Source organism: Lipophrys pholis (assembly GCF_963383615.2).
Source record: "Lipophrys pholis genome assembly, chromosome: 1".
NCBI lineage: Eukaryota > Metazoa > Chordata > Actinopteri > Blenniiformes > Blenniidae > Lipophrys > Lipophrys pholis.
In genome coordinates, this window is record NC_137635.1 from 36,318,942 (window position 1) to 36,607,299 (window position 288,358).

Consider the following 288,358-nt stretch of genomic DNA (forward strand, 5'->3'; position numbering starts at 1 on the left):
CAGATTTATAAACTTCATATGTATGACTGGGAATTTCTCAAACGATTATGATGGCCACAGTTGCAACCCTAACCCAAAAATAAAACGTCAAAACAACATGAAATTCAGGCCTAATACATCTTTTGATTGATCCACAGACATGACCGATGATGAATGAGTGTTTCAGAACTTTATCTGGGTCACTGTTGGTGCCTATCATCACAATACCTTTTAATCATAAGAGGCAATTATAAACTAATATTGAATGATTCCTCTGAAGGGTGAATTCCTTCAATCTCAATCAGTTAAAATTTTGGATTTCTCTCTTTTTTTTTTTTGATACACCAGATATGTGGGATAAGTACTCAGATCTTTACAAACCAAAAACACATGCTGATTGAACCATGTCAAAATAGAGCATACAAAGCAAAATACAACTAATTGAAACGATATGCCAGCAAAGAAATAAAGTTTGACAATAACTACACTGGATTTTAATCATTCAATGATTAAAATGACTTGTTTTTAAGAAATTAGTGATGCATGATATCAGCACAGCAGATTAGTGGAGTGCTGCCAGTTTTTCCCACACTCTCATTGGGTTGCTGTGTAGTATATTGTGGTGTTAGTAAAAGAAAGCACCCTAAATTTGACCGCGCCTCACTGGTGCACCAATTTGGGATCTGATCAAGCATGGTGTGATGATCTATGTCGAATGCATCAGTCATGTGCACTGACTGAGAGCAGGTCAACTAAAGGCTAAACCAGCAACATTTGTTTTAAACCAGAAATATACATTTTCACACTTTTATAATCATGTAATCCTAAATGTAACTAATTTCCCAGTGTGAGGTTGGAAGAAACTAGAGGGTGAAAATTGACAAATGTGTTCATTTACACAAGACTTAAGTACAGGTTTGAGTAAATCTATTAAATAACATTTCACGTCTACTTTTTGACTTTTTTGCCAACAGACTAAGAATGAGAGACTATATCTGCGCTGCACTCAGTTTGGACAACTTGCAGGGTGTCAGAATAGAGAAATTGGTTGTTGCACAAGCAATCAGTCAATCATCATCCACTTAAGATTTCTTTCATCACTTTCAAGTCTCTTTCTTTCCATTTAATTTGACCATGATTAACTACAAACCATCATTCAGAGACGAACCAGACATTCAATCTTTCTTGGATTCAAATTGTATTTCATCTACCAGCTGCCTGCGCACCACACTCCACGTGGATGAAGGGATGAATGAAATAGTGAGTACTCACCTCAAGGTTGGCATGCAGCGGCAAGGAAGGTTGATATGATCCTGCCCACCCTTGGGGAAGCTTAGTTGCTCTTTTAGGCATCGATTCTTTTCACATCCATGAAACTGCTGCCTCATGTCGGCAACAGCCAAAAGAGTCCAAATGAAATCTTTGTTACAGGCTTTTCTGTATTGATACACTTAATTTGAACAGAGAGCCCTGCTGAACCTATTGGTCAGCCTCTAAGAAGACTCTCTATGAAACTTAAAAGGCATCGTATTGAAATTAAAGTCAGCAAGAATCCAGATGTGCACGTTTTGACCATCCATCCATCCATTTTCTACACAGCAGCAGCCCCTTCAGGTTCTCTGTCTGCATCTGGACGACCCCTGCTGTACCCCAACTAGAAGATATGAAGTCTCCTATATATTTTTGAAAGTCTCTTTTCAATTTTACAACGCAGGCTCCAGATCTCCCCATTGCACCCACGACGTGTCGCTTGCTGTGTGTTGCTTGCTGGGTTCCCTCCTGGCTCGCAGATTGTCAGAGAAAAGCTCCACATCAAGCAGAGGAATATGAAAAACAGCCTCTGAACACAAATCAGTCTGTTCAGTCAAGGTCAAAGCTATTGAGCAAGAATTGTTTTGGTTGCAGTGGGACTCTTGAGTTACGTCTGTCGATGTATGATCTTGAAAAACTGAGCAATATTTCTTTGTTTGGAACTTTGTGGGGCATTACGCTGAGATTTATGGACATCATCTACGGCTGAAATTGGCGTTTAATATATATCTTATCCTATTTTCTGGTCTATTCCTATTGTCGAAATGAATGGATAATAAGATTTTTTTTAAAAACGTTTAACATCCTTGTCTTACTGTGCAGTAGTAAGACACACTGGAGACTGTCAAAGTAGCAAAGCCTCCCACCCTGGCTTTCATTGCCAAACAGTGGAATTCCTACGTGGCACAAAACAGGACTGTGTTGACAGAGGGCACACGCAACAACGGAGTGTTAAAACACAGCTGAACTCCTGGAACAACTGAGAGACCGAATGTACAATGAAAACCGGATCTGAAAGCCGAAGTCATTTAGAAACACTACGCACACACACACCTCAATGTTGCTGACCTGATTCTTATTTTCATGAACCATTGCTTTCATGTCACGGAGAAGAACCTTTCTTGGATAAATGTACAAGTGCTGCCGTTAATGTTTGACTGGGGACGCACATGAATGTCTTTCAGGGGAGGATGTTTTTGCATGTTGTTTGTCATTACACACATTGACTGGATTGCGGCACTAAACTCGTTTAGAGGTTGCTTGGCTGAAAAATCACTTTAATATAGCCTCATTGATTCACCATACAGCAGTACTTCACACACACACAAACCAAAAAAAAGTCGCAAAATATTTTTTTGTGGGGGGGAATTGCTGCTGAAGGATGAAAGATAAATATATTTAACCATGAGATAGTGACTTTGGAAGAAATCTCGGCGAAATATTGTGAGCTAAACTTAAAACGCATTGAGCCACCTCCCCTGGAGCCTGCAGCACACTGGGCTTCACCTGAGATGATACACGGTCCTGAGATGCATCTCATTTCTGGAGCCGTGGCTGATGTTCCTCCCCTGCTCTGTACTCCTACAGAGTGAATGTGCTGAACAAATAGAAAAACCTAATCCCTGGCTTTCACAGATACAATCTGTGCCTGTGGTGTGGTGATCCATCTGCGGAGAGTCATTCAGAACAGGCTTTTAAGACTAAAATGGCTGCCACCCTGACCTGCGGTGCAGTTCGACTAATGACCACCAGAGAGCGCCCATGACCCTTAACAAGTCAAAATACTAGACAGTCGTGCAAGCTTTCAATTAGTTCCTGCTCCAACACACCTGAAATCATTGAGTTTGTCATCTTGAAACGCTGCAGAAGGGAAACAAAGATTGGGGGTGTCCATCTGTGACACACCGTCACAGGCAAAAACATACACATATCTTATGCTAGACCTCTGTATGGAAAAAAAAAAGATTGTTTTCCTTTCTGAAAGCCTGCAAAGCGTTGTGAGGTTTCACTGACAGCGATAGTGTTTTTTTTTAGCAGCGGTTCACACCCTCGCTTCAATATGACCGTTCCTGTGCAGAGTTTGCATGTTCTCCTTGTGCAGTGTGGTTTATAAAGACAACGCAATTCCCCCCACAGTCTCAAACATGCTTTTGAGGTTAATTCCCCAGGACCCTAATCTGAGTGGTATAGAAAATGGATGGATGGACTTGAACGAGCTCACCTGTATCGTGTTCTCCCGATGTATCTTACAAAGTTACGAGCTGTAATGCATTCAGAACTGCAGTTCACTGTCATGGGGACAGTTGATAATATTAAAATCAATTAAGAGATAATTCATGTTGCTATTCAACAGTATTTTGAGATGAAAATATGGGTTTCTAGTTTCATATGATAGTCTGGCAACCTGTTGAAGCTGTTCTTTGCTTTCGTTCATTGTTGGCTTCCTCTTTTGCCTCCCGTGTGAGAAAAGGCTGACACTTCCTAATAGAAATAGTCGGGGCTGTTCGGTGAACAACAAAGATCAATGCAATGAGATTCCTTCAGCTCACTCTCCTCCTGAACCACATTCCAAAGGTTTTTCCCATTTAGATCTAGTCCCGGAACTCCTGACCACTGAATGATTGCATGAATGAGCAGGATGATCAGAGAAAGCTTGTGAGTGTCTGTCCTCCATTCTGTCCATTTGATTGTGTCCGTCTGCTGCATGGGTTAAGCCCTTCTGGTTCCTCTTTGATTTCCCAGGGTTTAAAGAACAAAACAGGCAAATGAGCTCATCAAAAGGCTTTCTGGTAATTATCAAGACCACCGCGGACACACACACACACACACACACCTCTTTCTGTCATGAAAATTATTAATAGATATGTATTTATATCGCCAGCTATAGTGTCCTGCTGTTAAAAAAAAACTAAACCAAAAAAACAACCTCACAGACTCAAAGACCAGTTTTTCTGACAACAGCACAAACAAACTCTGGAAATCAGCAGTTCTTTGATGTTCCGTTTATATTTTTGGAGCAGTTGCAATCTGTTTGAGGCAATAGAAAGATTCACAATTTTTCTTTTTAAAACACGTTTGGTCTAGCAACAAAAAGGTCACCAACGTTTATATCTCCATACAGGTCTTATAGTCAGGTTTTTTTTCTGCCTAAGGATCACAAGGACATACAGAACGTTGTCAGTTTCCAAATGCCTAATAACAAATACAGTACGTCTGTTATCTGTCTAGCTTGTGTACGTGTGTACGTGTGTGTGTGTGTGTGTGTGTGTGTGTGTGTGTGTGTGTGTGTGTGTGTGTGTGTGTGTGTGTGTGTTTGGGGGGGGTAGTTGCATTATGAATCGTTTTTTCAAGCAACTGACGATAACCTCTAGGACTTCTAAAGAGCAGAGGGTAGGGAGAGCCAGGGTCACTTGTCACATTTGACAATTTTAGCCTTCCTCACTTAAAAAAACAAAAAACAAAAGCAAAGTTCAAACATTTCAAATTGACCAGAGTTCTCATGCGTTCATGGGTGCAGGTTTTGCCATTTAAAGACGATGAGACCAGTCGATCAGAAGGAGAGTATGTTGACGTCTGTGTGTGTATGTTTGGTTCATGCACGGGGAACTCAGGCCTGATAATTACTTCGTTATGAATGCAGCAATATGTTGGCGTGTGTGTGTGTGTGTGTGTGTGTGTGTGTGTGTGTGTGTGTGTGTGTGTGTGTGTGTGTGTGTGTGTGTGTGTGTGTGTGTGTGTGTGTGTGTGTGTGTGTGTGTGTGTGTGTGGAAAGAAAACAGTTTGTGCACAGATAAAATACAGACATGTTGGAAATACTTCTTACGGATGTAGCACCTTTTTGAAGCTCTTCAGTGACAACGTGGATCCCTGGGCCCTGGTCTACTCTACTCCACATAGCAACAACATTACTACACAAAGTCGACAATTTAGTGTGTTGACCAGAAAATAAAACGTGAACAAAATTCCTACACGTAGCCGTTTTTTTTTTTGTTATTTTTTTTCAAACAAGTTTTTTTTTCTTCTCATAATGTTGCTGCTATAAGTGACATCCACATCTGCACATAAAAAGTATATATTTATATTTATATAATATATATCCGTACTCTATTAACAGTTTTGTCTAGCATGACGTTAGAACTGCCGCCCATCTCTCAGAAAAGTTTTTTTGTTTTTTTCCTCAAACATTGATTATTTTACAACACAGAAATGAACTAATTTTGTACAACTTTGGAGGAAGTGAGGCTCCGCCCCGTCACAGTCCCTTCACTCCTTTGTCTTTTTCTTTTCTTTTTTTTTTTTTTTTTTTTGTTGTTGTTGTGGGTTTTTAATCTTTCCAGTCTCGGGTGCAGTCGAGGCTGCAGTCGTCGCAGTAAAACACAGTTTTAGAAAAACCAAAGCATTTACAAACTGGCATTGTTAAGAACGGTGAGGCTGTTCAGCTGAAAACGTTCAGCTCAACTTGGACCCTTTGACACACCTTGAGCCCCCGGCCACCGGCTGAGGTGGAGGAAGTGACCCCCTTGTTTGGCACGGTTATATACACAATGAGCAACGGTCACTCAAAGAAATGAAATCGGGGGATTCGGGACGTTAATGTGGAAAGAAGAGCCACCAAACCAGCAAAGCTAGAATCGGGGAAAAAATTAAAAATAAAGAATTGAAACGAAACCTCTCTCCAGCTAAACTGTAGGGCAGTGAAAGGAGCACCGTCACCGAGCATTTCAAATCCAGTGTTTCACGTCATCAATACATCCGTGGTTTATGTTTTAAAAACCCGAGTGCAGTTATCGTGTGTGTGTGCGTGTGTGTGTGTGTGTGTGTGTGTGTGTGTGTGTGTGTGTGTGTGTGTGTGCGTGTGTGTGTGTGTGCATGTATTTGAGAGGGGTTAGTTAGTGAGCAGGTGAGGCTGACCCAGTGGCGAAAGGCCTGACATGACACAGAAAATAGTGCAATGTACAGTACACAATGCATCTCAGTAAATGTACATCAAATACTATACAACCAGAATTAAAAAAGTAGAAACACAACAAAACAAACAAACAAACAAACAAAATAAACCTGTTACAAATGACCAAAGTCCAGAAGCATTCTCTGTCCAGAGGAGGATGCATCACGCCCAAGTCATAGAGAGAAACAAACGTTTGTGTGACAGACGTCCTACATGTCCTACAGCTCTGCTTCTTGTGCTTCATGTTACTAAAAGCCACGTCGCTATACCACATATTTACAGGATTCTTCACAAGCATCTCCCAAAAGGTTTCCTCCCCACATTGCATAACCTCCCATCTGCAAGCCAGCTGGTCGATTTTCCTCTTTCGTTGTCCTTCATCACCTCGTCACATCATTTCTTCAACTTCTGACCTCAAGCTTTTCCTTTATGTCGCGCCTCTCGGCCACACTCTCCACATTCGTCCCTTTTTTTTTACATTCCGTATGTCCAGAGGCTTTCAGCTGTCCGCTGAACCTTCAGTACCAGTTGTTGATCACAAACTAAACACAGAAAGAAAATGTGTCTGTCGGTTTGGTTGGTGGTGTGCATGCACATGCTGGGCCGCTCCTCTGTTTGCTTCTGGTCCTTTTCGCTCCCCTCGGGCCTCTCCCTCCGGCCTCTCCCGCCGGCCTCTCCCTCCGATGTCTTTGGAAGGAGAGTAACGCACGTCCATCCTCCCCTCCTTTGTCCTGCTATCTAAGATGCTACTCAGGAACTACAGAGGAGGACGGGAGGGAAACAGTCGTCCAACGTCAAACTACACAGTTACCATTTGTTCCTCTTCATCCGTCACCTCACCTTCTCCTTCTCCTCCTCCTCCTCCTCCTTCTCCTCCGCCCTCGCTTCCGCTCAGACCCAGGAGTCTGGCGAGGCTGGATAGTGGCTGGTCTCATAGTTTAGCTCACTGTAGGGCCGCGAGGCTGAGTAGAAGTCTACATAGTTGCCCGTGGATTTGAGGCCCTGCAGGTGCATGTTGAGTTCGCCCTGTGGAGGGCGCCCTCCGGCATGCAGCTGGTTCTCGTAAAAGGCCTGATCCTCGTAGTTTACGCTGTCGGGCGGAGGTGGATTTTGGAAAGGGGGGTAAGGTTCTGACGGCAAGCCTTGAGAAGAGATCTGGGAAAAAAAGAACAAAAATATATTACTGAGGTCGGAGGACATAAAACTCGTGCTTGCTGAAGCAGCATTTGAAAAGCTAACCTTTCAAAAAATCATCAAACAGTAAAGAATCAATCTACACCTGCCATTGAAATATTGAGAATGTTTGCTGTGTCCACACTGTGATCCCATTGAGATGTAATTGTTTAGCCCCCCATCTCATCATATTCATTTCCCCACAAGTCTAACAAAATAGCAAACGTGAAAAAAGAAGATAAGAGGATGGCAGCAGCTTTTAGGCGTCGTTGTTAATTAAAATTCACGCCGTTCAAACCCAAACATTCGGGTGAGAAATACCGTTACAAGCGGCTCCTCGTCACCACAGCTGTAGTTGGAGCTGTCACTGTCAATTTAATGTGGATGTAAAAGAAATAATCAAAAGAAGTGGCGTGTTGAACAAATGAAGTGTGTCAGTCAAACCGATCTGCTGCAGGCAGTGCAAAGCAGAGGAGACGTTAATCTATACGGCTGGATTGGAGGGTGGTGGAAAACATTTAGTCTAATTGGCCGTGCCTGGCGTTTAATCTTCAGTTCAATTTGGTCAATGATGTTTTCCTGACCACTTCCAAAGCTGCTTAATCCAGCTGATGATCTGTGTTCAGCAGGAGTTGTTCTAATTCGCACCTGAACTTTCATGTAAGCATTTTTTTTCCCTTTATCAAATAGAAAGTAAATTGAAATAATACTGTTATTAATATTTACAGAGAAGTGTTTGCAAGACAGGTGAAACTTCAGCGAACCTTGTTTTAGAATACGTTGGCTGGCTCATATTTGTCAGAGACGTGGATTAAACTGAAGATACAGCCAGCTCTTCACACTCCTCTCAATGGCTGTTATGGATGGTATGACACGCTTTACTGCCAGCAATGCAAAGCCAAATGCCAGACCTTGACAGACTGACAGGAAATGCATTGCTGTATTGCTATGACGTGTAAATGGAGGTCTAAAGAACTTTATCGACCATCTATACTTAGCGACCTTTGAGGTTTTCATAGTATATTTATGGTACAATTATGAAAGACTATGTCGCTCATTCAGTTTGTCCATAGATAGAAATGATCACAGGCTGGAAACACGAAGCATCTTTTTGTAAATAGGGGGATTAGTTATAAAGAGTTAACAAGAGCTGATAACCTGAAGAGAGAGTGAAGGAAGTGACTTTTTGTACCTGATTATACTTCAGGTCATCAGTAGGGGACACATATGCTCCTCTATGTAGTGTGGAAGACCCACCAGTGATTTGACCTGCAAAGACAGTGAGGAGAAATTCAAGCATTAAAATGAAGACAACAGAGAAATATATCAATGTCTACAAAGGCGGAAACAAGTCATGCTTGAATATCTTTTAGAACTACTTTATCTGGATTGGGTGTCAATCTGACTGAGTCGGCAGATTTCAAAATACAGGGCGCACCTCGGTCAGGTGCCGAGGACTAACACAGGCAGAGAGACACTTACATTCACTTTCACTCCTATTGGCAATTTAAACTCACAATTGAATGGGAAAAAAGAAACGCGCTATAGGAAACAACCAGGTTCTGAAGAAAAAAACTATGCCAGCTCAGGACAAACATGCAAACTCCACACTGACATGCCTTTTCTCAGATTATAACCAAAGCTCTTTTGCTGTGAGGCAGCAGAGTTCAGCACTACATCACTGTGCTGTGATTTGATTGACACAATGAACCCAGAGTACAACCACTAAAGGCCAAGACATTAGGAACAGCATTAAAGCTTCTGTATTGATTAAAATGTCCCATTATAGTAGCCTCTATTTATGCTTAGACCTTTGCAACAGTCCCTGCAGTTCCTTCATTAGTGAGGGACTTAAACCGTTGTTGGTGGTTGTTTTTCCAGACAAAAAGCAATGGCTGACCATAAGCATTGGAGACTCTGGGACTTGTTTCACTGCAACTGTCAGATACTACTAGGAATAACATGAACCTGCCTATCAGCACCTCTTGAGCTCACAAATCAACTTGTTCTACTTTGTAAAAAGATTCCAAACTTAAATGTGATCTAAAAACTACGGTCTAAATCACATTCAGGAAAATTCAAGTCTGCTTTTTCCTATTTTGAAGGCATATAATTGTAAACGCATGTCGCTTTCATATCACATTTTGTTGCTTTTTGCAGTTGAATCCATCCAAACACACATCAATGGCGGCAGCCGCCATGGACGGTGCCCGCGGTTTATTGAGGCGACCCCAATGTGTAACTATGAACTGTGTGACAGTCTCTGAAAATAGCAAAAACACACTTTCCTTAACTGATCCAATCCTTCATGTCTGGGAAATTTCATATTAGGTAAGTGATGAAGTTACTCCTGCCACAGAGCAATTCGCACACAAACATCCCACTGTTGTCTGATGCTGCAGCTATTCAATAAACCCAGAATAAAGACTCTCATAAACAGTTGGTACAAAGACAGCATCACCTCCCGAAGGCGCCCACCTACACTGCTCCATTGGTTACAGACCAGGATTGAAATGGATTGTAGCACTTTCTGTTACCTCACGGTAGCAATACGCTTCAAACCATCTCATTTTGAAGCTGCATTTGCTATGCAAAAAGTGAAGATGACAGACAACACTTGCCTAGAACCTGAAAATATATTTACCCTAAAATGAAGACAAGAAAGCCGATAAAGGTTCATGTACAGTTTTGGCGTAAACACAGAGCAGTTTATGTTGCAGGATTGCTGATATTTCATCACTGCTTGTAGTTGTTTTGGCTGTTGATCCTTTTGAAAATTACTTTTGTGTTTTGGGGTGTCGTTTGTAAATTCACATATCAAACACATATTTAAACCAGCATTCATGCATGGTTTCCCATGAAGGAGTTGAATGTGACCCACAGTTTAATTGGTGAAATATAAACGTTTATTTGCATGCAAAATTTCCAAAGTGGCAGAAAAGTTTAAAGTGTCATCTATCACCCCCTCCCCGACAAAAAAGCACCCCAAACTTTTTTTTTGCTTTAATATCAGTAAAATCTGCACACATGATGTTGCTCAGTTGAAACGGCACCAGTTTGTTGGTGAAAATGCCGCATTCGTGCCAGACGTGCTGTCTGAATTTCCTACCCGTCATCGCGTCCTTCCGGGATGTGTGCTCGCCCTTGTTGCCATGGTAACTGGCATTGCCAGTCGACTCATAGTCTGCTTTCCTCTCCTTCAACGCCATCATCTCCCGAGGGGACGCGGGCGCACTCGCTGCACAAAAACACACATGCAGAGGGAATATCTTTAACCTTCAATTCCTCGACGCATTACCAATAAATACCGGGAGGAGACTGTGACAGGGGGAGAGAAGTATTTAAATCGCACCGGAGTCCCGTCAGAAAAGATTGCGGCTCAAAGCGTTTGAGCTCCGCATTCACCTGCATGACTCCGAACAAAGGCAAAGCACGTTGAGGCTTCGCTGCATTTTTATTTTTCCTCAAACCTGCAATGGGTTAAAAAATAGGGGGCCATATTTTGACTTGTGAGTATGTGGGCATGCACTTTCTTTTACACAGCTCTGGGTTTTTCACCAGGGTGTGATTTTCAAAGAGGTAAATACTGAGTCATCCCTCCCCCTTGTATCTGCTTTACGCTTACAAATCTTCTTCTTCTCACCATTTGAATGCAGGCCTCTCCTACATGTACATATTTTCATCTGAAACTCCCACTTGCCCATTAAGCCCTCTTAGTGTTATTCACCCGGATATCTGCTCATGCTCAGCAGGGGCACGTCTAAAAATTATCATAGAACACGCACACCCACAGCTGGGGAAGAAAAAAAGTATTGCCCAAAGTCAGGGGAGGTGGGATCAGTGGCAAAGACAATGAGTTGGATCCTGGAAACCTTGTCGGAGGAAACCTGACTGTTGATTCAGTGCCATATGGTTTCTCCTAATACACAAATCATTATGAGCAGTCTTTCATGTACAAGCTGCTGGCGGTGCTGCAGATCGCCAGCCTGTTTCTGTAGCCGCATCTGTCTCTTTGTCTCTCTTTTAAAGGAAATAACACAGTTAGCGCTGATCCATACTCTGATTAATGATCTGCTAATATCGCCCCACTATCGCAACGCCATCACCTAAACAGCCAATCATCATTTATCAGCCGCTGCTGTCGAAATGCACTTAAACCTGCAACTTATCACACACAAAGCAACTGTTCCGTCTGGGCCTGAAAAAAATGAAAATTATTTGGAATTGAACAAATGTCTGAGGGACCATCTCCCATCTGTGATTGCCCGCACACTTGTAAACTAAAAAAAAAAAAAAAAGTGATATAAAAATGTAATCACAAAGGGGAATATGCTTCAAAATTGCAGTATTTAATCATTTTTTCTGGTTTGTTCCACAACAGCCTCATAAATTCCATTTGGGCTGTGTTCTTGAAAACTAGGCTGCATCATGAGATGTGTTCAAATGCTGTCAGCTGAACAGGTTCAAATGACACATTTGCTGTATCTGCTTAGATTCCGATTGAATTTTAACATCAGGGCTTGAAGCATTGCTTTGGAATTCCCATAGAAAAAAATCCCCCAAAAAATCATAGTTCATGAAATATGAAATTTATTGTCTTTGAAAACCTACAAGATCACACTTTTGAGATTTTGTTAAACTTCTTGCCAAATGACATGAGCCATATAGAAATAGAGATAGGAATGTGATACTGGTTTTCAAGACTAAAATACACACATAACTTACTGCTGAAAGACAGACTGACACACATGCAGATAAAATGAAAGAAAAATAAGAATAATTGCATCTGTGCAGCCTGATGAGAAAGACTCACTTATTCCAACAGTGACTGCTTTCTTTGGCCTTTATTCTTATAATCTACAATTTCACTGCCAGACGACCTCCTGCCGATTTACCTGATAAGCGCTGTCACATCAGTGTAACAACAAAATACAGGAACATCAAATAGAACAAGCACAAAGCACATGATTTAGTCCCACACAACACAGCTAACATTCAATTATCATCTCTTAATAAACATGCGAGTTAACCAGTGTCCTGAGGTGATTTTTCTCATCTCAAAACGTTTCTGTAAAAGTTAAAACGCATTCACACGTCACAGTTTACACAACATACTGTCATTAAATGCTGTGAAGAAACACAGGGGAAAACCGTCAGAGGGTTGTGTTCTCGTGACGGCAAGGAAGACATACTGCAGAAAAAAGTACATTTCTTTAGCGATAACCGCAAATTACAAGTATTTTTTTATTTTTTTAATTGTTGCTATCATCAGTACCCTTGTTGATTTCACCGGACATCATTATTGTCCCAGATCCCCATTATGAATGCAACTCCGAAAGTTTTGGACGTCATCAGAAAACAACACCCTGGAAACCTTGAATGACTCATATTAGTCAAACCCAAAACAAAACACAAGGGCGAAAAAGTTTTCAGGAAGCAGGGAGCAAGGATTTCACTTGACAGAGGAGTCATTTGTCACTAGTGGCATAGTGTGAAGGTTAAAACCGACTTGAGCTATATTGGAGTGATGTTTGTTTGACTGGGCTCTACGAATGGAAGGAGTGATGGATGATGAGAGGGGGGAGACAAAAGGAGAGGAGACCTCACCTGATCGATTGTTGGGGGAGGTCCGTACGGGAGAGATGGACGGAGTGCGGGAGGAGGAGTAAGGTCGCTGTCTGTCTCTCTCTATCGTGGAGGAAGAGCCAACAAAATGGTACTGAGAATAGCCATCCTGGGAGAAGAAGAGGAGGAGGTATAAGAGACACAACGCTATTTATACGATTCGCAAGGGAGTCAGCGATATTTTTCCGCCATTTTTCCAGCAACATCGCTGTCACTTCCAGTGTTTACGCAGCGAGAGTGCACCGTCTTTACCTTTTTGTAGAGGCTGCGTAGGTCTCTGTATTGCCACATGCTGTTCAGGACTTGAGAGGCTGCTTTCACCACTTTAGGACTATGTCTGGGAATTCAGTAGAGAGGAAGCACATACACACAGCGTAAAGCTTGGTGGCCCTTTGTTTTTTTTGCATCGCGAGAAGCTTTGAAAGCAACACAAGAATAATAAGAAACCTAAAACGGCATGCAGTGTGTTGGCTCATCACATCCTCAGCAGCCCCCGCTGTAAATGAATGCGTCTTCGTTGTTATTTCATGTCTACTGAGACCAAAAGTCTTTTTCTGATTGATTGATTGATTGATTGATTGACTGATTGATTCGTCAGTTTTTCATCCATGATTTCACTGAGCCGACTAATACTTATGGATTCATTTGGTTCATACGGTTTTATCAGTGCCTTTAGAAATTAAACCGTTTTCCTTTTTCCTTTTCTGTCAAATGTTTTTGTTTTTGATTCCAGGATAGAGTCCTGTTCCCTTGCAGTGATGCACAGCAGGAACACAAGGGAAGTATATTGGAGCGTCTTTCTAAAGAAATGGTAGATTTATTTTCTTTAACATCTGCCATATGGACGGTGTCTTTATTGAGAATAAAATACCCATCGCTCTTCTGTACCGCTCATCCAACTTAAGGCGGCAGGGCGAAAGCCGATCCCACACACATTCTCTAATACTTGGATTTGTGGGAGGACACCAGAATGCCCTTTGGAAAAACCCGTGTACAGGAACAACATGCAAATTACACATGGAAATACTTCTATGCTACTAATTAAACCTGGGCTATTATGTGATGTGAGACTAACCACTACCCATACTATTTTTTGAAATTTGTACACCATTGCGTCCTGTTTGTGTTTACATTTTTTACACAAATGGGGTTGTACAAAACTATACAGTTTGAAATAAAACCTTCAGGATCACAACAAAATAACATTGGAAAGACGTAGCCAGTGAGCTGGCTTGTGAAATCAAGGGTCTTGTGCAAAAGTAGAAGTAAGGAAATTAAGCTCAATAGAATAAACTGAAGGCAACAGCTAAACCTATGTCAACCGTATTAATACATAAATAATTAAATAAAAGAGTAAATGTGTCAAGCAATAAACTAATGAAGAAAGAAACAAATTGTCACGAGCTTCCATCGTAGCTGTTGATTCCAGTGGAGTCAAATGAAGCTATTAAAACATTGAACTACTGTTTCATCTCAATGCTCCAGTGGATATTAATGTTTCAAACAATATTCAAAAGCCGACCAAACATTTGCCAATTCAATTACTGTAAAGCTACGAGCTGTATAAGATGTGAGTTGTAATTTCTCAATCCCTCTGGTTCTTTCGCTTTCTCCACAGTCAAAAGTGTCCAATAACACAGATATGCCGGTGTGGAGGTAAACAGTGCAGAGAAAGTACCTGGAGAACAAGCCAAACTTTAGTTAGGATCATATTTTTTATTTTTTTTTCTTCTGTTGACTGCTTTGTGACTCAGAGCTCTAAAACAAGCACACAGCCTCTCCAAACCTTCACACCCGCCTCACCCCTGCTGCTCTACGTACCTCCGTCTCTGCCACATCCATACTTTATCTTTCTCTTATTCCACCTCTCCACCTGCGTGTTTGCAGGACTATTTTCCTTCAGTATTGTAATACATCATTCCCAACCATGGCACTAAAACCTTTAAGACACTGTGGAGAGATTGCTACAATAATTAATTTCGACAAAGTTTTGGTGCTTGCTGACAAAAACCACCTCATATTTTTCCGACTTCTACCTGCATCTACGACTTCCACTCCCCTCCTACGCCTGGCAGCATCTTTCTTCCCATTCGTCTTACTTGTCTCCTTTGCTTCGGGCGATGCCTATGAGCTTCTCGATGCCGCCGGCGTCCCTCAGGGCTTTGGTGTTCTCCATGTTCTTGGTGATGACCTCGTGCAGGGCGCAGCAGATCGCCGTAATGGTGTCGTCCGACATGGTCTTCCCCACCAGGCCGCTGCTGTTGGCGCCTCCTCCGCCTCCAGTGCTGTTGTTGTTGTTGCTGCCTCCAGGCAAGCGGTGCACCAGGTCCCTCATGGCGTATTTACCTGTGAGGGGAGAGAGTGGCAGGGTGGTTTGGGGAGAGATGCAGAAGATCAGAATGGGGTTACAATGAAGACGATTACAGTGCTATTTTAAGTTTGATCAGCAACCTATATGCTGAATTTACTCAAAACAGAAATGAACTAAAAAACTAGTTTGGAAGCTCATCCTGACCCAGTCTCTTGGAATTATCAATGCACTTCTTCTCAATAAATCATCAATATTCAAAGAACTGACCTATTTAAAGCTTTTAATATACTTTTTAAAAGATTTGACACACAACTTGAGCAAACAATAAGAGCCCATATGAACTATCACTGATATTTAACACACATATTAATAACATTCTGAAAGGGAGTTTTCATTTTGAGTTTCTTTTCACTTTTAGATTCAATTTGAAGTTGAGAAAGAGTTGAGAATGAAATATTTCAATAATGTTTTAAATGTCAAAAAATCTCAATCAGATGCTGAACTTGGATTATATGACACACATTTAATTTACAACAATTCTTCTGTTTGGTATTAATAAGATGCAAAGGCAGATGTGAGCTAGTTTCAATAAATAATTATCTGTATTTACAAATAGTTATAAATTCTATTATTCTGCTATCATCTACTCCGTTTTCTGCAGCTTTTTCTGTTTTAGTAATATACCAATATCTTCAGATAATAAAAGAAGTTCGCATAAAAGCAGCAGGCTTCGGTTTTCCCAATAAATTGTCAGATAAAACGGAGCCATTTGAGGGGTTGAACTCCTGCCACTATGGAAAGCCCAACAGCTATCAATCTTGTAACTGTGAAACAATTAAATATATGATCGCTCACAGCGCACCTGTCAGCAAAGAAAGTATAGATATCTGTTGTTGTTAACAGCTCTGCGTTCTCAACACATCTGTCGTGTTAAGACAATAGAGCAATGTTTGCATCCTCGTACTGAGACGCCGCAAAGCTCAACTAAAAAGGCTCCAAGCATCAGACGGAGTGAGCGAAAAAAAAAAAGGCATGTGGTGGTTGCCATGGGGACCAGCAGACAAGCAGAGTTTATTACAGACATCAGTCGCCCTCCGAAGAAAAATCTAGTATCAAGGGAAAATTCGAAGAAATGGTGCTCTAACTGCCTTTATAACGGCAGAAACACGGCAAATAAAACAAAGGCAACGATCAATGTTTTAAACTCGCTAACACTAATGGCAATATCAATTTGCTTTTATAAAATGAATTGTTTCTCATGCCTCCTTTGAAAATATAATGAAGTTTTAAAGCAAAGGAGTAAATCTTCAAGTAAGTGGAGACGCCTGCATTTGTTTTTAAAGCAAATATCTTCTTTGAAAGTGGAATTAAGCCAATTGCACCACTGATATCCACAACAACAACAACAATAATAATAATAATAAAAACACTGAACAAATGGGAGGGTTTGTATTTTGCAGGTTGTCTCTCGTGTGCTTGAGCCACTCACCAATCAGCTCCTTGTTCCTGATGTCCAGAGCCATATTTCTGAGGGCGGTAGCCACGGCACAGACGACCCGGTCGTTGTCTATCCTCAGCAGCTCCACCAGGATCGGGAGGCCTTTTTCTTTACGCACTGCCGCTCGGATGTAAACGGACCACTGGATGGGACACATGGAGGGCGGAGGTGGGCAGAGATAAAGAGGTAAATTGTGGGATACCATTGCAATATTTGCAATAGAAACTGATTCACCAACTCAACATAATGAATAATTGTGAAAAATAAGCTGAAATAAATCTTTAGCACAAATTCTGAAAACAAAGTTCAATGGAGTCGTAGTACTATCCATGCCTGTGAAAATAAGTTGTCGTGATATTATAGATTAAAAAAAGCTATGTACTGAATAGATTAGAAAATATAGATAATATGTACTCAAGAAATGTCACGTCTATCAATTAATTGTCCTAATTTAATGAAAGGATACACACACATACAAGAATGAGAATTGTTTCTGAACTGATAGCAATAAAGCTATTTATATGAAATCCGAACACTTTGTATTTGCTGTGCTTTAGTGTAGTTGGTTAACGTTGCCATAGTAATGTCAAATGAGGCCATGAGATGCAGCTGAAAGTGAATAGGCCTTGTAAGAATTTCCTTTTGAACATTCCACATTAGAATGACTTTAATGTTTGATTCAAGCCCTGGAAACAAATCAGTTGTTATCTTTTAATTTTGAGTTCACAACTATCAAGACAAAATCAAAAATCAAAACAAAATGAGTTTGACAAATACTGCATGTGACAGTTACAGTCAAGCAGAAGACAATTTTAAAGGGCCAGTAGGTGAAATTTGCCGTCGCCTCAACACAAATTGAGCAGCGAACACGGCGCAGCTCAGATTGTTGTTTTGCAGAGTGCTGAGATTTGTTATTACTTTCAGTTTTTGCCATTGACATGAATTTCCAAGGCCTGTTGCGGTTGCCCTTTAATATCACAATGATACCGCCACTGAATCCTACCTTCCAGCTGCCAGCAGCCAGGTTCTGCAGAGCCCCAGCTGCTCCCTCCAGGGTGTCTGGGTTGGAGCACTCAGACAGCAGAGTAAGGTAGGGCTTGACGATGGTGGGGTGCCATAACATCTGGATGCCCTTCGGGGGCTCCGCCAAGTCTGGAAATGGGCCGACGCCGTCCCACTGCGGAAGATGAGACATAATTCAGAAAAGAAAAGCATTTAGAATTCTGTGTGAGGCGAGGTTTGACAGCGGTGGAGTGCCAGCATGGTCCCCCTTAGGCAAGATCAAGAAAGGAGAGGGAGACGATTTACTATTCATAAGCAGAGTATAAATAAGGTGGCATTCATCTTTCTGGCCATTTTGTTTTTCTCACTCTTGTGTAATTGAAATCTGACATTTTCACTCTGCATTGGCGGTCAGATTTCAGAACACGCACACATACTGTACATCGATAATTACAGTCAACAGGTTGACTTGTGTGTAAAGAAATCCCTAAACTATACGTTCCGACATTTTCAAATGTAGCTCCCTTAATATTTGTGGAGAGAACAACTGATGGAGTGATGGATAACTCATTATTACAGTTTCTCAATGTTTGATGGCGTATACTGTAAACAGTAATCAGTCACTTCAATGCTGAAGATGCACATATAAGTAATATTTGTTCAATATAATACAGTTTATATCAACGCGTAAACAAAACCTTGAAAATGAACTTATAATCATAAAGCCACTCTGACAGCGTGGCCATTGAGTTTGAGCTCTCTGAGTTTTTATTGCACTCATGAAGTAATTATTGATTAAATATCTCTGATCATCTGTTAGAACATAAGTTGGACTGTTCTGCAGAAGATTTGGTTGGACGTTAATTAGATATAATTACCGGTAGATATTAAACAAAATCCTAATTATTTGTTGAACAACAACAGAACACATTGACAGGACAACAAAGCATACGTCTGATCTTTGCTTGTTCTTTATTTTAACAGAACTGTTGCGGACGTAAAGCTTTAACGATGACAGTGGCTTTTTTTTTTGATATAGTACAAAGTGAAATCAAGAAGTCACTGCTTGAAGAACCAATCCTAATTCTATATGGGAGAGTGCAAAACAAACTGTTCATTTTAATATAGCACATATGTACAGTTATTGAGGAAAGTGTTTCCTTCCTTTTGCACTGTTGCTCTTGTTCAGCTCCATGTCTTCCTGCATGCTTCTGTGCATTGGATATGGGTTTGTGTCGATGCCTTGCATGCTTTCCACTTGTTGTCCTCACGCCTTGTTTTTTCATGTATAATCAGAGATGACATTTGTTCGGCTCGTGAAACAATGACAACACACCTCTTCTAAAAGAATGGTACAGGAAATCGTTCCTTCCGAGTGCCATCACAACCTATAATCTATCTACTTCTGCCCGTCCGACTCCTCACTGAAGCCTCCTCCGCTGCAAAATATGCACAAACCATTTTTTATATGTGTATGGTTATATGTAATATGTTCATACTTATGTTAAATGTTTGTTTTTAACTTGAACTTCTAAAAATATTTTAATCTATTTTTTACTTCCTGTCGTTTCTAATGTACTTTTATTATTTCATATTTATTTATGTGCTCTGTACCTGGATGCTGGGACATTTTAGTTTCTCTCTGGGGATCAATAAAGTAAATCTAACTATCTATCTATCTATCTATCTATCTATCTATCTATCTATTCACATGTGGCGTGACTCATTATTTTACTTTTTCCTTATAGCATTGCATAACTTTCTTTGTTTGCTCTCTATATTTCCTTTAGATCGACCTCCTTTCCTCTCCTCTCCTCTAATGTCCCCACAGCTGATGGAGTTTTGCCCTCTCCAACAAGCTCCCCAATTGCTACTTCATGGTAATCACCCACAGCTGCACTGGAGTGGAGACACACAGCTAGAGGAGGGGGGAGAGCGTGGGTTACACATTATTGTTTGGAGAGGTTATGATCTGTCCCTTTACAATCTGATCTCTGGATTAGTATTCAACATCTCCTGTCTCCCTGATTCTGCCCGGATACAATAAAGTAGACGGAGGATGAGCTTGACAGGAGTAAACGGTGTAACTAGCTACATGATAATTCCAAGAAATTGGAAAAAAAAAAAAAAAAGACGCCCTCTGCTAAAAATGACAGGGAGCGAGAAAAAGCATGCAGAGCTGATGAGCAATTCACACACCCTGATCCACCGGAAGTGTTGGGTTTTCAATCCCAGAGCTTCACTAGAAGTGCTAAAAAGACGTCTTCCACTCAACCAGAATGTGAGGCTGATTGCTTATTAGCATGACAAGAGGTTAGAGCCTTCTCCAAGGCACCCGTTTAAGTTCTGCCAATTCTTCGACTAAAAGTGTTCTTGCTTTTTTTATTTTTTTTTTTTCGGAGGATGAAACTGCCTGCTGGCAACAGATGGCCACAACCAGAATATCCAGGGAGAAACACTAAACCAGCTTGGTAATTTTTGGAGCGTGCGCACAGGTACTGAGTGAGCATAAAGAAAGTCAAACATGACTTCTTCTCTCGGTAGAACAGGTGATCTCCAGATGCTGCTGTGTGTTAACAGCCTTCTAGAGTGTGTTCACGATGTTGCAGGGAAAGAAAAAAAAAAAACCCCAGATACATATTTGTATACTTTTAGTTGTCTGTCATCTTATTCTGCAAACGTGACTCTAAATAATCCAGGTGGTCGGTGAATGTCAGGAGCTGATGAGGAAAACAACTCTGGCTCAAACATCATGAATATCAAAGAAAGATGTTGCGCAGTCATAAATATTCATCTGTGACTGAAGATCATTTGAACCAATGATGAACCGAGCAAATGTTGCTGAAACCTCGAATCAACACAACAGCTCTGGCATAAAATGAGATACTCAATCCTCAGTTTGTAAGAGGACAGCTGCTGCCTCCAGTTTTAAAGGACGGCTTAATATTGCGGTAATGAAAAAAAAAAAAAACAAAAAAAAAAAACCTCAACAACATAATGACAGGAAGCGATTTGATAATGTAATAAACAAAAGCCTCGGCCATGACAAAAGCCCTCTCTGTGCTGACGTCACTTTCTTCATGGTTATTTCTACCGGTGGGTCCACCTCTGTCAGGAAATAACAACATTATGCACATGGTAAGTAAATGGATGCTTTAAAGAGGTAATTAGGAATCTAGAATATAGGAAATGACCCGGAAAAAGAAGAGAGAACTTAAAGGAGGAGAGAACGAGATAAAGGGGCAGGAGGAGGCAAAGATTGTGAGATAATTCAACGGTTGAATCGCATATTAAGGACCTCCAAGATACTATAGATCCCAGAGATAGAGAAAATCTACCTTTGCTGGGCTATATTTATCAGCCCTGTTGATTTTACCAAGAGACACTTTTAGTCTGAATGTATCTTAGTCCTCTTAGTCCTTCTCTGATGTGTTGGGATTGTTGTGTCTGGTAAACTTTAGTCACTTCCTCTAACGCTAATTAAAACTTCCCAGAAAGCTTACACTATGAAAGGGAAACAAGGTGGATGCATCCTCTTTCACGAGTCACCAAGAAGAAAGTTAGAAGCAATATGTTTTTTTTGCCATTGCTTAAACTTCACAGATGTGTGTAAGAGATATGGCAGGTACCATTTTATTTTTTCCTTCCCTGCTGTTTGTTTGTTTTCTTGTCTGTGAATAAGAGTCATTCAGTCTGGGAAGTACCTTTTGAAGTGGTGACATTTACCACCTGGGCTTCCATAGTGGAAATGAACCTGGCCAAAACAAACAAAATTGTTTTGCACCGTCAACATTAGAAAACACATTAACATCATACCAATACTTAGTATAGTTTGGAGATGATGTTCTTGCTTTATGAACACACTTGAAGGAACTCCAGAGATATTTCGAGATAAATTAGAGAGGGACTGAGAATAAACCACCACATTATTGCATTTCACTCTAAAAGTTTACTATGTTGTTGACCGCAAGGATTTGTAACAAATGCTGAACATAAACAAGAAACCCAAAAAATTGTGATAATTTCAAAGGCCCTAACCCTCAAGTAATTCCAACTTGAATGAGCTGCGTTGTTGATGCCAATCTCGGAGGCATACCAAAGGGTACCTCTCTAGATTCCTCACCTGGTCATGACCCTTCTTTTTCTTCTTCTTCTTGCCCCAGCATCCAGAACTCTCCGCATCCTTTCCTCCTGTGTCACACAACAACCCGTCCAGCTCCTCCGATCCCCCTTGCTGGCTGTGAGATGTTTCTGCAGCCAGACGGTACGACAGGTTCCTCAGGATGCACACACAGTTCTCCACAGTCTGGTGGACGGAGGAAGGAAGCAAGAATTGGAAAGAGATGAGAAATGGCGACGGACATAAAGGAGGGGCAGATGGCAAGTAGAGAAGCATACACCGTCTTAACATGAATGTGAGTCATGCACACAGACCTGTCTCTTGTCTCATGCACAGACATACTGTGCAGTGCAGACTGCATGAATACGGGGATATGCAGTGTGCATATTGTGAACAGACACACACACATGCACACACTAATCCCATTGTTGTGAGTGGCCATGCAGTCAACAGCCAGAGACTTTGATCTTGTGAAGGATTTCTGAGGATTAAAAACTTCAAATCTCCTTGTGAAGAGACAGACACTCTGGCAACGCAGCTAAAAATTTATTAATTCACACTGAGAGCACATAGACGTATGCATGTCACAGAAACATAGACACTTGGATGCTTGTGCAAACACACGCGCACACAAACGCCACGTTTCTGCGTCACTGACCATTTGGGCTTAGAGGTGCATGGTACACTGTAAAAACGTGACAAGGCTGTACCAGGTGAGGATTTTCTTGGTATTTATGTAAAGAAAAGGCACACTACACTGTGTAAGGATTGAACTGGACTCTGGTCCAATGTAATTATGTTAGAATTAGGAGTTGATTAGAAAACTGATTTATCTGTTGCCCATCTATTTAAGGCAATTTCTCTGTAGGATTGATTAAAAAAAATCTGCATATGGTAATTTGACACATGGCAACTATATATACATACATAAAAAAAGAAAAACACATGCACATACAAAGCTTGTATTTATTCAGTGTTTTGGGACAGTGTTGGACATTATCATGCCAATCACAGGAAAACAAGGTATAAAAATGAATATGCATCAAGCCCATATATATGGTCTGTTAGGGGAAAAAAAGATTAATATGCGTTTGCATATAAATAATGCAAATATATGTAAATTATGAATAGAAATCATGAGATGCATGTTTGCAAAGCGAAAATAACCACATGACTTGAGACAGGAGAAAATTCAAACACACACAACCACATGCAAGCACTGGCCAGCATGTCAGTGTGTGACTGACGTGTGTGACTTTTTTGAGATTCTTTTTTTTTTCTCAGTGTTTATTGAGTTTTGGTTGACTTTTGACTTAATCTGCTGTTTCAGACTTTCATCATGTAAAAACAGAAAATAGGCTGGTGGGCTTTGCCAAAGTGTGTCTGGCACGGCCCTGATCGACATCACCGACTTGAAAGAAATAAGGTCAGTGAATAATCCCAGACTAATAATGTCAGAAGTACTATAGTACACACACTCCATGAGCTTCTGTAGTAGTAGTACATGCAAAAACCAAAAGGCTCAAAAAACAATTTGTCTCGTTTGTAATTGGATTCCTGAATGAATTTGCAGTGTCAGTTTATTGTGCTGTTTTTTTTACAAGCTGCAAAACTAATTTACCCCCTGGTGCAAAGTAAACATTCTTGAACTTGAGGGTTAGGTTACAGCGAGGTTCAAGATTTGGCAAGTAGCACAACTTAATTTGGAGTAAGCATGCAGAAAATTAATGTGAGTCAATGCAATGTCCCCAAAAGGCAAAGAAACACAGCCGGGGATGTCAGCCTGATTGTACACTAGCGCACTGTATGGAGAGTCACAACTGATGGCAAATCACTCACCTTTTGTGTGAGACTAAGGTTAAGGTTATGTTAAGGTTACGGAAAGGGTTATAGATGATTTTAGATTCCGTCTGCAGGAAATTCAATTTTAAAAAAAATATCATGTGGGCGCGTGTAAAATACCTTGCTGTCAATCTCACTGCTCCCCAGAGCCGTCTGGATGACGTACAGAAGAGCGTCTGTCAAACCTTCACACTCCCTCATTCTCCTCCGTGCTTCCTCACCTGCAGAACTCACGTTCCTGTTCCAAACAAAGACACAAATGTACCACATGACTACACGGCCAACAATGAGCACTTCACAAGTTTCTCACCAGAGTTCTGTGCGTGTGTTCTGCTGCATGTCGCAGCATATGGATATGTGCTTGTACATGTGTTTGTATGTAGAGTGTGTGTGTGTGTGTGTGTGTGTGTGTGTGTGTGTGTGTGTGTGTGTGTGTGTGTGTGTGATAGAGAAGCGAAGCAGGTGGGTGTGATGCCAGTTTAAATTTCTATTAAAGATGGCTGGATTTTGAGAGTCAGTGAGAAATGGCACTGAGCTGTCACAAGGAGAATGAATGCAGGATTTGGGCTTTAAAATGAATGACAGGGCTCGTTTTGTACCTGCTGGAGTGATGACAAATGTACTATCAATGGCCTATCAAAACACCTGTATTTCTCCCTCCCTAAGTGTCTGCAGACCAATATGCTTTAATATCTGCCTCTCTATCCGAGTGTGGAGCCAAGAGTGTGGCAGGGTGGCATGTTTAAGTAATGCTGCTGGCTTGTTTCACTGTGACTCTCTGAGGAGGGAGCCACATTTGATAAATTGCACGTGCATCATGTTTTAATTATAGAGTCAAATAACTCCTTGCATATTTTAGATTGTTGACAAGCTATTGATTCTGCTCTTCATCTCTGTGGGCCTCTGTTTGCCCTGAGCTTTGACGCAAGGTTGCCTGAACGAGGACACATACAAAACATACATACAAAACAGGGTACTGAGAGAAAGCTATAGCATGCACCATGCGGCAGAAGGCTGAGAGACACTAGAAATAAAGGGACTTGTATCTAAACCACTTTAGATACTTTTTCTTTCACACATTTTGGTTATTTGGGCTACTACCTGTTAATGGATTCAATTTAATTAACCTCCGTCAATTAGGGATAATTAATCCCTCTGAAGCGTTTCCTTGCAAGGCAACAGGGTCACAGATTATCTGTCATTATGATCTTTTAGTGTGAATCTAAATATTGAGATGAGGAAAAAAATAAATAAACACTGCGGGAAAAAGGTTGTGTGTCTACAAGGAAGATTTTCAAACAGATCACAATCTGACTTTGTGCTGCTGCTTTCTCTGCACACAGAAATATCACTATATGAAACAATGGTGGTGGTGGTGGTGGGGTGGGGGGGTGGGACTGATCTCCGGTCTTAGTGTTTCATCAGGAGCAGGACCCTGCATGTGGAAGATTTTACATAAAGAAACACTCCAGATATTTTCAATCAAGAGACACACTGTTCTGTACTGTATTTCATATTGTTAATGGTATAATGGGCATAGTGCACACACTCCACTCTGCAGCTAATGCTATAACTACATTTGGCCTTACAAATGTGGCACCTCTTCCCAAAAAAAACTACACTATTTTCTAAAATAAATTAAAAAAAAAAAGTATTGCCAAGACGTTTGGTTACAACAAAGAAATATTGGCGCTAAATCCTAATGTCTTTACTTCAGATCTTTAAATACCGAAGAAACATTTGACGGAACATAAGTTTTGATTTGATCCTTCGAGGTGTTCACAACAAGTTTGGTCAACTGTTTGATTGGTGCCTGAATTCACAGGTGTGTATGAGTGAACCAGTTGTACCTGGAAACTGCTATTCTTTTGCCTCTGATTTGTCTAGTTTGGACATAAGAGAATATGGAGCGATAATGGAAAACTGCTCTTTAATCTATTCTAATGGGGAAATTTTTTTTCTTTTTTCTATCCACACATTCATTTCAAGTTAAGTTTTTTTATTTACCGACATGGTGAACAGTATGATAAGGATCCAATCCAAAAGACGCTGGTCTATCTATTCACTACAAACACCAACATGCATAACTGTACTACAGCGAAGCTAATGTGTGACCACTATAGGCACCAATGCCACACATTCAACAGCTTTAATTACTGTGGGATATCCCTCTTAATCCAATATGGCAGCACAGAGAGGCTGACAATCAGGAGCTCTGCACTGGGACCTTTTGCAGCCTTTATGTATGTCTAACCCTGCACAGCTCATCTTTAATCACTTGGCGAACGAGCTAAACTGTCCTCGGAGGGGAGTGGACACCTCAGTCAACAGGGGGGATAGCGGTCTAATACCGCTTTCACCAAGTGCTCTCTGCAGATTTTCTGCTGGCTTGCGGTGCAGGAGGCATTTAGATTTTTTTTTAAAGACAAAAAAAGCACATTGCGGGGGTTTAAAAATAAAACCAATTTCCAATTCTCACACACATTGTACTAAGCAGCCCTGTCTCATGCCAATTGTTAACGAATCCTTGGTGAGGTATTTTTGTCAGCAATTTTTTTTTTTCTCCTTTGACTCATAAGGACAAAAAAACATTGCTGATCATATGTGCCCTCTACAGGAAAAACACATCTTCCTTGTATAATTTGGGTGTGATTTTTCTGTTTGGGAAGCCCCATCAGTAGTGTATGGTCCCAGGAGAAGTTGGTACACTCCCGATTTTTGCCTTCTTTTAAAGCTGCACAGAACCGCCATTTATTTTTTCTCGAAACTGCCATACAAACATGCATATATACATACATATAAATTAATAAATAACCCCCCCCCCCCACCCCCCAACAAAGGTAAAAATAGTGACAAAATTGAGTTTATTAAGCAGGACTCTTTCAGAAGGACCACACCATGTCGGTGGCAGTTTCATGGTTTGCGTCATTCTGTATTCCCAAACACACATTTATCGTGAAGTTAACACAGACGCGGCTACTTTTAGTGTGCTGTCTCACCCACACAGATCTTTTAGTAAGCAATGCATTGATGGATCAGACAAAAACCCCTGCTGCCTCTCGATGAAAGACCGTGAGAGTCGATGCTTCTTTCTGCACGTCATTTCAGGAGGACTCGCAGAGGGATGTGCTTTCAATGTCAGTTCAGCTATCATCATGTCAGAGCAAGCATGTGAAGAGGTATAAATGTGTCTTGAAGAGACAGACGCCTGCACACAAAGTAAACATCTGACTAGACTGCATCACAAAGGTTGCCTTCAAACTTTTTCATATCAGACAGCTTTATAATCTGTCCAAGAAAGATGGTGGAGGCACTGTAGATGTTAAGTCCAGCAAAAATGGGCTGCCTACTTGATATCATTTACTATAAAACATGTTTCACATCTACAAATGTGTACGTATGTGTAGAGGCGGCGAGCCAGAGATGGGATGAGGGAGATGACGAAGGGGATGAAATAGGGCTTATACCATCGGAAGAGAAGAAAAGGAGTAATGGGACATGGTGGGGACGGCGCAGAGGAGGAGAGAGTGACTAAAGAGGGAAAGAGAGAAAATGAGAATGCGAGGAAGATAATGGGAGATGGGGGGAAAAAAAAGAGAGCGAAGAAGAGAGCACAGGTGGTCAGTGATATACCAAACCCGCCATGAAATATTCACTCTTTAATCAGACTCCCAGCATTCCCTAACGAGGCGTGAGAAAGATGAATTAGCCCTCCGAGTTTAGAGAGCTCACGCACACACACGCACACACACACACACACACACACACACACACACACACACACACACACACACACACACACACACACACACACACACACACACACACACACACACACACACACACACACACCACTGCTGCTTCAGATGTGTGCATTTTTCACTCACCTACAGCATGAGGACACAAAAGTTTGTGCTGGCAGACAGTATGTATAGTTGTTTTACACCAAGAGCGGGCGAGACATATTGTGGATAAGATTAATGGGCCCACACATGCAGTTCCAGACAAAACAAAGCCATACAAACACACATAGACACAAAGGAAGCAAGAGACGCTAATGCTCATTTCAACTTGAGCGGCACTCTCAAAGAGGCAATATTTATAAAACTCTGATTTCCACCGTCACAAATATATAATGAATGAATGAAGTGAGTCGTCACATATTTAAAGCAAACTTATTTGTAGTAACTGTAAAAACACACTGCCCGTGTGCAGGAATACTGATAGAGGCGTGAGATTTACTCAAATGAGACGTAGGTGAAAAGACAAATAGGTTTTAGGCAAACTTGTCATTATTCTGACGAAAAGGTGTGTTTTTCTCTTTTGAGGTTCTAGTGTTTGATGGACGGGAACGAATAGCACATCAAAAAATGTCTGGTACACAGCCGTCATGTCTGCGTGAGAAATATTCATGAGCGATGAGTCAGACGCAGAGATTTCATCATGCTGGAATGGAAATACTGAAAGAATTCAAAAAGCATCATGGCAATACTCATTTTATGTGGAGAAATACCTAAAGTGGCACTTCATATGGCATGTCCATTCTCACCGTTCTCACCACTTTCTCCAAGTATGACATGTGGGCGAACGTACATTTAACATTCAACATTCTGTAGAATATCAAAGAAGACAATGTGTTTGTGTTTTTAATCACTTGCATCACAGCAAGATGTCCTTTGGATTTATCTCTGGTTTTATTTGACAGCTTAAAGCCTAAAGAAATCAAAATAACCGGTAGTTCACAGAAGGACGACGGTGAGAGAAAAGTTACATCAGGCATTTATTTTTTCCTGCTTCTCCTTTAATACAGTAAACGTCTCCACAAACCTGACATCAAAGTTGGGAAACACTTTGCAAACGTTTGGAGGGAAGAAGCCAAAAATCGAATCGCAAAGAGGCTAAAAGACCTACAGCTAAAGATTTAGTTACATATAGACTGTTGGTGAAAAACCGGAGGGTGCCTGGATGTTTTGTAGATAATCTATTTTTGACTTCGAACTTCACAGCGCTTCAGCATGCCTATAAAGGGGAGAACTTTAGTTGTATTGGGGACGTATTGATTACAATCAGCAGAAAGTATTGGACAAAGGGCTTAGGTGTTATCATCCAGCAATTGAAAGTTTCACACAACCAGTGTCATCCTCTGTGTAAAAAAAACAACAACAACACATGCCTCTTTCTCATGTATGTGTGGAAGTGCGGATACTAGCCCCCATATATAGGGTAACAAAGTGGCTGAAACACTGGAAAAGGGACATGCTGACAGTGAAACTGCCCTGATGGTGAAGCTGTTATACTGGCTCATTAGATGTTACTTAATTACATGTGTGTCAGTGTGTGTGATATTGGACAAAAGGTTTGAGAGACCCTGAACATGTTGTCACTAAACCAAAAACCATAATGTCCCATTCAGGCCACTTATGCCATTTTTCACCGATAATATATGTAGAAATCAGGAACACCAATCATCACTTTGATTTCAGTCTCAGCTCCATTCATTTCCAACATGCTTGGGTCCCGGGCCAAGACGACAAGAAATAAATCTGTGTCACAGTCGTACTACTTCCAGACTGCACTGGAGAGCAAGCGTCATTTCTCAAGTGAGAAAACGAAAAAGCCACCACAGCTCTAAAGCCAAATGGTGAGTCATCTTAAATGCAGCGAAGTCTATCAGTTCTCTGCGTGTAGAGTGATAAAAATAACACTGAATACAAAACTAAAAATAACAGAGTGTTTTGAACTGGGAAAGACTTTCTTCTTGCTTTGATTGTTAATGGAACTCTGAAATGCAAAGCACCCACACAGTCTTTTCTTCTTCTTTTTTCTTTTTTTTGCTTAAAGCTAAATTACATTTGATTCTTAGAAACGAGAACGAGTAAAATACCAAACGGAGGTCAGGAAAAAGACTATATGATGTTGTGGTGATGATGGAACTGACCGGAGGCAGCCTGTGGCGTTGCGGAGGACCTGGGATGAGTGTAGGTGCAGCTTGCGGTCCTCCTGTGTGTGCGGGGACGTGTCCCAGCCCGAGTGGGGGATGATCACAGCGTTGGTCAGCACGGCCAGGGCGTCCTGGATGATGGGCATCTTCAGGGCGTCACATGACGACAGGTTCCACAAAACACCTGGGCAGGACAGCAAAGGAGATGGAAAGATTGGAAAATGGTGGGGGGACGAAAGCAGAGAAATGGTTTCATGGTTTTTAGTGAGCAGCTGGTCAAAGATGGAAATACAAAAGTAACACGCTGTTATTGAACATTTTTCCTTCAGGTGAACTGCTGAACAGGAGAACTGGATAAAAAAAATTTCACTTGGGTGAACTTGATTTACGAAGACACTGTAGTGCCACAAAAACATGAAGAGGTTTTGGTTCAAGTTTTGGGATTTGTGGATGTAGAATGGAAGCAGGTTGTCCTTTACATTTTAAGTTCAGTGGAGTTTGCATGTTCTCCCTGCGCCTGTTAATGGTGACTATAAATGTTGTAGAAATTTTTTTTTGTTTTTTATCACTGCTTTGGCAATCTTGCTTTTACCCTGAGTCAGCTGGTATTATCTCCAGCAGACCACCACCTTAATTGGTCCGGTGGTCAGTGGAGGACGGGTCAGTGGCCTCTCACCGCTGCGCGCATCCAGCTATCAAATTCAGATCATTTACTGATGAGTGCTAATTAAAAACATTACTTTAAAAGGTCCTGGTAAGTGTCTGTATTAAAGCCTGCTTGATACAATTAGCATTTTCAATGAAAGCGTTTAATTCGCCTTCAACAATCACCCCATTGGGTTCGTTTCCAAAACGAGTTGTGATTTTAATGAACATTGTGCTCTTTTTTTTTTTTTTTCCTCCTGAGCAACAAAATCCATTAAACCAAGTTGACCAAAACAGCTGAGAGAAAAATGTAGTTACTAGCTGCTGCACACAGTGGAGCATTTAACTACTGAAAAGGGGCTGAAGGGAAAGTCAATATTGGACTTCGAGTCACCATTTCCAAATCCATTTTGTTCCACTGCTGAAATGTGTGAAGACAGCGGTGGCCGAACCACTGCAGCCTTCTGCTCTCTCTCTCTCTCTCTCTCTCTCTCTCTCTCTCTCTCTCTCTCTCTCTCTCTCTCTCTCTCTCTCTCTCTCTCTCTCTCTCTCTCTCTCTCTCTCTCTCTCTCTCTCTCTCATGATTTCAAAGAAAAATAAATTGATGTATATTTTTTTGAAAATCCCTTTAGAAATACTGAACATTATGTTTACAAATTGAACTTTTTGAAGGACGAATTCTGCCGGTTTTTGCAACCTTGAAAAATGTTTGTTTTCTGTTGCTGTTCAAAGAAGCCAAAGACTTTTTTTTTCTCCCAAAAAGGGATTTGACAAACTTCTCCTCGTCTTGTCGTCTTTCCCTCCAACTAGAATGTCATGATTTTTGTGTGTTTTATTACATTAAAAAAACCAATATAAATACACCGTTTTCTGACTTTCTACATAACTGGGCAATTTGCACGCACTGTTTTCTTTTGCGGATTTCGTTTTTTTTTTTTTGTTGTGCAGCTAAAACTCAGCAGGTCACAAAGTTCAAGACCAGATCAAGAGATTCTCCTCCTTTGTTCTTGGGGAAGTCGCTCAGCCATGCTTGTGCTTCGAGGAAACGAGCGGTGTGGCTTCAATGTGAACTTGCAATGCCCACTCAGCCGTCTCGTCTCCATATGAGGAAGGGGAAACTCTCCATGTGGGAGTGCTGGACAATGTGCTCAAAACCCAAACCATTCAGAAGGGGGCACCCATTCGTATGTGCCGTCGCCTTTTCTCTTTCTAATTAGCTTTCAGTAGCTTTTGTGCGGTTGCTATTCATGCACACATATCTATAAAATACACACTGACCTTTGCTTCTACAGTATTTTAAATTCACTTTTTCTTTATTTTTTTTATGGCATGTCAATTTTTCTGTGCGGATTTTTATTAAATTAATGAAAATCTACAATTACATGATTAGTAGCAAAGGGCAATCATACAAACACAGACACAAATTCTAAAACCACATCCAGCATTGAGCCTCTTTAATTATACAGGAGTGATGCATTTCAAATGTTATGCTAATAATTCAAAACATAACCTTTGATTTATCGCTTCGGGTCGCCATTGTGCCGCCGTAATTAACTGGAAATGTTTGAGGAAAAAGAGTAGTGGAGTACTGAAGGCAGTAAATCACTTACACTAAATTTCTCTGCTCCTCTCCCCTGTTCTTAATCCTCACCTGAATCCAACATACTGTGATCAGCCAACCATGGAAATGGAGTGATTTTCCTCCTGCCTGCCAATTATTGTCCGGTCATTTTACAAACCCCCCCTCACCCCCGAACACGCGCACATCAGCATGCACGCACACACAGACGCACACACGCAAGCTTGGAAGAAAACAGGAAAAAAAGTAGACGTAAAATCACCACTTTTTGTTGAGCACACACGCAGCAAGATGGAGGTCAGCAAGAATTATGATGTGGTGTGTAGCTCCTCAAGGTTATCATTTTGTGTGTGTGTGTGTGTGTGTGTGTGTGTGTGTGTGTGTGTGTGTGTGTGTGTGTGTGTGTGTGTGTGTGTGTGTGTGTGTCCTAATCTCTGCACTCATATAATTATATGTTTGCACATTTGAGTGTCCACCTCAAGTCATATCTCCACTTATCTACACCGCTCCTTTATGGTTGTAATTATAGCAGTAGTTATAGTAAGACATGCTATCCTTAGATCTCTCTGTGTGTGTGTATGTGTGTGTGCGTGCGTGCGTGTGTGTGTGTGTATGTGTGTGTAGAATAAGACATCCTTCCCTCAGAGCCTTGTTGTTCACCCTCTGCTCAACAGCAACTGTGTAATTACAGTGTCTGTTATCTGGTTGTGTGGGTTTGTATGAATTTGTTCTTGTGTGTGTTTGTGTGTGTTTGAGAGCGTCTAAGCCGCTTCAACAAATCAGCCTTAACCCCGTTAGCCATTTGGACTCTTGTCTGTGTGTGTCTAAGGCGAGCAGCGTCTGTTTTGTGATCATAAGGGCTTTGTGAACGTCTCGCTTCCTTCCCCATGACGATAATTATCCATGACTGTCATGTTTGCAAACGTGAATAAACTTATCCCCTGTTTAAATAGACAAAATACACCAGTTGCATCCTTGTTTGTATAATGTCAGGATTCGGTAAAGGATGTAATAATGACTGTACATCCATCCATCTACACATCGACTTTACCGCTTCATTCATCCAACAGAACTACACATTCCTCCTCTCTTTATCAAGTAAACGCCTTGACAGCAGCTGCAGATGCTAAAAATGGATATGGTAATGGGGAAGAGTCTTCAAGACAACATAAACTTGGCACATTAAGTCAAGTGGATGTATTCAGCCATGAAACAAAGTAATATTCTTTTAACTTGCATATTGTCTGTTATCACACCCAGCCTTTGTCTTCTCAGGTCAAACTGGCCAGGTCTGTTTTGACTGTGTTTGATATGAAATGATCTCTGAATGTTCCGCTCATTTATTTCTAACACATTTATACATATTTTACACTACTGTATGACATACCTCATTTAAATAAAGTTCCACCAAATCTGGAATAATTTTTGCTGTACTTGTGAATGAAGGCTCATAGGTTGATGAAATATCAGACAGGAATATATACTGTAAATGTTAAAAACACACACATAAATCATATTAATATAGTCATAATTAATTAGCAGAAAGCATGGTACGGAGCCGTCCGTGTCATTTTCAGATATACATGTTATCTTTTGAAAATCGATACAATTGACAGGCGAGTATCATAATTGTAATGCGAGACACAGACTGCAGGATTAAAGGTCTTACCAAAATAAACTCACGTGCTGTGGTGACATGGACCAAAAGTAATCCGATTAAATGCCGACCCAGTTAAATTTAAACCATATGAAAAAATACTAATAAAAAATGAATAAAAAAAGTTGCACTATACAAACACTTCAGTCTGATTATATTTGCGCCTTCAGAAATGACCTTGAAATTTCGATCACATCGTACAGGGTGGTGTTGTCCAATTTTTGATTTGATCATAACCCATGTAAACGGCGCATCGGATCACTCCCTACATTTTGGGACTTTAGTTCACCTCAAGTTCATGTCGTGAACGTGTGACACGCTGGTGATTTTAAATAAAGATGGCGGGAGCTCAAGTAAAGTAGCAGCCGCGCAGTAATCCGCGCCACATGACGCAAGAAAGAGCAAACCTGCGCTCGTCTCCTCCGGAGTATATCTAGAACCAAGAGATTGTTTCTTTGATGTTGCAGTTTAAAAAGAAAAAAGAAGCACCACAAGCGTAAATCACTCAATTTCATTCCATTTTTGATACCGTTGGGCTTCCGGGTAAAGCCGGATGTGGGAACTGAGTGAGCATGTCACAAACAGCAAGTGTCACAGTGCAAAGCATTATGGGATTGATCCACTGAAATAAATTGTTTCATATCTTGGCTGCATATAAAACGGCAGAATATTTCTGATTACTTTATTCTCGGTTCACGTAAATGGGACAATCTGATTCTAGATTTAGAAAATTTGTTATCAGATTGACAAGAAAGTGCCCATATAAACACAGCGCGTGTCTATTTGGCTGATCCCATTCACAGCAAGTCAATGATAATCGTGCAAACTCTATTGTGTCCTGTTTGAAAAGAAAACAAAAAAACAGTCGCCCTTTTTTAGCTGTTGGCTGAAATAATGTCATCGCCCCTTCTAAATAAATGGAGCACACATCTAAATAGTGTTTTAACAGATCCCCTTCATGCCGCCACCGGGATTCAAACCTGGGTTCTGCCCACTCAAAGTCAAGACTCAAACATTATAGAGGATGCTGAAAGTATCAAAGAAAAGAAAACAGACACAATAAAAGATCCAAATAGCTGACAGTTGAACAATCGCAAGCCAACCGAAGACGGCTGAACAGATGGAAGAAACAGAGCTGAACTAACAAGTAAACTGAGGAGCTCGAACGGACACACTGGCAAACAGCGAGCGTGAGAGCCAGGCTCGATAAGCAGTGGAGTGATGAGGAGATGATTAGCAGCTGAGGAAGCAGGAGAGCTGAATGGAGGCAGGTGTGTGTAGCAGTGTGAAAAAGCACGGCGAGGGGAGAGGGCCGCGCCCACAGCAGCACACGGGACGAAAAAGAAGAAAAACACACCGCGAACCAGAGATGGAGCATGAAGAATGTCGGAAATGACATTGTGGTTTTTATGTGTTTCTCATTCATCTTAACTCTTTGCAAAGCAAAACGGAGGCTGACAGAATCTTGTGATGAATTACAATTGAGTCTTTGTTTGGCATAACCTGATTATTTTTGAAGCAAAAAAGCCATTTTCAGCATGCATAGCCATCCCATTTATAGTGAACAACACATTCTTCACATTTTTCTTTTCTTTTTTTTTTATTGTAATTATTCAGAAAGCATCTCACAGATGATGGTTTTTTCTGTTAAATGACCCTCAAATCATGCATGGCTATTTATTGCATGTCCAAACCATTATTCACATGTTTGTTTGTTTGTTTTTTTTTTCGAAAAAGCGAAACGCAATCAATATCAGTGAAACACTGGCTCAGAGAAGTACTGAGATTGCTCTTTGCGATGGAAATGAAGAATCGTATCCTGTGAGATCTCAATAAATTCACTGAGTGATTCATTTAGCGTCCTGCGGCGAAAGAGTTTGAACACAGCATGTGTTTCTCCACTGTTGTAGCACATATTACACTATATACTGTAAACACAAATGGTAATGTTTCCAGCAGCATAAAAATATGTTTCCACATCCCTGTAATTCAAGGGCATCAACAAAAAAAAAATATCTGCCGTTTGTTTTCAGTCATGAAATCATTTAAGGACAGCGCCCTTAGAAATCCTACAGTCGCTCACTAAGGTGAAGATCTGCATCAGTTGCATCAATTTAAAATGATCATGCTGGTTCAACCAGTAAACCAGCCACTAATAAAGATGTGTTGTGCACGCCAAGATGTACTACATGATGTCATCCTGCAGCTGCAATAAAAAGATATTTGTACTATCTCGAGTAAAGTCAGCTGTGTGTTCGGCGCCGCTACTCGCCGTGCGGAGAGTGACATCATCTCCCCGAGGTGAAAAGCGGCGGGATTGTATCTTTGATCTGAACCACATGGTCACAACTACACAAACCGTCTCACCAACATACTGTACACTGACACGCGCGGACATGCAGGCATGCAAAAAAAAAAAAAAGAATCTCAGAGGTTTAGACACATATTCACGCACGCCATCATGAGTGTGTGACAGATGAAGGAGGTTAATTGGCTCAGCCTTACATCATGAGTGGCAGCAGGAGGTTATGAATGTTCTGTTATACAGAGAGAGGGGAAGTGAAGATGCTGGCTATTTTTCTTTGTCTGTGAAGCCATTCCTCCTCAGTCATTGGCAGCACACGTTCCTCCCCTCCTGCATATTTCTCGCCTCTGCAACATTTCAGCACTTCTTTTTTCGGTTTGCCTCCTGATCGCCATTCGATTTAATATTTTTCCCTCTCTTAGTGGCTTTTGGAGGCTCTTTATTATTATTATTTTTTTCAGCTCATCCCCTCTTGTGAACCACAAAGACTTTTTTTGGAGCATGTGTGTGTGCCTTTGTGCACTTGTTCCTAACTTGTATACATATTTTCACCAGTAAATACTGACAACCATCACAGAGCAGATGTGAGTAAGACCAGGATTATCCTCCTCTGAAATTCCACATATCACAAATCCACAGTTCTCTTTACACACTAAAGATTACAGCCCGATTACAACACGATTCATACATATTCTAACATTACGCAGCATGATTAGGTTCATGGTAAACTCTTCTGCCCAGGGTTGGGGTCCTTGCCCTATATCTCCATCAATGTCCCAGTGCAGTCAGCTGTCAAAGTCTTAGAACGAAAAAAAAAAAAAAAGTGCACATTACAATCACAATCTCTATAAATAGAGGGCATGGATGTCATTAGGCCTCAGAACAAACCCAATGACCCTCTGTAAAGCAGCCTTTTCTTCGTTTTCTCTACTGGAAACCTACTATTACTGCAAGTCGCAATCAGCGACTTCAGGAGCTGCCCGTATTCAGGTGATGTACGTAGCATCTCGAAAGGACCCACACTGGCAGCGTGACCTTGAAAAGCAGCGGGGTGTCTTTGTGATGACAGAGAGAGAGACCACCCTCCTCTGACAGGCACCGGCGCCACCAGCCTTCTTGAGTGACTCTGCTTCACGCAAATCATTTTGCACAAGTCAGCAGAAAAGTCTGACGTCACCTTTTCTAATTGCTGTCCTTTTGTGGGGAAAAAGCAGCAAAACCAAAACAAAACGGAGAAAACGGACGCCGGAGCTCTGAAGATCGGCGACAGAACTGAGCTTTGCAGCTGAAAGATTCCCAGCTAACATGTTTATCTACTGTGTGACACAGATGAGACATTTCCTCAGCAGCGACACCACGCTGCATTGAATGAGGGATATGTGTCACTAAATCAGATTTAAGGCTTCAATTTCAGTTAAATACGGACTCAAGCAAAACTCTGGAAACTACTTGTGCAATGTATACGTCAGAAATTCATATATAGTTTTTAGTTTTTTACCAATTCCTGTAATATCTGCACAAAGCTTGAGAAAGCACTGCTTTAATGACTATCTAATGTACTCACCTCTATCATCTATAGCAACACACTTTGACAGAGATTGCACTAACAGATATAGTTATTATCAAATATGACTAATAATCTAAGAGTTGGATGTATTTTATAAAAATAGCACAGGATTGCTATGACAGTCAAACACCATGGTGTAGTAACATTGTCTATATGAGGAGGATTATTCTCTTAAGTCCCAACATTAACACTTTTATCGACCTCAACCTCACAGCCTTCGTCCCAAATTCACTCTTTGTTCTCATCCTGATTGTAGGCACCGGGCAATGTTTAATTGCTTGGTCGGCACAGGCCTAAAGCGTTGAGTTAATTAGCCTTGTCTAAGTTATATTTACAGACTTTTTGTTTTTTTTAATGACATTGTCACTGAAGTAAACGTGATCGCTTTGCAGTGTTTGAAACTCATGTCAAGGTCAATCAGAGCTGCTTAATATCAAAGCTGTGGTGTGAAGAAAGACTAAAGGAATGTAATATGAATATAATATGAATATAATGCATGCATCTGGAAGTCATATACATTTGTTTGTGTTTCCATCATGTCTTTCAATCTGGTGGTAATGAAAGGGAGTATTATTTACCCACAATTAGAAAACAGGCTGACACCTACTTTTTTCCTGATAAAGAAACAACAGAAAAAAAAAAAATCTAGTTTAAATCCACACAAAAAAATACGCTAATGAGCTCAGTATAACTCAGGGGAACACCACTGCAGTCTGTGTAATTAACGTCCTCTATGAAGCGTCTTATCTTTATGTACTTGAGCCTTTATTTGGAATGCAGAAACACATCTTTTATTTGGCTACCTCAGGTGTGCTTCTCATTTCAAATAGCCGCTCACTGTTTTCATAAGGTTTGAAGATTTCCTGGCACGCTTAAATAACTGTTCTCATTGAGTAAACGACATTTTTAATAATTCTTTTTCAACCTGAGTGTGCTTCACTATTCTGCAGCCGTCTTTCTTCAACCGTTTGCCTCAGCCGAACTTGAGAAGCCTTGCTGTTGGATCACTTCCAGACTGCTAAGGGTTCCTATCGCGGTTTGAGTCTGACAACTTCCCTATCTGCTTCTGTGGAGCCGGCGCCAAACGCGAGAGGTCCAGACCTGTCGCTTACAATGATGTGTGCAGCTGTGACTGAATGAAAGAGTTTTAAAGACAAGCGAAACCACAGCGAACTGACAGCACGCTGATTTTCAGAGCAAAAAGAGGAGTTTGACGAAAGTGGAGCGCTCCATGAGTCAGAAAGGGCAGATATCATGTTGTTAGCGTTTATCTGCAGCAGAGTTTAATGTCTTAACTTGGGTTAAATGAGCTTGGCGAGGCATTCAATGGCTAAAAGTGGAAAGGGATCTACTCTTGCACTTAAAATAACTGAAAGAATAACAACAATTTTCACTACAACAGGGTCTCTTCTGCATATACACAATGGTCTATCGGATACTTCATTTATTGTAAAACCATCCAACCCTCCATCCATCTATCTTTTGTAATCTGTTCTCAAGATTGCAGACGACCTGGACGGGCTATTAATTCACCACAGAGAGACAAACACTCACACACATTCTCTCCTTTGGCTAATTCAAAGCAACTTGCATATTTGTGGATTGCCGTACGAGGTTGATGTACCCACGGGAAAATCTTCACAACAAAAAACTCCACACAGAGGACTTGAATGCAGAAGGGAACCAAATAACCTCAATCAGGTCTTTTAGAAGACACATTTAATTAATGCAGATCAAAAGTGAGGAACATATCTCCTGAATTTGACTTTGCAAAGAAAAGCAAAATACAGAATTGCATAAACTTCTTGGTCTACGCCGATTTAACTCAACAGCCACTTGCCACAGTGATTTTGGAGGCAAAAAGGTAACATGTCCAGTTGTTGTTCACAGTGTTGTGTCAGCTAATCTTAATAAACATTCTGACCCTCACTGAATAAAATTAAAGTTAATACTTAATTGAAAAATGTAATGTCTTCTTTGTGCTTAATTTATTCAAAAAGGCCTGATCAGACTGCTGGGCCTGTTTTGGCACACTGACAATATCTTTGTTACCCTTGCTCGAGTCAGTTCATCCAAACATGCTTCAGACGGCATGACAACTACAGTTATGTAACAATAATGCATGCACCACCGTGCCAGATACCATAAATATAAAGCCTGTTTTCAACCTGGATTATACTGGGAAAAATACTGTAGATGACAGTCTACACATGACCCTGGATTATTTCAGGAAGAGGTCCTTGTTTTAGTATATGTCTGGATGTGTGGTTAATGTTGTTAATCTGTATGAGTTTTTAATGTATTTTCATGGCTGCAAACTCATTCCTCAAGGGGACAATCCTTTTATGACCACATCACATTGTGCGGCCATATGTAAGCATGGTGAGTCATCGCAGTGCAACGTAAATACAGTGAGTGATTGTTGCTGTCTGCCGTTCCTGGTTGCCAAAAACTTCTGCCAATCTGTCAATGAAGACCATAATATAAAACATTTGGACTCAGTGTTTGCATTTTGACAATACAAGTGTAATACTTTTTTTTGTTGTTGTTGACACACTTCTTGATACAAGCCAGTAAAAAACAAAACAAGTAACCAGTAACATAGAATTAAGCTTATCATAAATAACTTAAATATTAATGCCATGATCTTAATTAATTTAGTGTTGTCACTTATCATTGTTGTAGTTCTGATAATTACCAGGGCCTGAGCAAACCCAGGTCCTGCGGCGTGTGGTCAGTTAGTAGAGGATGTACATTCTCTACATGATGATGGCTCGGGATCCCTCAGCGACGCACTTCTTTCTGACGGGCAACAGACATGGTCAGCACTCCCGGATCTCTTTTGGAAAATGGTCATTGACACCAAAGTCCGTTCCTCTCTACTTGAAGTTTTCAAACTGAACCTCGGTCGCTGGTTGTCCTGTCGTCTCAGTCCCCGGTGACGGACACGGTGAAAAGCAATCCCCTTCATGAGGTCTGTGGGCAGCTTCGAGTGAAACCTGCATGAGCTCCCTCGCGGATGCTTTGAGGTGTCCTCTGCCCTTTCGGGAGTTCCATGAAGACCAGGTTGTCCTGCATGCTCTTGTTCTCCCCTGGTTCAGGGACCTCACACGTCCTGCAGTGACTTACTCTCCGCCATTGAAGCCGACTGCTGCTGCTGGCTAAACTCGAGTCCCTTAACACCTAAAATCTGTGGTGAAGTACCTCTACTAAGACCAGCTGGGCCTTGAAGCTGGACAGTTTATCATTGCTGAAGTCCAGAATGTCCTTGTTCAGTGATGAAGGAGCCGGTGAGGAGCACTGTGAGTGGTTCCTCTTGGACGGTGCAGCCTGTGTCCTGTCACAGTTGTGACACTCGTCCACGAAATCCTTCAGCTCTTGGACCATTTCCTCGTCCACAGTTTCAATGTGAATATTAATGTGAATGTGAATATATTTAATGCTCTGTGTGAAGAAGCTCTGTGTCACCGTAAACTAACCTCCTGAAGCTTGGTTAATGTGGCAATAGTAAGTGTGAGCGTTGTGTCGTTTACAGCAGCCATGTTGGCTTGTTTGCACTTGATCGTGCAAGATCACTTGTGCTCATTACCAGAGCTAACAGCGACACCTGCAAAAATGTGGAGCTCACATTTAATATCAGAGGAATTCATTTTAAAAACGTATCCCCAAACAGGGTTACATAGTATTTTTTTATCTAACTCCTAGAACTGAAGGTGTTTAAAGCAAACATGCCGAATGCACACAAATGCCGTGTTGAATCTGCAGCGGTAGAGTACACCTGCTGTTTCATGTTGGCTTTATTATCTCTAAATAATCAATTTTTAGCTCTGAACAGGGAACACAAAAAGATTAAGGGTACTTATTGGGCTTGAACGAAGAAAGGCACAGAACAACAGAGGACAACAACCTTGTTTGTGACTTTTTGTGTCGTCGAGCAAACTGTGCACGTGAGAAGAGGAGAGAGTGTGTGTGTGTGTGTGTGTGTGTGTGTGTGTGTGTGTGTGTGTGTGTGTGTGTGTGTGTGTGTGTGTGTGTGTGTGTGTGTGTGTGTGTGTGTGTGTGTGTGTGTGTGTGTGTGTGTGTGTGTGTGTGTGTGTGTGTGTGTGTGTGTGTGTGTGTGTGTGTGTGTGTGTGAGAACGAGCCCTTTGTGCATGTTTGTTTGAGTGGAGCTGAATCTGAGGCTACCGAGGCAGACAGCTTGACTTCCCACTGTGATCCTGATTCAAAATGCTCACCAGGGAGAGAAGAAAAGCCGGAGAGAGCAGGAGATACGGAGCGGGAGTGGAAAAAGAGGGAGACAGAAAGGCAAAGAGGGCAGGCGGGGGGGGGGAGACGGGAGAAGAAGGAGAGACCAATTACGAAAAGCTAACCACAGAGGGAGTGAGAGAGGCTGGGAGACAGAGAAAGAGTCATTTCCTCCGGGCCTTTGAGAAAGAGAGGAGAGGAGAGCGCGCGGTCTGTCGACGTCCGGTCGGTCGTTCAGCTGATTAATTTGTGACAGGAGGGATTTCTGCGCTCCGTGCCTTGAATTGCTGCTCTAATTTATATGGTAATCTTCTTTAAGACCCTAGCAGCATACAAAAACCCTTTTATTTCCATCTCTGCTAAGCCTAAACCCCTTTTTTCTAGAGTCTCCACTCACATATGCATCCACGGAAAAAGCACACGTGGGTCATACGCTGCAGCAAATCTGACTGTACGTGGGAGTTGTGAGAACACTTCTCAATTTCACTTTGCTGATAAGATTTTCCTTTTAGTATTCATGACTATGTCCTATTGGAGCACATAATGCTTAAAATGTTTGTCCCTCACCAGAATCTCACGGCAGACTGGTGTGTGAAGTACAGCTGTAAATATTTCACAGAGTGGATAAAGGCTCAAGGGCGGCTTTTGTCAGATGCACAGGCAGTTTTTCTTTAGTACGATTTACATGAAGGGAAAATAAGTTTGGAAGTGATGGCTAAGTGAGACACTCACATGGAGAGGAGAGGACTGCGTACTTTGAGGAGTTCCGTTTTTGTGATGTGAAATATTATCCTGTTCATTTGAGAGACTTCAAACAACAAACTTGGGAGCAGTCTCTGATGCTGGTGTTTGTTTGCACAGCGCTAAGAACTGAAAGCGAGACGGAAATCTAAAAGGGGTTGAGTATTAGCACTGCTTCTCGATGAGCCTCTGTGTTGTTGACACAAGGGTCACCTTCACCTGGTAGTTGGATAAAAAAAAAAAACCTCATTAGCTCCATGAAAGATAATCATTTGAATGATCGAGACCATTGCTGCCAGGTGTCCTCAACTATTATATGTATCTATATAAAACTCAGTCGTTACTTGATTCTGTTAACGATGTGATCATATTAGGAAATACATCCAACATGTGAATCACACACTAGTTCACTTACTCATGAAGTGTGTATTTGCCTGCTGTGACTTACAGCGGTCAGGAGTGCAAAGACACAACCAGGATCCAAATAAAGGTGCGCCACACTCAAGCTTAAGACTAACCCAGCGCTTGCCTGAAGGAGACAATCATTGCTGCCACATCATTGCTATCTGATGAGCCTAAACCACTTCCTTAGACATAGAAATGTTCCCAGCTCGGTATCCATGTTCACGGTGGGGCCCAGAAACTCGAGCTTCATCCCACAGTTCAAACACACGCTTGCTTGATTAATTCATTAATGTCCATGTGGATGTTAAACATGTGATTGTCCGTTGCTCTACCTTCAGTCTGTGATGGACTGATGACCTGGACTGGATCGACTCTGCCTTCTGCTCTGTCTTGACAGTGATGGGCTCTTCCCCCGACACAATTATCTCATGGATAGACGGAAAGAGTTGGGCCCTATTATTTCTGTGAGCTCGCAAATTGTGTCATGCAGCCAATTTATAAAGCCAGAATAACACTGAATTTGCTGATATTTTTTGCATTTGTCCACAAGATACACTAACATATGGCATAACCCGGTGCTTTTTAATGGACTTTCGCCAAAATGGTGTTTCCTTGTAACCTACTTCTAATATTCGCATTCACCTTCATATTCACTTACGAAGTAAACTGGATTAAAATGGTCGGCTGATGCTTTTGGCTCTAATAATTTGCTCATTGTGTGTGGTAAATTATTATACCATTGCAGTCTGATGTCTAACCTCTTCATTACTGTTGGTTTTACATGAAGCTTGAACCTTTGTTCTTGGCTCCAAAGTCCAATCACTTCCTCCAACCCTCCTCCTGATGCATATTACATTACCTTAGCTTCCTATATTGCTTCCATCATAATTACTATGGGCACTAAATGTCACTATAAATTGTACCTTTTGGCTCCAGTAGGGGCTGTTTGATACTAATTGTCTACGTCTACGGAATTTTAAAATGACGCCCTTCTCTTCGACATAGGTATATTGGAATCCGTTTAAAATAAAGGCCCCTTCACAGCATTTTCTCAATTCAGTTGATCATCCAAGCTTAAAAATGTATATACTATATTCAAATTACACCTGAACTTCATCGATAATTACCATCACAAAATAAAAAGTAAAGTCCAGTATGATAATTTGCTGCTGTTCATCACTAAGGTGACCAAGTGAAACCACTTCCAAATACTTATCTCAGATTTCTTAAATCTGGATTACACAGCAGAAAAAGAAATATAATGTACCTGTATTGTGTATGGAGATGCCACGTTTTTGTGCATCCACAGTAGATGTTTTTAGAAATCATTAGAAGACTCTAGAAATCATTCTACCCACTTGCTCCACAAAGCATACATAGCTGTCTTTTGCATCACAACAGCAGGCATATTTTCTTGAGCTTGAATACCATTGTGAGAAATCTTTTTTTTTTTTTTCATTTAGCACTTGGATTGGAATTCACACAGGCTCCTAACTCGCTCTTAACCCGCTGGGGTTTTCATGGCGCAGATCAGATAGAAAATTGAGTGGTGCTCCTTTTTTTAGCCCTGTCATCTCTCTAACTCCCTAACCCCCTTCACTTCAGATGTAAAAGGCCTCTTTCTGTAGTCGTGAATATCAATCATAAAGTAAATCGCCGAGATATCTAAAGTTAATGCTGTGAAAAACAGTGGTAGGAGCGCCACTGGTAATCCTTCAATCTACCAGAGTTTACGAACCAGACCTCAGCGTGGCTCAGAACATTGCATTAATCAACCCTGGATGTATTTTTCATGACGTGAATGGTATTTGTGTTTACTGACAGGGAATGCAAACACGCTGTGGATACAAGTGTGCTGGAGCCCTTTGCACAGAAGCTCAGTTTGACAAGTCAACAGTACTTGATGATTGCTGGGAAGCAGGCAGGTGGTAAACAATTCTCTCTCCTCTGTGTGTGTGTGTGTGCCCATTGTATGTTGTTTTGTTGTGTTATTCTGCACTATGCTCATGTATTTGTTCTCTCCATGAGTGACACATTGGTGTGTGTTTGTGTGCATAAGAAATTGAAGAGGATGCATTACAGTGTCTGTATGTTTGTGCACAATGATGTATGTAAAAGAAAGCGAACATTTTTATTTCATGAGTCAGTTGTTGATTAATATAAAATGTCACGGGTTCTAATGCTTTACATTACTTAACTGTGATATTTTACAGGTCAAGTAATATCTAAAAGCTTAGGGAAATAAATCCACTTTAAAAAACTCAACCAACCTGATAAATATATACAAACTTTTATTTAGATTTTCTCCAAATCTGTGCAATTCCCTCAAGAACTCCATGCAAAAAACTTACTGTATTGTTGTGTAACTATCGCTCTAGTTTTGCTATTATTCCTATGAGGATATGTCTACTTCACAGAAAGATTCCCAAACAATTAAGGGATATTGGATATTGTAACTTGACTCTATGAAAGCTGCCTTAAAGACATTTCTGGACTGGCAGGTCAGTAAAAGTCAAATATTTTAAGCTTCAAAGATGTCAAATGTCTGAAAACAGAAGAATACGAGAGTTGATAAATTTCCCAATTCACCCATTTAAAATAAAAGAAAAAGACCTCGGAGGTTCGGCAAGGGGAGATTTGCTGCTCTTCTCTCATACTTTCTCTCAGCTGCAGGTTAAGGACACCAACTGTCCAGCCAGTAGATGTAAGTTACAATTTTACGAACTCGGTTTGATTCACATGTTTAAATTGTGCACTGACAAAGGACACAAAGCATTTTTCTCAAGGAAAATAAATCAACTTTTAACAGCAGAACTGCATTGATCTCAATTGCTGAGCATAAACTCTCCTATTTATCAAAATGGTTGTTCACCTGTGAGCAGCTCTCGGATCTCCACGTCGGTGGTCTTCCGCAGCAGTCGAACCAGAGCAGGTATGCCGCCGCAGTTCTTCAGGGCGATCTTGTTGTCATCGTTGGCTTTGCCGTACACCAGGTTCCTCAAGGCTCCGCATGCGCTGCGGTGCACGTCGGTCATCCGGTGGTCCAGGAGGTCCACCAGAAGCTGGATTCCACCCTGCCGCCGTATCTGTGGACAGAGGGGACAAGGAAGGGGGCGTGAGTTATCGGCGATGCTTCCTTTGCTGTGGAAAACATTAGTGCTTGTTTAACTTCAAGTCAAAAACCTCCAGAATAGGTACGCATCAATACTACCATGAAATAAACAGATTCCAGTGGTTGCTGAAGCAGTGAGGCAAGGTGTATTGAAACACTCGCCACAGCACTTTCTGTCTTATTACCCCTCCGTGTGTCTGAAGCCCTCCCTGCTTCCCTCTGTCTAGACAGAGAGAATGTAGGGCAGACTGGCTGCTCTCCATAAAAACAAAGGAGTCATTTCAGTGAAGGAGATTGTTCAGAGACAAGGCGGCAGAGCTTGTACACAGCACCTTTGATGCTCCACAAGAAGGCACAGCAGCATGAAACCTCATGTTGCTGCTGCGCTGGAGCCGAACATTTTAAACCGGACACTGGCTATTTAGAAAATTAACAACTACAAGCTGAACCTGATGTTGGCTCTTTACGACACATGCCTTGTAATGAGTGCCAAGTGAAAACAATGGCATGGAACTATAATTACATATAATTAAATCACAAAACTACACCCAGCTTAACAATCACTGGGGCTTCACCTCCCTGTGAGTGCAAGTAACATTTTATTTTTCTTGTTGAAACGGTCTTACCATTAAGTGACACATACACAGTTATACAGTATAAAACTAAACAGTGTACTCTGTTACGATGAATTTAAATTAATCTACAGTTAATCGATATTGAAGGTTAAAGGTAATGCCATTATAAAATTAAACACATCAGACAATGATAAGGTTTCATAAATACGGTAGAGAATTAAAAGCAAACAAAAACCTGCCTGCAAGAGTGCATTGGACGTGGAGGTAACACTGACCCGAACAAAAACTGACATCACTTACAAATTCACTCTTTATGCTTCTTTGCACCAAAAAAAAAAAAAAAAAAGCAGACAGGTCAGTGCCTCTGACTTGGCGCCAGGGTTATCTGAGGTAGCCGGTGTGCGGCGATGCTCGCACGGCGCGTGAAGTCAACCCCTACAGCAGGTGTTCCAGAAGAAAACCATGGCTCAAAAAATGGCACCAAAGTTGAAATCTTGCCATGAAAAGAAACCTGATGAATATTGGCAGTGCAGTCTTTGGACAGACGAAAACAAGAATTAATGAGTCTGGATCAGATGGGTTGTTTGGCACAGACTACGCCTGGATCATCAGACAGGCTGCACAGACCAAACGGCAAACAATGGAGGTGTGGTGAAGTGACAGGAGTTGTTCAAGAGGACAAGTGAAAACTACAACCTTCCCTTGGTGTGATGCAAGGACAAAACAGCGTCCTGAAACTAATTTAATTTGTCTAACATTCAGCTTTTGGCAATGGAATATTTGTAATTTCTGCAGGGAGCAAAGCTGTATATAAAAATGGTTCTATGTTCCAACTGGTTATAATCTGCCTTGATTTTTAGCTGGATCAGAGTAATACTGACGAGTGTTGTACTTGGTTTATGTTGTTGAACATGTGAACAACGGGTCCTATAGATGGGATCGTTTCAAAGGAGAGTGAACATGCATTACATTTCCTTCAGTCACATATTCCACCACTTAGGCATCTTCCTCAAGGTCAAAAAAACAATCAGGCCCGTGAGTTGTAGCTTTGGCAGCTCTAAATGCGACCACACTTCATCAGTCATCTCTCTTATGTGTCTCCGTCTCCCCCACTTCCTGCGTTGCTCGGCTTTTAATGCCTGTTGGTGGATTGCCGTTTGAAGAACTTTGCCCTTAAACCCACTGTCTCCGTGGGGATTAATAAAGTGGAATTGAGCTGAATTGACTTGACATTGAGGAGACAGACGGAGCAGTTTTGTGCGAGACAGTGAGTGATGACGATGCTATAAAAAAAACAAACACACAAAAAAAACAAAAAACAACAGGGGAAAGCGAGCGCTGCAACAAGGCTATATCCAACTCTGGGATAAGTGTGCGTAATGAGGCCTTAATGTGGTCTGATGTGGAGCGTGGTGGCGCTCACGAGAGGTTCAGGCGCGTGGGACGGCGTTTCCTCTGAATGCAGACGGATCCTTGTCTCATCGGGGGATGAACCACGTGCTCAGCAACAACCTTCACATCATGTAGTGAAGAGTTTCTGTTTGTTAATTAATGTGCTTAGCATAAATGTCAGTGTCAAAGATAATAGCTGGATTACAATAATACAGGGTTGAAAGTGAGCACATTTACTACCTACCTGCTCACGGGCTCATTTCTCACGACACGAATAAAGTATACTTAGAGAGTAAGACCTCATTCATTAATGCCTCACCAAAAAAAAACCCAAACATATACTGTATATTTTTAGCCTTCTGTCTTCTGCTTTAGTCCTGTGTGCACATTGCTGAGTAGCTCACCGGTACCCAACGAGTTTAAAGAAGCAAAATAGGAATTTGAAAAAAACAAGAAAGTCACAAGAGCAACATTCGTGAAGGTGATTTTATCAGAAAGACGAGCTCAACTGAGTGCTTCACCCGAGTGCTCACGGCTTGCTGTGTTAGAGAGCAACGGCTTTAAGGTGATGAATCAGCAGGAGGCGCTATCAGTTAATTCAATCAATTAACAAGCAGCAGTGACGAAAAAAAGCAGCAAAAGGTTTATAGAATAGAAGTAATTTGTTTATAAGGTTCATTTAATTGCTTGAAGTCTTTTTTTTTTCTTCTCTTTTGTAGCCCAGGAGCTGGGATAAAATAACCCAAGTCCATTTAGATCTGCTCAGGTGGTAAACAACAGACCTTTAGTGTTACTAAGAAGCCTTACTTACGAAACCCAATTATTGCATCTAGAATAACGGAGCCTAATGCAGACACCTGGTGTGCTGTTTCATCTACAATATGTCTCTCCTGGTCTGATCGTATCGTATCATGATATTTATGACACTTTCAAGAAACAATCGACAGAAGCCCAACGATAAGTTCATTAATCTCATCATGAAATAAATCACCTGGATATTTATTATTTCTTCACTTCTGAGTTTTATGACCACTGGACAATGTTCTTAGGTGGGCCCACCTACTCATCCTTAGTATTAACTTGTGGCAAGGACTCACGAAATAACACTCAAATAAACTTTGTTAACATCCCCAGCATGATTGTGTGCGTGTGTGTATGTACATTTGAATGAGAGGCTGATGTAGCACACTGACGTAGGAGGCCCCCTCAAGCAGCAGTTTTCATTTCTCCGTGTCTGAAAGCTCCCACTCAGGGGAGGTTTTCTCTCCTCCGAGATCCGTACCTCAGACTTGATCTTGTTGTCTCCAAAGCACAGGTGCTGGAGGTAGGCGGCGGCGTTGGACTGGACCGATGGGAACTGATGCTGCAACATCTGGATCACCTCTGGCAGCTCTGGATCCCTCCAGCCAAACTCCCTACAGGCACACACACACACACACACACACACACACACACACACACACACACACACACACACACACACACACACACACAGAAAATATAGCATATTTTAGTGAGAGAAAATACAGTGATGTGTATGAGTGCTAAATATGTTACTGGGCAGCTCTTGTTTCCCTGCTGTGACTCTGATTTAAAATGCTCACCAGAGATAAAGAAAGACACAGGGAGCAAGACACACACACACACACACACACACACACACACACACACACACACACACACACACACACACACACACACACACACACACACACACACACACACACACACACACACACACACACACACACACACACACACACACGAGATAAAACTCAAAAGGACCGGAAATGAAAAGCACGTTGACGACAATCACTTTTCACGTTATGTTCAAATGTACTGCAATAACTGTTCATCTGGAGTGACAATATAAGAATGTATCAATGGCAGATTATAATTATGGCACACAATCATTAATAATGTAATATATTTTATATTTCTATATTGACGCAGTTTTAATAGTGATATAGTGTTTCGGGGGTAAATGCATCCAGAGAGTAGACACATTTTGAATATTCACAAAATGCAACCACAACACGGGCAATTCCGTGTTGAAGAACATTCCGACAATCTAACATATGGACATAGGAATAGAGAAAAATCATTCAACTCTAAAGGATCTGAAGTCGTTAATCACAGGTTTAGAAGCTAATGCACAGATGAGCAATGTGACTTTTTTTTATTGTTTTGTTTACTATTCAAATACTTTTGGCAATTTAGTGTCACCATAGAAACCTTTCCTGTGTCAAGTATGATCATCAGCATTTGGCATCCAGGCAGTCACTAACAGTGAGTACCATGTGATTGAGAGCCGTAGCAGTTTGTTGTCTTTGAATGTGTCACTGTCAATCAGCTGGCAAAAAAAAGAAATATTATGCATTCAACTGGCTTCCATAGGAGTTTCATCATTCAATATATATATATATATTTTAAATAAAGTAATTAAAGTTTATTTAATCTACTCTCCTCAGATTATTTAATCTGTGCAAAAACATGGTGGATGTACTCTTAAAGTCACCAACATAATACGAGATTTCACCATTTTACATGCACCTTCGTTGGAGACAATGTTCCCCACAGTCGCTCAGTGACACAGCCAGAGTTGCCTTACATAAAACAACACGACCCAAAACTCTCAAATGAGAGTTAAGTGGCACAACTGGAGTCCATAATGGCGGCTATTTTTGGTAGTATTTTAACCACTGTGAGAGCTTCCTCATGTTGCGATGATAACCACTTCCCACTAACGGCCCCAGCTGCTCTGGACGTGTAACCAGGGGTCGACCAGTGCTTTTGCCTGAAGGCACGCCTTAGGCATATAGGTGCACACACACACACACACACACACACACACACACACACACACACACACACACACACACACACACACACACACACACACACACACACACACACACACACACACACACACACACACACACACACACACACACTACACATTAAGGGTAAGAGAAATGAAACACCGTATGCAAGTAGAAACACAGATCAGCGTGAGAAAGAGGAGATGAGAGGAGAAAGCTAGATCAGAGACTGGGTTGGAGGGTGGAGCACAAGGTGGGATTTATCCGTGTATATCATCTGTGGCCAACGGCAACGAATGTATCGTATTTCTTTGACAGTGATGGTTTCTGGAGATCATCTGAGAATGACAAGAGGTCTTTGTTTGGAGAAAAATGTCTTTCCTTTGGTGTGAATAAACATTGTTTTTTTCAAAGAAGTTCGTCCGACATGAATACCAATCAAAGTAAAAATGTTATTTCACTGTACACTACGACTTTTGATAAAGATCTGGTTTGTGACTTCAGAGCTGCCCTTTCTTAAAGTTTCATTTGAATGAATTTGACAGTTGTGAGAAGTTCATGCTGCATACAGATGCCCAGTTAGCTCTGCGCTGTTGTGTGGAAGCTGTTTTTCTTTGATGTATCTTATTCTTGATGCAGCAACAGCCAAATGTCCCCGTGGAGATAGTTTCAGTTCAGTGTAATAACATACACGCACGCACGCACGCACGCACGCACGCACAATCTTTGAGTGCCATAGGACAGCATGCAACTTAGTGAAGCATTAATTAACACAAAGCGCACGCACACACATATGCAATTTGTGCGTTACTACAGTAATCAAGCATGCACACGCATGCACACGCACGCACACGCACGCACACACGCACACACATACTTATTGACTTGCATGCTCAGCCAGCCATCAAAGGCAGTGCAGAAGAGCCAGGATTAGAAAGCTTTTGTCTCTAAGTTTCATAATGGGCCAATGGGATAAACCCCGTGTTTGAAAAATGGGGAAATTGGAGAGAGAATTATTTCAAAGGTTATTTTTCCCTCTCTGTTGAACAATTTTTTCTTTTTTTTTTACCCCCAACTCTCATGTCTCAATGGCTCTGTTTCCTTTCCCACCTACCTCCAGGCACATTGGTACACAAACACACACGCACTCCCACATAACGCTACGCACATACCGTAGCATGTGCCCCAGTAAGCAGGATTAGGGTTGATGTAACCTTGTGTAGGTCACCTTCTGGGTTAATTGGCCGATAAGGCATTCAACGTTACGGCTGAGTGGACTGTCGTGTGTGTGTGTGTGTGTGTGTGTGTGTGTGTGTGTGTGTGTGTGTGTGTGTGTGTGTGTGTGTGTGTGTGTGTGTGTGTGTGTGTGTGTGTGTGTGTGTGTGTGTGTGCGTGTGTGTGTGTACGCATGTTTGTCTTTTTTTTTTAACACTAATTAGGAAGTGGGGCACCAATGATAGTGTCTGTGTACTTAAAGCTATCCTAATAAACCTGATAGCCTCACTTATCAGACAGCGTCAGCTTCCTTCAGCCATCTTTCGGTTGATTGGGGGGGGTGAAACTGATCAAATAGGAATAAACAAGGTTGACGATCAGTACACCATGGTTGACCATTTTGTTTACTTCAAACATACTTTTAATTGTGTATTTGAGTACAGACAATTCAGCATCATGTTCAAGAAAGTACTTTGAGATGATACGAGCTTTGAGATTTGGTGGGGTTCTCTTGCTGAAAGTGGACAACTGAAAATAAACAAAGGGATGCACCTGATCAGCAGTTTTACTCAAGTAGGAAAATTGAGCAATAAGCATTTCATGCAAATGGCGAGAAAATATCCTCCTCGTCCTTGTACCACAATAACAGCATGGATTGTTTATACAAGGCCTGTTTGATCCAAGACATTTGATCCAAACTCTGAGTCTGCCATCTGAATTCCAAAGCAAAATCAAGAAACATCAAATTCTGCACATCATTTCCCTGTATTATTATGATGAACCTGAACTCCCTTCAGGCCTCATTCTCTTGCTTGGGCGATAAAAATGACCGCAGATGTTGTTTTCTGCTCTAACACTGAACATGTTCAGCATTCAAGGGTGCCATACCGCACAAGTCCGTCACAATATGTCTAACCTGCAGCGGTGACCCATCAGCAACCAGTGACAAGGCCGCTTCTCTAACCTCTGGAATCTGAAAATCTTAAGAGATCGGCTCAGTCCTGTGTCATGAAAATCAGTTAAATCAGCTTCTTTCTTTAGAGCTTATACATCATTAAAGCATCAACACAACTTAAGTACTGAGGTTTTTCCACAGTAGATGTCCAGAACATTTCTATTCTCAGTATATTTTCTGTTAATGACTGACTTAATGAAAAGATAATGTCCCGATATCCAACTGGATTTGAAGATTAGGGTAACGGCACTGCAAGCTTTTTCTGTGAAATACCACCACTAATGTATCTCAGAGCTGTATTTCATTAGATGTGGTACTATACAAAGTAAAATCTTATTCTAGATTAACAGAATTGTTCGGAGCAGCTTGAACGAGCTCTTGTCGAGCAGAATCTAATCATTCTACTCGCACACAGTGATTCACACTTCATAACCATTGAGTGTCTCTGGTCTCGTTTGCAGTTTCATAGTGTATTGTTTAGACAAGAGCAGTAAATAAACGGTGAGCTATGACAAGTCTTGATTGTCTTTATTTATAGGCTCAAAGATGACTAAACAAGGAATTAACCGTTTCTAAAGACAAGTGATATGAAGGCAAATATCACTGGATTATTTGTGATCTGACGACATCTTAAAGCGAATATGACCTTTCGGTAAAATCGACAGTCATAAAGAGCATCTATTCATACAGGAGCAATTTCATACGCGCCAACTGGTGCATTACTAACTTCAGGAGCTACCTTCGTAAAAGCCAAGCATTCCTATCAGTGTTGGACCCAATAATCTGGATCATCCACTCATCTAGTAACATATTTTTATCATCTCATACACCTCAAGACCATTTCTGACAAAGCAGCCAGATTGTTTGAACTGTTTTGCCACTGAAAGACTCAAGTATAACTATTAGTGCTGTCTATTTCCTCTTATTTTCTGTCCTATTTTGTCATTCCTCAAGTGTAAGCACAAGACAAGGGAGCTCACGTGCCTCTTCTACCACTTATACTGCATGCAACACCTGAATGAGTAAGGTCACTGTAATGATAGTCAGCCTAAAAGCCGAGAATATGCAACGCACCCACACATTTTCACAAACTAAAAGCTTCAAAATAACCAAAACCTGCAGTAATATAAACACACATTTTGAGATGACAGGAGCTCTGAAAAGGTGAGAAATAAACACACAGAAAGAAAGAAAGAACCAGATCCGAGAATAGTTTGCGGCCCCAGAGAGAAAGTGGCACATCACAGCAGATCAAACTCAACCCAAGGATTAAGGCTGCAAAACTCTGCAGGCGTACACACGCACACGCAGGAAAACAGATGTGCGTTTGTACCACACGTGTGTGCAGACCGCACATACTAAACACGTGGCAAACCGAACAGGCTGTTAACGTGTTATAGTATCTGAAACACACGTACACCTACCGACGGCTAAAAGTGAAACTTGAATATCTCTCCCTCCCTCCTGTGTGCGTTCTGCCCCAGAAAGCCGCACAATAATGGTTCATTCATTCGATAACTTTAGCCTGGAGCTGTACAACTTTTCACTCAATCTCTTGGTGTGTGTGTGTGTGTGTGTGTGTGTGTGTGTGTGTGTGTGTGTGTGTGTGTGTGTGTGTGTGTGTGTGTGTGTGTGTGTGTGTGTGTGTGTGTGTGTGTGTGTGTGTGTGTGTCTCCTGAAAGCACAGGGGGATATGGTGCTCCCAGTCCCAAACACTGTGTGACAACATCACAGCGGGATGAGCAAATACTACAGAGCCATCTGTGAACTTCGGGCAAAAGTGTTCACACAGGGAACGTTTGCACTGTTTTAATGTCTGAAAGAATTTGCAACATATTGGAAACATGCTGCTGCTGATCTCCAGGACAGGAACAACCTGCTGGTACTTAGAAGAAAAAAAAGAAGAAAAAAGATAGAAAATAGGAGGTCAAGGCCACTTAAATAATGAATTAAAAGTAAGATATTGTTACTGTTTATTAATGCTCCCATGAAGATGTATATCCAGGAAACACATCATTTTTAATTTGTTCTATGTGTTAATGCACAATGTATAAATCTGTGAAAAAGGTGTCATGAGGAAAAACAAAAACAACCCTCCTATAATTAAGAGAGAATTAAAGTCTGACTTAGGAGTTCTGCTATAATATCAAACCACTAACTCCCAGTGTCACCCATTAATGTCAAATAAAAATCACTGATTACTTGCTGTAACTACTGTCAAAATATAACTGAAGAGAGCTTCCATGTTAGTTCACCTTCTACTATACAAGTTTACAAATTAAAAGATAGGACCCTGCAGACACAAAAAGACAAAACCAGAGCGAAACAAAACATGCAACATGCAGTTATATGAAAAAAAAAATCCCTATTATATTAAACAACATCTTAGTTATTTAAAAGGCCATTAAAATAAAAGATGGGAAGAAGGAATGAGTGTCATTCAAAGCTGAAATAACATTATTTTGGCTTGTAATGAGGATATTTTAGCACCTACTTTATATATACTATACTCAGGACGTCCAATGTATTTATTACCATCAGGATCACATTGAGCTGCATGCCAAAAACAAATAAAGTATGACCATGAATAATAAAATGAAATAAAAGTTTATGGTGGATCAGCAATCACTTTTAGGATTCTGAACAGTAGTCAAATGATCTTTAATTGTGATACAGAGTAAAATCCACATTGATCTGAACTGTATCTTGCATGAGAGTGTGAATTTAAAGTTTAATGTGTGAGTCTTTTGACCAATGTGTAAGAATTGGCAGCCCTGGTATATCTTATGCTTCAATTGTGGAGGTTTGAATGAGGACTTTCCAATTAAATTAAAGCTTGAATGTCCAAAAACCAAGCAGTGCAAAATAACAAGGTTTAACATGAACTACTAGAACCTTTTTTTTTAATGTTTTATTAAGAGTTCTTGTATCTTGAAAGGCTTCCTGAAATTATGTTTGTAGAGCAGGAGTAATTATCCCCCCAATTTGAGGTATTTTTTAGTGTAAGACACCTGAAGGAAATTACTGATGTCAATATAACCAGTTTTTTTTGTTCTTTTTAACACATTTTTCTTACAAAATACTTGAGCGTTTATAAATAAACTGGGTTCTTTTAGTCTTTCTTTTCTCCAGATGGTGCCAATTTTAGGAGTCAGAATGAAGAGTCAAGCAGAAAAGGAGCATTTAAAAAGACCTGCATAATTTTGTGTGGGAGTGTGTGCAGTGTAGTGATACATTTCTTATCGCTAAATGTGCACATATACTACGTGCGCAACTGTTTTTTTCGCTCGCGTGTGTCGCCTGAACTCTCAGAGGAGAGCCAAACGTTTTGGTTGACAACTCACTGGAGAAAGTACTGACAGACTGTCAATCCACTCTTTGTTTCTAACCAACCAGGTGGGCTATCTCGCTCCGCCATTGTGTTGGAAAGCGAGTACGTGCGTGTGTGTGTGTGTGCGCGCGCGTCTGTGTCACACACAGTCGACATATTTACACCACAATGCGAGATGCCAGGCTTCAGGCGAACCAACAATTAAAGCCTGTAAATAAATAAACTATCTATGAATTATGTATTCGGAAAGCAGGGTGAGGCACTGTGATGTGAGGGCTGCAGGCAGATGATGCTCACTGCTATATCGGGCTAAAAGGATTTCCTGTGAGTCAGGGTTTTTAAGGAATGGAGCGATTTGAAACCAGAGAGCAAACTATGCGATTTGTGTCGGGTATATTTGTGTGTGTGTGTGTGTGCGTGTGTGTGTGTGTGTGTGTGTGTGTGTGTGTGTGTGTGTGTGTGTGTGTGTGTGGGTTCCTGCTGAGGAATGTCAGTGGGGGGAAAGAGGAGATGCATCTGATGACTCATTCCCCCCAAAAGAGAGACAGAAATACAAAGAGTCGAAGAGACCGACAGGTAGAGGAAACCTGCAGAGTAAACTGATAGAAGAAGAAGAAAGAACGAAGGAACAAAGGAATATTTGAAACTGACTGACAAGGGTGCTGATTCGCTGCGTTTACGTTTCAGCAGGGCATCAAACGACTTCAGGTGGCTGATTAACGATGAAAGATCTCAATGTATTTATAGCAAACGAGATTAGAACAGAGAAGAACTTCCTCTCTGTGTTGAACCAGGAAAACAAGGGCACAATAATGTATTATTGGTGGACATTCCGAGGTAACGTGTTGCAGTGTTACCAGTTTACCACATTGGCACAGATCCCCTTTTAATATGTTTCGCTGGCTTTGATATTCAGAGACTGCTCTGACATGGCGACTTGAGCATTCAGATTAAGTCTAACAACACAAATATCCCCTTCATGAATGTTTAAATCTTTTACATTTGTCAAAATCTTTGAAGGACTTGCTGGTCCACATACACAAGAAACTATGACAAACGAAACTGCGATTCAAATGGTAAATCTCTAATTATACAATTAAGGACAATGACTGACAACTGTGTACATCTTGGAGGATCATAATTACAAGGTAGAAACTAAAACTGAAAATTATATTATACTAAGGTTTATGTTGTTTTAGTCACTTGAGGTCAACCTGGGCCACACTGCTCTCTTTCTTTAGTAGAGTAATAAAGCCAGCCCTGGCTCAAGAACAGTGGCTTCGAATGGTTTTCTAATTGGAAACCACCCAAATTGGTCTCTCAGAAAGGCTACAGATCCCCTCTCCAATCTATAAAATTACAAACATTAACTTGAAGCCAAACACAGGTGGACACAAACAAAATCAGAAACACACAAAAAAGCACCTATGACTCTTCCGATAACCACAGTATAACCTATCAAATGTTGTTGCTGTCCTTGACTGCTAAGCTGATTTTGTGTCCCACTTCCAAAATGTACAACCACTAATATTGTAATAACGGCCGATAATATATTAGGTGCCAAGAATGTCATAATCATTCTGAATGTCAAAAAGCCAATAACGTAATAACTTGCCAATAATGTGATAAAATAGTGAAAAACAATTTACAACCAGGATTGAGAGAGAATGTTGCATAGCAATTGCATATCCTCAATGAATGGATAAGTGAAGACTGAGTGCTACTGAGGTCACAAATGTTTCAGCGATGGATTTCTGTATCAGATCAACTTGTTTCAGCGTCACATTTCCATACATCCAAATCCAATGCTGAAAGACAAATCCAATTAAAGCATCAAAAGTCCGCTTCATTGAATTACCATTATGAACGAAGTGAAGGTGAGTCACTTTGACCTTAGAGAGGAAAAGTAGCTTCAGTTATTAAAGGAATGAATTAAAAAGAAGGCAACGGGAAGAGGACGAGAAGAAAGTCGAAGAGAAAATTGAAAGGGAGGCGTGTGTGTTTGTTTGTCTCATTGTACACGAGTGTGTGATGACATGGCTGACTGAGTGTTTTACTGAGGGTGGAAGAGATGAATGAAAGGTCAGGCTATGTCGGGCAAAGCTGAGAAATAAACACAGACACACACACACACACACACACACACAGAGTCCATCTTAACCCTGCGACTGAATATGGATCACCGATTCTCAGTGCGCTTAAGCGCACGAAGTAAAATGAGGCACTTTTATGATGGGGTCAGGCCCTGTCTAACACAAATCTGTCTTTGTGTTAGTGTGACTGTTTCCATAAATTACCCACTGCCTGAAGGGAGGAAAAGCATCGGCGTGCGTGAGAGGCCATCTCCTCAGCAACGTGCCTTGATTTACCAGATTGTGCCAGTGTGTGGCTTTACAAATCAGCTAAATGATGTTTGTTTGAGGCTTTTACAGGATAAAAGTGTCATTAGTGAGCCAGCTGCAGACGGCGGCAATGACCTCACATCTCCTCATCTATTTGCTGTGCTCTGCTAATGCAGACAGCATTCAATGTGTGCCATAAGTACCTTGATGAAATAATGATTACTGTGAATAACCAGGCAAATACGGCCGTCTTTACTTCTCTGTCTGCGTTTTTTCCCAAACATCCATGTCTGCCATCATGTTTGCTGCTGTTTGTATTGCTTCTTATGTTAAAGATTTATTGTTCTGATCAGTATCAGCTGACATGACATTCCTGTTCGTGTTATACTCGGGCTCTTTTATCAGTCAGAGTTTTGTTCCTACCACTAGCCCTGGGCAAAAGTACTCACAATTTATACTGGTGTTGAAAAGACTAGAAGCATCAATCCAATGTCCCAAGGTGACTAACTTTATGTGTTGTGTAAGTACTGTCAGGTCATGGAATGGAATGGCAATCTTTTAAATGAATCCACAAAACCCATTTCAAGAGGTGACGTTGACAAAAAGATGGCTGGTGACAGAAACTCATTGATAAGCAAGAGAGCAGGGATCATTTCAGCTGGTTACTTTAGCTTTCCTCTGGACACTAAAGCAAAACGAAGAGGACTCTGCATATTATTCACCTGTGTTGGAGAAGGAAAGCAAGCAACTTCAAATCCAAAACAATTGCTTATATTCTCACCGGTCAAGCCGCATGGACACAGCGAACACAAAGCACCTTCAGAAAACACCTTCACAGACAGACAATGGAGAGACAAATGAAGGAACGAATAAACCCACAGGTACAGAGGGAACATGGATGTCGGTAGAAATCGAAAGATGGACAGCCAAAGGAGAGAATGAGGAACACCAACACTCGAGACAAAATGGCGGATAGTAAAAAATAAATAAACGCCACAGTCCTACAAATCACAAACAAAGCAATCCATAACTTGTGATTTTCAGGTTCACGGCTTAGTTGTTTGCAGAGAACAAACAGTGTTGTGTTATGCATTGGAATAAGTGAGCTCTGATCGAGTTTCCAGATTTGACAAAATACTCAAATAACAGTGATTCCTGCTTGAGACGGCACTAAATGGGTGACGATACAAATGTGGAATGTTGTCATGCTGCTGTTAACGTTAACAACTCTGTGTGATATTGGCGCCATATAGAGAAGATGGAAAGATTCAGTGAATGAGACAAAAGTAAGATAGATAGACAGAATGTACATATGTATAAATAAATAGTTGGATTACTTTGTCATTCTTTGCTCGGCTTGATTTTGATTCCACACAAGGAATTCGGGGTCGAACCTATCGAGGGGGGACAGGCAGAGAGAAACAGGAGAGAGGTATTTGTCGGCTGTCTGGCAACAAATTATTCAATAACCGTCATAATGGTGATGCTTAATAGATAGAACTCAAACTGTAGCCACTAGACTCGTCTTTCTCTCTCAACATGTGGTTACCAGGCATTGGCGGAGGAGGTGGGCAGGGTGGAGGACATGCACTTCGAACAGGTGGTGGGGAGATGGCAAGGTATGTCAGGTAAAGAGAGGGTTCTCAGGACCAAACAAAGTGAGCATTTGGCTTTGTCCTTTTCTTTCTCCCAACTCTACATTTAGATAATTGTTAGTGCATGAACTAGTTTTAGGTGGCCTATTAGTCAACTTAGCTGGTGGGTGATGACAGAATCGTCCATAAGGTGTGAATGATTCTGTCACTTGTCTTATTTCTGTTGACCGTCTTTATCTCAGAAAAACAGGACTGGTAGCAAGCGTGTGTAAACAGTGAGTAAATGACAAGCTATGCTAAGCCTGTTATGTGTAGGTTGGTTATATTTGCTTGTGGTTAAATATAGATATCACTTCGCAGGCTTTACATTTCTCTGCTGCTACTTTCATTTCCTGAGCCCAATTGAAATGTACATTAACATATAAACCAAGGCAAACGCGTCGAACTATTACGACTGATATTCATTACTAACTATTTATTGTAAATAAATTAAGAAACCAGGCTGAATATTTGGGATTTTAAAGTACGTTAATCTAGAATAATCATTTAGACTAGAAAATATTAAATAGTATGCATTAACTGGGTTAAAAAAAAAAAAAGTTAAAAAAAATATTAAACTTCCTGTATAAATTTCATAAACATGTGATTGTTTCTTCACATGGTATGTGGGAATGATCATATTTGACTGTCATGTCCAAACTTAAAAGCTATGTTGACAAATGGGCCAGCATCGAAACGACTGGAGTTGAAGGATAAACCTTTTAACAAGCTACGGTGTCAATAAATCCCACACAAAGATAAATACAGAAAAAAAAAAAAGTAACCCATTTCATGCCTTTATGTATATTTTGTCATTTTAAACCTGCTTTTGCACTGGGAGCACTTTCCCTCATCTTAGCCCAAAAACCACTCTGGAGATTGTGTCCACATAGCAATTTCTTTCCAGTTGCAGGTAATGAGGAACGTAATAATGCAGCACTGAGCCATTTAAAGAGGGTGTTACACACATTGTCTCATTTGAGAGTTCTCAGATTATTGGTGTGCATGTTTGCAGGGCTTCTCATTCAATGTGTGAGTTTGCAGGTGTTGTCATCACAGTTGCCCTTTTTCAGCTAAATAGTCATACATTAGATGAAGTGTGAATGTCACCATGGTAACAAAGTAAATAAAGTGGAAGTTTGTTTCAACGAGATGCTGTATGTTGTTGCTGGGTGTTATCATAAGCTTGACGTTGACTGTGTAGTTGTGTGCTGACAAAGCACAAAAACTGACGTGAAGATTTCCCCCTGTGCATCATGGGAATACGTCGAGCCTGATCTGCCAAAGGTTTGGGCAAATAAAGATGGGGGCGGACATTCAATTTTGGAAGCATACGATTGCCATCTGATCTGGTAACGGGACGCATTGAGGATCACATCTGAAATTTGCACAAAATACAACAAACTATTTAGTGTATTTGCCTTTATGAATATGGAATATTGGGTGTGTACCAGATCGCACAAGATACTGGGAGGAGTTAATGTTAATAGTTGAATGTATAATGCAGAATGTGATTTAAAACATTTCAAATATTTGTTTACAATTGCTTCTGATTTGAACAAGTTTAAAAATGTGGCGCACATCTGTTTAGCCTTCAGCAGAGATTCTGCTGTTATTGTGCAGAGAGGCGTTTCTTTAGCTGCCTTAGCTTGTGACAGTGCATCGTCCATATTGCACTTTTCTTTTCGTTTATGACAGATTCAGACATATTTGATATTTGCATTTAATACATTTTGCGACTAACACATCTCCATAGTAACACATTTTATTTTGTTCTTGTGGGCTCAGAGCACCACACAATGGCTCCACTCTAAACGCAAACAAACATAGAAACGACAGTGTTCAGCAGATCGTGCCCTTAAACTGGAGCTTATACAAGCCTAACTCTCATTTGAGTACTTCTGGTTGAGCCTGCCATCAGTCATGACGTTATTCTTAGTTGATCACCTGCAAAACGGACGCAAAAAACAAAACTGAACTCTATTTGAGAGCGCATGAGCGCAACTAATACAGGATCTCAGTAAATCAGTCCAATTACCTCTGTGTTCCCGACAGTATTTCCTACTAAAACTAAAACGCTACATGGACACAAGCTCTAAGTGTTGCAGATGTGAATTGTTCCAACCACTGTACTGATTATTTCTGTTACAATAGTACTGTAGTTATAAGCATGATTATTATCTATTTTTCACCTTCGTGATGAATCCAATCATCACAGTATTTCTAAAGATGAACAAACAATATGTATATCATCTTTTTGATTGGGATTTTGAGGAAGTGCATGACGACAGTGTTGCAGTGGATAATCCTGATGGACCCTCCCTTTAATGCAGCAAGGACAACAAGCTACTCGAATAGCTTCAGCACTGACATTGCGTGTGCATGTTGTGAATGTGAAGCCATTGTGCCATGCATCACAAGTCAGTCCTCCAAATGTAGCGGTGCAGATGTGTCAAAGCTACACAACAATGAGGCCGGAGCTAAAGAGTGACCGAACAGACAGTGTGAGTGTAATGTGCACAGAGAAATAAAACACTTGGACAATGAAGGAGAGAGCAATGGCAACAATGACGACAGCAACAACAGTGAGTCACCTTTCCTGACCATACATGAAGGGTTTCCAAATGTTACGATATAATAAGCAACTCGGCACAAAGTGACATCCTCATTAGACATATTACATTTGTGCCAACCCCCCCCCCCCCCCCCCCCCCCCCCCAAAAAAAAAAAAACAACAACTGCTGCTTATACCTGAGCTGAAATGTCACAAAGAGACACTTCAGCTTTAATTAGGCTGCTTCTAACTGTGACAGCTCAGTCTATGCAATCATTAGTCAGAAAGGCTCGGCTAAGGAGGAAAGGAAGAAAAAAATCTGAGACACAATTGAAATAGTACTTTTCACTTGATTTTAACTAGGACAAAAGAGTGATAAAAACAGCCATTATGCTGTCCGTGTTTGTGTGTCTCGCTCTCTCTCGCTCTCTCTCTCTCTCTCGCTCTTGTTTTTTTCATCATCTGACTGTCACTGCCTCTCTTTCGCACAACCACACTCATACATTGAGCCCATCTGGGGTAAAAGCAGACTTCATGCAGACTCTTTCCGCATTAACCATGTCTAGCTACAGCGCAGGAAGTGACTGGCAGAGTGGCATTCCACTCCAAACAGTGATAGCAAACGTTAAACTGGAGCTCGGGGTGTACACAGGCATTCATAAGCAGTGTGAACAAGCTGTAGGAGCAGGAAAACTAGAGAGGACAGTGAAAGATGTGGCGAGATGTGTGCCTCATACTAAAGCCCAGATTCAGCCGCTTTTTTTTTTTTTTTTTTTTTTTAACTGCTCACGACTGTCAAATCCTCAGTCGCTTATCTATCGCTACAAGCTGTCAGTGTCACTAAGTCACACCTCCAGTCCTCACCTTTAGTGGATGAGATTTAACATGATAAATGAAATAACTGAATAAATATTAAATGTCCAATTACTTTTCTTTTCATTGCTTTGGTGAATCTGGCCTTCAGTAAGTTCAGTGGAAGTGGAAAGGGAGCAGAGCGAAGGGCTTCATCAACAAGTCAGAGCTGATTCCGTGTACAATTGTCCAGATTTTGTCACCTTGGGTCCTTCTGGATGCTGTCCACTGATGGAGACCGTCCCAGCGCGGCCTCGGGGGGGAGGGCGGGGCCCGACTTGCTGTAAGGCGACTCGGTGGACGGGCAGAACTGCAGAGTGCGGTACGGGTTGGCGTAGTCGGCCGCCCCGCCTCCAGTGGCGAAGCTGCCTCTCTGGAAGGTGGCGGTGGCACTCTGGCTTCCCGTTCGCTGCAAGGGGATTGGGTCGACACCAGGGGAGGGCGGGGCTAGGACGGGAAGAGGAGCGTAGGGACAGAGCAGATAGTTGAGGACCTCTTGGTACAACTGGTTCACCACTGGGGGTTTGATAGAGCCAAGGACGAGGAGGAGGAGGAGGAGGAGGAAGAGGAGCAGGGTTTAAAAGAGGAAAGGAATGCGTACACACACACACACACACACACACACACACACACACACACACACACACACACACACACACACACACACACACACACACACACACACACACACACACACACACACACACAAACAAACACACACAGGAGAAGAAAGCAACAACACCAGCACCAATGGAACGACACAACACAGGCAGCAATAAGTGGAAAAGGAAGAAAACAAAGAAAACAAAGCAAAATGCCACTTAAAGTCAACAGGTGGGGTAGCATCATGGTGAACTCACTAAAAGATCTTACATTTCATTAGACTAAAAAAAGAAAAGACAAACATAAAGAAAGAAAGAAAGAAAGAAGAAAACAATTAAGTAATCATGCAAAAAGACACAGAGCAAAATTGCTGAAGTGACCATGTTTACATACTGTGAAACTTTTTGAGCTCAAACACACACAGAATGCAGAAACTTATCTAAGCTCCAAAACTTTTCACTGCTTACCGTTGAGCTACCTTTATGCAAAAGTCACATCTAAAATACAACTGTTAATTCCAATGTCTTATCAACATGAAGCTGGAAAACTTAATAAGTCTTATTAAGTCACCATTTGTTCCGCAAATAGTGTTAATTACTTGACTTTTGAGGTACATATAGGTTGACTCTTTGTTTCCTTAACAGAGCTCGTCTAAGGGTTTTCCCCATTTTTATTATTGCGCTAAGCTAATTGTTTATTTAAGCGCTGATGGCTTATTCATTATTAATACATACGTGTCACTTTATTTTTCATGAGAAGGCTTTTTTTTTCAGGCTTTCAACTAAATGTAGATTTAGTCATGACGTCTCTTGGCACTACAACAAAGGGAAGCTTTAGGAGTGGAATTTTAAAGGTTACTATGCTCTCATCTTACTGCTGTGGCCCACTCGAGATCACCTTTGGCTTTTTTGTGGCCGCTCAACGGAGATCATTTTGATACCACTGCTTCAGGGTCTCGTGGCAGTTTGACATCCAGCACAGATATCAGAACACTGTCATACACAGCCCAATAAAAGCCAAACTGCCAGGGATCACGTCGAGAGAGAAATTGTCTTCTTGTTAAACAGCAGTTCAGGAACGATTTGGGCATGATAGTCAACACGGGTACGCTGGCTTGCTCTGAGGGAGGTGAGCTGGGTCATTTCTTTTTATGCGTGTGTGTGTGTGTGTGTGTGTGTGTGTGTGTGTGTAACTGGATAACTACAGGGACCTCGACAAGGCCTCGGGAAATTCACCTGTGATGTGAAGTCGGGTGTAAAGTGTCGGCTGCCTGTTTCCAACTCTTCATCATAGTGAAAGTATTCAAACTGACCTTGAAGAGATTTCTACTGGGTAAAAAGAAATGCCTTTGACAGACAATGTGGCTTCAGCTGCTGTTGTTACTCACATCCACACGGCTCCAGAAATCGATTGAGATGCATTGAATTGGTTGATCGGTGTGTATGGGAAGTTGCGATCGAAAGCACTTCAAATCTTTCAATCAACAATTATAAAATTCATTGGAACAAAACTTTGTGAATGAGAGGTAATTTCTTTCGTTTTGCTTTTTTTTCTTTGCTCAGGCGACCAAACCCACCGGCATGGCATCAACAACATTTTAGGACACGGCTAATTTGCTCTGATTTCAAAGAGCCCAATCTAACGCCCATGGGATTAATTGAGATTAATTTTCAGCCTTGAAACTAATTAGTTAACAGACTGTGACTGAGAGACAAATTGCCATTGAGACCCCAATTGGATTTGCCTACCTGATCTGGTAAACAGCGCCGCACGATCAGATGGAAGGAAACACTTGAATGTACATCAGCCTTTAATGTAAGGCCACAACATTAAACCACTGCTTTCTGAGAAAGAGACCTGGCTGTGTCTTCATTTGGTCTTTCTTTTTTTTTTTTTTTGATCAATGGCTTCATTCAGGGTATCATATGCTGCCTTCTTCCTCTCACTGATTTCTAAATGTGGATGGTTCAGTGGGTGATTTACAACATGCTGTAGCTATTTATAGTCCGTGGCTATTTGAAGCATTCCGCTTGTCGTCTTCTACGTGTCACTATTATCCAGGCGAAATGTAACTGAAAGTTTTACAGATTTACACATATAGCTTCTCTCTTCTCCTTTAAAGAGTTTTATTAGATTCAACTAATGGTTCGTACCGAACAGGGTGCAAGAAGACACTCGCAGTATCTCCGTGATTTAGCATTACTTATACTTGGAAAGCTTTGAAAGCAAAGTCAAAACTGAGGCAGCACAGGCAGAAACACTGCATGTTATATGTCGCATTACTGATAGATAGCAAAGTTTTAGATTTTTATGGCGTTCACTCCAAAATTCAGAAAACTGGCCATTTCTTACACTGAAAATCAGTAGGTACAGTTGTAGAGTGACTGCACACAAAAACAAAACATTAGCTGAGAGAGAAACCTTTCCACTTGTACTGTGAACTGTTTCCCTCAGTTAATGTGCCCATTGTTGTGATTTAATGCCGCTGCGACACATCAGCTAAAGCTGTTAGCATAATGTAGTTTTAGTCTATATTATAGTAGAATAGAGTCTAACATAATATAGGACTACAGTCTAATATTTGTCATTATTGGAGTGACAAGAGCAACAACAGCTGAGAGAGCCTTCATGTTGCATTCAGGAGAACTTCACAATAAATGAGGCAGCTCTGGTTAATGATAAAGAACAGCACCTCTGCAGGTTTCTCACTGTTTTAACGTGTAACAAAAGTGATGAGGAAGAAGTCCACTTAGAGTGATTTCATGATATAGTTTCATTCATATTCAATCATGAATCATAATGAAAACCTTTGACGTTAAATCATAGACCAGATTTCTTTTAATTTATTTTAATGATACCAGGCTTTCACCAGACACTGTACATCTGGGTAATAACAGTTTTTATGAATGAGATATCAACATGAAGATACATTAGGTTTCATAGAATCTCTTCAGTTATAAGCATTGGTAAAGCCGCTTTCACTTATGAAAAATATGTGCAGCTCTCGACTGTCCACCAGCTGTTTGCTTTCTGCTCATCGACCACCTGTAGGACCGTCTGTCTATTTCCCATCATCTTTAGGGATTTGCTTTTGTGGACTCAGTATTTGTAGACACCAGCTTCACATCCTGAGCACTCAACCTCTGCCTCCACGGCCCCATCCCCGCTCACCTTGTCCTCTCAGGTTTGGTTTGGTGTAGACCCTGTCTTCGTAGATGGGGTCGATGTGGTGTTCGGGAGACTGCAGAGGCCGCAGCTCAGAGCCCAGGTGACTGTGCTGGCTGCTGTAGGAACCTCTTGAGCCTGGAGGACAGAGGGGGGAACAGATGAGACACACCAATGAAAGATAACTATTTTAACTAATTAATTACAAATTATTCAATATTGTCATTTAAATAATGATTATGTTAAATTTTTTCCCCCAAATGGGCTCTAACAGCAAAGGTGATACAATAAGATTAATTCATGAAAATGAATGGTTATGTGAAAGTAAATGACTGGGATGAGAACATAAATGAAAACAAAAAACTGAACTCCCATCTAATCTAATTCAGACATTTAGACTGCGTTTGCATTATAAGCTTAATATTCATAATCTCAGAAAAGGAGTGATAACATTTGATGTCCTGCTAAATATGTTTCAAAAACAACAAAAAATTCCCAGAATACATCCACAACTTGATGGGACACAAAATGCATGTAAAAAAAATAAAAAGTAGTAAATAAGTTGTCTTGACCTCTGCCTGCCAGGCTACCGGGCCTCTGCAGGGTTGCGTTGGCGTACAGCTCGTGGGAAATCTTGTAGCCGTCTGCGCCAATGTGATGAAGCATTCGCTTGGTAGGCGACAGCGTGGCGTAGCTTCCCACCGCCGAACTGAGCTGGTGGATTGGTGACGAGGTGTGGTTCCCCCCCGGGGAGGCTGCCATGGTGAGCGGGGAGGAGGACCCAGCGGCACCCGATGCTACCATATTGATCGGCGATGAGGTGCTGCAGGAGGAGGACAGTGAAGCAGTGACAATTCATGTCTGAATGTGTTGCTTTTTGATGCACATTCAAGGTTTTCAATGCAAAACCAACACAATTGTTAAAGAGAGAGCACAATAAGTACACAACCTTGACGTTGGGCCAATTGACAGTTTCCATAAACCTCGAGCTAAAATTGTGGCAATCTATTGTAACAACATTTTCATAATGATGATGATGAAGGTCAGTAAACAGGATGGTAGGTATGTGCTTACTAATGATCATGTCTTTCCACAGACAAAGGCCAATAACAGCCAGTGCATTTCAGGTCAAATCTTCCACATTACATATATTTCATGTCAACCTGTTGCGACTCTGAATTCAGACAACATAAGAGATATAGGCTTTGTGTGATCCAAATATTCTGTATGTTCCCGTGAAAATGCTCCAGGAGTGATGTATATCAGCAGAAATATGCAATCATACATTTCTATACAGTTTCCTGACATTATTGACGGAACTCATGAGACGGCAGAGTGGCTAATTGTCACATGTTTAGCACAAGACACTTTAGATTGTTGTGGCTGATGCAATTGCGCATTACTTATCTACAAATTAGAATTAAACATACATTAGACACCATTTTCATTTTGTTGTTTATATACATTATGACCACATTTGCTTGTCACATATATTCTCTTTGGAAAACTTTGGATTGTCTTTATGCATCTTAAAATAAAGTTCAGTGTTTTTGAACAACATTTGGCTACACAGCATGTGCTCGTCAAGACTGGCCCACCACCAGTCTGTTAGTCCATTAGGGAGTTTGTCTTTGCTCAGTGTGAAAACTGTGCTTCAGGAGTTTCAGCAAAGATTTATCGGCCGTGAGTTGGGCGCTAAAGCCTTCAATCGATGCATGGATCCTTGAAGACAGTTAGGTGTGGTGCCTTTAATTGCAAGCGGCCTAAAGAAAAGGCGAGTTTTGAGAAAACTTCAAATTAGCGACTGATGATTAAAGAGACTAATACGATCAAAGCTTAAAGTCATGTGGTTTGAAAAGAGGTATGGTGCCAAAGAATATATAAGAAGACCAGATGAATCATGGTTTAAGAATGTCTGGAATATTTCTGTTGTAGGTAAAAAGCTTTCAGCCTCTTACTTCACAAATTGAGGCAGTTTGAGGTATGACAAAGTATACTTTAAATTAAAAAAAAAAAAACTATAACAGCTGTGTGTCTGACTGAACAAGTTTGAGTAGATTTTTTTCCTTTTGACCATATGGAATGTGTTTTATGAAGCCAGACATATGAAGTAATTGTTGAGTCATTAGTATTGATCCACCTATCGTAGATGTACTTTGTGCTTTGGGGATTGTGAAATTCTCATGCAAGGCTCTTCAAGCAATAACGCAATGACGAATGGACTGGATTGGACAAACCTGTAGGATTTGGCGAGCCGGCTGGGTGACTGTTTGGGGGAGGACACCCTCTGTAGCGTGGCGTAGCTGGGCATGTCAGCGGAGGCCGATCCCAGGCGCTGCAGCTTGGTTGGGGATCCCACTGCCTGCAGAGGGGAGCTCACGCGCTGTAATACAAGATTTGTACTCCATTAAAGGCGAGTGTCACTCACTTTAAAGATTCATCTTCTCGTCTTATTCATATCATTATTTTCAGTGAGATGAACAACTCCCCCCGGAGCTGGAAAACCAGAGAGCAGAAACTCTAATCTGTGATAACATCCTGATGAAGAGCTGGGGGTTATCAGACCAAACATGAAGAGATGACTCTGAACTTTTATAACCAAATGAACTAGAAATATGACTGGAAGCAATAGGCCGCCAAATTAAGTTCCATCAGAATTCTAAACATGTATTTTCTTTTTTTCGCGTCAAATGAGTTGAAGAAATATTAGCAGAGTCTCGCTGATGCAGCTTAAAGGTACAATTTATAAAAGCAAGAGATTTTGGATGAGATGTAAAGTGAGGTGAACATGCTGCCAAATGCCGACCACTTCATCAGTAAATCTTGTTAAATTGAAAAAAAAAAAAAAAAGATTAACACACCGTTCCAAAAATGTTAAAACTCGCAAGACAAATTAATCACAGTGTGCCAAAAGAGGAAAAAAACAACTAAATGATTCCCCATAAGATGGATTTGTGCTTTATCTCTGCTTTGTGCTTTTGACTGATCCAATAAATCCTCAGTAGTGATTACAAAAACAACACGAAACAAACCTATTTCATTTGCCCCGGCAATGGCTGTAGCAAATAAACTGATAGAACCATAAATGAAGTGAATCATCATGAATAAGAAATTTCAACATTTAAAGATTTACTGAAGGTTGCATCAATTACTGATGTTCCAATACAGCAGAACCTGTTTTCCTGCAAGAATATATATACATACAGAGTACAGCACATTTGCCTCGCAGTGCGATGAACCCAATTTGTTTTTAAAGGTTTACATGTTCTCCAAGTGTTCTTCCTTCATACATGGTGGTTTTATACTTCCTATTACAGTCCAAAAACATGCATGTGAGGTCGGTTAGTGTGCCCTGCCTTTGCCCACAGTCAAGCCGGCAGTTGGCTCCTGCCCTCGTAGTCCTGAGTTGGATAAATGAGTATGGGCGATAGATGGAAGGATAATGACATGACGATGGCCGGCGGAGATAGTCGCTGCACCATTAAAGTTGACAAGCTTACAACGTGATGATTTCATTGATTAAAGACTCACTGAAGAAGAAAAACACATACAGTGAGCCAGCTTTGTGGCTGTTTACAAGCTCCCATGTTCGATTGCCAAAACGGAGAATAGTTTCAAGAAGGTTCTTGTTGTACAATTTGTATATTTTAACTACCTTTGTCAATCATCGTATGGATCGTGATCATGTTTAACAGTGAAGCTCAGAGGTATTGCTGTTTATTTCTGTCATTGCAATGGCTTCCATTGGACACAACAGAGCTTAACAGGGCTACCGTGATGACTGATCGGTATCCTTTAAAATATTCCTTCATTGCACTAAAAACATTACATGTGTATGCAGCCTGCTGCCAAATGATTGCCCGGTTGTCGCATTTCAAGGGAGGTGTGAGGAGAGTGTCTGTCACACAACAACTGGAGCAGTAATCTCTCTGGCGATTTGTACCTGAGCTGGCAAAGTGGCACAGGAGTAATACATGGACGGTCCAACAGGTGCCGGCCCACCCTCACAGGGCATCTGGAAGGCGCTGCTAAGGGCCTGCTGGGCAAATGAGTCTCTCTGGGACTGCGAAGGAGAATCTGTGGCCGCTAACTGGGCTGCCCGGCTGGATGTCACCTACAGAAGGTGGAGGACAAGTGGAGAGAAACATGAGACAGGCGAGGCTCCGGTGGAAGTGAGGAAGAGGAGGACAAGACAGATAGGAGAGAAATACATGACAGCAGAGGAAAGCAAAAAAAAAAAAAAAAAGTGAGAAGAGGGAATGACTTAAAGAGAAAGGGAGGGAGGGTTAGAAAGAGGGACTGGGGGCTGTAGGAGGGTGGAAATGACAAAGGAACATATGAAAGAAAGAAATGGGGATAAAAGGAAGCAATTACCTGGTTGTAACTGTGAACTGCCCCTCCCAAATGTCCACCTCGGCCTGACTCCCCAAGTGCAAGCCCCTGGTTACTATGATAACCGGCGGCTGCATAGGCATCCTGGTTGTTGAGCTGCAACGCGCTCTGGGAAAGGAGTCCTTGTCCTAATGAGAAGAGGAAAAAGAAAATTACAAACACACAAAGGAGGGAGACGAGTAACATCAAAGGGTGCGAGCAGCGAAGTGACTCTGGATGGCGACACAAAGACCTCGTTTGTTTCACATGAGTTCAATAAACCTCGCTGGCAGAAAGGATATGGATTTAGAGTCAAAGAGGAGTCGAACGAGGATACGTCGCCATCCGAGGCAAACTTTGTGATCACTGTCAAACAGAGACCTTAAAACTTGATTTCACTTCAACTGTCAACTTCCTTTCAAGTGACTATTTTGAGACGACTTCAGTAACCGTCCAATTTTTTTGTGTAAAGATTTATTCTGTTCGTGGCCTTGAAGGCGTTTGGTAACCCAGTTTACATCACACATGTTATACAATGTACTTTTTTATTAAATTTTTTTTTTTAACAGAAGAAGAATTGAACGAGACTACAACAAATGGAAATATATTGGTTTGTAACACACCTTGAAATAAAGAGAGGAGATGAAAAAGCAAACTGAAAAACGGAATAAAATGAAACACAAATGCTTATCCTCCTGTTTTAAGACGCCCATTTGCTTTTTAGCCACTATGTTATTCCAGCCTTTCTACTCTCACTCTTATGCTCAGTGACCCTTAAGTCTTACTCTATTCCTGACCTCCATTTAAAACCCACTCTTCTCTCCACTTCTCCTTTATAGCTCATAACTTCCTTCCAGATTCGTCCCCTCTTTACTTTTCTGTATAATTCAGCAGCAAAATTGTTACAATGAGGCCAACAATGAAACTTTCACACGCTCATTCAAACATGAATTGATAATAGATAAGCTGCATGGCGATGTAGTGGTTAATCGGTTCACCTCATCGTGAAAATAATCTGGTTGGATTTCAGTCAGGCCTTTCTGTGGACTTTGCAAGGACATCCCTGTGACACAATGACATTGAACAGATAACCCCCCCCCCCAAATTATTTTTATCTTCTTGATCAGATATAAGATACAAAATCTGTGTCTTATAGTTTGTCTATAATAAGGAAAATATCAAATTTCGATTGAACATTTTAAGAAATGAACAAAACGTTTTGAACACAATTTTGATTTATTTGTGTTCCCATGAGGACACGACCCATGACACAAAACCAAAGGAATGCAAAGCGTTCCGCGCAAATCTCTTATAAACACATAGTTCAATATCGCTACCCTGACCTGCAAAATCTCATTTGTGCACAGTAAGCGTTGACTTTTGAAGGGAAAAGGAAAAGTATGAGCTGTGTCATATTTATTGAACCCTCACCTGGAATCTTACGCCCAGGGAGCCTCTCATGAGAACCAGTTGTATTGTTGATGAGAAATAAGTGATTGACGTCAAGTCTGCACTTGACCATGATGGTGTTCATGCTCAGGTAGGTGTGGATTGTGCACACTGGGAGAGGTGCAAAAAAACGTCCTATTTGACAGTGCCTACTATGGCACGATTTGCCGACTCTGTGACAGAATATATTTAACAGCATAGTCATGTGGGAAAAAGCCAAAATAGAAAGTAGTGTAACCCCAAGGCGGGGAATTCAAGGTCACGCTACACCAGAGGGGTCAAAATCATTTTCGTCCAGGTGCCGCATTGAGCCCCGTCTGATCTCAGTACGGCTGGTCCAGTAAAACATTGGCTCACTGACTTGGAAAAAAACATCAACTCTAAATGTTTCCCTGACAAAGAGGCAGAAGTATAATCTTTAGGAGTGATGTACTTGTTATGAAACCCATCATGACCAATCTGACCGACTTAGGAAAAGTTTTTACTTCAAACGACAAAGGATTTTGGAATCATTTAACAAGCACGCACTGACAAGTCGGAATGAATTTGATAAAAATGTAATTGTGCCCCCCCCCAAAAAAAACTTTAGCTGCAGCATCTTCATGCATTCGGCTGGTCGGTTCAGATTCTCATTGTTTTAATAATTCTCCTAAATGCATTAAGCGGACCGAATGTTTGACAGCTGTGCATTACATCATTGTCAACCGTCAACAAACCTTTAAGAAACATTGAGGTTGGGAAGCTTGTTTGTGTGACTTTGTCTCACTTTGGGTAAATAATAAAAACTGAAAGGAAAAAAAAACCCCACCAGAAACATTTTCCCTGACATGTTTTTCTCATTTTGTGGAATATTCCTAGTGGCTCAGTTTAGTCGCTGGATCATTACACATCATCTACACTCTGCTATATCGTCCGTCAAGTGTAGTAAATATACAGAATCAGCGCTGCACTGCTGTGAAACACCTCCGAGCGGAGCTTGTTTTTTTTCTTTCCTTTTTATTACCACGACTCTTCTGCTTCAGGCTGCCATCCAAATCTTCCAAAGATCATCCAGCCAATCGCACAGCGAGCTGCCATCGAGCCAGCAGCTGCTCAGCCATCAAGTCAGTCATTTTGTTTCCATTTATTCAGTGTGTCTGCCACTTTCCCAAATCATCTTTAATGCTTTTCAAAAAAACAAAAAAAAAACTAAATTCAAGGGTTGATAGATTTTTTTCCACAGCTGAATAAATGCACATTTGGGCTGGGCAACTTCTGAAGCATAATAAATCAGAAATGTTCAGTGCAGACAGCAGTTTTCTACAGTGGGGGTCGGGGAAAATGTCTGCAAGCAAATAAATCCTGGCGGCGGATGTTTGTGAGTTAAGAGGCCTCGTCTCAAAATTTAAGACCAGCCATGGTTGAAAATCCCTTTTTTTCTTTTTTTACCTTAATTAAAATAAACAACAAAAAGATCAAACAAACATCTTGTTAAAACTGTTCCACAATACACCACCAGTCAAAAGAATGTAATTTATTATTTGGAGGCAATTTAACTTTTGAAATTGTTCACATCTCATTTGTAATAAAAACAACAAAAGTCCATAGGTTGTAGGTTATATATTCACATTTATTTAGGATGTTAAGTGCCTTGGGACAAATGGTGTGACTTCCATAAAACTGTATTGAAATGAATAAATACCAAAATAAATTCCAACATCCAGTTTCTGAAACCCTAAACAGTTTTTTTTACTGGGTGTGTTTTGGAGTGTGGATCTATCTTCGATACACTGAATGAATGCTGTAACTTTACTATTTGAATACTACTTATGGGGGACTTGTTCTCTCAACAAGCGAGGCTTTGTTCGTTAAAGAAAATAGGTTCAGTTTCCTGCTCGATAGCAGTTTTCAAACAGACTTAAAAGCATCAGCTTCAAACGTTACACACATCCAGAGCATGTCTTGTTTGTGTTTAATTGTCCATGCTGCCTCAGTCGAGATTCTAAAGTATTTCCATTCCTATGATTTGCACATGGACCATTTAATTTCCCATGTAAACATGCAAACATGCAGAGACCGGGGCACAGAACTAAGACATGTGCAAATGACAGCACAGATGAGAGTAAACACATTAACCACAGTAACAACGGATCTGCAAAGTAAAGAACGATGCGTATGCTGTAAATCCTGAACAATTCCGAATGATCCATAACAACTGAGAAAAGAATATACTGTATGATCTGAGAAAGATTTGCCCTGAGATAGAGAGGTGACCTGTGAGGAAGTACCCTGCCTTCACCAGTCAGTTGGGATCGGTTTTAAACTGGAGAAAGCGGTAAAAAGGCTGAATGGATGGATGGAATTTGAGGAAGAGCAGAAAGACAAGAACAGCTGGAGCCAAATCTCCCCTGTCTCATTTATCAATTTTTGATGCATGCCTGATTAATTCAATTTCAGTGATGATGGCAATGATATGAAGACGAAATAGCTTTAATTACAAAAATATTGCTTTTTTTGGGGTCATAACATAATTTATGTCCCCCATTATGTCCCCAGTAGCTGCAGGCATACATGCATTCATTAACAATACATAGACAGTATAGTCACTGATTCCTAATAACACTCTCACCATTTGGCTTCATAAATTCCCAGCGTCCAGCATTTGTATTCCCAAACACTTTTTCAACTGCCCTCCATCAACAGTGACTGTGTCTCTAATATCAACGGATGTCAGCTTTGGTCCCAGCAGTATACGAATCAAACAAGAAACTATTTTTTCTCTCTTTTTTTTTTTTTTTGTATTATTAAAGAACAGAGAAATCCTAGAGCCAGCGGTCAATATCCACAGCACAGGACAGATAAAGTCAGCAGCTAAAGGCAAGAGGAGTCACTGTGTATAAGACTGTTTGGAAAATAAAGCTTTACCAAAGTGAAAAGTCACTTCAAAATACAGCGAATAGCTCCTGTAGGCAGTGTGGCTGGTGATATTGCATTATTTAAAATGGGATATCAAGCTAAGGGTGCTGGCTGAGTTTACTGGGTCAAGGCCTCCATGTCTCGTTTAGGCTCATCTTGGGCACACACATTAGTGCACACAGGCAGAGGAAACCGCATCACGCAGCAGGCAAAATTATACTCCGGGCCCGTTTCAAATGGGTTCACAGACTAGCGTACACAAACCCAGATGTGTGTGTTGAAAGCCAGGGGATGTTTTCTACAGCCTTTGTTTGCCACTTTAGGTGTGTTTCATATGGGTAGAAGAGCCTTTAGGGAAGCGAAGGGCTTCATAAATACATTATCACTCCAATGGCAAACATTGAAGGCTCCACTGAACCCATCTGAAGAGAGTGCATGGCTGTGAGTGGAAAGAAACTGGGGTGCACTGGTGTATGAGAAGGAAAGTAACGGGGTGCCATAAGAAGATCAGCATTTTCTAATCTGTTTTGAGTGAACACACACACACACACACACACACACACACACACACACACACACACACACACACACACACACACACACACACACACACACACACACACACACACACACACACACACACACACACACACACACACACACACACACACACACACACACACACACACACGACTCACTCCTGCCCAGTGCTTCCATCCATGAACACACAGCCCCCCTGTATACACCTGCATTCAAGTAGTTGTGACCCGAATAGACTTGTTTCAGCTCATTCATCTCTTTTCATTTCATGCACACAAAGACTTGAGAGGTTTCTTTCTTTTTTTCTTGTGGCCACCGTACCCGATTGACACATTTTAATATTTCATTTGTGTGTATTTTCGGAGGCAAACGCTGAGTTTGGAGCACACACCTAAAACTGCATGCGCAATGAAAAATAACTGCGTTTGTGATTACACACACACACACACACACACACACACACACACACACACACACACACACACACACACAGATTAACATGCACATTTTCAAACATCACCATCCACGAAGCAGCGTGAAGCATGAATACACGAGCGTACTCTGCTGCTGCATCATACAAATCTGCTCTGCAACTTCAGTAAAGAAAGAAATAAATTAAATACTCTGCTGCAGTGAGCATGTGTGTTGCATGTTGGTGCGTCTATTTGTGCTGCCTGTGTGTCTGACAAAACACCTAAAACTAGATCGCTGTTCTTCAAAATTACATACACACTTTTGTATTCCCCCAAGAAAAAAACAAAAAAAACAAACTCCTCTGATCCCTCAAAGTGGTTTGGATGTAACTCCACACACTTGCTTCATTCAGTACGCACACAGCTATGAATATGCAAACAGTTGCTGCCTCTATCTCCACCCACCCCTCTGCCACTTGCCGGCAGCTCGAGCTTAACTGCTCACCTTCAACTGTGCTTATCAAACACACAACCCCCTCCTGGTTTTTTTGATTAACTAACCCATCTCACACGGTAACAGAGGGAATAAAAACAAAAAACAGATAGCATTTCCGTTAAACGTCTGTGAGTAAGATTGTTAATACAACATCAGACATGTAGTAGAAGACGTGTCTTTTCTTTGACAAAGTTATTAAACAACTCATGTTTCTAGTTTTCAACAATTTCGGTTTTTATTGTGTATTAAGTGTGCTGCTTTTGATTGAGTCATACTAATTAGCTGAGTTACTTCAAATGATCTGGCTGGAGATATGAATTGCTTCACGGTCAAACTAAAATGAACACAATTTTGTGCCGGACTGAAACGCTGAATATTCTTCTAACTTTTGCTTCTTATTTCTATGCCTAAAAATCAAATGCAAATTCAAATATACTACCTGTAAAAATCAAATGCAAATTCAAATATACTACCTGAGGTTCTTTAGTCATTTTCACTTATAAAAAGCTAAAACGGCCGCAAAGATAGTCGTACATGTCAGTGTTTTGGCCCGATGAACAAAATATGAGCTTTGTTTGTTCGGTTCTTGGACACAATGAGCTTTTATTTATATTAAACGTCCTGATTGGACTGGTCAACTGGCCAGGGTGGACCATACATCTACAAACATCTTGCACGTGTGTGCATGCATGACAGCGTGCTTGTGCTATTAGCAGCTAATCCGTACAGTGCAGGGCTCCAGCTTTCTCTCTGTTCCTCTCCTCCTCCCAGAGGTTCTAAAGTATATGCATGCCTGGTTATGAGCACATAGGGCCTGTGCTGTTTACAGTAGTGGCATGTTGGTGGATGTGGCTCCTCTCTCTCTCTATGAACAGCAGGCCAGCTGACACCTCAGCGAGGAAGGATTAGCATATCAAACCACGAGCTACGACTCTGCATGTCTCCTGACAGCTACCTCTCTCCCATGGGGCGGAGTATAGAAAAAACATGGGTATCATCCCCGGGACCGAGAGTGGAGCAGAGAGGCACAGGGCGTAGCTCAGGATGTCACCGAGTGCAAAATGAATAACTACTTTGTATTCTGAAATGGGAACATATTAGAAATGTTTTTCCCTTCTGTCTTTTGAACTCACTTCGTCTGTCTCTTTCTAGCAACATGAAATAGGGACGTTTAAAACTAAATTACATCAGTTGAAAATCAGAGGAAAGCTGCAATCATGCTCGACACACTAACATACGGGAAACACGGGTTTTGTGAATTGCTGGTTTTCTGTTGGAGTTTCTGTGTTTGGATCAGTCGCACTTTCACTGCAAGTAATGAAATTCAGTGAAAGACTAAATTTGTGCTGCATTTAGGTGCTGATAAGCTTATGCTAATCAGAATGGTTACTTGCCCAAAGAAAGAAACAGTTGCAGACTTGATTCTATCTTTAACTTTTAATTCAAGAAAGGACTGAACAGACTCACATTTAAGCCCCATTGTTTACAGATGACCAATTTCTTTCCCAATATTTCTTCTCAGTGTGTTCTCAACCTTTGGTGGACAAGAGTCAGGTTCAACTTAAATCTATTTGGAGTCACTGAGTTGGAACTCGTATTTTTTTCAACCTTTCCCAAACAGATCGAATTGTGAGGCATTCAGGGACTCTCTGTAAATTGTAGCCTCTACTAATAGGCTCTACTGAGGTTTTCAGGAGACAGCTGTGAATTAGTTCATCTAAAACAGTCTGAATGTCAGGAGTGTATCGTCAAAAGATGTTTTGCATGTAAAGTTCTAAGTGGATATTCGTAAATTGAGGCATCGATCAATAGTCTGTGGCATTTAGGGAGACAACTTGAGTCACAGACAGAAATTTGGGTTACACTCTTTCCTTCCAATCTCTTCATCCTCTGCGAATATTCTTCACCTGTTTGAAACACTGTTTCTAGAACACAAATTTATTTGTAAATTCTTTCACATACAGCAGGTTAATCAACCCCACTACAGTTTCAGGTGACTATCAGCTCTCACTGATGGATTATCACTATTTTAAAACAATTGTTATAGCTGGATCAGTAAACACTGAAACCAAAATAAAGTGTTGTGTCATTCTCCTCAAACACAATTTCTTACTATCTCCCGTAGACGTGTCCTGTGAATCCAAGATGCCCGACTCCTGAAGCGATCGGATGCATGAGTCAACCAGCTCCAGGCCTGTCGTCAGCTCCTCCTCTATGTCCTTCTGGCCATCTTCATGTATGGTGGAGGGAGAAACATATAGGTGCAGAGAGAGAGAGAGACCGTTTTAGCCCTCACCCACTGTGACATGGGACTTGCATCGGTGTATGTGCTCATCCGGGTTGACAGGCTGCATTGGGTACATAAACTCTTTGCTTCTATCATCTCACTATTACCAATAGGAGCTTAGATTATGGCACACCTGTTTAGTTATGTTGACAGAACGTTCAGCATTAGTACTGAATGTTAGTAGTCAGTGCTCCTGCATCGCAGTGAGAAGACCTCGGTTTGATATAGGGCTTTTCTATGTTTGGATGTTGAAAGATTGTATGTCTTTTTTTTTCTTTTCTCTCAATAACTTGTATGCAAGGTTAATTGGCGAGCTTAAACTGTCCAAAGGCGTGACAGCTGGGGTGTACCCCACCTATGTCTAAAATCATCTGGGATCAAGTCAACTCCTTGAAAACCTAAATAGACGAAGACTTTAATTTGAAGACTTTGATGGCCCCTTGAGTTTGAACTTTGTAACCATCATCTCCTAGATGCTGTAAGACTCCATTATGTTTGAATAATTCACCCATCAACATGTGAAACTACATATCTTTCTCTACTGTGAACATAAGCAAATCAACGTGTTACGCAGGATCTTAGGCCCTCTTGTGCCAATGTTACACACCAATCTACATACTGTCCGACACAGTAATCTTGAAGGTTTTGACACTCAAAATACAAATAGAGCAGATTCTATTAGTCTGCTGCTGATTAACTACTAAAGAAGTGGCCCCACTTATGTCTCATTACAGAGCAACATGCCAGGGTAAACTCCCGGGTCAGGGGTAAAAACTTAACTGATAATCCTGCAACAAATCTTGTGGGACAGGGGTCCACCTTGTACTTGGATTCTAGTCGTTTGTCTGTCAGAGGAAGGCTGATAACATGCCCAGTGTCTTCAAGCTGGAGAGGGCTGCCAAGGGGGATAAAAGCTTACAAATGAGTCTTAGAGCAACATTAATCTCTTATCGAGACGGTAATAGTGGAGGCCTTAGCGAGTGGATTTAGGAGGCTGATTTTATTGACTTCCACTGACAAAATTGCAGGCTGATGATGTTGACGCTGTTGGTGAAACATTTCCAGAGCTGTCTGCGGCATTATGTTGGATTTATACTCGAAAATACAACATGAAGACCAAAAGAAATTTTAAAACCTGTTTGATCCATTAGTGATGTGTTTTTAAAGAATTGCGAGAGATGAGATCAAAAGGTCTGAATGGATTGATGAAATTCTTTTTTTTTTTTTTTTAAGAGTAAGTTTAGTATTTCTGAGGCTTGGCAGTTAAGCTGGAGTAGTGCTGGACCACAGATGACACTGAAACTTTTACAAATGAAACATTTTAATCAGTAAACCTCCGAGTTCCCTTGGTGGTCACCTCTTTGTCGGCAGGTCAGACACCCTCCACTCAGACAAGCAATCTACTCTCAACACCCGAGATGTCTCAACATGACTGACGAAGAAGCAGAGAGAAAAACCTAAGAGTCATGCAGTAGTGGTGTTTTTTTATTTTTTTTTATTTTAGCAAATTGCTGTCAAAGCAGTTGTCTTCAGCTTCACTTCTTGTCTTCATTAGACTTTCAAATTGTCTGAACGCTCATTGATTCTTGCTGTCGTTTATGGAAAACACTTCCCATCTGGCACCCCAAACAGGTTAAACTAAATGCAGAGAATTATTCGAAAATGTTGTTTGACCTTTATTCGGCGGTGGGGGGGGGGGGGGGGTTTCAGAGGCAGAGGGTTTCAGTTCAAACAGCATTTTCTACTTCGAGTTTTGAGTGTAGAAAGCAAGTCTGTTGAGTGTTTTGAGTGCACAGCCAGAGGAGTGTTTGTGGAGGATTGCATCAATATATTGTGAATGCCTGAAGGAGGTTTACAATGACAACCAATGCAATGAGCACAATCAGCAATGTGCAGTGCTGAAATCCAAACAAAGGAGGACATAAAGACATAAACCCATAAAAGGTATTTAGGATGAAATATTACCTTGGTTATTCCAGCGAAACTTCTCATCTGCAGAACTGCAAGGGAAAAACAAAAGAAAAAAAGAAAGGGTGAGAAATATGAGGCGCGTTCCCAGAAAGTTTTGGTCTTCTTTGATGGAACAGCAACACAATATAGTATTATTCAATTAACTCTCACGGACAAAAAACATAAACATGAGCCACCAAAATTCACGTTATACATCTGTTCTAAAATAAAAAAAATATCAATAAGATTATACGTTGGAGGTTGGAGGTTTTTTTAATGGTTGTATATCATTGCATCTCAACATTTCATGAGCAATGGAGGTGTGAGTGCTGCACTTTGGGAGCAGTTTTCATTACTTTGACTAAAGACTGCCATCTCAATACAAAAAAAAAACCCACCCTGAAATAAAATTCTGTCAGGCTAAATGCAAGTTTGTTCATGGACGTTTCTTTTGCAGAACTGAGGGATTTTATCCAGCAGCAATGTTATCTTGTCGTGGGAAAGATTTCAGAGTGGTGGGCACAAAGGGATTTGAGATGAAAATAAAAAAAAAACATTGTTAACAGGGCAGTGAGAAAACATCAGTGTAAATTGGACTGGGACGGAGTCTTTTCTCCAGAAGGAGCAACGGAATAAAAACATATTATTAAATAAGATGAGATCCCACACATACACATGGACGGATATGATGTTCTGCAGAGGCTACAAAAGAAGACTTTTTGTGTGGGCAAGCCCTGTTGTAACCCAGCTGAAACCTGGACCTGAGGGAGGGGGGGGGGGGGGGGGGGGGCACTGCCCAGCATACCTGACTCAAACAAACTGGTCGTTATCTGGCTCCTGCAGAGCTTGATGATGATGCATTCATTTGAATCAGGTGCGTTGCACAGGGAGGCATTTAAAAGCTGTAAGGCAGCCGGTCCGCAGAATCAAAGCTGAGAAACGCTGTACTCAACAGAGCACTAAAGCACATGTAGAAAACTGCAGGCTGTGGCAGAAATCCAAAATGATAAAGAGGCACACCAGCACAGCACCACAATACATTTAATCTTAAAAAAAAAAAAAAATAATCAATGAATAAGTTATACGAAATTTTAGCAAAGTACATAATAATTGCCTGTAGTTAAATATCACTAAAATGCCTCATTCTAAAGGGAATTAGTAAGCGTCTCCATGTATAGTGAAGAACTCTCAACTCAAGATTTGCAAGTGTTGATGCACTATAGCAATAATAAAGGTTTATAAGGGGCCTCACGGTGGCGCAGTGGTCATCTCTCTCTCCTCACAGCGAGAACTGGTCGACACTTTCTTTGTGGAGTTTGCATGTTCTGTGTGTGTGTGTGTGGGTTTCCTCTGGGTACTCTGGTTTCCTCCCACAGTCTAAAAACATGCATGTGAGGTTAATTGGGGACCCTACAATTGCCCCGAGGTGTGACTTTGAGTGTGTGTTGGCGGTCTGTCTCTCTGGGTTTGCTCTGTGATGGACTGGCGACCTGTGCAGGTGTAGTGTTAACCTTTCCTGCTTCAGCCTCCAGACCGTGGTCGAGAAACACAGGGGAGACTTTAACCTCTGCTCCAGGGCCGAAGTTGTCCTCAGCATCGAGGCTGTAGTATTTATTTGCCAGTTGCTTCCTGTATCGCTATACATTCAGCGCTAACTATGACTAAGCTAAGCCTGCTCTCATCACCTGCTCACCTCACTCTTTTCCACAACCAATCTGAGACGCTCACTCACTGCACACACATTGCATGTGTTAAAGGGGCCACACACTCTGATAATGCCTGCCTTTGCTCACAGTCAGCTGGGATTGGCTCCAACAACTTTGCACATGATAAAACGGTATAGAAGATGGAAGGAAGGAAGGAAGGAAGGAAGGAAGGAAGGAAGGAAGGAAGGAAGGAAGGAAGGAAGGAAGGAAGGAAGGAAGGAAGGAAAAGTTCATAAACAAAACAAAAATGCACTCAGTGGGATAGTGGCCAGTGCTTGAAGTCCTGGTTGGGGGACTTGATGTGAAGACTTTGCATGTTCTCAGTGTGCACGGTTGGGTTTCCTCCCACTGTCCAACAACATGCTTTTGTGGCTAATTGGTGACTTTAAATTGCCTGAATGTATGAATGTGAGTGTGTGTGATTGTCATTATGTTGGTCCTGCAATAGACTATCGATCTGTCCTTAGTCTTCTGGCCAAATAACCCTAATATGGATGAAGTGGTATGGAAGATGGATGGATGGATGGATGGATGAATGGATGTGCCCACACCATTTCCATACTGTGACCCTAACTACAAATGTTTTCTTTTGTAGAAGATGAATTTAAATGACTTACTGTGAAAATGGCCATGTAAAATAGCTGAAATAACTCAGGCCTCTGGCTGACTCATTTCCTCTTTCTGTCCTGACTGTTTCATTTCTGCTTACAAATCTAACTGCTAAATTCATGTCAAATTATTTTTTATATTTGTTGGTCACAAACCAAAGTTCCGACACTTGTTCTAACAAGGCTCTTACACCCTCATCACATTACCTTTCCTAGCTCGACTGATCACGGCAGAAACTACACACAGTTAAGTCAATAACACAGATCAATTCAAATTGTGGTAGTCACTCCCGATACAAGCTCAGCCATACAGTTATATAAGTTGGCTGCAGGCATAATGTAGTATAGATAATTGGCTCGCCAACAAGTGCAGCAGATCAGTGTAGTGTGACTTCATTCTATGTACGTCATCCACTTTCAAGTGGTTGGAGGCTCTCTGAATGAAAGCATCATCCCTAAGCTGTGTTCAGTGCTCCTCTGAAGAGCAATAAGCACTTGATTTTTGAGATTTCCTGATTCCTCTTTGGAGGCCTGTTGAATCAAACAGTCCCGAATGGATCGAGTGCTGCCTTTAAATATCTTTCATAACCACATTCGTCTCAACCGCTCAATGTCCAACCACTCACTAATAAGTTTGAAGCACTCAAAAGTTGGTTGCTCTGTGTGTAAGCCTTAAAAGTGGACTACTAAATGGTAAAGCACAATGAAAAGGAAATATGCAATAAGAGCTGTAAAGTGCTTATGATAAGGAGTAATGATAGTTTTTCAAAGATACGGAAAAGTGTTTCCTTTTTCCTTCAAAATGCTCTTACTGCTTTCTTTGTCAAACATAACCACGTAAAACACTTATATGCTGTACATAAAGCTATAAGTTGAGGGTAATTAACATGTCCAAAGGGCTGAAAGGAAATAAAACTGGTTAGACTACAGTTGTAATTTTTATTTATTGCCTCTTATAATAGCTGAAGTTGCAGTTTACGTGGATATAAGTACATCAGGAAAAAGGTCAAATCGACCATTGAGGATCAAATTCGGTTGAAGTTATCTTATCAAGTTTGTCGGGACAAAACATTGTCACTCCTTACCTCATCTTTGTGTTAAGAGCCCATTGGTTTCACCTCATAGAAGGGTCAAAGTGGGAATTATAAGTTGTATAATTACCGAAACTATGACTGGCCTATTTTGTAATGTTTTTTTCCCCAAATTGTGACTTCTTAGAGCGAAACAATATCTGTCTTCTAATATCGCTGTCTGTTTGAAAACGAATAGCCTTTTGAAATAAAATCCTCCATCCCTGGAACTTGAAACCTTTATGGCTGGAAACGTCAAATGTTATTCACTTCCTGCAAACATAGAACAGCTGCTATTAAATCATCCCATTGATTGCCTCCATTCTTCATACGCATATGTGCAGTGCGACGGATTGCCACGGACAGCCAAGGGGTACATGTTCATGGGGCCCTTTGTCAGCAAAACAGAATCCTCATTCATCAGGCATTATTATTGCCCCCAAAAAATAAAAAAAACCCACACCCACAGAGAGAGAGAGAGAGGGAGAGAGGGAGAGCGAGAGAGAGAAAGAGCAATAAAAGGACAAAAATGCATTACACAAAGCAGAGCAGCACAGATAGAGACTGAAACCTGGTGTCTGGGAGGATGTAGTGTGTTTATATCAGACAAGCACCTCAGACAGAGCCGGATGATGAGGATTATTATCACCAGTCTGGGTTCAGACAGGCAGTACTGATGACACAGGCTGAGTCAATGTTTTCTTAGCTACTGCGGAAAAAAGCTGTGAACGACGCTAATGTCAAAATGTTGGCTGCAAAAAAAGCACCTGAGTGAGGGGTGAGTGCGTATCGTTTACTGGTGGTCAGGATGTGACGCCGGATCCAGACTGTGAGCAAGGAGGCCAAGTGGTGTTAGCATCTAGTGGTTTCATCGACGCCGGGTTGAAGATGGAATATAAAACAGTTCAAAGTGTGTCAGATTTCTGTCGGACCTTAGGGCGAGTGTGGAAGTTTGTTCACATTATCAAGAGTAGAAAAAGAGAACAGACAGGACCAGCGAAGAGAGGATAAGGGAACAGAATTAGATCAGGAATCACAGAATATCTAGGAGGAGAATAGGCACAAGAGGATGGTGTTCTTGTGTATAACAAGACTATGTCTGACACAGTTGAACAAGATCATGAATCAGAGTCACGGTGTGATCATTCTGCGAAAAAATTGCTTTGGTTCAACATTCAACCCCGGTCGCTCAGTCTTTTGCTTCATGTGGGTGGAGAAAGATGGTGTTAAAGCTCACACAATGTCAGATCAACGGCGGCGTTGAGCTCTCAGTGACTGTATGTGCAAAGTAAAACCAACCCAACGTTAAACACTTTGCTCCGTCTTAACTTCAGAAATGTGGTGAGTAATTCATGAAGCGCACGTTGGCTCAGGAGGCAACAGAAAATCCAAACAAATCATTACTTTAGATGAATCAATTCACAAGTACAAGGTGCAAACTTAAAATCAGCAATAAAACCTTGGTTTGTACACTATACACTGAAACTAGGTCTAAAGTTTAAGAAGCAAGCAAAACAGTAGAATACTTATGGCGGCACTGTATGATGTTGATGTTAAAGAACTCCAGCTCAAAGATGTCATTTCTTTGGCTCTTATTGGATCCTTGGATATTTCACTCATAACCATAATCCTCCAGCATGGAGTTGCCCCGATAAAATAGATCAAAGGATTGCATGTAATATTTGTCCTCTAAAAACTATGAATATTTTTGCAAAATGTGACCGTCTCTGACGTGAGAGCTGTTGAGACATTTCAATACAAGATATTTCTGGAACAACGGAGATAGCAACGTGACGGGGTGTCACTCGCCAGGTGCTATTGATGCATTCATCATTGGTGGTGGTTTTTGGATTGACCAAGCCTCCGTGTAAATAATAGCCAATTCACTCTACCACCTGAGCAGGTGCCCTCCCGCTCTGCTCCTCACTCCTGGACACCAGGTACATCGAATCAGCGCTAACCATCTGAAACAGTTCATTGAACCCTTGGCCCAGGAAACAGAGAGTTGGTGGGGTTTTTGGCCCTCAGTAAATCTCTCTGGACCATCAATGGAATGTGACATTATAATTAGTGGAGCAGGCGAAGACTAATTGACAGCAGGATGGGCTCGCCCGCTGCAGGTCACGCCACTGCACGGCACTTCATCACACTAATGATATAATGCTGGGTGCATGCGTGGCTCAGTTTGTGTTCACTGCACGGCACATTGATTTGTAGTTGTGCGAATGTGCAAAGCTCATTATGATATATATATATATATATATATATATATATATATATATATATATTGTGACTGAGACCGGCAGATGGATACACCTGTCAGTGGATTTGAATGTCATTAATACATTCTCTGCTGCTTTTGCACAAAATGCAAACATTACGGAATCCCACATCTGAAACAAAGGACAATGTTGTTTACCCCAAAACTGCTCAGCAACAATACCAGATTCTCTCAAACGGCCTGCAGCTATTTTCACAACCCGAGAACAACCGACCTCGGTAAATTAGGACGATAACATCAAATGAACTTTTCATTCAAGTGTGAAAGTCAAACTGGGAAACGCGCTAGACTCGTTTCAAACTCGCTTGCTTTAAAAATCGATAAACTGATTAATAAGAAGCAATTAGCAAAGTTTCAGTTTTGACAGCCATGTTGCCTCCTCTGTCTCAACAAATGAGCAGAATGTCTACTTATTTTAAGGAAAACATTTTAGATGTTTCAATAAATCAATTGCAGTGAGCAAGTTAACAACAAGCTCAACCTTCAGGTTTCCCTTTTTTTGGGGGGAGGCCATGCACCATCTTCATATGCAAAACAAAATCCCATTGACACACCACTTGGTATGCTGCTGAGAGACTCTTGAGAGCTGAAAGAAGGCTCTGACGTTTTGACTTGTCGCGGCAGGAAACTCACAGGTGAAACAAATTCTCTTAATGATGGCTCAGTTTTTCTTTTTCAGTATCTCTTGTAGCAATAAATCATCATGCGCTGCACAAGGAGCCTGAAACCAGGTCACCTGAATTGAACAGGGATTTCCAATGTTATCACAAACTAATGCACTTTAGCAGCTATGAAAAGCCAAAATGTCTGCAAGGGGAAAACTGGACTGCCTTATTATTCTCAGGTCTTCTACTAACCCACCCCCCCAGATGCTTGAAACCTCTGACCTAAACATAATAACACACCAGTTGGGGACCTTGATATCAAGGCTATTTGCAGTTTATTCCAACAATTACATTCCCCAAAAAACTTTTTATTTTGGGGCATAAACTATTTATCATTGCATAAAGTATTTATGAGAAAACACACAAAGTCCACACTGTGTGATTCTCAGTCTCAAGGGTGACTTTTTCAAGCCAATTCTACCTGATATAACTCCTCCAAACAAGACCAAAGTATAAAAGTGTACGATGGAAGCAAGCGCCAGATGACATTTGTTTTACCTTTTGTTACACAACTGTAAAATGAGCCTATTAGACAGTACTAACATACTGACTGCCATTTTTGCACTATAATATCAATAAAACAAATGGGCATTTACATGTCAATCTGTGGGTCAATTTGAGCTATAATCCAAATCAGCCAAATAGCAAGAAGATAAAAGCTCTCGATTGCAATACTTGAGCACAGTTATAACTCGCTGGCTTAAAAAGCCCTGTTTGGTATTCTCAGTGGGATGAAAGAACAGCTGGGAAGTGTAATTCTCGGTCATTTAAAATAATGATCAGCTCATATTGTACATTATGACCTGGTATTTTCGGTTGCTCAGAAGAACACACTTTGGCTGTTTGGTGCTATTTCCAGAGAAAAAGAGGTAATGTTACAAATCAAAGTGGCGCTCTTTGACCATCTCATCTCTGACTGGACTGTTGCATTAAGGGATGGAAAATAGAAAGAGCCAAAAGGGAGGTGGGGGAGGAAAGAGTAAGGAATATGATCCAGAAAGAGTGGGAGGAAAAAACAAAGGCGAAACAAAGAGAGAGAAAATGAAAGAAGCAACGTGATATGAAGACTGCAGAGGGAAAAAGGGGGAAAGACTGACAGAATCTGATGGACAGAAGGAGAGAAAGACAAGAGAGCTCTGCAAAATCCAATGAGGACGGCTTAAAAGAGCCAATGCCAGAGATAGCAATGAAAATCCTGCCATTTTATCTACCCAATAAAGACATACTAAAACCAGTCCATATAATCCATGTATTTCCATGCCTTGCATATCATCTGTTATCTGTGCTGACCACAATGGCCCGTCCTCTTGTAGACAGAGCTGTTAGATAATAGAGCCACCCATAAAGGAAAGCAAAGGCCTTTTTAGCTCTTGGAAACCATCAAACAATAATGCAGCTTGCATCAATGCTAAATGAGATTTAAGAGCAAAAGCCGCGCCATGGTTGTTAATTTCCTCTGGATCCTTTTCAAGATATTATGTAAACAAACCCAATGGCTTTCAGAATAAACAGAAAGCTGGTGACTTTGGCCAACGCATTTCTTTTGCATGAATTCTAAGTTAATAACAGGCTGTCAGCTGCAATATTTCTGCTCACCCATACCTGTTTTGTTGACATCTGAAGCATGTTCATTTGCATCTTCCTCACAGCTACAGACACAGTACTTCTAAAAAAAAAACTTATTTCCCTCTAAATTAAGCCTGAATCGCCACCAAAATGTGTCAAGGTTTTTCCTTCAACAACGCAAGAGGAAAAGTGCAGACTTACTTTGTTATTCCCTAAAGCCTCGTCGATATTCACCCTCTACATTCCCTCGGCCATCAATCACTGCCGCTTGACTTTGCTTTACACATAATCATGAATTTTGGCAGTGCTGCTTCTTAAGTCTGCCAGCAAACACTGCGTATGCTAATATTAATTCGTTGCACAAAAATGAGGTAGATGGCCCGACTGCTGTGATGCTGCACATTTCAGAAGGATGCATGTAGCCAGAATAAATCGGCAGAAAAGCATGATGATTGCTTACCACTCTCACTCACACTTAAAAGTGTGACGGGGCATGAAAACTATGTGAATCATATGTTCAATCCGGTGGAGAGTCTGGAAGAAGAAGCAGGGAAGCTGCTCTGGATGGAGGGACCAGGTTATGTGAGGATGACATCTCATTCTGCCACCTTAAGGTGGATAAAGCAGTATGAAAGATCAGGGATGAGTGATCTCTCCAGGCAATTACATTACTGCTGGAAGGTTTTCAATCCAAGCAATAGCCATACACATTTCCAGACTAGATAGTAATTTTCACCATTTTAACCGCCAATACCAACTAGAGCCAAGATATTGTCTGCTCGTCTCTAAAACGAATACATGATACATGCAATGACAATAATGCAACGACATGAAATGCATTGTTATAGCGAACGTTGTCCTGTATAAATAACATATTTAGCAGACAGGTGCATTCTAGTGAACGTGGAGAAGTTAGAAAGGTGAAAGGGAAAATAATAATACGGTAATGGAAAGCAAATATCTGTTTTGCAGGAGGCCAAAACAAGACTCCAAATGAATGATAATTCTTACCCAAGTGGATTTTCTTATAATCTCGCACAGCGATGGCATATAAATGCTTTCTAAACAACATGCTTACACTGTCACCGTGTTTCTGGCTGCCGACAGAATATAAATTCAATGTTCATTTACCTCTTGAGGCCTTTAGCGCTCGCAAAATGCTTCATGATGTTCACACAAATGTTTATCTTCTCAAAAAAACTAAAAAAAAACAACAACAACATTTCAGGGTTTTTGAAACTATTTGCTTAAAATAAAAAAGAAGAAAGTTAAGACTGCAATTGGCTTGCTGCTCCTGTAGGAAATGACAAAACAGAGAGTAACCAAAATGTGAGCACAAACCAAAACAAACGATAAAGAAAGGATATTAAATCTCTCAGCGATAACTGAGACTGCAGAGTTGTGTGATGATCCTCAGTGGAATTATCCTATTCAGCAACACTTTTGAATATTACATGTTTCTCTTTGATTCATAGTGCATGCTAAATTATTGAGAAAGTACACAGCAAAAATGTGGAGAGTTACAATTCTGAGTTTCAGAATTGATTTTGACCTCCAAAGTGTCACTGGTGTTAAACCAACTCTGCAGAGATGCTGGTGGGGGGGACGACTTTATTGTCTGCTTAGGTATAAATCTACTTCAGGTCAACTACAAACCAGCAGAAGTATGTTCAGTCGGATAGGTGCAAAGTAAATTTAGATATTCAGGGTATTGCAAAGTGAGGAATGATTCAAATATAAACTTTCAGAAATTCGTATTTGAATGATTGAAATCTCCTAATGTTATTTTAACTCTATTTCCCAAGTTAAAACTGCCACTGGCAAAATGTTAAAACTATTTAGAAGGTGTTATTTTATCTGAAAAGAGTGAGGATCCATGTGAACCACAAGAAAGTGTTCAAATCAGCGTTGAAGGAATTAAATCAACACTGGAGGTTTTGCGGTGACAACACGACGGGGCTTGATATAATTTCTGGAGAGTCACGGAAACCTAAACAGAAATTTGTAATGAGTATCACTACCGCCGTTTACCATTTTTTGTTCTTGTATTTCTTAAAATGATCCAGTTATCAGAGCTGTAATACACCAGCCACACATTTTCGCCTGGGTAATCTCATTGGGAATCTATGCAGCGGCTTTACACGGGGATGCATTGGGAGATCTCACAATATTCATTACACTCTGCATCGCAAAACACAATTAGCTGATATTCAGCCATTCCGGCTGCTGTTGGTGGATTTCCATGTTTATGCTGTAATACAATATTACATATACAATAACTCAGATAAGCCAAAATCTTGCTTATGAGAAACAAGAGAATCATAGCTGAGCAGCTGAGCAGCTGATAACAGCGGGCGTCCTGAGACATGAAAAGCATCCGTGGTGTGAACTGTTTTGAGATGGCTGCTCCTGCATGAACTGGATACTGTCCCAAGTATGACCTTTTACGAGGGCAGGAGGTAGTCTTATACCTCCTCTCTGCAGGTATACACACTTGGCACAGCAAAATGACAAGAAGCCAGTTTGCTACAGAGAGTAGGGGGTAAATGTCACTGTGGTTTTTTTGTCTCCAGTGGGAACGATCACAGTGTGTCTGCCAGAAGCTCCAGGAAAAGAGCCATATAACACAAATACAGACAGCCAGTATCACAAACTGAAATTACATCATAGACGGCTATAATTCACTTTTGCTGTAAGCAATAAGTCGCAGAATTGACATTAGCTGAAGTTGCTATATCACTGACATTTTCCTTGAAACTACAGACGACAGTAAATTCACATTTCTGACTTTTGGAATTCCGCAGCTGCAAAGACATTTGGTCTTTTCTTAGAAAAACACACAAAAAAAATGCTGCTTGGTAAAACTAAATCCAATTTTTTTTTTTAAAGAATTGTCCTTTGCAATATATCACATAACATTGGATTTTCCGTTGGATTCTATGACCACCATCTCTGCATATCAAATATGTAATGCTTTAGGTCTAAATTAGTCTCAAAGGTCTGCAAACGTCAAGGTAAGCAGCTGCTTCTACTGACCATTTGAAATATTCACAATATGCAGACATATTGCTTTTCTAAATCTTATGATTGAAGCTCCTTATTCAGATATTTAAGATACGGAAAACAAGAATGTGACATGGTGAGCATTAACCTTTCATAGTGAACCAAATGGAGCTTGAACGACTTAGATCATGTACAACATAACATATAACAAGCATATGAACTCATACAGCCTCAGGAAGAAACATGTCTCGTCAAATGAAATAGAAATCCAGCAGATAGTTCCTGCTGCCATAGGTATCATTCAGTGCAGTCCATCAGCAGGTGAGGGGGAAAACAGCCCAGGCACATCCCAGAACGGCTATTGTGGACCTTTAATTACTGTCTGAGCTGGAAGACGGAGGACCCCAGTGTGCTCTGTAACTGTGCGCTTTATCTTGCCCGGTCACATGACTTTTACCTCATTATGCATTATGCTGGAACAATAGCCAACTGTTGCAGCTTTGTCCAGGTACTATCTGAGTCCCGCTGTATCTCATATCTCAAGAGAGGAGGGAAATTAACAGGTTGAAAATGTCAACAGCCTCAGGAGGACGCTGAACATCGTGACTCATAGGACGCCTGTGTAGTGCATAATGCATGCCTGGATGGCGGAATAAGGCGGTGGGAAATATTTCAACTCAAGTTCTCAACCTCTGTGAATATTAGATTCTGCTCTGGAAAGGGAGGCTCTGGCCAAAGGCAGTGAGTCACAAAGCTGAGGTGACTCATGTCAAACCCTGACCTCTTTGGCAAACCTCCAGAGGAATATGAAAGATGTGATTTGCATATTTAAATCAACGTCTGAATCAGCAGATTCCCCTGACCTGACAGATTTTCAGAGTGAATTTTAGCTCAGCCTTGTTTTGTTTCTGAGTACAACACTCTTAGAATACACCTAAAACCAACTCTACGCTACCTTCTCAGTAGGTAACGGAGGAAAATGCTATATGTGGAAAAAGAATCGTCTGTCACATAAAAAGGATTCTGGGGTTAATCTCATTGCTCATGGAGCCACACAAACCCATAAGTCATCACTGTAAAAGTTCATATAGCAGCCATAAGATTGAGCTATTTACAGGAGGAAAGAAATCTGAACCTCCAGACTATGAGTATTACAAGTTCAACAACAAGTGGATGAATTAATGAGGGACAACATAATCATGCAGTTAACGTGGTGTGTAAAATGTTACGATCATATGTGTGTTTATGAAGTCAGAGAGAGAAAGAAATGTTCTTTGTGTCACCCAACATCTCTGCATCTCAATGAGTAATAGGACTTTTCAACAATGCACGTAGTGAAAAAAGAACAACAACTTTGGAGCAGTCGCGGTGAACAGAAGAACTTTGTCAGCCAAGCATACATATGTACATCACCAACAACAGAAAAAACGATGATCGAATGAAAAACTCATACACAATGTGAAGTCTGTCAGTCAATGAGTGTGTATTAGCACTTTATACTCTTCTAGTCAGATTAATTTGTCGGTCTGTTATAGCACCTGCATAAAAAAAAAAAAGAGCGGGAAAAACAAAACAAAAAAATAAAAATAGGCAATAAAGATCAACTTTGTGGTGCCTCAAATAAAGTAATGCTGCCAGCAGTGCTGCAGCAGATTGCAATCGCCAAAGAGAATAACTAACAGAAAGCTGAGCTCTGTGTCTGGTTTTGGCTGATAATAAATATATATTTTATTTATTTATTTATTTTTTTAATTTATTTATTTTCTTGTGTCAAACTGTTTTATTTTTTGGGGAGTTTACAAAAAAAAAAGGGGGGGAAAAAAGTCTCAAGCTGCTTAACTGGAGCTGGGACAGTGAAGGTGAAGGAAGATATTTATGTTGTTTGGCTGTGATGTGCAGGAATTCAGGCTCGGTGGAGGAGAGCTTCATTTCCCTCCCCTCTGCCATCATGAGAGGGAGAAACACGAGACCCTTTGAAGCGAGTGATTAAAGCACAGCATGATGAGGCGCAGCTCGCCATTGCCGTTACCCCGTCCACATGCTCCAAACGGAGCGAGAGAGAGAGGGAGAGGAGCAGAAGTCTTCTGTGACCCGCAAAATTGGTCAGATTGACTCCCTGGTCTGCCAGTGTGGGAGACGGCCATTTTGACTCTGGGCCAGAAGTTAAATGAGAAGTGAGGAGGAAGACATGTTGGTTCTCTGTGTGAGACCAGTCAGTCTCTCAAGAAGCACTCCTTGAACTGCCCCGAGACAGATAACATTGCCAGGGGTATCTGTACGTCTGACAGCAGATACGTAACGGCCAACAACGCCAATCAGTTGCGATTTCTCGGAACGGGGAGCTGATGGAAATATATCTTCACAAACATGATGTCACAAATGATTGCTTGTGATATAGTTCTATCGTCGAGTGCTGCGCAGGCTATCAAGTCTTTCTTCAAGCAGAATAAAAAGTCTTTGCATTTCTATAAAGAGTCTTTGAGAGCAGCTCTTCAATAATGATCAGTCAGCTTTTTTTTTTTCTCCCACCATACAAGCTTTTCCAGTGATCAAGGGCCGAAATATCGAGCCTGTCAAGAGCTATGAATAAGTGTGACTGTCAATAGACAAAAACCTCCCTTTGGGATAACTGTTCAGAGGCCATTTGTTAAAAAAGACAGCCCTGCTTTTCTCTCTGCAGGAATAGAGGTTTTGTCTTCTAATGGACTGAGTACTTCAACTTTGTCCCAAATCATTCACATAACACATCCTGACATGCTCTCTCATCTCACGGCTTTAGAAGCCAAAAAAAGGACACTTTGAGGGAGGGACATGCTTTCCAAGCTACTGCAGTGAAGCATACCATTTTACTTCCATTATTCCCACGGGGAATTTGTGTCCCCGATGCTGCTGCTGGACAAGTTCTCCACAAATACCTCCGCAAGAAACTGATCCGGTGACAAAACACGAGTAAGCTTTAATACTCCTGTATTGAGCTCTTTTTTCTTCTTCTTCTTCCTCTTTCAGAATGACAAGCTGAAGGTGTGTCCATCCCTTCTCCAGCTCGCTAGATGTCAAATCAATTTGCTGGCTTTGGTCTTGGCCTGTTGCACACTCAAATTCTCCATCGCAACACACGCACAGTCCGAAGCAGCGTGCCAGGTCTCCTTATCAGGATCGATCAGGTCCAGCCAAGCCACTTTACTAGATGGCGGACGTCCAAAGATAAATAAAAGAAAACATCAGTTTGCCGCCAAAATGGCAGAGGATTTGCTCTCAGTTCCATTGTGCCGGTGCAGCCGACTCTCGTTGGATTGCATTTAAGGAATTAAGTTAATTAAGTTTTGTTATCAGCAATTCATCTTTTTGAGAAGTGCCGGTTCTTTTTTTTTTTTCCTTTTCATTCCCTCCCCATTGTTTAGATTTGTAACCAAGGCTGTCGGAATTGGCAGGGGCAATTTATCCTGCGCGTCGTACGATGGGGAAAAACTGCTATGCATGTGAAGTTCACTGCAGGATATTGAAACTGTTCACAAAATGCACAGATGTAAGGCTTGTTTTCAAAATTACCGTTTAAACAAAAATTCACTCGTGACGAACGGATTCAACTAAACCTTCACTTCTAATTAAAACTCATTAAAGATATTCATGATTATTTTTGGGGGCGATATTTTGTAGCAATGTACTCTTTATTAGAATACAACTACCATTCTGATATATTTTGATCATTCGCTTACCATAACTAACATCCATGCCTGAATATCAAGTATCAGCAAGAGGGGCTGAACTTTGACATTTCACCCAGTCCTACTTTTCCGTTGCAGCTCTCCTGTTGCCTCGGGCTGATCAGACTAGTTAGATTTTACATACAGTAAGTTATAGCAGCTGTGTGCACATCTCAACAATCCCTGTGGGATTGCTGCGAGATACAAAAAAAAAATAATCAATGAAACTGTGATGCGCACATGTGGGCACAAGCACAACATTCACAACTCTCTTAATCTTGCTTCAAACCTTCCCGATGGGAACCGCTGGTTTTCCTCAGGCACATCAGCGCCTCGACCAAAATGAGGATATAAGCTTTCAATCGATAAAGGTCACAAATGATATGAAATAATAATTAAAAAAATAATAATTTAAGTGGTAATGATAGTCTTACAAGGCCTTTTTTTTTTGTCAAGGCATCGTGATAAAATATCTGTTGAACTAGAATAGAAAATGAGCTTTAAACCTTTAACTTTTAAATCTCACATATTGCCAGTTCGGTTGCAATCTGGTCTTTCTTTAAGATACAAAGAGTCAGTGCTTAACTTTGTAGACATTGCTTGAATACAAATGAATATAAAACTTTAGCCATGAATTATTGTGTAAGACGCAGTGCATCTCAGGCTCTTCTCTTTGTTCCGGACGCTCGTTCAGTTTTCACTATGAACGTTGAATGGATACCACTGAGGTGATAACTCCTAAAAGCGACTTCTATTTCAATGATATAATTCATAAAAAATGTTTTCCACAGAGCTCATTAGCCCAAGTGGCACTGAGATATGATGCTGGGATATTCGGAGAGCTAAAAGCTTGAAGGGAGAAACACCTGTGCACCTATCATACACACGAGTTCATAATAAGCAGATTTTTCCAGTGGTTTCTGTCTGTGGGGTTCCTTTTTCCTCCATATCGTGCATCACACTCTGTTGAAGTCATCTATGCCATGGTAATTTATTTATTTCTGGTGTGACCTCTGACTGACCGGACAGGCTGGAAAAAGTCGACTAAAGTTCAAATCTTTTCACGATTCTGAATATGAATATCGTGATTAAAAATCAGGTCACATGCAACACTACAAAATGAGTTTGAGCAACCCCTCTGACACCATTCCTAATGCAATTACTCTTAATAAGAATCAAAGAAAAAACAAACAAAAAAACCAATTCAGGCTACTCCCTCATCACTGATTGCAAAACAAACATTGGGATTAATATATACGAGATTAAAGTTAAACAAACAAAACAAAACAGAAAAGAGTGTTGAAGAAGTTTCTTCAACAAATTTTTGTGTTTTGTCGCTCGACACTTCATATCTTGTATTTATAGTTCCCACTGATTCTGAAGGTTGCACATTTCTTTACACGCTCCTCCCAATTCAGCATGACTCTGTGTGTGTGTGTGTGTGTGTGTGTGTGTGTGTGTGTGTGTGTGTGTGTGTGTGTGTGTGTGTGTGTGTGTGTGTGTGTGTGTGTGTGTGTGTGTGTGTGTGTGGACTAAGACGGTTTTCTTTGGAGCTTAACTGTGACAGTCCTGTCTAAATTCTGCTAGTAAGATCAATAATACGGCCGTGCGCACAGACACAGACACAGACACAGACACAGACACAGACACAGACACAGACACAGACACAGACACGCACACGCACACGCACACGCAGACAGACAGACAGACAGACAGACAGACAGACAGACAGACAGGCAGAAAGACAGACCAAGCCCGTCTGTGACGGAGGAGGACATTAGTCTTATTAAGAGTGTCTGGGACTCCGAGTGACTCATACTAACTCAGTGTGCGTCTGCGTGTGTTTGCAGGGCAGCAGGTTAAAAGGGCTTAACATGAGACCGTATCCCGCCGCCACCATCATCACAACACCCACCCACCCCCAACCCCTTTTTCTGCCTCCTGGCTCATCTTGTAATTCCCCCACCCCCTCCCTTCTGTGTTATCCCCTTCCCCTTTTCCTTCTCTGTCCTCTCTTCAACCCTCTGTCCTCTTTTTTTATCTCCTGTGTTCCTCCCTCAGGTTTCAAGCTCAATTTGGCTTTTAAAAAGCCTCCATCTTCACATTTGTGACAGCTTGGAAGTGATTTGATGGGTTCAGAAAGACTTACTGTAGGAATGTGGATAACAAAGCCTCAAATTGCGACTCACTAAGTAAGTAGATGGCAGAAAGCCAATGAAACTACAAGGGTAAAATTTTGCATGCTTTTCCTATAGAAACGTGTATTTATAATTTTTGGATTGATGTCGGAGTTACTTTTTATAAAAGTGTTCGAATTACAGCAACCATTTACTTCAATATAATGCACATTTACAATGACTTCAGGACCTCAACTTAAAATAAGAAAGTCTTATTATTCATAATTAATCTGCCATCATGTTCAACTAATAACGTCAGTGTTACGTCTTCATCTTGAAACAGGTCTTTAGCTACCCGACTGTTTTAGTGATTTTCCTTAATGAAGCTTTAATCACGGGGAACTTTGCCAACCGGGCGTCACACACGTAACATTTTGTATGGAGGCAGATTAGCCACGAGCAATTAACACTGCCGTGTCTCAATTACATTCATGATAGGCTTTAAATATTGCATATTTTCACAGTTGGAAATAGTCCGATGTATTTGTAGTCGTCAAAAATAACTGACTCCCATTATGATATTGCAAAGTAAACACATCCCCTATAGGAAGTGTAAGCACGCCCGGCTGTGGACCCACTCACGCTCACATCGTGACAGACGAGGCTCGTCCATTTTTTCCTCTCCCTGTACATCGCACTGTGTGAAATTGCATTGAGTATAGGCTTAGATAAAAGCTGCTGTTGTGTTATTGGACACAAATCTCGAACCAACAGTGATACTCTCCCCATTTCCCTGCATTTTCCTCTGCACTCCCTCCACTCTTTCGCCTTACCGACAGGGAGAGGTCTTCACACCCCCCCCGTCCACGGTCACTACATTGGATCAATACTCCGCAGAGTTAAGTATGGATCAGCACAGTTTCTAGTGTTTAAAATGTAACGCTCTCCCCTCCTTCCCATTTCCTCTGGCTCTCCGATCAATAGCAGGAACACGGGAACGAATCCACCACTGCCATCATCAAGCAGTCAGTCTTCTTGGGATCAATACAGCTTTAAAAATTAACATCCTTTTCACCTACATCATCATCAAAGCCTTCAACGCTACTGTCGTCAGTTTACTGCCACAGCTTTACACTTTAATTCAAGTCAAGGAAGGGGATGGTGTTTTGATTATTGTCAAAACAGCGTGAAGAAATCCAAACATGTGCATCGCTCTATTGTGCCAACATGCTCCCCGATGTATTTTGTCCTTTTTCCAAGTGATTAAAACTTTCAGAGGCCTTCGAACTTTTCAGAATTCCAGACAGCTCAGACAAGCTGTATTCAGGGACACTGGATGAGAGGTAGTGGCCTTTAACAGCGAGTCAGTCTGCATTCAGAGCGCTGGCATTTAGAGAGAAGCATGTAATGTGATTTAGGCTGGTGCAGTCGATGCGTGTGATACAGAGACGAATACAAGATGTTCACCCCCCCCCCAAAAAAATAAAAAATAAAATAAAATTAAGAGAAGAAATAATAATTAAAATAAAAACCAATGATCCAAAATGCCACAGAGTAAGTAAAATCAGTACACAAATATGCTTAAAATATCACTAAACCCCAGGATTTTGAGGGCTGTTTTAACTATTCAGTCATGGTGTGTCGAAATGCCGATTGTCTTCTTTAGAAAACAAAGAGATGTCCATTGTATGAAGAGGGCCATTGACCATACCACTTTCTTTGTGGAGTTCTCCCTACCCGTGTGTGAGGGTTTCCCCAGGTACTCCAGTTTCCTCTGGGATTCCAAAGGAAAACATGCATTTGAGGTTAATTGGTGTGTCTGAAATTACAAGTAGAGTGTGTGTCTGTGTGTGTGTGTGTTTCTCTGCGACGGACTGACGGCCTGTCCAAGAGGCATCCTGCCTGCACTCATTGTCAGATGGGATTTGCTTCAACCCCAGAGACCTGTACGGGGATAAAGTGATGATTAAGATGGCTGGACGAACCATTCACCCCCATTCCAGCACCTCTTTTATTTTGTAGCCTGTGCGTGGACAAATCCAGAATTCCTTTCCAGGTGAATAGTTACAACAAACAGTATGTTATGTAGTGTGATATTCAAAGTGAGTTGAATCAAGTTTACCAATATTAATTAAGTTATATTTCTTATATAACATGACTATAGTAGGTGTTGTTTATGTAATGTGTTCAAAGTTTTGCTTCGTGTTTCTTCCAAACCAAGGGCAATAATGTGTTTTGCCACTTTGCTTTTGCCAAGTCGTTGCACCTGACTGATGTGCTTTGTTTGGGAAATATGAAAACATCTTAAAACCTGGGGTTGATTATATGTAATGGGCACAGACATTTTTGGCACTTTTATGGACAGTAGTAATCGTTTGCCTTGTAAGCAATTCATTGAAAGAAATTGAGTCTACATACATTTGGAGATTATTTGAGACTGGAAATGTTGAAATATATTTGATTTAGGTCAATCTCACATTTAGCAACATACGAGTTAAAATGCTCAAATCTCAGGTCTTTCGGTGTTAAAAAGAAAATTAATAAATACAAATCAGTTTCTCAAACCAGTTTCTCCATGTTAAGTATGCAGGCCTACGTCTGTTTGCACTCAACGGATAATGAAATTCAATATTTGATCATGTTGAACCAACGAAACCTCTGAAACATGTCAGTCCATAATCACCATCAGAATTACCCATAATGTAATTAGGCCAAGTCACTGTGTATCAGGCTGATAAACTTGTGCGATAAATGTTTACCGAGCAGTTACAGAAGCTTCTGAGTTCACAGGACTTGGATACAGTGTTTGGATTAAATAAACCAGATAAATGTCGAGATTGTGTCAATGATCAAATTTACAGGCTTTAGAATTCCTTCTCAATTGCCCTCTGTAATGAGTCTGTAATGCATTTAGTACACAGCCGTATAATAAACTTCTCTATCTGTAAGTTTTTCATTTGCCTGCATTCTACAATAATGCACTACTTGACAGGCGCTCAGTAAAGCATGATCTGTGTATAATTACTGCAATAATGTGAAGCTACAACTTCAATTTGCTGCCATGGCAGAGCTCCTGCTTCTCTCTCTAACTGTTGTGTATCCGGCTCTCTCTCTCTCTCTCTCTCTCTCTCCTCTCTCTCTCTCTCTTCTCTCTCTCTCTCTCTCTCTCTCTCATCTTCTCTCTCTCTCTCTCCTCTCTCTCTCTCTCTCTCTCTCTCCTCTCTCTCTCTCTCCTCTCTCTCTCTCTCTCTCGTCTCTCTCTTCTCTCTCCTCTCTCCTCTCTCTCTCTCCTCTCTCTCTCCTCTCTCTCTCTCTCTCTCCTCTCTCTCTCTCTCTCCTCTCTCTCTCCTCTCTCTCCTCCTCTCTCTCTGTCTGCATCTCTTTAAAGCTTCAATTCACTGCAACGCACTACTTTACGTCATGACGATACATTAAGTATCTTTTAAATGCACATGTGACAGTTTCCATCTATTAGAATGAGCTTAAACTAATAAAGTCCATACAGACTTCGGCATTGTGTCTTATCTATGTTCCTTGCAACCACCAAATATAATGTAATTGAATGAAATAAATGTCGGAGATTTACTAAGTGAAAAACTCTGCATCTGTATATTCATGTTGCAGCAACAGAGAATTTATCTTGTCAGTTGCATCGCTATCATTTGTCTGCAATACATTGTACAAGAACAGATGTCAGCGTCTATTTCCTAACGAAAACAAAAGAATTGGATTCATGAATGCATATTTGTTGTCAAGGTCTCAGAATTTGTGATAGATGAATAAATACGCTAGGGTACGTGGTCAAGTGTGGAATGGATATGATCATTTTATCCGAATCCTATGTATCTTCCAAACTATTTTCTGATGAAACCTACACTTTTAGAGAATACTGTATTTCGGAGAAGTTAAATAAGTAATATTCCTGCACCCACGGGGGACTTGGGGGGGATTGGAACCGGGTGCAGACAGAGGGAAGAAACTAGATGAAAAAAAAAAAAAAAAAACTACACCACAGTTAGTTTTCTCCAAAATTGTCTGAAAAGTTCGCTGCAGAATAACAGGCTTTCAGCAGGTGTCGTGTCAAAGTCTGTTCCTGAGCTGATTTGTGTTTCTCCTCACCTTACCAACAACTCAACCAATCAGCGCCACAAAGCCGGAGACGAGTCGACCTGCGGACTGCAGAGAGTATCGCTATGAGTAACTGCTCTCGAACGGCAAACAGTCCTCCACACAAAGCAAAGTGTTTTGCATCGCCGCAGTGGCCTTTGCTCCCCTGCTTTCCGCCTCCTCTGCGACGAGTACTTTCATAGTGAAAAGTATGCAAATCTACACTAAAACGAACTAAGTAATAGTTCACTCCATTAAATAAACCTTGCATAACAAGAACCAAATCTGATTCCAGTGCATACAATTTACACCATAGCACGCAGGGGAAAGATGGAACGCGATCAAACTGAATTATTCTGTTCAGAGTAAGAAAAGTCACCCTGCAGGAACCTGATTCATGTAACACAAACTAAAAATTTTTTGTAATTTCAGCATAATTATTCAATTGCTAATATTATGACTGAAATCGTTGAATGTAGTTTTTAAAGGGTGGTTCAGTCCAATCTTGATCGGTAGTAAGGTTTTGTAGCTTTATCTGTATTCACGAGTTCCCATGTTCCCATGTGTGGGATGGGAACTGTTTTTTCATAATATTGATGAGTTGTATCTTAATTAGTAAGTAGTATTTTTTTTTCTTCTTTAATAATGTCCCCTATCAGTTGTAATAGTAAATTAACAAAACAAAAAAAAGTCACTCTGTGTACTGTTAAAATCGTCTGACAAAACTACTATTGTGAAATAATAATGCAGAAATGTTCTGTATTGAGCTGCAATGCATTCATGAGATTGCCTCTGCAGGTGAAGTCCCCCCCCCCCCCCCATATGCTCTGTAATGATCCTGTTTCAAAGAGGAGGTTTTTAAATTTGATAAAAATCGGGCAGTAGTTCTCAGTGGAGCTTGAGCGGTTCTGCAAACGATCTCCATTAGTGCATTTGTGCTGACGGGAGAACCCAAACACTGGGAGTTTAAGCTGGCAGCCGAGCGCTCTGACAGCTTCTGGGTAATAGGCCCTCGCTGGGCTCGCTAGATCGGCTGCTTTTTCCCCGCCAGAAGAATAGTGGTGGGACTCGCAGGGTGCTGTGGGGTACAGCCAATGCTAATGCTTGCGTATGCACACACACACACAGACACACAGATACACAGACACAAACACACACACACACACACAAGTCCTAGGCAAGCAAGCGGCATCAGATCCAATTACCAGACAAATGCGGCAAAGCAGTACGGCCAAACCAGGCAGACAAATAGCCGAGCCCGGGAGGTGGCTATCCGCTACCATGCTAGCAGAAAACTGCCATCTCCAGCTTCCGAGCGTGCGCTGGCCGTCAGAGGGCAATTTGGGTGAAGTGATAAACGGACTGCCGCCATGAAGCAGGCAAACAGTAGACCGAGGGAGGGACACCTACAGAGACGACACAGAGAGAGAGAGAGAGAGAGAGAGAGAGAGAGAGAGAGAGAGAGAGGCTGCTTTTTCTTTTTTATAAAGAGATTCTTCTCTTTTGATATTATAGGTTTCCAACACAGAGATCATTTACGCTTGATGTTGCAGGGTAACATCACATTCAAGTAAATATTTCAGAGCTTTTTTTATTTATATATATATTCTTGTTTCCATCTTAAAAAAAAAAAGATGCCGAGTCACTGAATACGTCACAAAGGTTTAGTCGACATCCAGTTCTGGGGAATAAAATTCAAATACCAGCTGGATCTTTCTCAAAACAGGGTTTCACAGAATTGATAGAATTTACATAATATACAGTATATATGTATATATACATGTTCTGTAAATTCTATCAATTCTGTAAATTATATACATGTTTTGAGAAAGATCCCGCTGGTATTTGAATTTTATTCCCCAGAACTGGATGTCGACTAAACCTTTGTGACGTATTCAGTGACTCGGCATCTTTTTTAAAAAAAAATTTAAGATGGAAACAAGAATATTTTCTTTGAGGGCCAACAAGAAGTTTAACGATAAGTGACAGACATTTTTATCTCTCTTTAGCTCCCATCAGCTCCCTCTTTGGTTAGAATAAGACCACCTCTTTTATATGTTCTGTATTCTCTCTCCTCCTGGAGTTAGTATTTCTTCTTCTTCATTAGTTGTTATTTTTTTCCACTCTGTAAGAATATTTGCAGATCTGTAACCCATTCAGCCTTAAGGGTAATTTCCACCCGAATAGACCCAAAATAAATCATTAATAACTCTGTATTTAAAAGGTTTCTATGCCCAATCTTGGTTTCTATGTCAGGGTAAGACATCACATATTGAATTTTCAGCATCAGGAAAGGAAAGGAAATTACTTTTACCTGTAATGAACAACTGACAAATGTTCATTAAAAAACATTTCTATTATGTAGATTTCAAAAAGGGTTAAGTTGGACCAGGTGCATTAAAGAAATATTTTATTATAATAATATTTAATATAATCTATTTTAATTATTATAAAAAAATTCAATATGAGAGAACACAATAGGACGTCATTATTTCTCTTGTTTTGATGATTTTGAATACAGGTGTTCTTTCTGATTTCCAAAGCTGAATATAAATTGTCCTGCCACATTACATTATGAAAACCACTCAACCACATCCATGTGTGATTATAATTATTGTATAAATATTATTATTATTAGTAGTAGTGCTAGTAGTAGTATTAGTAGTAGTCGTCGTCATCTATTATTACTAGAATAAATATTTAATATCATTTTGAAATATTGAAAATCATCACAGAGACAGAACGGTGATGCTTATTTCCAACACTTGTTTTCTGTAGAGCCACGAGAATATGTGACAAATGATCCCTTTGCAGCCATACCACTCAGGGCGGACTGGTCCTTTAATTGATGAGGGAACATATGCCTCGCTCTCCTTTGTGCAGACTCGGGTTGAGTGATAGAGAGACACACACGCTCACGCAACCATGGTGGATTTGGGCTTTTTGAAGTGATAAAAGCAGCGGCGGCGGCGGCAGCAGCATATGCCCCAGCAGACAAAGTGACCTGTGGTGACTGATTAAGACCAGAAACAAAGGCAGAGCTGAAGAAGACATTAGCACCTCTGAAAGTCTTTATCTTGCACGCCACAACAGGAGCAGTTTCTTGAACTGCCAGCACCCCCGCAGCCACATGGCCACTCTTAACACTCATTCATATTTTAATGCTTTTTCTTTCACCTATCTGTGGAGGGAGAGATTTTCATTACATTACAAACTTCATCGCTCACACTTCACTTGAGATGGCAAAAAGGCAGGCCGACAGAAAAGGCGTCTAACTTTACATACAGGTCACATATTAACCTCACATATTTTGTCTTGTCTTAAGTTACTAAATGTGATGCCAAGAGTGGATGAAAGAAAAACCTCTAACTGAGCAAAGGGCTCCACAGCCCTCATAGTCAATGGTAATACCACCATTGGTCATGACGCCCCTGAGGCTGAAACTCTGAATCGGTGGTAATGTGAGTATAAAAAAAGTGTAGAGCTGTTGCTTTTGGAAAGACACTGAGATTGCATGTGAAGGATTCATCCAACAAACACTCATCCAGTCTGCAGTATCACACACCCATTCTCCAAAACTTTCTTGATTATTCCACAGATTAACAGGATTAAGATTAATTACCATCCAAGTGATGCATTTAATATGCAGTTTAATTAGTTTTTTAGCCAAAAAAACATGATTCAGTAGCTCATTTAGTCTTTTAAAAACAATAATGAATAGAGAAGATAGAACCACTATGATTCTGCTTTGAGAAAATAACGCACTTTCTTTTGTCATTTCTTAACCACAGGGCAACATTTTTTACTTCATGTTCAATCAATATATTGTTTTAGGAAAAATTACATAAAATAACATTCTGCTGTTTGGTGCTCTTTATTTTTTTCCCTCTTACAAAGATGTTGGTGTATGTAAAAGTACACAAGGCAAAATGCTGCAACAGCCACTATTAAAAAAATATCCTGCTGTGAAATAGTAAAGTGTTGTTGCAGGATATTTGTATAAAAGCGTGCTTCCATACAACGTGCATACTGGTCTTGCGAAACAAAGAAAACGGGAATAAAAGACATTTAATTTTACATTTGTGGTGACGGCATCACAAGTCGAACAATTAAAAACCATGGTGATCTTAATATTGGATGCAATAATTATTATTATTATTATTATTACTATCAAGCATGAAAGACCATCATTAATGGGATTTAAAACTTGTAAACTTCCACTTACAAGCTTTCACTTCCATAACCTTTAAAGTCCACAAACCCAATATTTATGAAAATGGAACAAACAAAAATACAGTGAGATACGTTTTCTTTTGTAGCTTCAAGCACCGATTCATTTAACTTTCATGAAATACTGAGAGCAAAATGGCAGAAAACCCGCCTAAAAACACAACTCCATCCGTCTGCTTACATGCCAATTCTTTATCTCTCCAGAACAAGCGGTGATGAATAAATCTATTCAGAAGTAGCACTGCTAATGTTTGACTGGTCGTCAAACAATAAATCTTGTGCGCTTTCAGCGCCACAAATCCTCCTGCACGTCGCTGGAGCGGACTGGTGTGTTTTGCCAAACCATTTGTCCATTTAGTAATTACCTCAGAGTCAAACAAAGTGGCTGGCCTATAAAAAGCGACGAAAGACTGTGTTGTTCACGGGGCGCTGTGCTGCTCGCTAAATAATAAACCCATCTAAACGGGTTAGCAACATGGCAGCATTTATTCCATCTGTGCGCAGCTGGCTGATGAAGAGCGGGAGGATTTTCTTGGACTTCACACCTCTTCCATCCCTTGTTGCGGCCGTTTTAAATTGTCGCCCTCGACGCAGCCCTTGTGACAGCATCGGCGAGCTAAATGCATGCATCGGTTAATTAGTCCCGTGAATGAATTGGCTTTAGACCGTCTTCCTGCTCTTTGTCGAGTCCACCCCTCAAATTGAAATGAGAATCACAATGCGGGCCGATGAGTAATTAGTCTGAGACGGACGGGATCCCCACTCGCTTAGCAGAATCAAAGAGGGGAAGAGATGATGGATTGCGTGCCTCTATTGGGGAGTGTGTGTATAGGAGAGGGAGTTAGCCGGAGAAACGGAGGCAGAGGCTTTAATCGTGTTACACTGTCCTGAGAGGCTGGCTGAGTGTATTACCGCTATTGTGTCAGGAGTGCCGTTTTGACGCTGCGACCGGTAAGGAATGTGTAGAGTGTGTTTTGTCGAGCCCCGGAGCCGAGATGAGGCTCAGGTCCAAACTCAATCAGCAGCGGCTGCACATTGTGTACCGCTTTTCTTTTTTTTTCTTTTTTTTTTCTTTTTTTAAACCTCCCATCCCGAAAAAATAAGAGAGGCCCGAGCATCACAATGGCTGTGACAGCTGCACATTGTTTGATTTCTAATGCGCGGAAACATTAATGAAGATGTAGGGTTTGTTCTGAGTGCCATCAGGCCTGAGCCAAAAGTCATTCAAACTCCTGTAAGCAGCTGCTTTTATCAGCACAATACTGATGGCGAGGACATTTTTACGATTTTTATTAGCAATTCTATGACAATGAAATTTCAGATAATTTGCTCCAATGAAGGAGAATATTTCAATGTTTCACATAAGTTTCTGTTTTTACGTAACCAGTGATGGAGCTAATATCATTTTATGAATTCACATCAACTCTATATTCCATTAGCCTTTGCTTCATTTCAAAGTTAAATGCATGTAGGGTGACGTGACCACAATTCCAATATAGCTCTCAGAGTAAATGTGCGACTTTTTGTTAATTTGCAGTAAAAGGCTCCAGGACTGATCCACTCCTCAGAATTCCACCTACCGAGTGTTTTCTGTGCCGTTTCTGATTAAGAAGAAAGGAGGGAAAAAAAAGTAACACATTCTAAAGCGTAATTGTTCCATGTTGTCGTCACCTCACAGTTGTTACTCTGCATTTAATTTGAACCGCAAAAAAATTACTGGTAATGAGGTCGGCCAAAGAGAACATGATTGCGGGTATGAATGCGTGTGAAAATCCGGTGAGTAAAACAGCCGCTCAAGTATTCTAAACAGGCGGATTGAGCGTCTTCTTGAAAGATAAAGGTGCCCAGGACACATTGGATGAAATGAATTCATGTTGTGAGGAAGCGACGGAGATGAAACACAATGCAGCTCTAAAGCGGTGGTGATTTCTATTTAATTCACTTTCGAGTGATCCGTGAATATACCTTCACTAAGTGGTTTGCATTGTGAGGAAGATTCTACCTTCATTTATTTTCACGTACAGCTTGAATTCATGTTTCCACTAAATAAAACTAATTATCACCCGTCTGTGGTTCCCAGCCGCTCTGTTAAGCGCTTTTATTATCTTTCAGGTCATTGTTTTGGATTTTAAGCTGAAACTATTGGGTTCAGTCGGCATGAAACACACGAATAAAGGCTAACATTCCTTTGGGAGTTCAAGATGCCTAATCTAACATTTGTTTAGTAGGAGGAGGACCTTGAGGGCTCCTGTGTGATTTCAGCAGTCTTGTAAGACTGTTGGAAATCTGCCAAACTCGAGTTCTGGTGATCGTGGTTTTGGTTGTCACTTCACCTCCATTAGCAGCTGCAGCTCGTAGCAGCAGTCACAGTAATGACACAGCAGTTGTAAACATTTCTGGTAGTGTCAGAAAATGATCTTAGTCGGTTTGTGATCATACGACAACCACACATTTTAAGCCACGATCAAACAAATATCACCACGACCGTCCATCTTTCGTCTGAGATGCCAGAATCACACAGTGCATCGCCGTCGTCACAGGATAATAATGTATTTTAATGTTTAGGTGTAGCATTTAAGGGTTAAAAATAAAAAACAAAACAAAAAAACATTTATGTTGCTTTGAATGTGATTTCCATTAGTAGCTCGCTGTGTCTGGCTCATAAGGTTGAGCTATGGCTAAAAGTAACTAGGTCATACAACTTTGAACTCTATATAAAGATTGAATACATCCTTCAAAAGTAAAGCAGATATGAGTTATTTGCCCCACCATGGCAATACAGTAAGAAATGAAACCCTCCAGCAGAGAGAAAAGAAACTATCGATATGTGTCATGAGTAATGTTGTGAATGACATCTGATCTGAGTGAAATATGTAGTAACAGAGTAGAGATTTGTTAACCCTCCATTTATAATATATATTCCCAATTGTAATTATAACTACGACTACTCTGATTGCATTATACAAACATTGTAATGATTACTTATTGATGGTATACCACTTATATGATTCATCTGTGTGCGCGTTGCTCGACAGCATCGCAGCAAACCAGAATACTAAACACGACTTTAAACAACGATGGTCTACTTAAAGAGGAAATAACAGTATGAATGCATATAAATACATGGTGTAGCCCTACCACATAACTGTGTGGGTAAGAGAGGGATAATAATCTGGTGCGCCACAGGAACGCAGCAACGTAGTTTCCTCAGAGGTCAAAACAGAAAAAATAAATAAATAAATTGTATTTGAGCTCCTGATTCCAGCACACAGATACATTTTGGCCTCAAATCAAGGAGAACAGCTCCAATGTAAGCAGCTGTAAAGCCAGTCACCTGCAAGAGCACAGCTGACACATGCAGGTAACGTGCACAGGAGAGGATCTGACAGGTGTGAGACACACACACACACACACACACACACACACACACACACACACACACACACACACACACACACACACACACACACACACACACACACACACACACACACACACACACACACACACACACACACACACACACACACCTGATGCTAGTCATGCTTCCAGTTTCAGAGCCAAGCTTGCATCTCTCCAGCTGACTGGCAACAATCTGTCGTTCGGCTTCCAGCTCCCTGGTCAGACGTTCAAACTGCAACTCCTGAAGAAACAGAGAGGAGGAGGTGGAGAGAGGAAAAGAAAGGGAGACAGAGAGAGAGAGAGGGAGAGAGGGAATTGGTCAAAACAATCTGCTTATTTATTTACTGTTACATTTACAGTCATCCTGAACGTTATTCTGGCGCCACTGTCTCTGACACATTTTTTATTGTTGCGAAATGGACTCTACAGTCTGTGATGGGAAAACAGGCCAGACATGGTTGTGTCTGCCAGTTTCTCACGACCAGATATTCACTGAGAAGACTTTGACATGTTGCAAAACTGTGACACCAAACAAGCGATCTCCAATGTGGAATTTTCTTTCCTGCTCAGATAAAAGCTCAAAGAGTTTGCGGGAGGGAGCACAATTTTAACTTTCAGAGGACGTGTCAGGTATTCAGATGAAAGAATAAGTTTAATGTTTGTCTGAGAAATCATCCGTACAGTGATATTGTGTGGAAATGATCATGTGTGTAATGAGAAGCGATTGCCGGTCCCATCTCCAAAGGTAAGGGCTCAATCTGGAGTGGAAGTGGAATATACCTGCAGAGAACCTCATTCATGGAGTCATTCTGGGATTAAATGGAGAAAACGGAAGTCCTCCGAGAGGGTTGGAAGAAAAACAATAGAATGACTGCAGGCACTCATAACTGAGAGGAGTTTCAGAGGGAAACATAAACTTGTTTTGAACCAACGTTTTATACATTTTAAGGAAAACTGCTTTTTTAATTGACCATCATTAACGAAAATGTCAATGAATGAGCAAATCCTTCTTGTTACTGCCTTTCACAGTAATTATCCAAGTTTGTGATTATTGAATCATCACAAGGTCACAAGTGAAGGTGATGCTTTTGTTTGCTTTTTGGCTTCATTTAAACCATTTTTAGTCAATTCATACATTTAAATCAATGCATTAGATATTTCTTATCCACCATCAGACATACTTAAACCCTAATTTAATCCCTGAGATAAATAGAAATTAACTTTTCAGACTCAGTTAAGTCAGCTGGATGTGCTATTTAAAAGCAATGTGATTAATAACCTATCTAATGTAACTAATTACCGAATGGCTAAAACAACCAAGTGTTGATTATAGTATTTGTCTCTCGCGCTGTGATAATCACCTATGAGTAAACATCACTGATTTTACTGATTTGCGCAACAACAAAACAAAGAACAATAATAATGATGACTGTCACAAATAACACAAGGAAGACAAGACTTTGAAACTTATTTTAGCATTACGATTTAGATCCTAAAATTGATTAGAATATGTCTTGTAGCGCCAGAGAACTCGAATCCTCATTCCCAAGAATGGTTTTTGAATAAAGAGCTATTCTCAGCAAGATCTGAGCTCCTCATGAAACAAGCAAGTGACAAAAATGTGACACATACAGTGCATAAACTATATTTATAGATTTAATATATTTACAGCCAATCTCCATAGGAGAAATAAAACCTTTGAACAAACTCCTTTATGCTGAAACAGTAACTGTACAAGACCAAAAAGGCCCTGATGAAACCAAAACACACTTTGTATATATTCATGAAGCAGCAGAGAGTCGTGTTTTTTTTCTGGTTTGTGCAAACAACAAATGAAGAAGTAAAGACTTCATTCAACTTTTAACATCTGCAGTGACCTGAATAAAGTAAGAAAGTCTATTGATGCTATTTAGGGCAAGCGCACGGTGCATATATTCCGATGAGAAGCACCGTGCTGGTCCATGGGAGCCTAAATGTTGATGATGCCTGAGGCAGCTCCAGGCTTCCTCCCATAATGATACAGTTTGATTATAATGAATCATTAATGTAATAAGTTAACAAATCAAACTGCAAATTTCACTGTAATTATGCACCATCTTCTCGTCATCAAGGCTGACTTGGGACACACACACACACACACACACACACACACACACACACACACACACACACACACACACACACACACACACACACACACACACACACACACACACACACACACACACACACACATATAGAAGCATGGCTTTCATACATGTGGGCACGTAACAACAGACACATAAATGAATTTGCATTGATTCCGTTGGTCACTGTTTGGTGCATTGCTGATGTGTGCCATGGTGAATATATAGACTCACTAACCAGTGTTGCATTAAACTTCCTATTGCCGGTCACAGTTGAGTGCTTTGCGCAGCAGATGCATGTTGTACATGTCCTGCAGGGACACACTGAGTACATTTTACAAGCAGTTGCGAAAGATATGTTGATGTTAACATGGGCTGGGTTGCAAACTCTTTTGCCGACGAGTATTACTAAAAGGCACAGGAATCTTCCCAGCTTCAGCACAATGATACATGGATGTGTTTACACTGCAGTAAGGACTTTCTGTCCCTACTGCAACACTGCTGCTCCACAGACTGAGGAAAGAAATCCCCACCTCTGCTGACTTGGTCATATTTACTGTGCAGGCCATGAATCATATTTTAAATGAAGGGAAAACAAAAGCTGACATCTTTTTAGTGCCGAAGGGTAAAAATAAAAGGAACCAATCACCCACCAGAGGCACACAGATGACTTCAGTGTCGATGATTTCATTACTTTAAGGTGAATCTGAAGATAAAAACCACAATCCTCTGATGCCCATAGACTCCAACTATTGGCTACAGAGGTACTAGAAAGCAGCTTATCTCATTTACATCTCAAACACTACAACATGCACAGAAACTGCACAGTTCCCTCGGTATGATCTGACTTTTCACGCAAAATCAGTCTGCACACACTAATCGGTTCGTGCTCCGAAAAGGAAACGTGAAAAACACAAACCTACTTTGAGGCAACATCTCAGAAACATTAAAGGTGTTTTGTTGTTGTTTGTAAGCTGGGAGCATAAAGTGGCAGCCGGAGACCGCTGACTAACCAGCTTGATGGCGAGCCGTGAGAATTCAGATCTAAGTCTGTTTTAAAAACTGCCAAACAAAAGCAACGTCTCCCTCCTTTTTCCCACCCTGCCCCTCTCCGATCTCTGCCTCCCTCCAATTCAGGGCTGACAGGCAGACACCTGTTACTGCAGAGAAAGAGGCAGCCACTATGATGGAATCTACTTAGGGAGAAAAAACTTCCCCGGCGCAAACACTTAGAAAGATATTAATACAGCTACAAGGGAAAAAAAAGGACCGTAAGCAGTGAGGTCACGTACCTTGACAACGACCATACTTCACAGACAGACACAAAAACACAAGGCATCCCACATTTCTCTGCTCCCCTCTGGTCAAAAAGCAACAACAACGCTCTGGCTCCCTCCTCCAAACACTCGTCTGTCCTGGGTCAGGACACAGTGAACGACAGAGAGGCAGAAAGAAAGACAGAGAGAAAGAGAGACCACAAGTGTCACTTGAGCTGACTGCAACTCAGCCTCTCTCTCTGCCCCCCCCCCCCTCTCTCTGTCTCTCTCTCTCCCTCCCTCTCCCTCTCTCCGGGGCCATGCAGCACATACGCAACACACACACAGTGTTCACTCAGGCACAAAGGTCCCCATGGCAACGGAGCATTTAGAAGCCCCGTGGCATTATTTATGCAACGTTGCATCACAATGGGCCCTCCCACCGGCCGACCCTGCCAAAAAAGCCCGCCGCTCTCCAGTCACTCAGTGCCTCGCTCTCTTTCTCTATCTCCCTCCCTCCCTCTTTTTCTCTCTGACCAGACCATCTGCAACCACCCTCCCTCCCTCCCTCCCTCCCTCCCCTCTTCCACCATCACTGAAAAGCAAGAAGAGATTCTGGGAGGGGGGCAAGACAGACTGAAGATGGAGACAGAGTGAGACGGGCGAGGGGGAGCGGGGGGGGGCATACACACACACACACACACACACACACACACACACACACACACACACACACACACACACACACACACACACACACACTAAACAGAAGAGTCATGCATACACTCAAACATGCCTTCACACACAAGTTCTGCTTTTCCTCAATGAAATCGTACAGACCGAGAAAAGAGATACAAAGACCATATGAGGACAACAAAATAAATTCCAGCACACACACACACACACACACACACACACACACACACACACACACACACACACACACACACACACACACACACACACACACACACACACACACATCCTACACATGGGACTATCGACGGCTAACATCTGTGCTGACTAACAATGCAAACATGCAAGGGACCATTTTTTTTGCCTTTTCACTGCAATTTGATATTTAATTTATTCTGTAACCCCCAAAAAGTCAAGTAGGAAATCATATCATTTCAAGGGAATAAAAAATATGTTTCGATTTGCTAATTATAAGGCAAACTTTTCTGATCTGTGATGTGAGAAGTTGACTCATATGAATATCAAACTCTAAAAACGGATTTCATTTCAGCAGGATGTCCACAATGTAACCAAATGATGCTTTGAAGCTCCCCAAACAGATGTAATTACTTTATATTATATAGTTTCTACTGCTGAATCAGTAACCAAGCAAACCATAATGGAAAGCACTGCAGCAATATTTAATCAAACGGCCCCCATTAGAAAGCAAATTGTGGGATAAGGCTTGAGGTGAAAAGCAGGCAGTGCCTCATACCCAGATGCAATCTGGCTCAAAACTTGAATCCATATCCTCCAACAGGTGCCAGTCACTTCCTACGGACATGCTGCTCTGTGGAAATGCCTCCAGCCCCTGGTGTCTTTGTTTTCCCTCCTGTCACTCGTCTACCTCGTCTCTCTTAAAATGGCTCAAAGCGAAGCAATTACGACAGCCCAGCACATGACTGCGTCCATGCAAAGCACCAGTCGGTAGTTTGTTTATTCAAATTTAGATTGACTCAGTTTACATGGCTGTTCAGCTACAGGCAGGCTGACCACAGCTATAATCGTAGAGATAAGATGGGCATTTTGGCTAAAACTAGAAGAATCAGCTGCATTTACTCAGCGCTTCGGTCTGCAACTCTGAGGGAGAAAGGAGATTATGTGAAAAGACAACATCTCTGAATTACAAATCAGTTTAGCCAAAAAGAAATTCAAGATTGAAGTAGAGATTGTGTAACATGCAAGGACTTCCATGTTTTCCTACACTGTACAAAAACACGTGTTGTCAATGAAAACCGTGTTTGAATAAACAATAAATCTAAGTCTTACTTTATAATTACAGTCACCTTTTGTTCAAGTGCTGTGGCGCATATCTTATTATTATCTTACAAAAGAAATGAGGAAAATTATACAATTTTTAATTAGTTTTCTGCTTTCTGGAATGGGACCTGGGGGTTGTCGAACCAACACTGAAAAATATTATAATCTGATTTCATTATCAAACTAAAGTAAGTAACCAGAAAAAGTCTTGGATTGAAAAGGATGAAGTAAAAGTAAAATTTCTTCCTTTTCTCTTAAAAAAATAAAAAAAATAAAATAAAAATTCCAGTTAATTTCCTGTCAATCAAGTAATTATTTAATCAACATGCAATTCTGGCCGTCCACACACCAACTGGTTTCTCGGCATCTGGGGAGATAATGAGACTGCCTTGTGACAGTCCTGAAGCCCCCCCGAGGAGGATTCAGTCATTACCTTTGTGGTCATTGTCGTTTTCCTTGAAACTACAGGTTTTGAAAATTATATTTCATTGAACTGTAATAATTCCTTCTGACCATCATTACAGCAGAGGCAGGCCTCCAACTGTTTACATCCGAGAGAGAGAGAGAGAGAGAGAGAGAGAGAGAGAGAGAGAGAGAGAGAGAGAGAGAGAGAGAGAGAGAGAGAGAGAGAGAGAGAGAGAGAGAGAGAGAGAAATCATAGCTTGATAAGCAATTAAGAGTAAAGGACAACAATTAAGTGTCTTAATGAGCAGGTTTCCCAATCAAGTGTTTGTCAAGTGATTGCATTACTAAAGATTCAGATCCAAGTTGAGTTTCATAATGGAGACAGAGAGAGAGAGAGTTGGTGTGCTTACATGGCCAAACTGGCTACTGACATTCCCATTAAAGCCATTCATAAAGTAAAATAAATGAGTGTAAGACAGTGGTGGGCTTTGTGGGGCGCAAAGTTGCATTGTGTAAGTGTGTGTGTGTGTGTGTGTGTGTGTGTGTGTGTGTGTGTGTGTGTGTGTGTGTGTGTGTGTGTGTGTGTGTGTGTGTGTGTGTGTCCTAGCTGGTGCAGTCTCCCCCTCTCTCTAGTGTAAAGTGGTTTAATTGTGCCCTGTGGTGTCTGCTTGGCATTTAGACGTTTCAGACAGAAGGGCTGTTGGATGAGAAAATGTCACAGAGACTGTATAAACTCAGATCGCTGCCGTCCCAAGCTATTGTTACAGGACGGAGAATTATTAGGTACATCGAGCTCGTAACAAAACTGTCCTGAAGGCGCAAGGCAAACAAGCCAACATAGAGATGTGTGACAGACAGAAAGATAGGGAGCATGAGCGCATGGACAAATAACCGAGAGAAGGAAAATATTTAAAGAAATTTAAAATTCTCTGGGTGCTCATTATGTGTTCATCCCCAGCCAGACAGTTTCGTCTCGATTTCCGATAACTACGGCTGGTCTCGCCTCCCTACTCGACACCGTTGCCGTTCTCAATTCATGCGTTACTCGGTTTTAAGCGCATGGTAGGGGATATAAATTATGAACAACTCTGAAATATTCAGATCGCCCCGTCTTTGTTGAGCTCATTCCGCGACAAAATAGGAAAACAGTTCAGCCGGCATCAAGGTGAAATTGTTTATTCAAACTGCAGCAAATGAAAGCCTGAAGGATGTTGAAAGCTCAAGGCCACGACACGGAGGTAAATACCTAAAGGCGAAGAGTTCTCTGGAGTTTTCATGACATTGATGCTTTAATCACATTGAAACACCTTGTGGGATTGTTATTTCTGTCACCGTTTGTTGCCTGTTGCTGGGAGGATTGCCAAGCGGGCATTCTTCGTCTTTCCTCCCGAACAACAACAAGGGAGAGGAAAAGACCACAATGTATCTTCAGGTGCAAAGGAAGAAGCATACAAGGCTTTTTCCTCATAAAAGCTTGGCCTTGAATTAATTAGGTGCGTTCAATAAAAAAAAAAAGAAAAAGAAAAAGAAGAAGTACAAAGACTTGGAAGACTTGGGGAGAAAAAAAATCACAGCAGGACTTGTTTTATCTGCATCCTCGTCTGTACTCCTGCAGCAAATAATCAGTTGCGGCCCATGCAGAGCTCCAACCCAACAGTCCGCATCCAGCCAAGTACAGCCCAAAGGACCCCAAGTGTTCTTGCTCCACTTGTTATTATCAAGGACGCTCGGGGATCTGAGCTCTGTTGACGGGAATTCATGTAGACACAGCTGAAACAATTAATCCGGCAACCAACTAATTCCGCTGAGAACTGTTTTGATGAATGATTTTGATCATCTGAGTTGAGACTGCAACTGAAGGTTTTTTTTCAGACAAAGAACTTTAATCAGCAAAAGTCCAGTTTTCAAAGTCGACAACAAGTCGGTGACAGTCAGCAGGGGGATTATTGCGTAAAGATGAGGACCGTGGCGATCCATCGCGGACACTTACCAAGGACCCCATTACCACTTGTCGTGTTGTATACGTGAAAGAAAGTGTTCCACGCTTGCATACACAGATTTGATGGTCAGTCAAAAAGTACTGATCATGCCGTTTCTGTTTGACATTTGTGCAGGCATTTCCAATCAGTCAGAGGTAAGGAAATATTTTCTGCGCCAGACCTTTAGAGACAAATATGTTTGATATTACATTACTATGATTGTGATTTAATGACTACATTTTTTAGATATGTAACATCTCTTGTAGGCTAGCGGTCGCAAATTCATTCTTGCAGAAGAACTGACCCATCTGGTGCGTCAAGGTATATCGTGTGAAAAACAATTAATTTATTGATGCTGGAACTGTGCACTAATTAATTATTATTTTTTTAATTCTGAAAGAAGTGAGTTACTTTGACCAAGGACGGTTGTTAATATGCACTTTCTGAGGGGTCATCTGTTATTCTAGCCAATGCAGGATCATTAAAAAAAAAGAAAAAAAAAAGACTATGATCAACCAGAGCCCTCAGATTGAGAGCTGAAGAAATTCCTTATTATTCCTCTACAGAAACTTTCATACCCCTTGTGGTCTAAGATTTTGCTCCACTTTATAAACTCAGTGACCTACATGTGGAACGAGCTCCCTGAAGAAAGGCTCCAGTTCAGACACTGAGATGATAATCTCAGCTTCAGTTTCTTTATTATATGTCATTTAGATCACACGATTCCACACCAGTTGCTTTTCTTATTTACCATTAGGATGTTCAAAGGCTGGTTTCATTTCAAATTGACATTAAAAAAGTTTTAAATAAATCAAATTCTGAAAACGGAGACTTTTGAAATAGTTAAAGAGAAGAAATACAGAAAAAAACATTACAGTGAATCATCTTCCAATAAAACTTGTGGGAGGAATATATGGGGAATAAAAATGGTGATAAGACAGAAATATCTCACACAGTACGCGAGTATAAATCCCAGTTCAGGTCACGTTGCTGACTCTTCCTCTTGTTAATGTAATGAAATAATTTGCATCCACCGCTAGACTGATGCTCATCAAATTTCAAGTTTGCTATCTTTCCATTTGCAGTGTCAGCCATCTGCTCATCCTCCTGCATAATGCAGCACACCACAAGTCAAGTCTGGAGCGCTGGACTCTCTCTCTTTCTCCTCTCACACACACACACACACACACACACACACACACACACACACACACACACACACACACACACACACACACACACACACACACACACACACACACACACACACCCTTGTCAATCCCCGGTCACACACTACTTTCTGTCTATGGCAGGCAGCACAGAAAAAAAAGAAAGAAAAAAAAGTTGACAAAGAGATTGAACTGCCAAATGTAACAACCCCTTGGCACGGTGCTACCCACAATGCATTGCTCCGTCTCCCTTGTCACTACAAGCTACATAAAGTTAACAGCCACCCTGTGCAAGGAGTGAAAAACTCACAAGTAGGCAAATATCTCTTATATGGACTCAGATTTTCATTGTTTTTCATAAATGTCTCCTTCTAACAACGACTTGCTGTTGGTGGCTTGGCAAACATAAAAAATCCAACAAGCCAGACTAGAGTTTATATGTGAGCATGTGGAGCTGCATTGCACACTAAATCTACCCAAATTTATCTACCAACACCACAGGCCAAGCATCAACTTATTAACTCACTGTATGAGTCTCTTGATCTTGCCTCATAAGAAGAAATGTAAAATTCCTCATATTTTCTTTGTTTAGTTTTTTAAGGGACTTTGCATATATTGTCTTGATATGTCTATCAGCTGTTTAGGAACAAATAGGTACTTTATGATTATTCTCTATTTGACTATTCTACAGTTTTATACTTATCAAACACATATTTTAAAGACCAGCTAAAGGAATTTCGAAGTATTCCATTGTGAGACTATAGATCTTGGGGTTGCGGGGTGGTTAGCACTCTTGCCCCTCAGTAAGAAGGCCATGTGTTCAAATACCTGCTGGGCCTTTCTGTGTGAAGTTTGCATGTTCTCCCAGTGTGTGCATGGATTTCTTCGGCAGTACTCCGGTTTCCTCCCACAGTTCAAAATAGTTAGATTCTACTCTTTCACTTCTATGATCGAAGCTGTGATTCTAAGAAGGTTTTCAGTTGATGACTTCCGTAGTCCAATGGAAGAACCTGCCCTGGGGTTATAAAAGGGCCCTTGTCATGAGCAGCAATGCAACAAAACCCCAGTATCAGCTGATTATGCCTTAATGAAATGATAGATTTGATGGTATAACCGCCAATCTGCCACAAGTGTTGACTGAAAGGTCACCAGGCACTGCAATCAGGTGGAGGGGTGGGGTGGGGGGGGGGGGGGGGGGGGGGGGGGAGGTTTGGTTTGTAAGCAGTGACTTTGGTATGAATACAAACAACAGCTGCACCACTACACTGGAGAAGTGAACCAAATTGTCATCTTTGCTCTCATCCTGAGTCTTTCTCTGACTAGAAATAACAAGTCCGTTGTAGACAGTGTTTTCAAATGCCAATACTCTTCTAGAGAGACTGAGGGAAAGGACAGAGAGAGAAGAGGGACAATTCCTTCTTTTTCATCCTTTAAATTTTGCTTTCCCGTTTTTCGCATGCCCTCTTCCATTACTAGTTAAACAAAAGTTCAATCCATTTTGAAAACCACTTCCTGTGAATATCCAACTGTGTTGTGAGTTTTGAAGAGAACCAATTTAATGAGTTAGCCGATGCCAAACAAATCTTAATTAATCCTTAATAAACAAATGATGAGCGTAGTTTTGAGAAGGGGAAAAAAGAAGCAATATTATCAAAAGACTGCGGCCTAAAAACACCAATAAAAAAAGGTAATGAATCATCAAGATTGAGAACAATTAATAATGGGGTGATTGTACCCAAACTGCTAATAACCCTGCCTTTTACTGTTGCATGTCAGCAGTAAAGCATTTGCAGGAGTAGACGACAGCTTTGCTAAATATGTGAGTAATATATATTAATGTACAATACAGTACAATACACTTCGGTCCGTGTCACTGCCTGTACGTGAAAAGGCAGAACAGAGGACAGGAATGTATAACTTCAGCCGGCTAAACTGTTTTTAATTTGGACTCGGATGAGTTGTAGGTCAGATCCTGAAGAATCGGTTTTCTACTGTACTGCCAATTAGAGTGAACTATTCCACCGAGCACCATGAAACACAATAATTATCCAGTGGCTGAGAAGCTGCAGAAACATCACAACCAGCCAATAAAGTTAAATTAATTACCATCAGAAAAACCTGGCAGATTTTCGTCTTTCCTCTTTGTGTTGGTTACTGGCATCACTTCGGTTTCCTCCTGCATTTGGTTATTTCCTCCTTTCATGCATACGTGAATGCGTTCTCTTGTTTTCTCCACTGACAACATCCCCTCTCAGTTGTAACTCACGCAGCAACGCTACTGTTGCATGTAAAAACACGGCAGGAGGTCATGTTGCCAGCATGATGGAAATGAAGGTACGACCTGTAATATGATATGAATTTGTTCCAGTTATGAAATGAACAGAACAAGAGTACAACAGAACAACGACGGTAAGCTTTCAGCTGGACCACCATCTAAGACAGTTTAATTGTGGGCTTGCTTTGTGTGATTGCGTTTTTGTGTTTGTAAAATTGTTATGAGCCGGGGAAAGTCACGACTGGGAAAAAAAAAAAAAAAAAAGTCGACTGCAGATCACAACAATCTTTTAATTATTGTGGCTCTGTATGTAAAAAAAAAAAAAAAAAAAAAAAAAAACTCAGCTGCAGTGTAGCTGTCACTGGATAAATGTTCAATGTGTCACATATTATCCAATATTATAAACCTGTTAAGCAGTAGCAAAAAACTCTTGCAGAGAAACAACCTGTGACAATTTCTGGAACTAGTTTCTGTCTATTATTCCAAATTAATTCTGAAATCTTATAACATTATATTACATATTAAGCATCTTAATTTTCTTTCGAGGCAATTAAATGTTATATAAGCATAGCAAAACAAGAAAATACAATCGAAAGACTATCTAAAGTATCGCTTCATTTTTTTTTAACATTAATATTGTTTGACAAGTCTTCAGCTGTGCTGTGAAGATGCATTTGGTATTTAAGGCAAAATGACAGCAGCAGCATGTAATCACAATGGTAATTAAAGCTGCAAGCAGCATTGAACAGGTCCTTACACACCCACGCATGTTGAAACGTGGTCCATTCCGAGGTTTTGTGCACATCAGAGTGCAAAGGAAAGATGCGCTAGCAATATGACTCAAAAGTGCAAAAAATTAAAACATTTCTGACAATCTGTTGGCATAGATCCCCCACTCCCCCTCCGCTCAGCAAAACCTCAAGTCAGAGTTTCTATGTAAAAGACCCTGTGTAAGATTTCTCAGTGGGGCACCACTGGGGGCCGGCAGGTCACCGCAAGACCCGTGTGTCTGTCTGACCACGGACACGCCCCTTTGACGAAAAGCCACAGTTTTGACCGTGAGTAATCATCAAAATATTTTACACTCACGTCACAACATTTAAGGTTATTACGATCAAGTTGTTAATAATAACACAGACAAATGTAAAACATGATCCCTCCAGTTTCCAGCAGGTGGCACTATGTCTGTTAATGTATATTGGCATATGGATTTGATCAGGTGACGACTTTGATCACGCCTGTAAAGTTTTAGGCCCATTGCAGCATGTAGAGCAGCGTTACAGCCTGTTGTGAACCGCTGAAGGAGGACCGTTGTACATACAGACCAAATGTTGGGTCATTTAGATTTACCCTATCGGAGGAGTTCAACATAAGAATTTCACAGTTAACTTCCTGTTGGATTTAGAGTATGGGTGTCAAGACATTTTTGTGTGTCCTTATGCGCTTCATATCCCTACCAGTCTCTACCAAAGTTACACATCACTTGCTGTTTAACGGACAACCATCAGATATTCATTGGAGCGCCATGGCCACACCCTTTTATAGATTATAGTGACATTTTGTTACAGTCTATAATGCTTTATCCTCTGAGGAGCATCTGTACATATTGGTCATATTGTACATAGAGATTGGGCATCCTCAGAGCCATAATACTATCTCTACAGCTGGCTGAAGAGCAGGTTTCACATATAAACCCACTGAAGGTTATTTATAGTGTGCGGACAGAGGAGTTGAATCAAGACATACAATTTGTCATGGGATACGTTGAAACAATGACTCTTCCCCATTACCTCTGCCATAGAAGCATTTTCCTTTGCAGAAATATTATCTATGCATTCCTCATTTTACACCTGCTATTCTGAAATGCTACATTTCACACATATTCCCGCTGCCATCATCAGTGATATTACATGAAATGTAATGACTATTTGTCAACATTTCCACTATGTCCTTCTTTAAATGGAAATTCGGTGAACCCACACAGAATGCACCACTATTTAGACATGCTGCATTTATCACATTTTACAGGAACGACACATTGTGTGGCCTTTTTTTGTTTGTTTTCAGCTGCTGTGGATCCCTTTAGCTGACAGGATAAGACAGGTTTTGGCCGCGTTAGAGGTTGGGTTTTTTTTTGTTTTTTTTAACTGGACTGTCAAATGCTAACAAGCTGTAAGCGAGGGACAGCTAATCAATACCCAGTACCACTTTCACTTGATCTGTCATCCAATAACACAATATGTCTGATTTTTCAAATAAGTTACGTGTCATGCTGGAAGGAAATTCTTTCAGACTTTACACTATGCCCCCCTCCCCCACAATAGCAGACGTGATGACAGCAGAGATGAACGGTTTGAGGACAAAAGCTGACAGATGTGAAAAACACGGCATCAAATGGCTAATCAATCTCGTGTGGGTCGAAGAAAACGAAGGAAAAATGGCGGCGGGAATCTCCCAGTGCGAGTCGACAGCAGCAACAGAGTGTGATTGACAGCATGCAGATGCACATGTGTGCGTCTTTCAGGCCCCAAGTCTGTGTCTCCAAGTGTGTGTGTGTGAAGCTTATCTTTTTGGTGTGTCATGCCTGGCGTTATCTTCAAGACTAAATAGAAAGCGTGTGTGTGTGTGTGTGTGTGTGTGTGTGTGTGTGTGTGTGTGTGTGTGTGTGTGTGTGAGAGAGAGAGAGAGTGTGTGTGTGGGTCCACACTACCTAAATATTTCTTTCATAGCTTGGTAACAAAACACTAGATGCAGCCCAAACATATTGAAAACTACACACTTCAAAAACAAGTATGAAAGGAAGTGAAAAATGACTGCTTTAGAAATACAATAATAACTTCAACATGACGCAGGAACATGAAATATAACTCACCCAACTTATAAAGGATGGATGATGGATGAGACTCCTATTTCTTCTCCTCAGCCCTTTTTACATATCTATTTGTTCTCATCATACTGCTGAGGCCTTACATCTCTACAGGTCCACCTATTCGCGACCTACACAGACCAGGAATGGACATCTGGAACTTTGAAGCAAAATTGTAGAAAGATCTGAGTCTCAAAACATGTAGAATCCATTATTTTGTTCTACTTTCAGTATTTTTCCCCAGCTATCTTTGTCCATCATCCTCACAGTCCAGTCCCAGACAGATGAACATCCATAGCGCTGCTATCTACTGTCATTACAGAGGAGCACTCTACTGCCTCAGGATAGCAACCCCCCCCCCCCCAACCATGCTGGACTCACGATGGACACTTTCACAAAACTGAACTAGAGATACTGTTTTTCTTATTACACACATTCTTGCTCATTGTCAAAAACCTGGCACTTACATTATTCACACCGCAAGTGCTTTCAGTTTGGTCGGAGACTCGGGTGAATCATTTGTGGAGATGTTCGAGATAAGGGTGGCTCCTATTCCCCACGAATTCACTCTCTTCATTTCTCAGCCCCGGCTAACATTCACCGCGTTTACATGCCCATTAATTGGAATATTTTCTTTGTTCCGATTGATTTATCGCTCCAATCACATTGATAGGTGGCAATATGCACTCAGTTTGGCAGTGTTGGCTCACTGCCGGTTGATCTAAGACAACACGGACAACAACCGTCAATAACAAGCAAGCAAACGCAATATCTATAGGAATTCAAAAATGATCATTTTATCCTAAAAAAATCATATAAATATAAAGCTATGAACTAAATTATTCAACTTTGAATTATGTGTATTTGCATTCAAAAAGCATAATTCACAGCCATTCGGTTAGCTCGCTATACTGAGTTAATAGCTCTATTTCCTAAACATATTAAAAAAAAGTCTTTGATCATAGTTGGAGCCACAAAGATTTCTTCCTCGCCACTAGTGACCAAAGAGCCGATTTCCAAAGTTGGAACCTTGTTCCAGTCTGACATTATAGATTAAAATTCATTAGCATTGTTTGGGTTAGTTAGTCTAACTTTGAGTGTTTACACTTTCATGTAGACCAACACAATTATTTTTCCTTCGACATCCAGTAAATTTACCTCACTTGAGGCAGAGCTAATGATGTCACACAGCTTCGTGAGTGCCACAAAAAAGACTTCATACAAATATGGCAGCGGTGCCCAATAGCTGTTAACTTCCTTTTTAAGATTAAATACATAATAAGATCTCACCCTAACATCATATTTAATCTGAGGATTTTGGAGTGTGCTCATTAGTACTTATCCTATTGGACAGTAAGCTGGGTGAAAGTGGCTTTAACTACAGTAGTTGTGTGGCGGCTCTTTGGGGGAGGAATATTGGTCCATCTGTTCGACATTTGGGCCCAGATTAAAACATTTGAACAACTGCTGAATAGGTTTACATGGAATTGGTGCGTTAATGCGTCTCAGTGGTTGGAACTGTGGTGATCCTCTTGGTTTTGATGGACCACAAGCAGCATGTCAAAGTGTCCGATGCTCGAACACTTTAGTTAGGAATGATCTACTCGTCGTTAACAAAGGCATTTCTCCATTTTTGGTGCGACTGTTAAACACTAAACAACTGCTTCTCTGGATCAGACTGCAGAATAGACAGTCAACTCATTTGAGTCGAAATATAAGAGAACCAGAAAACAGCTCAAGAGGAAAAGATTTATCATTTGCCAGACTGTAGCCACCACTGAATTCACAATGTCACTTGGCTCACAGGTTAAACGACCTGTAATTTTGCCTTAGTATAGCATGAGACCTCTGATTTTCACAAGTCATCACATGGCAGAAGTAAATAAAAATACAGCAACTCATCCATGAAGAGATTCAAGCAGATTAATGGTTATTTATACTATAATTAATTCATAAAAAACAGTAAAGAGACTCTAATAGTGAAGCTGAAGAAAACCAGGGATACCTAATGTTGGCCTCTTGTCATACACGGCGTCTGCAACAACAGTGCTCAGACTTTGAGAAAATATATGGAAATCATGCATCCCTCCACATTAGGGTATTTTCAAAACTACACTGTGCGTCTGTGGCCCAAGGCTCTCGGCTAACAGATCAAAATGTGCTGACATACATGTGACACATTGGCTCAGATGGGCCTTCCATCATTTGTGTTTACAGTTTACCGCTGCCTTGTTTTGCTCTGAAATGACTCAAATGATTATCTTCACGACTTTGTGGTGTTCACATTTCATCGATTGTGACAAACCTCATTGTATTTTGCATGGACAGACACACTCACACACACGTACAGAGACATGCACTTGCAGGCTGCTTACCTGTTCCTTGACGGAGGCAAGGATGGCGGAGGTGGTTTCAGACTCTGAGCCGTCGCCATTGGAGGCGTTGAGGACGGGGCTCAACATGGTGGCAGCACTGGCAGTGTCAGACGCCACCTCAGGCACTGGCATACCTCCTAAAAAAAAAAAAAGGAGACACAACTCATGTTATTATTAAAAACACTCCTGCATGCCATCGTTTAGGCAGGGAAACTCACATTTTTACTGCACTTTCACTTCTCAGTATTGCATACACACAGAGTACATATTTATTACCATGAATACACACACACAGTGACACATTGCTCCACCAGATTCGGATTCATAATAAGCTTGAATGCATCTCCTAATATGTGATTTCAATTCATGCAACATTTGGGTTATTGCTGCGTTTTCTCATTTGAGGAGTTTATGTTGGTTTATGTGCGTGCTCATAGACAGCCCAAAGTTATTCTAGCAAGTGCTACAATCGTGGGACAGATAGTCGAGGCCAGTGACAAGTCGGTGAACACTTTGCAGAGACCACAGCGACAAAACCAAGAGCAGTGGTAGTTAAATGCTAAACCACAAGGCAGAGGTACGTATATTTCAGAGAATTACAACAATGTGTGCACCTATTGCCAGCCTTCGGGAAGACAGTCATTTGTTTTGAACTACACTAAAGAGGTAAAGTGCACATCTGGCACTGAGCAGATGCAGCAAAGGGTGCGACAATTATTTGTACCTGAGGCCATTAAGTACAACATGCCGAAATGACAGCTCACACAATAAGTACGGAACTGCTTAATCAGAAGCCACACATGTGCTCTCATTCTAGACAAAAATAGCTGTGTTCAGTCTAGCTATACTCCTGCAGCACACTATTATTAGACACATGCAAGTGCCAGCAATATGAAAGACCAACTAAAGGTTTCTAAACCTTGTATTCTAATACAAGGATGGAAAATTTTCTATATTTTTGTTGCGATCTGCAATGTAATTGAAAAACTGGCACCAATGTCATCTACAGTGGCCTCAGCTACACCCAAACCCACAAACCCCAAGGGCTTCCACTGAAGATGTAAATCTTTCAAAGCAGGTCATACCAAGCGACACAGTTATGTTTTGTTTTTATTGGCAAATGACTTTTTGTGGGTTTAATCAAAATGTACTTAAACAGGAGAAAAAGTACATTTGTCTGGAGCTGTGGCTTAGTGTTCTAGTGAGTGTTTTTTAGAAGGAGGAGGGCGTTTATAGGATTAACTTAAAATAAACTAGTGGTGCATGGATTAATTCAAAATAAAGTTTGTGTGTGTGTGAGAGTGTGCGTGTGTGTGTATTTAGTGAGATAAATGAGCAAACTAAAGGTTCGACAGTGTAGGAATTTGCAAATGTGCGGCTCATTGATGTGTTTTAAGCTTTTTAAACAAAGCTTCATGATATATACGGTAGATATGAAAATATTGCCGAACCATGTTTAGTCTAATCTTTTTATGTAATTGACAGATAGAAATGAGCCAATAGAAAGTGTCATTGTTCTCAAACAAACATCTGACAGAATCAGTAAATGTCTATATAGTTGTTCTGTACCAGGCACAAGTCCATACATCTTGTGCTATATCTGAATCAGTTCAAATGTACCACACTGAGCCAAATATGTCATATTTCCAGGAATGTGAAATATACAGATATTTAAAAACACAAAATATGTTAAATCTTCAACTTGATAATAATAGTGGAGTCAACTCATAACGGCCACAATAGAAATGATTAATACCATTAATCAGTATTACATCAGTGTAAAACGTGGTTTAAACAACTTCATTTCCACTGAAAAAGTCAAATCCTTGTATCATAATGTCAGTCTGAAAGCCCCAAGATCAGAGGGGAATGGAATACACACACAAACACACACAATTTCCATGCTCAATGCCATGTGTCATCCTGTATTCGACCACGCGTAGGAGGACACAGGCTTCACATGTGCCTTGTAATCCTGATGCAGCACAGAGCTGGTGTAGCGGCGGCATCAGCCAGATGTACACACCGATGAAAGGTTTGTCATGAGGAAACTGCGCACACACACACACACACACACACACACACACACACACACACACACACACACACACACACACACACACACACACACACACACACACACACACACACACACACACACACAACCGGCATGAGGCAGCACAAGCCCTGCATCGAGGTAAGAGAAGTGGAGCCAGCATGAGGGATGGAAAGGTGAAAGGGAAAAAGAAGTGGAGTGAGAATGAGGATGGCAGTTGAGAGATGGAGGCGAGGTGAGGAGAAAAGAGGAGTAGGAGGGTGACAAGAAACAAAGAAGGGAGATGAGAAGAGAAAAGACTTTCTTTTTTTTTTTTTTCATGCTGCTAGGCAACAATCTCATGGTCATTGAAGGCTGCTAATATGGCTGACCTGGCTTTACTTATATTCCATTCTGGAGAGTGTTTTTTTCTGTTACTTCGGTTTTTTCTGCATCCTTCCTTCGTTCCCTTATCACTGTTTCTGGTCGTGAATTTTTCATTTCGACCCACCTTGCTACTTACACCATGTCCCTTTTCGACTCCCTTCCCCTGCAGTGCTCCCTCCTCTCTCTTGTTGCTTTTCAGCCTCCAGACTTCCTCTCCTCCTCTTCCCTCGCTGCCTGCCCACTTCTCTTCACTTGACCTGTTTCAGTGTCTCCACGTCTTTTCAGCACATTTCTGCTTTATTAGGCAGCATCCAGTGGAGGATGACAGAAGGGGGATGACCCAAAAGGTTGCGGGTTGGATTTGAACCTGCAACGCTACGGTGCACCTGAGCCCTTCCAGCATACCCCGCGCGCGCGACCCGCCCCTTACTCCGAGCATTCACGATCACACTGCTTATCTACTACCGTCTTTATGTCCTCTGGCTGTAGCATCATAACTGCATGGCACGATCAAGTGAGCCACTCTTTGCTGAGCAACATGAGACACAATGTCATCAGTGTCATTATCACCTCTGCTTAGCCCGTCTTTTTCAGCAGAGTACAACCTCAAATCCACCACTGCAAGTTTTTCTTACTGTTTTACTGTTATCATGTGGCTGTGGTAAGCTGAAACACTCATCAAACATTTAAATGTTTTCTATCAAACCTTTAAGCGGTACTAACTGTACTGAGAGAAGGCCAGCACTAACATGGGAGCGATGTAATGCATTACAGCAGATGTGGTTTGTTTATATTACAAGACTGATGAGACCATGAAACACTTAATTATCTGACCCTAAATGAAATTAACAAACCATTTGAGACTGCTGTAAATCCTCAAGCAGGTTAAAAAAAGTTTTGTTAATGACCAAAAAGTCACTACTTCTCAATCAAATTTCCATTTTTCTGCAGGTGATTTCCTACTAGAGTACGACCAAAATCGAACTATTCAAGATCCTTTTAAGTTTTATGGAAAATATATATATATATATTTTTGTGACCTCTGCAATTCCAGTTAATTTATAGGCATTTAACATTCATGAAATCATTTTACTTCCTCATGCTGTGAGCTCACAAGCTTGTTTTTCAACCAACAAACTACGTAGCTTTTAAAAAGTTCACTCCTTTAATATCTTTATCAAGTAAAGCAATATAGGATCCTGAAAAAGAAATGCCACTGAGGGAAATCAGCTCAGTCCAGAGACAACTGGAGTAACCTCACTTTCAAAGGTACTCTGAGGACAAGAATTAAACTGACTCTATTACTGACGTCCCACTAATATCTTGACTCGGTATTTTACAGAAGTCGGATGTTTTCCATCTTCCCTCAACAGAATGATTTTTTCTTTCTTTCTTTTTTTTTTTTAAATCCTGTATTCACTGTAGCCATATTGAGTCATGCATTTATGCATGACTCATGCAGTCATGCATGCAGGGATATCACGGAGAAGATTCCAACACTGGCCCCATGACTGTTATAAATGCAAATTTAAAAAGTAGGGGCAACACTTACATCTCTCTTGGCACAGCCTTTTTAAAGAAGTGACATTTCATTTCTTGAGGCCGAGCGGTGACCTGCCACTGTTCCTCATACCGCATTAGGACCTAACCACATAATCATGTTGATACAATTTGAGTTACAATCCATTACCACTGTGCCGAAGTCCATTTATTCATTGACCTGCTAAATATACTCAGCTGTGATATTCTCATTATATTTGTTCTGTATATATCATATATCTTCTTTTAAGAGTGGACTGGATTATAGTAGAATGGATTATAGTTCTCTTAATTATAAGGTTTCTAAAATATAGTAATGATTTTGAGTAAGACCCAAATCAACGAGTCAAAGAAAGTGTGTCCAGAACAATGGAATGCAGCTGAATGAAAATATAGAAGATTCTTGGAAATGCTTGTCTCTTACACAAAAAAACCCCTAATAGACTGTATTTCTAAAAACATTCCTTCAGTAAGAAACTTGAAAGCTTGTTATCACTGTCAAATGAGTAATTGTTAAGTTTTGTAGTTACAATGATAAAAGTGCCTGAATATAAAAGTTCATAATGTCTGGCAATGGTGGAGCTACATGAAGGACTTTTTTTTTTTTAAACCGTCACAATTAAATGTATTCACGCAATAAACCCTGTTCACATGAGAACGATCTGCTGGATATGGTATCAATTCTGAGTTTGTTTGCTTGCATTCACCATGGACTAATTGTATAGAGCGCTGAAACACCACAGGCACAAAAAGAAATGTGATGCCATGGAGTTGGAGGAAGAACTTATCAAACAGGTATCAGAGCATGACCAAAAATAAAATCTGATGAGTCAGATTTAATAATAAATGATTGAACAATGGAGACTATTCAGAAAAGATTGCAGGAGCTCAGAAATTGTAAAACAGATAAAACATCTTCTAATAAAGTCCACAAATAAAAGTAGTGAGGACGAGATGCCTCCCATGACAATAACAACAGAACCTCTAGTCAAAGCTGAGGTCATTTAGACCCTTTAGATGTGTTAAGAACAGATGCAGCCATAAACCATGTAAACATTTTCACCTGTTGTCAACTCCATTCTGCCTTGTCTATGAGCATATCGAATGAATAAGTGACTGTGTCGATTGCCTATCATTTAATTTCATAAATGAACGTCAGATTTATTTACATACTTGTTTCCAGTTAGCTTTTTGTTTCTTCAGAACAATAAGCCAAATAGCTTCTTTTTTTTATTTTTTTAATCTATCAGTGAATGTTGTTGTGTTGAACAAATCAATATTGTAACTGATGCAGTATTATGTTAATGTAATTTTTTTTATATGATTGCATGTGTGCAAAAATCAAAAAACAATATACCAACATGCAACCTGCCTCTTAGAATTGTGATTGCAATAAATTCATATATAAAATACAAACGTATTCACAAAGCACCAACGCACACCACAATACAGTACTTTCCCACCAATTAAAAAGGCCTTCACGCTGATGTGAATAAAGATCTGATTATCTCTTCACTTTGGCCTTGAAGGTCCATATGCATGAAATATTTCACTTGACAGTACTTCCAAGCTTCAACTGGATCAGAGAGCAGAGAAAGATGCCCGGCAGCCCAATTTGCTTATAGAACAAAACACAAGAGAAGCTTGGATTTTCCACTATGCGGAAAGGGCAGGCAGCCAAATATAGGTCAACTCAACACACTGTTTCCAAACCCTCATCACACAACTGACCAGTACAAAGCAGCTTTCCCCAATAACAGCCGTCAGAACTAGGTTATAGAGGCGTGCAGCCCAGCTAGAGACAAGACTTTGAATATGGATTAGGCCTAAAGGCTTTATTTCACTGAAGTATAATCTTGGATTTTTAGGTCTATATTTCAACGCAGTAATGCAGGGGTATTTAGCCCCGCATTTCAAAGCAGTAATCTCTGCTATGCTGGACCATTGTACATGCAGCTCACCATACTATGATTGACATGACTGACATGGGGAATATTCAGCTTAATCTTTTGACCTATTAAGCTCATCCGTCAGGTCTGAGACAGACGTGTTTTGGTGAAGACACAATCCATCCCATATCGGTGGCGAATCAGCCGAACGTCCAAGTGCAAATGGTAATTCTGCAGCAGTAATGATCACTCTGTGTGAAGTACGGCATGCACGACTTCCTGTATCTCTTCCTCTGTGCGGGCATGTGTGTACGTAGTGCAGTAAAGCATGCCCGTGTGCATGCAGGTTTGTGCAGCCCTTCTGAGAGATGTTTGACAAGCAGTCCCCTGTTGTCTCATTAGAACTTGCTGCAGTGTTTTGCTTTCGACTTCGCCGATCATCTGTCATTTTGTCTGGACCCTGAGTCCACGACTCTGCTTTCAAATTAACACGACTTTAACACTTATATTAGCAATATAATTAGAACTGATCGTGTCTCATTTTGTATTCATTAAGACCCAGCGTCCACAATGGAGAATATTTCTGTTACCTTCAAGAGACTTCTAAAGCATGCATGACTCTGGAACTATAACAGCCCAGAGGATCAGCCAAACTAAATGAATCATATGGGTTCGTTCGTATGGAAGTAATTTTAACTGTTTCCACAGAAAGACTTATAATAAGCATGCAATTGCACCATTTACAATGGTGATGCCAGACAGATGCCAATGGATATAACATTTTATTCTGTTATACTTTTCTTCTTAGTGTTTTTATTACATTTTTAATTCAAAATTATAGGATACAAGGCTATTAAAGGGGTTAAGCACTGTATTAAACACCATGTAAGTCAGATCCGCAGTCTCACTCCGTTTAATTAAGTATTTCAGCATCTTCGTTGTTTTGATCTCACAGTCTGAAACTAATTCAGTGACGCAGCCCTCATCAACAATACTTCCAGTGACTCCTAAAATGCTGTTAGTAACCATCTGGTGAGGACAGTCTTAGAATTAAGCAGCTCAGGAGATGTATATTTACACTGTTGAGCTTATGGATATCAGAGCAGGGCAAACATGAATATTGGGTTTGATGGTGCCCAATGCAAAAAAATGTAAAAGTTCAAGAGATTCCCTGGACGAGGTGGTACCATGTCGATGTTGTGTCAATGGCTCTACTACCTCCAGGCGAGCAAGAAGACCTGGTAATGGTTGAGTAAGTGTATTCTTATGCATAAGCACAATATGACACCATCACCCAAGACTTTATATTAGTTGGATGCAATCTGTCACAAAAGCTCTGCTAGTGGACTGAATTCAGGCTCAGAGTAGGAGGAAGTTCATTACTTGAGCAGCTTCTTTCTGTTAATATGACAGCAATTTGAATCGACGTAAGGGATAAGTCATGCTGATCTGAACTCTGTAAAATATGTGAAAATGCGGTCCCATCTTTTTTTTTTAAGAACAGAATTTATGCAGAAAATTATTTTCGTGTCAAATGTACAAATGACTACTTCCTATAAAAACAATGCTTGTTGTGGCCATTGTTTAGACGTAACATAGACTTTTGCACTTGCACTGATACTGGAATATATAAATAGAAAACTGCTAAGAATTGAAAGAGATCAGAGAGCCGCCTGCCTTGTGCACAAATATTTCGCGCAAGGAATATAATGGGAACCAAACAGTCAAGCACGACATGTAACTGCCTGGCATGAAGTGGTCAACATGGACAGCAATGTTACGTGCTGCACACCTGGACATCGCTTCAAAGTACCAAAACTACCATTAGGCTTAATACCGGTAAAATAGATTCGTCAAGTATTTAACTGAGGTTCAACTCAATATATAGATCTCCTCAGTGTAATCATAAGGATGATTACCTGGACAAAATACTCCGTAGGACCTTTCAACATGTGAAACTAGAGAAAGCACAGATGTTATGAAATATATATGGCTTAATTAACTTTGCTGATTGAGTTTCACATATCTGGTACAGTGCAGAGCTTACAGATAATTGATATATAGAATTACATCATGAGACTCTTTGATCAACAGCATCTGTGCGGTTCCTCTGATGACAACTCAGAATATTTGCTGTGAAAAGACCTTCTGGGTTGAATAACGGCGGCGCAATACACGAGAAGATACATGCAAATTGGGTTGGATGTAAATACATTTTTAAAGAAGTTGAATCCAACAAGCTCCGCAGTTGCAGAATACATTTAAGCAATATTACACGAGAGGTAGTTCTGTTGGATTGAATAGCAGCACTGCTGCAGTCTGGTTGTTATAACTGTTTTGATATGCAGCGCAGCAGCAGCACGACCTTGTGTGTGACATTGATTTTATGCAAGAGCAACACTAACGCTGCTTATTGGGTGACTTTTGATGATGTTTTTGTTAATCACTTAAATTCACCAACGCAATCAGTGTTTTTTTTTGCTAACACAGATTTTGTTTTCTTTGTTTGAGTTTGTGCTGCATTACTGCTCCTTTGAAAATTACACATTTATTCATGCATATTTTTTTCCCACAAGCAAATGTGAATAATAGGGTGTAATATTTAAAGATCCCGCATCCTTGCATGAGTAAATGAGATTGGGATTATATGAAAGCTTTATTCATTCAATTGAAGAAATCACCCCTACTCTGTTATTATCATCTGAAACTAGTGTAATAACCTGTGACAGTGATAACATCACTGATTTTCGGTCTGTGCTACGATTATTCACCACAGAGCAGTGGCTGGTAGACAAAGGCAGATGGATTTACAGGCATCATTAAGGGTTAATCACCCAACCGCTAAATCTATCCATGGAGAAAGTCCAGATGCTAATGGAGTTTTTTTATTTTTTTCATGAAGTGGCCACACAAACACATACAGTACCCTAAAGCAGCATGCTGTAAGATAGTTTGCATTTCTCATGATACCACATATGGGCAGCAGCCACAACGACATTGAAGGGGAAATTGGTCACAATAAAATTGGATTATCTAATGGAACTGCGAGATTAAAAGTGTGAATGCAGAAACCTGGTTGTACAACAAAGAAAACACTTAACCAGACACTTCACTGAGCTGCTGCTGTTTGGTTGTTTTACTGCTTGGTTTGTTGAGCACGGAAAACCGTTATATCCCTTCTGATTGTATTTTCCTAGTGACTCGGTAGAAGTACTGCTGATTATATAATACAATATAAAGTTTCAAGGACAACAAATATCTTGGGTGTCTCAGTTTTTCCTTTTTTCTACACTTGCAGGTTTTACCTGAGTCTAATTACCGAGAAAAGTCAACCAAACACAGTAAATATGATGTGGACAATCAAAAGAACAATGTGGCAGACAAAAGAAGCCCTAAATAGCTGTTGGATGGCAGGTTTTGAAGAATGACCACAGCCTAATTATAGTTTTTAAGGTTTACCAGACCTTCAGGCGCAATTAACAAACTGCAGAAACACTAAAGCTAATGTGGCTGATTAGACTTGGCAAAAACCTCACAGTAAGAGGACATCATGACACAGATCTGCACTACATTTAATCCAGAAATACAACGTGGACCAAAAGTGCACATGGCTTGATCAAGAGCAATTCAAAGAGTTTCATAATATGAGTGTTTAATGTCTTTGTAGCATGAGCTAAAGCAAAAGTTTTTAGGCTCCGGACAAGAGGAAGAGGAAGCCCTCATTCAGAAGCACCACCAGCATGAAACACAAATCTTTTAAAACACAGCTTTAGGGCATCTGCAGGTTTCCATTTGGAGATATTAGAAATTGTGAAAACCACAGTGAGTAACCAGGGCAGCAACATCAGCACCCACACTGCAACCTGAATCCAGACCTCAGAATAAACTACGGTTACTGCTTCACTCCAATATGCTTCTGCCAATACCTGATAAAGCTCATATGAAGCAGTGAATAGTTTGTGCAAATTTAGAAGCCCTATAAGTAATTTACCGACAACAATGCGTGATGTGGATTTCATAGACATTGGAATGACAGTGTTTGACTGAAACATGCAATGTTCTTCAATATGCAGCAAAAACATTATCTTGTATGTCATCTATGTAGGGGAAGAACGTTGATGTGGTCCAACATAGTACCGCCAATTCTTTGGTGTTCCATTGGCTATTAGTCAATGTACAGCATACGACCACAAATCTTAGGCCACAATATAAGACTGCTTAATATTCTTTTGGAACAGACCAAAATAAGATTTTTGGGGGATTGAGAATGACATGACACTGTCCGCTTACTCAGAAAGGCTGAAAATGAAGATGTTTTCATGTAGGGCCACTAGTGGGTGCCGTTCTTTGTTTTCCTCATGAAAACCACAGACACTTGTGTACAGAGAACAATACGCTATGAACATTAACAATGGCGAGTACATGGGCACTTAGATCTTGCTACTCTGGAGGCAGCCATTGTTGTTATTGTCCATCTACTCTGAACTGTAGAGAGCGTTACGTTTAAAAATGTCCCCATAACTCTCAACGATTTGCAAACACAAAAAAGATAGATACAAATTGAAACCGAGGGAAAATATCCATCACCCCCAACACTTGAACATGAGTCCACACAAGTTATTCAGGTTGTTATTCAGCTTCTAAGTATGATATTATCAGTAATACAAAGGGCCATCTCAGAGGCTTTTGTTAGCACTGAAAATCCAACTGACATCAGTGAGACTGGAGGAGGCCTCGTCTTCCCTGTAGCTTAAAAATGATCCCATTTTGAGAGGGCCAAGTCTTCAAAAAAAAGCCATTTTCAACTGCTTTATCTACACTCTGTGAAACAAAACAGTCAGTACAAAGATTAATATCTCACAGAAATATGAGTAAAACGTTCTCCGTATTTGTTGGTATTTATCTTCCCCTGGGGGAGGTTCTTAATAGGAATGGATATCCCCTGAAGGAGGCTAGACACACACACACACACACAAAAAAAAAGACTTCTGTATCGTCTTCTACTAGACCAGACAATGATTTTTTTGTTAGTTTTTTTTCCCTCCACCAAATCCCCTTTTGTGCCACCCTTGGGCCAAAGCACAGAACACCGGATGCTGTGCCTTATGACTAAATTGCAGTTAAACTTGCTGAAGTTTTTGGTCACATAAATCCTGAGCGCCTCGGATTAGCCAGAACTGATAAAGTCACTACGATGAGCAATGTCCTCCAAACCTCAAGACGTACACCTCACGATTCAATTAGACACACAAACAATTCCAGATAGGCACTTTTTTTAATTGTGCTTAAAATCTGTTAATCACTGCTATTTGTTAATATATAGTCCTGACAGAAACTTTCACGATGTGAGATGTTTAAGAAGGACACTTTGTTAGCAGCGCTTCAGTCCATGTCTCTGTATGTCAACGTCTCCTGGTAGCAACAATCCAGTCTGCATGCAGGCTACCATGCAGTATGACTGATAATAATGAGCAGATGATTAACACTGGGAAGAAACAGGATTAGCTCGGAGTCTGTGTGAGCAGATTGAAAAGAAAGAAGCCAAAGTTGCAAAGCTGCAGTTTTAACGTCACCAAATAGATTGTGAACTGGAAGGACTGGCTTTTAATCCCTTATTTTCCTGAGACCGGAAAAGATTAAGAGAATAGGTAACCATGTTGCCCCAACGCAGCCCTTTGCAGACCTCTGATCCTCCGGAGGTTTGGAGGTTTTCTAGTGATGTGTTTGGATCGAATCAAAGTGATAAAGAATATCTTTTGATGGCACGAGCATTGCAGGGTCGCACATCCACAGATGTTTTCAGCATAACAAATAAAAGAATAGTGCGATTTCTGGCTCATGAAGCACCCGATTACATTTCTCTGCCGCCTGATGTAAAGCAATATAAAAGGTGTTGCATCCTTAACGCACCCACACAGAGCTGATTTGACTGGACATAACTTTAAAGGAAAATTGTATCCTGTTACAGTTTCATGACTTTACAGTTCTGCTGTTGTTGAAAGCTCTTGGTCCATTTGTTCTAAATTTAAACTGCACACAAGCTAAAATAAACAACTAAGAGTTGAATTCAATTAGCAGAGTTCCTCTGTGATCCAACTTGACTGTTTTAATTAGTGTTTCCAACATAGACAGCAGGGTGCCTGCATCTCCAAAGGCTGACAATCGCCTCCTCTCTTCATCTCTTCTACATGTTCACACGAAGGCTCTTACATATGCAGTGACCAATGCAAGGTGATAACATTCATCAACTGGTTCAACAACACGACTGAGCATTAACGGAAACAGAAAACTCATCAGTATAACAGTAGCCTCCCAAAGTCCAAAAAGCACTCATTTCGGCGCATGTCCGCAAAACTTTCAAGCTGCTCGCGGTTGTTTAAGTTTTTATCATTCGGGTTTAATTAAGTCCCAAAAACATTAGGCAAAAAAACAAACAAACTATATAACAGAATTACATTAATAGAATTTGATGGTGGACCTTGTTGTTGACTTAAATACTTGCTGGAGATCTTTTTCTTTAATTATAAAGAAAATGTATATATAAAACAATGTGCATTGAGTCACTAAGCAGACCGAGACTCTTGGAGGAATCAGCCCCAAAAAAAAACCCCTGCAGTAGTACAATTGAATGCAGCACAGCCCAAACACAGGGTGAGACAGACGACAGGGCTGCTGGCACACTTGTAGCAGCTCTTCGTTGGTCGGTGTTAAACATAAATCTTCACTTTTCTGTACCATCTATTTCTATCAGATGCTAATCTTACCACCAGTCACCCTCCAAGTGGACTCGGTCCTGCAAACAATATTGCTGCAAGAGTTGTGAAAGTCCTGTAACGTAAAACGTGTGATGAAAGTGTCCAAGAGGCCATCTGTTTATCTCTTTGGTCCAATATTAGAAATGCCTGTGTGAATACGAAGCGAGCAGGAAGAAAATACTACTACGTCTATTGGTGCAGCGGCGCCCTCGAGAGTCATCAGCCTTGTGTTTGGAAGTTTACAGGTTAAAATCCCAGTGCTGACAGGTTACAAGTTATTTATTTTTCTTTAAAGTCATTGACCCGCAACAGGTTCACACTGCTCCGAGCGTGTACAGTTTGAGTTCATGATGAATAGGCGAGGATGAATGCAGAGGAAATAGTCCTCTCAAGGAACAGTATAAGATGCTTTATTTGTCTGTTTGGTGCGGACCAGTGAATCGCATCATGAGTATGAACCACATCACTTCAGCAGCTTCCCTTTGCTGATGACATTACACAATGATAGAAAACATCTCTGCGCAATCAACCTCACCCAGTTGTTCATGCTTATTCCAACGCTAGGCACCAGTACACCTTTCCCAAACACATCCGTCTGTCACTTTTTAACCTCTCACATTGTCACTTCAGAATTGTAACTATGCCGAAACATTGGTTTCACACACACAGACGCCATATGCTGCCCTGTGAAAGTGACTTTCACTGCAGCCAACAAAGCTTCATCTCAGCACATTGAGTCAGTCTGTCGCGGAATCACTCGACATCTTGTTACAACAGCACAAGTTTGATCTGTGCGCATTTATCTGTTTTAAATGATCAATATTGAATCTAAAATGAATTGGAGGACTCCCCCCCCCCCCCCCCCCCCCTTTTATAAACTAAGTAACCTGAAATGGAAACTATCTGTGGGAGAACCCAGAGCATGTGGTGAAAAAGACGAGTCTCCAAAATGTAGCTCTGGTCTTTTTTTTTCTTGTCTTACAGCTTGCAAAGTGGATCGTCTTGAATGTCTTGCTTCAAGATGCTGCGCTGTCTGTTCATATCTGCCATCTCTTCCCTAACCTTCGTACATTTCCTCTCCAGTTCTTTCTCTTTGGAGAATTTCTTTTTTTATCCTTTCTTTGCGTAGGTTTTGTTTGCGTGATGAAAGCAACTCTCTACTTTTAGAGAACTGTTGGAGAGAGTTGTAAAGTGTGGCTGCGGCGGCTTTCAGGGAACTTCCAGATTGCTTCAAGGCTTCAATCTCCACTTGTGTTACTTTCCTCCAAAGTTTGCCGTTTTGACTCTTTGTCTCCAGCCCTTTGAGCTCTTGGTAATTTGTTTGACCAGATCCTTGAGTAACTTGTACTCTTCTTTGTACACATTCACATTATCGAGACCATGCTGATATTTATTGATTGGATCTGTCTTAGATTGAGGATATCTATCGTGAGAATAAAATCAAGTTCTGATTTTAAATTATTCATACACCACAATGTTAAATAAAGTTACGGCTTGTATTCCACCTTGTGGATTTAAAGGACAGTCCATGGCTCTGCAGTTCAGTGGTGAAGGACAGACATACAGATTAAATTTCATTGGCTGTACCCTTGTCATGCACAATGATAATAAAGTTGAATCTTATCTAAAGTTTTTAAATGATTTATTAAGTCACTACAAGTTTCTTTTGTTTCATACATCCAATCATGAAAACAATATTTTATTGTGTATTGCTCTGTAACGCTGCTACTACATACGTAAATCAGTCTGCTTAAAGTAAAGAATAAAACAACGGGGGGAAAGAAAATCTCACGACGCCGATCAGTTTTGAAACTGCTGTATAAGATCTCTAGTTCAGGAATTTCTCACACGTTTGACTCAATTATTAATTAAAGGCTTGAAAGTAATCAGGAATGTATTCCTCATCAGATAAACGTCAGTTTATAGATTAAAAAAGACTCAGTCCCAGTAATACTGCGGTTCACTGGCTGTCTCAATACTGCATTCACTCATGTGTGACCCTGAGTCTGACAGGAAGAAGATATGCCACATTAAATCAGTGTGACACATCACGGGAGATAATAGGCCACATTTAAAGCGGCAACAATTAGTTTTCTTGAAAATATCAAATTTTATTTGAATGGTGTCACATATAGTGGGAAACTTGTGGAGCAACTGGCCGCACTGGGCCGGCTCCAGTGAGTTTCACTCATTGTTTTAGTTTTGTAGCTCATAACTTTACTATTTTGATTCAGTCTGGTTGCTTTCATCAGCCCTGTTCCCAGTCACAGCAGGGAGGCCGGCATCTGTTCTCAACCAAGAAGCTCTAGTTATACAACTCACAGCTTTCACAGCACCAAATGGAAGACAAAGTTATCAACGAGCTGGTGAACACGTTGCAGGCTTCAGTGGCTAAAAGGCTGATTTTCTTCAGGAGGTGGAGCAAACAAAAACGGAGGTGAAAAGAGAGAGACAAGAGCCCAAATACTATTATACTAGTCATTTTTATCAACTTATGACAACACAGAGGTGGTGTGCCTATGGCTTAATGAGATGATATGATAAACAACAAGGTGAGTTATCAATAAATATAAGATCTTCAAGCAAACTAATCTTAAGACATATTGGTAATAAATAATATTTTACTCTGTAAGTTCAGGTAATCAAAGTCACAAATGTTTGAAGAGATTTGACATGTTGCTCACAGACCAGCCAGCGACAAGCTGAGGCCTTTGTTGACCTCCACAATGTCATTAGAGTGAAATCTCAGGAATCGGTTGAGACAAGCAAGAAACCATGTCAGTGAACTGAAGATGCTGAGATTTGCATTGAGAATGACCAGGATGGACTGGATTAAAGAACGGCTGAGGCTGACGAGTTTAGCGCTAAAGCCAGAGAGGCCAGGGTGAGGTGGTTTGGACATAGAGCTGCCAGGCAGGGGGGAAAAGAGGAAGATATTGTGGATGTAATGTAGGAGGACATGGATGGTTCAAAAGAATGCAAGAGAGAGGCTGAGATGGACAGGAATGATCTGCTGTGGTGACCCCTGACAGGAACAGCCAAATGATGAAGAAAAGGAGGAAGAAGCCAGTCTATTAAAGCACAGGTCAGGCACATATGTTGCAGTACTGCCACTATTAACCCGTTGCAGCTATGTGGAATGGAATTGACAGACTGATAATATATTTAATATATGCCAGTTAAACCATGGAATTAAAGCTCACAAAGAAAAACAAAGAAATCCTTTAGTAAGTCAGTAAGAACCTGGAGATTGGCAGCAAATTAGTTATTGAGATTGTTTTTATTTGTCTTATGTTCCATCTTTCTCCATTTCACGCATACAAAGTTGCTTTCAAGACCTTTGAGGTGTTGCAGATCCAATCTGAACAATTTGATCTCTTTCGTCATTTTCTATAGATAGAAACAAAAATGAAATAAATTCCAGAGTAATTTCTCTCTTTGTTTTCCACCGTATTGTATTGATCTCCTGTATCAAGTCACACACACACACACACACACACACACACACACACACACACACACACACACACACACACACACACACACACACACACACACACACACACACACACACACACACACACACACACACACACACACACACACCTTCTCAGTGAGATGTAGCAGTGTTTTTGAAATGTTATGAGTTTGTCTCTGAATTTGTAAAACCCCATTCATATGGCTCTTTTTTGGGTTTTAGTGACTTAGGATTCTCCTCACTATTTGATACGAAGACTTGAAAATTGGTCAAAAATTTAAATCGCACAGGACTCATCTTTTACTCATGATTCTGTCAAGTGAAGAAATCCTGAGGAAATCATTTTGAGACTGCTGCCATATCAATGCAAATCTCCTTGGTGGGTTTTATCCTCAGGATAGGTGTTGATCCCAGGACAGAAAGCAGAGGCATGTTGATGAATCCGAGTGCAATATTTCAGGAAAGTACCTTCAAGGTCATCCAGCGAATATGGAAAAACTTAAACTTTAGCAACGTACTTATTAGTGACTTAACGCAGACTGTGACGCCTCTCATTATCATCGCTCACTGGCAGGACTGCGCTCATTAGGCTGGCAATGAGCTTGTAAGACCAGTCCTATCATCTGAGTAGATGGAAGTCAACACATACGACCACTACTTAAGGCCCTTTAGTTCTTTTTAAATATACTTGTATCAGAGGAGGACAGTGTCATTTCTTTTTCTACATGTCATTGCCACCTATATTCCGTCGCTTCTCTTTATGATAAAGTGTAATGCTGATTCAAGTGCTACAAATGTGCTCGACCCCGACTCTTAAATCTCGCTCCACTTTATACTGCTCTGTAGTCTTAAATGTACATTTTTGGGTAGTAAAGTACTTGTTACTATGCAGTTTTACAGCTCAAATACGATCACTCATGTTCACACACAAACCCACACCAGTGACATTTCACTTTGATATATATATGTATTTCATGTAAAACTGCCTTAAAGTGAAGGAGCATGTTTCAGATGATGCAGAGGAGACAATGACAGAGCAGTATCCCAAACTTTACACTGTTTTAAACACTAAGAAAAGGAGGAACGTCAATGTAAAAATTGTTACTTTTATGTTTGTTGACGTTTGGTACAGATCAGCAGACAAATGAAATATAAGCCCAAAGAAAAAAGAAAAAAAACTATGAAGACGTGATTTTTGAAAAGGTGTGGAAATGTCTGCTGTACTAAATGTGTCTGCCAAAATTATGCACAGAATGAGATGACGATATTAACACGTCTTACCATGAAAAACACAAAAACTAAAAACATTATGAGCAGCAGCAAGAAATTTGGATCTGCAAGAAATGTATCCGCGTAGTCTTGTTAACAGGTGAGTGGCAGATTAATTATGAAAAATAAAACATTTTGGAGGAAACTCAAGTGTCATTGTGATCAGGGCTGCAGGATATCGGGTGGACGTGCAACATGTTAAGTGTTACGATACAATTTGCATTAACTGTATTTGATGGTATTAATTTTGTGCTTTGAGATTTGTTCCAATAACAGTATTCTTGCTCTTGTCCCTCATTTATACCAGCAGTGTTTCAGAAACAAGGAGTTTGTTGACTTTGTAATGCTTTCTTGAATTTTGTGCTTTGGGGCTTCGGACGTCTGCGCCCCCGCCCCCCGCAGACACCGGATATACTAGGGTTAGGTTTTCTTTTTTGTTTATAACACTGTCATTTTTACGACATGTATGACGTGCATCTTGAAAATGAGATGACATTTTTCAGGTATATTGTGCAGCCTTGATTATAATGCACATTTACATGTAATGTTGTATAGATGTACTACATAATGGTGCATTGGGTCCACTTCCCATGGCACATTTCCACTGCTTTTCAGCAATTTTGAAGCGCTTCACACTGTTACGCACGGTGATCATGCTCCACTGGGAGCAACTTTGGCTGTATATGTCCTTGGGCGAGACACCGATGCCAGAGATTGGTAAAGAAATGCTCATCATGGGATTTAAGATCAGCTTGCTCTACAACCTGAACCACAACAACCAAAATGTGTGTTAAATACTCATTGTAAGCTTCTGTACAGTATACATTCAATCACAGACTGAGGCTCTATCTGCCGGACTGTAAGTGGTGTTTTGTAAAGAAAGTTGAAGACAATCTTTAAGGACGTATGCTGTGATTGGCTCTCAGTGCTGGGTTGCTATGAGAGCCCCCTACGGGTTATAGTAGAACAATCAGGAGGCATCTCAAGATAGCCAAAGGTCAATCGAGGAGAGGAGGGGAAAAATACAGTGCAAGACCTTCAAACTACGTAGGCGATAACACTGACCTCCATTCACTCTGCTAATGTGCACTTATTGATGATTACACACACACACACACACACACACACACACACACACACACACACACACACACACACACACACACACACACACACACACACACACTTTTTCTTTCCCAGTAGACCGACTGAAACTCTAACCATACCCTCTGCTTAACCACCAAAACCTCTGTCCCTCGATCCTTAACGTGGCCAGATAAATTTCCTTCACAAAGTACAATGTACACTTTACACGTGCTGTACAGATGTCTGATTACAGCTCATAAAGGTCTGTTTCTCATGTAGTCAGCCATCTCCAAGCTAAAATGAAAGAACCCACTTTTAGGTTTTCCCATATAAATTATGTCACTCTAACGGATAGAGAAATGTTGAGAGTTTGCAGCTTAAGACAATAAAATCTTTATGTTGCGTAATAGCACCGCCTTGAATGTACTGCTGATCTCAAAGTGTGTTAGCTTAAAAAATAATAGACTATTGATACCACCTAAAATATTAGATTTGTACACTGAAGAACAGGAGCACCAATAAAAGCTCAAGCAAAAAGACTATTGTCTCTGCCTTTTTCTGCACGACCTCCCACTGGGGAGCAACCGAAAACTCAAAAAGGACCGAAAACAAACTGGATGAGTAGATCCTCGGCTTCATTACAAAGTAGCCCCACTTTAACGCTACATCTCTGTCTCCAAACAACAACCCAGAGCAGCTAAAAATACAATCAGCATCATGAATTATACATATTTTCCACAGATCCTCTGGGTGAGCTGTGTTTGCGAGCAGCCTCACCGCATGGTATAATTACAAGGGTTACGACGACGGTGATAAACACATTGCAAAGACAAATTAAAACTTGCACTGCCCCCCACCACCCGCAAAGGAATGCAAAGCGTTCAGCGTCGGCGTCACCGTGACAAAGCTGTCTGAGAATGAGAGGATCCAGAAATGAAAGTTACAGACCGAGACACTTCAAAGGTAACCGAGTTGGTCAAACTGCGGCATTTTGTTGACAGAATAGGAAAGAAGCTGCCCGAGATTTGTTAGAAGAAGCCTCCTGGGGGTTTACTAAGTGGGGCAGAGCTGTATTTGCGGAGGGGGATCTACTAATTGTAAAACCACAGGTTCAGTTCCTGACATACATCTCGGCAATAAAATGAGATACAACGCTATGTACACCGCCTGAGGCTAGTGAACATGTGTCAGCTTCAGCCACACAGTAGGCACCACTGTAGTAAAAACACACTTTGAAATGGCACTATCTATTAATATCTACAACTATGATACGCATTTTTTTTACACATTGCACATCCTCCTGTGAGCAATTTACGCGGCACAGCAATAGAAATTATATAAAGCGCCCCACTCCCTTTGAAAAATGCTGCTTCTAATAACAATATTGTGATCACAACTACCCTTTTAACTCAGGAGACTAAAACCTATGTTGAGAAAATTAGTAGGAAGGATCTTTTTTTTTTTCTTGGTTTTTGTTTTTACCAATCTCATTGTTGCATCAGTATTTAGTTCTGTACAACCGTGGAGTGAGGCTTTGAACTATGCGATAATGTGTGCATGTTGGCCTGCTTACAATGTAGAAGCTGTAACGTGCCGTTAGGCAAACTCAGTTAGCGTGATAGCATGCTAACAGCTTTAACTGGCAGCAAGCGCAAAGTTCACTTCAAGCTGAGCGCAAAATTTGCATGACCCCTCGGGAGATAATAACTCCATAAATTATGAATATGCCGTGATGAACAAAGTAGAACTATACTCGACGGGATCCATCCATACATATTCTATATGCACTTTATCCGGTTTCGGGTCATAAGGGGGCTAAAGCCCATCACAGCCAACATCAAACAAAGACAGGTGGCCAATCCCTCGAAATCTAACCCACCGCAGAGCGATACGACGTAAGAGTTCACCTGAACTATCATGCTTGTCTTGGATTGTTAAAGGATAGCACAGGAATAATAACATTTGGAAAAGTGAGGTTGGTTTGTCAAGCGATGTCGTCAGTGGAATCAGTGAGGTTCATCAGGAGCGACCTGTGCGTCCATTCACTTGAATAGTTTCAAACACTTCATATAAATACATAACAGACTAAAAGTCTTCGTGCAACATGAACGTGTGCATACAACTGCAACTAATTCACTCAGCTGCCAATAAAAACTAACAACTGATGAGCAAACAACACGTGATTTGAAAGAATCAGAAGAAAAACATGTTAAAGATGTTAAATGGACAGAAAGATGACAAACAACGTCAACTGCAATACGATTTAGATATCTTGTATTATTAGTGCATATGTGCACATGGTAATGGAGCTAAAACCTCAAATACTTTGAAGAAGTTCAACATCAACTCATTTATCTTGCACTAAATATCGACAAACTTTTACAAAAACAAAAAATAGCACTTCAATCTCTTCATCTGTGTAAGATAATGAGCTAGAGCCGGGATATTGTTTTTAAAAAAATGGACGTCTCAAGAGACAATTTTCCAAATAGATGAAGGGAAGTTATTTCTACCTTTCCTTAAAGAAAGAATTTGGACAACAAGAAAGCAAGAAATCCAAATTGTGAGTTAAATCAACAACATTTGAACCATCAGCATTATAAAAAAAAATCCTAAAAATAAATCAATAATAGTGACGCATTTATTCCTAAAAGTAAATCTCGATTTTTGTTGTGACATTCATCCTTGCTCCAATTTTTCATTTAGCATTAAAAAGAATTAAATCGTCATTGAAGTTCTCATTTAAAAAAAGTATATTCGCACAGCACCGTCGCATCAGGAGCCTCTTAGCACAGTTTACTGGAATATCTGTGCTGTGATAGTATTGTACTCACACATGAATTAAACAGAGCACACACACACACACACACACACACACACACACACACACACACACACACACACACACACACACACACACACACACACACACACAAAAGTGTCCATAGCAGATTTCAGCCAGTGAAAAAGCCATCAGCGCAAAGACGCCACATTGCTATTCTCAGCACAGTGAGCATCACCATTACCATCCCAGCACACTGCTAGCACACTGGCTAGCTACTGTAGTGCCATGCATAATACATCAGGCCGACTTTGAAGGTGTTTTTTTTTTTCTCTCTCTCTCTCTCTCTCTCTAAAGAAAATGACATCACTGAAGAAATCGCTTATGGAAGACAGCATCAAAGAGACGCAGCAGCCCTTGGCTTCAGCCTCGGACCGTGGCGAAAGCTCCAGTCAGAAAGCGTCAGAACAGCAACATCAAACAGGCCAGCCGGCTGCCGAATGCAAGTTAGGACACCGTGTGAACTGCTGAGATGTCGAGAAGCAAAGAACCTGTTCGAAACACTTGCAGTACCTTTTTTTTTTTTTACACAGCAGCTGATTTTCTTGGCCAATTTTTGAGAGATAAGAATACTTATTGCTGGTATACTAATGGCTGTTGTAGCTGCCGTACGTCAAATCAAAGTTGTCTTCAGTGCTTTGTTCCTTTTATGTTATTTTCTCTTACATCCTTGCCCATATGGTATCTATAGGAGTCAACAAAACAAGAAAAACCCCACAGTGGCTGATGTCAAGTGTGAATTCATTCAATCAGTAAAAAATAAATCAAAAGTCAAAGCAGCCCTAATGATCCTTATTAATTAAGACAATGGTGGCAGAGAAGTGAGGCTAGTTTTATTGCTTTATAGTTTCACAAGTTTTCCTCAAAACATATCATGAAGGGAACAATTTCCTAAGCCCGGTGCGCCATTTTCACTTGTTTTCTTTTCACAATTATCTCCGGCAGAACAGGACATGCTGCTTGCTTTCCCAGCAGCGCGGCTACACTTTAAGCAGCTCGTAGAAAACAGTACGCCGCTGCAGATGGATTTGAATTGCCACAAAAGCGACAAAAGCGACAATGCAACGCCACAACCAGAGCCTCTGTTTAGCTCTGTGGGTTGAGAAAGAGAAGCGCAGATGCAGAGGCTTGTTCAGCCACCTCTCACTACGGAGATGGCTGGAGCGTGCACACTTTGGACCGGCCTGTCCCAAGCCATTGTGGTGACATATACACGTGTGTTTTGAAAAATTGGCCGCAATTCCTCTATTTTTCCTCCAAGAGCGGATGAAAAAAAAAAATGATGCCAGCTCTGCCCCGGAGTGTATGTGGTGTGGCCGCTTTCTCTATCTTTTTCTTTTTCTCTTGCAGTGCTATAAATAGTGGAGAGTGCTGCTGTCTCTCATATTTCATGTGTCACTGGCTCGCAGAGTCTCTGGTGAAGAATGTTCACCGTGTGCATAAAACCTCTTCTTGCCTCCTTCTGCACTTGTTTCCACTCCTTCACTCTTCGTTTCGGCTGTCCAATATTTTCTCCACCTCTCCGCTCTCCTCCTAATACCTCACGCTTGCAGGCGAGGCCTCATGTCACATGTTCAAAGTAGAAAGGCACTAAATGCCCTTATGTAGGGCAATTACCCGGAAAGGAGAGCCTAATGCATGCCCAGCCACATCAAACATCCTCATGGTCCCACAAGAGAGTGATGGTAACAGTGACCTTATTTGATCGTCTTGAGGATGAATTCAAGGGAGCGGCAGAATTTTGAGATCGTTACCAGAAGGGGGGACACATTTGGAGAAAAAAAGTTACGTGACAAAACATAACATGAGGTTTGGCTAAATATATTTATAAACCTTATTCTAGTAAATGTGGGTGGGTGACCATGTCTGGTAACTTTTGAATTTGTGAGAACGAACATGTGAAAATGAGCTTGCCATGATGCTACACACAACTAATAACACATCATTGTATGACAGTCGCACTCAATATGGCATGGAATGAGAAAACAAGAGGATTAAACCCTTGATCCAAAGACAAATTAATAATATCGAGGAAAAAAGTAGATTCTTTCCATATCCTTGCATATACATATATATTTTTCATATACCTTTACACTGGTTATTTGTGTTTTTCAAGGTTTTCCTCTTTCTCCACCCATGGTCAGATATTAATGGGTTATGATTATAGTGCTTTCTAAGATATGATCCCTTAGGCTGTATCATAATTAAGCAGTTTCATTGAGTTCCCAACTAAAAGAGAAGTGTGGGAGCCTTGTCGGGGAGGTGAAATCCATGAATCACATGCAGGGAATGAGGTGAAAAGGACAGGAGCGTGCTGGTGCTCTAAAAGCAGTTATTGTAGTTTGTCCCGCTGAGAAACGCAATCAACACTTTGTCAGTGACAGTGATGTACAGCTCACAGAGACAATTAGGAAGACCTTCTTAAAAAACCCCGAGTGTCTGATTGCTGCAATTTGAGCCAGAAAAAAAAAAAAAAAAAAAAGGAGTCGTGAGGCAGTCAAATTTGAACACGCAGATGTGATTCACGTGTTTTTAGACTCAAGCTTTACAAGGACAACGTCTGTCACAATAAAAGACAAATACGGATCTGGTTAAAAGTAAAATAAATTGTTGCTCCTAATTTCAGAAAGAGACTGAGACAGACCACACTGTGATTTTTTTTTTTTTAATAAATTCATCTAACTTTAAGATTATCATCCACACTATTTATCAATCCATCCATCCATCCATCCATCCATCCATCCATCCATCCATCCACTAATGGCCAACTTTGATCATAGTGAGGGCCTAAAAAATGTTCAATGTCTTTCCCTGAGAGACAACTTGTATGATTGATTATTGATTCATGGAAAAGAATAGGTGGTTATAGTTTACATCATGTGCCACCTGAAAATAATTAAGAATGATATTGGGTTAAAATGGTGTTAAATTTTTGTATAATTCAAACTAAATAACACATAGAATCAATCTAGCAGGTTTACCTTCATAAATATGGAATACCACACAAATCTTCGTGGGAGACTGGGAGGAATTTCTAATAATAGATAAATGTTCAATGCATAATTTGATTTGCTATGTTTGAAAATGTCTGCATCCTTTATTATGCTGTCTGTTTTCAACATGTTTTAAAAAAGGACTCAACCTTCAGCAGAGATGCTGTCGATGTTAGTCAGAGGAAATTCTTTAGGTGGCTCACCATTACTTTTGTTTGCAGATTTTGTGATTATAGTATATTTCCTGCGTTAACTGAAATATTAACTTTTTAACTGATGATCTTCCGTATTGCATTTTTCTTTCTTTTTCTTTGTGCCAAATTCAGATTTTTATTCTTATATATTTTTTTGCTGTAATGTTTTCCTATACCAACACATCCAATTCAACATTTCCATTCCTATGGGGGCTCAGTGCGCCTTTCAATCGCGACATGTAGAATTCAAACAAATGAACACTGAAAGAATACATAACAATTGTCATCTCATCCTATTTGCACTCAGTGTCACTCATGGTGTTATTCTTAGTCGGAAAGCACACGCAAACTGGAAATGCAATCTATCTGTGTCAGCGTGCTGATTTCAGTAAATGAGGCCCAATCTTTCAATATTGTTTCCGAGTTGCCGATTTCTGCTTTACACCAACTTTATAGAAGCTTGATACAATTGCAGCTGGTTTGAGAACATCACTTGATCTTCACTTGCTAGAAAGCCCATTGAGCACTCAAATTAACAAAGACAAAATTAATCGGAACCAATGTAAGTCCTCCAACCTGAACGATATTTTAAGTATCACTTGTCGCCTTTTCATTCTTCTACTTTTATGAAATTCATAATCAAAAACAGCTCAGTTAATTTGCAATAGAAGAACTTGACGTTGGTGGTTGAATTAAAAACACCTAACTGATGCTGTGAATCATTCAGGGATGACCTTTCAGAACGAAACAGAAAAACAAACAACTGCAGTTTCCTGATTTAACTTTCAATTGGTTTGACCCATCAATCCACCCTGACCTCCTCTGCACTTGCATTATTGTTACTGCCACTAGAGGGTGCGGCCACAATGAAGCGTAACTATAAACGACATCAGACTGTGAGCACAATGGAAGCTTGACATTAATCTCTATGAGAGGACAACCTCTTAGTGGAACAAAGATTTCTACAAACGGGGAATGTTTAAATAACTGAGGCTTTAAAGGAAAGTATGATGGCGAAAAGGTGGAAAGAGGCAGAGCGCATAGGAAAAGCCACAAATGTTGTTAAGCTCAGTTATATTACGTGCAGACATATTCCTTCTCTGGTAAATGTGTGTAGTTTTATAGCACGGGTTTAAAAGAGAACATTAAGATAAATACATATGCAGGATTATAATGATGTACAGCAGAAACACATACATCTAGCTTATCACTGTCCGGTCGATGTCGTCCATTAATTAAGCTGGAGAGGAAGTTAAGCGGGGACACTGTTATTACACTGCAACAAATCGATGGAATTCATTCATTTAGCCCGAAGGCTTAAAATAAGTAAGGACACACCGTTGTGTTACTCAAGCAGCCGTGAGGAGAGCAAATAAGGAATTCCCAGCCCTAACTCTCTTGCTGGAACACACGGAGAGCAGTATGTTAGCCAGCTGAGCGAAAATCTCAGAGGGATTTGACCCTTTGCCAGAAAATGGCAAGTCTCTCTCAGTCAGACACAATGCTTAGTCATCAGCGAGATGCTCAGCTCAACCTGGCAAATCTTTATTAGTCAAACTAGAAACGTCTAAGAGGAAATTTTTCTCAGAAGCCACATGCGACGTATTCTGGCTCGTTCTTGAGGAATCCGCGTGAGGCACTTTGAGTCAGACGCTGCCAAAACACCCATAGCTAACAGGGAGTGGCTATCAGCTGAGTCACATTGGTTACGGAAGAAAAAAAACAGCATCTCTAATTTAATTAATCAGTTTCATAATGTTTCCATTCTGACATACCTCAAGCTTTACTACGTCCCAGATGAGCTGATAAAATAAAATCCCCTCAATGAGTTTGTGTTAAATTTGAGCATGTGATTAAAAAATAATAATAATTAAATCTCAACATGATATTCATGAATTACATGAACGCGTGCACATGCTCTCAAACTTAATGTAAAGTCAGAGTTGTGGTCATGGCTTCATGAGCAGCCCACTCATTTAAATAGAATATTGTGCATCTAAGCATGTCATTGCAAACCTTTTGCAGTGAATCAACAATAATAATGCTTTCAAAGTATCACAAATGACTTGCTGGAAAGAAAAATGGAGCCATTTCTTTATAAAAAGATTATCCAGTGTGAGCAAACCCAGATAGATCAGCAAATGTGGTGACTCATAATACCTTGGAGCACAAAAAGGTCATAATGTTTGCAAACTTATGAGCTCATCCTCACTATTGAGGTGACAAATGGGAGTAAACATATGAGTCCGCTGTCGAGGTTAATGGAGCCTCACATGACAGACCAAACAGGGAAGCTCTTCTGGCAGACGCATCCACATTATGTCCAAGCGAGAGACCACAGACATAGACGTTCAGGTTAAAAGCTATTGTCAGCAGGCAAATATGCTCACAGTGATGTTAATGTTCAGGACAAATGATGTTTTCCATTTTTAATGGTGAGCATAATTTTAAGCAAAATATAGAGGGATTCACAGCATTTTGCATTTAGTTGATGACTCTAAATTGTCCAACGGTGTAAATTTGAGTGTGTTTTTTTTTTTGTCTGCATCTCTCCGTTTGCTTTGTGATGGACTGATGACCTCTCCGGGGTGAAACCTGTATACACTCATTGAAAGCTGGATCGGCTCAAGCACCCTACAAGAGCCTGAACTGGATAAAACGGCGGAAGTGAAGATTTGAAATTTGTGGTTGAGGCCTCAATAAAACTCATACAAGATACTAAATATAATAACACTAAGGGACGGAATGAAAATCTGCATGTGTTTTGACAATAAGATAGTATCGTATCGGCTTTTAACACTAAACTTTTAAGAATTTGTGTGAAAATACCAGATTTGTAAAATGAGGTTTGTGACATCTGAGTTACGTCCAGTAGATCATTGAATCCTAACCAGTTCCTCCTTGAGTCCACATGAGTATTTGTGGCCGATTTTTCCTCAATAAAATCAACAAATTCACAGACCTTTAGGGAATTATCTCCAAAAGTATTAGGAAGGATTAAATATGTCTAAATATATCACAACCGACAGGCGCGACCTCTAAATATAGCGTTCATTCTATAAGTGTCCCCAGATAATTCCAAATGTATAATGCAGATAGTTTTACAATTAAAACGGACATGGATTCCAACATGCACCATCCAAAATATCATTACAGATCATGCATGCAGACTGAGGTGTCCTATCAACCATATTACTGTCCTTTCTTTTATGATTGCCCTCAGCATTCTGAGCTGCTGGCTATTATCCAGACAGACAAATGAGCAGTGAGGCTGTGAGTCTCAGCACATCAACATATCCTCGTACATCCATGAAGTGACCCAGAGCTGTCACTTCATATTAGTCCACATGTTCTTCTTTCCTCTTGATCTCCTCGTACCGACATTACTTTCGTTTTATGTACCGTATTTCAGCTCAACTGCTCACTTTTGCAATATTTGACAGTCTAAATGTCCTGTTAGTGAATCCAGCTGTTTGCTTAGAATGTAGCATGTCACCCGCTTTCTACTAAACACCCCAAGGTACACTATATATATATACTGTATATATTTTATTTATTTATTTTTATTTTTCCGAGCTTGTAATCTTCAGCGATAGTCGATGCTAACCCAAGTGTCATCACTTCAGGCATTTGATCAGACTTTGTGGAGCTTTTACTCTCTCAGCTATTTTTTTTGTCTTCTGAAGTTGTAGGTACATTATTCTTCAACATTTGAACTTTGTAAAATCAGCAGAAAAGAATCACAGATTCAAGAAACTATGCACATACTGTGCAGCAAACACTTTGATTGTAATTACAACTTTTTGATCGTATTTCTTGACCTGCAGCGAACCACAGCTGACCCCTTCACTGGCAAAAATGACAATCTTACAAAACTACAAGTTACACCAACACCATTGCTCTGAAGTCAAATGAAAAGTCATTAACACAACCGCCAACTGGAAGTACCGTGTTTTGCCTCGCAAAATCTTTGGTTTGAGTCTGTTTGAATAGGACGCCAAAGTGCTGAGCAAACCTTTCAGATAAAGAGGAGATTAGTGGCTGTCAAGCCACTGGATGGATGTAAGGACAGTGAATGAAGAGGCATTAAAGCCAGACAAAGCAGGGCCACGCTGGCCAGACGCCACTTCCTCTGCTGCACGCGTACAACACACACCACACACAAACTCACAGAAAACCTGCAAGCAAGCAAAAGCTGGCAAAGGGTTAGAAATTAATGAGCGCTCGGGGCAAAGAAGTGTCCTTTTAAAAGTTTGAAAAATGCTTTGGACATTATAAAAATGTCAGAGAAAGAACGGATAGCACTTCCTTTTATTTTTGAAAGTACTTTTCTGCTTTTTGCTGTCTCCCTCTTTAGTTGTTTGGTTATTTTTTTGCCACTTTAACAGCTACTTTCCTCAATTTTTTTTAAAGCACATCTAAAGTGCTATCAGTCAGGAATTAATCAAGGACAGAGTCTAAAGCTAAAGAATATAATGTCAGCCTGTCATAGACCCTACACAAACCACAATGTTAAATATGCTCCTTGTTAACGCACTGAATTTATATATATATATATATATATATATATGTATGATTCTCTTTCTTTCACCACCCATTGAAAGTCTGTGAGAAGTTTTCGAGCTCCATAGAACAAAGGATAAAGCTAAGCACAGTGAGGATTGTTCTCATCAAGGTGATAAGTGATGAATGGGTGTTTGACCACAATGTGTGACTTTTTTTTTTTTACTTTACAGTCACAAAAGCTCCACGAGACATAATGGCTTTTTCTCTGCAGCATTATGGAAAAAGACTCATTTGCAATTATATAAGGTCCACTTACAGGTGAAAGTGAGAACAAAAGTGGTTGTAGTTGATGGTGCTCCAACACCCACCGAGTCGAAAATGCACACATGCAAAGATCGACAGCACACAAATCTGGCCCATAATCACACTTTCGCATGCCCGGAACTAAAAAACACATTTTGTGAGGACAATAGAGTGAGTAGATATATGCTCAACCTTGGGTGCTTCTGGTTTGATTGCTTTGTTCGTGTGTTCTTTTGAGTGAGTGAACACTGCCAACCGACTATGTTTATATGAACCAAACACAGGAGATGACAGGCATCAGACTGATAGGCTGTATACACGACAACGCTTCAAGTAAAAATGTGAGGGTTTTCTGAAACGAAAATGCAAAAACGATTTGTTTTAGAAAAGTTTTGCATGTACACGGCAACGTTTTGAAAATGCTGTCCATTTACACGGCAGAAATACTAAAAAAACAATGTAGTTAGCATGCACTCCACTAGTGGGTGCTGCTGTTTGTTTTCACACGTGTGCTCAGAGAACAGTATGCTTTAAGCATTAACAATGGCAAAGAGATAGACATTTGGGCCTCGTTCACACTGCAGGGAAATGCAACTCGGTACCGATTTTTTTACTTACAAGTGACTCTGGCATTGTTCACACAAGCCAAAATTATATTTATTCTCGCCGGTGTTCTCAAAAAAAAATTTCCACACGTCACTATGAACACGGCTTAACACGAGGCTTAAGGGCATGTAGTACATATGCCAGGCCTTTAGGGGCGCTGTGACTCACCAAGAAGTAGATTCCTGCTCATAGACTTCTATATAACTCAGTTATATAGGTCTATGCCCTGCTCCTCCTCTGGCTAGTGTCAGTAGCTTCGGCAGTTACACTGGAGCATGTAGTCCGTGATTGTTGTGGTTATTAGATGACATCACGGACTGCGATTATATCATCTTTTTTCCTCTTTGCTGTCCACACGTCACAGCCGAGCCGGGGTTTAGAATTTCCCCATGCTGGGACCCATGTAAAAAAAAAAAAAACGTTTTCGGGCTTCTAAAAACGCCGCCTCATGTGGACGATCGGCCAAAAACGGCTCATTTACGTGAACCGGCGTTCTCGTGTGGACGGCCCCTCATATCCGACCTGTTTTGTGGCCGTGTGAAAGCGCCAATTCCAATTTTGTTACACCAGACCCAGATCTCGTTCGTATGTGGCACCAATTCGGATATTTTTTACATGCGACTGCTTCGTCATTGACGTGTGACTGACGTCACACATAAGCGCCGGAGGGCTGTGCCCTCTTTTTACCTTATTCTCCTTCTTCTTTCCCTTGTCATGATTTTGTCAGCTCGTATTTAACAACCACTTGAAAATTGATCTACACGGGCTAACCAGCGTTGCCAGATATGGCTGTATCCCCCAATTGGGGAGCCAACCTCTCTTACCATTTAACTTTGTTTATTTTGTGCATTTGTGTGTTTTTGGCTTGTTCATTATCACACATATAATAGTGAGTCACATCTGGCCACCCTGGTGTTGACCGGCGTGCCATGCGCAAATAGCGTGCTCGGCGTGACTTCCCGTTGTCCCCTGCACTCTGGGGCCTGAAAACCTCCGGTCTGATCACGTTCACACGGCAGGTTGCGTTTGAAATGATCACTCAAAAAAAATGGATTTGAGCGAAATGTGAAACATAAATTCTATTAAGTATTCTTCCATATGCAAGAAAAAAATATTCATTTGCATGAGGGTTGTCAAACGAGTGGCAAATCTGTATACAAAATGACACAGGCTTACAAAAATGGCAAAAACCGTAATATCTCTATCATATAGACGTTTCTAATTGATTCACATTTATTCTATTTATTCACTGTTTTAGTAAGAGCGGCAGGCAGTGAAGATGCTATTTTGTGAAAACATGGATGCTGAAAGCTGCAGAAAGTTGCCTTTTACCTTTGAAACAAGGTTGTCCAACCCTGATCCTGGAGATCCCCCTCTCCTGCATGGTCTCCCTCTCTGCCTGCTGCAACACACCTGATTGATATGAGGGGATTGGTGATGACGTCATCATTAGAGTCAGGTGTGTTGAAGCAGGAAGACATAGAACGTGTGCCAGGATCAGGGTTAAAAACCACTTGTTTAAAAAAAAAAGAAAAAAAAAGAAATCCCACCTCATGTTTTGTAAAATGAGGATCAAATAAATAAAGACTTTTTACAATGTAATCGAAGTTTTTTGCAATAAATAAATACAATAAGCTGCCCCTGTCATACAAAATAGTATGACACTCCTGATTTACTTGTTTACTTTTGGTGCAATGTTAAAGATTCCATCACGGAAATCAAGCAAACCAGGACAGGAAAGGTGACAATGGCTGATGCTTTGGTCTGAACCAAAGAGGACATGGTATCTATAACTGAGTTGTACTGACATCATCCCTGTTAACTGCATTGAAATGATGCTGAATGATCAGAAAATTAAGTTGATGATTTATGCTGTTTTAATGTATATAACTGCAATACAGTTATCGATTCCCTATATCGTAGTGTAGTTGTCTTGCCTCACAACAAGCAGATCCCGGTTCAACTCCTATTCATGTCTGTGAACTTCTACATTTGGATGCGTGTGAATATTCTCTCTATATATATTGGACCTGAGAATTTATTAATTTTTTTTAACAGAAGTAACAATAAACAAAACAGGGGTGGAATAGTCTTCATCTCTCACCCACCTGCTTCCTCATCGTCTTTCTCACACACTCCAAGCTAATTGGGAGTCGCCCCCGCGCTGACCTCACCTCATACACCAAAAAAAGTCATCGTCATGACAGCAGAGTTTCGCTCATTACCCCCAACAAGACTCGGCCTTGTTAGAGTCCAAACGGTCAGACCGCACCTGGCTGACATCACAGCAAAACCGAGTCTGCGTTGCCACAGCAACCACAATTTGGCAAACCGCAATCGGGCACCGTGCCAGTCCGTAGGGGATTGATTGGGTGAGCAATGCAGCGAGGGGTGGATTAGGAAGAGTATTATTGTCTCCCTTGATGCAGAGGGACACACAGGGTCTGAGCTTTGCCAGGGGCTGAGAGGATGGTGGACTCACTGAAACAATGATGGCCTGAACTTGGCTTAACACAGATGAAAGATGAGTCTCATTTATCCATTACTCATTCATTTGTTAATGTGCTGCAGCATTTTATTATTATTTTTTTTTTAAAGAATGTGGTAGCCTTGTGGCAGTGCAGACCGAGACCTGCTCCATGCAGCCGCTAAATTAGACTAAATGTCATTAATTGACGAAGCAGAACAGGACAGATATGGTCGCAGTTTTTGTTTTAAACGTGTTTAATCCACGGCCAGATGGGAGTAGTAGGAAATACAGGTGCAGAGAGAGTTTTCTGGCTGGAGAGTACACACTTAACCAGCGAGTGAAATGAGCAAAACTCAAGTGACAAAACGATGCGTCCGACAAACTGCCATTACCCTCTCCATATAGCTGCCAATCTGCTTCGCTCTCCTCTTAAGGCAGGAGGAGAAGAGGGAAAACCACTCAGTGCCTGAGACAGGGAAGCAAAGTGCAGCTGTTATTTGCCATCATCCATTAGAGGACCAGCCGGACTCACAAGTGGAGGCAGCACCGAGAGGATATGGCTGCCGGTCGCTAAGTCACCTGAGTAACGCTTCTGGACAATGCTGCAGGTGTTCTTATAGTGTGCAAACAGCAAAGGTCAACTGCATCACTCAGAGCTGCATCTCCGGGGCTCCATTTACATGCATTGGCTCCCCTTCATTGTCAATAGCGGAAGTGGTGTGCTCTATATGCGGCAAGGCATAAACTTAAGTGATCCGTGGAGGCGGTTGGAGTTGGTCTCCATTTACAGACCTGGTGCTATAAAGTTCAAAACTAACCGGGACCAAAATAACCTGCTCCTGTTTTGTTCATAGGGTCCCATACCAAGAAAGTCCAGAAACAACTTTTTTTTTTATCACATGCAAAGGTAAGAGATTATTTGCTGACTTTTAAAGGGGTCATATTATGCATAATTCATTTTCTAATGGTTTTCCAACAGAAATGTGCGTCCCCATACCTGAGAATGACGCCTCAGAAATGAAAAAATGTGTCCTCTCGTTTCCTGGCTTGTTTAAATGTTTCAAAGAGTGTGTTGCTCCAATGAGCGAATCAGAAATCAAACCTTACATAGTGTCGTCAGGGGTTTAGCCAATCCCAGTCGGCCCTCCCTTTGACCCTCCCACAATTAAGCGGCTCTGCTCTGGCACATGGCACCACGAGAGGAAGTACTTCCTCCTCTTCCCAAGATGGACATGTGGGCGGAGCCAGTCCAGCTCACACACACACACAGCAGATTCTGATTGCAGCTCATATGCTCCAAATATTCAAATGGCTGAAAGTCAAGGAAGAGTTGAATTTGGGGCAATAAACATTGAGTATGTTTTTGGACCAACGAGACCCATGTGAAAGTGTCGAAAAGCTGTATAATATGACCCCGTAAAATCTCTTGAATAATTTTAAATAGCAATGTTGTATATATAGTGGAATTTCTCTGACAACACACCCAACCACACACCCTGACCACGACATGAAGAAAACGCTGCCTCTGAATATTTTTGGTACCAAAATGAATCTTGAACAAAATACAACGGGAGCAGGAACAGATGGGTGGATGTAATTTCAAAGATGGATTTGCTGGACTTTACTTGGGTCGGCATGGTCAGAAAAGGTTGTCAGGTTATGCTACAAAGCCCATCAAAAGCGACCGCCCTGCAAAAGACTTTCAATGAAAAAAATAAATAAATGTGACAGTATAAAATACTGGTAATTTGCAATTGTGAGCGACAAAATGGAACCAAACTGCATTACGAAAAAGAAGAAATCTACGTGACGAGATTGAAAATTGAAAGCATTACAGAGCTGTGCAGTCAAATCAGACCGGGGACAGCTTACGTAGGTTATCTTTGAGATTCAGCATATCTAAAGTCGACCAGCTTTCCACCACACAGGTTTTATGTATTATTCGTGACATTTTGCATTCGTATGAATACATTCCTTTGAACTCGTGACCTCCGATTGAGCCTTTAATACAGGGGCACCGGTGTCAGCGGCTTGTCCTGCTTTTTGCATCTCCTGCTGTGTTTCTGCGCTCAGTGGCTCACGGGATAAAGGGCTTGTTGACCAGGCAACGTATCTCCACATCTACTCAGTGAAGGAGGGAGGGGGAGCCTGCTGTGATATGAATCAGATGCTGCCATGATTGCAATACAATGACTTAGCAACCCAGAGTCTCTCTCTCTCCTCTCTCTCTCTCTCTCTCTCTCTCTGTCTCTTTTTCCGAACAAGGTTATCATGAGAGATTATCAGGTTAGAACAATGAATGACCAGTTCTAAGCTGGTAGTGAAAGGTTTTGCTACAAAACGCACCTGATTGTTAGTTGATCTCGCATTTTAAGCAGGACTTGTTCAGCACAGGAGGAGAGCACCAGCGGATTCTGGATGGGCTCATTCTGATATATCAATGCCGTGATTATTTCTAACAGTGGGAGGGGGAGAGTTGCAGTACAGCATGGAAATAATTATGTACGAAGGAAATTTGATTACATTTCTTTTACATAATTATAATCATTAGCAACTGATACCAGCAACAATTCTAATGTTTCAAGCAGCTGTTTTAACCATAGAAGTTGAGAATCACCACTTATTTAAAAGAAAAAAAAAACAACCAAAAAAAAAAACATTACCTTTGAAGTTACCAATGAATGCTAATGCTGCAGTAAAAGTGGGTCACATGATGTTTCATACTAATTAAGTATTTGGCGACCTCCTATATACTGTATATAGGGTATGTGAAATATCCCTGATGGTTAAGTCTCAACAAGCAGAAACTGTTTTGTTTTTTTTGTTGTTTTTTTTGTCAGTGGTTTGCTCTTGATTGTATTTATAGACTCATGGTGGATTTAATGGGAATTTTTGGCCTTGATTTATAAAGATCCTACATAAAGCTAAACTGCATGCACATAGAAAAAAGACTGTGGTTTCAGCTTGCGTGTGTTTTGGCTGGTGATCAACTAATAATAATAATAATAATAATAATAATAATAATAATAACATGATTGACGCTATGCACAGACAAGACTTTTCAATTTTGAATGTTTTGCATGCATCATACCTTCTTGCCATTGCATCATACTGGAAATAATATTGTTTCCATGTTTGTTTGCTTACAGTATGATCACTAGGGAGTTTATGGTTGGAGCACAGAATGAAACATGACACCATGGCGCTGGACATGGTGGAGAGAGTATCAAATATTTTGCAGTGCTACGGCCAAATATAAATGTTGATAAATCATTTATCACACGGTCAAAGGTGAAGAACATAATAAAGTTCACAAATTAAAGTCATCGGGGGCCAGAAAAGCTTCTCACTACAACAACTGTGGCATTTCTACTGAAGCAATACGTGTTGAGCCAATTTGCACGTTTGTTTCAACTTTGGGTACGAATGCATAAAAGCTAGCATACGGCTAAAAGGGGCTGATTTTAAATAATTTTATTTATTATAAAACAGCTGTTCTGTGTAACCTGTTGAAGTATTAAAATGCTTGGTGCAGTGCTGAAAGGCCAACATTTCTTTGGGTGAGAAAAAAAAAAAAAAACATTAGTTGACATCTTAAAACATGGAGAGGCTGCTTAAATAAATTACCTAGAAAATGAAACGTCTGCCCTGGATCAGTAAAGACGTTCCTCATTGCCTTTCTTGCAACAACAGACTTTTCTGTAAACTACAATCCTAGTTTCATCTGCATCTGTGTTTTACTTCTGAATTAAACTTTGCAAATCTTGGATCTTTTTCCATTTGATCTTCAAATGCCAAGTGCAATTCATTCTATTTAATACATTTCTCGATGAAGATGGGGAAATATATTTCAATGCTGGGCTTTTGTGCAAACAGACATCCGTATATTTTGGATCAGCAAGCGGGCGAGTATTATAAGTTTGTCCACATCACATGTATCATGAGCTGAATATGAAAACTTAATGAAGCCTGTGGAGGCTGCAGGAGCTGAGGCGAGTCTTTGGAGAAAGATGATAACGTGCTCTTAACACTTCTCTGAACTGTGGTGAAGTGCATCCCTTTCAGATATTTCACCAGGGAGGCAGCTATGGGGGTCACTCTGCCATCCACCATGAATCTTAGGCAATTAAGCAGAGAAATGAAGACGGGTGTGTGTGTGTGTGGGGGGGGGGGGGGGGTTGCTTCTCTATTATATATCCCACAGGTGAGCGTACTCGGAAATGCTCCCTGACTCTTCCTATAATGGTTCTCGGCGTGTTTCGAAGGCGCGGCATTTGGGAAATGAAGATCTTTGATCAGTTAAATGTTGTGTGTCGAGAACACTGGCTGGCAGTTTCACCTGTGTGTTGAGTGTTTGGAGCTCCGCTTTGAGATGTTCCAAATCCAAGCCTGTAGCAGTTCGGTAAACACAAGCTGTGTGCGTGCGTGCTCCGTGGCAGACCCAAATGAAAGCAGCCGAAACCGTGATCGCCTCCACGCCAAAAGGTACAACGTGAGAATATCTCTTACATCACAACGGTAATAATAATGAGTCCCACTCAGCACTGTGGGAGCAATCAGTGGTAACCTCGCGGGCAAGATCTTTTGACTGCTTTTAAGGTTTCATTTTCAACACTATGTCCATCATTACACTGAAATCACAATGCAACAAGTTAGACTCCAAGTCATACAATCTAGCTATTTCCTACTGCTCATAATCTCAAGGCTTTGAGAAGAGCAGATAGCTATTTTACATAATGACAAATTTGAATTGTCGGAAATAACTTAGCTGAAGCAGTAGTATTCAAACAAAGCCAGCGACTCACTGCTGCCAACATACAAAAAACCATGAGCCTTCAAAATAAAGCATAATCCAGCATATCTACTGTCCACTCCAGAAAGCTTCTTATGGCTTTCCTTGACATGCCCGAGTCTAATTTCGACAACGACTGAGCAGATAGAGCCTCAGGGATTAACGGGGTCTCCATCTCGTAGTTAGAAAACCAACCATCTAAATCATCTCAAGACACAACAAATGAAAATCACCCAATCGATTACAAATCAGGACCTGTGCCTCAGACACTTTTGCCGAGATCACGTGAAGGAATTATGAGTGCTTTTAGTGATGATCATGAGCTGTGGAAGTCTGCGTTGACTCAGGCCTTTCACCATGGACAGAAAGACCACCAAACACACTGATGTTGTCGTCACGGTGTCAGCCAGCTGGCAGTCTATAAAGCCGAGGGGCTGGAGTCAATCTCACCTGACTATGGGAGAAGGCAGGTACACCCTGGACTGACAAACACAAAGAGACAGGCACTCACACTCACACACGCACACTCACATTCCCACCCGTGGACAACTTAAGAGTCGGCAATTAACCTAAAATGCATGTTTTTGGACCGTGGGAGGTAAAAACCCAAGCAAGGCGAGAACATGCAAATTCCACACGGGACTCGGAGGGGCGTTCTCGCCGTGTGGCTCCACCATCACAGTCACTTTTAAAACTGGCTACACAGATATAATCCCCACTATGACGACTTGCACGTTGCCAACTTAATCACTGCCAAACTCTCTGCTTGTTATTAACCTCCTCCATTTTGGGAGTGCCTGTGATCTATTATGCTGTAACAGAAAGCTAGGAAATCCACTTGAAATGAGGCATCGCAAACACCCGTGGAACCCACCGTGGCTGGAAATGCTGAAACCCACATTGGATTGGGGGGGGGGGGGGGGGGGGGGGGTATGAGAGGGCTAATTCAGCAGGCGTGAGGGAAGGCCCCAATTTCTGCCAGGTCACAGAGCAGAGATCCACAGACAATTACCACGAGCAAACATTATGATGATGCTCACTGCTGCAACTCAGTAATCTTGGCAACGTGATGAATGAGACTAATGACTCCATGGCGGAGAGGAGAAGCAGCCTGGAGCTGCAGATGAGAAACACACGGTGGTGGTGGTGGAGGTGTTTTTCTTTATATGTGTAGCGATCAACATGGAGTAGGCAGGCCGGAGCTACAGCATGCAAGCAGCAAGGTGCTCTTCAATCCACTCACATGCTTGCTGATGACTGGGGGGGGGGGCGACTAACATTCACAAGCCTCCATGCATCTCTCTGCAAAAAGCAGCACAAAGACGCTGCAGCCGGTCGCACCACGAGCTGCTGTCACCCGTCATAATCTTGCGAATATCGCTCAAATTTAGGTCAATCTGAAAGTAATACCGCTTTTACATCAGCCACCCCCCCATTACATCCTCTCGCTGCCTATACTCCGACCCCTCCACACACACACACACACACACACACACACACACACACACACACACACACACACACACACACACACACACACACTCACACACTGGCTTGGGAGGAATCGACGGATGAGACGAAATGGGGCTGGGGGGGGGGGGGGGGGTCCATTTTCAGTGCACGATCAATGCAACCACATCATCACAACAACCTATAGGTATTAAAAAAAAAAAACGCGCACGCAAAATAAACACCACGCCTCTGAATAAACTTACATAAAATACATATATAAAAACATCTGGCACACACTTCGAAGCAAACATCCAAGCATATTCCCCGCAGGTTGTCATATTCTAGTATTTTTCCCTCTCAAGCATTTGCACAGATGGGAGGCGTGAGACGAGCGGAATGAGGAAACCGGAATGACATTGCGCCTGCTTACTGTAAAATAAATTCCCTCGGGGGAGGATGGAGAGTCTCCCTTTTTTTTTTTTTTATCCCCTTCTTGACTCCCCTCCGTTCCGACGTGCGAATTTCCCGAAATTCAGACCATGCAGAACAGGTAGTCAGTCCTTCCGCCCCTGCGAAGTATCTGGTCCAGCTCGGCTGTGTGGAGGGAGGAGAAGACGAGCCAGCAGCATCCGAGAGAGCCGGAAGAGCCGGAGGAGAGCCAGCTGTGGGGAGGAGTGAGGGAGGGAGGAAGGAGCGGCCAGTCCGGAGCACTGCGCACAGGAGAAGAGGCGAGAGAGGCAGCAGAGTGCTCGCTCGCTCGCTCGCTCGCTCGCTCTCTCTCTCTCTCTCTCTCTCTTCTCTCTCTCACTCGCTCTCTCTCTCTCTCTCTTTCTAACATCCCCCCATCCGCGCCAGACAGACTGACAGACGGCTCGGGGTGGGTACCAGTGTCGGGAGTGGCACCCAGCGGTGATGAGAGGTACTGCAGTATGAGGGGCGATTAATGCCACACGGCATAGAACAGCTGGAACTGAGCAACGACGCACGGCTGACATTTATCATTCACTTTGAGAATTGAAGAAAAAAATGTTATTTTATTTTTAAAGGGCTTATGCAGATTTTAGAGCGTTCCATTGTGGTGTTAGTGTTTTTGATCTCGCTGCTCTCTTGCTCATGATGCTTTTATTAACCGTCTCTGTGTTTAATTATCTACCTTGTGACACTCATGAACTTTCTATTTACATATTTATATTAGGAGTGCTTTTCATATTACATGTTCTATGTATTTTATGTCTACTCTTGGATACTTTTTTATTACCTCTCATTTCATCATATGACCCATATAATGACAAATAAAGTCTTATCTTATCTAAATATATTTAATTCATTTATGCACTTTTCCACTGCTTCAACTTCACATTCACCCATTCATGCATACACCAATGGAGGGGGCTCTAGCACTCTCACCTCATGAGAAAGTTGTAGGTTCAAGTCCAATGTAGGCTTTTCTGTGTGTAAGGAAACATGTTCAGAAGGAACTTGCTGAATTCAAATCAGATATTTCTATTCTTTCTGCCATTTCTATTCTAATATCCTCTAAACTCGGATGCATCAAAAATTTTAAGTAATGCTATTTGATGTCTGACACCCCCCCCCCCCCCCACCCCCCCCCCCCCCCCCCCCCCCACGTCATTTCATATCAAAAGAATTACTTGTTGACAGCTATGAAATAATATTTAAAGCATACAATCAAAAGCAAGATTGGAGATATGCAAGTTAGAGGCTCTGAGGTTCACTCTGAAAATGCAAGTCCTTATGAATAGGCGTTCAATTCCCATGGTAAATGTTTCTCACTCTATAGCGTATTTCAACTCTGTGAGCAGTCCCAAAGCGCTGTGCATCATTAATCACTTTCAGCCATTCACACACACATTCACCAATGAAGGCTGAAACCATGCAAAAAGCTATCAATCCATTGAGAGCAATTTGGGGTTCAGTGTCTTGCTCAAGGACACTTCAGCATGTGGACAGGTGGAGATGGGAATGGAATCTGCAACTTTACGATTGGGCGATGACCGCTCTACATCAGTACCCCATTAGTGTTGTATGTATAGCTATTGACCAGAACACATTGTATCATTTAAAATTGTCCTTATAATCTTAACATTACATTCAGTTGTCAGGTTATATCTGTCCAATCAAAGAAATACTAGTTTTAAACTTCACTTATTCCCTTTTTGTGTCTTCACTAAAAATGAAAGAGAAAACAACATGGACATATCACGAACCCTATATATGCTTACATGCACAAAATCTTTGGAATTCAAATAAAACCACTGTCGCACCGTTTGCATGGGGACAAAATAAAACGAGTTGTGTAATTTAACACAACTAGTATTTATTAATCATCAGAGGGAGACAGCAGGAGGAAATTTACATCATTCCAATTCTATTCTCAGCATGAGCCAGCTCTCTCGTTTGGACTGGAATTTCTCTCCAAATAGGCCTTACTGGATCAGACTTGTTTACATGAAGCAGTTTCATTCTGATCGGGCTATTGATCCAATTACTTGCATCAATGTAAACACAGACCCGAAATCCTATAAAGCTGCCTGACTTCAACTTTGGGTTACTTACTTCTCAAAGAAGCTCAATGCACGTAAATCTAAAACTTGATTAATAGTCTCAAGTATATTTTTTTACTATATTAATTGCAACAAATATTTTCTGCCTGGAAAACCAATATAGTATGATTGGGTTTGAAAACACATTTAGATGTGCTACACGAGCCTGTTTTAATTTATATTCATACAATAATTATAATCTTTTCAGGAAAATTGGCCTGGATGAAAATTATTGCAGTTTTTGTAGTCGGCTCATATCCCAATGGTAGGCATTCAGCTCAGGAATCCCACGACAAGTGATATCTCAGTGAAAACATATCTACCCATCTATTGTAGTGAGTGCCTCTTTAGACTGTCACACAGCAGCAAGCGCGAGGACCAAACCCCGGTAACATGACACTCAGCAGCAGAAAGATCTCACTCACATTAAGAATTAAAAAAATAAAATAAAACAACTCTGATTGATGCTTCCTCAACATTTCTCACATGGTTTTCCAATCCCTAGATATAGAACATGATACAAAAAAAAAAAAACCCTGTGCCAAATAAAATCAATACTATAGGGATTTGGAGCACAAAAGGAGAAAGTTGTAACCCAGCTGAACTGAAGCGCCATATCTCCTCTGACTCTCTTCTCTTTCTAACTTCATTCATCTCCCTCTCATTCTCCCTCTCCCTGTCCCTTTCTGCATAACATTTCTTTGTTCGTTCAACTGCAAGCTATATTCAAATGCCACAGTCAGAGGCGTCACTGGCAAACTAAACCTTGAACACATTGTTCTCTCTTACACTCCATCTGCTTCAGTGAACGAGAAGTGGCTGAGGATGTTCGTATTACCTCCACGTCACAGGCAAAATGTCACACGGCGATGCTCGAAGAAGCTGAAATCTTCATTTTGGCCAAATTGTAAAATCTCAACACATATAAGCACATGTGTCTCTGTAAAAACTGTGTAAAATGCACACTTCTTTGTCCATCTGGTAATTTATTTCCCTTTTTTTTTTTAATAAATATATTTTCTCTTCTGCTGGATCACCCTCAGTATCCCCCAGTACCATATTTCCTGCAGGATACTCCAGTTGAGCTATTCTTATCTATCGCCTATCCTCTGCTGCTCTAATGACCTGACATCTCCACGGGGATCATTAAAGTTTCATCTGACCTAATCTAAAAATTGAGGTCCCCTAAAGCAAGGCACTTGTCTGCTCCAGTGGAGCTGCTCAGTGTCCATCAGCATGTGAGGATGTGATTGTATTGCGAAGCTGCTCGCAGAGGCCAGTGTGAGAGAGGCATGATGCTGCAAGGGGGAAACGTGTACGTACGTATATATACTGTATGTATCAAGCAGAATGAAACGATATTACGACAGGATTCACACTGATGCACGGGGATGTTATATGTGAGAGGGACGCCTATTTACATTTTCACATTTACATCTAAAGGGAATTTAGAGTCACAAGTTTAGCTTCAAATGCCTGTGTTTGGACTGCAGGAGGAACCCGAAATAGATCCCCAGACAAAACCAACACACACACACACACACACACACACACACACACACACACACACACACACACACACACACACACACACACACACACACACACACACACACACACACACACACACACACACACACACACACACACACACACACACACAATAAAGATTTTGACACCAATACTGATTAACATAATGAGCCAGATTGTCATACTTTGTTGTTTAATACACATTTGTGTGGGGTTCTGCATAGTCACGAGCTTGAGTTCAACTATTCTATAATTTCATACTTTTCTCATTTCTAGTAGTTGTTTTCTTTAATATTCATCTTTGAACATAATACATTTCCGGCAAGAATTCAATTCAAAAGCCAAGATGACGATTATGATAAAGTTTGAGCACAGAGTCCCAGTGTTTCCATTGGTTCACACATCCAACAGTTGTTTCACAGAGAATCACTTCACACCTGAGAATACAAAAAACAAATTCCAAATGCTCAAACAAGAAGGCTAGGTGAGCGTTTTAGCTCTGAAGTTTATACTTGGATGTTAAGTTTGTGACTAGAACGTCCCACTTTCACAACTTTTAGGTTTTCCAGCCAAATTTCAGGCAGCAGATGCTGTGCAGCAAGTCAAATTGGAGGAAGCAGAAACGTTTGTCTGCAGCAAATACCACACGAGTCCGGACCAGACCAAATAAAATGAATTATATCTGCTATTTGTTCGTGCTTGATAATAGATTCAAATGTAAATCTTGTTTCCAGAAACCTGCCTGGTGAGGATATTTTAATGATCCAAAGAAAATCACATGCTAAACCGTAAAATGTTTAATTTCAGATGTCTTCCACAGCGGTGCATTTTGAAAGTATTCAGACCTCTGTGCACTTTTGGAAATTATATTATGTTGCTCACATGATATATTTGCACACACACACACACAAAATACATCTGGAAATACATATTTGGTTGCCAGTTTAGGCTACTGCGTGTTAGTTAAAGAGAGAAGTGAAACTTGTCCGATGGTCACTTCACCACACACAACATACAGTACAACTAATTTGGAATCTGGACCCTCCAAACGAAACAACATTACACAAATATGGTAAATTATCGAAGACTTGTCAAGATGAGAGCGTCCATAGCCAGGCTCCTCGTCTCTTGGAGGAAAACCGGAGGAGCTTTGAACCTGCCTCAAAGTTTCCTGCAACACTGCCAGTTGGCACCAAATGTGTTTTCGGGCAGAAGACGTAAGAAGACACAACCATTTGAACTGGACTTGGCGAGATGTTAACTATCTCTTAATCTGTGTCAGTGTTTCACAAGTTCAAAAGGAGCCGAGTGCAGAATTTACTACTGGAGCATCAGTTGTTCACATGGCAATTCAAGAATACTGGATCAATGTTTAACTTAAGGAAATGATGTATTTCAGGGAGGTAACTGGATTTGTATGATTGTTATATTGTTGCAGATACCTGTTTAAATTATTTTCTGTAATCTTCCATAATAAACCTGTAAAATGACATGCATTGACTGTGCACATAGGGGTTTATATCCTATGTCTGCTTTATTTTTATGTAAATCTGCTCATTATTAAACTCATGACACCATTTTTTAGGAGTGCCCACTGCCTTCATCTGAATTTCTGAGGTATCTGATGAACTTTGACAGGCTCCTTTACGTCAGACACTTTTAATTTCCTCCCGTGCTGCTTCTTTAAACAGCAGCAGGCCTATAACACAATGGCATCCCTCCATATAATAAAAAAGACAAATAGTGTCTATAATACGAGCTGACAGGAGGATGCACTCTTTATTGTAGAGTGCATAAATATGAAAAATATATATGTGAATCTCCCACACTGACTATAAATATGAAAGTCAAATATAGCTCAACCGGTTCCAACTGTGCTGCTCGTGATCTTAATTAAAACTTAATGGACATAGATTGATGTTTGGGTTATTACTTTTTAATCTGCTCCTCTTTTGATGAATTCCCATGCAGGTCCAGGTCTGCTTGGATAACAGCTCATCGCCTCTGCTGTGGACAATAAAACATGACACCACCCTCACCGAGGTCCATTTCAGTGAAAGCGGGGCTGAAAAGAAATCCCACCCTGTGAAGGTTAACCTTCATGTAAAAATCAAAGAGACAGGAAGAAGCTCTGACTGGAGAGAGAGGCTTTATCACGCCTGGAGAGTGAAAAGTGTAATGTTTATTGAAGATTTTGTCGGGAGACACTGCAAGTTCTATTGATCCACTCTGAACTGCCACAGACTATACAATGAGATGTACAGCAGAGCAGGCAGGGGAATCGTAAATCAGGCTCTTTCCCAGAAAACACACCATCACATCAAATCAACACCGGAGGTGGATTTCTAATTACTTTCAGCCCTTTTGGTGTCTCTGCCAGACCAACACACACTTACAACTCAGATCAAGTTATTTTACCATCAGAAGGTTAGAATCCTACAAACCAGCAGCACAGTCTCATAAACATGTCGGTGTGTGTCTCTGTGACAAGTTGAAGGTTAGAATTTCAGGATTGAAATTTATGTTTCCAAATTAAAGCAAACCAGGTCACTAAATTTTGAATACAGAAATAAACATAGTCAGAATTGTTTAGTGAAGACTATTTAGTTAGTTTTGAAAGAGATCTTGGCTTGAGTCAAAATGGTTCAGTTACTTCTTAAACTTTGGGAGGAACCAGGACTGATCATAAGTTTATGTGATACAGTTGTAGTTAGTACTGTATCCTCTCAGGGGTTTAGTCCATTTCAAATGTAGTATTTCCAAACAGAGGTTGAGTGCACACGGGACAGAAAGCAAAGACACACAAAACAAGGGCCAGGACTCCATCACTTCATTTTGGTCATTGGTCCAAATGTAATAACTCAAGCCGATAAAACACACGTTTGCCCCATGGTAGGAGCGATGAAATGACACCCACACATGTTAACATGTCAGTGTATCCCAGCCTATAGAGAAGTAGTATGCTTAATACAGAAAACTAATGTGATAGTGTTGGGCGTGCCACTCATTCCCATGGAAACTGTCACAATCGTTGGCATCTTTTGATGTGATCCCCAACTCATGATTTAACACCTGTCTGTCTCCCTGCAGCCTCGACATGCCACCCCTGTTAGGTTAAATTAGGTGGCAGTTATTTCCTCTGGGAGTCATACGTAAGTCTTAAAAATGGATTTTGGGTATGAAAACAGTGTCTACTTCAACTTTTGAAATTGCACAGCTCTGTGGTGCAAACAAAGGCAAGATACAATTAATAAAATTCTACACTTTATAAAAATCCGTATCTTTTAAAATAAAATAATTTTCAAATGTGTTTTGTAAGAAGGCGGTGAAATATCCCTAATAAAACCCATTTAGAGTAAGTGAACGTGTTGCTTCGACAATAAAACATCTATTCAATAATACACAGGAACTGCAAATGAAATCGCGGGGGGACATGCCCTTCTGAGTGTCGCTTCTCAAGCTGGAAACACCTGAAGTGAGACAGGAGCGGGGTATAGCACAGAGAGTCTGTGAACAAGTGAGCTGAGCCTCTGTGGCTCCTGTCACCGGCACACATCTAACGGAAAAGCAGAGCCGCACAGCCTGTGAAGCTTGTGGGAGGGATCAGATCTCAACTCTCTGCCACTAATCAGATTCCTTTTCAAAAACTTCCCAAACATGTCCTGCTGCAACCCACAGCGGCAAGTGCAGAGAGCAGGGGTTGCGTTTCCACGGCAACATAGTCCAAGACGCTGGTACTAATGCCGCCTAAAGAGCTGGAGTCGAGCATACCAGCACACGGCACTATTCTTGTCCTTTGCAACAGTTGTTTTTGCAAAAGGGTCTTCCTATTAAAAGAGAGCTTTTCCTTTTCTTTCTTTGCCTAAAGGTGCCCATGAAGAATTGTTGGGTTTTTCCTCTGTAACTGTGCCTTGAAAGGACTGTGTTGTGTCTGGGGCAATAGGAATAAATAAAATAAAATAATTAAAAAAGAATCATAGTAAAGTGAATTGAGTTTCTATAACTCTTCTGTTATAGGTAAGTTCTTCCTCTGGCGAATCACTCAGTGTGTCAATAAAATGTATTACTGGTAAATAATAATAGTAAAATAGTCTAGCTGAATCATAGTTTTAGTAAATATTTCATGAACATATCAATTAAATCTATGTTATTGCATCGGTTTTCTGTATTTTTTAGATAGCATGCATGTAATAATAATACACACAGTCCCAGCCATTGACTAACAGTGTTAAATGCCTTGGGACTGCTAAAGCAGTGACATAATGCACTTCATCATTGAAGTTTGCCCAGTGACCTTGAAATGGATTAAGTGGTATAGAAGATCGTGGATAGATATTAACAGTAATTAGCAAAGTTGAGTGAAATGAAAACTACAACAAAATACCTTGAACCTCACAAAGTGATTGCTGAAAGCTGGTTAAAAATGTTATAATGCTTGAATGATCATTTGATATTTTACAATCTACATAAGAAGGGGAATTACTTGTTGGACTCTGTCACCAGCCTCTCACGGTGTAACACACCCAGTAGCAGTACAGAAAACCTGTGGCTGGTACAGCTTCCATTTTTTGTCACTGTGATGGGAGCGTCATCTTGTGGAATGGGAAGACATTGCACACAATGGTCTCAGGAGTGAAACTTTCCACAGGATATATATATATATATATATATATATATATATATATATATATATATATATATATATATATATATATATATAAAACACGTATGATTAATGATGAGATAATTTACTTAAATACATCCCAATCTGTATAATGCCAGTTACACAATGATTCGGGCTATCATGAATTTGTTTTTGTTTTAATAAATGAATTGGCACCGTTTTGTTTACTTTCTTTTTCTTATAAATCACTGTGTGTTTTGATTTTTGAAATCAAAACAAATACCACTAATAACTTTTGTGACATATTCAATCATTATAGCTATTACAGAAATGAGGAATGAGTATTTGATCAATATTGGAATATTAATAGAATGCATAATAAAATCACTGCATCGGGATTGGCGTGTTCACATCTGAATTAGTCCATTTTTAAGCCCATATCGATGAGCTTCAGCCAGACCATGTACTGATACTCTGGATAATATCCAATGAGACTGCAGTGTTGTAGTAGAATTATCTATTTTAATGCTCGCTGCTCGGAGCTGCTCGGTTCCTCCCTTGGTGCCGCTCGGTGCTGTTCGGCACTACTCGGTTCCTCTCCTCTCATCCTTTTGTGTCCACCGTCCAATCAGCGCTCAGATGCGTGCTGCTTCCCGCTGATTGGTCGAGAAGGAGGAAGATGCGACGACCATGGAGAAACAGATTGAGGACTTTTCAAAACGATGCGATTGATTTCAGCGAATATCTCGTCTTGTCAGGTCGCGGTGTGTAGCGTAATCCCCCTGGATTACTACCTACCACTCGTTTCCGGGGCTCGGGCGGTTTTAATTGTATAAATACCTCCGGTTTTCTGCTCTTTGCTCTGTTGGATCGTTGGATGTGATGTCGGCCCGCTGCGCTGGTTGAGCTGAAGTCACTCCCTAGAAAATGTAGCTTTGGGTTTTGAGACCACGAGAGACGTTACAGGAGGTAAGGACATGTTTTAAAACTGGATTCAGATCTAGAGAAATACCATCATGATCGTAGAAACTGGATTTTGACCCGTGGCCCTGCTTTCATAACCGTTCCTGGAGTTAGGGGCCTGTGTGTGGCCGAGCTGTCCGGTTAGTTGACACTAAATTAATTAAATTAAAAGCAGAACTGTCTCGTTTTACCCACTGGACATTGCACCATCAAAGAGGTTTTCATATAGATATAATTAAATCTTACAACGCTTCCTCAAATCAAATGTGATATTTGCAGTGATAGCCACATAAGGTCATGTGAAGACAGGCCATTTTCACCACCTGAACCAAACTTTCCTGTTTCCTTTCCCCTCCACTTCTAAACAATGTGATGTTTGTGGCAGGACCTCTGGAAGTAAAGATGCCCCTCATCACTTTTGCAGAAATTGCTGTGTGAACAATGCACGAGCGATGTCTGATGTTGAGGCCACGTACGCAGACTTCATCGCCTCCGGCAGGACGGGTCGCAGGAACGCCCTGCACGACATCCTGCAGAGTCCCACCGACCCCGAGGGACGGGAGATGCCCCTCACCTTGTCTCTCTCTCAGCTGCACATCAACGCTGGAGGCGGAGGTAGAAACTCGATGATGCCCCACTGGGTCTGTAGTCATTGCTGATCATAGTGGGATTACACTTCCCCCTGTCATGCTGGAGATGGCGAGCAAACAAATGCTGGCATGATTATAGAATCTGGGAAACAAGACACAGGAAAAGTCATCTCTTAAATACCTTCAGAGGATTTAGTAATTATTTTTAAACATTCGTCATGATACTATTGCTGTGTATTTTTATAACAATTGTGCCTGTGACTCCTCTGGGTGAGGAACTACTGCACAATTCCTAGTTTACTAACAAAACCCACAACAGGCTGTGAGCATCATCTTAGGATGTGTCATGTCAAAATGTTCCCCTGGAAATGTTTTGAAAACCTCAGGGTTGAAGAGCACACTGAGAATAAAGGTGTGGGACATGTATTCTATATATTCTGCCAGCGAAACTAAAGTAATAATGTGAACGCTGATGTGAAACACAATACTTTAACCCTTCAAATTGTGTTGCATAAAAGTTCTCTTACCCTTTTCTCGACACCAAAGCGTAATTAGTTTTCCTCAGTTAGTTTTCTTCAACGCATCATTTTATCATTCTGTCAATACGTGCCTTTATTTTATAGCCAGCACAGGCCAATAGAAACGTTCATCGTGTTGACTGTCCCTATTTATTGAATAATTTAACAGATATCTGACATTCATCATCAGTCTTCCAAAACTCATTTTGTCCAACTTAGATCATACACTGTCATCATTTTTTGTCAACATGAACACATTTTCATGTCAAATTAAAATTGGATTTAGGATTTGGATTTCCATTTCTCCTTATTGTTTGTGTACCTTGATTTTTTTTTTGTGTGGAATGTATGAATTGAAAGGTTGACAGAGCAGTGGCCTTCAACGCTTTAATATTCGGTCCTGTTTCAAACCGACCGTCTTGTAACCACAATCTTCACTCTGAACATGGAGCTTGGATGAGAGGAAGGGTGGAGAAAGTGTATTTTATTAAGTGTGTTGCATGCGGTGAATTAATCACCGGCAGTGAAACTGGGGATTCTTTCCGAGAAGTAAATGGCCGCATGAGCATGAACCTCTCAAATAGATTAACATGCTGTCTTTGTATCTGTGAGCTTCCCCCTCCTCAATCCCCAGATTCTGTCAAAATAAAATAATAATAAAAACTGCCTCCACTGAAGGTGGGAATCATTTTCATCTGAATGCTATGTATCTGATTCTATTAGAATAGATTGCAGATGCAAACACTGACAATCAGTGTGAGGTCTATTTTTAAAATCACAAATGCAAATCTTTAATCAGCACTGACACATGGTCTGCCCCTCGTTTTTCCTGTGGATTCAATTACACAGTTCACATTATGTGACTGCAGTGGCTTCCACAGATTCTAAAGGACGGGACCTGGGTGAATAGTTTTCCAAAGTGAAACAGTGTCGTGCGGTTTTCCTCTCTCTCTGCAGACGGAGACGACTCCGAGGACAGCCAGGGCTCCTCCTCAGCCCAGAGGGAGGCCGAGCAGAGGAACAGCTAACTTGCTCCACAATCCTGACGGCAGTCCGGGACGCACCGGATGGTTTCCGGCTGTGATGAATCCGTTTGTCCAGAGCCGATCGGTAGCCGGAGGGTAGTTACCAACACTGTTGATATGCCTTCAAGCAGGGCAGCGACTTCCAAAAATCCACTGTAGAGATGCTGCGACGTGATCACCCGGTGCTCCACGTGGCTCTGCTGTGCACTAGAATAACAAGAGTGATCGCAGGGTACCCTTCAGAGCTGGGCTAAATTTGTAGCTCGTGTGAAGCTGGTTTTACTTTCAGTCTTTGTTACCGGTCTTAGTTGGGTGACAGGGATCCGGTGCGGGGTACGCGCAAGGCGACTTTTGAGTTTTCCTAGGAGTCCAAGCTTTTTTGTAAGACCACTGGGATGCGCCGATGTAAATGATCGCAGTGGGAGTAGCATGTATGTAGAGGTAGCGGTGCTGATAGAGATTGTATTGCCAGATAATGGCTTGTGCTTCCTTTCAAGAAACGGTTGTTGGAGATGGAAATGGGACTCACCTGTAGTAAAACTGGGAGAAAAACACTGGAGTCTGATCGTGTGTGTGCGTGCGTGCGTGCGTGCGTGTGTGTGTGTGTGTGTATATATAGTAAATGATGTTTTCACCAACACTGGTATGTTCTTTACTGTGCAGATTGCAGAAGGTGGAAGCAGAGCAGTAGACAGATGAGGCGGTGGTACGTGGTCGACAACAACACTAATATTGTTACATTTACAGTGATAGATGTTTCAGTGGTTCCAAAAAAAAAATATGGCGGACTATCTTTGACAATGTTTCTATTTTTTTTTTTTTTTGACTTTTCTAACAATGCCAGGTTGTTGAAACAAACATATTGATTATTGTAAATATGATCATTCACCTTTTGTCGGTGAGTTTGATGAGAAGACGTCTGTGTGGTTTGCATAATGTCAGAGGGAGCAAGAGGTTGGCTTTACGTCCATATTCAAAGCTCCGCCAACATGTTTTTTGTTTAGCGCGACAGAAAGTAGATCGAAATTCACCTATGTTGTCATGATAAAGTCGTGACTTTCAATGAGTGCGATCAACTGATGAGTCACCCGTTTCTGGTTGGTTTACAACAACAACAACAAAAAACATCCTCAAAATGAAACATTTTCTGGGTTGCTCCTCGTTTATGGAAATCCTTTTCAGCCGGAACTGTGAGTGCACATTTCATTAATGTACATTAATGTCTTCTCATCTGAGTGAACTGCTCAAAATATCAAATTGTTCTTTCAATGTATATATGCAATACTCAGTGGGGCTTCCAGTACCTGTAACATCTGTTTGTGTCAAAGCTTCCATCTCCGACACTCGAAGTACATTTCCTATTTCTTGATGTAAAATGATAAACATCCGTCCAGTCCTGAAGCATGCACTCTCCAAACACTGCACTTTTCATTTTTCTCCTCGACCGTGTTTACCAGACACCCCGTGACACTGCAATTTCACTGTTCATCATCCAGGTTCATGATAAAAGAGGAGCTTTAACTCCTATTTTGTGATCTTCAAGCAATCAGGTGTTGAAGTAATAAACTGCCATGTGACTGTTTAGTGATTCACTCCAGCTCCCGGAAGACTTGTGTACATGTAAACCCAGACCGTCATTATTCAGCATGTTAGGAATATGGCAGGTGCATGATTCTGCTAAATGTGTAGTTGGTTTTTTTGTGTGTGTGTGTGTGTGTGTGTGTGTGTGTGTGTGTGTGTGTGTGTGTGTGTGTGTGTGTGTGTGTGAGACTGTGTATAATCACATTTTCTACTCCTGGTGTAAATCAAGGTCAAAAAATAAATAATGACTCAGTAAAGGCTAAGTCTGCTGTGATGTTGTAATTCTGCTGTTTGACCAGCAGGCAGCGCTGTGTGAGAATTTATCAAATCTCATTGGAAAACAGGAGTCCAAATCAAATGAACTAATGCAGATGCAACAACCTCCTCATGGCAGCAGATTGTGTACTTATTTCACTACTCATCCTCCCTGAACCGACCGCAGCTTTTATGACAATTCTCTCATCATATCCTCCTTAACTGTCTTGTGAATTCTCTTGCTTAAAACATATTTTCACCTGGTTCAACTCATACAGCTGCAGTCACACAGAGTGTTTGTATATTAAGAAAATAAAACTGAAAACCACCTTAGTCCTCAGTGAACAGTGGGTGTGCACCAGGGCTCTAACTTGGGAGCCCCGACTCTTGATCATCTACCTTCTTCCACATGGTAATATTGTCAGAAGAAATTGAAGATTTTTCTTTTTTTGTGTGCACATGACACATAACTATCTCCATACCAGGCCTCTGCCTCTCTCTTCACTCCTCAAAATGTTTACAAGACATTAAAATTAGGATTTCACATAGTTTAGTTTTTTTTCTTCAGTATTCGTGGTAGGATCCCACATAGCGTCCCACTTTCTCACACTGTTTCAACCTTTATGGAGATAAAACTGAATTTCTTATCAACTGCACCAAATTGACACTCTTCACAAGTATTGTTACCTTTACTTCACACCCTTTTCACGCAACATCAACATTAAAGGCCTCCATTCATCACTTACCCCCCAACAGCATAGTCATACTTGTTACTGCTCTGGTCACACCTTGCCTGTATTACTGGAACATTATTTTACATGGTTTATCTCTTGAATTCCTCCAAAAAAAGTCAAAATGTGCAGAATCCAACTTCCGCATTGGCTTTAAAACCCTCCGTCTTCCTTTTAAAGCTTGCCATCATATTTATTCGCTGTACATCACTGATACCGGTAAAATATACAGTCACTCCCTTATTCTCATGCACTCCTATGCCTTTATTATTTCCTTTTCTGGTCTGAAAAACCTTAACATTTGCTTCATCTGCCCACCTTCATATCACATCCTAATTCCCACCATTTCAGACTGGCCATATAATTGATCTCACCTTCCGATCACCAACATTTTTCTTTCATATATCTTGTTTTAGACTCTGATAATACTGTCCGAAGGAGCGAGGACTGGGTGGGCCAAGCCAGTTCTATTTAATATGAATACATCTCTCACTGAAGAGCAGTACATGTAGGGAACTTGATGAACTGCCCTTTCTGCTCTGCGTCATTGAAGCTTTAATATTTCTTTGTGTTGATAATGGTGACCCGAATTGTGATCTTTCAACACAGTGAAAGGCAACAACAATCTATGTACACTGAAGAAAAAAAATTAATAATTGAGGGACCAACGAAAGGCGACCATGAATAAGATGCATTTGAATGATTTAAAGGATTGTATGTATTGGAAGTCAAAGACCCAGAAGAAACCGATACTGACTGTTGAAGTACAAACAAACTCTTCATAGAAAAGCCTGACAAGGCCTAGGAAAGGCTCCCAGAAAGCTCATCTCACTATGAGAAGTTTAAGGTTTGTTATTCCGTTAGTAACATGAAAAGGAATGTTCATGAACACGACTGGCTTTTATACTTTCAGCTCTCAGAATTATTCATACAGCGGTAGTTCTTCACACTGCTGTACTTTTTACATATCGAATCCTGTTTCATTGTGGCTGAGAGACCTTGACTCTCCCGTGCCAGTGTGGGTCTGTGTGCGCACAAACAATGGAGTGTGTGCTAGTTATGCAAATAATCATTAGACAATTGTACCAGGAAGTTGTAGCAAGAAGAGAAAAAAAAAAAAAACCCAACCAGCTCCTCTAAGTTCCTCATTCTGGTATAACAGTCCATGCTGGCAGTCCATGACCCACTTGTTAAGCCAACTACTTCCAAAGTGTGTGTTTGTGTGTGTCTGGTGTGTGTGTGTGTGTGTGTCAGCTTGTCCAATGAAACACAGAGAACATATTCGAGGACTAAAGAGCTTCTACAAGTTGGATTAACAGTTTCCTTTCAGAGGGATTCACAGCCAGAGAGGTGAGTACAACCAAATCTGAAAACCCACACTCTGAAAGCAAATATACAACAAATACCAACCTGGCATTTCAGGATGTAACTATTTCCCAATCATCAGGCCTACATTCACTACAAGAAGCATCTTTTTGATCTTCCTTGGTGTTGTTTTAATGTTGTGCTAATCCACAATTTCAATCACTGAATTTGATTGATTTGGATCGTTTGATAATGGAAAACCTTCGCTTGGCAAGTATTTAAAGTAATATTTGGATATATTTATCTGAAAATACAGAATTGTCTCTCCTTCAGTTACATTTGAACTGCTTTGAAGGAATGTTATAAAATAAGATTGAGCGTGGATGACAAAGAAATTAAATTATTTATGTTGACTTATGTCTATAGAAATGGCTAAACTGGCCAATTTATATATGTTAATATATATAAAATGTATAAAGAATCATAAGGTTTGTACTTAATATTGAATTTATAAATAATATTAACCACAACAAAGTCAATTAAACAAATTTCAATCTGGAAAGCTATTATTAAATATTATTTTCACTTGTATATGTATTTGAAGAAAAGCATATCTTAGATTAAAACAATATAGAACCTAATATAATCCCCCCCAATTTGAGTATGCTAATGTAGAAATATGGCCGAAAGTCTCCATTGAAATGAAAAAACAAAATCAAGAAGAGAGGGGCGGAAGAGCTTCACAGATTCAGAAATAAAAAACCAGAAGACAACAAACAAAGACCTGAACAGGAATAAATAATTCGAAATCTAATGGAGTCAGATAAACAAATATTAGAAACAAAACATACAAAAAATGAAAAACAACCTTGCCTGTTGTTCTCAATAAAAAACTAATAACTTAAAAACAATTGCTCGGCATTACAGCAAAAATAAGTAAAGGATTACAGATTGTTTGCTTGAGGGCTGAAAATAGACGTGTTATATAAATATTCTGGAGAGGTAGAGGCACACTCCTCATTATAAACTCCAAAACTAACCACATTTCTATTAAACAGTAATTCACAATTTTGGAAAAACTCATTGAACAAATTAAAACATTGATCCAATCCAGCACAGTCCTGGCTGTTTTAACCATTTTCAACTTTGAATGATGTTTGAAGGGTGAGACAGTTCTCTGAGGACAGTTTTCCAGTCACACTGTATGCGGATGTTTTCATGCCGTTGTCCAAATTTGAGTTAGTAAAGTCATTTCACACTGCCCCAACCAGGCTGCTCATGTGGTGCACTAAAGTTCTGGTCTGTGAGGGAATTAAATAGTCGCTGGTCACAGCCAACAATGGGAAAAGGCAGTTTACATGCATGTCAGGTCTCCAACCCACAAGGCAAGCAGAAGAAAAATACAGAAATAGTTGTGTGCACTGCTTCGCATCGGCAAACCTTTTATAGTGTCGCTGATCGAGCGCCACTTGTTGAGGAGTGAAAAGCTTGAAATCGTAAAAAGCTATTTCAAATACAAACCATTGCAAAACATGTTGCAGAGGCTTTTACAGGGATTTATTATTCCCTGACCATAAGTTATGGAGGACAGTCGGGTGACCGGTTCTTTCTAATCCCATGTTCAGCAATCGATCCTCCTTTCTGGGCCTCCTAATGGGGATTTTTGTATGTCAGATCAATAATCATTTGTGTGAATGGGTGAATGTGGCTGATTGTGTTAAGACGGCTGAATCACGGGGGGAAAAAAGGCTCTGTAAAGAGGATTTACTCACTGAGTGAACTAAGTTTTTTTTCGGCATTTTTGTTGCTTTTTGATCTTTAAATAAAACTTAGTTTCAGCCACATTAAAGCTAAAAAAAAAAAAAAAAAAAGTAGTTTTGTATACTTTTAAGTTCCTGGATCGAACAGTAGTGTTTTTAATTTTCTGAATGCGTCATGTCCACCAGTGTTTGCCTCCCAGCATTTCGACACTTTCCCAGCCTTTGGCCCGGGCGGCTGCTGAAGGGGAAGTTTCTGAGTTGGTCATAGTGTTTTACGGAGAGTTTATGTACTCCTAATCCGATCAGACCCTCAGTTTCCTGTTGTTTGCTGACTGTTGAGTTAAAAATATAACTGGGGCACTCAAGCAACAAAGCACAAACCAAGCCGGTGAAGTCTGTAGAGAGCGAAACAAACCGCAACACTGCTGGGTTTGTTTTACTCTTCCATTCTGTGGATGAATGAAAAGAGTGAGAATTTAAATGATCTCATCGTCCTATTGTTGCACACATTCAAACATTTTAGAATTCTTTAAAAATTATTTAGTTATTTTAGTGTCCCTTTTGTCTTGTAGTCATTTGAAATGATACGTAGGGTCTATCGTTTTGTATGGCTTCATGAATGGAGGCAACGCTGGGGCCGATTCCAGTTTACTGTGGGAAGAAGAAGCAGGGTACACCCTGAACAAGCCGCTACTTCTCAGCAGCAAAGAGACAAATAGGTTTGCTGACATTAAGGGGAAACATGGGCCCCCCCTGGGTTTCAAAACCAGGATATGATGCCACTAATGATGAGGTCATCAGAGACTTACAGAAAGTACATCCCATCCTGACCTACATGGTAGGAGATCACAATATGAGACGTCACATACGTGAAACTCGTAGGTACACAAGCTGGAAACAGAGAACCCCGACAGGGGATTGTGAGTTTGCTCCCCGGGCTGCTTCTGATGTGCAGCTGTTGGTAATCTTATGGCCTTATTATAACTCACTGTTAGTCCCGGTAACTCATTTACATCCGTTCTGAGAGAAACAGAGTAAAGAGCTTTAAGACCTGTGATAAAGAAATTCACTCTCAAAGTGATTTTCATTCAGCATCAAGAGGAATAGTTATCATATTTAGTATACAAAGCCCTTTTCCAGTGTTTCTCTCACACTCCCACGTCTCTGTGTCTCGTATGTTGTTTTGATGAAACATTTCTCGCTAGGTATAATCTTGTAAAGTTATCTAACAATACACTATACATTTTTGAAAAGACCAGATTTGTTAATATATTTAATAACATTATGAAAATGGTAGACATACCAACAAAACAGTTTTGTGCCACTCCTATAAAGAATACCAAAACAAAAAAGTCATTTGGATTCTAAATGTTTTCCCATGCCCAAGAAGGAGTCGAAGTTTGTTTAAACTTTCACTTTTAAAGGGGCATTGTTAAGGGAGATGCATTTGTGGGATTCACAGCAGAGCTTAATATGTGAGTTGCCTCGATTAAACTTTTTGCTGTATGTGCTGTTTGGTGCATTGGGTTAGTGAAGAATGAAATAACAGGATATATCTGCAGAATAACCACACACAACGACTCTGCTGTTGGATGGCATTCTGTTCTTCAGTCATCATGAGCTGTCGTGCTGCTCATTCTGCCACGTGTGCGCTCAAGCCGATCCCACAAGTGTTCAATGCAGATGAACTGCTGCCTCGTCTCCTCTCCCAAACTGTGGAGGCTGTGTAGATACCACTGTGCCAACCCTTCATTTATCACAACACCCCTTGTTGAGGCAGGCCTGCTGCAGGCTGGTCCGACCTGGGTGTGTGTCGACAGGTTGGTTCCTCCTTCCATCACCTAAAGGCCCAGACAGGATCCTTCCTCTTCATCGACAGTCAGTGACTGCTCCTTTCAGCCGTACTGTCCAGAGCTTTGACGGCTTTCCTCTGGATCTGTCCACTGATCTCAAAAGTGCCCGAGGAGCTCGGTGGTGGAACTGGAGACAAAACCTCCTCCCCCTACTTCGACTGACTGCACCTCAGCCTTCCAGCCTTCAGTCCTGAGGTCAGCATGACAAAGCTTTTATCCTTTCAAAGACTTCCCCCTATGGCCTCCTCCACAGGGAGGAAAGTGCGCTGATGAGACTGAGACCAGAAGAACAGATCTGGTCTTGGATTGGTTGCTGCAATCTCAGGTGGAAGTATGAGTCAGTGGTCCAAGTCAGTGGGTATGTCCCTGTCCCCCGGCTCCATGTAGTTGTCTGGGCTCAGGAGGTAAGGAAACCGATGCTTGTTTCACTTCCTCCCTCCCAGACAAACAATATGGTCTGCAGGACCTTGTCTCGAGTTTGGAGAGGCATGGTATTGACGGCTACTCCACTGATGTCAAGCTGCGCTGCTCGGCACCTTAAAACGTGGTTGTGTCGCCAGGTGTATCTGCCCTGAGTCACTCTGGCCCCGCATTTTACCAAGATGTGCTTGAATGAGGCTGGCATCGAAGACAATGGGCAGGCTGAGTCTTTGCCCATCGATTTAAGTTGGCAGAGGAAGGCAGGTCATCGGATGTTGCTCTGATGATGAAGCTCAATATGTTCGATTCTTTCTCATCTTGATATCCATCTGCGCTGAGAAGTGTCAATCAGGCAGTGGATTTTCAGTATTTTGGGGTTTAAGAAGCTCAAAACAGTCTCTCCAATAGTGTACAGTTTATATCCAGGAGGAACTGTTACACTGAATGCAAATGTCTTCAGTTTCTGTGTGAGTTTCTTTATGTGTTTGATTTGCACACTTCATACAGCACTTTATTATTCTCTGTTACAACTGAATACATATCTCTACTCAGAGTTTTAGTACTATTTGAATTGTTTTATGCCATTAATTTCTATTGCAGTTCAATTTATACCTGCTTAACTCGGTGTGGCACATGGATCAGGTAAACACAGATTGTGTTTTATAAAGTCACGATGGTAAATCCAACATTCAGATTACTGAAAAAGAATGAATAATATGGAATGCAAAAAAATGTGATCAGTGAATTTTTTTTACTTTTTTTCCCTTTACTTGGGGTTTGTTTCACAAACTTTGAATGGAAAATTTGTAAGTTTCACCAAACTCTTGTCTCCTCTCACTTCCCCCTGCAGGCAGAATGGGCTGTATGAAGTCCTCGCTGAGTGGAGGTCTGGAGAAGAAGCCCAGCCAGCAGACTGTACGTACCGACCAAGCGCACTATGTCAGAGACCCCACCTCCCAAACAAAAAGCAACATAGTAAGTAGTCAGACATCTGTGCTGAGCAAATACTCGTATTCAGGATTTATCCAGTGAAACAGAGCTGCCGTGCGTGTTGGTGATTTTAGCCAAAACTCAAAAGGAAACAAGCAAAAAAAGAGAAGAAAAAGAGAAGTGAAGATGCAACTGTTCAGAATGACTATAGATGCGGAAAACTGTGTGGGAACTGTGTTGTGATTTGACCTTTTTTAAGAAAATGCAAAGATATATTAATTTCCTATGAGAATCTTCCATCCCTTGGTTATTGTTCTGTTAATCTAGTAAAGGTCACGTGGCTCATGTTTTGCTTTGTGAGGACAGAATCTGTCCAACCTGAACGAACCACCTGAACACTAACTAATTAATTCAACAACCCGCCAATGTCTTGACAAAACAACTGAAGTTAGGAATTACTAAAGCTGGAAAAACAAACGTAAATTCACACTTTCTATCATTTTTTCATTGCAGGGTAACTCCTTGTTGCCTGGTCAGGAATTTCAAAAGATGGAAGGTATTCAGTAATGTCGCTTTATGTTGATTTCAATTGCCTTTCTTTTCTGTAGAAATGCATTATTCGAGCCACATATATTTGAGGGACACCTTTTATTTCAGGAACTATTTAGAAAGTGATATTAACTATAGATAAACATAATTATAGCACATTTATACTGTACACGATAATGTCGGTTGTGATTTTTTTCCAAAATCCTCAAATTTTAACAATTTCTAGTTTTAAATATTTGTCTTTTAGTTGATTTCTTCAGTAGAATTTAACAAAATATTGTTTGTAAAGTATTAAACACTACAACCCTATCACATTTGACCTAATTACAAAAAACATGACAAATTAAAACTAATTGGACATGATTACCAAATACAGTAGGTTCATTGATCAGTTGTTGATATTGGATTATTTTTTACCGCAAACATTATTTGCCCTGTTTGTTATTATAACTTTATATTTATGAATTTCATTAATTGTGGGATAAAAAGTATGTTAATAGGATCCATATATGTAACCTGATGAGTTCATGTGTTTCTTTTGTTAAAGATAATGTGATACCATGTTATCTCCATAGGGAGAGTTACTCACCGTTGAGACATTCATTTTCTTTTCTATTCTTTTTTTTTTTTTTTGCTTTTTGCATGTGTGTTTAAAATGGTTAAAAAAAACAAAAAACATTGAATATTGGCCCTGAGTAATTGTATCTGGTTTAAACTGTTGCTCTGCCAGTCCAATACCATGGCCTTTTCATCACTACCTCTCACATCTCTCTACTTGACTCGCACTTATCATAAAACACATAAACATGTCACATAAAACACATCTTAAATATTGTTGTTTATTGTGCTGTGCAGTTTTTAAACACGCTATGATCTCTCTCATAGAGGAACGCAGAGTTGGTAAAGTCGTGATCGGCCTGTTCCCATACGACGCCGTGCACGCTGACGACTTAGGATTCAAGAAGGGAGAAAAGATGAAGATCTTAGAAGAGTGAGTGTCTGAGACTTTTGGCAGGCTCATCCAAGTTACGGCTATTAATCATTCATGTATTACATCATGTTGGGAGAGAAAATGATGAAAGCCGAGTTGAGCTTCAAAATGCTGCACTGTGTAAATTTCTGATTAAGAGGAAATGAAACAGTGTTGTAACTTGCAGTTATGAATATATATTTCCAAGTTCTGAGAGAATAATTACACTTAAAGGCACGGGGAAGAGATTTCAAACTGGATGAAAAAAGTGGAAAAGTGATAAGCAACATTGCAATTATCGTGTGTGTGTGTGTGTGTGTGTGTGGGGGGGGGGGGGGGGGGGGGGGGGGTTCTAAAACTTTCAACGTCCAAATCAACTCGATTCAACACGCAAAAACAAATCAACACACGAGAACGAAAAGAAAGTATGCCTGTAAACATAAATGAAAGCACAGCAACATAAGTCTGGTTGATGAATCAGGCCCAACTTTGTCAGATGCCGTGAATTCAAATCTTTAATTTGATCACCAAAGAGCCCCAATCATTTATCTTTAACACGCCTTTCTTCAGCAACAATCAGCACCAAGACCACTTGCCCTCTGTTCGGCTATTATTGACAGGAATTCTAAGTAAATAGTTTTAACCGAACGCCTTCCTTGAAATGGGACCAGTTAAAACATACAAAATGAAATATATAATAAGATGAGTAAAGTGTGGCGTTGGCACAGGCTAAAATGCGAACTATAAGAAAATCTGGGAAAGTTTCACCGTGTGAATTCTATCTTGAGATTAATGACATTTTCCATTCTCGTGTGATTTCTTTCCATGTTTTTAAAGAAACACCCCACACAAGTTTTGATGAGTTACGTCACATTTTTGGATTGTTGAAGTTGGTTCCGGCGCTGATACTAAAATGCACCAAAATCCCTCTTGGATTTTTTCAGACATGGCGAGTGGTGGAAGGCAAAGTCTTTCACCACCAACAAAGAAGGTTTCATCCCGTCCAACTATGTTGCTCAAGCCGACACCATGGAAACAGAAGAGTGTGTAATGACTCCGGTGTTTCATTACTTTCCTTTTCATCTCTCTTCATCCTAATTTCTTCATCGTTTGTCTGCGAAGTATTGGATAACAAATAGCTGTACATCCCTTTCGTTTTGCACTCTACAGCCATTTTGTATTTCCTCCTCGTTGCAGGTGGTTTTTCAAGGACATCACGAGGAAGGGCGCAGAGAGGCAGCTGCTGGCCCCAGCAAACAAACCAGGCTCTTATCTTATCAGGGAAAGTGAAACACAAAAAGGTATGGAAATCCCAGCGACGCCACAACACTGACAACCCCTCTCCATTTTACACACATCACACATCAGACTAAGTCTAAGGCACTTCATTCTTTCCCGCAGGCAGTTACTCGTTGTCCATCAGAGATGTGGATCCTCGGGGGACAGATTCAGTCAAACATTATAAGATACGGTCGCTGGACAACGGCGGCTTCTACATCTCCCCGAAAATTTCGTTCGCAGACATTGGCAGCATGATCAAACACTACCACAGTGAGTATGAAGTCTTCCCCAACACTGGGATCAAATACTGCGGTCGGGGTCAAACGTCCACAAACAGCTCCGAACAATAGAAAATATGGACACTCACGGCAGCATTGGGCTCCTTTCAGACAAAGCAGACGGCCTGTGTCGTAAATTGGATCGTCCGTGCGTCAAACCAAAGGCTCAGAAGCCGTGGGACAAAGACGCCTGGGAGATCTCCAAAGATTCTATAAAGATGGTGAAGAAACTGGGAGCGGGGCAGTTTGGAGAAGTCTGGATGGGTGAGTCACAAGAAAAACTGTGTTAATCAATAACACTGACAAAGGAAGAGGGAACTACATGTATGATTTAAAGAGTTTTACAGAGTTATTAAAAATAAGAGGTATAAATGTGAGCCACACAAGATTTTCTTTCCACTTATCTGGCTTAAGTAATTTGTGTATTGTTTTTATATCAGATATTACAAGAAAAGAACAGAAAAATCATTCAAACTTTCGATGTAATACTGAGGCATGCGCACACAACTTCAAATATTCAGGTACATTGACTCTGGGGGAAGATCTACGCCCTTACTCTCCTCCACCGGCGACATAGAGATATGGAAGTAAACAGTCGAGGGAAGTACCATTTCCCTATATTAAAAACAAACCTGATTTCCTCCTGTTGTCATGGTGCCATGCATGTTTCTTTCTCAGAAAGTAGTTTGTGAAACTGCCTCTCTGCCTGGCTCTTGGCCTGCAGGATCTGTTATCATCTAAAGAGGAAATATTGCGCCCCAAAGGGATGCTTTGCATCGGAGCCCCGGGAGGTGTGGTCTGAAGCACATGCGGTGTCATACGGTGTCACAAGTATAGAGTGGCTTTGAGAGGAATAGAGATTCATAGTTTTGTAAAGGGTACTCAACATTGGAAGAAATTAGTAAATAAAATGAAATAAATCAAAGTACACAACAAATGTGTCACTAATTTCCAGTTCTTAGACAACTCCTGTGACACCTCTGAAAGTTGTTTTAAAGATGTCATCTGTGGTGTGTCTGCGTTGGTGTTGCATGTTTCTATTGAAATAGGCAATACATATAGAAGACTATCATATTAGCTTACTATAAGTGACACAGACACAGACACAGACACAGACACAGACACAGACACAGACACAGACACAGACACAGACACAGACAAACAAAGAATATTTACAGTGAATAATAGGAATCCCAGCTGACTATGAAAGGAGGCAGAGTTCACCCTGGCTTTCATAGACTCACCTGTCGCCTGAGGCTCAGCTGGAGCTGCCAGCAGCAGAATGAATGTGAAAAACTTTAAAAGTAGACAGAAGAAAGTGGCCTTTTACCATAAGAATAATAAGCTCAATGTGTGCCCCTAGTCAAGTCTAGCTTCATGTCTATTCTCCTTCTTATAGTGCACAGAATTATGAAGCATAAATCCTTTGGACAGAAATCTAGTTTTTTGCTTCTGATCATATAGGGTTGGATTGAAACTGAACTGAACAGTCCCATATTACCCAAATTGTAAAGCATGTCAGTATCACACAGACCACTGAGTCAGATGAAGCCAAACGTCATCAATATTCCACACTGATCATGTTTCACCTTCTATTACCGCCCACCCAGCGTACTACAATAACACAACCAAAGTGGCGGTGAAGACACTGAAACCAGGCACCATGACGGTCGAGGCCTTCATGGAGGAAGCCAATGTAATGAAGACGCTCCAACACGACCGGCTGGTTCGGCTCTATGCCGTCATCACCAAGACTGAACCCATCTACATCGTCACTGAATTCATGGCGAATGGTAATTGGGCTCTGTTTGACATGAAACTCTAGGAGTCTTGAGTGAATAACACATGGGGGGGGGGGGACCAAACCAGGAGAAGCAAACCATGAGGATATTAGACATAACGCGAGGCCCTGATGATTTTGTTACATGAACTTAAACTGCCTGTAGAAGTGTGTGTGAGTGTATGTGAGTGTATGTGAGTGTATGTGAGTGTTTGTGATTGTCGCTTTGTGTTTGGCCTGCCGAGTTAGCTGGGATCAACTCCAGTTCCCCGTGAAAACTGGATAAAGATTAATGACAACTTACTAGTTCTACATACATACGGAGCATGTTTTTTTGTTGTGCTCTTTCCAGGGAGCCTTCTGGACTTTTTAAAGAGCGACGCAGGAAGCAAACTGCAGCTCCCGAAGCTCATTGACTTCTCAGCCCAGGTGAGACTCAACGTGACTCTACTGCTCATTTATCCTTACGATAAAGAACATTGTACCTGTTGAACCTAAAGGAGGTAATGAAGCACAGATGCTTTTCAACTCCCCACAAAATATGTAGAAATTATCAAAATGGTATAAAATACTCGTACTAATGTTGATGTATTGCATTATGGACACTGAAAGTGTGCGTGAGTGGTTGATGTGTCGGCTCTGCCAGTCCAGAGCCGACACACCAACCACTCACACACACTTTCACACACCACAAAGAGCGACCAGCACTCATTATAGGCGAAAGATTCTCCAAGGTTAAAGTTGCCATGCTTTTTTTCTTTTTTTTTTAACCTTTATTACCTTTTTAACGTCAGGAAATATGCCCTTTATATTCTCCCTATAGATATGTAAATGTTTATACACTCCCTTTTTCCACATTTCATACACGTCTATGTACTGGTCTCCAACAATAAAAGGTGCTATTTGCACATTTGAGTACGTGTTTAAAAATGACCAGAGAGTAGCTCACACTAGTGTTATCTGCAGTTCATATCATCGTATCAGATGTCCAATGAAATGTTGTTCATGCTATTTCGAGAAGTGTGAAGCAAAGGTGTCATTAAGTTCCTGATTCAGACTAATTCTACTAATCCTGTACAAACTATACTCAGGAATAGATCTCAATAATGCATCTATTTTCAGTACATGCAGGTACAATCAGGTTTCTAAACAATATTAAAAAAATAATAATTTGTCTAAAAATCCCACAATTCCAGTTTTTGCTATTCTTGCTCAGATTATTATTATTAGCTAAGAATTGTTGCCAGCACATGATGATGATGATGATGATAATGATGATGATGATGTATATGTGATGATACACATACTGTAACTGCACAAGAATGATTCTCTCTTTTTATTTTGTTGAATGTTTTCTTTCTTTATGCTCAACCTTTCTGTCCTCCACCTGTTGCAGATAGCAGAGGGCATGGCGTACATAGAGAACAGGAAATATATTCACCGGGACCTGAGGGCGGCCAACGTCCTGGTGTCCGAGAGTCTGCTCTGTAAAATAGCCGATTTTGGCTTAGCCCGAGTCATCGAGGATGACGAGTACTCTGCCAGAGAAGGTAAATGAGGCGTGCGACCATGAACAAATGAGTGTGTCTCCCGTTTTATCTCATGGAAGCTTATTTTGTCTCCACAGCCATGATCTGATATTCGTGACACACCATGATTCCAAAAAAAAAAGAAATCCTCCCGTCGAAAAATGTGCCGCGTTGCATGAGAAGTCAGACCTTTTGGTTTCACTTGCTAGTTGCTCCACTTTGTCAGAACAACCACAATGATTAACAATTTCGCAAGAGTGTCGACAACTCACTACTTGATGGTGAAGTTCACGTTACACCTGTTTGTAGAGATAGACACAGATCTCTTACCGAAGTCACATGGTCTGTTTTTATATTACAAGGCTGAAACTGGTCTGATCACCCATCTGTAACCAGGAAACTCTGAAAGTACAATAACAGGAAGTTGAAAAATAACCAAAAATACATAATAAGAGTTTTAACCTCCCATTACAACGACAGGCTCTGAAGTTATTTTAGAAACATGTTCGTCAATGTGACCTTTTCCTGTGCGTGTGTGTATGTTTCTCCAGGAGCTAAGTTCCCCATTAAATGGACCGCTCCGGAGGCCATTAACTATGGCATCTTCACCATCAAATCAGACATGTGGTCCTTCGGAGTTTTGCTGAATGAGATTCTCACTTATGGAAAAATCCCTTACCCAGGTGAGCAGTAGCTGAACCAGGAGGTGGTTTGAACGTGGGTCATTATTACTCTCACTATCAAATAATATCACTTATCTGATTCGCCTGTTTAACACATTTATTGAAACATGGGATTGCTGTGCTGTCTATAATGTGTAAAATAGTTTTTCAAGCAAGGCAGATACAGGCGCTCACACAAAGTGAAATGAGGAGGAGTAGCAGGACTTTGTTTGATTATTAAAGAAAAACAAAACAATAAAAAGTTTTAATTTCAAAATAAATTAAAATGTGTCCAATTTAGGCCACTCAGCCATGTTATGGTACTGTCATGAGTTATACATCTCTATTTTAATGGTATATCATTCTCTATTTATTGTTATTAATCCTATTGCAGTTTTAATGTGAAGCGCTTTGTAACTGTGTTTAGCAAAGCGCTATCAAAGTTATTATTATTCACTTTCCCACCAAACTGTCCCACATCTGCTGTCCCTCTAATCCACTCATTGCTGTTTATTCTGTTTAATCAAAGTGAAAACCTCAGGAGCCTCACCTATGAAATACCATGAGCAAGTCATGATTCATTGCAGTGAAGTTTGCTGCCCTCTACTGATATGTTCTTTTTTTTGTTGTTTTGTTTTTTGTTTTTCTGGTGCAAAAATGTCCCTCCCTCATCTCCAGACATTTGCTCTATTTCACTCCTTTTGTTTTGAACTGGTTTGAACCTGTTTGTGTCTGCGTTGTCTTCAGGCATGACTAAAGGAGAGGTGATGTCCTCGGTGCAGCGCGGCTACAGGATGCCTCAGCCAGACAATTGTCCCGCGGAGCTGTACGACGTCATGATGTCCTGCTGGAAGAACAAACCTGAAGACAGGCCCACCTTTGACTACTTGCAGAGCGTCCTCAACAATTTCTACACTGCCACAGAGGCACAGTACCAGCAGCAGCCATAGGAGGTCAAAGCCAGAGAAAGACATTTCAGATTGCATTTGGAGCTGCTTTAAATGAATGGTTTTACTTCCTATGTTTATATTTTTGTATATAACCCATTCTACAGCTTACTGTGTTTTCATTCATTTACATACTGGCACATTAATGCAGTTATAATACAGAGTTTAGCATTACCACTTAAGATAACATGTGAGTGTGAATATGATGTTTTCTGTAGACAATTCTTGGTTTCGAGCATATATTGAGAAACAAAACAGAAGTATTTAATAGAATAGAAAAATAATAGAAATTCGGATGAGAATTGTGTGATTTTATTTTTACCTTTTGACATTGCGGAGGTATTGTATTATACATTTGTGTAGTGTCTGACAATTGTTCAGTCACTCCAACAAATGAAACGAAATCTACCAGAGTCCATTTCGCAGAGAGTTTGTCAGAGGAGAAGTGGAAATAGCTTTGTTTTGCACTTCTGTGACATTTTCACGCATTTCATTTGACATTTTTATCATTAAAGTGATATTTTTTACATGCTCCCTCTTGGCAACGTCCTGCAAAGCCATAGTGTCCATTTTCATTTATATGTGGATGCTAGTCAAATCTACCTGCAGACATCTCCGGTTGCATACCTGGCTCGTCTTGAGGACATCCGCTTCTGGATGAGCACAGACTACCTGCAGTTGAATGGCAGTTAGCCTGAAGCCATCCTCATCGGCACCCTCCACCAAACAAACCAGGCAGGCATCATCCACATCACTGTTGCTGATCACGCCATCCCCCTGTCCTCAGTTGTCACCAGCCTGGGAGTAAAACTGAATTACTCTCGTTCAATGCCCACATAAGAATGGTCTGCCAAATCTCCTACTACCATCTGAGGAACATCTCCAAGCTCCCACTTTCACTCTCCCAACCCGATGCTGAAAGACTGGTTCATTCCTTCATAAGCTTCGGTATCGACTACTGTAACTCACTGTTGGCAGGCCTCCCCTCTAAAAACTATACAAATGTTATAGAAATCCCAGAATAGTGCTGCCCTTCTCCTCACCAAAACCAGGAAATCACAAGACATCTCCCCGGTCCTCCACTACTTTCTCTGGCTACCAATACCCCAGCAGATCACTTTCAAAGTTCTCCTGCATGTGTCCAAGGCCATTAGCCATTCTGGTCCGACCTACCTCCAGGACCTCCTCTTCCCTCAGTCATCATCTCAGTCACTCAGGTCGAGCATCCAAAACACCTTTGCTATTCCCCGACCGAGCTCTTCCATGCTGGGGCCACACCTATGGAATCTGTTCCCAGGCCCCATTAGAGCCCTGGACTCCCTTGATGCCTTCAAAGCAGGCTAAAAACACACATGTTCTATAGTGCTTTTAAACAGGGCTCTGTTGGTGTATCTCTGCTCTTAATGTCTAGTTTTGTTATGCTTTTATAGTGCTCGTCTTACTAATTTTAGGGTAGTTTCAGGGTAATTTGGCAGAGGTTTTACCTTAAATGTGTCTGCTGTGAGAGGCTGTTACAACAAAATATGAAAGAGGTGATAAAGTTGCAGATGAATTTGGCAGCAGGATACAATTTTTACATAGGTTCCAATGCTAAATAAGGCATCCTCCAACCCACTGCTGTGGAGTTGAGATGTTTATAGTTTGGCAATGCAAACTTCATCATTCTCATCAATTCACACTGCAGATCAATACTCTATTGAGATCATTGTGACATTGGTCCAATGCCAGTTTAAGACCTCACTTTTAGACATTTGAAATAAGAAGAAAATCGCAACTTAAGTGTTTGAATGTTGTTCAGGAAGCAACTGGTGGTGCCAGAAGTCCAATTTCCATTCAATCTGTGGCGTTTCTTTTTCTTCTTTTTTTCCATGTTTCTTTTTTTTTTTGTGGTTGCAGGTAACAAATACGTGCAATAAACAAAAAGGGAATAACTTGTTGGTTCTTATGTGCAAAAGCCTTCAGGGTTCCTCTATAGAGTATTTATTTAACGGACGTAGCTTCACTATTGCAGAGGGGTTGTGGAAGCAGTAATTCCCCATCCAAGCTGTTCCTTCTCTTTTTCGTCCATGCCCACTGTGAAAAATGAAATAGGTCCATATACACAGCTGGCAGCAGGGTGTCGTGCAGAGCAGCAGGGTGTGGAGGCTAAGACCAGTGATTCTGGTATTGTATAGGCTGGATGGCTAAAGGGATTCCGTTTGTAGCCTTTCAGGTACCCTGCAGCTACATTAAACAAAATTGGATTCAGGTTTCATTGTGCACCTGCCTTCAGGCTGACTCTGGCATAATGGTTAAGATGACCAACTCTGTCATTGCAGAGAGTTCAGTCCAGGATTAACTGGTAGTCTTTTTGTTTCTTTTTTTTTCTAAGTCCCCTGGAGATTCAATAAATAATTCTCCACATGAGTGATAAAGAATAAGTTATATGCATACAAAGATTCACAACTCCAATTAATACTTAAAGAGTGTCGATCATGCAACCAGATTTTTTTCACCCAATCCTGACATCATAGCATCATCCAAACTGTTATCCAATACCATTAAATACCATTAAATCATATTTAATCAGTTTTACATAATCAATTTACCAAGTTGGTTGTACTTAATTTAGTTGTTTTGGGTTATTTTAAGTTTATTTTAGTGTGGGTTCGCTTTTTAAGCATCTTTATTTGCTTTCTATAACTTGGAATTCGGGAAATAAAATAGAAATGATAAATAAATAAACAAGATATAAATAAAAGAACAAAATAAAATAATATTTAAATAAATAAATATAAAAAGAGAAATACTCTTATAAGGATTCGATATAATTATTATAATGTATGATTTATACTGTCAGTCGCAGTGTGTGACTGCTTCCTGTTATCGTCACGTGATCGTCCAAGATGGCCGCGCCCTTCAGTAGGGGGAGCTGCTGCTGACGGAGCAGCGTCGAGGTGGACTTCACATGACAGTTACTGCTGCAGGTCGTCACTGACATCTCCAGAGAGAGCCGGGAACCTCCTCAGACCCCCCACAGACCTGCCGACATGAGCAAAAGCGACTTAATCCTGTAAGCACGTCTGTTGTTATTCGTACGACACGTTTCTTTACCTGCGAGTTTTAATCCGTCATTCTTATAAAACAGCATGAATTAGTCGGATCGTATTCACACTGCATCCGCTTCTGTTACAAAACATTACAGAAACCTGGCAGATTATCTAACTTTTTCTATAACATCCATACACCAATATGTACTGGCTTAGGTACATCTGTAGAACATTTAATAACGTGGCCATTACAAGACATGTTCACTTGTTTAAAATCCCTTTTTTTGTTGTTTTTGTTTTGATGTTGCTTGCTGTGAGTAAATGATGAAACTACTTGGAAATGTCCAAGGGATTCAGGTTGTAAATAAATATTTCGTGTTTAATTTCCTGGAAGGCTGTTTTACGCCTCAGTTTCGGGTTTCCTTTTCGTCAAGATCTCAGAGATTTCTGTAACTTTTCCTCTTTTCTATTTTGAAGGATCTGCACATTGCAAAAGGGGGACTTTTTAGAGAATAGAAATACAGTTCAGAACGGGTTGGAGGGTAATTTTAATCCAATGTGTGAGGGATATTACATAAAATCTGAATCATTTGCTCCGGGGGGAAAAACTTTCGACTTAATTTTCTGTTTAATGTGCATCTTTGGATGGATATGTAGAACAATCTAGAATACAGATGTGGAATTATCACTGCTTGGAACATAGACTCGCATAGTTTCCCCCCCTCTTGCAACAGGGATTCAAACCTGCTCCTAACACACTCAAGGTCGATTGAGCATGAATTATTTTGAGTTACATAGTAATTCCTTTATTTCTGTTCTGGACTGGGAGACAAATTATACCTAGAATCCATTCATGGACTCATCCACAAACTCCTCAGCTGTTCATTCTCAGACTTCCACCATCTCAATTATGAACATTATGTAGAAATGGAAACACTTTGTCTTCTACTGATGGTTAATCTTCAGCATGCTATCAGAGAGGAATTTCTCTGTATATTTAGAATATGAAAACTATTTCTTGTGATTATGACTAATAATCAGGACAGGATGAGTATGAATCATGTCATGGAGTAATCGCTGCTGTTCAGTCTGTCCGTGTTCACATTATAGCCACATCTATAATTATCTAGTGATATTCCATCCATCTGTTACAAACTTTATTCAAGTTAGGGTCACGTTGGGTTTCCCAGCAAAGCAGATTAAATCCTCGAGAAAAAACAACCAATGTTTGAATGTCATCTACTGAGAGTAGAATCGACTTATTTATTGTAAAAAATAAAAAATAAAAAATAAACTTTCTTTGCATATTTAATTTTAGAAGTTAACACAGTAAATACCAAAGTAGATTTGTTGCTCCAGATTGTGATGCATCACCGGCCTATTCAAAGCCGTCTCTCATTCAACCGTTTTCAGCGCTGCTCCGAGGTGATAAGAGGACGGAGGAGAGTTATCTCTCTTCATCACTCTGGGTCTGGACGGCTCCCCTGCTGGGTGCCTGACATGCTTGCAGGGAAAAGGGAGGAGCGCATCTTTTCTTTTAGATAACAACAGCATTCTATTGTACTGTGTGATGTTGAGAACAGTAACAGCTAAACTGCATCCTCAGTCCTGAAAATGGACTTTAAAGTAGTAGTGTTTAAAGTTGTAAAGCAACAAGTTACATCAGTAATGTAACGTTTCTGTTTCATATCAAGTCCAGCCAACTTTTTGTTGATTTTGTACAAGTTGTTTGGATAAATCTGGTTTAATCATTTTTAACTTTTGCACTCGGTTCCATTTCAGAACCGGCACTTTCACCTCCTTTTACTTAAGATGTCGAATCGGCACATTTACTTTGGTCAAAGTCAGTTTTGGCACGAGTGTCTTTGTTTTGGCTTAAATAAAGAATGTGAGTACCAAACATAATTCAGCAGCCAAGCACAACTTTCTCCCCTTCAACAGCTCGGAGCCGTAACATCCCACATCTGGGATGGGGAAACATCCATTTGTATGTTTATACACTGTGCTTGTGATGCAGAGCCGCTTAATACTGATGTTAACGTTACGTATTCTTTTTCCTCCAGCCCCAAAGACTTTCCTCAGTTAAAGAACGATACATTCCTGCGAGCAGCGCGAGGAGAAGAAACCCAGCATGTGCCCGTCTGGTGTATGCGGCAGGCTGGAAGATACTTACCAGGTACCAACTTCTGGAGAGCAATAATCCGCCCTCTATCATTTTTTTTTTTATATCTTGTATTTTATAACAGCTTCCTCTGACAAGATGTGTGAGGTTTCATTCACTCTCTCTCTCTCTCTCACTGCCCTTTAACCTCTAACGCTGCAGAGTTTCGTGAGTCGCGAGCGGGGAAGGACTTCTTCGAAACGTGTCGGTCACCTGAGGCCTGCTGTGAGCTCACCCTGCAGGTCGGTGGCAGAAACCCCTTCCTTCAGTCCGTTCAGCTCAAAACGCCTGTCCTCAGAAGAACATCAGTCAGCAACATTTAATGCAACTTCCCCCGCCTTTTTGTCTGACCTCTTTTTCAGCCTCTGAGACGTTTTCCCTTCGACGCCGCCATCATCTTCTCTGACATCCTGGTTGTCCCACAGGTAGGGCTGTCAGTCCTTACAGGTTTTTATGTAACCTTTATTTCTAGAGCACGTCGAAAGCAACCACAGCTGAACCAAAGTGCCGTACATAAATGGACATAAAAATATAAAAACATGAGGTGCAATCAGTGGGAAAAAAAACAACAATAATATACAATTAAATGGCAAAAAAAAAAAAAGAGAATCAGAGTCTCAAGCTGTGTTAAAAACCAAGGAAAGAAACTGGGTGTTAAGATTAGCTTTAAGAACGTATGTATTTAATGCTTGCTTCAACCAGGCAGATAGCTGTTCCATGTTTCTGGTCACCATGGTGTTTGTGTTTTGGTGCAGCCGATCGGTGACATGATTGAATGCTCCGGGTTTAAAACACATCCCATGATTTCATTAGAATCTTCCATTGATTTCTCCTATGCGATTGATCAATAATAATGATTACTGTTCTCTATTGACATTTTATAGGGACAAAGCTCAGTCTGTTTGCTTTGGAGTCACATCGCACTTATTTGGGATTTTCCATAACCTCGAGGAGCGAATCGAGCTCTCATGCATGCACTGGAAGTATAATGAGTAGAAATGTCCTCGTACAGCAGGAACATGGGTGGTAAAGTTTGACAGGAAGCCTCTGTGGTTTGTGTTCCTCACAACGGACACAAAACTCTATTTATTCTATTCATGTGGATTTCATGTTTGAATAACCTGCACAGCACTTTAGTCCACCGGAGATGTTTTAAAATGTGCTTCATGAATAAACTTTGACTTAATTTCATGGGAAATGATCACGAGGACCATTTCTCATTCAGGTCTCGTGCCGTGGTTCTTTCTATTCCTGCTCCCTCTAGGCCATGGGGATGGACGTCCAGATGGTGGCAGGTAAAGGTCCCACATTCCCAGAGCCCCTGAAGGAGCCAGAGGACATGCAGCGCCTGCGGGTTAAAGTGGATGTCGACAAGGAGCTGGGCTACGTCTTCAGAGCCATCACGCTGACCAGACACAAAATAGAGGGCAAAGTGCCGCTCATAGGATTCAGTGGCGCTCCGGTTAGAGACACACACACACACACAAACACGCACACACACACCGATAAGAAGATGCTCAGCAATGACATGAAGCTCTCTTTTGTCCGTCTCCACAGTGGACGCTCATGTCCTATATGATCGAAGGCGGCGGCTCCAACACTCACTCCAAGGCAAAGCGTTGGCTCTACCGCCACCCTGAGGTCAGTCACACCCTGCTGAGGATGCTGACGGACGTGATCGTGGACTATCTGCTGGGACAAGTGGCCGCTGGAGCTCAGGTCAGATCCCACCGCAGTCTCACGTTTTAGATACCACAGGAATAGGATTTACACCTTGAGGAACATTTCAGGCTTGTATCATGTTTTGACATTTTGATTCCGAAATTGGAAAGAAAAAACACACACTGCAAACACTTCATAGAGGAACAGCCACGACTGGGTTTAGAGGCCCATAGATAAAACCACTGCTTTAATTGATGACTCTCAACAGGGAGGCGACATGCCGCTCAGATTCAGGGAACACAAAGCACAGCTATGTTGATGGGAAATGTAAAGCAAGAGTTTCATGCTTTGGACATTATGTTTTTATATGTAGTTTGAAATAAATTGAAGAAACGCATCACCACATTGAGTGCAGGATGAGGAACAGCATTCATTAATGATGACGGGACCTCTACTCTCCCACCTCGTTGCTATCAAATTTGTTTCATGACGATCAGAATCTGACAACGCTGCTTGTGTCGATGATGCCACCTCCTCCTTCACTCATCCAGACTGATGAACTCCCTCTTGGCATTTGTGTTTGTGTTGCGCAGGCTCTGCAGGTGTTTGAGTCCCATGCCGGCATTCTGGGACCAACAGAGTTTAAAGATTTCTCGCTGCCTTACCTCCGAGACATCGCTCGGCGTGTCAAAGATAAACTGAAGGAGGCGGGGCAGGACGTTCCCATGGTGAGCGAAAGCAACACATCCACAACTGGTTTGCTGCGGTTTTTAGGGTGTTGATGAGATTACATTTCATTGAGATTGACAATTCTCAATAATCAGCAGGACAATCTGCAGAAGGGAAAAAAAATATCTTTCTTGTTCTTTTATTTTCAAACGTACACTTTAAACTTTCAGAATCCGGGGTTGTTATCTTGTTTGCTCTATTTCAGATTATTAAATTCACACTAAGTTTAAAGTGTGGATGCCCAAAACCTTTTTTTTTTTTTTTTTTCTGAATTGGATGTCAGTTGTCGCTACCAACAAATCAACATTAAAGGCTGATCTCTTAACCTTAACATTAATAAATGTAGTGTGAAAGCGAGTAAAGGGTGTAATAGAGCAACTCATCTACAAGAAGCTGTTCGCAAATCTGAGTGATTCTCCATCCAGTCTCCCGCCGGGTACCCTTACTCACCTCCAGGTGGCGGCATTTCACAACAAATGGTTCGTGGACGAGCTCGTTGAGGCCGTCAGCTCGTTTTACTTTCCCGTGTGCACCATGTTTGTGTTTCAGATTGTGTTTGCAAAGGATGCTCACTACGGCCTGGAGGATCTGTCTGAGTCTCACTACGAGGTGGTCGGGCTGGACTGGACTCTCGACCCTCGAGCTGCACGGTAACAGCCATGCATACATGCTTAACACACACACACACACACACACACACGCACGCACGCACGCACGCACACACACACACACACACACACACACAGTGTTCATGTGTGCTTACGCAAGTGTTTTGGGTGCATTTCTGCTCACCAAGCTCTGTGTAAAAACATGCTACATCAGCGGCAATCGACTGTTAAATTTCAACCCGTGCTGGCTCACCCTCTTGTAGTTTCCTAAAAAAAACAAAAACAAATTGAGCTTCACCGCAATTTGTAGAAATATAAATGACCGAATCTTCCAGTCTCACCATCCACGATCTGCCTGCTGAAAGATGTGTCCAGAGCCGCTGTCGCCCCTTCCAGCGGCGATGCCGTGCCGCAGCAGGTTAACCATTGCTGACCTCCCTCTCACCCGTCCCTGGTCTGTCACTCAGTGACTCGGGCTTTAAGCCAACAAACATGGACGCTTCCTGCTCTGCTCATCAAATACTTAACTCGCTGGTTGAAGGATTAACTTGTGCATCCTGTGATATGTGTTCTGTGTGTATTCAGGGAGCGCACAGGAGGGAAGGTCAGCCTGCAGGGAAACATGGACCCTTGTGCTCTGTACGCTCCAAAGGTAACATCCACTCCCACTCTGGTTTGCTCATAGGCACATACTTTGGTTGTTTTCGTTGCCGTCCTGAGCCTGTTGACTCACTCCGGTGGAGGGAAAGTCTCTCTAAACATTTACCAATTAAAAAAAAAAAAAACCCTCATATGAAAGTTTTGTAAGAGAAGATCATTCTTGGACAAAGAGACACCAACTTGTGAGCAGCCTCGGCATGAGAAAAGATATGTGTTGCAGCTGGTCCTCATACCTTGCAAACGAACAGCAGCACATGTACCGCAGCCACCACACCACACTTTACCCTACAGTGGCAAATAACATGTTGTGCCCTTCAGTGAACCAACAGCCACCGACTGAGTGGCAGATTCAATGTCGCGAGATGAGTTTCTGGAGTGATCTCGTCAAGTGTAGTTGTGTACAGATTCACTTGCTTTTCCAGTACGTACGTTCCACACGGTTCCTCTAAACCAACGTTCTGTGACTCACCTGTTTCGGGCTGCATACACCGATGCACACATACATATATCTCTTTTCAAAGTTCAACATTTTGAAGGTATTCTTGGCTCTTTCTCCACCGTTTGAACTTTCCATCTGGTTTCGCGGTGAGCTTGGCTGCGGTCCAACGCACCTTCAACTTTCTGATAATAATAGCAGCTGTGGTCACAGAAACATCAAGCTGTTGCTGCTTTTACCTGGAGTGTGCTTGGCTGCGATCGTCTTCCTCCTCGCTCCTTCGCCGGTTTCCACAAAACTGCAACACACTTTCCCATCGATTAAGCAAACCGGCTGATAATGATGGGGCATTCATATTTCAAAATAAAGACGAGATTCAAGCTAAATGAGTCTCTCAGTTTTCGATAAGCCTCAAAATATGTAAAGCCAGAGTACCCGGAGAAAACCTACGCGCAAAGAAAAACATGCAAACTAAGTACCCCCTAAACTCTGCGCAGAATAATGTGCTGATCGCTTTCTCTTTCAGGAGCGCATCTCCGACATCGTGAAGAAGATGTTGGAGGGCTTCGGCACGAGGGGCTACATCGCCAATCTGGGTCACGGTCTGTACCCCGACATGGACCCGGAGAACGTGGGCGCCTTCGTGGAAGCCGTGCACCAACACTCGACACTGATCAACAAACAGATGTGAAGATGTCTTCCGGGGATGTGTCTGAGGCAAACAGGCCTTATTGATCATGGCAGGAAATAAATGTATGATATTGGATTATTGTAATAAAAACTGTGAAAAGTCAGAGTATTTATGTTTGAAAAACAAATTCCTCTCTTGTGATTTTGGAGATTTTGTCTAATGACAAGAATGCTGATTTAAAAAAAACAAATGAAATCTGACATCATTGCAATATTATCCAATAAAAGTAAAAAAGTCTTCAGTGTTTAGTTTCCCATTGCAGCTTTTCAGGATAAACAACATGCTGGTTTTTCCTGAAGACAAGATTTTCTCTTCGTCTATAATGTGTTTTTCTGCGTGGGAGTGGATTATGTGTTCAGATGAAGAGGGATGACATTGTTTTTGCAAGCGCGTGCACATTATTTTTAAGTAGTACGGGATCATATTTGTACTGATATTGGATGTATTTGAAGCAGCTTTCCATGAGTATGTGAAGTATTCCCTCTTTTTGTCCAATCAGAAGTCCCAGCAGTGACACTCGGATCATTCATAATACAATACTACATAAAAGCCACAAATCTCAAAAAAGATTGTAAACATCTTCAGTCCGAGAGGAGCGTTTCATCCGTATGACAAGTTTTTACCTCAAAGGATGTCGAAGTCAAAAAAGGAAGAAGGAAAAAAAAAAAAAGCTGGTGGGTTTGGCAAAAGGGTTTCATCGAGGGACGCAGCTCCAGTTATAAAATCCATTTTTTAAAGGAAAAATGTCAGCACGCAGCAGTTGATCATTCCACCGTCTAACATCTCAACTGTGAACAAATCCCCCGCTGGTGCTCAGCATGAACAATTTCATTTTTATTCCTCGCTGATAGAAAATCTTTTAAGAAGCGCACATTTTAGAACGAAGATGCTGCTTTGTCTGGGGTCCCCCCTCCCCTCCCCTCTCCCCCCCCCCCCCCCCCCCCCTCCCCTCCCCTCTCCCCCCCCCCCCCCCCCCCCCCCCCCCCCCGCCTACCTGAATAAGATATTTTAAAACTCACAATAGCACTACAAGTGGTGCAATAACTGAATAAATATGAAATATTAACATCATGTGTCAATCTTGTTTGGGTTTTTTCACATTGCCAGATAAAGTTTGTATGGAGAAAAAAAGAATCCATCATAATCTTTGTCCCGACTTAAATGTCGAACAATAAGTGAGCTGAGATCTAAAGAAAAACGTACGGAAATACATACGTATGTACATACATACACGCGGCCAAAAACATATCGTTCTCGTCGAACTTTCGTTGGCAAAGGTATCTAAATATTATCCATTTCTTAAAAAAAAAACCTGTACCTATGTGCCTCATAATGCACAATAAAGAAAGCTTGAAGTCATTAACTTCACAAAAATGTGTCTGTAAATGGAAAACACACTTTAATGGTGAAGACCACATTCTCAGTCTGGGACTGTAGTGTAGTGGTTGGTGGTGTTGCCTCACAACATGAAGACTCGGTTTGAATCTGGCTTGCATGTTCTTTCTGTGCCTGTTTGGGTTTTCTATCTTCCCCAATGATCCAAAGACATGCTTGTAAGTTTAGCTTTAGGCTCTAAATAACGCGTCTTGTTAAAGGCTTAAAACCTGTACAAGGTTCACCATTCTAGAAGATTCATGGTTTTTCTGACAACTCGGCATACTGTAATTTTATTTCCTATTCTAACTGTATGGTTACAGTCTCATGGAGATGCTTGTGTGGTTGTAGCAGACTTTCAAGTATAGGTTCAATAAATTCAATGATTAACTGAACCAAGGCAAATTTATTAATAGAGCACTATTCAGACGTATTCACAGTGCTGTACAAAGAAATAAAAGAAATACATTAGCGCAAGTGATTAAGAGTATGAAATACTTTAAAATCTCTCACATTCACTCTCACACATTCATCATTTTCATTAGATTGACTTTACTTTGCACTTTTCCCATATTGGTGTTTGGTGTCCCAAATCATGCACCAATATTACATCCTCTCATCAGAGAACCCCACGCGTCAAGCTGTTCTGGGAACCTGCGCAAACAACAGACTCACTGGCATCCAACATAGAGATAATACATTTCTACAAGAGAGGAGGAGCTTCATACAGCTTTTGGGAACGCTGGCCTCACACGGGGCACCATTGTGTTGGGAATCAAGTCTATGAGCAGTTTGACTATCAAAAATGATTAATAATTATCAAAAATGTGAACTGGGTGGTGCCCCAAAATTATCTCATGCACATTAGATCCCTTCTTTTCTTTTTAATTATTATTATTAATAATGAATAACAATCTTTGAGTGTTCCCAACAAATCCATCATAGACAAAATACATGAGTAGAGAAAGTGCTTCACTGCTTCACTTCAAAAATAAGCTAAACAGAGTGGAGGCTTACCCTTAAATTATATGACAATCAAAAAGTTCCATTCAATTGATGTGAAGAAAAACTATATTAAAAAAAAGTGTTGCTTTGGAGTCCTCAGCAGACTGGCCCAGATAATGATGCAGAGACGAGACAGCTTTAACTGGGACAGAAGTGAAACGGCGTCCTGCCTGAAGGTGTACCAACACTTTTTTATCAGTCAGTCTGATGTCCTTTGAGAGAGGCTTTGTAATGTGGGCCCTTAAAAATAAACACCTGGAATGGTCCAGGACAGTGCGGCCTCCTAACGTTTAAAAGATGAATTAGAAAAAGAAAATAAATATACATATTAGAAGGTACTTTCTACATTTGAATGTTTTCTGATATAATGAGAAGTCATCACTGCCCACTGTGATCACTCTGAGAGTCCCGGTCACTTATCAGGTTAAATTCAACCAACAGAGCCGCAGCAGGTCAACAATCTATCAAACTTCAAACATACAACAACTTTCAAGCAGTTTGTTACAATTCAAAGAGCTTAGCAGGAAAAATATGAAGGGATATGTAGGAAAAAAAACTTGAAACAAGTCCTACTCAGAATGATTATTTAGAATTAAATGAGGAACCTGCATCTGAATAATGAATCAAATATAAAGACAATATTACAAATGCCACACAATACAGCAGTTAACAGAGCATGCACTGTTGTTGCACAGGCTCCAGGAGATCCACAAGATGGAGAATAAATTAAAAAAATATGAGAAAATTATTAGAAATATAAATGGAATAAAATGAGTTATTTTAATGAAGAATATACTAATAATGTGTATAGTCCTTTTGTTATTAAAAGCCAATTAAAGCTTTAATTTAAATGTTATAGCCCTAAACAATGTTTAAATGGTGTCCCTTGAAACAAAATCAGATTTTCTGTGACGTCATAAATAATGTATTTCTTGACAAAATTTCTTGACTTGAAATGTTTTGCTTCAGTTTAATGTGGGAAAGGAAAAAGAGTTCACTAAGAAGTTTCTTCCAGTTGTTTTCATAGTTCAAGAACACATCAAAGTGGGAATTCCGAGTTTAAACGGAAAAACATTGGACTCTGTGTTGGGAATTTCTCATGGCTGACTGAATGCAGTGGCACATATTATGACAACAAACATAATTTTTCAGGTTTTTTTTGGTTTTGGACGTTTAAAAAAATTCATTTTTTAAATGATTCTCAGAAAGCGCTTTCTCAGCCTTCAGCTTTCAGGGAAGCTTCCCGATATTTTTACAAATTGCAAAAGCATATTTTGGCGCACGAGTGTCGTGATCACCGGGAGACATCGTCACCTGAGACGAGTAGAAACAATCACAGCTGATTCCTTTAGTTGTTCTTTAACCCAACATCTCCAAGAGTACCATATCTCATGAGGTTCTGAGACCTCGAGTTCATCGTTTGGACATTTTTATCATGAAATAACTGGATGAAACTACATTTTCAGCATTGAAAACCTGACAAAGATGCATTGACTTTGCTCCACTGTGTCAAATTAAAGGTTCATCTTTGACCCGAACAAGGGAAGAAACTGTGCGACTGAAACTAGGTTATTAAAATTCCTCTCTGTCTGATGTTTAACAGTCTGAAGGAAATTTATTTGAAACAACTTCAGAAAGAAAAGGCAAAAGAAAGTCAAAGCTTAATGGGTTGAAAATGTGCTTTTATTGCTATCGATGTACACACTGTAATTAATGTGGAAAAATGCTAGAAAAAACAAAGATGGAATTCTAAATGATACTTCTTAAAAAAACAACAACAATTGCCTGTTCATGTTCAGACATAGGAACATTTTGGTATTTATTTCAATGTTTCAGGCTGGGTTAGTATTTTTCCTAGGTTTTTTTTTTATTTTTTTTTATGCTTTTTATGGCCACAAATAGTCATTAAGAAAACAAAGACACATTCATGTTATCGTGGCGCTTCGAGCTTGCTTCCGTCTTCCAGGTTTAAAGGTCATTTGGTGACACTTGAAGCCATTTCCTGCTCAGGCATGTACGAGATCAACAAAAGGAAAAATCCTTTTTAAAACAAAGAAAAAAATGATCAGGCAGTTCGAATCTGATCAAAGTCTTTTCTCTTCATGTATAAATTTGGCAATTTTGTAAATGGGTGGGCAAATACAAATCTGTATTTTATTACAGCAGAATTCAAGCGCTTCATCACCGTGATCATTACAGAGGCTCAAAAAGAGATCAGTTAATCCAAAATTTGTGTTTTTCTCTGGGAGGCGGCTCAGAACGGCAGATAAGCAGATTCGGGTTAAATCCGCTTGTTGTTGTTGTTGCTGCTGCTGCCAATGTTGCTGTTGTTGTACAGTTTTCGAGCAAACATCATGTGACCGGTTCACGCTTGGTTACAACGTGGTCCCCGGATGTTCACACTTTCAACAACATTGGGATAAAATCACAGAGGACAGTGGCCATTTATACGCTTTCAATTCGTAAACTGCTGCAGAGCCACTCTGGTGAAAAGATTCAACGAGTAGAAATGAATTTAAAGTGATTTAAGTAAAAATTAAGTATGAAAAATGTTTCCCATTGTATTTGATTTTTAGATAAATCATGTATTTAAATTTAGACGTGTTTCAATGAGCTTTAAAGAAGCGCATAATGAATTTTTTTTTTTTTTTTTGCAGCTTTTAAGGGCTTTAGGAATTGTTTTCACAAGTTAATGACTGAAGGAATAGGTTCGACAGAGTAAAAAGTGCTTTTTTCTGTTTTTAAAACGAGCCTGCCCGGGTAGCTTTTACTCATCATGAGAAAAAAAAGAAGAAAAAAAAGGACTTTGAGGATGAAATTTACTGTGGAGATATTAATATAACCCAATAATAATGATGTAAATACATGAAGAAGATCTCAGTATATTAGAGATGAAAGCTTTCTTCCTCAAGCTGCCAAATAAAGGGCTTTGGAGTGGTAACTGTGAACCTGAGGCAAAAATCTATTAAAGTGTGTGTTGTTGTTGATGATGGGGAGACATCACTCAGTGCAGCGGCGTGGCGGTGCTGCGGATGTTGCAGGTCCTTTGTTGATTACCTGCTAAAGACACTTGACAAAAAAAAAAAAAGAGGGGGAAGATAAATGAAATGTAGAAATCAAGCGCCTGAGTAATGAAGCCTGTCTGACAGTTAGGAGTGTTATTAATATATACACAAATACACAAAGACTAAATGAGGGGAGGAGAGTGGTGGGATTCATTCATCTTCCTCTTTTGTGTTGCTGTAGTACGTACACACACACACACACACACACACACACACACACACACACACACACACACACACACACACACACACACACACACACACACACACACACACACAGACACACACACGGGCCTTTGTAGTGGCCCCCATATTGTGTAAATAGTGAAGACAAATGAACAAAAATCACTGCTGATTGTCGGCAGGTAAGACTGAAGAGGCTGTACAGGGGCCTGTGTGTCAGCGGGCCATCTGGGAATAAAGTGACAGGCAGTGTGCGTGTGTGAGCGTGAGAGAGGGAGAGGGAGAGAGGGAGAGAGAGAGAGAGAGAGAGAGAGAGAGAGAGAGAGAGAAAAGGAGGTAACAATGAATCTGCGCTCTTTAGAAATGGAGATCAATTTCCACATGGACGCCTTTAAAAGCTTTAGCAGGAGAATAATATGTAATTGTGCATGTTTTTGTGTGTGTGTGTGTGTGTGTGTGTGTGTGTGTGTGTGTGTGTGTGTGTGTGTGTGTGTGTGTGTGTGTCAACCATTTCAATGGCTGTATTCGTGTCTTTGTGTGTGTGTGTGTGTGTGTGTGTGGTAAGGGGGCTTTTATGTGCGTAATTTTTTTGTACAGAGAATGAACAGGTGTGTGTGTGTGTGTGTGTGTGTGTGTGTGTGTGTGTGTGTGTGTGTGTGTGTGTGCCTTTGAAGGAGGTCCAGGCTCCATCTCTCAGCAAATCAGCAGGCCTGAAAATCCAATCTGCCTGGAGAGACAGCAGGCTGTACATCATCTGCCATGGATGGACACTATCAGCGCTTTATCAGTGATCACACCCCCCCCAAACCCCACCCTCACACAAAACACACACACACACACACACAAATACACACACACACACACACACACACACACACACACACACACACACACACACACACACACACGCATGAGTGAGCACACACAACCCACCGTGACAGAGACTGATAGGCGTTATTACCATAGTGCTTGTGTGGAGGGAGAAGGGAGGCAGAAAGTAAAACTTTAGTCTGAGGACCTTGAGATGCTTCCCGCTGACAGCTGAGACTTGTTTGCTGACAGTGCCGTCCTTTTCCGTGTTGACATGAACCTCACTTTTCAACCCGTCCATAAAACCATGTAATACACTGAATTCACCAGTCAGTATATTTAGTCTCTCATTACCCTCCCGCTCTGAAGTGTTGTCTTCTGAGCATCAGGTTCGCTGAGCCAGTCGACGCTGAGCCACCTGGAAAAACCTGGAACCTACGCAAGACTCCTGTTCATCGATTACAGTTCAGCTTTCAATGCAATCATCCCGGACATTCTGATAAACAAACTGCTGGACATGCACCCCCCCCCCCGTGAATGGATAAAGGACATCCTCACTGAAAGACCACAGCCAGTGAGGCTGGGATCCCACCTGTCCTCCACCCTCACCCTGACCACCGGCTCACCACACAAGGCTGCGTGCTGAGCCCTCTCTTATACGCTCTGTACACACAAGACTGCGTATCCTCCCACCCGTCCACCACCATATTCAAGTTTGCAGATGACACCACCCTGGTGTGGCTCATCACTGGAGGGGATGAGACTGCCCACAGAGAGGAGGTGGAACATCTGTCCATGTGGTTCAACTACCTACTGCTGAACACCACAAAAACAAACGAGGTCATCATAGACTTCCGCAGGACCAGGGTGGACCACGCCCCACGGTGTCCTCCTTCAGATTCCTGGGAGTCCACATCTCAGAGGAGCTGACCTGCCCCGTAAACTCTGAGGCAGTGATGGCGAAGGCCCAGCAGAGGTCACACTTCCTGAGGGTTCTCAGGAAGAACAAACTGGAGCAGAAGCTGCTGGTGACCTTCTACCGATCCACCATTGAAAGCGTACTCACGTACTGTATTACAGCGTGGAAACGCCGGAAGCTCGGCTGCGGACAAGAAGGCTCTGCAGAGGGTCATAAAAACTTGCAGAGAAAATCATTGGCTGCCCTCTGCCCTCCCTGGAGGAGATCGCCAGCTCCAGATGCTTAAGAAGGACAAATCCCGTCCTTAAAGACCCCTCCCACCCAATACGCCGAACTGTCGCCTTCTGGCAAGCGCTCCAGGTCAATGAAGGCCCGTACATCAAGACTTCTGAACAGTCTTTATCCTTGTGTTGTCGTGTTTTATCAATACCTTTAAAAAAAAACTATTATTTCAGCTTTTTAACATTTTTTAATTTTACACTTTAACTTACGTACATACATATTTTAAGGTATTTTACATGCTGTTGAATGAAATGTATGAATGTGTTCATTTCAATGGGCGCAGCACCTGCAATTTCATTATATCAATTATAATGACAAATGAAGCATTCTTCTTCTTCCGGTAATATATTTGATTACTGGAAGCAGTCACACTTGCATTATTTCACAGGAGGTTTATATATAAATGTGTGTGTGTGTGTATAAGTGCATTAGTGCTGCAGTGTATCAATATTAAACCAGCTGAAGGGCGAAACAACAGGTAAACATCAGTTATTTCATCTCATTCCACACCGAACAAATCAACATCGCATTCGACATATTATTGTAGTCGTCGATGTATTTAAAAAAAAAAAAAAAAAAAAAAAAACCCTTAACAGCAGTGTTGTGAATAACCTGTTTGAAAGTAATACATCAGTGTGACAGCGCCGCGGTTGGCAGCGATGCTTTGGTCGCTGCTATAATTGAATTAGTGAGGCAGTTACAGTGGCTCAGGTTTCAGTGTGGCTTCTTACCGATTACCGTTGTCTTACATGAAAACGGTTGTCGAGCTCGTGTTTCTCTGCTCGCTGACGATGGCCGGAACTATTAGCTTTAGCATTAGCGTCATTTGAAAAACCGCTGCTTGATATTTCAATAACGTCTCACACCAGTCCTCTTGTCAAGAGCGTAAACAATGTTTATCTGTCAATAAGAACAAACTCAACATAATACTTATTGTGCTGCCATTGTACCTCAATAGGGGTTTGTTTCAAAGCATTTCATTTATTTAGGTAAATAATGTCTTGTGGTTTGAATTTCAATGTTCATACATTCAGACGTAGTATCCGTCTGTCATTTTCTTTAAAAATCTAGGAAGTCCAATATTATATAAACACACATACATTTAAGGTTTTGTAGTAAAACTTATTTTAGCATATCACACTTTTAAAATACATTGAAAAACTGTGTTTCAGTGGAACGATTCAAAGATTTACACTCATTGTACTTGTTTTCATCAAAAAAATGAAGGAAAGACTAAATCGAGCAGGGAAACGGCATTCCTCCCATTCATAAACATTAGTTTACCTTTAAAAGAGCTTTATGCTGCAGTATGCAGGTTACTGATCATCTAAATCACCACATTAATCGGACACAGAACTATATCAATGTAACATAATTTCCAAGTACCTAAACAATTGATCTTTATGGAAAGCAGTGGAGAGTGACATTGTGGGGAAAATAAACTGAAATGCCTCTCAAGGGTCAGGTTTGTCCCAGACGTACAGCTCTGCTGCTTTTGGGACGGGGAGCACACATGGTCCAGCCACCAGGGAGAGGGATGTGCTGGGCCGAATATAAAAGAGTAAGCGGCGGAGACCACTGTGTGTTTGTTTGTTGATGATGATGTGTGTGTGTGTGTGTGTGTTTTCACTTATTCTGAGTGTCTGAATTTAAATTACACACTCAAAGAAAGAGAGAGAGAGAGCGAGAGAGAGAGATTGTGGGAGGCTGTGCACACTGAGGAGAACAATCGAGCATACAGCAATCACTTCTCCATCTATCTGTCTGGATAATTAATATAAATCTGCTCATTTATCATCAGCCAATCAATCTACATTTACACACACACACACACACACACACACACACACACACTGATGGCCTGATTGTCTGCCTATATGGCTCTGCAGAAATCCGTAATGAATGGGAACGAAGTGGTGACGGAGAGATAGAAGAAAAATATTCTGATTAGGAACAAATGAGTGAAAGATTGATGGAACTACAGCAGCCTCGGTGTGCTTCATTTATCACTGATGCAGATTGGACGGGTTAAAACGCAAAGATTGGACCACAGTAGCTGGACGAACACCCGTTTTTAACGCTTCTTTTTAAACCATGTGCTGTTGGGTCCTTGGACACTGGATTTTTAGTTAAATTCCGGCAGGTTCAAAGTACCAGGACAAAGATACACTAGTAAAGGGGGGGGGGGGGGGGGGGGGGGTTGACTTCACTGATACATTTCCTAAGCGCTCCACTGGTTTCAAAGGGCTGTACATGATCAGACACATTCACCCACACGTGCATGAACCCCGACATGCAAGCTGTTCCTCACTGAGACCCGCCCGTGGTTAAAGGTCTTGCCCAAGGACACTGCAGCACACAGACAGGCAAAGAAAGGGATCAAACAACCAAAACCCTCCCTACCACCCGAACCTCAATGCTCAGTTACAACCCAGAGGCGCAAAGTCCGAGGGGCTACAGTTACGCTCGTGGAGTTTTGTGGAGGAACGAGGACCTAAATGTTCTGGCAGGGGATTAAAACGGGGGGAATCTAAAAAGGAAACAAAGAACAAACAAGGCCAAACAGTTTGTGAGGCGTAAGCCAGAAATCAATCGACAGGGAAGAAAAGTGGAGTTCAAAAGACAAACTGAGGACAGGCCGCGGCTGCAGACCGACATATATAGACAATGGGAGGGGGGGGAGGGGCAATGAGCCACAGCCGAAAACAATCAGGGGTAATCAGAGCAATCAGAGACATGAGAGATGAGAGGGGAGGGTTTGAACCAACCAGGAAACTTTAAACTAGACATAACTAGAAACAAGAATCTGAACCGTCAATGAAACCCAAACAAGATCAAACAAAACAAAGTGAGGAATCATGAGAGGAAACAGGAAGAAAGTAAATGAACGAGCAGAACAATTAGAGGCTTTTTTCTTTAATGACACATGGAAGTTAAAGTCTGGGCGCAATGTTAAGTACTCTGAGAAAAATAAACCTGAGAAGTAAATGGAACTTCACTGAATCTGTGAAATTCAACAACATAAATTCAAGTTAGTATTTTCACTAGTATTGAAGTGAAAAATATCAGTTAAATACAAGATACTGTGATTTTTTTTTTTCCCTTCAGAAGATGAGTTCCCATCTTCATATATTCATTTACACAACAAAAAACTATCTTGTTATCTTTACTGTGTTTCATTCGTTAATTCAAAACATTAAATACTACAATACCCAGTAGCCACCAGGGTTCCCAACTGCTGCAGACTTATAGAATGAAGATATAGAAAGAGGTGGGGGATATTGCTGTATGAGTGGTAAACAGACAACAATCCATCAAACACACACTAAAGTTTATACAGATTTTTTTACCGCAAAAAAAAAAAAGTTCACTTTACCTGGATTTTATTTTTGATTTACAAAAACAACAATGTTGATTGATTAACATAAAAGAAATTGGCAAAAATGTTGCCTTGTTTTCTTTAGATGGATTTAGTAGAATAATATTTTTCAGCGTAGTATTAAAGGTTAATGTTAAATTAGACTCCCTTATATCGCCTGATAAAAAATAAATCTCAATAATAGTTTCATTAAACGCCACCAAGTATTACAAAGTATAAATATGATATTTTTTCTTATGAACCGCTGACATTTTCTTTCATGGAAAAAAATCTCCGTTGGCTTTAAACTCATTGTGGGCGTCATGACTCCCAATCGACGTTCTCCTGGGACTTGGTAGTTTTATAGATGAGCGTCGCCGTAATAACAATCCAACTTGTCCATACGATTGTCTGTGTCCTCACCATTGTTAATGTTTTCTTGCGCTCTGCACTCATGTGGCTTCATTCCAAAAACAACCAACAGCACGAAGTTGTGGCCCGACAATGTTTCTGAGACAAAAATGTAAAAACAGTGCGTTTTTAATTGACTTTTCGAACTTCAAATGACTAAATTAATTTTCACTGGGCTGAAGAAAACCACTCATGTTGTGTTTAGCTAAAAAAAAAAAAAAAAAAAGTCTCCAAGAACCTTCAATCTACTCATTTGATGTTTGTGTTGTACCAAAAAAAAACCAAACAAACAAGAAAAGAAAGGTGAGCCTATTGACCCATTGCTTCCCACAGCTACAAAAAAAAAATAAAAAAATCCACTGGAAAATGATAAAGTGGCCACAGGCATCGATCGCTCAGATCAATAAAAAGAAAACACGGATGACAATTTTTCATCTGGAGAAACTCAATCATGACATTCCTTTCATACACGCTGAACAAATGACACCACATGATGGCAAACAGCATTTTATTATTTTTCTGGCTGGTAATAGTGCAGCTAATCTGTCTTATGCTGAGAAAAGCGTCTGGAATACTTCCCAGTAAATACAGTTTGGATGGTAAACGATACTAGCTATAGCAGTAATCTTGATTTCCTCTTTTGAATTATGGATCAGTCAGCTTTCATAGCTCTTCTTAAAAATATAAATAATACATATTTACCACAAGTAGCTATTAAAATGGAGTTTGTGCTTTACAACTACAGATTTCTCTCAAATTCACCATAAAATAGAAACACATCCGTGATTCTGATAATCAGGTAAGTTTCAGAGCAACAAGCAGGTTCCACTCCTCTGCTGAAACCATCTACACCTTCAGTGCAGCTGAAGCAGAGGTTTCATGTGCGTTCTCACCTGCCGTCACATATCTGTCATGTTGGGAGTGAACGCAAAGCAGCCTCTTCTCTTCCAGTATTACTAAGCTCAACACTTAGGCGAATTCAGAGGAGAGAACAATCACTTGAATGTCCAACATCCAGAAACCGTAGAAGAACCGTAGTGTTTACAATTAAACCCTATGAGTGATCTTGATGATGAAGAGTGTGTTACTTACCCATACTGCATTCTATGGAGCACATGATTGTGTTTATCTGTTAAAGAAAAAGAAAAAACACAATCGATCAGATATAAGCAGAGAGTCATGAATTGTTGGAGACTCTGTCATGTTGTCAACACGGTTAGTGTTTGTATCCGTAAGCCGAGAACAGAAACTGCTGATTGCAGGACATTAAAAGTCCTGACTCAACTGGTGTGTAACTGTGGAAACAAACAAAAAAAAAAGAACAAAAATCATTCACTACCAGCTGAACAGGCTTTTGGAATTTGGCATTGTGTACCTTTGAAGTTTAAGAGGTATTCTTGAAGTCTACTCGCTGTATGTGAATAACTACTCGTCCATGCAAGATGCAGTATTTATTGTATTGAGATACCCGGGTGTCCACGTTCCTGTTGCACAGCTGGTTTGAACAGTACAATTGTCATGAAAGTGATTTGGTCCTATCAATGAAATACTTTATTATCTTTATTACTATCGCCAGCCGAAAGAATCTATATGTCTTTTATTCATATATATTATTATTATTATTATTGAGACTGCATATCACCATGAAGACAGTTTAGTTTCAATTTATTTATGTGGTAAATCAATACAAGTTCTTCATCTGATCTCTGCTACAATCCGTCATAATAATATAAACCTGTGAAGAAAGGCAGGTTACAATAAATCCTTAAAAAAAAAAAAAAAAGTACATTTCTTTTCTCAGGGACATTTTCAGGTACAGGGACAATTGGTCCCCTGACAAACTACCGGCATACCACAGATGTTATGGTTTTAAACATGTGATCGTTAACTCTTTTAATGACATACTGGTTTTATGAAGAAAAAAAAAACATTTTAGGGAAAATGTCACTAAAGACTGAATTTGGCTTCTATTATGCAACTGTATTATGTCAACCGATGTTTTCCAATAACAGGAATATTTCAAGATCAGAGAAAGCAAGTATGGATGAATTCCTGCGTTCTGATGAGTCATCACTATCAAACTCCCGTCAAACCGGTGAAGAATTGGCTTGTTCAGATGCGCGTCGTTGTTTTGGACTCGCTCAGCTTGAAGTACGCGACAGTTTCAAAATGTGACGGGACTCTTGTTTTTTATTATTTTCTAAAGTGACGAATGCACATATTTTTCTCGGCGCTCGCAATGGAGTGGCCCCACCTGTCAGTGAGGGTGAAAGAGTTCGTGATGAAACAGGACCTGGGGAGAAAGCAGAGGTCTTAGCAGAAGCTGCACAGCTGTCCAGTTCCATCACACGTTTTCCCAAAGACTTATCCTTCCACTCAGTTCACTCAGATTCTAACTGGCAAATGGTTGGTGTCGATATTATCATACTCCCCGATGTTCTTTGGGGGAAACTTCATCTGGGGTCTGCGTTTGAAAGCTGTTGTTGGGCAGGTTTTATAGGAATGAAGAAACTCGAACAGACCAAATGAATAAACCAACATATGACATCATTTCTTAGGAGTTTTTCCAGCGCAGCGACACGTACGGGCTATCTGACCTGTTGCATCTCATCATCCTTAAACAGGCACGTAACCTGCTTCGGGGCTTTCCGATGGGCAGAACAGTGGCGTGTTGATCTCCATCAGCTGTTCCCGCGGCCTCGTTCAAGTACTTGGCATTGACGACTGTGTGCGCATTATTACCGCCATACATTATAATAACGGGGCCGAGAGCAAGCGGCATCGTGCGAGAGATTAGAAATATTGTGTTCAGTCAAATACAGACAGGACAGGAATAGTGATTCAAAAAAGAACAGAAACGACTGTTTATATTTGGCTCCTTTTCCTAGATTGGCCTCGAGATAGAAATATCAATCAACGTCTGTGATGTCACAATAATGTTGTGATCAGACAAATGAGGAAGTTAAAACAATAAAACTTCAGCCTTCTGAGTTATTTTTTAGCAATTTCTCTAAATGATCATGAAATAAATTCGTGACATGGAGGTGGATTATATGACCTACAGGGAGATAAACCTTCATTTCTGCACATTGGAATGAATAAAATGTCTGTAAATTTAATTAATTATCTAATATAATTTACATTTCCCCTTCCCTGACCAGTTTGTCTTCCCAGTAACGTGAATTGAACTGAAAAGGTTGAGCGCCCTCGAGGGGATAGCCGATCAAAGATAATAAATAAAAATAAATTGATAAACAAAACTGCGTCTTCAAAATGAACTAATTATAATCCGAAAGGTTTTTATATTTTGACCGGGAATCGCATCTTTGAACTTCCCACAACAATAGGCTGTGTATACAGGAGTTTTAGAAAACAAACAGATCCTGGGTCAAATTAGACATTCAGACACGATGAGAAACTCCAGATAGTCGGATAGATTATGGGATTATTAAATGATGGTAGGCTATAAATCCACGCCCATGTTTTTTTTTCTCATGATACTTCTCTGTAATACTATAATAGTAGGGGGAGTACTTTATTTATGACACTCGTGGTTAGATGTTGTGGCCATTTTAACTCCAAACAAATTGGTTCCACAACGACATTTAAATCTTATTTTCCATCCATCCATCCATCTCCTATCCCGCTTATCCAGTTCAAGGTCACGGGTTGCTGGAGCCAATCCCAGCCTACTGTGGGCCCGGGCAGGGTACACCCTGGACACAAGTCTATCACATTCCTTCTTGATTTCTGCTTAAATTACAAAGGAATTAGAAAAGCTGGGATAAGCTGAAGTATATTCTCTGTTGAATTCTTCTCTTTCTTCACATCAGTCAGAGATGAGATCGGAGACGTTTAAACTTTCTGTATCTACAATGTGAGATTAATGCAAACCAGATGAAGGTACATTGCCGTATTTATTCTGTTATTCTGTCCAGTCGTTCATTCTTTTTGGTTGAGATTTCTTTTCCTGGGGTTTATCATGTGACCTTCTCTACTGCCAGAGCTCTTTCTGAATGTTCAGAAGACACGTTATCTCCCCCCATCAAACATTCAAACAGCCCTGCTTGTGAGCACGATAAACAGGAAGAAGATTTCTCCTAAAAAAAAAAAAGTGGAAAACATCAACTCAAACACAAACTTCCAAAACAAACTTGTGTCGGTTACTTATCTGGGAATATTTGGACTCTGGTGGGTTTTTGAGGATGAAGTAAAAGAAAAAATGATTGTAGAGGAAGTAACTTCATGAAAACAGGGAATAAGTTTGAAGTATATATACTGTATATATTACGGTTATTTTGTGGGAAAACTGGTGAATTATACTGAATGGCAAATTGATAACACACATTGTGCAGCAGGAGTCGAGGTCAAATGTGAACCTGGTGTGTGTGTGTGTGTGTGTGTGTGTGGTGATCGAATATTAAACTTCTCTATTGTGTTCGTATATATTCGTATATTTGACTCGGCGTCTCAGCCGTCATGAACCTCCTCGCACGTCAACGCTTGAAATAGATTCATATAAACTCAGGTCAGGATTTCAAACCATCACCGATGTAACTTGATCACGACTTCATTCACTCACTGCTGCACCTTTCATATCCGTAACCCGGCAGTGGTAACGTTTTCACACATTTTCAAAAAAAAAAACGTCCGTTTCAGACGAGCTGCATTCAAACGACCCAGGATGAAGACGAATCAACGCTAAGCGACGCCCAACCGCTTGATGCAGAGAACAGCTGCAGCTCATCTGCAGGGAACAAATGAAGCAGCAGAGCAAAGCCAAAGGGACGCCAACATACTGTATGTGAACACACACACACACACACACACACACACACACACACACACACACACACACACACACACACACACACACACGAAAAACTTAAAATCTAATAATAACAATAATAGTTATAATAATAATAAAAAGACCCTGCAACGTGTTTCACACTTTATTCATAGAAAAGCACTGAGATTCCAACACAAATCAATATAAAATGGTAGTAGCGTTACATAAATAGTAATAAATTCTCGCTTTATAGACAGTAGCTCAAGAAGTCGCACAAAAAAATTACAAAAAAAGTGTTGATGTTAAGCTATGATACTTCTGTGGCAACAAATACTGGAAATACCTTTTTTTTTTTTTTGTTTTGTTTTTATAATCAGTAGCACAAAGAGGCAACAAACACTTTCAATTTTCCCTTAAGTTAGAAAGAATCTGAAAGAAAAACAAAGTGGAAAACAGTAGGTGAACTAGATCTCTACCAGTAAGTCGTACTTTCCTACAAACCAAAGAAAGACTGGGAAAACTAAGAAAAAAAACCCTCGGGAACTGGCTGATACGGTGGAGACAGGTGGAGGAGCTGCCCGGGGGACAGGTGGGGGCAAGCTGATCGGACTTCCTACGGTAAGATTGGCGGAGAAGAGAACATTCGTCTTTTAGGGAATTAAATCAAAATGTTTTTCTTTTCTCTTTTTTTTTTTTACCCCTCCCTGGCATAACGGTGTCTCTTAACGGTGCAGATACAAGCCTGCTGCAGTGCACTGATGTCACCGTGCATCAATAGAAGAACCCGATTCACTCAATAGCGTCGCTTAGAAAACCCAAACTCGTGTACGAGGAAAACAAAAACGACTGGGGAAGGGTGGGGTGGGGGTGGGGGTGGGTGGGTGTGTGTGTGTGGGGGGGGGGGGGGGGGGTAACGCCCGGCCAGTTTAGAAGGTTGAAGCGAGCCGGGGAGGAAGTTCGAATGAGGAATGAACACAAAAACATCCAACAGGCCGTCTCCTTTTTGTTCACACAGTCGTGGTTTCTGACTCGGACGTCCGTTTGCGTTGTTCAGCCTCACCGCCGTGCCGCCACGCCACAGAGCGGCACCAGAAGACACTGAAGGCTTTGAGTCCTGATTAAATAAAACGGACAAACAATCGAAGAAAGAAAAAAAATAAAAAATAGAACTTTGTACATTGATCGGTCAGAAAAAAAAGGCAATTTCCATCTTTTCTTCATCCTTTTTTTTTTTTTTTTTTAAACTCCTCTAAGTGTTGCAGCGGATGCAGGCTGGCAACTGCGCAAATTGTCCAAACACAAGCATGCTGGGTTTTTGTCTTTGCGCCCCCTCCCCTCCCCTCCCCCCACTTTGTCTCATCCTCAGCACTTCTACGTTTTTAAGGGGGGGGGTGGGGAGGGGGGGGGCGTCTCTAAGAGACGAAAAGACCATCGAAGTGGTTCTGCATAGTCAGGTTTAGCATGAATCCATTCACAAATCAATGCCTTCCTCAGTTTCCTCCACTCCAATAACGTGCTTCCTTTAGGGAAACAGATTTTTTTTTTTCTTTTTCTTTGCAATTCAAAAGGTTAAAACAGAAAGAATAATAGGTATTATAGCAAAAGGAAAAAAAAAATAAAAAAACAGAAAGAAATGTACACAGGAGCACCTGAGAAATGCCTTGAAGTCTTTGCTCTTAAAAAAAACCCAAAAACAAACAAATTTTTTTTTAAAAAGAATTCAAATCCCCCCCCCCCCATCCAAAACAATTCAAGTACACCCCGCCAAAAACATAAAAGAAAACACATAACATACTTATCATAAATAATTATAACTTTACAATTTTCTGAATTGACACTTTAATATTTACAATATCTTAAATGCTTAATGCTACTACTTTTTGTTTTGTTTCTTTAAGTGATGTCCCTGAGAACTGAGTTGAGCCTCTATTTTTCTTGCTTTTGCTCAGTTTTCCTTTTTTTTTTTTTCTTTCTCCCCGCCATTCAACTATCTGCATTTTTGTTTGTTTGTTTGTTTTGTTTGTTTTCAGATCAAAAAACAAGGCCCAGAGTTGTGACTGACTACCCAGGTAGTGGGTGAAGGTAGCGCTCATGGAATGTAAAAGCAGACAAGAAAATGATCTTCCCCCCCCCCATAAAAAAAGAAAAAGAAAAAAGAAACTAAAATACTCCCTTTTCTTTGTCTGCTGCGATTCCTACTCAGTCATACAAAGTCAATAAACAATCAATAAATAAACGCTGAAGCAGGCAGGAACGTACTGAAGAGGTATTTGTGTGAAGTGCTTGTACGGTGACGTTTTAGTCCCGAGTAAAGATTGGCGCTCTGGCTTTTGCACTGCGTTCTGCCGTGGACGCCGCCGCCTTGCCGCTGGGTGACAAACCAGGGGGGGGGGGGGGGGGGGCTCGGAGGTCGCCACGTAGGGAGGAAATGACCCCCCCCCCCGTGACGAGGCCAACGCCGTCTCATAAACGGCACCGGCGGAGCCATGAAATGCAGGTGTATTCTTGGGGTTCCGCGCTGCGTCTGCGACGAGGCCCTCTCGTCTTCACGGGGAACTTTCACGCCCTTTTCCATCACGAGAACTAAAAAAAACTACAAGTTCAACAAGAAAACTACCGCTGACCAGCTTTTAAGACGTTGCATATTTTTTGTTTTTATTTTGGATGAATGCTTAACTTTTTAAGTTCGCATTATTAAACTTGTTTTTTGTTTTTTTTTTCTTCCTCCAAACAGCTTCATGAAGGAAACGTGGAGACTTTCCAAATCAGGCCGCCACAAAACAAGGCAATCAACTAAATGATGCCAATAAGGTAAGGTTGAGTTAAGAATAGTCACTCTTAAGTGTCACTTTTCACTACAACGTGTTCAATTTAAATACAAAAATAACATTTGAGCTTTAGGGGTCGCTTCACCCTTGTTTTATTATATATATATATATATATATATATATACACACATATACCTGCCATTCATACAAATAAGGGCCTGTGAAATACCTCACCATTTATTCTTGCTTTCTATGCCGCAAACATTTCTCCTGGTGTACTTGGTGATTCACCGCAAACTCCGGTGAGAAGATTTCTCGTGATGGAAAAGGGCGCTCCGTAGCAAGTCACTGGAATAAAGAAGGTCCCAGCAGATTTCAGAGCTTCCCAACAGAAAGCGTGAAGGTGAACTTAATGCCACAGACGGATAAAAAAAAAAAAAAAATGCAGCAAAAGCTTGGTTCGTATTGCTTGTCGACAAAACTGTGATCTAGCAAGTGGGAGGTGACCGCTGGAGTCGGACACTTTAAAAAAAAAAAAAAAAAAAAAAAGGTTTTGGCCACAAATAAGCTGAAGAGCAGTGCAGTGCAGTGGTTTCTCTGTAGTTGGGAATCCTGTGACCCCCCCCCCCCCCCCACTGTTCATCACAGTTTCATTCTGTCACCGGAAACAAGCTGACAGGAGGACATGAGAGATATGCGGCGTATATAGCGATGTGCACACGGAGGCTTGACCCCTCTACCTTAAGTGAGTGTAATTTTGAAAACATGCACTCTTGTGAGGCGCGACGCGTCTCCCCTCTGTAGATTCTCCCGCCCTCTTTGCTCTAGGATGCCCTGAAGGATACAAGAGGCCGTTTTCTGATAGAGAAGTTAAAGCTGACAAATAATACAGTCGAGGTAAGACAGTAACACTGCGTGTTTTTCACCTCATTGGGTTTTTTTTTTTTTTTTTGGAATGATGATGATGATTCGTCTTTGAAAACCTCTTCTCCTTCTTAACCTCGGCTGGAAAGCGTCGCCCGGCTCAAAGTACAAACCCCATCCAGCAAAATCATTTGGTTCTCATGTGCCACTGGAAAACAAAAGTTTCTTTTTGCTTTTGCCATCACATTCTTTTTGACTTTGTCATATTCGATTTAGTATTAGCTGGATGGGGAAATGCTTTGTTTGTTTGTTTTTGTTTTTCCTTGTCGCTTCTTTTGACATTTCAAGTCGTTCCCCCCTTTTTTTTGCAGTCTCAGTGAAGTAGAGCAATATACTGCGAACACTTCCTGGTTCACATTCAAGAAACAAAACAGGACAAAACTTAAGATTTAGTCAACAAATGGCTCAACGTAAAAAGAAAAAAAAAAAATTCAAATACAAAGAATGCAAAAAAAAAAGCTTTAAATAGTAACAAATATGTTTAACTACGTCCCAAGACGAGGGTCTCTGTCGGGGAGGGTCGAGGTCAGCCGAAGCGCTCTCTGACCAGCATCATCAGTTTCTTCTTGCCCTTGTAAATCTGTTTCAGGTTGTCTATGAACTGGTCGAACTGAATGTGGCCGTCCTGTGCCAGCAGGAAAGTCACCCGCGCTTTGCTCAGGAACTCTATGAACTCTCCGTAGTGCCGCGGACTGATGTGCGTCAGTCGAGAGTGCGTGGTGTTGATGTACGCCGAGATCGTGGCGTCCAGGAGCTGCCGCAGAGGCGCTTTGTCCGTTGACATGAGCTTCCCAGAATTCCTTCTCCCGGGAATGCCGGCGAGCCCCGGCGCCGTCATGGTGCACCGCCTCAGGATGTCGGACAGCACCGTGGCGCAGTGCACACTTTTCACCACCAGGGGAATAATGGCCGCCAGCTCATTTTTGCCCAGAGAGTGGCTGAGTGCGCAGGCCCAGAGCACGTCATTAATGGCCGGGTGCGTGTCCTGGTTATAGGCCAGGTTGAGGTGCGTCATGGCCAGCGACGCCAGCTTGAACGACCGCAGAGGGTATCCTCTGTGCTCCATGTACCTCGCGATGGTGAACAGCTGCGAGTAGGTCATGCCCGTCGACGCCGCGTCGATCACGATCTGGTACGCCGTCTCGAAGGCGATGTGGTCCTTCTCGCAGAGCGTCAGGGCCGACAGGGCGCAGTTCTGAGGGTCCTTCATGGCGCACTGCAGGGCCAGGGTCCTCGCACAGCTGGCCAGCTCCTCCCGCTGGGGGTAGTCCAGGCTGAGGCGCAGGATGGTGTTGTGGGACATGACGGTAGCTGCCACGATGCTGGTGGCCTCGGTGGGCGTGAAGAGAGTGTACCAGCTCTGCAAGATGCTCACCAGGGCTCGCAGACCTGAAGAGAAGAAGCAGAGACTATCAGAACGGGCAAACTCCACACAAAAAGCCCCCCCCCGTGATAACCACTACACCACTGTGCTGACATAACTATAAGACCAATAAATGACTTTTGGGAAAGTGATATTTATGGTGGAGGAACAAGAAGCTTCTCGGTCCTTTGATTTAAAGTCAAAGTCAGCCTGAAAGCTGATTTAAAGTACATGGCAGGAGACCAAAGCGGATCCTATAACACCACAGAGGCGGTAATTACAGTCCTGCTTTGCAGGCTGGATCGCTCCGCTCTGCTCTGCGGGAGAAGGCGCCACATACCAACTTCAGTGGCGCAGGTTACCAGCCAGCGAACCATCTCTCTCCTCCTCCAGTTCAGAGTGGACAGTGTCATCCTCATCACCTGCAAGACATGACAAACATCATCCTCTGAACTCTCGTCGGCACACTGTGGGAAAAAAGGAAATGCTTACACCTCATATTTCAATACGTACTTGGCTGTTTTACTGCCAGTTGGAAACCATAATATAGACGTGTTATGTGTGTTTTACATAATTTAGCAGTTAGCGCGGCACCGCATGTCTCCCCTGATGACAGATGTATCCTGAAAATGTTCATTAATGCACAGATGACTGACTGTGACCCCTGCTGCCCAAACTATAAATACTAGGAGTAGAATCTCTGGGCTTTTTTTTTTTTTTTTTCTTTCTTTCTTTCTTCCTTCTGTGTTTATTGAGTCTCAGAGTCTTACTCATGTGGTTTCTTCACATCACCAACATTTAGACTCTGTGTGATGTTTTCTCTGTTAATTTGTAGTGAGGCTGTGGGGGAACTGCAGAAACTACCGGTTGAGGGAAAACGGTTGCATATTTTGACTAGTGACCAGTACTCGCTTGTTTTTGCTTTGTTTGTTTTTCTGTGGTGAAATGGTTTGTGAAAAATACTAAGTTGCTTTTGGCCTACGCACGCACGCACGCACGCACGCACGCACGCACGCACGCACACACGCACGCACACACACACACACACACGATCAGTACCTGCAATCCCAGCTCCAGTGCCACGTTGAGCAGGGTTATATCAGGCGGGTTGTCTGCGGGTGTGGCTATTTTGAAGGCATCCTGAGCCAATTTGAAGATCAGGGAAGATGAGTGGATGTTTTTCTGGATGGCCTCCAGCACCGTCCGCAATCTCAGCATGTCGCCTGTGAGAAAATTAAAAAGCCGGCTCAGATTTGGAATGCTTCTCCGCTGAGGCCTTTCCTTTTTGATCGACATCGAAACGACGGGCTACCTTTAGCAGCAGTGAGCATGGTGGATGCCAGCTCACACTGCTGGGACTCCAGGTGTCCCAGTGTGAACCAGCGTGGGTATCTGCTGGGAACTATGGAGATACCGTGATGAGGGTGGCCGACGTCCCCGGAGCCGGCCGACGACTCCAACACTGGCAGCCTGAACCACAGACGCCCACACAAACATGACTTAGTGCTTATACTTCATCTATACGTTATATTATTGCTCCAACATGCACTTTACCACAAAAATATACATCTGCAAAACAGAAAGTGGTATTAGATAAGAGTATAGGAAGTTAATTCTTCTTTATACAGATATAATGGAAACCCCATTAAAATGGATTTTGTGTGTTTTTCCACTCGGTAGGTAAATTGGTTCCAGTAGCTGCAGCTTGAGCGGAATTCCTAATGCTAGGTTTGCTCAGAGCAGAAAGAACAAGCTTCACCGCTGTATTGCTCCGGATACAACAACATTTCCATTCAACAGCATCTACTATGTTAGAAAAGAGTAAAAACAATTATTTTTTATAGAACTGGTAATTATTATAATCAAAAAGTAATAATCAAGAACCAAACAAATAGCAAGAAGTGCCTCGCGTCAAATTCAAGTCACCCTCAAAAGACAAATAAAATAGAAATGAAAAATTAATTTGGAAAGACAAAAACAAGGCCAGAATTCTCCTTGGAGGCACGTTGACATATTGGTTGTTGTTTCAGATTACACAAGACCAAATCAGGCTTGGAACTCATGCATGACCTTTTATCTCAGATGCTTTAGGTTCTGTTGACCCTCGCAGGAAAGTTGTTTTCTATACATTAGCCAGTGATAAATAAACAGTACCGTCTCATTCAACGGCTCAAAGCAAGCTCCTTTGTGTCAAGTGCAACTCTTGTATTGGCAGAATAAATTAACCTGGTAGGAGCCACACAATAATCCCTGACAGCGTATTTGCAACTAAAACGTAAGAGCAAACATTCTTAGTGCCACTAAGCCACGATGTCCGCGAGAGTTTCTCAATTTATCAGAGAACGTCATACATAAGTATTAATATTCCTCCATGCAGCGCGTGGCAATTTAACTGTTGTTGGACTCTGCAGGGATTCTGACCTCATGGCGCGGAGGGCCACTTTGTAAGCCAGATCTGCGTCATGCGGCAGCAGGGCGGAGAAGAGGTACTTGGCGAAGGTGTGCATGGGGACGCTTTCCCTGTGGATGACCTCACCCAGACCGCTGAATGGACCAGCTGGAGACAAACACAAAGAAATGTTCCGTTATTTTAAAAAAAACATTTTTTAGCTTAGAATTTGTGAGGAAACCATCGCAGGAGAATAATGTACGGTTGTAAGGCCCCCGAACACAGGCTGACATTGTGCTTTGTGAAGACGATGTCGAAGTTGTACCTTCCAGCAGCTGTAAGGCCTGTTTCCGTAGAGTCTGAACCAGGAGATCATCCAACTCCAACTCTTGCAGCTTTGCAACAATCTGCTCCTCATTACGGCAAACCTAGACCGAGCACAATTGGCACTGACCGTTACGATACGGCTGAATTTCTTTCAAGCATAACAAAAAAAAACTGGAGAAATAAAATGAGCCATAAAACAATAAATATCAATCTACAATAAAATGTCATTCCTCAGAAATACACACGCGTTCGTCTTGATTCGTGAATGAGTCTGGATAAAGGATCTCGTGTCTTTGAAGTTGATTTACTGTTTGAAGAAGGGTTTGAGGTATTAAAGGCACAGCGGGGAACCTTAATACCTTACTCACTTACACATCAGCGCATACCTTTTAGTACAGCATACATGACAGAAATTGATTTCATTCCAGCCAAAAGCACTGCGTTAGCACAAGGTCCCTTCACACACATGATTGGTTTAATAGGCAGTTCTTCCCGAAAACTTTAATGTCGCTGCTAATTCCACTGACATTAAGAAAGGTCTGTGGCAGCTGTGTTAAGTCCTCTAAAGCAGATTACCATTTACACAAAGAAATGTTCCTTGGATTCATTCTGATTCACAGTGAACTTAAGTACTGTGACTTTCTGCTTGTTTTTCAGGAAACAAAAATGCCACGACCTTTTCTGTCTTTGTGCATGGCATTTACTTCAAACAGATGTGGAATGACAGTGATTCGCTATCACTATTAAATCTTCTGCAACCGGTAAACTTACATCTTTTGGTAAGTATATTGTAACATATACAGTGAACATGTGAGTTGATCATTGTTGGTCGAAGAGCCCTGTCATCAGATTGTGGTGTGGAAGGCATTCGTGGTTACCTTATCTTGGGCATATAGTCCCTCGGGCATTATTCTCTGCTGGCCCATGCCCATCAGAGCCACCTCTAAGGCCAGAGTGAGGTAGGACTCCGCGCTGTCTGGACTGCCCCACACCGGCACATGGGCATACACTGGAGGTCTGGGCTCGCCGTCTAAGAAGAAAGAAAGAACGAAAGAAAACACATGTTTTTTGATCTGTGCAGTGGACTATGTGTCTATGTACAGGTTGTAGAGAGAAGCCTTCGCAACATTTATTCTGTGTTGTGCTGGACAAACAACTCCACATTCAACTTTTAGTCCCCTGAGATACAAACAGACTACGACCTGATCATTTTGCTGTTGGGTGGCCTCTGAAATAGTACAAATAAAATAGCCTGAATGGTCACAGCTCCCTTTATGTCTGCGCACTCGCATAAACAAATGTCAAGAAAAACATATCCTTTGAAAACTGAAATGCCTGTTTAAAACTGTGTCACATCACTGTGGGACACGGAGTCAGCTGCATTCTTAAATCTAAGATGGCTGCTTCTTCAACACAAATGCTTGACAGCTCTAACCCAGAACAGATGCCACGAGAGCCTCAGCTGTTGATTGGTGTCCATTTGTTCCCTCTCTTGCTCCCCCCCCCCCGACCCCGTCACTCTGCTTAAATCCCCTCTGAGCAACAGATCCCCCTAAATCCCCTTTATTCCAGGGATGTGTGTGCAGTGAGTGAGTGGATGTTTGCATGTATGTGCGGAAATCTGGGGCGAAAGTGGAAACTGCAGCGCTAACTTTTGCCCATGGGCTGTCCGCCGATTGGCCGGTTTGAAAAGACGAGCAGTGCGGAGTGTCTTTCGGTTGGGTGACACACGGTTTAGGTCCGCCCACTTTGCAACAGATGTTCCCAGCTGTCTTCCAGGGGAAATGAAAGCACGGTGGCCGGGGTACGTTCACAAGCTACGCCAAATTATCATACCACTCTGCTCAGATTTCCAAAACAACACAGGGCAATCATTCTTCCTGTCGCTCTAACTTCATTACACACACACACACACACACACACACACACACACACACACACACACACACACACACACACACACACACACACACACACACACACACACACACACACACACACACACACACACACACACACACACACACACACACACACACACACACACACACACACACACACACACACACACACGCACTCAAACACACAGACACACTGACGAGTGAGCGAGTGGTCAGCATTGTTTGTACTGACAATAGTTCCCTGTAGCCTGGTAACAATGACAAAACCCAGCCCCTATTCTGCTCTGTCGCAGTGACCATTGGTGCAAAAAAAAAAAAAAAAAGGAAAAAAAAAGAAAGAAAGAAATCCCTGGGCAGGGTGAGAAATGCAAATGCTGATAGATTCAATGCATACAACACACAAAGTCACACACACACACACAACAGGAGTGTGGTCTAAATGAGCAGGGTGTTCCAGCCCGATCCATTCATGCCCTGCTAGTTTATGGCCGTCTGTAGCACAATAGCGCCTGGTCCTTCGCATAAGAACATGGCGTCTGTTATATGATGAGTCACTGCTGGTGGGCCTGATCACCTCTACTCAAGATCACTCTGCCTCAGCTGGTGAAGTGTGCCAGGAATGATACTTTATGTTGACCAAATAAGCTCTTTGAAGAATGCATTGTTGTGTAAGAGGCCTGTGAGTGGAATCGTGGCTGGGTATGGATTTTGGTATGGTGTTGGAAGCGCTGTCGTGTTAAAAGTCACGTTTAGGTGGCCGCAAATATAGTTAAAATGTCATTATGAAACACAACCTTCACAGTTTCATGAGCTCAAGGTGCCTTTTTTAATCCTGATCGTCAACTGAAAACCAAAACAATGTCTTAGTTCCTGAGAATTAAAAAAAAATAACGCCAGTCTGTCTGCATTCATACAACCAATAAGAAACTCTGAAATTACATAATATGACTGAAGCAGAGCTTGCAGAGAGTCGAGATGTATGTCTAAGAAATATATCCCAATATATCCAGACACATATAAGCTGGAACTTGTTTGTAACAGTATTTTGCAGTCTCCTGCTGCATCAAGACGCAATATTTGGTGCAAACATCTTTCACCTTGAAAACAGCTTGCTTCATTTTCAGTATTTGTCTGCAGATGCAGAAATATTTTGCATGGGACTGTATGTTGAAAGAGTAACTCCCCAGAAGAAAGGTTTGTCTGGCCTGTAAATATATATTATAAATGCATTTTGTTTTCCTTAATAAAAAAAAGTCACATTTTTTTGATGTCAAAGAATAAAGGTCAACATCCTGAAGGAGTTTAATACAGGTTTCCATGTAAAAGTTGTTGAGTTAAGTGAGAACTTCCTATCGGTGACACAGAACCACATCTTTGCGTTTGTACCTCCAGTGTCCATGGTGGTGTCGTCGTCCACGCGACACGTTTCTGTGAGCGTGACGAACAAACAGCCGATGGGGTCCAAGGGGTGACCGACCCAGCCTTCTAGATTAGTAGTGGAGGTAACACCTCTCTGGAGAAGCTCTGAGGAAACCAAAGTCAAGAGACAGAGATCAGTGTTAGTGTACAACACTTCAGAAAATAAACAACACTTTTCTCTGTGTGTGTGTGTGTGTGTTGCACACTTGGGGATTATTTAACATTAAAGTGAAGACATCTTTTATGGTTTAAACAAGTATTAAAATTGGGCTGAGTTTTACAGCAAGTCTGAAAGGAATGAAAGTAAGTCGGGGTGCAAATCACCCACAAGCCGTAGAAACACAATGTGTGTGTGTAGGTGTACGAGTGCGCTACCTTTCTTTTGGTGTTTATAGATGTCCATCTGTCGCTGCTGTTGGAGACGGAGCGTGTTGATGATGGCAACAGCCAACCGAAGGGCTTCCCTTGAGTAACCATGGGAACGCAAGGCATCGACGCGAGCGCACGCTGTTGGTACATGGTCTGTGTGATGGACCGAGAAAGAGAGAGAGAGAGAGAGAGAGAGAGAGAGAGAGAGAGAGAGAGAGAGAGAGAGAGAGAGACGATGGAATCAGGACTTTTTTGTACACATACTCACATAAAAATCCTTTTGTAGTTGGTCACAAGTGTAATATTTCACATTATCAAGTTGGTTCACTTGCACTTTCACGATGAGACACAAACACACAAAAGGGGACACATATTGTAATTTGTGGTGGCGCACACACTCCAACGCACACACTCTCGAACACACTCATACGCACTGCAATCTAAGCAGAAAGCCAGAGTGTGTCTGATAGCTGGCTTAAGTTGCAGAATCTGACAGATCTTAGCTGGAAGCTGCTTACTGCAGATACTGGCCTCAATATCAGCAGATTTACTGCGTTTGTGTGTGTGTGTGTGTGTGTGTGTGTGTGTGTGTGTGTGTGTGTGTGTGTGTGTGTGTGTGTGTGTGTGTGTGTGTGTGTGTGTGTGTGTGTGTGTGTGTGTGTGTGTGTGTGTGTGTGTGTTAGACTGTGACACAAACACTGACATTCTTCTTCTCTTGTATTGCTTTTTTTTTTTTCTCTCTCTCAGATTAAGTTTGTTACCAACACAAATATACTGGGGGGGAAAAAAAACCCAAACAAATCCTGGTCTTTGTAGACTTAATGCCACCGCATTGAAAAGTCCTAATGCAAATGGTGCCAAAGATATATACAAACATTTATCCTTGGAATAAGTAATGGATTAGTACCTAGCCAAAGCGGCAGGCCCTGAGGGTTGAACAGCAGGCTCTCTCCCTCTCGCTGGTAGGACGGAGACATGTAGAAGTCACTGCTGATGATCCTCTGGAGATGGCTGTCCTGCCAGTGGAGGTCACAGGCCTCGACGGCCCGACTGAACACCGTCCTCCTCGGCCTCGACAGAGAGTCTAACCAGAGACAGATTAAATGATTATCGCTGTGTATTTTTCACCAATTCTACAATGTCAGATGAATAACGTCAGGCTGATGTTCTGATTAAACTCTATACGTATTTGTGTGTGTTCTTGGCGCTGACCCTGTGCAAGGTTGCTCTGCGGCAGAGCGTTGGTGATGTTTGGAAGCTCGCTGCCGTAGTTGCCGTCCTCCAGCGGGCAGACGTCCATGTCTCCCCACTTCTTCAGCTGCTTCAGCCAGCCGCTCTTCTCCTCACTCTTACAGTGAGGGTTCAACACCACGCACACCCACAGCGCACCTGGAGAGAGGACGGAGGTCAGACGTCCGCATGCAAACTTAACACTGGTTACTGTCTCAGAGCATTGGCGAGTCTTAAAACACAACAAGATGGTTTTTTTTACATTTTGAAGCTCAAACTGAAGACAAACTGATAAGGATTATGAATTATCCAATAAATGATTATGACACTGACTCTTAACAAATACAAGTGCTTGGTGCAGCTTTTAAAATGTGACCAAGGCTGGACATATTGAATGTATGACTTTTTATTGCCTGAAAAAAACCCCAAAACTATTAATTTCCAAAACTGCACAGAAAACGAAGTGACTTGTCATGAGAACGGAACGAAAACATGAATATTCTGCTGAACCCTTTGACAGGGAGTCATTGTAACTTTTACTGCTGACTGGGATAGTTTTCACAGCAGATGCTATTTTTTTTTCTCCAACTGACATTTGATATTCGGTCCCTCACACCTCACCCCAAGGCTTAACAGGAAGTGCCACCAATATATTATTCAAGAGAATTAAAGGTTTTGCGAGATTATACATCATTTCCGACACCATTCCTGTGATAGTGTATTACTCAACAGGTGACATGTGTCTCAAGTATTTTGGATTTGTCAAAGAGAGATGTCAAAACATGAACTTGGATGGCTCGTCCCATCGGGCCTCTTGACTGTCTTCTCTACGAAGCGTCACTATACGAATGTCATACTCACTCTTCTGCAAACGTAAACCTCCAATGATCTCTGCTGTTAAGACGTCTGTGTCTCCGACAAAGAAATGATCAAGCAAACAGCCCCTCAACGTCTGGCTGTTATTTCTGTCTGGGTCTGTGTCATGATCTCCCTTGCTCACCCGGGAAGTGTTCTTATTGACCTCCTAAATGCTGGGATTGATTGCAGAGAAGCTGAGCAGCTGTATTGATCTGCAGTCTTTATCATTCAGTCTGAGTGGGGAACGAGCCGAGAGGCCCAGGCAGGAGGATCAGTGGCCGCTGACTGGATAACCTGATAGTTTATACCGTTTAACGCTGATGCTGACCCATTGAGCCGATTGTTGAAGCAGCACAGAGTGACGTGTCAAGTCTTTGAAAAAAAAAAAAAAAAAAAAAATATATATATATATATATATATATAAAAAAAAAAACATCTCTGCGTTGTGCCGGTTCAGCACATTTATAATGACCTTCTACAGTTCCAAGGCGAATGTGGAACATGTAGATATAAGGTCAACAGGTCAGCTCCCATGGCGATTAAACACCTTCACCCTCACCCCACATTCCTCCAAGAGAAACACTTTACTGACTGGACTGTTTGAGACAAGGTGACAAAATATTTGTCGGCGCACTTCCGTGGGCCGTTCTGCCTGATCTCGACAATGTGGAAAACTCAAATATTTCTCCGACTGTCCTTACCCAGCTCGTCCCAGAGCTGCCGACACTTGTCCGTCATGCCCGTGCCTTGCTGTCTCCATAGCGACAAGCGAGGATCAGCCATAAATTGTTCCGTAATGAGCGTCAGCATTCGCGCACCGTTGGAGTCTCGCATCCGCAGCATCTCCCGCACCTGAACCAAAGTACAATCTTAGTCAGTAATCCAAGACAAGTTTTGACCTGCTTTCATGTGGAGCTTTCATAGCTGACAGATCACACAGGAAAGAAGCTCAAATATAGATGGAACGTATCTGAATATAATGTAAAAGAGAGAGAGAGGGAACACGTTATGTCGTGGACATACAGTTCAAACATGATGTATAATGTTGCGTGAAGCCCACTTGAAGCTGAGTGCATTTAAACAACTTGTGAGAGCTTCTTCTCATCAGACCACGTTAAGTGGGTTTGTTCCACTCAGAAAGAGCACTAACCAAGAGCACAGAGACCGACTGTAAAGACGTGCAAAACTATATTTAAACATACTCGAGACCTGTTATTGCCTGGAGTCAAACTCAAGGTCAAGACATTGAATATATGCTCAGACAGAATTCTGCGACGTGCATGGGGATTCTTGAGAAAAGGTGTCGCTGGTAATTTCACTTTCTCATAGATTGTCACGAAATCTTCCAAGAAGGCAAATGATGTAATGAATCTCAAAGAAAAGAAGAGGTAACAACGTGGTGACGTCAACCTTTGCAAACATGGAGTTGAGCTGCTTCCCAGAGCCGTAGTATCCTCCCTGGGACAGAAACTGTTTGACTTGCTCCCTGACTTGATCCTCGTCCAGATGCCAGCAGTTGTCATCGTCAATGCTGGCGCCTGCTGTCGGGTCTGGAGCACCTGAGAAAACACAGATACACACACGCACGCATAAGAAGTGACAGGCATTGCGGACACAAACACCCAGAGTTGCCTTTAAATATAGTTTAGTTTGCATCAACGTTGCTACATAAAGAGAGAAGTGTGTCTATTCACACGCCACCAACAAGAAAATGGTGGCCGTGGGAAACACAGTTCACATGAGACTTGCATGATTCTGACTGTTCTTTTTAAGTCCCCTTGTTTAACATTTAACTTCAAGGGCACCTACAGGACACCTAACAAATGCTCACACACGGAGCGAATATGCAAGCAACTTTATTTTTTCTACGGGCTGGCTCCCGAGTGTGTGCGCATCTCCTGAATGCCATGGGGAAATGTAGATATGCTCCAAAGGGGGAAGCCGCTTTGATCTCGCAGGAAGCAAGCGGAGGAAAGCCCAGAAATGTATTTCTAACGGGCAGGGACGACGCTGCAGCGCACAGCAACATTCCTCCTTCAAAGACCACCGCGCTCCTGGATCGACTGAACTTCAACCCCCATGATCCCCCTTGTCAAACACGGACAGGAAGCGCAGTGCGGGGCTTCCTGGACAGGAGAACTGGAGAATGTCAACACTTAGTGAGGGGGGATGAAATGGAGAAAAAACATAAAGAGCTTTGTCTGGTGAAAGGATGTGTCTAGTTTGTCGTTTCCCTGAAGCAGGGCCGTTGTGGCTCCCCTCTTCTTTTACACCCCAGTACTTTCATCTCGCAGCTCCTTCCCTGCTTCCTCCGTCCCATTTCCCCGAGTGCCATTTCTCATATGGCTCTTCCTCTCAATGTCCTTTTCCTCTCCACACTTCTCTCGCCTTGCCTTCTCCCACATTCATTTCATCATTCAACTCCTCGTTCTGGGCTTTCTTCAACCTACCCCCGCCAGTGAGAGAAGAGTGCGACTGGAGAGTCGGTGCTGGGAAATCAAACGGGCTCATTTGAAGCCCTGCTTGCAGCTTTGGTGGAGTAATCAGGAGCTCTGACGTATGACAAGCCTGTAGGCTCGCATGCATCCCGTTTTAAGTCTGGAGGCTTTTAAGTCTGGCCTGTTGCTGTGAAGATATCACTGCAGCGGGATGGACAGCACCTCCACAGACTGAGAACTTTTCAAGAAGAAAGAAAAGTGCCACACTTTCCATTTGACTGTCGAGCGTTCATGGCATTAAAAAATCTGCTGTAAACAGATTGGCGAGATAAGAAACACTACAAAGTTGTTTCCGAAACTGCGTGAGACGAGTCAATCAGGATGTGAGGTAAACAGACTGTGCTCTCACCATGGACCTGATTGATCTCGGAGTTGGAGGAGAGGATCTCATCGGCCAGCTTCTGGGCGGTGGGAAGCACCTCGGTGTGGTGGGCTGTGATCAAATACTGGACCAGCTTCTGCAGCTGATCTCTGTTCATCTGGAACAATGTCTCTGAGATGGGCAACCGTAGCTTCACCTGCAACAGACATGCACATACGAGTTAGTGCACGATATCTCAACTATTTACATTTGGTAATTGGACGTTGGTCAAGCGGCTAAGAGTGCAGAAAGAAAGATATCGCTTATTTATCTCTGCCTGTACAAGCTATTTCCTAGTGACACTACATATGTTCTTAAACAGTTGTAACACTTACATTGAAATAAGTATTATATTTCTCACTTATTATGACATATATGACATGTTGCGTTGAGGTTTTGGGGAAATACATATAGAACCTATATAGATCCTATCATTAAACTCCAGAAAAGAATTATTAGAATAATAAATAAAGCTTTCTATCAAGAAAACACTAATGAACTATTCATAGAATCTTGAACCTTAAAATTCATAGATATTGTATATTTAAAAACATTAGAAAAACTATTTCGAGTGAAGAATAAAAGCCTTCCCACAGCTATTAAATATATATATTTTTTAAATTAAGAGAAAACAATTATAATTGAAGAGGATTGTGTGTATTTGAAAGAGGTAGTGAGAACCAATGTTAAATATAGATGTGTTTCCTTTCTGGGAGTCATTTTATGGAATGGACTTAGTGACGACTTAAAATTGTGTAAATCTCTGTTGTTCTTCAAAAAAGCATTGAAAAGTAAAATAATTAATTGTTCCAATGAAAAGGGATTTCTGTTACTTTTGTTTTTTTTCTCTCTTCTGTATTACTTCTGTTATGTTCAGTTTTTTTTGATCTTGTATCACTGGTGGGCTTGTACCTAGACCCATTTCGGCTGCAGAACAAAAACTAAAAACGTGTGTATGAACTTAAAAGCACTATGAACTGAATCCACAAAAATTCAACTTTCACACTGAAACTCTAACTGTAACCTAAATAAACCATTCATTCATTCATTCATTCATTCATTCATAAGTTGAAATATTTATGTTAAACATGTACACACCAACAACAACATTCAACACATGTAATCTTAGCAGTCTGAAAAGCTATACTTGATGTGTAAAGATTGTTTTGTCTGTTATGATTGTTTCTTTTACTAGTTGTTATCATGGTTTACGTATATTCTACGTCAGAAACTGGGTCTTGGGTGACAAAGAAAGTCTTTTTGTATATTTTTTTTCCAGAAATTTACAGGTGCTGATTTACAACTCAAACGGTCTCAACTCATGCCGACTTTACTATCTGCCTGTTTTGTTCATTTTGGAAGGAACGGGGTTGTCCAGCAAACTGTGTTGTTTATTACCTGTTCAGGCTTGCGAATGCGATAAAGCGAGAGCGCCACCACGTGCGCGCAGTAGAAGATGTCTCGGTTCCCGCAGCCACAGGTGACGGAGGTGATCTTGCAGCGGTCGAAGCTGATAGCCACCTTGTGTGTGACCTCTGGCTCTGACGACGTGGCAGGTTCGGTTACTGTGCCACTGAGGTGAAATCCTGGAAAGACACAAGGAGGAAAGACATATTTTCAGTCTTTTATTTGGACCGTGATGAAATCCAATCTGGAGGGGGGCTTCGTGAAGAGGATTTGTTCAGATTTTAACAATTTTTTTTTCCCTCCCCCATTGTTTAAACTTCAACATTTAGCTTCTTTCCAGTCGGATGCTTAGGAATGAGGAAGCGCAAGAGGAAGAGAAGGGAGCTGGAGCATCTGTGGTAATCTGAGCTTCTACAAACATACAGAGTGAACCTTCAGCACAAAACACACACATCTTAATGAGACTTCTCCAACAGGGCCCGGTGCCATCTGATACTCTCTTTGACTCTCTCGTCATGTCTCTATGAATCTGTGTGTGTGCAGTGAAGAAAAAGGGTAACTGGAGTGGGATCATTTCCTGCCCCCACACACACATACACACTGCCTCCAGGTAAGGATAGCTGGCTATATAAATAAACTTTAGCTCTGCATAGTTAATCTTCAGAACCCTCACACACCAGGGTGACCATTTACCACTGGCCTCTTTTGGGCTATTGTTGTGCTGTAGGCAACATGTCCGGTACTTTTTGTGGTACATCAGGCGTAGATTGCTCAAGCTGGTCCTAACGTGGCAGCCATTTGGCCAATTTCCGACACACTATGAAGGCTAGATGGATTCTGAGCACAGACTACTGAGTTGTTATTCCTTCCTAAGCTTTGGCACCAGCAGACCAACAGCTGTAACATTTGTGGTATTCAGTTAAAACTTTTAGAAAAGGTTACTACTGAATACATTAGCCTCTATTGGCATAACTATGCAAAGCTGAGCCAATCTGAGACCCACATTAAAGAAAAACAACAACAAAACACCCATAATTTTAACAGGCAACTTCCTATAAAAACTTAAATCATCTTTAATGTTAGATATTTTGGAAATTCCACATAGAGAAGTTCCTAAAAAGAGTGTTTTCGACAGCCAACATCCAGTGAATGATGATACAAAATGGAGAACCGCAAGGTTCTTTCCTGGGACACTTTTCTGTTTATTTAAAATGCTTGTACATGCTATTGGTTTGTAAAGTCAGAAACCAAGAATTGACAGTTCTGAAATATGGCCTTCAAATTTCACATTTGAGCAACAAATCCCAACTGGGCCAAGTAACTTACTTTAATGTATGAATGTGACCTGAATAAATCATGTACTTACTACTTACTTAAACCAAACAAAAACAATTTAAATGAAGCATTTCTTTCTAATGCCTTTAAGAGTAGAGTCCCTCTACATTCTTTCCAGTAAAAATAATGACGTAAGAGAGAAAGAAGACACAAGGTAAAATTGGAGCAAAACAAAATTGCTGAGGTAAAGAACGGCAACTGGGGAAACAGAGGATAAAAGAGACAAGATAGGAGAAGAAATGTGAGAGGAGAGAGGAGAATAGACAAGGGAGAGTGTATCTGGTCTGTCATGTCGTCTCACTGTGACAGGTCAATTATTTATGAGGTGAGGAGTGTGTCTGTGTGCGTGTGTGTGTGTGTGTGTGTGTGTGTGTGTACACAGTAGATTAATGTATCTCACCAAACCATAGCAACCCCTGTGCCGAGTTCACAGCTAGAAGATGGCAGACAGACACATAAAGAGAGGACGAGCAAGCTCACTGGAAAGCAATGATATGGCTATTTTAGGCCTGGACAGGAAAAAAGCACGCACACACACACATTTCACAGAGACAAAGAAAGATAAAGAGCTAGAGAGTGAAGAAGGAGGAACGAACACACACACACACACACACACACACACACACACACACACACACACACACACACACACACACACACACACACACACACACACACACACACACACACACACACACACACACACACACACACACACACACACACACACACACACACACACACACACACACACACACACACACACACACACACACACACACACACACACACACACGATTGCTGCTGAGCATGCGAATAGTCCCACCAGCTGACCAAAGTACATACTGAACCAAAACAAGATTTGTCAGCGCGCCACAACACACCAACATACAAGCTAATCGCCTTGTACGACGGTCAACATCTGAACTATGAAAAAAAACACGCACACACACCCACACACGCGTGCACGCACACAAACACAGACTTCTTTTTTTTTTTTTTTTATCACTTCCAAGTTCCAGCAACTATGCAAAGCCAAGGAATTTCTGGATTGTATTTAATTCTCTCAACAGGACATAGCTCCCCCTTGGAATCTGCAACGATAAGTTCAGGTGACTCGGCTGCAGGCAAATGAAAGAAAAAAAGAACTCAGTGACCTCGCACATCGACATATCTACATACAGAGTGACCCTGCAGCTATCGCAATCACCAATTGATCTACTGGGTGAAATTGTGACGGACTATCTCAGCCGACTGCATGCCAACCAACAGATCTATGGAGGGGCATACCCACACATCAACCACAAAACTAATACCGTCAACTGACCGAGGATCTGACTGATAATTGAAAGCACAGGACTGGACAAGACAAACTGTCCACTGCGCCAAACATGGCATCTGACTATGACAGGAAGGATGAGCGAGATACTGTGACAGAACAGACTGCAAAAAGGGGGAAGAGGGAGAGGCTAATGCATCTGCTGGTGATAGACATAAAGAGTCGTCCAAATTGTTGAAATCTCTCCCTCCCACTGGGTCCGCCTGCCCGACCAATCTATGTGTCTTGCAGCGCAGTAATATTGTAAATGTCAGAAACGGCTTTTCGTTTCTCCCCTCCCGTCTCCATAATGGATATACCTGTAAAGCCAATTTGCACAAACCACAGCTTAGCGTGAGGGAGTCCAAATTTGATCTTCCTGTACTGAAATCATCACAGCGGAGAGCCAAAGATCAGGCAAAAATCAGGGGAGTGCATTTCTTAAAAGCATCGGGGGAACATTTGAGAGCTATCTTGCCTCTGAGCTGTCTAAATAATGTCTTGTCAGTCATCACTCATTGCTGCACTTGTCTCGAAAAAAAAGAAGCCAGCCTCCCGTTTTAGGATGAGGGTAGAAATTTGATGGCAGATGATATTAAGTCTTTCCCACAGCTGGGAGTGCTGCAATCTCTCTTTCTCTTTTGGCTTTGTACTTATCCCCTCCCCTTCTCTCCCCGCCAGTGTCTGTTAAGTTAAAGCCCATTGTTGCTCGGGCCACAGGGATGAATGTGATGGTGACACTGCTGCTCTTTTCACTTTCAATCAAGTCGAAAACGGCTCAGACACCGCGCACAGTCCGTCTGTCTGGCACACCCCTCCCCTCTATCGTTTGCCAGTTTTCTACATAAGATCCGTAGCATTGTTGGGTTTCATTATCCGGTTAACTTTGGGTTCCATTCAACAGTGCAGTCGTTCGCCACACAACGTGGCCGTCCCCCGCGGATCACTTGATGTGAGCCTTGATGTTTGGATCACCAAACTGTGGCATCTTTAGTTAGGAGCTGGTTATGTAAACGGTGTTGGGAGATCAATACCACTATCATCTCTATCATTTGGGAGTAACTTGCCATGGACACTGAGAAAAGGTAAAGGAAGCTACCAGGCCAATTTCACTCAGGTACCCTCTTGATGTTTATAGTCTTTGGTCCAAATTAACCAGCAACGTTGCAGAACATTCATAGCAAAGCTGTTTATATTTGGATATCACAGTGGACAAAAAAAGGCAGTTATACAATGACATACAAGGCCATCCTGGGCCTACCTAAAAACAGCAAAAAAAAGTTGATTTTCTTTCCCACTTAGTCCGTAGGAGGTTTTGGTGACCGTATTAAAAAAGTGTACATACCAGATGACAAAAAACAAGATGGGCACAAGTCGGCCACACGTCCAACACTGTGCATTTCTCCCACTAACAATTAAATATTTTCGAGGGAAATCACAGCAAAACCACTTCTATCTTTTATCAAACGCTACTTGGTGTGTAACCAACCACTCTTTTTCACCACTCTCACTTACAGAGTGCTTCTGTGTTATGCGTGTGTCAAGGCTGAGGGAGACAGTGTGTCTTCAGCAGATGGGCATGCAATGACACTTGATAAAAAAAGACGCCGACAGTCTGCGAGAACACACAGACACACAGCGAACAAAACAACCTTTTCAGAGCCTGTCTGCTTTTGTTTCCTAATGCCACCGCAAGTGCAAAGACGAAACGGCGCAAACTAGCCGGTGATAGTCACGGTAGATGTGGCTGATCGCTCCCTCTCTTTCATGCACACGCACACTGCATCCCAGCAATGGCTCTGGTTCAGTGGAAAGCAGATGAATTTCCAACAAAGGTGAATCGGGAGTGTGATGTGTGGTGAACTGGGAGAGTTGCCAAGTACGACGATTCGGCGTAATCTTTGGGGAATATCACACCGTCTTGTGCGTAAGTGTTCACTGTACATATGTCTTTTTTTTCCCTTGTGATGTAGTTTGAGACTCTCGCCGACATGTTTTATCCCCAAAAAACGGTTTTATTTGTGGTTAATGCCACTACAATTGTGCAGACGACGCCATCATAGACATTTATATAGCGCTGCATGCATTCATACCGCAAATATAATCCTCATTCGGATCCTGTTCAGGGAAACGGGAAACACAATGAAGACCAGTGGCTTCCCCACCTATCTTGTTAAAAAATGGGAATTGCAGATTTGCTTTTAATCTGGATTATTTTCATTTCAATCAAAGTGTATTATAGTGGATGTATGTGATATGGGTGTATTTTTAGATATGCCACTGGGTGGAATCCTGCTGCACACGTCTATCAATGTGTGTGAGAAAACCACAAAAACCATGAAGGTTGAAGAGACCACCATTGTAAATCGTTCCATTGTAATTAGAGACACCCCCCCCCCCCCCCGCCGCTGCCCTTGTGCCATGTATGTATACGCACACATACACGCTTGCACCCGCCTCCCTCCGTTTTACACCATCTGTCACTCGATGGCGACCCCGCCCACACAGAATCCTGCCAGCCAATCAGAAGGGTGAGCGCACCCCACGCTCATAGGCCATTAACCCCTAATCAGCTGGGGAGATGGAGCTGGGCAGTGAGCCAAAGCCTGCATGTACACTCACACACAAATGCAGCGTAGGCCTATTCATCCAAAGCGTCACCACAGGCAGACAGACTAACCCTGCTCAGCCCTCCCAATGGACTTTAAAGTTGTGGAGGAGACCGTCTTTGATTTCATTCATCTCCTTTCCCCAAAGCGTTGTGCCTACACTTAACGCACTTTGCCCCCCCCCCCCCAAAAAACACTCTTTCATTTGAACGCCCACACAAAATCGCTGCATCAACACTTTGTTAGGTTGTTATCGAAATGTGCCAAAAAATGGTGCGTCTTGGTTTGATATTAATCTGCAATAATTTGCTTTCCTTGTTATTTTGATGATAAACCAGCGACTGAAGTCAAAATGCCATCAAATATCATAAAAGTGCAAAAATGTTAAGCTGTGACATCTGTGAAAACTCTTTATGAAGCGCAGCATAAGACTGAACTCGATGAACTTGATGACCCCCTTCAGGCACAAGAGGAATATCTGCATACATTACGTTTCCTCACTGAACTATTCAAGTTGCCCCTTCACTTTAGCATTATTGCCATCCATCTCCACCCTCAGTGTGTGTGTGTGTGTGCGTGCGTGCGTGCGTGCGTGCGTGCGTGCGTGCGTGCGTGCGTGCGTGCGTGTGTGTGTGTGTGTGTGTGTGTCCACGACCTCACATCAAGAATTGCAGATCTGACTTCATATGATAATACACACATAAATCCTGAAGCGAGAAGAGAGCCGCATCCTTTGGAAATTAAACCTTCAACATAAATCCAGCGTGTAGCATTAAATCACAGTACGGTCAGTGGTCGTTTTGAGTCTGAATGGAGTGAATGGGACTCAACAAAGAAAGACTAACATGGACATTGTGGGGACGCTCTGCGAAGAGTAGCTTTTCACGGACACTAATTTGTATAACAATTGGCAATACATAAAAATGAAACCCTTTCTGGTAAGTTGCAATTTTTCCAAAGACTGTGGCTGTTTAAGTCACATGAATGTTTTTTTTTTTTAATTTGATAAACTCAAATTGTTGATTAATTACGACTAACATACAGATCGACACTCCTAAATCCAGTAAATTAAAAAAGTCAAAGTATTCATCAGTAATTCAAAGGTATAACTGAGGCCACAAAAGGACAAAGTAAACCCTGCTGTTCAGAATAAAGTGGAAATGTTGAAAACAAGTAAAGCTGAAATACTGGGAGTAAAGCATTAATGAGCAATAAGTAGTCAACTTGTCACTAGTCAACAAAATTCTTCCTTGTGTGTGACCTGAATGCGTCGCTGTACTGAGAAGGCCTTTCCGATAGGTTGTAACTTTTTGGAAAATCTTTGTAGTTTTCTCGCCGATAATCAAACACACTCGCACATTATCACAATAGAAAAAAAAAGAATTAGGAGTTCTACATGTTCTGCTTCCAGTGACAAACTTGTCTCTGCTGTGGGAAACGCTTCCTTCTTCAGCCTCTGATGACACGGTGCCATTTGTAACTTTTATCAAAACACTGCATCTCAGCAAAAACATGCCCAGTAGAAAGGAAAAAAAAAAATCTTTCTGCCCCGTCTTCCCTCTCAAATCTCACTTCCCCTTTTCTAAAAGTAGCTGAGGATTCATCCACCTCCAGCAGCCAACACATCCCTCGCAGCCTGTGGCCCTTCCCATCTCCCATCTGTTCTGACAGCTCCAAGGTTACCCCCCCCCCCCCCCCCCCCCCCCCCCCCCACACACACACACACTTGGCTCTGCATTCAATCAGCCATCTATCTCTCCACAGCAGACGTTCGTATGCACGCTTACACACACAGTACACCAAAACTTCTCCTCCCTACTGCCTATCCTTCTATCCATCTATCCATCTTCCACCCATCCATCTTTTCATCCCTCTCTCCTACTGTGTTTTGCTGATGCGATAACAGCTGATTGATTCATTTGTGATTTCCCAGCAGCCCTGTCTCAAGCACACGCGCAAAAATGGGGGTGGGGGGGGTCCCTCCTAACCACCGGGACTCATTTGTCATGATTACATTGAATTGATTCCCTGATTTGCTCCATTCTCTTGCAGTGGGGGAAGAAAAAAATGGGTGAGTTATGGGAGGGGGGGGGGAAGAAAAAAAAAAGGAGAGAGGTGGGAGAGAAAGGTTTAATCAAGTTCTTTTCAGCTGATGTGTCACTGTGAAAACAACAAAATGGGGGGGGGGGGGGGGGGGGGGGGGGGGGACTGGAAATCAGCTGACATGTCAGCCCAAAGTCCCCAAAACTGATTGAGTAAAGGCCAGGGAAAAAAAAACAAACCTGAGAAAAAGAAATGAGGCAATTCAGCGGAGAGAGAACGTGAAACCATGATATTAGATTATTCTGAAAGGGCAATAGCATTCAGCAAAATAACTTGTCATGAGGTGATGAAGACGGACGAAGACAATTCAAATTCATAAGGATGGACCACCTGAGACGGTACATGGACGGATTGAAGGACGGATGGAAGGATGGAGGGCAGGCAGGCAGGCAGGCAGGCATCCTTTGCTTGACGTGCCAGCAATCCAATAAAGGACTTCATTTTATTTATTTTTTTTCTAATCTGAAAGCAAGGTGAAGTGGTCTAATTCAAGACTTGCATACATTTTGATGTTAATGGAGAGTCACTTGGTTGATTCATACCATTGTGAATGTGAGCAACACTAGAATGAAGGTTATTTGGAGAAGAGAAAAGCGATAAATGCGGCTTTCAGCTCTGCAGCAGAATACAGGACCAGAAACCTGGGAGCGCCGAGAGCAGAAACGCTCCAGCACAAACACAAGAAATACATTGTGCCGAATACAAAGCTAGGGCTGGGGTGAAGCAAAGTTAAAAGGCCTTGATACATGCGTGTCATACACAGAAACTGTTCTTTCTTCAGTGCGTTGAGCCCTGTTCACTCAAGGCTAAATTAGAGATAAGAGATGTGTGGGGTTTTTTTTTTTTGTTCCTCCCCATTGTTTGCAGGTGTTTTCAGAGTAGAGGCATTATTGTGCCACAGCCTTGTCTGGAGATATTGACAAAGAGGCAAACAAAAGCAATTTATCAAGCCGTAAACACTCAAAAGAAAGGCTTGCGTCACTCCCCTACAGGTGAGAAAGTCTACATTCATTCTCCAGCAGAAAACTTGGACTTCCAGTTTTGACTCTTCTTTTGTGTTGTGTGGATTGAGGCGAGCGGTGCAGTAGTGAATTCACAAAGGAAGCTGCAAACACGCTGCGGGGGAATGCCGCTCCTTTAAGTGAAAACCTGGTATGCAATGCATCGGAGGCGCGAGGATGCAAAGAAACCTCAAGTGAAACAACACGCGCGTATTGAGGACTTTTTCTTTTTTGTTGTTGTTGCTTTACGTTGCGCAAATGTTCCTCGTCTCACTGGGCGACACCTCATAGAAAACAACACCACTCATCTTAATTCCCACAGAAAGCGAATGCCCTGAAGTGTCAGCACCCAATCAGAGCTGCATATGCAAATGAGATACTTAATGGGAACCAGAGTGGAAGTATGCCTGAAGGCTACAAGAACCAGTGAAACAGCTTGCTGCTCTGCATCCATTGTGGTTTTATCTTTACTCGTCAGTGTCACAATATATACAATCTATATCACGCCGTTGTTCTGTTACCAGGCAACTATTCAAAGTGCTGGAAATGCTGGCAGCGATCTACAACATTAAGCTGTTCAAAACCTCATTATACCGCAAACATTAGCGGCTACACTAGCATTGTGCCAACTGTAAGGTATATTCACCTCATTAGTAAACTGATCACAGCGTGGGCGCCCTGTCATCACAGGGAAAAGCCGTAGGAAGGTGTGTCCAATTAATTCTTATGTCAATAACTAATAGCGGATGGCTAACAGCTAGCCTCTTGGAGGTATGCAAATGTTTTACTTCACTGTTTTTCACACATATTGGTAATGCCACTTTGAGTCATTTATCAATAAAAGACTTGATCCAGAGGAGAAGTTCTTTGAAGGGACCGGATGAGGTGGTTTTGGGTGTGTTCTGTTGGGAAAACCAACGACAATACCCAAAGTGACAAATTGCCGCTTTAGCTGATAGAGTAAGCACCCAGAGATTCTTCGGCACAAGTAGGCGAACATTTCAGCAAATTGCAAAACTTGAGCATTTGTTTAGACTAAGTGGTTTACGAGATGGATGGATTAGCAGATTTTTACCACTACTATGACTTGCTGTCATTTTTATTTGCGGCAAAAAACAACCAAAAGTTGTGGACAAGTATGCACAATAGGCTGAACACGGCTCCTAAATGTCAGACCGTTGCGAACCATTTCTTCTCGCTTCAGAAGACAAAACCACAAGATGATAAGGACATGCAGCAGTCAACAAGACACGCCAACATTTAAGTTGATAAACTGAGCAGACAGCTGGAAAAGGTCACTGCACTGGAGTTGTCCTCCAATTACCAATACATCATCCTACCAAAGACATTTCCCCACACAGTCGCAGCGAACGTAACCGCCCATTCACATGGCGAAACACGCCATAAGATATATACAAAATAAAGCTACCCAACACCAAATGGTTCACCTCACAGAATAAATATATCCTGGTCGATATATATTTGTGTTAATTCAAGAAAATGTGTCTGTCCCTATGCATGTGTGTAAGCTCTGCATGCAACGTTCAATGCTGTTATAGGCGCGCATATGCACATTTACACAAAGTTCCTGCTTGTGTTTACGTATGCCAAGCCTGTTGTCTCCCGTCTCTCCCTCTGTTGCTCTTTTGTCTCGTCTCTCTCTGTCTCCTTCGCACTTTGCCCTTTTCCTAAACCAGCCGTGGCCTTAGCCATGGTTTTTGTTTAATATGGCGGCATGCAGAGCAAAGGCACAACCATCTGCCATATGCATGCAGCCGCTGTCTTAGGAACAACAAGGGCTGGCATCACAATGCCTCTTTAGTCAGTGTGTGTGTGTGTGTGTGTGTGTGTGTGTGTGTGTGTGTGTGTGTGTGTGTGTGTGTGTGTGTGTGTGTGTGTGTGTGTGTGTGTGTGTGTTTGTTCTTCAAGCGCAGTCTGCAGGGCAAGATAAGTATGCATTTAAGAGGCTTATATTTCATTTCAGGAACTGAAGGAGACAAAATGGCTCCATTCTGAGTTGGCGGACACAACACAAGGAATGGCGAGGTAGCAACAAAAAAACAGAAAAGAAAGAAAAAGCTCACTGTGAGGCTGTTTGTGTACACACGCAGCGGAAGGAGGCACAAAGCCGAGCATTTGTAGTTTGTGCACAAACACAATTGAGCACAAAGCCGAACATTTCAAATACAAATCCAGCTTTATTAATCAGCTTTTTTTTTTGTTGTTTGTTTTATTTTCTGTGCCGCTAAATAAAAGCCATTATTTGATGAAGGCTTGCCAGATCACTGTATGAACCACTGAACAAAAGTAACTTTTAGAAGATCTGAAAACTGACCCCGGCTTGTCAAGCACATGACACACTCTCAAGGAGCCGCTCGAGCAAAAGCATGTGGCACAGGCACACAGAATTAGTCAAAAGAAAATACAGACAGTGAGAATAATCAAACAACTTTCTGAAGTTTTGCAGTGACTTAAGTGGTTTGAGTACAGTGTGTTCGCAGTATTTCTGGGCAGAAGGCTGGTGTATTGGAATAATGTGAGGAAAGAACAAAGGTGCAAAAACACTTTCCTGATCTTCATTCAAACACAAACCCCTAAAGTTAGTTTTAGACATTAAGATTGACTGAATGCAAGTCAGTGTTTGGATTCTTCGAAAGCCCCAGGATATGAAAGAAAGCTGTCGGTTCACTGGTTAATCTGGTTGCCCACTTACTATAATAACAGCCAGTCCCACTGAGGTTCAAACCAAACAAAAGACAATTCAGACGTGAACGGCTGGCACTGCAGGTCTCTGTGAACCGATGAAAAAAATACTGATTGCAGTGTTTATGTGGCGTTTTAATGAATTTTACTTTCTGCAGTTCTTTCTTAGGAAGGCTTGATCTGATCCAAAGGTCATGACATTTGTGGTTTTGTCGGACTGTCTGCGTGTCTGAGTTTAGAAACCTTTCCACCCCCTGATTAGCCTCCACCCCTACAGAGCTGATCACTGCTTGCCTTGCACAATCATGCATGAAACATGAATAATGAAATATAATGAAAACAGCTTGCAAGCCAATATACGAGCTGATGACTCACACATGCCCCTTCTTTCAATCTCTCACACGGGTACACAATGGCTCTGCAAGGGTGAAACTCTCATTTATCCATTAGCCCAAAAGCAATCACAGATTTGCACAGACACATTCACAGAGGGGTGGGGGACTTCTGGTTGACTTCATCAAGCTCTCATCAAGCCAAGCTACCATATGGGGATGGGGCCCAAAACAGAGGGGGGCTGGATAGTGTGTGTGCATATGTGAGTATTACAGGGACCACCCCCCCCATCCCCAAATGCAATAGCAACACAAAGGAAGCATGCATCACCAAATCAGCTTTGTCGTGCATGCATTATGACGCTACCGCTGCCCCATTCAGGACACCCCCAATATACACACAAACACCCCGAAGGTGTGTTGAGCCACGACAGCTGAAGCAAGGCATGGAAGAAGCCCAGACCCCCTGATTACTACTACCTCCGCCTCCTCATTCAAGCAGCAGCACACAAACCCAATCGTTATTTTAGTTTGTAATTTTTAGTCTTCCTAAAGCGTCTGACCCTCAACATGTTGACTGGTATGCCAACATCTCCATTGAGAATCCCCACTCTCTGCCTACCTGCACACACACACACACACACACACACACACACACACACACACACACACACACACACACACACACACACACACACACACACACACACACACACACACACACACACACACACACACACACACACACACACACACACACACACACACACACACACACACACACACACACACACACACACACACGTATACACATGGAGGCCAGATCGCTGACGTAGGAAGACAGTCGCATACATTGAATTCTAATCTGGGCGTGACCTGCTTTTTCTTGGCTTCTTTCCCCTACTGGCTGCCCACAGAGTCAGTCTTTCACAGACCCCATCGTCTTAAGCTCCGCCCACCCTAACACCCCCTCCAAGGCCCACGGTGGAGGCCTCGAGGCTGGGGCCTCGCCTGCTTTTGTTATCCCACAATGGGTGCGAGGAAGCTGGCAGGCAGCAGCCAGGAGGCCTTGTGGAGAAAGCCGCGGGAGAGAGAGAGAGAGCGAGCGAAGAGAAACTACTGAAAGGAGGAGGACAAGCAAAGAAGGGTTTTCTTCGACACACAAGCGGAAATGCATGATGAAGATAATTCCTGAAATGATCGCGAGATGAAAAGAGAAGAGAAAGGGTGGAAGTGAAGCACCGTAAACAGAATTCCCCATATCAGGGAGAACATAGGATAGAGGGAGTAGCTAAGCTTAACTAACTGAAAAGAGTTGTGTGGATGATGCAAGCACTATAACAAAGCCAGTGCAGCTTTATACAGGACACAGGCTGCTACTCCATTGAAACTACAATCTAAAGCTGGGATCAAGCCTAACAAAGTAAGCTTTATTCTCCAGTGAAGGTTCATTTAATAATTTCAAATAGAGGCATCTGTCACTGTGGCCGTGGACATCAGAGTTTTACAGTGAGGACATGCACAGACCAACGTGAGCGCGTCAAAGAAATTCTGTCCTCCATTTCAACATGAACACAACCTGTGAGAAAGCAGCCATTGACAACGCAGCTACACCTCTACCTGGCCAAACTGTACTTCTCGTGTGTGTCCCTCAGTCACCATGATTACATAAGCGAACGTCGAGGAATTTGAACGCGGCATGTATGAACCGTCTTGTGGGCTTTGAGAAGCACCTCACTGCTTCAACAAACTATCCCCAACAAATAATCAACCCCTTAATAATCGAGAGGTAACAGTATAAAAACTGCTTAATGCATAAAAGAAACAGTTCTCATTCAAGCACACATGCTCAAATCATTTAACGAACCTTTGATTTAATATGTTCTGCTTAATAAAAAAAAGAAAGAGTATTTTACGCAATGTAAATATTTATCGCTCCCCAGTCGTCACCAGCAGTAGCACATCCACTGCTGTTTATATTTGTTCCCTATTAAATTCGGCACATAAAAATAAAAACGACAGTGACAAGAAGTTCAACTGATTAATGTCATGACTGAGGAATGGGTTTTTGCACGAGTGTCGAGTTCAACGTAGCAATTAGCATTAAAGTAAGAAATTACAGCCCTCAACACGACCATACTGTTTATATAGAGTTCATAATCACATGGTGGATTTTTTTTTTTTCAGTGCCGTGTTCTCTGAATAATAATGTAAGCCTCATCTGCTACATGCGCACTTTTGCCAGCAAACTTTTGTTTACACCACACAGACTGGAACTAAGTTCAACTGCACAGCCTGAGTGATAATGTAACTCCTGCATGAACCGAAAGACCCATGATAACAAGTTAACTAAAGCCACTGTTGGGGTTTTTACTGCAGTCTATCAAGCCAAAACCCACTGACCTGCAGGGTGATACGCCGCTAACAAGACCTTGTTTACCACAGGCAATAATGTGCAGACTAAAAGTTAACTCTACCATGCAACCACACCAGTGCAGCTTGAAACCATCTTATTGTCAAACTACAGCTCGTGTCCAATTGGAGACAAATACAAGAAATCAACTAGTATCTCACTGACGCACGCTGGTGGCCATTCAATAACGTCCGCTGTCATGTACATAGCCATACAAAGGCACGCGCGCACACATCGACAAGTTGTGGGAGCAATCATCTGATAATGTCAACTGGCACACGCACACGCGCACACACACACACACACACACAGAACAAAAGAGAGGAGGCTGGTAAACAATGCTTCACAATGCTCTGTGGCACAGACTTCACAAAAGAAAAAGGTTTCCAATCGCTAGACATTCATTCTCACACACACACATACACACACACACACAGCAAGGGTGAGCGAGAGGGAGAGAGACCTTTATGACATGAGCGAGGGGACACACAATGCCAGTCAAACTGCTCTCTCACTTACTCCATTCAGTCATTCAATTGCTCTTTTTCCTCTTGTGCCTCCTCTCCATCAGTGCACTTTGAAATAAAGCATTTCCCTGAATGTATTTTTTTTTTTCCTCTGCTTCCTTCATTACGAGGATCTCAAAATAATTTTTCATTGGGCTGGTGGTGGAGAACCGACAAAATCGGGCTGCACTCGTTGGCCTGGCTCAGTCTGACACACACACACACACACACACACACACACACACACACACACACACACACACACACACACACACACACACACACACACACACACACACACACACACACACACACACACACACACACACACACACACACACACACACACACACACACACACACACACACACACACACACACACACACATCACAATAGCCTGGATTCACTCGATGCAGCGACGGCTTAAGATTGAACCAACAGTGATGCAAGTCTTCCAATCCCCTCTGTATGGACAATGACGGGTTAGTAATAACAACCCTGAGGCTAAAGTTGTGCCTGTGCCTGAGAGAGAGTGTACTGTATCCTGTATATGTGTAGCCCTGAGTTTGCTTTCCAACGTAGCTCATGTTTCATAGTTCGACATTTGAAACCTCAAAATTAAAAACAAAATGTGATTTGAGAGAATAAAGCGTGCTGCAAGTCTTTCCTCACATCCACATAGAGGCACAGCTGGGTTGGAACTTGTACAGTATATCCTATGTCAAAGGAAGAAAATCAATTTTAATCATCAATTTGTTAATTTTACTCCAAACCCATTGCCCTTTTTAGGGCGTTCAGTCCTTCGCAGAAGAGAGCACCGGTATTTGTCAGTCATTCCCCACTTCCTGGTATGTTCCCTCTGGCACTGAAAACTGCTATTGTGAAACTCCTTAAAGAAAAGCAAGCTGAACCTACATTCTTTTATGCTTCAGTGATCTCTTTCAGAAGATTCACAGAGTAACTAGTCCTTGAACAACTGAGGCCGGGCATAATCTCACCTGTGCTTTGATAACAGTGGGTTGTTTCATGTCTCCTATGGCACCTGGTTCAACCCATAAATGGTCTTAAAGTATTTACAAAACTTTGAATTGTACTGTTTTTTTAATTCCACTCGCCGATGAGTGATGACGCCCTGAGGACATGGTTGTAAACCTACAGCTTATACAAGCTCCCTCCTCTTCAGAATTGCGAGAGTTGATAGCTGGTAGACAAATACAACCCCTCGCAGCCCGTCTGATCTCATCTCCAAGTCAGGATGAAGAAATCCCTTTGCCAACAGAGAATTTATTCGTTTGCGTGGATAGGCACGAAAAAGTTAAAAAATCTTGTTGTCTAAAGCCACTGCGACAGTTTGCAGTTGTGGTTGACCGAGATCTCACCATGCCAGCTGCTATTGCTTTTTTCTCAGCCAAGACGTGAATGCGGAGTGACTCCTCATCTGTGTGCGACTCCTCCTCTCCTCCTCACTAATTTGCTCTCTTATCTCCCGTCTCTGTTCTACTGCGGGTCTTCCTCTGCAGCCATCTATCCTTGTTTGTCTGTTGCACTCACCGGCCCACACAGGCACGCACACACACACAAACACGCACACACACACAAACACGCACGCACACACACATACAGCGTCCTGCACGCACAATGAGAGCCTGATTAAGAAGTGTGTCTCTCCCTTGTTTCCGGAAAGTGTTAGAACAGGAAAGGCCATCTGAAAGGCACTTCAACCCAAATTATGTAGATTTAAAAACAGCTTTGGACACATGAGGCGACAGGAGTTGGGAGGGTGGAGGGTGGTTACGCTCCACTCATGAATATTGATGAACAGACACTTTAAACATATCGTCTCATGGGTCGCCACATGGGGAGAACCAGCCAATCAACTTCTTTGGAGACATTCTTTTTTTCTGCCACTGCAGTTCGAGTCTGTCAAGTTGGTGTGTCTCTCTTCGGCATCAATGTTGAAATACCGATGCCGGCACAATAATAAAGAAGAACTGCCGATTGATTCTGACTCCTGCAAAACAGTAAAGAACGACCCGTCTATCGCCAATGGAGGTTTACAATGGACAAGTTTCTTTTCATGATTGCGTTCGGCATGTACAAAACACAACAGCTACTCTCATAACGCCAACTTTTTCAAGACGGAAAGTTAACGATGTTTAGAGGTCTGGCAGTAAACCGACTATGCTTGTAAAGAATAATCAGTACCAATTGTTCAGCCAAGTTCAACATTGGCTGGATGGCTGCTTATTAATTTGTGCCTCCATTCAATTTCATTCAGTCAAGCAAACCGCTCAAACTGTGAGAACTTCCTGTCTAATTGTCACTCGTTCGAAAAGGCTAAAAGTGATGGTATTGTCAAAAACACTGGGGTTTCTCTTTCAAGGTTTTCATTCGGGATCAACACAGGGAGCTTCAGAATGGACGCATTGATATCAAAATCAAATGATGGTTCTGTTCAATTAGAGTCGATGTTTACACCGACTGCGAGCGCACGGCATCATGCATAAGCAGCCCGCCGTCGATCTAACCACTCTGCCTTTAATTTCCTTACAAATGAAGGATCGATAAAAATTGTATTGTATATGGAATAATTCCCAATCTGTGCTGTCACATTTAAACATTTCCATTGAGGCATGTCTGACTTCAGACTGAATGCGGAATATTCTGCAGCTGCTTCACAGTCTGGAGAAAAGAGTGATAAGAGTTTTAGAAATGCAGCTGACTTGGTGGAGATTTTGGAATGTGAACCTACTCCGGTGCCTGATCGATCCAATACCAGAGTTTTTCAGTGGCTTATTGCCTTTCTAATGCTCATAAGAGATGCCAGGCCGGGGGACGTGGTCACAGCAGTGCCCCCTCGCCCCCTTTGGTGTAACAACAGATGAAAACTCGTGTTACTGTACATTCAAAGTCAAACACCAGTGACCATTTAGCACATAATTGCATGCAGCAGCATTTCATTTGTAATTGTCGCTATTGGCCCACTCGTGCTTCTGGTTTTCTTGCCACATCAAGGTCACTGCCTTAAAAGACACACACACATGTATGTACACACACACACAAAGGGGACAAGGGAGGGAGAGCGAGTGAAAGGCTCTTCACAACAATGTGTGTCGTGGGCTGAATACAGAGCATAGCACAAAACAAAAGCATGAGCGACAGCCAGCTGGCTTGGCACCACTTGGCACGGGACAAACCCGCTTGTCCTTGGCATGACAATGGAATGCACACATACACAAGCAGACGTGAAGACACACACAGATACCCACACAATCTTCCTCTCTCTTTTCAGGTATAAAGGCAGTTTAGCTGGAGAGAAGCGCCGTCGTTAAAATGAGTTGATTTCATTAGCTCCGAGTGAAGAGGCTGGACCGGAGTACAAAAGCGAAACACAACAGGATCCTCTTTTTTATTTCGGAAACAAGAGTGGGATAAGTAACTAAGAAGAAGTTGAATGAGATGGAGCTGGCGGCTGTGGAGGGAGCTGGGCCAATACTTTGGGGGCAGGCTTTATACCTCAATGTGGTGATGGGTGGAGAATCTGTATGGCCTCTGTTCAGAACTTGATAAACACAACGCTCTATAATCACTGTTCATTATCGGACAAAACTTTTGTAACCGCGATAAGGAAAGCTTGAATATGCTTTTACTTACAACTACTTGATAACAGTTGATTTTTAAGACACTTTGCATTTGCAGCAGACTGAGAACCAGATGAATCAATAGCAGGGCCAATGATCTGAAGTAAAGAAAATACCCCCTCTGATCAAGAGTTGATTACAGATCAGAGATGGGATGCCAATCAGCTCGGAATAAGCTCCGACAATCACCTGGAGTGAAGACCAAAAAGGTCTGTGCAACATTTCAGCAGCAACACTTGCAGTTGCAAAATGTGTCAGGTCGACTGGAGTTCTCATTCAAACTTCTAATATTCACATTTGACAGTTTAATAACAATTTTAAATACAGGAGATAAAACAACCGATTCCAATCTTTGGTACATGGTATTATTCAACCACATTTGACCCCCAATTACTTACCAACCCATTCCAGTCATGAACAGAAATACTGGAAACTAAAAAAAAACCTTTGATAAAAAAAGAAGAGATGTGTTTGAATGTTTTATTTGCGGACAAAGTTGAAATATAGAAATAAAACTTGGGTCATTTGCTTGTGATCTGATGAGGAATCCATACAGTTATGGTCAGTGCTCACAGGATCCGTATTTCAATCTTCAGCAACATCTGTAGTCGGCAGATGCTGTTTGTCAGCTCTGTTAACATCATTTGTCCCCCAAAGAATGGCATATTGCATATTCATGCTCCACAAAGGTTTCCTGAGGGATAGTAAGTTAATAAGAGCATTACATATCCCCTAGAATACGAAGTGAATTCTCCTTCTTTCGTCCAAATTTCTCAAAAACTGAGATAGTTTGATAACAGAGCTTTGTTTTCAGAATGAGTTCAGTCGGTACAAACACAACATTATTGCCTGGTTCTACTGAACACTTGGCTTGGCTTGCGTCGACATTTGTACGGAAAACAGCTTAACACTTGCTCCAGTGACTCAGATGTCATTCAGTACACATATCCCAAAATCCAAAGAGTCTTTACAAATTAAGGCCACCCTTCTAAAGCTCCTCTTGTTTTGGGGCGACTTACATGGATAATTAATGGTTGAGTCACTATGAGGGGATTGGGCGAGCCAGGCAGTACACTACCTGCCATTGTGAAACATTGGCTATAGCTTAAGGCTAAATGTAGCCGCCTGAATCCCAGGTGCCCCACCTCTAATTCTTATTTGTTGAGACATTACTGCCAGCAGGAGAATAAAGACATGACTAATGGCCAAAGTTAAATCTTCACATCCAGTTACAACGTGTCAATTCCAAAGCATGCAGTGGCGATAAGCAATGCTGCAACGCGGCTGATGGAGAAATCTATTCAAGAGTTGTTGTTTTTTTTGTTGTTTTTTTTCATAAATGATTTCATTGCATTAGCAAAAGAAAATTGACAAACTTGACTTGAGTTTACTCATCTTTTATGGGTTGAGGACGTGTTGTCCGCAAGAGAAGACGAAACACAGCAACCACGTTTACAGGAGGAGGAGAGAGAGAGAGAGATGAGAGCGAGAGAGAGAGAGATGAGAGCGAGAGGGAGAGAAGGGCCTCCTTACTCAGCAGGAGCCGTCTGCCAAGGCTGGAGTCAGGCAGGGGGCGAGTGGATGTGTGTGTGTGTGTGTGTGTGTGTGTGTGTGTGTGTGTGTGTGTGTGTGTGTGTGTGTGTGTGTGAGTGTGTGTGTGTGCGCACACAACGTAGGGGAGATAGTGGCCACGTGCCAAATACAATGACCTGCAAAAGCTGGTAGGGCACCGTGTGTGTGTGTGTGTGTGTGTGTGTGTGTGTGTGTGTGTGTGTGTGTGTGTGTGTGTGTGTGTGTGTGTGTGTGTGTGTGTGTGTGTGTGTGTGTGTGTGTGTGTGTGTGTGTGTGTGTGTAGGAATGTGGCGTATGCTTGGATTCCTGGGACGCATGCTGCCAGTTTCTTCAGAGTCTGTCTCAAGCGAGTACGGGATTAAATGGAAGACGGGAATTACTGCGCAAGTTAGAAACAAGAACTCCAAAAAGCAAAATGCAGCCTGCGCCTTTAATACACCGCCTGCTAGTTTGTTACGACGCTCTTGCACTATCATAAGTCCATTGTCATTTTCACCTTCCACAGTTAAATTGCTTCACAGACGAGGTTTTTGGGTCTCTACACTTCAACACTCTCATTGCTACCTGCTTGAGCCTCAGCTGATTGGCTAAATGATGTGTTCTGCCGCTGCTGATTGGGTGAACAACCTATTTAACCCAAGAAGTGTTCCTCAATGAGCACGCACGTATAGATGAACGACGACTACATATGTGGAACAAGAATCTGGATTTGGTTTGAATTCAGCCAGCATATGCTCTCATACTTTATTTTTCTCGGTCCACAAACAAGCAAATCCAACAAAGCCGCATGACATGAGAACATCAATGGTTAAAATTTTGTGATTAGAAGAAGTTAATCTCTTCTTAACGGCAATGAATTTGCACAATAAACAAAAAAGGTATTGCTGGTTTCTGAAATATTCACTTTTACAGAACCGGTCCCCTCCTCTTATAGTGGCAGCCGTTGGAAGAAAAATGGCCGTTTTGGATTAGAACGCACCTGACAAAACTTAAATCCAATTGAATTTCTGCAGTTATAACTGTAACTGTAACTATAGTTAAGAGAGTGCAAAACAAGAATGAAAAGCCATGAAATGTTTTTGAAAGGCATGCCAAGCTGGCATAATTTGTAATGTGTAACCACAACCACGTCGGTGAGTAGTCCCCACGTGCTACCTAAATCTTCTTACACAATCTCTGCAACAACTTCAATGACCAACTTAACAACGGAGCGCAAACCTTGTAAACAAAACGTTCATCACTGGGGCCACTTTGCTGCATTTCAAAGAAACACTACAGAGCAATTCAAAAACCGACATCACCATGAACCAAATATCGTATCATAGATTAAAATCCACTGCTTTAAAAGGGAACGCAACATTTAAGCGCCAGTTTGGTCTGTGTGTCCACAAGTCTGCGTTGATAGTGGATCATTAATTAAATCAAGATCAAAACTTCACTTGATAAACTGACTTTGTCAACAGAACTGCATATAACTAACTCAAATAGTAGAAGAAAGTGGATGATTGGGCACAAAGAAAAAAAAAAGGGGTAAAGATGAGAGCTGGAGAAAGTGAAGTGCGCATATGCTTGTGTGTGTGTGTGTGTGTGTGTGTGTGTGTGTGTGTGTGTGTGTGTGTGTCGCTGATTTTCTTAGTTGGAAGAGACACTGGTCCCATCTGGCAAGGACACAAACACACACCCACATACAATGACAAAGTCACACAATCATACACAATCACATCCATACACAACAGCTATTGTCTGCAGGAGGGAGGAGGGTTAAAGGGTTAAAGGGTGCTCCCCCACCCTCCCTGCTGACTCCTGGATGCCTGGAGCACTAATCCGGTTATCTCCGTCCCAATAAGAAATGAATTAATGAATAGAGCTTGGAAAGACAGTGCAGAGCGCTCAGCACCGGCCCAGCATGGAAGCCGGTGAGCTCAAAAAGGTCTCTTCCTGCTCTCACTTACATCATCAGAACACACTGGAAATATACGGTATGTCGTTTTTGCTGCACAAACTAGAAACACTGTTATAGGTCTCTCTGGATAAAAGCCCCGAGTAGGTGCTAAATGTAGAATAATGTAGGGTGATGTGTCGGGTAAATCTGTGATCAGACTCACTTACCCCACGGGGGCCATTAAAGTTTCATCTTTTCAGACTCCCAGTGGATATTATGGAAAGCTTGTGGAGCGCAAACTCCGCAGAGGAATGGTGTTTTAGAGCAAAGAGTTCCTCGTGTGTATTTTTGTATTCAGTTCAGAATTCTGCTTTGGTTTCATTCTTTCATCAGCTCGTTTCGGGTAAAACTGCGAGTTCTCGGAACAGGCCGCTATGCTGACTTCACACGAAAGAAGCGAGATCAAGCAAAAGAGAGCCTGATGCAACCAATCGTCCGCTCACTTTTGGCTGTGCATAGGCCAACGTCAGGGTCAACTTTTGGCACTTTCAGCTGCAACACCACACTGACGAGGTGCCGCAATCTTAAAAGAAAAGATCAGCAATTTTGTCTGGGTTGTAACACACGCAGTCCAGTGGAGGACCCTGTGGAGTTTTACTGGACGCACTCTTTTCAACATCCTTTTGTTGCCAACTCAAGGCCCCAATGACTGCTTTGATTTTTGATTTTTTTTTAAGTGGTAGGGGGAGGGTAAAACTCCACAATCAATGCCTGAATCACAACAACCAAAGCCTGTGTGGCTTCAGTTTGGCGCCGTCTCCAATGTAAGCATGCACACATAGTTCTACAGAGAAAAAGTGCATGTGAACACGTGCGCACCGATAGACGAAGATCACGGCTCAATGTTCAAACGTACAAGGGAGAGGCGGCTGGTTAGGGCAAATACCCTCCAGGACTATCAGTCACATTAACGGTTAAGTAAGAAGAATCAAAGCCGGTAAAAAGATGTTGAGGATAGTGCGACTAAGCCCTCGGCTAGCAATACAGATATTAAAAGAAGGATTTGATGATAGGCTGGATTCCCCTCCCCTCCCTTTCTTGTAGAACAATCAAAGCAGATGCATGTGCGTACGCACACACACACACACACACACACACACACACACACACACACACACACACACACACACACACACACACACACACACACACACACACACACACACACACACACACACACACACACACACACACACACACACACACACACACACACACACACCAACTGAGCAGATTTCAGTGTGCGTTTGTGCACAGCTCGTGAACGCACCACACATCAAATGTACTTCAGTGTAAATGGAAATACTTTTCCTTTGACACAAAAGCCAGGCTGGTCTCACTTTAAACCCACAGGGGGGAAAAAAAGCATTTGATCAGTGCCGAGACTACATACTGTTTGCCGTTTTACCGAGTGTATGTGAACCGGAGAACGTGCATGTGTGTGTGTGTGTGTGTAAAACCAGCTCTGTTTGCATCTCAAATATCTCTCAGTATTGTATTATCTTTTTTTTTTTTTTTAGCTATAATGAGAAGTCAATGCGGTGATCATTAGCTGGGAATGAAACACCATACAGTGCAGTGGCACAAAAAATGGACGACAAAGACACGCTCTAGACTTTCAAGCTTCAGGGTGAGGCTGGTTCACCGTGGACGTGTGTAGTTGAGAAAAAGTGACAGACTGAGACATTGAGATCTTATAGTTGCTTTCCAGTGTCATAAACACTCCCTCTCGTGGCTTTGAACTCAAACAGAAAGAAATGTCACACACACACACACACACACACACACACAATGTGTGACAAAAGAAGAGGTCCTTTCAGTGTGAGGACCTGAGGGATCAGACACAGACGAATGGGGGAACTCCCCCTTAAGTTAGTAGACAGGGAAAGCACAATACAGCAGGGAGAAGAGTTCGATGTGACTACAAAGACAAAAATGGGCCAAAGAAAGGAAAGAATGTATGAGTGTCTATTACAATGCATTCATCACTCTGGGGACAATTTGTAGATAAGGTTGCAAGTCTTGCGATTTCAATAGTCACAGAAAGGTGTCATTGTGGTTTTAGGTACAAAAAACACAAACCAGGTCAACGTCGGTGCACTGCTAAACTTACCACGAAGATCCTGGTGTTTTCTGCAAGTACGAATAGTTGTTTAGATCCATAAACCTTACAGTAACCCCACCCCCCATTGTTCAGTCGCTACAATGTTAGTGACTAAAGTACCTAAACACTACTTATGTAGCAACTAAACCCTTTTGTTTTGCTTGGTTTCCGTCACCATTAGAAAAGCTCTTACGCTGATAAATGTTCAACAGCGAGTTGTTAATTGCTTTGTCCCGGCTTGGTGCTGATTCTGTAGGTTTATCAAAGTTTGGTCAGCCAGCGAAGCTGCATGATGCATCCTGGATCTCACTCAAGTTTCAATTTGGCAACAATAAAGTGCTAGGTGGAACGCACCAAGCGCTCCATGGAGCTGAGGAACATCTCACTGCTGTGAGACAATTCTCTGTGAATTGAGCCTCTATCAGGTCATCTGTCTTGTGAGCATTTGGAAATTCCAGAGCCTAAAGATCTGATGAGTAGTGCTGATAATTTGCCGCGTCTTTGTTGGTAATATTCAAAATATCGACATCAATTGTGAAATAAAGCTGAAGAATGATTGTGGATGTTGAGCAATTTGGAAAAAGAGCATTCATTTCTCGCTTTTTGCTTCTTTTTCAATACAAGGTTATTTGTTGAGGGCATTTTTACATATTAGGTACAAATGTGATTACAGATATGCAAGTAAACACCCAAGCATATTTTGTTATGTTAAGCCAATGTAATAAACCAAAGTCTATTTATGAACATAGAGCTGTACGATAAACACATGCTCAGACCTAAAATATTTAAACTGGATTTCAATAGATCGTTTTTCCGATTCACCTTTGTATCTGCCACGAGAAATGTTGCTCCCAACAATAATAAAGTAACAGGTTTTTCTTTGAGCGCCAGCAGCATTTATAGCTGGTTCTGGCAGGCCTGGCGTGGCCTTTCTTGGCTTTTGGGAAAATGACTCTTCCCCGGCTTTGTGGTATATTATATCAAAAGCGTTCCTCGGCTTTCTGCTCGCCAGTCAGCTACCCTTGTGCCGCTGTCTACCGAGCCAGCTGAATCAGTCACCTGGCAACACAGTAAAAACTAGTGCTTGGTTTCACCTCAGAGACTTAATACACCGAGTCAGACTACCACAGGTCCTCCCGACTAGCATGCATAGCAACCTCTTTTTCAAACCACCGCAGTGGGCTACTTTCATTTCTGTGTGTTGATTCACTTTATTCCGCAGGCGAAAAAAAAGTAAAACCATAGCTTTGAGGGAGATGAGCTCGGCCCTGCAAAGGCCACAAGCAAAGAACCCTTTGACCTGATTTACTTTCATTTAGTTTGCAAAATAGAGTGGAGAGAGGGAGTGTGGCAAAAAATGTGGGTTTTTTTTGTTTTTTTTTAAAAGAGCAGCAACAAAACAATTGAGGATTTTCTGATCAGTGTATTTTTGGTTTTCCCACTATGAGACGCACTGAAACGGCCCCAGGACTCAATAACCACTGGCTTCCAATGAAATGCTCTTTGTGAGTTAAAAGGTGTGCCAAGCTTTGCTTTCGGCCTTTGCAACAAAAGCAATGGTTAAATAGCATGGGAACGTCCCCGAGGGATGTAGGCCAGGGTCGCTCAGTGTATGCACAACATGGGAGTATGTGTGGTTAAACACCGTCACTTTAGTTTCGAAGGGGGACGGAATTGAGAGTGTTTCAGAGCCACAATGTAGTATGTTTACGCGTGTGTGTGTGTGTGTGTGTGTGTGTGTGTGGTGACTGGGACCATGATATGCGGATTGCGTGGCAGCCACAAGGGGAAGCAGTTCATAGTCATGAATGTGAGCAGGCATCTGTTACTGCGGGGCCTCTCCTGTTATCTGTCCCATGACCCCGAAAACCAAGGGAACGCCTGCCTGCTGTACCCAGAGCCGCCACGGCACATGTTTTGCCGGTGAGAAATGGCTGAGGGGATGTGTATGACATTTTCACGTTAAGGTCACACGTGTAGCTTTTGGTAAAGTAAAACTGGTCGTCTTTTTTTTTTGGTTTGTTTGTTTGTTTGTTTTTTGTTGGGAAATGAATTACACTTGCAAGCAGGAACATTTCTGTATTTAGAACAGACCGAGTGATTGAATGTGGCACTGAAGGGCGTGTTGACAGTCGTGAGCACGGGGAGAGTTATCACTCAGCACTGTAGTTTTGCAGCCCCACGGGGAATTTCTTTTGAATCATTGTTTGGGTTCTGAGGCATGCAAACTTTACTGTTCTGGTTCAGTGTGAGCGCTTGCTTCCAGCCTGTCGTTTTCAGACTAAAATGGGGAGGGAAAAAAAAGAATATTGAATCGAAAACAGATTATGATCAACAAAGGAGACACGCTCGGTGTGTTTAAAGGATGAATGACTACACAAAGTAACCCCCCCCCCCCCCCCCCCCTCCCCCCTCAAAAACCACAAACTAAAGTTGAACTTCAAATAGTAATAAAAATAGTGGGACTCAAATTGAGTTTTATTAATTTTTTTATTTCTTTCACCAAAAAGCTCATCAGTTGCCAACCTGCTAGGTCAGGGCAGTGAAATCCGATCTGCATGAGGGCTCAGGGAGACGCTCACACTGCAGAATGGTTTGTACTGAAAACAGCCCGCAATCAACTACTAGAAGCAGCTCGTCCATCTGTGAGCTCAGTCATCACAATCAAGTAGATGGAAAGTTCTCTCTGGGACCGTTTGAATTTATATTTTATGAAATTGGCCAATTGGACGAAGGCTGTCCACCTTGGGAAGATGGAATCTTATCCCCGGCACGTCGGGAGCTGAGTTTGCGGGATATCACCGCTCGCGCGCGATGGCAGACCCCTTCCACTCGAATCAACCGGCACATCGCCGTCATTCGTCCCGCCTCTTACGTGTCACTCTCGGACTTCGACGGACGGAGGCAGCCAAAGTGATGAGAGCAGGCTGACAGAGGACAAAGAGGGCCAAGTCCAGGCTAACTAGCAGCTCCACTTCTCGCCACGGCCACGAGAGGAGGCCGAGACTCCAATCAGAGAGAATCATCCCGACAAAAGCTCTTCAATCAAGCTGCCACCCCCCCCCCCCCCCCCCCTCCCTCCCTCCCCACCACCGTTACAACTCTTTGCTTTTCTCTCATCCATCTTCTTGTCCAGCCTACCGCTCAGGATGAAGAGATGAAAGATGATTAAAGGTAATAGCTGTGAATACATCCTATTAGCACCTTTTTTCTTTCCTCCCTCGCAGGGGAGGAGAGGAAGTGAGAGAGGACAGGGTCAGGAGTATTGTCCATTAATTGGAGGTGATAATAGATGCATAATGCCCGTTGTAAAAGCTCATTTGTTACCTTAAAATCACACGGCCGTAAAACTGATATGACCCAGCGGGACAAGGTCGTAGAAAACAACGTTACCGATGTAAACGGAATCCTAAACATTTTCAATGTTTGACTCAGATATTATTCACTGCCTTGACTCAACATTATGTTCAGAGCATTTCAACAGAATCTTTCTCTTTTTGATAGAACAATGAATTCAAACTACAGGACTCACCTGTTCTTCTATTATTATAATCCCTAATGATCTAAATTCAATAGGCTTGATTTCCGACATGAGAACTTTAAGTTTTGTTTAATTCCAAAGCAGCAATGTTCACTCAATTAAATAAGTAAGAAACGGAAAATTAAAAGTTGGGTCGTTGGGTCTGAGACCATTGATCAGAAGAAGAAAAGATGCACGGACAGAAAAAACTAAAATATCCAAGTTGCCGTCCCTTTGATGCGAGCCAAAGTTGCGCCATGTGAGATCTTTGATTCAGGCAGACGTTATCTGACACTCATCGTGTGGAAGAGGACACGCGGGTTTTATTACATCAAACCAACCTACTTTGGCAAATACATCAAGTGTAATTTCAGTGAACCCATAATCTTGTTCTCCCGTAATATGTTAAAAATTGTTGCGGGACGTGTTCGGATTAAGCGTTATGGGCAGCAAAGCAGTGACCTTTACACAAGACATGAGCAACAAACTCCACATTTGAATATTAAATATGAGGAAAATGTCCTGACGATATTCCATAAACTAAGAAAAACAAATGAGAAAAATAACGACATGCTTGAATAGCCAAACAAATGAAAGGGCAGTTGAACCGTGCACCAATCAGAAATGTGTGTGTGTGGAACCTGCAGATGCCTCCACACGAGAGGAACGAGGGGAAAACTTATGAAAGTGCTTTTTGGTGTTAGAAGCAGATGAGATAAGATACCATTTAATTGCTTCTTTCATAAACGCAGCTTTAATCCCATTGTTAAAGCGTTGGTGTTTCATCCCACTGATAACACAACACTTTGAACACTGATGCACACACACAGTATCTATAGACACGCGCGCGCACACACACACACACACACACTCCTATTCTGCTGTTGTGGCAGAAAAAAGTGCTTAGCATGCGACATGCTCTCTTTTTTTAGGCAAAATTTAACTAGGTGAAAATTAGACTTTAAAATCAAGAAAAGACAGTAATATACACATTGTGCTTTGTGGGTGTGTGTGTGTGGGGGAGAGACGGAGTGAAAGAAAGGGAAGGCAGAGGGGAGGAGGGTTTTAGATTGGATCCTTTCTTGGATTCAGTGGTTCCATCAAGGTCGATGCACAAAGTAAAACCAAGCATCAGCCAGTGGAATGACAAAAGGTATAAAGCAAAAACACAGTTTGAAATTTGCATTCCTTCCAGTAAACATACCACCCCCCCCACAAAAAAAAAGTGGTAGGTTAAACAACTGCCTACAGTAATAAAAGAGCACTTTCTGAAACATTCCTCGTCTCTTAACAGGCACAAAGACATTAAATAGGTACACAGTCGAACCACTAAGTTTTACAAATCAGGCAAGTTCCCCAGAGACAGACTCTACAGTACACACACACACACACACACACACCAATAGTGATGTGATGTAAGGCAGTCAAGAAGGCAACTAATCCTGTTACACCATGACACTACTACTAGACAGCCTGTGTTCACTGACACACACACACACACACACACACACACACACACACACACACACACACACACACACACACACACACACACACACACACACACACACACACACACACACACACACACACACACACACACACACACACACACACACACACACACACACACACACACACACAGCGAGGAAAATGGAAATAACTTACAGCCTTAAAGTGGACATTTAGTAACCTTTTATGCACTCCCAATGATGGACAGTTTACTGGGCTCATCTGCACTGACAGTTTAAGTGGTCTGGGTTCAAACGTCTTGAGGCCATCTTAACAAAGGTAATGTCTCAAAGCGGCTGCATTAGCAAGAGGGTTTTCTTTTTCTTTTTTACCCAGGATCCATTTGTTCATTATGTCATTTGTAAAAATATATGTAGAGCCGTTAGGAGCCGCAATGTTGTCGGTCTGCGAGTGTCTGTGTGCTTTTGCTAGGGTGTGAGAGAGGTGGGGAAAGAGCCAGCAGACTGGAACATCACAACTAGTGATTTACAGGTTCATCACTCTGAATACTGAGTTCAAAGACAACTGGAGCTCACTGTCGGATCAAATATATATATATATATATACACACATATATATATATATACATATATTAGTGTATATTAGTGTAAATAAATGATGAATAACAATTACAATAAACTGTACCTTACTGAATATATTTACCAGGATTTGAAATCATTTATGCAAGACTTAAATACAAGCTAAGATTATTTTTAAACATTTAATACATTTTTTAATAGTGCTGCAACAGTAAATATTGCTCATATTCAAGTACCATTGGAGCAAAAACACTTTGAATAAAAAGGCGATAAATAAAGCAATTTTCTGTTTTTATCATTTACGAATGATAGGTGTCAGAGCTTGATCAGATGAAGGATTTCTAATCAATGTTTTTCACCGATGTGGCTTTTTAAGAAAACATTTTTCAAAATGGTCCAAGTAGTTTCACAACACGTCTTTTGTTTAAGAGGAGTTGAAAGCCTGGCTCAATTGTTAGCTGATTCAATTCAGTGATGACAGTGAAACAAGCCCAGACAACTGTTAGAAGCTTTAACATGAATGCTGATGAAATGCCCCGTCAACCCTGAGCCTTGTTTGTAGCAGATAAACCGTTACAGTCGCACTGCATTGGGAGCTTCGGCTGTCTGCTCACACTGGACGCCGCGTCTGGTCTGTCTCCTCCATCTTTGTTTGGGTGTGAGGAGGGAGACGGCGAGTTGGGGTGAAGAGGGTGTGTGAATAGAAGAGGCAGCACAGGGCATTGTTTGTGTGTGTGTGTGTGTGTGTGTGTGTGTGTGTGTGTGTGTGTGTGTGTGTGTGTGTGTGTGTGTGTGTGTGTGTGTGTGTGTGTGTGTGTGTGTGTGTGTGTGTGTGTGTGTGTGTGTGTGTGTGTGTGTGTGTGTGTGTGAGAGAGAGAAAGAGGGTGAGAGGTCTCGACCAGACTGATCCTCACGGCTGCTGACCACATTAATCATGTTGCATGGAGAGAAGTGTGTGTGTGTGTGTGTGTGTTGCTGCACTTGACTGCTCCTATCAATTCAATTTCATTTCTCCCTGTGTGCTCTCCTTTTCTCAGGTCACCCCCATCCCCCTGCTCCAGAGATCTGTAGTCTCTCTACCTCTCTCTCCGTGTGTGTGTGTGTGTGTGTGTGTGTGTGTGTGTGTGATGGACTGCTGAGAGCCTAATGAGGTCCCTCCCTCTTCGTTGGCTTTTGGTGACTCTGTCTGTGTGTGTGTGTGTGTGTGTGTGTGTGTGTGTGTGTGTGTGTGTGTGTGTGTGTGTGTGTGTGTGTGTGTGTGTGTGTGTGTGTGTAGGGGGAAGGGAGAGAGCCAGAGGTGACAGGTTGCTTGTGTGCTTCTTACATTTGCCTTTCGGCTCTCCTCTTCCTCCCTCCTGTCGCTTCTTCCTTGCTTCACGCCTCCCCTCTTCCCCTCCATTTCTCCTTCCTTCACGCCCTCCGTCCCTCCTCTCCAGCTCCTCCCCTCCAGCCTTCATCTGTTTTCTCACCCATCCCTGCCCCGGCCTCTTCCTCACCTCCTGTCCTCCTCTGCCTCCGCCCACATCTTTCACTCCTCCTCCTCCTCCTCCTCCTTCTCCTTCTCCTCCACTCTGCAGTCATCTTACCATTCATTTGTCGATGAGACGGCAGCCTAATGGGCCATAGCAGGCTTTCCACCAAAGAAACCCACACAGAGTGCTGTTATTAGCAGGCAGGGAGAGAAAGAGAGGAGGGAGGCGAGTGGCTGGGCATTAAAAGAGTGAGAGGTACTGTGACAAATCCAACAGAACAAAGTCAGGAAAAAGTCAAATTAGGGCGATTCATTTTAATGCTGCGTTCAGTTAACAAGTGCTGACAACGCATCTTCTGCCTTCCACGCTCCAGTCTGATAGGATTATGTATCTGTTCGCTGCGCCGTGAGCTGGCGCAGCTTGTTTATGGCGTGAGAGGCCATCGATAAAGCAATATGACCCAACAGCCTCTCACAGAACAGACGGGTCAGTTCTATTAAGAGGAAAACTGAAGAGGTACATACAAAATAAACATCTCCTAGCAGGCTTTGTGATGAAGGGACTGATGTGAAGTATACTCTCGTGTATTGACAGCTGGCTCAGAGTAAACTGAACCTTTTTTCATCTGGAGGAAGACAAAATACTAAATCAAGGATCCTCCTCTGAAAACTGCAGGGGATTCCTTTTTTCTTTTCTTTCTGTTTTGTGTTCATCAATTTAAATGCAGGATCCCTTTGGGGGGTTTCATTTGTTTTTTCCTTTATATATACATACCTATATACATACTATGTACATACATATATACATATACTCTCATATATGCATACATAGATACATAGGGTGAACAGGACAACTTAGGGGGGAAATGAATATGAAATAAACAACAAAAACAGAAATAAAGAAACAAGAACAAAGAAAAGCAATCAGACAAAACAATAATAATAATAATAATAAAAATTTTAAATAAAATGAAAACAGAACAAGCTAACTTTAAACAGATTGAGAGATAAGTACTTTGTTGTTTGTATATAATTGGCTTTGCGGTTTTCACTTTGAGTCGACAGTGAGGTTATATTATTATTGCAGGATTTACTAACGCAGGATCCTTTTGGAACACAAATTTTAGTGTTATAACAATCTCAACATTTGCTTGTGTGTAGAATAAGTGAACCATACGATGGATGACGTGCCAGTTTCAATATCGGTTAATCTATCGGAGATAACATTTTAAACTCAATACTCTACGTATTATGTTTATCTTTTATTGTTTTTCAAGATTCAATGAAAACTGATCAAATGGGAAGGCAGTGACTGGTGGAGAGTAAAAGCAGATTCATATTGTGACAAGAAAATGTGGTTAATAGATGATAACGTTGCTCTGTGAGATGTGTCTAAACAATGACTTTAGGCCCTCCCTCAGCCTCAAAGAGCAAATATAAATACATAAAAGGAAAATAATGTGAATATCGCCCCAGCTGGCATGTGACACAAGCCTAAACGTTATTAATATCAGGTCAAAATAAACACATGCAGTAAATATAAATATATATATTTGCAGACGTGGCTGGATCATTTCAACCTGGATATTACCTTATCATAATATTTCTGAATATTACATCCTCAAAGCTTTTTACAGGTTCCTGAAGACACCCGTCCACATCGCTTCTCCCACAATAGGAAACTGGGAGTGGTTTGGTGGTTTATGGACCTTGTGGGTGGGTGTAAAAAAAAGCGGTGTGCAGGCCACGTTTCAGATTCACACGTTGAAAGACTCAGAATAATTCAACCACACGAGGCCCGGGCCCATTTGCTAATGCACACTGACAGTCTGAATCACCATAATAGGCAACTTGGTCTCCAAGTGATATAATTATTCGCAGTTTCAGTGCTAAGTGCTTCATTTAAAACCTTATCCACACATTTGGGGGAGAGAGAATTGTGGAGAAAAAGAGAACGATGAAAAGCCGGGCCTTACTGGAGTCAGACAAAACCTTCACGATCAGAAAGCTGAAACTGTTAGGAGAGGTCAGTGCTGATAAATTACAGATTAACTGTTAAATAGAGTAGGCAGGGGGAGAAAAAAAAAAAATGTTTTCATCTGACGGGAACATAATGGGGCGACGGAGAGAAGGATTACATGTGCGGTTCGTAGCAACAATAAGCAGCACAGGCACAAAAAGAGAAAGAAAAAAAAAAAGAAAAAAAAAAAAAAAGATATCCAGCATGGTTGTTGACTCCCATTTCCCAAGATCAAAGTCAGCCAAATGTATGGAAATAGTTTCTAATCCAACTATAATGGATGTCTCACACACAACAGGCTCCTATGGGTCCTCGTCTGTCTTGCTGGCAGTAATTGTTGCGAAGGGCTTTGAGTGCTGCCGAGATTGGAAAAGCGCATAGTATACAGGCACTCACTGTAATACACAACCATGTGTGTATTCAAAAGGGGAGGGAGAGAGAGAGAGAGAGGGAGGGAGGGAGGGAGGGAGGGAGAGAGAAAAAGGCCAATAACTATCAGCGCCTGAAATCTATGATCTATGGCTGTCCATTCCAAGTGGAGATGGGCAGCACAATAAAGCACCGAATTTACTGCATTCAAAAGGGAAAGATGGAAAGCATTAGCATAGAGATCAAGAAGCGGTCAGGACGACTCATGTAAAGTGAGGCATTATGTGAGCAGGGGGAAAAAAAGAAAAAGAAAAAAAAGAAAGAGGAATTTTGATTAGAAGCACTGTGTTCAAAAGGCTGCCGATTCCCTAATCACATTACTCAAAAGAGAGTTCCTTTCCAGCTGTTGACATGCATTTCATATTTATGCTGTGCAAATAAAGTGGCCCGCGACACAAATCAAACTTTGAGGCTGCGGACAGGATGGAAAAGGTCAAATATAATCTAATTTTATGTGAAAGCCCCCCCCCCCCGATATTTTCAACGTTGCAATTCAGCCGCTATACCTGCTCTTTTTGCAGACAGACAGACAGACGGGAACCTAAGATAATACTCACTGTGTAATAAACACTTTCTTTTTCATTACATGGTACATTCCTGAGCTGAGGGCCAGATGAGAAGATCTGATAGCGCTCTCAGATGTGGACACTAAAAATGAAGCTTCTTATTAACTTGTAGAAATCAGCGGTACAAACGTTCCCGTCGTTTATCTTTATTTGTGAAAACCCTTTCACATGCTGCCCGGTGTTTACATATTTCACCAGTCAACTCCAAAGATTAGTTTGCCTCGGTCTGAAAAGGCTCCGAACGTCACCAGTTTGCGTGTCAAGAACCCGAAAATGTTCTTTCAAGCCGTGAGACCTTCCCCAGATACTTCCTGCTCCTAATAAAAGTGGGAGAGAGAACAGAGACCCAAACACACCTTGAATGAGTGTTCTACTCCACTGACTTCTATCCAACCATCAAGTAATCAATAGCAGGGCACATGTGAAGATAATAAAGCTGCCTCTCGCCTCTGTAATGTTTCAAAAAAAAAAAAAAAAAGAAGAAGAAGAAGGGAGGAAAATAGATTTCAGGTCAATGCAAGTAAACACTGTTTTAATCTGCGGTAACAGTTTTCTATTCACAAAGCCACTGAGGCCTTAACTTCTCTCACATGATGACCGCGGGGGCTTAAGTTGGTGCATGTTCCAGTAAAAAAAAAAGACTTCATGTAAAGAATCCTCAAAGAGTATGAATCCGAGATATTTGACATCATTTTAAACAATATGACGGGCTTTCCTCCCCCCAACTTAAGTCATCCTGGATTTCCCCTCCTGCCACAGGCTACCGCTTTCATTTTTATGGAAATGCGTCATTTGCGCTCACGTGGGAAGAGTTAAGCGATGACTTGACATGGAGAGAGGTATGATAGAGAATACAACACTCCTGGTGCATATGAGGGTAACAGCCCGGTTGTAAAGACGGGATTCGATTTGGGTCTGCTTTGCATTTCAAATGGAACATTTCGGCCTTTTCTCTCCAACATTTGTTAGGCAATTACAACCAAACGAAGACTCAATCGTCTCGTCAGCAGGACTCGATCCTCTCCTTTCAAGTGCAGCTTCTCTCCGAGACATGAACGGGAGCCAAATGTGTACAACGACAACAGTAAACACACACTGGTGCACATACAGAAAAGCCAATAAAAGACAGGTGTGGAACAGCGCAATAACCGACTACAGCATGCTGTCAGCTTCAAGAGCTGAAAGGACAAGGCCACCATTGATCCCGGCTGATAATTGCACACCCGCCAGCCAAAGTAAAAGCACTAAAGGCAGGTAGGAAGGGAAACACACAACGGCACACAAGATAGGACGGTACGAGAACAGGACAGGGGTTGTAAAAATGTGTTTGCTCGGTGTTTTATTTCATATACACACACACAGCCTTCATACAACACTTTGTACTGTTATACAACTGCAAGGGGGGAAAAAAAACGGAGCTGCTGTTAAGGAACCGAGCTCAGCAAACAATACCAAAGGCAAAGAATGGCATTTTTGCTCGTTTCTGCACACAGAGCTGGGGTGGAAACGGGAAATCACACACACACACACACACGAGCGTGGCTGGATCACCTGAGGCCAGGTTCAAACCGAAGGCACATCAAGGAAGAAACAGCAGCGCTGGAAAAACTAAACCAAGTCGAAACCAAGAAAGGGGACATGAATCACGTCGAGGTGTTGCACTTTATAGGCCTTTGAAGTAAACATTAAAGCCGATTTTTTTCCCTCAAATAAATTAGCTACGTTCTAATCTGATAAAGTAACAAACTATTGGGGACGTGCAAGGTATTCGCAAAAACTTTGTGTTTGTTTCTCCCCTGATTTATGAGTAAAAATCAGTACTGACGCTTTAAAACACATTAACAAAGAGAGACTTCTATAGTGTGTGTGCATAGTTATAACTCAGTTATAACTCGGTTATCGTATAGATGATAAGCCGTTGAAACGGAAAGCTAAGAAGAGATGGGACATAGTGGTCAAATTCCTTATAACACCATTTTTGTGTTTTCCTCAAAACCTGGTTTAAGTTGTCCACAAGAAAAACGACTGTGGTAAGCGCGCAGTAACCGAAAAAAAACTAGCGTGCCTTGCAAGCACTTCCTTCGTCGTCACTGTTGCACACCTGGGAAACTGCAGCAGAAAGCGGCCGCCCTTGCCGGTCCGCTCAACAAGTCGCTAAAAATTGACCGACAGTGCAAAATCGCGGCAGAGAAGGACTTTCAAACAGTCTTCAATAATCCAATAAACACTCCAGTCTCTGTTGAAAACACACCAGCGATTACAAACCCTGTCCCCCCCCCCCCCTTTTTTTTTTAACGTCTTCAAACTGTGGAAGCAAGTAGACGAACACTCACATCAAGGGTGCACAGATGATATCAAAAGGTTTGACGGAGACATTTCTCGGCCTGCGGTCTTCCTCAGTCGACCCTCAAGGACAAACGTGCGATGGCCCAGCACGGCTTCCACAAGTGTGTGTTTGTAGAAATGGGGACCGACAAGAAATGCGCAATCACACTGAGCCCTTAAACAGACGACAAATATTCCCTCACGAGTGATTTTAAAGGAAAAAAAGCTTTTAGTCAAGCATTCTTATAAATCAAGGTTATGCGAGGGCTCCAGTTTGTGGATTTTTGCTGAAGTGTTATTGCATTAACCAAAAAAAAAAAAAAAAAAAACTGCAGATGCCTGACCTTTTAAAAACTCCCTCAAACTCGGATAATTTTAAGCTCCCGCTCGCCGGTTTTGATGTGGTGCCTTGACGATAAATCGTGTGCAAACAGCATGAGAGGCTTGACTCTAAAAAAAAAAAAAAAAAAACACATCAAAAAGTGGGAGTTTAACAAAGAAAAACTCAGAATATAAAAGATTGTGGCACCGGCCCGACTGTTTAAACTGACAAGCGTAGGGCACTTAGCAGCAACATTGAGACACGGGAAACGGTGAATTAGCACTTTTCCCCGTTTCTCGCCTCTTCGGCTTTTAATGTCTGAATAAAACGAAACGATTTTATATGATCAGGCCTCGTGCGCTGCAGCTCACGCGCACACAGGTGCCTCCACCTTTGAGGAGTGCGACAACAGAGCGTCTTCCGAACGGCCCCATCTTTCACCGGGCCACTCCGAGAGCTCGAAAAGAGTGAGGGGATGATTTGTTTTAGCGATTACGCTGATTAAATATTGTCCGTCTGTTTTGCACTCTGGGGAAGGGCTACAGACGGACCCGCCGACTGTACGAATACCAGTCTGAGGGCTAAGTAACTGAGGTTCGAGCTCAGAATACAGTGAATATACATAGTGAAATACAAATACAAGAACGAATCCACTTTGGGAGAAGGAAAAAAAAAATGGATTTTTCTTTTTTTTGTTCACATTAATGCTCAAGCATTGAACTGCAATTACCAGTGTGGCGAAGGTTAAAGCACTTACACGTTCAAAATGCAACACTTACTTAACTGAAAGTGATGATGAGCATTTAAATATAAATGACTTTTTCATATGTCACCTTTTGAAATAAAGTTAGATTGGCACCAGATTGAAATAATGCTTCTGTAAAAAGATAAAAGATGTCCACAAAGTTGAAAAGAAAAGACCAAAAAAAATAAATAAATGAAACATCCAACCAATAAAATGTTTGGCCACTTTATTAAATGATTGATGGTTGATGTGTCAGCACACAACACATCCAGAAGACCATAAATCAAAGTTGTGTATGAGGACAACTCAACACATGTAAGTTCAATATAGGTGCAAAAGGCATAAATCTAATGGACAGTCAATGGTAAAGTGGATTTAACAGAGCAGCTCCAGCGATTGAGCTCAGATCATGGCATCTTTGTTATAATTAGGCCCCTGAAATGAATTATAGAAAGAACTTAGGATCATAAATGCTCTCTTACAATCACATTTTAACTAGTTAGAACCGGGTAAGTATACAAATGGAAGAGGAAACTGAGGCTGGAACTAAACTCAACCTATTAACAACAATAAACGTTAATGCAGAATCAAATAAATGTATTTGTGAGGACTGCTGCATCCAGTACTTTTCATATCTCACACAGTTTTCCCCTTGTTCTTATAAACTGAAGCTGTAAAACTGAATTCAAGACGGAGAAGATGAATGCAACACTGTTAAACTAACATATACACACAGTATGAACGGAATATAGCAAGCTGACAATGAGATTAAAACCAAACCATCAGCTCAGTGTGGAAACGCCGTGACGTTGCGCACCCAGAGCGTTGTCGCAGTCATCCCTCCGTCTGACCCCCGTCTCTTACCACGGAGTCATGAGTGACTCTTTCCAGCTTCCCCCAGTCCCCCTCTGTCAAAACCACCGAGACTTCCTGAACCACAGCGGACACGACGGGGGACACACGGAGCAAAAAAAAAAGATTGTGTCTTTCAAGCACCGACGAACAGCCGTTTACTATGAGGGAGTTCAGACTATGATGATGAAAGTGCGAGTCATCTTTTGCTGATGCGAGTTCCAGAAACAGAGAGGGGGCGTGCAGGACATGAAAGAACGTGAAAGATCGAAAACATATGGAGGAGCATAAAGGCCCGATGATTCAGGGAAAAGACGACGCCGAGAGAGGAGAGAGGTGGAGACGGGGAAGACGGAGCGATTCGGCGGGTAAGATGAAAAGCGAGCCGCGTCGGTGGACGCAGTCCCGGGACAAGTCGGGAAGAGGAATGGGCGATGAGCTCACCGACTCGTTCTGGCTTTTATCGTAATGTGCTCTTGAGATACCAAAGAACGGATTTACACCAGAGGCCCCCCCAATCTGTTCCACAACAAGCAGCCCCAAGGCCATTCTGCCAGGAAATGACAGCTCTGGAAACGCCAGCAAGAACAACCTACACACAAACACTCTGCCAACTGATGGAAAACACACATGGACTGATTCAAACGGCGGCACTGGAAGTGACTTCCATTTGCAGTCTCGTTTACCTAGAAATGATTACGATTGTCAGATTAATTGATAATAAAATAAGAAGTAGCTTAGTAATATTTCACTTAGAATTATTTGGTTGGCCCCGTTCATTTATTGGACATGAGTCGTTTCACAGGAAGCTGCACGCAGTTCTTCTCAATGCCTGTGTAGAGTATTGATCGATACCAGCATGAAAACGTCTCAATTTCATCTTAAACAAGAAAAACACTACTTCTTCAGGTGTAATGTGTTGGCTGCGTACATGTAAATAAACAAAAACCCAAATTTTGTGTGTGTGTGGGGGGGTTAAGATTCGATAACATGTGATTACAGTAGAAGCAAAAACACCAACAAACAAAAGAAATAAAACTGCTCAGATATAGCTAAACATGTGTTGCCTTAAGGATCCTGAAAACTTGATTACAGGTTTTAAGCCCTCCTTGAGGTTTTGGGAACCTACTCCATCGGGCCCCTAAGCCGAGTGTCCCGAAGAGTGTAATCTTGTTCAACCTTCCTGCTTTACTTTGCGGGAGTCACTGGTGCTCCGAAAGGCGTCAGAGACCCATTACAGCTTTATGTAACGTCACACAGACAGCGACGTGCACAAACACACAGACACCCCCCTCACCCCCTTCTTTCTGTGAACAAGGGGTTTTTCTACAGCTGGGTAACAAAGCATGACCCAATAATCCCAAAGCTTGACTCAAAGCTAAAGAAACCCAGCGTTCCCTCCCTCCACTTATATCCCTTCCTCCCGCTCTCTGAGGACTTTATAAAGGCTCTGGCAAGGGGGCTTCTGGCAAGCCATGTGTGTGTGTGTGTGTGTGTGCGCACGCACAAGTGTACGAACAGGGAGGAGGGATAGGGGTCGACTGAGGGGGGGGGGGGTTACAAAAACAAGCACGCTTTGCTTTGATTATTCTAATTATGACTTGGAGCAAGGAGTAGATTATTATGAGCACATGGGCCGATGAGTTGTTGATGAGCTCACGTCCCTTCGATTCGTCAGCGTACAAAGCCTTCAGTCATAATGCACATGGGGTACAGGGCAGGGCAGCTGAGGGATTTACTAGGGCACTCATGTATTTATTTATTTTTTTTGACGAATGCATGAGTGATCAATTTCGCCCCGGAAATTCTCTTGTTCCATTCCATGTTTATCCAGCTTTGTGGAGCAGGTTGTTTCTTTACGCAGACTTTCAAAACAATAAAGATCGGCTGGAGGGACGCGAGCAGTGAGACGCCAGGTCCAGTGCATACGCCCCCCCAGCACCACATCCCAATAATAATTACCTGAAAAAACAACAGCGACAACCAAAAACTTGCTCCAGGCACCAGTTCTGAGAAAAACCGGGATGAAAACAAGTCAAAAGATGAGCATGGGTTTATAGAAACAGGAGCCCCTGCTGTGCTTGTAATAGCTCTGAGGAATAACAAAAAAAAAAAAGCATAATATATCTCATGATAGCCCCGCTCCTTGGATGACATCAGCGTTTGCAGTGTTCCCCTTCCCTGCTTGGAGTAATGTTTTTCACTGAATTCAATTGCAAAGTGATTGGATCTGGGGTGAATGCTTTGCCAAATAGCGGGTCGGTCTTGAGGATTCCAGACAAATGGCTGATTCAGATCCCCCTAGAAGCTAAACACAGACATGAACCACATGTCAATAAGCAACCGCCAGCATCAGCCTGAGAAAGACGCACAACAATATTCAACTTTCTTGGCAACAAGCACTGAATAAAGATCTAAACAGAAGTTGGCTTATAAATGGAGCTTGGGCCCTAATTTGAACTATAAATACTCAGATCGTGTAATAACATGTCCAGTAGCAGTACGCCAGACTGCGGTGCCACACAATACCAGATTTCAAACCAACGGATGGTCCAGATTCATGTGTCGGCATGCCGGCCGGTCTAACCCTCAGCCAGGCCGCTGCATTTCCAAATTCATTTCCCAGCAAGTTCCTATTACAGTGCTCAAGAGGCACGTCCATCTCACTTTACCAAAAACAAGTATTACCGCCATTTAAAGTGCCGATTACGTTATGCCATGTCAAGAGAAACGGAGCCTTAAGACCATCATTTAAAGCTGTGAAACACAATCTATAATGGTGGCATTATTTCAGAGGTGTAAGAGAGAGCCTGGTCGACCGGCCCATTCAAACAAAGCCTCACAAACAAATCCCACATTTTTTTTTTCTGCTATTAAGTCACCCGGTGCCTTTCACAGTAACTGGTTCCCATGGCTGGAAAAACAAAGTGAAGAGCGAGCCAAGTCTTATCTTGATGTCAGCCAGCTATTTAAGCCCCGTCTTGTTATCCGTTGACACAAAGACAAAACCACGCGCCTGCCTGCTTTGACTGACCTTGGGGGAAGACTGGGAACCGTTTGCAGGTGAGGCAGGTAAGACTGGAAAGGTATGCTCGCGCCTGCACGCCTTCAGTTTTCAATTAAACAGCCGGCGGAGAGACGCGTCTTTCATCACGGATGACACGTAAACAATCGGCATTGTGTGTTATAAAACAAGCCCGAAGTACTTTCAACGCATCCCCATTGCCAAACACAGGCGTAACAACATTCAGCCCAGAGGTTGAGTGGGCGTCAAATATGTGGGAGTAAGGTATGCGCTTGACAGGAAGTGGTGAACGAGTTCTTCGCTCGCAACTTCCTCAGGCACCTTGAACTCAAATCGCGATTAAACAAGCGGCCCATCGCAAATTTCAAAGCCTTGGAGAAGTCGGCGAGCGGGCTTCCCCAACTTTCCTGATCAAACACAAATATGTGCCTCTAATCTCGTCCCCTCTCTTGAAACTTTCAGAACGTATCAAGCAAGACTGCAGCAAATCGCAATTCCATATTCGTAAGTCTCGGATTTCCTTTAGTTATGGGGTGGAATCAATGAGCCTTTATGAGATGCAATTAGATACAACAGTCACTGTGTTAAAAATTTTTTTAAAAACCAGCAGCCACAGTTTGCAGTTTTCCCCCCCCTGATACCTTAGAGAAACATGAAACCCCTGACAAGCTCCAGTGGCTCTCGCGCCATATGGCCGGAGAAAAATCCTCCCGTTGACCATAAAAGACTGGTTTCTTTAGACTATCCATCGGTTTCATCCCACCAGTTCCCCTGATGTCTGAGCTCATTTTGTGGCCGTGCAGAGCCGGAGGGGAGGAGGAGGAGGAGGAGAAGAAGAAGCTCAAGAAAATACGAGTGGAGATGGAGCTTTGCGGAATGGCCCTTTGTTTGGAAACAGCCTCTCTCTGCAGCGCTGGAAATGCGAGACGCTTATCGATCATTTCAACTGGAAACCTTTTGTGTTGCAGGGGCTCGACCGAGAGGCTGCGGGGTCGAACGCGCCGGTGAAACAAACGCTCACGAGTCAAATCGCGGCTAATAACGGGTTAACTTTTATTTCTGTTTCATTAAAGAAAAACATAAATACTCCCACAAAGCGTGTATTTTCCACGCTGGTAAGGCGACTGCGCTCTTTGTCCGCTCGGACCAGCAGCAGCAGCAAATAAACAAAAAGCTGTGAGGAGGGATTTTTTTTTTTTTTCTTCCCCGGATTAACGTTGGGATTAATCACAAATAAATGCCTTTGTTCCTTGCTTAAGCTACTCTCAACTGACGTGGAGTTGAGGAAAAAGGGGGAAATCAGCACAAACAAAAATAAAAAAAAAAAGCCCCGACGCGATAACATTGGTTCCTTTTGTATCCGCGTCTGTCAGCCCTCCTCCTCCTCCTCCTCCTCCTCCTCCGTCCTCCTCCCCTCACTGCCGGGGTGACGGCTCCAGCCAGCTCCGGGGAGCCCCGGAGAGCGAGGAAAGTGCCGATTGTAGCTTTCCAGTGGTTAGGGAAAGAAAATAAATAAATAAATAAATAATCGAGTTCTGTTGGGGGGGGGGAGGTTACGCAAATGGCCCAAAGTGCCCGGACGCGGCCGCCACACGGCGACGAGCCACAATAGGAAGAAGCCCTTTAATTTTTAAACAGCAGCCGCTCGCTCGGCTAAAGCTAGCACCGCCGCCGCTTCCCGTTTCCACCAGCGGCCGAAATAAAAGTCGAAGAAACTCGACGGCAAACGTCTCCATCCGGGTCCGCCGAACTAAAAACCGACGCACGGCCAAGTGCGGGTGTGATTGCGCCGAAAGGAGACGCTTTGCATACTTTCCGCGGTGGCAGGAAAAACTTCCATCAATCATTCCCCCCACCCCCCTTTCGGTAGAGATCCAGCGGCGGCGGAGACTCGGCACCCGTCCACGGTGTTTAGTGCCACAAAAACAAAAAACTGTACAAAATATCCAACTTACCGACTTGCAAAACGTTTTCCACACAGCCGGTCTCCAGCAGCCTGATGCCCCGGCGAAAAGGGAGTCCGTCTCCCGTCCCCACTGCTCCCGGTGCCCCCACGGTAGCCGTCGTACCGGCGGCTGATCCTCCGCCGCCACCGGCTGCCGGGGCTCCGGACGCAGCTCCCGCTGTCCCGCCGGTGGCCGCGGACGGACCCTCCTCGCCCGCCACCCGGCACTGAAACGAAGAGTACATGCATATCTCCTTCTCGTTGCGGGGGAACGACCAGTACACGATGCGGCGCTGGACGGGCTCCGGGATCCGCTCGAAGCGCTCCTCCACTCTCTCGAAGGCCCACTTCTCCGCTACTGCCTTCGCGGCGCAGTCCAGGAGGGACTCCGGGGAACGGTAACGGGAGCCGGGCAGCCCGCTGCCGTGGCCGGGCCCCGGACCGGGACCTCGGGGTGCGGGGCGGAGGCAGGGTCGCTTGCTGGCCGGTGGCAGGGAGAGGAGAGGCGGCTGTTCTCTGCGTCCTTCCGCCATGGCGAGCCGATCAACACTGACGAGACGGACGGTGTGTGCGGACAGCGAGCAGCAGGAAACACACACACACACACACACACACTCATCAACACACGCACGCACACACACACACACACACTCATCAACACAAACACACACACGCACTGAACTACTACCGTCAATCGCCACATGCGTCGATTGTACGACTTCCGAGCACAACCTTCAAAGTAACACAGCTCACGTTAAGAGGATATTAATGAAAGTTTAACAAAGCAGTCTACAGGACTATATATATATATATATATATATATATATATAACTTGACTATAGAAAAGAGTCTTAATTCACCCATGGGAAAAAAAGTGTTATTATTAATCAACCTTTCCGTCAATATTAGGTCTTCTTTATCATTGCAAATGTTTAAGCAGCTTTTATCCTCTTACCTGGAGCTGAACTGTTCGTTTCAATACATTATTTATTTATTTGTTTTACAATTAATACTTATTGGTGGTTGTTCTATATTGTGTAGTTCCTTTTGGATCATTTGGACTGTTTATGCTCTAACTCTTTCATTTATTGATGAAGGCCATTTCGATCTCTGTTTGTGCTTTATCGATTGTATTATAGTAATAACTACTTCACAAATCAATAACACATCTGATGTAACCCAGTATGAAACCTTTAACAACATCAGGGAAAACACAGAGATGTACAATCGCCCAAGCACACCAATACAACATTTGTTTCAATAAAACAATTATCCAGGTATTTATGTTGGGTTTTGGTTTTTTTTTTTGACAAATGCCGGCACAGGAAGCAAATTGCAAACCCCAATGAGGAATTTCTATCAGACAGCAGGCTCCATCAAGGTTCTCTCTAGCTTTGAGGCTGTACTGATCACAAATTATAACATCATAATGTTAAGTAATCCAATAGACATGCAACTGTTGAGCCAAAATAGTAAACTATCAGTACTTTGTGAGGAGCTACCCTACTTCTGGCCCCCAATAATACATCATATACAGTTTAAATAATGTAAAACAATGGGTGGGGGGGGGGGGGGGGGGGGGGGGTGGGGGGGGGGGGGGGGGCTATAAACAAAAGACGCATACATAGTATATAGTGCCATTAAGAAAATAAGATGCGAAAGATGTAGAAAATATGAACACAATGTATCAGTTCATTGAAAGGCTTCAGGTTCCGCTCTTACTGTTTGCAGTTTTGTACTAATAAACAGTATAAATATTTGAAATAAAACAACACAAATTCAGAAATACGTTTGCTTTTTTTGTGCTACTCTAACACTACTTGTTCCTCGCAAAACAAATAGGAAAAATCTTAGCTACTTAGAGGACACTGAAAACGCTTAAAGTCCACACACTTTCAGTCATTGTTAAATTTCATTACACTGGTTGCATCTGCGTTGTTTTTTGTTTGTTTGTTTTGTCACAGCAATTGGCTCAGTGTCACTGTGTGGACGCTGTTCCTCCTAAAGACAAGCACGGACAGTGCGTGTTTAATGAGTTGATGTTTTTTTGTCTCTTATTTTAAAACTCACATTTCTTGATTTCCTGTCTTCTTCACTGTTTGTCTTTGCCACTTGATTAATCTCAGCAGGAGAGAGAGAGAGAGAGAGAGAGAGAGAGAGAGAGAGAGAGAGAGAGAGAGAGAGAGAGAGACAGACAGACAGACACAGAGAGAGAGAGAGAGAGACAGACAGACAGACAGACAGACAGACAGACAGACAGAAAGAGAGAGAGTTTTCTCACTTTTGAATGACCGGTCACTTGAACATACACATGAACGCAAGGTATTACGGTTTTCATAGAAATGTCTCTGAGTTTGTTACCACAAGTTGGAACTGAGCAGTGCTGAGAAAGCCTCTTATCAGGATTAGAGTAAGAGCTGTGGCTCTCAATCCACTGCAGCACCAGCGCAGGCCGTGTCTCTCTGTCTCTCCCTGCTTCGACCAAACAGCATGAAAGCATTAAAACACTTCTCAGACCACCGTTTAATGTCATTAAGATTACATAGAATCCTCCAACAATTGGTTTTTAGCTCAGGTTGTTTCTCATCGCCTCACTGTAATACAGCACAGTGACAAAGCAAATACTTTTGGTGTGGCGGTGAGAGCTCCGTACTCACAGTTAGAGTCCAGTCGGGGCCTTTCTTTGTGGAGTTTGCATGACCTCCCTGTGTGAACGTGGGTTTCCTCTCACGGTCCCAAAACATCGAGGCCTGAATGTAAATTGTATGCACTGTCCCCCCCCCCCCCCCCCCCCCCCCCCCCCCATGGACTGTAAAGGATTTACCCTAGATTGATGGATTGTCAGCTGGAATCGGCTTCGGTTCCCTGAACACTCATTTGATGAAGTGGTATAGAGGACAGATGAATGGAAAACATCACGTTATTATACTATTCAGATTCTTTACTCCCCGCGACCCGGAAACGGATAAGCGGGGAGAAAATGGATGGATGGATGGATTCTTCACTCAGTGCTGGGTCACCGCAAATGCAAAATTCTGGTGGAAATCATTTTTTTTGACCCGCCTCCACCTTTTCCAGACTTCCCCTGAGCGCCACAGAGTTCACCTTCACACTGTACTCGGAGGCCATTTGAGGACTTCTACAATTCCCCCCCCCCCCACACTGTGTTTTTTAGGGGTTATGATTCAGTTTGTTGTCCTGTTTAAAATGTGGACTGTTCACCGAGACTGACGTCAGAACAGTTCAGTAGACCGATGGGAGGTGGAACATGCTGCACTTCACGAGCCAACGCAATCGCAACCGGTCTCCAATAAGCATGTGATGCCGCATAGTCTCCCCTGTACCCAAACCTTCTTTAATATTCATGTGAATAAGTGTTTTGAGAACAAGCACGAGAAATATAACACATGAAGACATTTAAAAAAAAATTTTTTAAAATCCAGCAGGACAGGACTGTTGATAGACGTGTAATACACAGACTGGAGCTTTGCTGTGATTTCAGGAGTCAGTGTTAAAACGTGTCAGAGTCTCATTAGCCTTTCTTCAGAACCAAATAAACAACACTGTCTCACTTCTCTCCTCCTCTTGAGAAGACAGCAGCGTCCTTGACGTGTGCATTTTAAAAACATGAGTAGTACATGAACCCAGCTCCTTTTCACGAATTACAAAGTTATTGTTTTGCTAATTAAATTCACACCATCTTGTGTCGTTTAAATATCAATTAACCCCGGTCAGGAAAGACGCTTTCACTTGATGTGGGCGCGACGTGAGTCTGTTTCCCACAGCAGCTGACAAATGGTTTGACTTCATATTGTAGCCGATTCCACATAGAGAGCTTACTGTTAATTTATCTGATTTCGCGTGCACATGAACGACTTTAAACGTAATGTAATCCATCCAGCTTGACTATTGCAACAACACATCAGCAGTGGGGTAAAACTAACCTGGCAGAATCAGAAAAGCAATTGTATTTATTGAAAGAAATACATGTGGCACATGCATTCAAATATAATTTGGACCTTAAAAACTGAGAAAAATAAATTGTATTCATATATCAATTGCATTTCTTGAAATAAATAAATGATACATGTGGCACATGCATCTATATATAATTTTGACCTTAAAAACTGAGTGTCTTAAATAGGTAGGGGGCTTTAAATGTTACAGGAATCAATGTTACGACTTTAAATTTCATAAACACTGTCGCTTAATTATGAGAACATAATACAAGGAGACCATGACCACATTTAAATGTTTATATTTGCTACGATGCTGCATTTTTACAATCGAACGTATGAGTTCGAGGCATCAGAGATTATTCTATAGTTCACCTCACAGTGATTTGTCTCTCGTTCAAGTCCTTGCTTGGGGGCCTTTCTCTGTGAGTTTGCAAGTTCTCCCTGTGGGTGCATGGCTTTTCTACGACTTCCTTTGGCAATCAAAATAAAAACAACGCGCATTTGAAAGTATACTCCCATTTTGGCTTTCCATTCACACATGCCGACATTCTTGCTGATATTTAGGGCTACAAATGAAGACTTGCTTTTCACTCTGAAAACAACAAATGAGTTTATTTCCATGCAATCTTCAGGAGGCATTCTCCTTACGAGTCAGAGATCAATAATCACTGTGAGCAGAAGATTTTCTATTTGACCAGGCATTAATGGATCGCAAGATACAGTATATGGAGATACTTGGAAGCAAACACTTACTTACTCCCTGTTTCCGTCTCAAGCATGAGGAGGGGGGGTTCTCGTCGTGACACTAATGTAGCCCCTCTACTGGAGAGTGGCTATCCCCAGACAGACCAAACTCAGGAATTCAGAAGATGAAAATGGTTTTCCACAGCATCAGTGTGTCCCCGTATGTTTGCAACTTGCAGACAGTTAGATTTTTGCTGTACAGTGTGCACCAGAGCAAAACAGTGGACTCGTCGCCTAAAAAAAACCTCATAGCATTTTGATGTGTAGTGCCAACATTTTTCGGAGTAGCTGAGTTTGAAATAGTGGAAATAGAAGCATGAAATACTGAAAGAGAGAATTGCAGATTCTTTTCAAAGTATTCAAATAAACAATTAATGATATAAGCCTCCTCTTGACCAGAGCCCGGTGAAGTTTGACATATAAACTTTTGCAGGAACAGGAGTTAGGTCTTTAATACATATTCATTTTAAGGACACTGATATGTTTCTATTGTGCAAAAGGGATATTTGAAGACAGGCTATAGCATTTCTAAGGCCTTTGTAATATAACAAATAACAAAACTGAAAAGAGTCAGATGAGAAGTATGATTTTACTCATAGATGCACTGATACTGGTATCAGGTATTGGCTCAGATACCGCAGGGAATACTCAAACTCGGTAAAAGATCGCCAGTGTCACTTGGCAAGTACACGCGATGTCATGCAGCAACGCATAGCGTTTGCATATTGTTTGCGTATAGAGTATAAATTAGCCTTAATGGCATTCGATAAGCACTCGAATAGGTGCTCGGTATCGGCAAGCAGCTAAAGTTTAGTATTTGTACCACATAACTTGAAAAATTGGGAAAGTAAAAGTCAGAATGGCACAAGTTTCCATCATCCATCCATCCATCCATCCATCCATCCATCCATCATCCATCCATCCATCCATCCATCCATCCATCCATCCATCCATCCATCCATCCATCCATCCACCCATCCACCCATCCACCATCCACCCATCGTCTGAAGACTCCACATTAAAGCTTGATGTCGCTTTCATAATGGAAGGAATACTTTGCATTGTAAAGACTGGGTGAGGTTTCTTCATCTACAGGTGGAAATGCGGTTCCTTCATTTAAGTGAAATAAAGACAGACCTGAGGCGCTCCAAATACCTGCGTCCATTAACTTATGATTATGACTTCCTAAATAAAATAAAACAAGTTAATAGATTTTTGGACAGCCTTGGTTCTCATTCATTGCTAACAAATTTGTATTATTTTTGTTCTCCACTGACCTTGCTTGGGTAGTTATACTTTCTCATTTGCACAATAATTGACAATTGCGCGGGCTGAGAAGATGTTTCATCAGCCTGGGATAAAGCCAATCCACACATAATGGCTAATAAAATGTGTGATGAATGGACGCCATGGTTGAAATTAAGCAGACTATCTGCTCTGAAGTTGACTCTTCAGAGACGTGAGAGAGACATTAGTCGCTGAGAACGGAGACAATATCCAGATCTGTGCCTCTCTGTGTATCCCCTTCCCTCTTTTAAAGACTCCTTTTTGGCGTGCAATTATATTGAACAATAGGCCAAAGCCAATGGAGGATGCAACCCGTTACCATGGAAATGATTATGATGGATTTGTGGATAGACAGAGCAGGTAATTGGAAAAAGATTGATGGGTGACAGGGTGAAAGAGAGGTAGAAAGGGATGGAAAGAGAGAGGGATAAATTACCAAAGCAGCAGTGGGAGGAGTGAAAGTCCTATTACACCCTATCTTTCAGGGATTTACAATTATATAATGATGCATCCTCTCTCATCAAGTCAATAGGCAATCACTCTTTCTTGCTTCTGCAGTCACTCCCTCTCCTCTCTTTTTTTTCTCCTTGTATCAGCCGTCCCCCCCCCCCCCCCCCCCCCCCCCCCGCCATCCCGTTTTTCCCTCTGTCTCTGCTTCTTGCTATTTCTCCCCCCTGACTCCAAAGAGAAAAGTGGATCCATTGTGTATAATTCCTCTTCCAATATCACTCAGTGCAGGGAAGAGAGCCATAAAAAGGGTTTGAGGCTTCCCGGTGCAAAGCGCACATACGTATAGATGCATCCACAGGGGCGGTGTCCAGGGAGCGTGAAGATGTGGAGGGTCTGTAATGACGTGTCCTCCAATCTTGAGGGGGAGCCTCGAGGTTACACCGGCTGCTTTATGAGCAGAAGGTCACAGATGAGGATGGGGAAGCCAGATAAGAAATTATAGGCGCGGAGGATGAAAATATGCCATCCAACTGCCCCTGAGCAAGGCAGTAGACTCCCACTTGATGCAGTGATTCATCCAGCAGGCAAAAAAAGCACAGACAGTGTTTGTGCTGGTCGACAAACAAAAAGGTATTGTGGGGTGAACGGATAATTGTGAGCCTGGAAGACATTTGAATACTGAATAATTGTGTAACCAGTGATATTCTTTTAAAAAATCCACATGTATAAATAAAATGTTGCACATGTAATTAACTCATAAACCATACTAAAATAAGGAAATGAAAGAAATATTTAGCTGATAAAACTTTTTTAAACATCTAATTGGACATTGGTAATGGTTCTCTTTTTTGCCGCCTTTGGGATTTTTGTGTAGAATTGACAGTATTGGTCAGGATGTTTTCTTTCTTTCTGGAACTGAAACACCTGAGTCGTCTTTCACAACCATTTCTAAAACCACTGATGTTTAGTTTGAGTGAACATCGGAAACTGGAAGCAGTTCTCCACAGCTGTAAGTTTATCGTCTGAGCAGTTTACACTTTGGTTTGAATAAGTCCTTAACAAATGAACTTCCTTCATTTAGACATGG

The 288,358-nt window shown here is 41.6% G+C and overlaps 5 protein-coding genes across 9 annotated transcripts; 3 read left to right on the plus strand and 2 right to left on the minus strand.

Annotated features, from left to right (window-relative positions):
- Positions 1-5,612: 5,612 nt before the first annotated feature.
- Positions 5,613-166,128, minus strand: ctnnd2b (catenin (cadherin-associated protein), delta 2b). The gene is made up of 25 exons (XM_080486606.1): positions 165,780-166,128; positions 126,754-126,890; positions 110,436-110,548; positions 81,864-81,898; positions 79,725-79,841; positions 71,822-71,967; positions 71,391-71,561; positions 69,685-69,830; positions 68,026-68,270; positions 67,454-67,585; positions 63,883-64,126; positions 59,977-60,033; positions 49,257-49,389; positions 45,768-45,981; positions 29,748-29,934; positions 23,930-24,047; positions 21,971-22,153; positions 17,825-18,022; positions 16,837-16,987; positions 15,136-15,382; positions 13,289-13,373; positions 13,019-13,145; positions 10,521-10,649; positions 8,604-8,680; positions 5,613-7,393 (listed from the first exon to the last, which is right to left on the minus strand). The coding sequence occupies exons 2-25, from the start codon at positions 126,883-126,885 to the stop codon at positions 7,130-7,132; spliced, it is 3,651 nt and encodes a 1,216-aa protein (XP_080342732.1). The 5' UTR covers positions 126,886-126,890; positions 165,780-166,128; the 3' UTR covers positions 5,613-7,129.
- An 8,576-nt stretch (positions 166,129-174,704) lies between these two features.
- On the plus strand, positions 174,705-179,006 carry pkia (cAMP-dependent protein kinase inhibitor alpha). 2 transcript variants are annotated; one of them, XM_080485607.1, is made up of 3 exons: positions 174,705-175,036; positions 175,455-175,645; positions 177,096-179,005. In XM_080485607.1, exons 2-3 carry the CDS (start codon positions 175,483-175,485, stop codon positions 177,164-177,166), a joined length of 234 nt encoding a protein of 77 aa, XP_080341733.1. In that variant the 5' UTR covers positions 174,705-175,036; positions 175,455-175,482; the 3' UTR covers positions 177,167-179,005. The 2 variants fall into 2 exon arrangements, with proteins under 2 accessions (XP_080341733.1, XP_080341732.1); XM_080485606.1 differs by having other exon boundaries at positions 174,723-175,036; positions 175,416-175,645; positions 177,096-179,006.
- A 1,871-nt stretch (positions 179,007-180,877) lies between these two features.
- Positions 180,878-195,916, plus strand: lyn (LYN proto-oncogene, Src family tyrosine kinase). Of its 4 annotated transcripts, none has more exons than XM_080470797.1 (13): positions 180,878-181,080; positions 185,919-186,043; positions 186,512-186,554; positions 187,433-187,538; positions 188,462-188,560; positions 188,715-188,818; positions 188,919-189,068; positions 189,188-189,340; positions 190,687-190,869; positions 191,209-191,285; positions 192,253-192,406; positions 192,937-193,068; positions 193,795-195,916. In XM_080470797.1, exons 2-13 carry the CDS (start codon positions 185,924-185,926, stop codon positions 193,995-193,997), a joined length of 1,524 nt encoding a protein of 507 aa, XP_080326923.1. In that variant the 5' UTR covers positions 180,878-181,080; positions 185,919-185,923; the 3' UTR covers positions 193,998-195,916. The 4 variants fall into 4 exon arrangements, with proteins under 4 accessions (XP_080326923.1, XP_080326925.1, XP_080326922.1 ...); XM_080470799.1 differs by having other exon boundaries at positions 185,919-185,983; positions 193,795-195,905; XM_080470796.1 differs by lacking the exon at positions 186,512-186,554 and having other exon boundaries at positions 180,894-181,080; positions 193,795-195,905.
- A 939-nt stretch (positions 195,917-196,855) lies between these two features.
- On the plus strand, positions 196,856-204,612 carry urod (uroporphyrinogen decarboxylase). Its single transcript, XM_080476969.1, has 10 exons — positions 196,856-197,046; positions 199,087-199,199; positions 199,347-199,426; positions 199,547-199,609; positions 200,449-200,646; positions 200,742-200,903; positions 201,440-201,574; positions 202,125-202,225; positions 202,769-202,835; positions 203,806-204,612. Exons 1-10 carry the CDS (start codon positions 197,024-197,026, stop codon positions 203,968-203,970), a joined length of 1,107 nt encoding a protein of 368 aa, XP_080333095.1. The 5' UTR covers positions 196,856-197,023; the 3' UTR covers positions 203,971-204,612.
- A 19,252-nt stretch (positions 204,613-223,864) lies between these two features.
- zswim5 (zinc finger, SWIM-type containing 5) lies at positions 223,865-281,503 on the minus strand. Its single transcript, XM_080461904.1, has 16 exons — positions 280,842-281,503; positions 237,972-238,159; positions 236,562-236,730; positions 235,125-235,273; positions 234,416-234,566; positions 232,839-233,015; positions 232,534-232,710; positions 231,633-231,779; positions 231,225-231,362; positions 228,816-228,967; positions 227,936-228,038; positions 227,643-227,778; positions 226,534-226,691; positions 226,281-226,444; positions 225,562-225,643; positions 223,865-225,247 (listed from the first exon to the last, which is right to left on the minus strand). The coding sequence occupies exons 1-16, from the start codon at positions 281,362-281,364 to the stop codon at positions 224,385-224,387; spliced, it is 3,477 nt and encodes a 1,158-aa protein (XP_080318030.1). The 5' UTR covers positions 281,365-281,503; the 3' UTR covers positions 223,865-224,384.
- Positions 281,504-288,358: the final 6,855 nt, after the last annotated feature.

Coding starts and splice junctions, on each gene's coding strand:
- urod (XM_080476969.1), top strand. CDS start 197,024: ATGAGCAAAAGCGACTTAATCCT. Junction 199,427..199,546: donor GCTGTGAGCTCACCCTGCAG/GTCGGTGGCAGA, acceptor CCTCTTTTTCAG/CCTCTGAGACGTTTTCCCTT. Junction 200,904..201,439: donor AAGTGGCCGCTGGAGCTCAG/GTCAGATCCCAC, acceptor TGTGTTGCGCAG/GCTCTGCAGGTGTTTGAGTC.
- pkia (XM_080485607.1), top strand. CDS start 175,483: ATGTCTGATGTTGAGGCCACGTACGCAGACTTCATCGCCTCCGGCAGG. Junction 175,646..177,095: donor CATCAACGCTGGAGGCGGAG/GTAGAAACTCGA, acceptor CTCTCTCTGCAG/ACGGAGACGACTCCGAGGAC.
- ctnnd2b (XM_080486606.1), bottom strand. CDS start 126,885: ATGCCAGTGCCTGAGGTGGCGTCTGACACTGCCAGTGCTGCCACCATG. Junction 71,968..79,724: donor GGACACGTCTACGGGAGATA/GTAAGAAATTGT, acceptor TCTTCTCATTAG/GACAAGGACTCCTTTCCCAG. Junction 16,988..17,824: donor GATTCAGTGGCGGTATCATT/GTGATATTAAAG, acceptor TGTCCCATCCAG/TGGTCCGTTTACATCCGAGC.
- zswim5 (XM_080461904.1), bottom strand. CDS start 281,364: ATGGCGGAAGGACGCAGAGAACAGCCGCCTCTCCTCTCCCTGCCACCG. Junction 236,731..237,971: donor GCATTCGCAAGCCTGAACAG/GTAATAAACAAC, acceptor TGTCTGTTGCAG/GTGAAGCTACGGTTGCCCAT. Junction 233,016..234,415: donor GCAGCTCTGGGACGAGCTGG/GTAAGGACAGTC, acceptor TCCTCTCTCCAG/GTGCGCTGTGGGTGTGCGTG.
- lyn (XM_080470796.1), top strand. CDS start 180,896: ATGCTGGCAGTCCATGACCCACTTGTTAAGCCAACTACTTCCAAAGTG. Junction 189,069..189,187: donor CATGATCAAACACTACCACA/GTGAGTATGAAG, acceptor GGCTCCTTTCAG/ACAAAGCAGACGGCCTGTGT. Junction 191,286..192,252: donor TCATTGACTTCTCAGCCCAG/GTGAGACTCAAC, acceptor CACCTGTTGCAG/ATAGCAGAGGGCATGGCGTA.